Raw genomic sequence first — 287,708 nt, 5'->3', positions numbered from 1 at the left:
AGGTGGGGCACACAGGCCTGGAGACACACCTGCTGTGAAATGTACAAGGTCAAGCCGACAAAAGTGACTCAAGGAGGTAGGAGTTGAAGGGCTCCAAGAGAAGCAAGAGTTACAGAAACGTGGGGGTACACTTGACTTCCCAGGTGAAACATGGTGGCTCATAGCCTGCCCCGAACCAGGATGCCTCCAACATCTGGAGAGGGTGTCTGTGCTAAGAATCTTGCAGGATGCAAGGCCAAGGTAACAAATGTTTCATCCACATCGCTTTTGTTTTTTTTTAATGGGAGTCGGTTTTCACCAGGTGTGAGACACAGAACCGTTGACCCCAAGCCCCACATGTAGGCAGAAGCCTTCCTCAACCCCAGATGCTTGTCATTTTGGATTTAACTTTGACCCTGCCTGGCCCTGCTGCACGTGGGATAAAGATCAGGAAGCCGAGCAGCCCAGTATGCCATCAACATCTCCATGATTAATCACTTCCCACCCAATGTGACAGTACAGATATTTTTCCCTCTCGTCTTCAGGCATTATCTCAACACAGGATAAACTTGAAACTGCCCTTAGAGGCGCACATGTAAGACTGACACGTGAGGAGCCTGCAGGCACTCGAGAGACCCAGCTCGCACATGCACTGTGAGGGCTGGGGTCTGCTTTCCTTGGGACGAGGACAAAGCAGACCTTTGTACGGAGCCGCGGGGTTCACAGCAAGGGTCGCCTTACCCACAGACATGCTATCATCGTTTGCCTAAAGGTCAAGGAACTTGATTGCATGTGGGACCCAACACACTCTCCCTAAGACAAGACACAAATGGATAGCCATGGGTTTCAGCAAGGCCAGTGTCTTGGATCGAAAGCACTCATTTTTGGTTTTGTTTTTTTAACCCAAAAATGGCACTGCTACCTTGGACAAGAGTCTTGGGGAACCGTATAAAGTTTAAACATTCCTCCACCCTGGGAACCTGCAAAGCCACTCCTAGATATTTACACACAAGAAACGACAATGGAAGTCTACACAGAGACCTGCATGTGAAAGTGTACGCCATGGCCGGCGCCGTGGCTTAAAGGCTAATCCTCCACCTAGTGGCGCCGGCACACCGGGTTCTAGTCCCAGTTGGGGCACCGGATTCTATCCCGGTTGCCCCTCTTCCAGGCCAGCTCTCTGCTATGGCCCGGGAAGGCAGTGGAGGATGGCCCAGGTCCTTGGGCCCTGCACCCGCATGGGAGACCAGGAGAAGCACCTGGCTCCTGGCTTCGGATCAGCGAGATGCACTGGCCGCAGCGGCCATTGGAAGGTGAACCAATGGCAAAAAGGAAGACCTTTCTCTCTCTCTCTCTCTCTCACTGTCCACTCTGCCTGTCAAAATAAAATAAAATAAAAATAAAAATAAAGAATAGAAAGTGTACGGCAGCCATGTCCATCATCACCAAAATCAGGAAATGACTCAGTGTCTTCCTACAGGTGAATGCAGAGCCAAACTGCTCCATCCATCTGATGCAGCGCCACCCAGCAACAGAAAGGGACCCACTGGAGACACACACGGTGACACAAACACGCCTCAAAATGACCACTCTCGGTGAAGAAGCCAGACGCCAAAGCATATATACCTTGGGTTCTGTTTCTATGAAATTCCAGAAAAGGAAATCTACAGTGATGGAAAGCAGGTCACTGGTTTCTGGGGCTCAGCGGGAGGAGAGTGGCCTCAAAGAAAAGACTCAAGAGAGCTTTCTGGTGGGTGATGGCGTGTTCAGTGTCTCGGTTATCTCGGTGGTTACACAGCTACACATGATCGCAGACGTTCATTAAGCAAGCACTTTCAATAAGTAGATTTTAAATCTTGCAAGTTGTATCTCAACACTTGCAAAGGCTCCACCTCCTTATTCAATAGTCTTGCTGCAGACCCTGACCTTCCTCACCGTGCTTGCACAACGCATCTCTGTTCCGGAAGGTCATGGTTGTGTGAACAGGAGGCTGGGAGGGCATGCCCGGTGTCCCATCCCTTCCAGGACAGGGGGCTCTACGAGTGGACAATGGTATGCCTATAGAAAGACAGCTTGGGCCTGGCCTGGCCACTCACGGACCCCAAGGGAAGCAAACAGACCTCCAGCCTCCCACTCCAAAGAGGATGCCCTCTATTACCCACACAAGAGAAGTCCCAAGGACAATGGGGTGAGCATCTGCCTCTGGGAGTGAGTCAAGGGAGGAAGGCAGCTCCACGAAGGCCAGAGAGACAGGGATGCAGTCGGCCCTCCGTGGCTGCAGGTTCCACATTTGCAGATTCAGACGGAAAAAAAAAATTCTAAATGCCGATCCAATAATTAAAATAATGCAAATCTTAAAAACACAATATAATCACCATTTGCGTAACATTTGCATGGTGTATGCACTAGCGCTAACCTAGAGATGAGGTGAAGTGCACAGGAGGACAGGGTAGGTTCTATGCAAGGACTACACTATTTTATATAAGGGACTTGAGCAGTCGCAGGGTTAGGTACCTGCAGGGGTCCTGGGACCGCCGCACAGCAAATGTCAGTGCTGAGACCCAGCATCCCCCTAGCAGGGGTGGGGAACGGCCAGCCCAGAGGCTGTAGAAGGTCCTCAGAATCATTTGGTCTGGCCCTGCCAGGGCAACCATGCACCTCTGTTCCAGAAGTCGTGGGCAGACAGACCTTGACATTCAGTACATCTCCAGCAGGCTAATTTTTCCATTGATCATTTGGTATGGCCCACGGATGATGCTATAAATCTCCACGTGGCCCTTGGCAGAAAAGAGGCTCCTCACCCCCGCAGGTCTTGCCAGAGTCTACAGAACCAAAATTCTCTTGTTCTTCCTCGCTAGACAACACACCACAAAACTTCTTCCTCTTTAGGGGACAGACGCTGAAGGTCAACTTGGTTGTTTTTGCAAATTTACACATGCACAGAGCCTGGGAAAATGCTTAAGCAAGAGCGAGAGATGCCAACGGCTGGCGCCTGCAGCTTTGCAAGCTGACCACACTCCCTTCCCGCCACCTCGCCCGCCCGGGAAGGTGTTGGGCAGACCCGGGAGGGCCAGCGCCGCCACATTCCATGCCGACCCACGGTACCCGCTTCTGCAGAATAACAAAGTAATCATCACAGCGACTCTGATGGCCAAACCCTGGATGACACCAACAATACCACAGCGGCCCCCAAATGAAAGGTTGCCTCTGCCAGGCATGGAGGGGCCGCAGGGGCACCTCCAGCCACCGCCCTCAGCCTCTGCTCAGTGCTGCCCACGTGCACCATCTTAAAAGTCACAGGAAAGTACCAGGCTTTGCCACCAAGCACCCGTGAACTCGTGAGGAAACACAGAGGGTGGCTGACGCCCTGACTCAGCAAAGAAAACACAACTTTTGCATTTCCCAGGCATTACCGAATACCCCGCCCCCTCTCTCCTCCCCTCCCCCCCATCTGTCTCCTTCACCTTCTCCACATCCCTCAGCCCCTCCGTGAGGCTCAGTGGACAGTCCCGTCCTGCTCCGTGTGCATTTGCACAGAGCTGTGATCCAGGGAAAGCTTCAAACCATGCAGTAAAGCCTTGCACGGCTCCTGAGCAGCAGAGCCCCGTCTGCCTTCACCTTGCCCTCTCTGCTGTAGCCCCTAGGGGGCGGCTTACATCTCCCCTGCATCCCACACCCAGAGAGACGCAGGGGGCGTCCTCTCCCCTCTGCCCTAAAGATACTCAGCATCCAGCTCGCCAGGATCAGGGACAGGCAGCCTGGGCGGCCATGATTACGGCGCAATCCCTCTGCTCCCCTCCAGCGTCCCCCCTCCCCAGCCTTCCTGGGCCGTTGGCCTCAGTCTCCACGTCCCCAGCCGGAAAGGGGGAGGGCGCTGCTCCCACACGGGCACGTTGTAAAGAATGAATGTTGTGAAAGCCACGCTACAAACCGTGGACTGAGATCACTACCAGACAATCTTGCCAAAGTTTGAAAAAGCCGTGGCCTACAAATAACCCAGTTTTCCATTATCAACCCACAAATATCTCAAAGCTTACTGTACTCAATGAGTTATGTGATTTTTTGAAAAAAAAATAATAAAACTGGAATTCGCCCGCACTTGAAGCCCTGCGCCTGCTTCAGAGGTCCCACAGAGCCTTCCTTCGCAAAGCTGTCTTCCAAGGTCTGACCCCCCAGGTTTTAAAAACCTTGTTAGTTTTTTGAAAGGCAGAGAGGAAGAGACAGGCAGAGATCTTCTAACCACCGACTTACTACCAAAATGCTTGCAACAGCTGGGGCCAGGGCAGGCTAAAGCCAGGAGCCAGAACTCAACTGGGGTCTCCCGTGTGGGTGCCAGAGACCCAACTATTTGAGCCGCCCCTGCTGCCTCCCAGTGATAGCAGGAAGCTGGAATCAGAAGCAGAGCGGGGACTCAAGCCCAGGTGCTCCAATACAGGGTGTGGGCATCGTAAGGGGCATCTTAACTATGACACCAAACGCCTGCTGCTGAACCCCCATTTTAACCAGGAAGTAGAGCGCCTGTGTGAGAACTTATATCCAGCCATAGCGGGCAAGGGGTCCCAAAGCCGGGAGCTGACAGCTGGGCCCCTCCGTCTAGCCATGGCAGGGAACACGTCCACCTGCCGCTGTGGGCTGTTGGCTGGACGCAGCTGCTCCCTCTCCCTGCCGCTCTCCACTGTGCCGACACTCAGGCTCAGAGCAGAGAGCACCTGTGCTGTCCCAGATGCATCCCCAGGCACCATGAGCTCATTGCAACCTCCTGACAACCCTGGCGCAGCTGTCATTACTCCCATTTAGCAGGCGAAGAAGCTGCAATCCAGAAAGGGGAGGAACCTGTGCGCATCCAATGTGGGACTCAGATGCGGGTGAGCCTGGGCTCAGCACCGCAGCCGTCTCCCCAGAGACGCCAGCACGTAACTGCCCTCCCCCCGCGCCCCCCCCCCGAGACGTCTCTGATTCTCAGCTCTCTGCGGGCAGACGGCCTCGTGCCTGACTCGCTGTGGCTGCAGACCAGCTCTGTCCAGAGATGCTTAAGGGGGATTTGTGCAATGAACAGAGCTGGGGAGGACAGGTCCGCACGCAACCGTGTATGGCAGTTGGCCCAGCCCCAGAGAGTGATGGGAGGAAAGGCGGGGCCCACACCTCTGCAGACCACTGAACTGTTGGATCTGCAAGAAAGCGCCATGTCTCTGGTGATGTAAGACGGTAGTCAAAGGCCTCAGAGCCCAGTAGCCCCCACTCCAGGGGAGTGGAGCCCCCTGGCAAGGCCCACATGACTCAGCCTTGCTCCTCCAGGCTATCTGGGAATTCTACTTCCAGCTATCTGCCCACAAAAACTGAAAACAGGGGTTCGCACCGGGAGTGCAGTGGGTAAAACTGTCTTGTTTGACACTAGCATCTCATATCGGAGAGCTGGTTCCTGGCTGCTCCACTTCCCATCCAATTCCCTGTTAGTGAGCTGGGAAGGCAGTGGAAGATGGCCCAAGGACTGGGTCTCTCCCCATAACGTGGGAGACCCGGAGGGAGTTCTGAGCTCCTGACTTTGGGCCTGGCCCAGTTCCAGCCATTGTGGCCATTTGGTGGGGCAAAGTGAACCAACAGGTTGAAGATATATCTCTCTCTCCACTCCCTCTCTCCTCTCTAGCCATCACGCTGCCCTTCAAATAAATAAACATTTTTTAAAAGAAAAAAACTGAAAGCACTGTGTTGAAGCAATACCTTACACTCATGTTCATAGCAGCACTGTTCTTGACAGCCAAAAGGCAGAGAGTCAAGTGTGCACCGAGAAGCAAATGGAGAAATACAATGAGGTGTGCACCTGCTGTGCACAGGAGCAGCACCAGTAGGAATGGGCTCCTCCTGTTACGGAGGCCAAAAAGTCCCACCACAGGTCTCAGAGAGAAAGTTGGGTCTGAGCCCAAAGGCCTGGGAATCAGAGGGGACAGGGGTGTCATCACCAACTCAGCTGAAATCCTCAGAACCTGGGGGAGGGGGTCCTGGCGTCTGAAGGCCCAAAAACCCGGAGCTCCAAGAACAGGAGCAGATTGTTGCCCTCACTCAACGAGAGAGAGAGAGGAGAGAGAGAGGAGAGAGAGTTTGCCTCCCTCTACCTGTGTTCTATCCCAGCAAGTAGGATGATGCTCACCCAATCTGGTGCGTGTGAGTGGATCCACTCCACTCAGCCTCCTGAGGCAAGTGCTGGTCTCTTCTAGAAACACCCAGAAATACCAGGGTACCAGCTGTCTGGGCACCCCTAGCCCAGTGAGGTTGACACATAGAATGAACCATCGCATACGTAATGCAATATGATTCAGCTCGAAGAACAAAGAAATCCTGGCGCACACTGCAGCGTGGATAAACCTTGCGAACATTGTGCTCAGGGAAACATTCCAGGCACAAAAAGACAAGCGCTGCTGGATTCCATGTATATAGGGTAGGAGTGCAGTGGAGGATGGCCCAAGTGCTTGGGCCCTGCACCCCATGGGAGACCAGGAGAAGCACCTGGCTCCTGGCTTCAGATCAGCGCGGTGCGCAGGTCGCAGCGTGCCGGCCGCGGCAGCCATTGGAGGGTGAACCAACGGCAAAGGAAGACCTTTCTCTCTGTCTGTCTCTCTCTCACTGTCCACTCTGCCTGTCAAAAAAAAAAAAAAAGAACACGGCCACTCGTATTAAAACCTCACTGCCCCGCCGTTGGGAAGCTTCCACCCTCTGTTTTGCTGTGATGCCTCGCCTCTGCCTTCACACTCAGCTGTTGCCAACTTTATTAATGGTAGAACGAGGCTCAAATAAACTCCCCTCCGGGGAACGGGTAAACCCGAGAAGCAGGCAGCTTTCCAGGAGGAAGGAATAAGAAAATAAGCAAACGCCACTGCAGAAGGTGCTCCTTCAAGCAGCAAGGGTGGGAGAGGGCGTGGGAGGGAACAATCACCGTATTCCTAGAGTTGTACTTATGAGATGCATGAAGTTTGTATTCCTTAAATAAAAGGTTTCTTTGAAAAAAAATTAAAAATAAAAAATAAAAAGAAAGCAGAGACTCTGGACATCCTGAGAGTCACCTTCCAGAGATGTGACTTGGGGCAAGTTGACCAGCCTCTCGGTGCGTCAGTGTCCCTTGGAGGGCAAATGGGTGGCTGAACTACACAAATCCTGGGGCCGGCACCGTGGCTCACTTGGTTAATCCTCCACCTGCGGTGCCCGCATCCCATATGAGCGCCAGGTTCTATCCCGGTTGCCCCTCTTCCAGGCCAGCTCTCTGCTATGGCCCGGGAGTGCAGTGGAGGATGGCCCGAGTGCTTGGGCCCTGCACCCGCATGGGAGACCAGGAAGAAGCACCTGGCTTCTGGCTTCGGATCGGTGCAGCGCACCAGCCATAGCGGCCATTTGGGGGGTGAACCAACGGACGGAAGACCTTTCTCTGTCTCTCCCTCTCACTGTCTATAACTCTACCTGTCAAATAAATTTTTTAAAAAAAGAAAAAAAAATACACAAATCCTTCAGAAACGTTACTGATACCTGGTCTGTTAAATAAAACAAATCTTATAATAATAATTTTTTTAAAAAGAAGGTGCTCTTTGGGTGAGCAGCCTGACCCTGCAGGGGGCTGGGGAGGTGGGCGAGCTTGCCCTGCGCAAGGTGACCTTGTCTCTCCTGAAATGGACATTTGGGGGCAGGGGTGGGGACAGGGTGGGCCTTGGACCTGCTCCAAGCCACAAACTGCATTATCATTGTCCTTCCGGGTTCTAAATGTTTCTGAGTCACAAAGGTTAGCCGGCTCTTCTATTTACAAACCCGCAGGGATTTCCTTATATAGCATGTCCTCAGGAGACCTCTCGGAGTGCTCCCTCCAACCTCAACCCCTCACTGGCAGCTGCTTCTTAGCATGCGTGTTTACAGAAACACCAGTAGTTAGCGCATGCTCCTGGCCATGTGATCAAGCTCTGGCTGGATTAGAAATACATCTTTCCCTTCTGAGAAGGCTGGGGGGGAAACAAAGCCATCAGTGGTGTGCAACTTGTGCCACCTACTGGTCACTTACGGGATCGCATGTCCAAGACCAAAGACAGGCAAGGGCTCCAATCACCCGAGTTGTCATTTGAGCAAACAGCCCCCTGAATCTTCTGATTCATAAAGAGCCCAGAAGAAGGGCCATTCAGGAGATGGGATCGTAGTTATATTGTTTGCATGGTTTTCAGAACTGGGGACAGGTGGAGCCCACCTCACTGGGATTTGCAAGTCTGGTACAATAGAAGTACCTGTAACTGTAAATGCCATGTATATTCCCTCCTTTGCTGCTCACCGATGGTTGAATGGCGTGGGTTCTCTTATTCTCATTTTAGAGGCAAGGAAATCCAGGCACAGAAAGGCCCATTGCTGGGTAAGCGTCCTTCTCACGCACAATGGGAAATGAAGTGTCGTTGAGGCCCTTGGTGGCAAGTGGCTCTCTAACATACTGGTCACCTATTATCTACTTCTCAAAGCCAGCATGCTCTCACAGAGATATGCAAGTGTTCTCTTAACAGCCCGGACGATCCTGTTTGAAAATTCCACAAGGAAGGGAGCGTCCCCAGCGTCATAACTCGCGCTTCACTTCCTGGTTCATTTAACAAATATGGACTGACTGTCTTCCGGGTGCCAGGCAGAAGAGCGGGTGGGGATGTCACCACTTTATGGGGCACTTGTGACAACAGCAAACATTTGGCAATTTCTCAGATACAAACTAATCTTAAGCAGCTGGTGGTGGCTCAAGTGATCCGTCCCTGCCATGCCCAGGAGAGACCTGAGTGGAATTCTTGGCTCCTGGCTCCATCCAGGCTCCTCAGATGACTACAAACAATGGCCAGTGCTGGGCCAGGCTGAGGCCAGGGGCCAGGAGTCGGTTCACGTCCCGGCTGCTCCACTTCTGATCCAGCTCCCTGCTAATGGCCTGGGAAAAGCAGCAGAGGATGGCTGGAGTGTTTGGGCTCCTGCCACCCACCTGGGAGACCAAAGAAGCTCCTGGCTCCTGGCTTCAGTCTGGCCCAGCTCTTGCCATTGCAGGCATTTGGGGGAGTGAACCAATGAACTGGGTGCTCTGCCTCTCATCTATCTGTCTTCTATCTCTCATCTATTTTCTCTTTCTCTATCTTTCAACATTTTTTTTTTTTTTGCAAATAACCTTAAATTATGACAATCACCCCGAGGACATTTCTGTTCCAAAGCCCACTCACCATTCACAGAACATTGGGCATCAAGGGAGCGAGCGTGATCAATGTGCAAAGGTGACCACCACCACCCCCCCACACACACACACACGCACACACACGCACACAAGATCACCACACCCAGGGTCACACCCCTGAGAGACCGATTCTAAAAACTCAGTTGGGAGCCACATTTGAAGTTCAGGAGAAGAACTGGTCGGCATGACAACCTCGGCAGCGACACGCCCACTTCCTTGCCCCAAAGAAGGCAGCAGCTGGTACAGTGTGAGTGACAGCGGCCCTGACCGCTGCTCCCTTCATCTGCGCCCCTGAGGCCAGGATGGCAGCAGAGGGAGGCCCAGAGGCGCACTGCCCGCTTCTGGGCTTGTTGGACCTCTCAGTTGTAGAGATGCCCACTTGCTCGAGAGGACGCCCAAAAATCCAGACTCCAGACCAGTTGATGCAAAAGGCATGAGGTATTTATTGTACGTTTGTGCAAACGGGCCCCCACCTAAGGCGGTGAGGAGCCTTGAGTGGCAGTTTCACACAGGTTATATAGTCAACAAATTAGCATATGGGATTGGCTGGTTCGGAGGGGCAATTAGCATACCGGAGAGTACTGAGGAGAGTGCTCAGGGAACCAGCTGAAGAGAATGCTGAGGAGAGTGCTGAGGGAACCAGGTGAAGAGAATGCTGAGGAGAATGCTGAGGGAACCAGCTGAGGAGAATGCTGAGGAGAGTACTGAGACTCTCCGAAGGGGAGTGGCAGCTCTGCTCTGGGCACGCCCAGAGGCTCTCCAAAGGGGATAGACTTTTCCTTCCCAGAGAACGTGCCCGCTGGACCCTGGGGAACATCCAACCCCCCAAGAAGCCCCTGGTATCTGCCCAGGTCTAGCCTCCTGTCCCTCTCCCCCACAAGGGTCCTTCAGGCTCCTTATACCCAGACCGTGCCTAGAGACCACTCCTGTCTATGGCGTAGACTCACAGGTAACACCCGCACTTGGGATCCATCTGAGCTCCCTGGGGGCCCCATTCTCCTTCTGGGTCTCCAGGGCCAACCCCCGAAGGCTGTGGGGCAGGTATTGCTCCTCTCCTCACCCCTCCAGCACTCAAGGGAGCAAGGCCCAGGTTCCAGGCAGAATCAGGATGGAAACTCCAGCTCCAAGCTCCATGCTCAAAAGAGAGACAGAAACTCAAGCCCACAGGAAACTGGAAGATGGGACTAAGGAGAAAATTCTCATACATCATCTGCCTCCAGACACATTGCATTTCTGCCTCTCTCTTTGACTTTTAAAAAATCTGGAACAAGGTGGGGGAGTGTCTCCCGGGGGAGCGGAGCATGGCTGTGTGCTGGGGGGAGCGACAAGAGCCGAGAGCCAAGCCTGCATCATCAGCACCCCCAGCTGGAGGGGCCAGGCTGCAGGTGATGCTCCTGGTCCTGGGACAGGTCTGGAAAGGTACGGTTGGACATGGTTGTCAGTGGACTCCACGCCAGTCCCCCCTCCTGTTCTCATAAAGAGACAAAGCCCAGAGAGGTTCAGGTGTTTTCCCAAAGGCACCCCAGCTTTGTAAAGCCTGGGACAGCCCCTAGCCCTGAGAACCATGGGAAATCTGCAGGCACCACGCGGTAGGGACAGGATGAGAACTTCTACCTCCTCGGTGCCTTTCCCCTCCTGTGCTTCTGCCAACACGGACGGATGACTTCTTTCTGACACCCAGGGAAAAATCAGCCACTTATTGGTGCCATGGAGACAAAGGGAAGAGGAGGACCAGCGATCAATTCCCATGAGAGAAAAACATTACCAGCAGGAGAGGGTAAGTGGCAGGTGTCCCTGGTCCCCATTGCCGGCTGCCCCTCCAGCCTTGCATGGAGAACGGTTTGCAGTGAGTCTGAGGGAATGAGGGCAGAGCAGTGCACACTGTCCTCCAGGTACCCAGTGAAAGGTGGGCGGGGGGCTTGGGCCGGTGGGGCCCGGGGCAGCTAGAAGTGTTCAGGTGCCAGGGAATTTTAGGAGTTAGGATGGATCACCTGTGAAGGGACATGACGGGGAACTGTCAGGACACCCCCCAGGAAGGTGGGGGAGCTCCGTCCTGAGACAGGGCACGCACCAGAAAGAGCAGGTGTGAGTGCAGCCCAGGACGCACGGGGGCTGGAAGGTGTGGGCCCCTGAGGAGCCAGCCAGAGGCAGAACCGGGCATTCTCAGCGTGTGGATGAGCACGGTGAAGAGAGGCTGCGGAGGAAGGCGATGGCAGAAAGAGAACACAGCTGGGCAAGCAAGCAGAGCCTCCCACGGTGTTCAGGGTCTGGGTCGGGGGTGGGGAGGCACCAGGAAGGGGCGGCGACTTAGCCTGTTTTCTGTAACAAATCAACACATCGCTTGAGGCTGGCACTTCCTGAAGAAGGCGTCCGTTCAGCTCCCAGCGGGTTTGGGAAGCCGAAAGGCCCCATCTGATCGTCCAGTGAGGGCATCGCAGTGGTGGGAACGCGTGCACAAGTGATCTACTGGTGAGACAGGAGGCCAGGGGGACTCTGGCGCCAGGCATGCTGTTGAGTAATAATTTGGTCTCATCCAGTGTCCACTAATAATAATTGATAGAATTAAAAAGGAGAGAACGACCCAACATGGGAAGTGGGGTACACAGCAGACTCATAGAATGGCAAATGCCCTAAACAGCACTCCGGCCTCAGAATCAGCCCTTAAGGCATTCGGATCTGGCTAAACAGCCCATGAGAGTTTCTCAGGCATGGAAAGCTAAAACACTGTGGCAAAAATGACCTGCATGAAAGATCTCTGTGAGTGAGATCTCGGTGGAAAGAAGGGGCCATCAAAGAAGGAGGTACCTTTCTCTGAAGGGAGGAAGGAACCCCCACTATGATATGGCCTTGACTAAATAAGTTCAGAGTTGGTGAACTCAAGAGGCTTCCATAGCCTTGGCAGCTCATGACAAGAGCCTCGGGTGATTACTGACGTCATAAATAAGAGTGTCAGTTGTTAAATCAACAACAGGAGTCACTGTGCACTTGCTCCCCACGTAGGATCTCTGTCCTTAATGGGTTGTACTATATAAATTAATGGTAAAACTAGTACTCAAACAGTACTTTATACTTTGTGTGTCTGTGTGGGTGCAAACTGTTGAAATCTTTACTTAGTATAGAGTTGATCTTCTGTATATAAAGATAATTAAAAATGAATCTTAATGAAGAATGGGGTGGGAGAGGGAGTAGGAGATGGGATGGTTTGCAGGTGGGAGGGTGGTTATGGGGGGAAAATCACTATAATCCAAAAGTTGTACTTTAGAAATTTGTATTTATTAAATAAAAGTTTTCTTAAAAATAATAATTCAGTCTCCTGGGAAGCACACTGATGCCTTCTGGGGGCAGCGCCCTCGTGACCTAACCAGCTTCTAGTGGCCGCCACCTAGAGGACCAAGCTTCCAACCCAAGAAGCTTTGAGGGCACACTCAACCAAAGCCGAAGCATGGCAGGCGGCCAGGGAGGCGGAAGGGCCATCACAGCCTGGGCTGCCCCACGTCGAGGGCACCAGCCCCGGGGTGGGGGCAGGAACAACAAAGACTGAGAAGCATCCAGGGAGATCTCACAGGTGGCTTCCGAGGCCCCTCCCCCACCATTCCACTTCCGTCCGCAAGGGCTGTCAACACTGGAGACTCAAAGCAGTGACCTGCACCTGTGACTCGTGCAGCTCCCAGTGTGCAGGTGTTATGTCAGTGAACACACACACTCACACTCATGCTGGCTCCCCACCCCAGGCCTTGCGGTGTGGGGTGGCTTGGCGTGCGTGCATAGCTGGTTTTGCTTCCTGACAACCCAAAGCCAATGCGTCGGTCAGGGTTTCCAGTTGTGAATGCTACAAGCCTCCTCGTGCTAGTTCTAGGAGTAAACCGAGTATTATAGGAGAAAGACACACTGGTCACAGAGTATGCGAAAGAGTTGGTCGTGCCACACCACAGCCCTGACCCACAAGGAGCCACTGCTCCCAGCACCCCCTGAAGCTGCCGAATCCAGAAACCACTATCAGATCCATGTGCCCTTGCCCGGCCCTCTGCACCTCAACCCACACCAGCAGGGCGTACAACCTCGGCTGGGTGCTGGGATTACCGGGCCTGAACACACGCCGGCACTCTTCAAGGCAAGAGGAGCTGTGACGTCACCTTGTGAGATTCCGCTTGGGAGGGCGGGATTTACGCTGGGGGGAGGGATCCAACAGCGAAGTGGGCAGAGGAAGCTGCAGGGGACCAGGGGCACACACACGGCAGGTGCACGGACCCCTCCAGCACACTGAGAGCCCAGAGGGGCGGGGCGGGTCTGCAACCCGAGCTGAGCCACAGGAGGAAGGCGGCACTTCCATTGGAACCATGGCAGAAGCAATGATGGAGACTGGAAAACCAAAACGAATGGTCCACCACAGCCGCGGGCCACGGCCTGGAAAACCCGGGCGGCACCGCTGGGAGGGTGGCACGGCCATCTCATTGGCTGCCCATCTCAGGAGCCACTGTTGGCCCCCTGATGTCCACCACCTTGAAAAGTGTGTGGCTTGGTATTTTTTCCATCTCCAAAAAAGAAAAGACAACAGAAACCCCTGGGTAGCTTTTTCATAATAACACATCATCCATGGACTCTGTGAAGACTCCTCATAGCCACAGATTGCACCAAAACAAACTGAGCTTTTTATCCCATTTTTCATTAGCTTTTAAAATTGTGTGAACTTACTTTGTGTATCTGAGAGGCAGGGAGACAGACAGAGAGCCCTGAAGCTGGCAGTACGGAATGTAATGAAATCTGCCGCGTAGGCGGCGCGGACCCACCTGCCGCCTCCCAGGGCGGACATTCGCAGGAGGCTGGAATCTGAAGTGAAGCTGGGACTGGAACCCCCGCACCCACAGGATTCAGGTGTGCCAGTCTGCACCTGCACCTCTACCCCAGAGCCCACCCGGCCCCGAGTTCTTTGAGGCACCCGTTGTCCTGAGTTAAGGATTTCAGGAAGGAGAATAAACCCCGTCCGTGTTGCCTCGTGTCCTCTGGAAGCAAACGCGGTGCAATGACAGAGTCTGAGAATGGGGCGGGAGCGGCAGACCCTCTCCCTGTGCACCCCAGCAGAGTGCTCCGCCCTCACACCTGTGTTTATTATGTGCAGCAGAGTGCCCCAGGCCTCGGTCCTTCAAGCCCCTGCCTCGTCCCTCACCCATCCATGTCCTGTCCCGGCCTCATGGTGGGAGGGGTGTCAGACGTGACCATAGGACTTGCCAACTGAACAAAGCCCTTCCTAGCTGGCACTACACTGCACAGGCCCTGGGAGCAGCTCTCGGGCCTCTGTAGAAAGCTTCCCCTCCTCTGGCTGGTGCTGTGGTATGGAGGGTAAAGCCACCGCCCGCAGTGCTAGCATTCCATAGGGGCACCAGTTTATATCCTGGCTGCTCCACTTCCGATCCAGCTCTCTGCTGTGGCCTGGGAAAGCAGTGGAAGATGGTCCAAGTCCTTGGGCCCCTGTACCTGCATGGGAGACCAGGAGGAAGCTCCTGGCTCCTGGCTTCGGATCGGTGCAGCTCTGGCCATTGTGGCCAGTTGGGAGTGAACCAGCAGATGGAAGACCTCTCTCTCTTTCTCTCTCTGTATAACTCTGACTTTCAAATAAATAAATAAATCTCTTTTTTTTTTTTTTTTTGACAGGCAGAGTGGACAGTGAGAGAGACAGAGAGAGAGAAAGAGAGAAAGAGAGAGAGAGGTCTTCCTTTTCCGTTGGTTCACCCCCACAATGGCCACTGCAGCCGGCGCACCATGCTGATCCGAAGGCAGGAGCCAGGTGCTTCTCCTGGTCTCCCATGTGGGTGCAGGGTCCAAGCACTTGGGCCATCCTCCACTGCCCTCCCGGGCCACAGCAGAGAGCTGGACTGGAAGAGGGGCAACCGGGACAGAATCCGGCGCCCCGACCGGGACTAGAACCTGGGGTGCCAGCGCCGCAGGTGGAGGATTAGCCTATTGAGCTGTGGCGCCAGCCATAAATAAATCTTAAAAAAAATAAAATAAAATAAAGAAAAGAAAGAAAGCAAGTTTCCCCTCCCACCCTGAGAGCTGACTCCTGCAAAAAGCAGAAAGTATTTTTGGGCAGGAGTCTGAGCTGGGAGCCCAGGCCAGCGCCAGTCGGCACTTGCTGGAGTCCAGATCCTGAGTGTGTTCTCCCAGGACACATAAAACCATTCACCGTAATGACGTACTGGCCTGAGAGCTGTGACCAGAGACGCACTGCAGCTCCTAGTGTGATGCAACTCCTCTCCCCACACAAAGGGAGCAGGTGAGGCAAAATAACAAGCCCCACCCCCAGCCCCCCAAGATGAACCAACAGCCTTAGGAGAAGAGACCTCAGAAGGAGCAGGTGACCACTGGGAGGTGGTAAGGGGCCAGGAGCCCGGGGCAGAAGGGGCCTCGTGGCGGGGCTGGAGGTGGGAAGCACAGGGAGATGGAGCCAAGATCATGGGCGGGGAGTGGCACCTTCTCCCTGTCCGGCTAATGGCATGAAATCCAACAGCACCCTCAGGACTCCTCGCCTCCCAGTGCAGGGCCCAGCTTCTGCCCACCCAGCCACCAGTCCTCATGGAGGCTGCACAGACCCTGCCTGGGTTCTCACACCCACGGAGGGGAGGGGAGCATGAAGGGCGGATGGGGGCACTAGCACGTCCCCCTCCCCCTCTGCACCCACTTTCCCACCTTCTCGGGGGGCTGTGTGTGAGGGCTCTCGTGTTGCTGGTTGGCCCTGAGGTCAGGTGCGGAAAGATGAGCCCAACCCGGCCTCCCCTCACTCTGCATGGAGCCCCCCAGCTCCTGGCCCTGCTGCTCCCAAGGAGAAGGGTCTCCCTCCTCTGCTCCTCTTGGGGCCTCCCCCACCCAGCCCTCCCACCCACCTCCCACATCCCCTCCACTCCTGCTGCCCACTGAACTCCACTGCCCTTTCAAATAAATACTTTAAAATCAAATAATTCAGCATGTAGGAACCGAAATATTTGGGGCACATAAACCCAAAAGCTCACCTAAATTATTGTGATGAATAACAGAACAAAAAAAAAAATACAAAGGTAGAAACTGGTGTCAACTCCTTGCCCAAGTGGCTTTTTTATTTAAATAAACCGAGGAGATTCAAGTCTTCCTGCCACGTCACCGACCCGTGGCAGCCAAGAAGACGACTCCATGGCCACTGAGCCCTGCCTGTGTTTGGCCATGGCCCTCCCAGCCCCCGCCAGCGCTTCCAGCAGCACCTGTCTCTGGCCCCACCCACGGGCCTGTAACCTGCAGGTGCACCTGGGCACGGCTTCACCCTTGGAGAACACCCGGCTGTTGGTCCAGTAAATGGGATCCAGCACTGGCAGCCTCATGGACACAGCCCTCCCTCCCCGCGACCACCACCTCTGGGGGAACCTCACCACAGACCTGGTCTCTGCTGCCAGGAACGGCAAGCACTTGCCAAACACCCCCAGACTACACAAATCCCAGCCTGCCCTGAGCCACCTAAGGAAGTGTCCTTATTAGAGCAGCAAGAATTCCTCACACTCGGGAACCGTCTACACTTTCAAAACACTTGCCTGCATCTTCTGGCGAGAGTCCCTCCACAACCACACAGAGGGGTGGGCGCTGTGGCACGGTGGGTTAAGCCACCACCTGCAGTTGCCAGCATCCTGGATGAGCACCGGTTCGAGTCCCAGCTGCTCCACTTCTGATTCAGTTCCCCACTAATGCTCCTGGGGAGACAGTGGAAGATGGCCCAGGTGCGTGGATCCCTGTGACCGACGTGGGAGACCCGGATGGAATTCCTGGCTCCTGGCTTCTGTCTGGCCCAGACCCATCCTTTGCAGCTGTTTGTGGGGTGAACCAGCAAAGGAAAAAGCACTTCCTCTGTCACTCTGCCTTTCAAATAAATAAATAAATCTTTAAAAACCACGGGAAATAGCTCAGCATCTGGCTTATTTTACTATAGATTTCTGCATCCTAACAACTTAAGATGGTGGCATTTTCACAATGATCCGAAACTACAAATCCTCTATGCATGCATAGTTGCCCCTCGGTCCCTGGACCCCGTGGACACTGAAGTCCCAAATGCGCAAGTCCTTTATGCAAAACGTGTAGTGTCTATGGGACCTACACACAGCCTCCTGTATGCTTTAAATAACCTCTAGATGACCTACAAAGCCGAATACAATGCCAAACCGATTGTTGTATCGCCTAGAGAATCATGACAAGGAAAACTCTGTACATGTTCACTGCTCAGGCAAGCATCGTGAGCCCAACTACCTTTTGTGCCCACGGCTCCAGAAGCCGGCCTTCGCTGGTGGGCTGTAGTCTACGCGGCCCCGGGTTCTGCCCTCGCAGCTGCTCTTTGGGCCTTTGCTGCAAAGGAGGCGCTCCGGGCCAACAGGAGCCCACACCCCGTGCCCCCAGCGGCCTGACGGACCTCACAGCCAGCCTTGCCCAGGGCCACTCAATGGGACCCAGGGGCAGGGCCGGCTTCTCCCTCATTATGGAGAAGGGCCTGGCCCTCAGCTGTGTTGGCGCAGGAGCCAGGCATACGTGAAGTCGTGAGCAGCACAGCCCAGGACTGCCCGGGTCAGGCACCACGTTCTCCCCGGGTGCTGTCTGGGATACCTCAAATGCCACGTGACCCCCAATGAGCCCCGCCTCCTATGCCAATAAGCCACGCCCCCAATGCCAGTGGACCCCACCTCCTGTGCCAATGAACCAGGCCTTTCATCCTGACTCCCGAATAGGGCTAAACTATACCTTACTCTGTTGAAATCCAAACAATAGCTCACTGAGGAAAAAACCAGCTAGCCTTTATACAACCAAGAAAAAATGGGGAGGGTGGGGAGGCGGCGCTGTGGTGCAGGTTAATCCTCCACCTGCAGTGCCAGCATCTCATTTGGGCGCCAGTTCCAGTCCCAGCTGCTCCACTTCTGATCCAGCTCTCTGCTGTGGCCTGGGAAAGCAGTAGAAGATGGCCCAAGTCCTTGGGCCCCTGCACCCGCATGGGAGACCCTGAAGAAGCTCCTGGCTCCTGACTTTGGATCTGCCCAGCTCGGGCTGTTGCAGCCATTTGGGGAGTGAACCAGAGGATGGAAGACCTCTCTCTCTCTCTCTCTCTCTCTCTCTCCCTCTCCCTCTCCCTCTCCCTCTCCCTCTACCTCTCAAATAAATTTAAAAACAAAAAGAAGTTGAAATGGATTCTGTGTGCACACAAGAGACAGTGCAGCAGAAACCAAAGCGGCTGAGCATTTCATCTTTGTTGGCATCAGGGGAGGGGTAGGGAGTCTTTCCTCCTTAAAAAGCACAGACTGGCACACAGTGATAAGAAATGACACAGAGACCCCTTCCTGTCCTTCACCCGGCTGTAGAGTAATCCCATCATCCGGACAGGGTAACAGATGGAAGTCTCTGGGTGGTGTCTGCCTCAGCTATTCAGTAATCCACCCAGCTTCATGTGCGCTGTGTGTGCGCACGTGTGTGTAGTGCCGTGAGGTTTTAGTGTGTGTAGGTTTCACGTGCACTTGGCTGTGTGTGTGCGCACGTGTGTGTAGTGCCGTGAGGTTTTAGTGTGTGTAGGTTTCACGTGCACTTGGCTGTGTGTGCGCACGTGGGTGTAGTGCCGTGCGGTTTTAGTGTGTGTAGGTTTCACGTGCACTTGGCTGTGTGTGCGCACGTGTGTGTAGTGCCGTGAGGTTTTAGTGTGTGTAGGTTTCACGTGCACTTGGCTGTGTGTGTGCGCACGTGGGTGTAGTGCCGTGAGGTTTTAGTGTGTGTAGGTTTCACGTGCACTTGGCTGTGTGTGCGCACGTGTGTGTAGTGCTGTGAGGTTTTAGTGAGTGTGGTTTGTGTGGCCACCACACACGGCTGTTCCCCGACAAGCAGTCCTCACACCGTCCACAGCTACCTCCCGCCCTCCTGCGCCCCCACATCGGAACCACTAGTCTGTTCCCTATCTCCATATCACTGCAGTGGCTCTATAGATGAGAGTGGGCGCTTCCTACACGGAATAAAAAGACAGGTTTATTTCGGTATAAAAATGCTTGAAATTCGTGCATGGTATTTTTCTGAACTTTCTGAAGACTGTCATAAACAGAATCCTACAGATTCTACGGGAGATCAACTCGTCTGCTCAGCACAATTTGCTTGAGATGCACCCAAGCTGCTGCTTTTCAATGGCGATCAGAATTCCACACTTTCTGAAAACACAACAATACAAGAAAATCCAGAGGCCTCACGTGCTCCAGCTGCAGGGGTGCACAGGGTGCCCCTGAGGTCTGTCTCCGTCGAAGCTGTCAGGTGGAACAGCGAGCCAAGGACAGGGAAGAGGGGTGCGCGAAGTCATCACACACGCCCGGCTCTCATTTCTTCCCGCTGGGCAGGCACTTTGCTTGTCTCGCTTTTTTATTTTTCATGAATGCCGCCTTCTTCATAGCAACCACGTCCTCTGTTGGATGAATCTCGTAAAACAATGGCTTTACGGAAAAAACTCAAATTTTGACAACAAAAGAGCTTCTCTCCTGGACTTCTGGTTATGGGCAAGAGAGAGCAGACAAGCCTCTGTCCTCCACCTTCTGAGAACCACGGAAACACTGGTATAAATCATGGAAGACTCGCAATGTGCAGAGACTGATCTAGAACGACCCCAGGACGTGCGGGATGACAGGCAGGTTCTGCGAGTTTTCTTTTTGGCGTCTTAAGTCTCAGACTGAGTGCTGGGGAGGTCACACACCCAGAAACACCAACAAGCACAAAGCTCCAAGAAAAGCCCTGTCTGACCAGCCAAAGGATCAGGAAAAGGCCACTCTAACTTTTTTTCTAATGATCCACCCGTTCCAGCTAAACATGATAGGGGAAAAACGTGACCCCAGCCTCACACTCATCAGCCAAGACTGAGTAGAAAATCCAGACTTCCACCTTCTTCTGGTTGTAAGAGGCACCCTGCCACTGCCCCTCCCCAGCCCCCGCCAAACCGTCACCACCAGGGTGACATCAGACAAGGCCAAGTGAGAACCAGGATTCCATCCGCGCCTGACAGGAAGGAAACCTGTCCCTTCCCCGCTGCGGGGGTCAGCGCAAGGCACGTGGAGATCCTGGGCGCTCAGCCCCACACAGCAGTAGCTAGGCCTTCCGAGCCAGCTCAAGGGTCAACAGGGTAGAGTGGTGGCACCTGCACTTCCCTCTCAGCTGTCACTGGCAACACAACACTCTGCCACCCCTGCCAGCCTTCCTAAACAGAGCACCTTCAGTGAGCAATTGTGGACATGCTTGAAATAATGAAAGAGTAAAAAGCATCCTCTAGAACCAGAAGAAATTAGTATCAGACATAGAGACAAGAATAAAAGAGTTAATGAGAGATATTCATAGCGTGGCTTCTCGTAATAGAGAAATCTCCGAATATCCGCTTCTGAAGGATGGATAAAGGAACTGTAACACGGTCACACAATGGAATACTTCGCAGCAGTAAAGATGAATGACTGTAGTAAACTGCAACCGCGGGGTTGGACCTGCAGAACAAAATAACTGGGGAAAGACAGCAGCTCCCAGAAGATTCTATATTCACACTCTACAAAAGAGCTCCAGTTCAAAAATCTATGCCCAAGATACTGTAGAACCATGCACAGGAATGCGAAACATAAAATACAAGACACGGCTGAACACCAGGTGCGGGGGTGCAATGGGCAGGCTAGGGGAGAGGGACACAGGTGCGTGTGAGTGATTCTAACAGCTCAGTTCTTGTATTAATCAGTAAGTTCACAGACATTTTAAGAATATGTTCATGTGTTTTTAGAGATATATGAATGCATACAGATAATGTTCAAAAGAGAAGACCTTATTTATATAGAGATGCATGCTCACAGAAAAGATTAAGATTTGTAAAGATTGGGGCCGGTGCTGTGGCACAGTGGTTTAAAGCCCTGGCCTGAAGCGCCGGCATCCCCATATGGGCGCCAGTTCTAGTCCCAGCTGCTCCTCTTCCCATCCAGCTCTCTGCTATGGCCTGGGGAAACAGTAGAAGATGGCCCAAGTGCTTGGGCCCTGCACCCGCATGGGAGACCAGGAAGAAGCTCCTGGCTCCTGGCTTCGGATTGGTGCAGCTCCGACCATTGCGGCCATCTGGGGAGTGAACCAGCGGATGGAAGACCTCTCTCTGTCTCTACCTCTCTCTGTAACTCTTTCAAATAAATAAAATAAATCTTTTTAAAAATATTTGTAAAGATTAATATTTTTGTGCTAAAATTAAAATTATGTTTCCATGGATACTATTTTTTAAACTCAACACGCCCATATGGGATGCTGGCACCTCAGGCGGTAGCTTTACCTGCTATGCCACAGCGCTTATAAGAAGTAAAAATGTTTGATTGTAATATGATGGTAGCTGGACACAAATGAGAAAAAAAGGAAAAAATAAGCTATATTCATTTTTATTTACAGATGTGTCATTTCATTTAGGATCATGAAGTGGATTTGATTAAACACAAGGCTCAAGGCGGGAGGTCTCGGGGGCAGGCGTTGTGGTGCCGTGGGATAAGCTGCCACTTGGGACGTCCACCTCCCATATCCGAGTGCCTGGACCGGGTCCTGCTGATGTGCACTCTGGAGGCAGCAGATCATGGCTCAAGTACTTGAGTCCCTGCCATCCACAAGGGACACACAAATGGAGTTCAGTTCCTGGCTCCTGGATTGAACCTGGCCCAGCCCTGGCTGTTGTGGCCATCTGGGGAGTGAACCAGTAGATGAAAACTCTCTCTCTCCCCCTCTCTCCCTTCCTCCCTTTGAAATAACTTAAAAATGAATAAACTGCTTTTAAAAGTGGAGGTCACGGCCAGCGCCGCAGCTCAATAGGCTAAATCCTCCGCCTGTAGCGCCGGCACCCCGGGTTCTAGTCCCGGTTGCTCCTCTTCCAGGCCAGCTCTCTGCTATGGCCCGGGAAGGCAGTGGAGGATGGCCCAAGTGCTTGGGCCCTGCACCCGCATGGGAGACCAGGAGAAGCACCTGGCTCTTGGCTTCAGATCAGCATAGCACACCGGCTGTAGCAGCCACTTGGGGGGTGAACCAACGCAAACAGGAAGACCTTTCTGTCTCTCTCTCTCTCTCTCACTATCTAACTCTGCCTGTCCCCAAAAAAAAAAAAAAAAAAAAGTGGAGGTCACACTGGGGTAAGAAAGGTGACTTGGTGCTGAAGCCTCTTCCCCTTGGGCTCACGGCCTTTCCCTTGAGTGCCTGGTGGAATGGGGTGACGTCATCAGTGAATCACGGCAGAGGCTCCGGAATCCTGGGAGCCATTTGACCCGACACTTGGATACGGTCAGCGCTGTTCTCACTCGGCCGCAGGGCTGTGCTCTGGGTAAGTATGAACCCAGCCTTGAGGGCCTGCATCTCGAGAGAGCCCTCTGGGTACTCACTCGGACTGGACGTGACTCGGCTCTGCAGTGGGCTCTCTTGGATCTGACCAAGGTGTCTGGGGTTGTGGGAGGGTTCACGTGGGCGTGCCCTCTTGAACTTGTAGGGGAGACAGAACAGGAGAGACGCAGGTAAAGGGCAGAATGACATACAAATGCGAACGTGGACCAGACAGCAGCCTCGAGAACTCGGGAGCCCTGGGGAGAGTGGGAAGCAGAGAGAACCGAGCTCTGCCAGTCACGAGGGAGACATCATGGGGGGATAAAGTGGCTCTGCCTTCCTGTGGGGGGACCAGCACTGCCTCAGCCAGCTTCCTGGGCCATTTCAGACAAGAATGGGCCACTCAGGGTGTATTTTGGAGCCAGGCTTGATTGCCCATGAACTTAACAGTGGTTCCTAAGGATATTTAGGTGGAGCTGATGAAAAAATAATAATAATAAAGTATGTGAGGCCAGCCAGTTGACCCTACTGGAAACATGACTGAGGCCCAATATCACTGCCACCAGCCACTCTTCCCTTGAGCACTTGTCACACACGGATACTAATCCCGCATCCAAAGTGCAGCAGCCATGGTCAAGGGACACACTCTTCTCACCTTTAAGTCGGGGGTGTTATAAACCTTACCTCTCAGATGATAAGGATGAAATGTGGTAAGTCTCAGTGCACAGGCCAACAAAGTTTAATAAGCAATCAGTCACTCTTAGCCGCCATTATTGCAATTCTCATAATTAATATTTTTCGTAAGCAGCAGGTAATTTAAGGTCTTCATCTTTATATATATATATATTCAGAGAAGACGGGATCTCTGTGAGATCCATATCAGCTGCCTTGGAGATTGCTCAAAGCCAGCAGAGCCCAGCAAAGAAGGGTCAGGTAAAAGGGTGTGCCTGGGCGGGAGGGCAGGTGCGTGGCGGCGGCGGGCCCCTTGCTTGCTGCATGAGTGAAGATGAAGGCACGTCACAGCCCAGCACCGTCTCACCTTCTTGCCTCTGCTCTCCTGAGTTGAGTTCTGCGGGGGAGCACAAAGGCGTGGCCGGTGAGTCAGGAGGTCCCTCTCTCTCGTTCACTTGTGTAGCCATGGAAGACACCAGACCTGTGTCCACAGGAGTGTCCTCCAGGGAACATGATGCACTACGAGAGGCACCGGAGGGCAGCCTTTGCCCAGGGAGCAGAGGTAAATCCTGGGCCCTGTAGACAGGTGCACAGGGAATGTGGTCACCTCCCTCGAAGACGTGGCCCCAGATGGCAAGGGCCGCCCTCAGGGCGAGGGAGAGGCGAGGAGTCCAGCACAGCCCGGCCGAGGCCCTGCTGTGTCGGGCGGGGTCCTCTCTCCCTGCAGATCCACAGGACAGCAGCCCGCTGGCCTCCAGTTCTGCCTCTTCGGTCGCTGAGCCTGAGCAAGAATCCAGGGAGAAGAGGGACCGGAAGACGAGGAAATCGGCGGGTGCCCAGCCAGGTGCATGTCCTCGGTCATACCCAGGCTTCCTTGTCCGCACACGAAGGGGCGGCGATGGCCCAGTGACCACACTTCACCATCACAAAGCAAGGCCTGGTCTCAGCACGAGTTGTCAGAGAAAGGCCCGGGACCTCCCGGCTGGGTCTGCTTCGTACTCACGGGGGCCCTGTGTTCCCTCTGACTCAGCCGCCTTAGACGCTGTCTCGGAGCTGAAGTCGTGGAGGAAGAGGGGGCAGAGGAAGAACATCTGGACTGTCAATCATGTCGAAGGCACAAAACTCAGAATGAACAAGAGGAGAAGACCCAGTTACCGCCCGGAGGACCAAGAGGCCTTCTACCGGCTTCTAGGTGTGCCCTGTGAGCGGGCAGCGTGCCCGGGGGCCCTTCTGAACTGAGAACTGTGTGGGTGGAGGGCAGTGGCTCAGCCCACTCTCCGACTACCAGGAAGTTTCAGAGCGACCCCTGGTTCTGTTGTGGCATGGTGGCTGCTTCCCGGCTGAGCCACCCAGACCCACTCCTGGATTCCCACCGCTCAGCATCCTAGAGAGCAGAGTTGTCCCAGTCCATTTGCTGTCGCTGGAACTGGGTCATTTACCAAGAACAAATGCTCCTTTAGTTCAAGTTTGGGAGGCTGGGAAACCCAAGAGCATGGTGATGGCACCTGGTGGGGCCTCCACAACCCCAGGGGGCAGCACACAGAGGAGCAGGCATGCTGGCTGGGGTCCTTCTTCCTATAAAGCCACCCAAACCGTGGGGAGGGCCTCACCCCATTAACTCCCCCAGTCCTAACGGCCTCCCAAAGATGGCCACCTCCAAACACCATTGACAATGAATCTGGGGAGGAAGCTCCCCACACCTGAACTTGGTGGGGGAGGGACACGTTCAGATCTCTGCAGTGCTGGAAGGACAAGTGAGATCTTGCCCTCAAAGAGGGAGGAGGCAGAAACCAAACAGTAGGTGCAGAAGTAGGCTGCCAGCCAGCGATGAGGGCCCCGAAAGAGCTTCTTTAAGAGGTCCTGACAGCCAGAGGTAGCTGTGGGTGACATCGGGAGACTTCATGAAGCAGGAGGTACAGCAGAGGTACAGCAGGCCCAGAGGAGGCGGGACTGAGAGCGGCAGGTTTGGGGACAACACTGAGGTCATGCTTGTCCCTCGCAACATCCACTAGCCACATGTAGCTTTTTAAGTTAAATTGAGTGAACTAAATGTCTAAAACTCAGTGTCGCTGGCCACACTGCAAGCGTTCAGGAGGCACATGTGGCTGGTGGCCACCGTACTGGACAGGGCCAGGACAGAACATTTTCATCACCACGGAAAGTTCTGCTTCTGAGCTCTTCTGAGGCCAAGGCTGAGTGGAGACGAGTCAGGGAAAGGAGCCACGACCCTTCCATCCTGCCTGCTGGACAAATGCCCTTGTCCCAGGTCAGAGGAGAGGGACCCCCGGGAGCTGGCACTCTCAGGGCATCACTGGAAAATGGCCCCTCTGGGGACAACTGGAACCACAGAGACACCTGCTGGGGGGAGGGGAGAGAGGAGACCCAGGAAAGGGAGCGCTGATGCCCCATAGCTCTGCCCAGGTGCTCACTACCCACACTCGCAGGGAAGCTTCCCACAGCTACAGCACGATGGTGACGTCACCACGAGGCCAGAGTCCCATCTAAGCTCCTGAGTGGAGGCAGACTGGTGAACTCTGGAGAACGGGGTCGCGTTGTGCAGTGAACAAATGTATCACATCCCAAGGTGACCAAGTGTGAGATTCAGGAACAAAATTCACGTCCCACCATGGAAACTCGAGGTGCACAAGGATGTGGCCCAGGAAGGAGCAGTGGCTGTGGGTGGGGTTCAGGCTCATCTCTGTCCTGGAGGGAAGGAAACTGCTTCTCTCCCAGGGCACAGAGGAACTTGAGGTGGTCCAGGTCGCCTCCTGCCCCCAGCACCTCCCGCAGTGCCAGGCTCAGCCCCCCCCCCCCCCACCCAGGGCTGCTCCACGGCGTCCACGGTCCCTCCTTCCCTTGCAGAGGATCCCGTCATCCAGAGCTTCCTGGAAGCTGACATTTTCCTCAAAGTGTCTGACAAGGTACCTGCTGCCCGGAAGTGAGGAGGCTCCGCCCCCTGCCCTGGGCTGGGGGAGGTCAGGCCGAGCCTGAGAGGCCCTGCGGAGGGCTGCGGCGGGTGCCCCCTGCCCCTCTGCCCAGCCCAGCCCCTCACCGCCCTGTCTCCGCAGTACCTGCTGGCCATGGTGGTGGAGTACTTCGGCCGCGTGGGGCTGCCCGGGCACCTCTACAACAGAATCCACTTCTTCCTGGCTCTGTGAGCGCCCCCTTGGGGACCAGCTCTCAGATCTGCCACAAATCCCCACATCCCCACGCTTCCATCACCCCACCAGGGGGCCTCAGCTGAGGCCCATGTGCCCAAAGCCCCAGACCATCATCCCAGGCATCACGTGGCCGTTTGGGGAAGGAAACGGTCCTGAGATAATGAACGAGGTGGGAAACACCCTTTCTGCCCAGGGGACTGAGCTCCCCGAGAGATGACAGCCCTGGGGACCGATGGGCCCCACAGGCTCAGCGTCAAGGCCCCCTTCTAAGGGGGTCCCCGGCAGAGAAGCCGTCCCCAGACTGTCCTCCTGGACACACTCCCCCCGGGCGCGGGATCCCTCCGGCGGGGCCTCTTTCTCCTGCACCGCCCGAGGCTGCCTCTCCTCGTCTCCTGTGGCAGCTACATAGCCTCCGACATGGAGGAGGACAACCCCACATCCAAGCGGAGCATCTTCCAGTTCCTGCTGGGCAAGGAGCACTGGCCAGACCTCTACAAGGAGTTCCTGAAGCTGAAGGTGGAGTTCTTCCACGCCATGGACCACCGCGCCTGGGTCACCCCAGAGCTGTGCGAGGAGGTCTGTGGGGGCACCCGGGGAAGATGAGGGGGACTGGACTGGGCCCCTCCCTCCAGGGCTCACCCACTCTGTGTTTTGTTTTCAGATCCAGGCCCAGAATCCACATCACTGGGTCTGGAGCCGGGAGCGCCAGTGCGCCCCCTAGGTTCCCAGGCCTGGGAACGCCGCCGTGGGTGGTGCCGTGGGGGCTGCTGATGTCCAGGTGAGTGTGGGGCCAGCCAGCCCCCTCCCTTGTGTCCCTCAAGTGAGTGGGCATGAGGAGGTGGGTCTGCGGTGTCCCGGTCACAGTGTCTTCATGTCTGCCAGAGAGGGCGCTGAGCATTCCTGAGATAAAGTGTGGTTTTTTGGGGTTTTTTTTTTTTTTGGTTTTTTTTTTTTTTTTTGACAGGCAGAGTGGATAGTGAGAGAGAGAGACAGAGAGAAAGGTCTTCCTTTTCTGTTGGTTCACCCTCCAATGGCTGCCGCAGCCGGCGCATCTCGCTGATCCGAAGGCAGGAGCCAGGTGCTTCTCCTGGTCTCCCATGCGGGTGCAGGGCCCAAGCACTTGGGCCATCCTCCACTGCCTTCCTGGGCCATAGCAGAGAGCTGGCCTGGAAGAGGGGCAACCAGGATAGAATCCGGTGCCCCAACCGGGACTAGAACCCGGTGTGCCGGTGCCGCAAGGCGGAGGATTAGCCTGTTAAGCCACGGCGCTGGCCTAGATAAAGTGTTTTATATCCAAGTTCTCCCAATGAACTTGATGACAGAATCACGTACCCCTACATGGTCTCCACTTGCACATCCAACTTTCTGGGAAACCCTCTTGGAAACGCTACTCTAGATAACAACTTCTATAGAGTTCTGGTCTGAGTTGAAAATTGTAAACATAAATCCATGAAAAACACTGAGGTCTTCCCTCCCAGACTCGGGGCCGCTGCCACCGTGGCTCTTGGGAGGAAAGAGGCAGATAAATTCCAACACGCCCTCCCATGTCTCGTGCTGTGCAAAGCTGTGCCGGCTGGGCCCTCGGGGGACATGCTCAGGGTCTCGTCTCGTCAGGGGTAGAAGCAGCTCCCAGGGCCCTCTGGCCTCTGGAGAAGTAAGATTGCTGGAAGCCAAAGGAAAGACATTGACAGAACTGTGCGGAAGGAAATAATAAGCGACACATTCATAGAAAACACTCACCTGTCTAGCGTCACACTCTTCAGAATGCACTTTCTCGGGTTCAGATTTCATTTTGTATTTGGATGTCCCGAAGTGCGGGGAGGCCTTTACCTGGACAGACAGTTGTATGAGAATAATCCCGTGAGCATCCTGGCCACGCTGCAGGTGTGACCGAGCCTATTCCGATCCTAGCGAGGAAAGGAAACGGGAGAGAGCAAAGCAGCTCACGTGTGCCCTGGATAAACCTAGTTTGGTGTAAACTTTAATTCATCTGCAGGCTCTGTATGTGAGAACCACCACGTATGTCAGGAATCTCAAAATTCCAAAGACAAAGAGCAGTCCGTGAGGTCCCTCTTGGGCCTTGTTATCACGAGCAGTGAGGGGTGACAGCTGCTCTTCTAGCTCCTTCGCAATACACGGGGTGATCTGATGCTCAGGGGTTGCCTGCCTTCCACTCTGCCCTGATCTCACTCCTCTTTTTTTGTAGCTCCTGCCCACCCTGCCATCCCCTCCCCCCACGAAGAAGTGACTGCCTTTTCCCCAGCTCCAGGCACTGGCAGAGGGGCAGCACCTGGCCCCCAGCTTTCCTCTAGCCCTGCCAGACAGAGTCCAGGGAGAGCCTGGGCCACAGCAGCCTGTCCCTGGGGTGTCAGACCAGCTGAACGTACGCTGCCCACCCCCAGGCCTCACATGGATGTCGGCCAGCAAAGACCCCTGGCTCCTGGCTGTCCTGGGAGGGGTCCAGCAGTAACTTGGAGGGGTATGAGGGGAAACCAAGACTTCCAGAAACCACAAGAGACAGGAAGACGGAGAAGGGATTCGAAGTCCAGCAAGAAGCCGGGGCCCCACAGCGGAAGAGGAACTTGGGGGAAGAAACTAAAGCAACAACAGGAAGAGGCAAGGAGAGGAGAGGAAACAGGAAGGGGAGAGACAAACAGCGAGCAGGGAGAAGAGCCCCTTCCAGACCCAGGGCCTCAGGGGAAGCTGTGCTCAGAGCTCGTCCTAAGCCAAGGGCTGGACTGTCCAGGGAGGCCTTGTCTGGTGGAGATGGCTGGGCAACTTCAGCCACAGCACTGATGGGGGCAGGAGGGAGACTGTTGGCGTGCAGACCTGAGGCTGAAACGCAAGTGGGAGTGAGAGGGGCGAGACCGTATGCTATCATACACTCTGACAATACGGACACAACCAGCTTCTGTAGTGAGAAGAGGAAAGGAGGAGAAGAGACGAGAAGCGGTCAGGGCCCAGGGCGTGAGCAAAGCTGGCAACAAGCAGAAGCCGAGGTAGGAAAAGAGAGCTCAAGGTGTCCTGTGAAGATTGGCTCAAAGCAAACGGGAGCTGTCCTAAATGCTGAAAGCCATGAGCCGACGCAGTTCACAAGAGCAAAGAAAACAGACCAAGACGCACACACACATTTAATAAATATTAAAAATGGGACATGACTGGGTTCTGTCACACGACTTGTATTAATAAATTTGAACTCTACTAAACAAAAAAGAGCTTCAGACTGACTCCGAAAGCGACACCTGGCTCTACACTGTAAGTGATGAGACTCAAATGCCAGTGAGGTGCCCAGAATAAGTCGGGGGGAAGGAGAGGGTGGGGAAGGCAGGTGTTCCAAGGGAACTGTCAGAAGGAGAGTGGGAATTGTGAGCCTGACACTAAGAGAAGGGAGGTGCAAGCTCAAAACCCTCCTAAGAGCCCAGGAAACACATGTTGGAGGGGAGGTGCTGGGAGGGTCTGTGCAGCCAAGCCCAGGGAAGGCTATTCACCGTGACTCAGGGGCCCGGGCAGGTCTCTGAAGCTTGATTTACCCTGCTCAGGTTTTCAGCTCTCTATGTACATCACTTTTAGGTAGGAAATTGTAGTAACTGAGCTTCCTACAGGAAAAATAACTGTAGTGGTCAGACAGAAACTTCTTCCTTCCCATGGGTAGAATTGATTTTGCCACATCTCCTAATAGCTGCAAGATTCCCAGGGACGTCACAGTCAACAACACAGCTGCCGTGCCACCCTCTGTATCCCACCAGCATCTGGCATTTTCTTTCTGAATCATCTGGAACCTTCTAGCAGCAAACAATGACAGTTTCATGATCTGTGAGGTCCACGCGAGGTTGCCCTCGGAAGTTGGGGCTGGGAACAGTCTGGTCCGGGGTGGTTTGTCCTCAGGTGGTGAATCCAGAACCAACGAGACAGAGCACACAGGCTCTCATTCCCACACCAAGGACTCAGGCCCTGGGAGGTTTGACACCAGTCATGCCTCGGCTAACAGAGCCCCCCGGTCTGAACAGGAGCACATGCATCTTATAGTCAGTTCTCCCTTGGATCCATGTGAGGGAGAAGCCCCAGGCAGCTCGGAGTTTACCCTCCTTCCCGGTCTGCCACAACCCAAAGCCAGGACTCCAGGAAGCCCCAGGTGGCTCCTTCTGAGCAGCCCTGCTCAGAAGTCAGCCCTGGTCCGGCTCTCCTTTCTTGGACTCCACAGTCAGCGGGATGGAAGAGCCACACACACACACATCCATGCTCTCACTTCCAGGGCCAGAATGCAGAAGAAGCCAAGAAAGCTAAGCCTCCAGTGTCACGGCAGTCAGCGGCAGCACTGGGCCCATCGGCGAGGACATGGGTGTTAGGGTCAATGGGAGCATTGCTTACAAAGCGACGTTAGGGGTCTAAGTTTTCCTTGTTTGGGACCTGGTCTCAGGACAGCAGAGCCTGCGCAGAGGTGTGGAAGGCAGCTCTGTTGGCTGCCGTGTCTCTCTCCCTGCTCCCATTCTCCCTCCCTCCTGCTCCCTAGTACCTCCTCCACCTGTGCCTCCCCCTTCAGTCACTTACAGACCACAGCCCTGCCCTGAGCAAGGTTTGACAGACACTCTTCTGGTTTGTTCCCGCCGCATCTCAGCATCTCCTGTATTAGAAACGCAGCCTTGCTTTACGGAGAGTTCGGCTTTGCTTTCATAGACGCCTTGGCCCTAGTCCAAGCTAGGTGTGGTTTTCTGCCCTTGCACTTCCCCAAGTCTGAGTCTGGTCTAAGGGTCTGTGGACTCCCTGCGTCCCAGGCTAGACTGGGGGAGCCTGGGACAAGGACAGCGCTGTCCCCAGGTGCTGTCTGCTCTTCATCCACTCTCCCTAGCCCCAGGACTGCCCCTCAGGGAACCTCTCTTCCCCCACTGGTGGTCAACGTGGCTCAGATGGGTTGATTCCACTCATCTATTTACTCATTCACGTGAGCAGCTGATCAGACCTAGTTCCAGGCATGGAGGATAAAGCAGGGAACGACGCCAGTCAATTTCCGGCTCCTGTGTAGCTGACATCGCAGTAGTAGAAGTAATGAACCAAACACCCTAAGTGCTGAGTGTTGCAGAAAAGAATAAAAGGAGACCCTCTGGCTACTGCACTCCTTGAACTGACCCAGGGTGAACTTGGACATCACCTTGGCCTTGGGCTCCATGCTTAGACTTGGACCCTAATGCCAAGGGTTTGCCTGCACCTGAGCTACAAACAGCCATTCCCCAAGAGAACGAGCCTGAGAGTAAACCAGTCCACAGGAAAGCAGCACTGAACCACTCAGTGGAGAGTGGCCCCGTCCAGCAAACATTTAAACCCCTGGATCCAGCTGAGCCCCAGGCCCCAAGCCTTGGCCTTTTCCAGTTACCTGAGCTGATCCAAATGCCCTTTTTCTACTTGGGCTTTTAAAGCTGAGTTACCGCCATTTATAAGCCAAGATCCCTGATGGAGACCGAAGCAGATGTCTATCAGCCCCCCTTAAATGTCAGGGTCTCACGAGGTTAAGACTCCACTGAGTTCTGGTTTGGAAAGATCATCCCTCCTGGGTAAGGTTTGGTGTCCAAGTCTAGCACCTGTCTTCCTAACACACTGGGCTGGATCACTTTAAGAGAAACTTTGAACTACAGCTCTGCTCCTGCTGACCACCTTCCCCATCCTCACTGCTGGCCCCAGCCACCCACCCCCATTGCTGTTCCCTCATCCAATTGGGGCTCCTTTGGCCCAAGACCCCTTCCCCCATCTCTGCGGGCCAATCCTCTCTCCCTACCCTAGTTCAGCTCATGTCCATCCGGTCCCCCAGACAAAAGTCAGGGAAGGCTCCCGCCCACCACAGACAGGCAGCAGCTGCTTCCCTCGGACCCAGAGGCCCGGTGTGCCCTTCTCCCGGCTGCTGTTAGAGGCTCCAGGTGCCCAGGAGTCTTCCAGGATCTGTTGAGTCCTTTCTGCTGTGGGACAAGCAGGAAAGGAGGGGAACGGACACATGTGAGCTCCCGGGGGCCTCTCTTGGTCCTTAGATACAGCAAAGTAAAGCAGGTGTAGAATGTCCTGCCCAGAACCCCTGACGTGCTGCACCCCGGCTGGGAATGCAGGCGGCTGCTCTCTACGGCAGCGACCTGAACTGTCCAGGCAACCACGGGCCGTTCTCTGTGTACCGATAGGAATTCAAACAGCGAGGTTTCTGACAGTCCTTCATTTTAGAAAACAAGCTCTGTAAGAAAGCCACATGAGCTGGGCCCTTTGTAGCCACACACATGGTTTCCTGTCCACGTGGCACGTGGCTTTGTCGTACCTGTTGAGGCAGCACTGAAACACAGGGAGACCAGCCCTGCGGCTGTGAGGCCACCCCGGCTGGAGGGCGCAGGGTGCTAGGACTGCGGAGATGCTGGGGTCCCAGGGGAGCAGCTGAGGGTTGGGGGTAGAAAAGGAAAGTGAGCAGCACCCCAAGTGCGGGGAGGCCAGTGGCGCGGGCGAAAGTTCTACAAGCAAAGCCTGGGTCCTGAGAAGCGGACGGTGGAGGGGGTCAGGGGGGGCAGAGTTTACATCTGGGTCACGGCATCCCACAAGGCATCCCAGGGCTGGCTCAGGAATCACGCAGAAAGCATGTTGATCCAGGAGGCAGGTGGAGCACGCAGAGGACGCAAAAGCCTCCGCAAACCCGCCAGCGGCTCAGGGGCGGGGACACGTGTTGCCACTGGTAGTACCTTCCCGCAGTCGGGAATACCATCTACCCTGTATCTGCTGGGGCCAGCACAGGAGAGCCGTAATGGTTCAGCCTCCTCCAGGTTCCAGACTCACTCAGCATCTCCCGCTAGCAGATGCTTACCTGGCTGGCACCGCAGGGGAATCGCAGTTCAAGGCCAAGGAGAAAGCTGAGGAGGCGGCAAGGATGTCCATGCACAGTGAGTAGCGAGATGATCCACAAACCAACTAGTGCAGAGGACAGGGGAGTTGGGAATGAGGCGACACTGCAGACGGCACCCTCACCTTGCCTGGGGATCTGCTACATGGACCACCCACACATATACTGGAGTAAAAGCAGGGGAGATACAGATTCGGCACCTCCTTGTAGACTTCACAAAATTTAGAATAAAGTTCTCATCTTAAAATTCTAATTTCATGTTATAATGTACCACACAAGCCAGAAGGAAGTATTTTTAGTTGAGAAAAAGAAAAAAACATTTTTTTTTATTTAGTGAATATAAATTTCCAAAGTACAGCTTATGGATTACAAAGGCTTCCCCCCCCCCACAACCCACCCCCCGCAACCCTCCCCCTTCCCACTCACTCTCCCCCTCCAGTCCCATCAAGATTCATTTTCAATTCTCTTTATATATAGAAAATCAGTTTAGTATATATATATAGATTCCAACAGTTTGCCCTCCCATAGCAACACAAAGTGAAAAAAATACTGTTGGAGTAGTAGTTATAGCATTAAATAACAGTTTACATCACATTAATGACCGAGATTCTGCAAAATAATTTAAAAAAAAAAAAGATTATTTTTCTATGTAATTTCCAATTTAAAAAACCAAGGTTTTGTTGTTTTTTTTTTCATTTTCAATTATCTTTATATACAGGAGATCGCTTCAGTATATACTAAGTAAAGATTTCATTAGTTTGCACCCACACATAACCACAAAGTGTAAGAATATTGTTTCAGTACTAGCTATATCATTACTTCACCTTGGACAACCTAATAAGGAGAGATCCCACATGGGACGTAAGTACACAGTGACTCCTGATGTTGTTTTAACAATTTAACACTCTTGTTAATGGCGTCAGTAGTAAAAGAAAATTTTAAGAGGGTTATGTGACTAAGAAAGCATCACAGGGACTAGGTCAATGATTCTAAGGCCAAGAAATTATCCAAAGGCCTTTGTTTTTCCAAAGATGCGCAGAGGAAGAAGAGTTCATTTGTCAGCTTTTCAAATGTGTTCATGAATCAACCAGGTCCCTTTCACTTGCATCCGGGCACTGCCTCCTTCTAAAAAGGCAGGCAGGAATGATGGGGCTCAGGGGTGGTGGAGGCAGTGGTTGGGAAGCCCAGCCTGGTGACGGTTGATAGGGGAGTGATGCAGCTTTGGGACAGCCACCTCCCCGAGCCTCAAGGGGTCTCCACTGTAGGATGAGGAGCAGGACCAGATGCCATCTAAGGGGTCTTCCGGGCTGACGGTTGTCGCAGGTGCCTGATCAACGGGTTCCCCTTGCCTGGGAGTCCGGCCCCTCCTCGGCAGCCTCTACTCCTCATCCTGGCCTCTTTCATCCATGCACTCAAGAGGACTGTGGCCAGGCCGGTCCACGCAAACCCCAAGGATCATTTTTGGGATTTTTCATTTGAAAGCATTTTTCTGTAGCTTGTGATCGTAATAGGGGGCTCCTGGGCGGCCCTTGTAGGCAGCAAGAGACTGAGCACGGTGCCTGTGTGTGGAGGCCTCTGGCCCAGTGTACTCATCAGGGCAGCCGCTGCTCCAGCCTCCCCTCCACTGCCTTCCACTGCTACTTACTTGAAAACAGCACGTACTAGAGACACAGACGTGATCAGATTCTGCCCCTTCCCCCAGTTTGGGGAGCTCTCCACAGTCATACAGTTCCCACAAAATTGGTATCAGAATGGGGCAACTCTGAGGGGCGGGACCGCCCCGGACTTCCCTCAGAATCAACACCCACCCACTCTTCTGCAGTTCCTGCCCCAGCTCCCATGTGCCCTGGCTTCTATTCCAAATCCTGGCTCCCACGCTCACCTGTGCACTCAGCCCAAATGCTGGCCTCCCACCGAGCGGTCTGCGTTGTGATCTCCAGACTGAGATGAGAAACCTCCACTTCTTGCATCCTCGGGGATGTCAGGAGACCCTGTGAGCTGGGTCAGGCCTCCCACTGTAAGCCATGCAGTGCCCTGGATTCCAGACCAAGGGTGGCACGGTGGCCTAGTTTACAATCAGGCACAAAGGGCCCGTTCTGCGGGGTTTAAGCCAACAGTCTCCTGCTAAGGCCTGGTGTGTATGCCTTGGCGTGGCTACTGAGCTCCCAACTCCACCTCTGTGTGAGAGCTTCAAAGGGCAGGCACAGATGCCAGTGACCACCGGAGAAGAAAGGGTGATCTCTGAGGGTATGTGTGCTTGTATTGCAGAGGTCATTTCATTCTGGCTATGGAAGCAATGACACGTATTTCTGTCTTTGCAACAGAAAAGACAAGACAGGGGACTGCTAGTAACATAGCAGAGGTTACTGACCTCTCCAGCATCAGCCTTCCCTCCCCACGGTGGACAGGAGGCGGAGCAGTGTGATGACTTCTGGCCTGCGGACTGTAACTGGAAGTGACCGGCGCCGCTTCTGGGCTAGCACCTCCCAGCCTGCGCGGTTCTCCAGCTCTTCGTGCCTGAGGCTCTGAGGAGGCTGGCAAGAGTACACGCTCGTGATCTGAGGGCCTGTGCCTGGACTTGGTTTCTCCGATGATCCTAGCATGCCTGCCCCAGGGCAGACTGCCCAGAAAGTGCTCTTTGCAACCTGCCGGCTAATCCCGACACCAACAAATGCGATTTCCAGATGTCCGCAGTCTTTCTGTATGCCCCTTTTTATTTTTTATTTTATTTTTTTGACAGGCAGAGTGGATAGTGAAAGAGAGAGACAGAGAGAAAGGTGTTCCTTTGCCGTTGGTTCACCCTCCAATGGCCGCCGCGGCCAGCACGCTGCGGCCGGCGCACCGTGCTGATCCGAAGCCAGGAGCCAGGTGCTTCTCCAGGTCTCCCATGGGCCATCCTCCACTGCACTCCCTGGCCACAGCAGAGAGCTGGACTGGAAGAGGGGCAACCGGGACAGGATCGGTGCCCCGACTGGGACTAGAACCCGGTGTGCCGGCGCCGCAAGGCGGAGGATCAGCCTAGTGAGCCGCGGCGCCGGCCTGTATGCCCCTTTTTAAAGCCTGGCCTGCTTTTGTTGACAGTGTGCTACTGACAGTTCTCCCCAGCGTGTGAGTTAGTATATGTGTAAATATCTGTCCCTCGAGTCGTCGCTTATTCAGGGGACAGCACACAACCGACCATAAATAACTGAGACTGGCACAGCAGCAGCTGTCCGGACACTGAGTTCTTTAAGTCTTGATTCAAAGGCATTTTCAGAATCTATCAGTTAATTTTTCTCTTTTATTTTTGGTTAGAAGAAAACCTATGTAAGTGTGAAAGCAAGCACCTCTGTTGGCCTCTCAGTCAGCCACAGTGGGAGCAAGCCTGGGGGCAGGCACGACAGTGAAACACCGAGCGTCTGGAAGGAGCGACTCTGCCCAAGGTGCACGCCTCCTGAGCGAAGGCTCTCCTGCAGAGGCCGCCCCGCGTGGGCCACTGCCAGAGCTGCGAGGGAAACACTTTTCCGCTTCAGCTTGTACGCAAAGACTCAAACAGCACAATTGCAGATGTGGAGAAAATAGGAAGTCGATGGATGAAGCTCGTGCAGCTTCTGGTCCCGCTGCGATCAGAAGCCCAGGGCGCCAGTCAGAATCTGGACAGCCGGGAGCCGCCTTCCTCCTGCACTAGGGACTTGAGCTGGAGACGCCCTTCTGTGAGTGTCTTTCATCAACATCTCATCTGGAAACTGATGGACGTTCTCTAAATCCTGGCTAGAAACGGGCTATCCTTTGTTTTAAACCACAATCTCTGAAGACCCTCCAGTGAGAACTTCACATTTTATCTATTCACAACAGACTTCACATATGAGTTTGCTTGGGCTACCATAACAAAACACTACCTGCTGGGGAGGCCTTAAAGAACACAAATGTGCTTCTCACAGTGGGGGCTGCAGGTCAGGGCGGAGGAGGTGCCGGCTGACAGGGTTCCTGGAGAGGCACTCCTGGCTTCTCGTGGTGCCCTCCCATGGCACAGACCCACAGAGACAAGAATCCGGCTCTCTCCTCTTCTTATAAAGCCACCAATTCTCCTGCATTAGGGCTCCATCCTTAGGGCTTCATTTAACCTTAGTTTCTCCTGCAAGCCTGTCTCCAAACAGTTGTGCTGGAGTTTGGGACTTCAACATACAATTCTGGTGGGACACAATTCAGTCCATACAACTTCATGCTGGACAATTTTGCACTGGGGTGTCACTCTCCTTTCTCCTGTTTGAGGTTCTCACACCTCAGAATGCCTGGCACTGTCACAGGAGGGACAAACGATCTGACAGGACAATTGTGACATGTTAGGAAACATGCAAGTTCTGCAGCTCCTGCTGCCACAAGTGAGACGTCATGGCGCAGCTTCCTTCAAAACTCTGCCCTGTGTGGCGGCCACCTCGCCAACACCACCGCCCGTCAGGGGCTCTACACACCCACACCCGCCCCAGCACGCACCGTCTGTTCCCTCAAGTCCAAAACTAAAGCAACCATCCAGAGTTCTGAAAACAAACCCAAAAAATTTATTTACAAAAAGTAATTTTAACTCAATTTTATATGCCATACAATGTTAAATGACAGCGACAGAGTCTCTGGAATATTTAAAACACATAGATTTTAAAATACACTGAGGCTTGTGCAGCTCATCTCCCTCTAGTTATATTATACAACTTATAAATGCTTCATCAGCTGTGATGTTTGGTCATATTTCTGTGCTGAAGCCTCATTTAAAGGTGAGTTGCCCACCAGAAATGTCACATCACCATCGGCTGTGGATTTCCAAGCAGCAAAGGAGCCAGTCGTAGCAAAGCTCGCACAGGCATTTTCAGCTGCTTAAATTTGAAGAGCAGCTCAGCAAAGCTTGTGCTTCCTAAAGAAACAGAAATGAAGGAAAAGGTCACATCACTGAATAAATTATACAACCCCTCTCAAGGAAACGGCAGAAACACAGTTTTAAAGCAGACATTCTTCCCTTTGAGAACAATCAGCCAAAGACAATATTTAAATGATGAAATTTTCCTCATGCAATGATAAGAATCTAAACATATCGGGGCAGGCACTGTGGCACACTAGGTTAATCCTCTGCCTGCGGCACCGGCATCCCATATGGGTGCTGGGTTCTAGTTCTGGTGGCTCCTCTTCCAGTCCAGCTCTCTGCTGTGGCCTGGGAGTGCAGTGGAGGATGGCCCAAGTGCTTGGGCCCTGCACCCGCATGGGAGACCAGGAAGAAGATCAGCGCGGTGCTGGCTGTGGTGGCCTTTTGGGGGGTGAACCAGTGGAAGGAAGACTTTTCTCTCTCACTGTCTAGAACTCTACCTGTCAAATAAATAAAAAGTTTAAAAAAAAATCTAAACATATCTATCCTGTTACTTCAGAAAGTAAGACAGTTATATGTGAAATCTTTATAATACTGTTTAATTATAGAAGGTAAAACTAGTACCTTCTATTACTACTTAAGTGACTTCTGATTGGTTCTTATATTTTAATTCCTAATTCATGCACTCAATTTTTTTACCTAAAACAAAGAATACGGGCTGCAGATGAGCAACAGAGAAGTTGCTCCAGCTTCTCACTCCAGGAAGCACTGATTCTCAGCCCTAGAACTGATGACGAGTGCAGCCTGGGCAACCTGGAGTTTGAAAGCTGCCCAAGGAGAGGGCACTGTGCCTCAGTGCATCAGGCTGTCCCTTGTGATGCCGGGACCCCACAGCCAGAGTGCTGGTGTGAGTCCCAGGTGCTCCACTTCCGATCCAGCTCCCTGCTGGCAGGCCTGGGAAAGCAGCAGGTAAAGGCCCAAGTCCTTGGGTCCCTGCCATCCATGCTGGAGACACAGAGGGAGTTCCTGGCTTCTGGCTTTGGACTGGCCCAGCCCTGACTGTTGCAGCCATTTGGGGAGTAAACCAATGGATGTAAGATATCTTACTCTCTCTCTGCCTTTCAAATAAATAAAATATTTAAAAGAGAAAGATAGTGAAAGAGATACAAATAAAGATGCTCATAACTCATCATTTTATTATTCAGTTTACTGGACAAACTGTTGCTGTATTCTAAAGAACAGGTAAGTGCTAACATTATTATTTTTTTTTTGACAGGCAGAGTTAAACAGTGAAAGAGACAGAAAAGTCTTCCTTTTCCGTTGGTTCACCCCCCAAATGGCCGCTATGGCCGGCACGCTGCACCAATCCAAAGCCAGGAGCCAGGTGCTTCCTCCTGGTCTCCCATGCGGGTACAGGGCCCAAGCACTTGGGCCATCCTCCACTGCCTTCCTGGGCCACAGCAGAGAGCTGGCCTGGAAGAGGGGCAACCGGGATAGAACCCGGTGCCCCAACTGGGAATAGAACCTGGGGTGCCAGCGCCACAGGCGGAGGATTAGCCAAGTGAGCTGCGGCACCGGCCAACATTATTTTTAAATCCTCTTATGAAAAAAGTCAAACACATACAAAATTAAGCACTTGTTCATTTAAAGCTTTACAATTTTAGGATTTAAGATTTTACACACACATACACACAAATAGATGTATATGGTAAAACCAGGATGGGCTTTGGCTAGCAGCTAAGATGCCACTTGTGACATTCACATCCCAGATCAGAGTGACTGGATTCAATTCCTGGCTCTGATTCCTGACTTCCGCTTCCCACGAATGCAGACCTGGGATACAGCAGTAATGGCTCAAGTTGATTGGGTTCCTGCCACCCACATGGGGGACCTGGATTGAGTTCTAGGCTCCTGGCTTTACTGAGGGCATTTGAGGAGTAAACCAGCACATAGGAGTGCTTTCTGTCTGTCTCTATCTTGCAAATAAAATAAAGACAGGATCTTACAAGAAAAAAAAATTGAAAACTGTAGTTTAAAAACGAATAGGTGCCAGCCCTGTGGCACAGTGGTTACACCGCTCCTGTGAGGTGATGCTGGTACCCCATATGAGCATGGGCTTGAGTCCTGTTATTCTACTCCCGATCCAGCTCCATGCTCATGTGCCTAGGATACACGAACGGAGTTCCAGGCTCCTGGGTACTGCAGCTATCTGAGGGAGTGAGTCACCAGATGGAAGATCTCTCTCTCTCCCCATCCCTCTGTAACTCTGCCTTTCAAATAAATCCATAAATCTTTTAAAAAATGGATTGACAGAGAAGAATAATATGAACATCTAGTCTAATGGCGCAGACCAGTGTTTGGGGTTCTATGAAGAATCCATCCTTGGGTGACTATAAATGAAAGTTTACACATGTGTAAAGTTGACAGGTTCTTTTTTTTTTTTTTTTTTTTTTTTTTTTTCAGAAAAAACTCTCAGCAATGCCAATGAATCATTAATGAAGAACCAGAGAACATAACTCAATAGAAATTTTTCCTACCAAGAAAGTAAAAACCTAAGGCTATTGGTAATGGAGGTCCTGAAAAGAAGCTTTCATTATGCAAGTACCTTCTAGTGCCACAGACGGCAGGTGGCGTGGAGCAGGCACCGAGTGGTAGACGAGGAAGCAGGCCAGCATGCTCAGCTGAGATTCCTCGAAGGGCTGCCCACTGAGGTAGGCGTGCACACACATGTCACCCCCGGCTGTGGAAGAAAAACAAATGCAATGGAAGCAACTGACAGCGGAACAAGAGGCCCAGGGATACCTGAATGTAATTACTCTGCCATCAAGAGTTTCTGCGCACTTGTCATTTATCAACCAGGTACTATGCTGTGCACTGAGGCTACTGCAGCAAACTAGACTAAGCACCTGTTACTGCAGAGTTTGGCCTGTTCTGGAGTGAGAAAGATGACATAAATAAGGACACAAACAAATGTGTAACTACAAGTGCTAAGTGTCATAAAGGCGTAGCAGTCACTGTGGTGATCTCCCAGACAACTTGTTACCACCCTTCCCTCCACTGTGTGACATTTGAGGGGCTGACCTCAGCTCCAAGACTAGATCTCAAACTTCACTGTCCATCAGAGTCACTGAGAGGACTTAGTAACACACAGGCAGGCCCCAACCCCAGAATTTCTGACTCACTAGCTCTGGGGTGGGACTAGAAACACTGCATTTCTAAAGTAAGTCCCCCTGTGATGTTGCTGCCGAACCAGGAACCACTGAGAACCACTGCCATAGGTAATCAAGGCAATCTCATTTCCCTGACACAGTGATTAGCTGAGGGAAACCTCAACACGGTAGATGGAGTGAGCTGTAAAGTCCGCTGAACACAACAGTTAGGAAGTTAGTCTCCTGGGAGGTGAAAACACTTGGTGGGCGGGCACTGTGGGGATAGCAGGTAAAGCCACCACCTGTAGTGCTGGTATCCCATATGGCCATGGTTTGAGCCCTGGCTGCTCCACTTCCAATCCAGTTCTCTGCTATGGCCTGAGAAAGCAGCAGAGGATGGTTCAAGTCCATGAGCCCCTCCCTGCACTCATGTGGGAGACCTGGAAGAAGCTCCTGGCTCCTGGCTTTGGATCAGCCCAGCCCTGGCTGTTGCAGTCATTTGGGGAGTGAACTAGCAGATGAAAGATCTCTCTGTGTGTAGCTGATTTTCAAATAAGTAAATCTTAAAAAAAAAAAAGGGGGGGGGGGGGAGAAAAAGAAGAAAGAAAAAAAAGAAAAAGAAACACTTGGGATTTGGGGAGCAGTAGAGAAAGAGAAATTAAAGGAGACGAGAAGAGATCCTTCAACAGCCTATTAAGAAGGGAAGCAAGGCCGGCGCCGCGGCTCAATAGGCTAATCCTCTGCCTTGCGGCGCAGGCACACCGGGTTCTAGTCCTGGTCGGGGCGCTGGATTCTGTCCCGGTTGCCCCTCTTCCAGTCCAGCTCTCTGCTGTGGCCCAGGAGTGCAGTGGAGGATGGCCCAAGTGCTTGGGCCCTGCACCCCATGGGAGACCAGGAGAAGCACCTGGCTCCTGCCATCGGATCAGCGTGGTGCACCGGCCGCAGCACGCCAGCCGCAGTGGCCATTGGAGGGTGAACCAACGGCAAAAGGAAGACCTTTCTCTCTGTCTCTCTCTCTCACTATCCACTCTGCCTGTCAAAAAATAAAATAAAATAGGCCGGCGCCGTGGCTCAACAGGCTAATCCTCCGCCTTGCGGCGCCAGCACACTGGGTTCTAGTCCCGGTCGGGGCACCGATCCTGTCCTGGTTGCCCCTCTTCCAGGCCAGCTCTCTGCTGTGGCCAGGGAGTGCAGTGGAGGATGGCCCAAGTGTTTGGGCTCTGCACCCCATGGGAGACCAGGATAAGCACCTGGCTCCTGCCATCGGAACAGCGCGGTGCGCCGGCCGCAGCGCGCTACCGCGGCGGCCATTGGAGGGTGAACCAACGGCAAAAGGAAGACCTTTCTCTCTGTCTCTCTCTCACTGTCCACTCTGCCTGTCAAAATAAATAAATAAATAAATAAATAAAAAAAGAAGGACAAGCACAGTGGTTCCCAGCTCCCCTCTAATGGCTTTCCCTCGCCTGCCAGGTTTTCGTTTCACTGACTTGGCCCTAGTGTTTTTCAGTTTCACTAACTCTGCTCCTACTTGCTTACTTTGGGTTTACTTTCCTTTTCTTTTTCTAGCTTCTTGAAGTAAAAACTTAAGATTATTGATTTGAGACCTCTCTTCTTTTATATTTTAAACATTTAACACTATAAATTTGGCTTTAGCCAGGAAGACACTACACTAGTTTCAAAGCTGATTATAAACCTACAGCAATGGAGGTGGGCACCCAGCACAGCGGCGGAGACATGACTTGGGAAGCATCCTGTGTTAGAGGGCCTGGCTTCGAGTCCCAGCTCCACTGGCAACTGCAGCTTCCTGCTAACGTGCACCCTGGGAGGCACAGGTGACGACTCAAGTACTTGGTCCCTGCCACGCATGTGGGAGCCCCAGACAGCTCAGCCCCTGGCTTCAGCCTGGCTGTTTCAGACATTTAGGGAGTGTACCAGTGGATGGAAGATCTCTGTGTTTCTCTCTCTTTCTCTTCCCCCACCTTCCCCCATTCCCGCCTTTAAAATAAAAAATAAAAATTAAATAATAATAAAAACAAAACCACCACAAACCTACAGTAATGAAGACAATGTGGCACTGGCACAAGGAGAGACAGATCAACAGTACAGACTGACTCCAGACACAAACTCACACTTTGTAGTCGACCAATTTTCAGCAAAGGCACTACAGCAATTCAATGAGAAAGAAATGCCTTTTCCACAAATGGTCCTAAAAATAACTGTGTATCTATTTTTTTTAAAAAATGACCCTCAACTGCTACCTCACACCACATAAAAAGTTCATTTGAGATGAATCATATACATAATTATAAAAGCTGAAATTGTAAAGCTTTTAATAGAAAATATAACAAAAAGTTGTCATTAGCTGGAGTGGGAAAGACTTCTTTGAACTCAGAAAAAATAACCATAAAACAAACTGAGAAACTAGGTTTCATCATCAGGAATGCCAGTTCATCAGAAAATGTTTTCAAGAAAATGAACAGACAAGAAGAAAACATTTATGTTTAAGAAAAAACTTGTAGGGACCGGCGCTGTGGCATAGCAGATAAAGCCGCTGACTGCAGTGCCGTCATCCCATATGGGTGACTGCCAAGAGTTGGATCACTGGAAATGGACCTGCCCTGGAGTCGAAGGATGCCCAGGTCAGAGCCACAGATCTTATTGGCTCTAAGCTGAAAAGCCCTTCACTCAGCCCAACTTCCAAAGTGACCACTGCAGCTGAGGGGATGGTCAAGTAGGGTCAGCAACATTGCAGGCAGAACTGTAAATTTCTTGTTAGAGATGCCACCTGCCTTTACCTGGCCAGCTCTCCTCCCAGGCCAGCCAAGTAATGAAAGTCAACAGAGTGCCTTCCCCTAGGAGGTTCACACCTCCCTTAGGATGTACCCCATGTGAAGAGATAGATAGGTCTGGGCCTCTTAACTTACAAGGCCTAAAGCCCACCAGATTATTATCAAGCCCCTTCTATCAGGTTCTATTTGCCTCTCAATCAGAAAAATTACTTGTAGCTTAGACAGCACCTTTCTTAGCTCCTCTAATAATGACTCTGTCCTTTGTTCTAGACCCTGTCTAGTGCACTTGGGCCTCATTCCTTTGTAATCATAACCTCTACTCTACCACCAATGGCTCTACTCCCAACCTGTGTGTACTGATGGCCCACTTCCCCACTTAATGCTGTATAATTGTTCAAACCTGGTAAATGCCACTCTTAGGATCATTGGTTACTATCCTCACTCTGTCTTTTATGACCTTGTCTAAATATGAGCAGAGTCGGCAAACTTGGAAGGCTTCCATAGCCTTGGCAACTCATGACGAGAGCCTAGGGTGGTTACTGGCACCATAAACTAGAGTGTCAATTTGTTGGGTCAACAACAGGAGCCACTGTGCACTTGCTCCTCATGTGGGATCTCTGTCCTTAATGTACTGTACATTTTGATTTAATGCTATAATTAGTACACAAACAGTATGTTTCACTTTGTGTTTCTATATGGGTGAAAACTGTTGAAATCTTTATACTAAATTGATCTTCTGTATATAAAGAGAATTGAAAATGAATCTTGATGTGAATGGAAGGGGAGTGGGAGCGGGAGAGGGGAGGGTTGCGGGTGGGAGGGAAGTTATGGGAGGGGGAAGCCATTGTAATCCATAAGCTGTACACTGGAAATTTATATTCATTAAATAAAAGTTTAAAAAAAAAAAAAAAGAAAAAACTTGTAGGGACTGGCGCTGTGGCATAGCAGATAAAGCCGCTGACTGCAGTGCCGTCATCCCATATGGGTGCTGGTTCGTATCCTGGCTGCTACACTTCAGATCTAGCTCTCTGCTATAGCCTGGGAAAGCAGTAGAAGATGGCTCAAGACCGTGAACCCCTGCACCTGCGTGGGAAGACCCAGAAGAAGCTCCTGGCTCCGGATCGGTGCAGCTCCGGCCACTGTGGCAAATTGGGGAGTGAACCAGGGGATGGAAGACCTCTCCCTCTATCTCTTCCTCTCCTCTCTCTAACTCTGACTTTCAAATAAATAAGTAAATCTTTAAAGAAGAAAAAAAGAAAGAACTTGTAACTAGAATATTAAAAAGTCCTACAACTCAATAATCAAGACAACCAATTTTAAAAATGTATAAAAAGTTGAAAGACACCTTACAAAGTATATTAATAGCCAGTAAGCACAATAAATGTGCATTGGTTATTAAGGAAATGTACCTTACAATGATAATGAGATATGCATAATCATTATAATTAAAACCAATGATAGTGTCAAAAACTGCATGGCATTCCACTGCCAATGGGAAAGTAAAATGGCACAATTTGGAAAAAAAAATTAGGGTCATAATGGGTGAAGGTACAGCTGATACAAGAATGGCAGAATGTTCATTCGTTCTGAAACTCATGATAGGATTGATTACACCACTCTTTAATTTGCTTATATTTTACATTTTCTACAATAAAATATTAGATAGTTAACAAAACTTTAAGTTATGAAACCCAAAACTCATTTTCCCAAAGATTACAATTAAAGTAGCAATACACACAAAACAAAGAACATAGTAAGTATACTGAATTTTCAGATTCAGTGAATGTAGTTTGGGTTATGAATGACTGATCCTAGAAGTCCACAAATGCATCTGTGTTTTCTACTGAGACACAATTATGAATGACATTCCCCAATGCAGATACACGGGCTCTATAACTTCAATTAATTTGTTTCCCCCAAACCAACTGCTAGCACCTGTGAGATAGGACACCAACTATTTAACAGTCTTTACAAAGTCATAGTTCTTCACTGAAAAAAGTCAGTCAGAATGGAAGTAAAATCTGATGGAGGCCCAAGCACTGCTGAAAATCACCCCGTGCACCCGGGAAGAAGACGACTGGAACACTGAGAGAACGCCCAGTCACTACCAAAGTTTCATTTCACTGCATGAAATGGGCAGGTCAGAGAAGCTGCCAACATTTAAGGACAAATTTCTTATCTATAACAAAGATCTTATAGCAGAGGATCTATTTCTAATCTATAGTAAAGGGGGTCAAACGCTAAAATGAATTAAAATAATAAAATCTACTAATAACATATTTTTCCCAAAAAATGAGAATAAATATGACTGTTTTTAAGAGTTTTGACATTATACCATCTTTTGAATCCCAAGAGGAAAAGACAGATAGTAGGCAGCTATTGAATACAGACAATTCAAAACTGCTACTTTCTATGTGTATCCCTCACCATCTGGTTTATAATTTTCTCCAAAAACTAATTTTCTAGAATCACAGGTGGATAGTTTTGATCTAACTGAACTACATTCAAACTCTTTGGTTCTTCTGACTACTAATATCTTTAAAGAATCAAGCAAGAAGTGCTATTACTGATATTACTAGGTTAGCAGTTACCCAAACCAGGTTGACAACAGGTATGTATTGGAAACATCTAAACGATCTGAAAAGATCCTAGAGTTGACTACTGAAAATCAATTTCAAGCACATACAACACTTAAGATAGCTTTCTATAAATCAAAAGGCCCCACCTTTTGCTTCCTATGAGTGAAAATCACTTTTACACTATTACAAATAAATTTGCCATTTCTCAAAATTGTAAACCAGTGCGTCTGCTGGCAAAAAGTCACTGTTCCATGCTGCCCCAGGGCTCACTGAGCTGAGAGAACAATACACACACATCAAGTCCTGAGTGTACAGAGGGTAGAGGGACAAAAAGAGGAAGAAAACGACTCAGGCCTCAGGTAGGTGACAGGCCACACCCCTAAGAAACAGACAACAAGAGGTTCTAGAAAGAAAACCTGAACAGACACTAGGGAAAAAAAACAAGGTCCCAAGAGTGAAGCGATATTTAAAAAGCTATTACACATTCTCTGCACATGGTTTAAAAAGTGGAGTAAAATGTTATTTTTTAAAGAAGTAGAAGTAGATAATCAGAGTCCAATTCATCTAGCTAGAAACCATTGTGGTTTATAATGGGACGTATCTTGCCAACCAATGAAACAATATGAGTCCAGCATATGTTAAAAGCACAAGGGCCCAATGCTCTCATTACCTTGGAGCCACTGGTCCAGGGTGTTATCAATAGTGCACTTCACAACAGGCAGGAACTCAGAGTTCATAAAGAGCCCGCGCTTAGGGTGGTTTTGCAGCCGTTCCTGATGGCTTCGTGAGCTGAAAAACTCTAACACTAACTTGATCTGCCAAAGTTCAGATGTCTCAGACATTTCTCTTCTTCCAAGTCGTCTGATAGCCTTGAGGAAGAAAGAACAGTAATCCACTTAATGAGCGCAGCGCTCTAATCTTCTCTTTCTCAGAGCTGGATTCTGTAAATGTAGCCCTAAGAGAAATAAATGGCAGTGGGAGGATGCATTCTGTGTCTGGTCAGTCTGCCCCCACAGGGCCCTTCTCTGGGAGCAGGGACAAGGCTCCCCTTCTTCAACTGGAGCCCACCTAAGCAGCTCTCAGGTAGCAGCAGCAACAGCAAACAAGCTCGTTCTTGGCTCAAGCCTCTGAATAATTAAGACACCAAAGGCCTTCAGCCAGTCACCTGTGAGTAAGTCCTGCCCTGAGCCCTGCCACGCCACTGCACCCTCCTGAACTCCTCACAGGTGACTTACTCACCTGCTGCTCATTCAGTCCTTCAGGAAGTGGCTTCACCAACAGGGAGGCAAGAGACCACCTAAGGACACTAAAGAAAGGAGGCAGGAAATGTTCGCCTCCTCTCCTAGTGTGGGGGAAAGACAGAAGGGGAAAAGATGACTCCCTCCCCAACCAAGGGTACTTCTGTCTTCTAAACTCTAAACTTTTGGAAGAGATACAGAGCTTTCAACTTTGATAGGGCTTCATTTCTAAAATTGCTAAAAGCAAACAAGAACGTGAAAGGAAGACACACAGGGAACCTTGCCATACTGTTTGGCAGGATCCTGGGAACACGGGTTCTTGAGATCATACCTGGTCCATTGCTATGTAGGCAGGGAGCATCTCTGGAGTCTCCTGAGTCACACACTCATAGAGTACTGAAGAAAAGAGATCCAGAATTTCCTGTTTCTGTGGAAAATCAGAAGCTTTTTGTAGCACATGAAAGTATAGTCCAAAATCAATTCAAGAAACAACTGTACCACAGTTGTTAAAAATCTTTTTAAAGATTTTTATTTATAAGAAAAAAACAAAGAATAAAAAAATGGAAAAAAAAAAAGATTTTTATTTATTTAAAAGTCAGAGTTACAGAAAGAAAGGGAGAGTCAGAGAGAGGTCTTCCATCTACTGGTTCATTCCCCAGATGGTCTCAGTGGCCAGGGTGGGATCATGCCAAAGGCAGGAGCCAAGAGCATCTTCTGGGTCTCCCACATGGGTGGCAGGTGCCCAGGTACTTAGGTCGTCTTCCACTGCTTATCACAGGCCATTAGCTGGGAGTTGGATCAAAAGTGGAGCAGCAGACATGAACTGGCACCCATATGAGATGCCAGCATCCCAGGTAGCAATTTCACCGGCTAAGCTACTATGCCAGAAAAATGTGAGGAAATTTAAGTTATTTCTTCTATCAAGGTAGGGAGTTACTACAGAAAAATCTACACTCATCAAGCAAAAAGTAACCAGTGTGCCTGAGCCTGTCATCAACCTCAATATAAATACAGATAGTGCAGAGGTTTTCAGTGGTTAACAGGCAGGATAACAAATTGTAGTGCTAGAGCTCAGAAACCATAGAGAATGCATACCTGACCCATATTCACAGTTGGCTTGCAGAAGTATTCAGCAAATGACAGAAGAGCTGGATCAGAAGTGAATGCTGAAATTGTTTCTGGCTAAAAAAAAAACAAAGAATAATATACGTGAGACAATAAAGGATTATTTTCCTTACTTCTCACACTGTAATGCACATAGCTGTAAGCCGCTGCCTCCTCCTCCTCACACAATGCTCCCACCCAGTTAAGATGATGCAAACTCACTGAGTTCCATCACTCTGCTAAGAAGTTAGAATTTATCAAAGTCCATTAATACATTCATTCTCACAAAACTCAACCCCAAAACACTTTCCCTCCTTCACTAACTAAAAGCCTACTAGGAAGCGTAACTGCTACCAAGGAGGTAATGAAGAAGGAGCATCACTCAAATCAGTCAGTCACAGACAACAAATACTGTATCCTACACAGATGAGGAACTTCGTGTAATGAGTCACAGAGACAGAAAGTAGAGTGGGGGTTGCAGGGGCAGGAGGGCGAATGAGGAGTGTGTGTTTAATGGGTCCAGTTTCAGGTCCTCAAGAGTCCTAGAGCTGGACGGTGGTGATGGCTGTACAACAATGTGAACGTGCTTTACATCACTGAACTTCTGTACTTAACAACTGTTATGAGAGGAAATTTTGTTACACATATTTTACCACCACAACAAAAACTGGTAAAACAAAGAAACAGAATATCACACTAAGTTGAAGGCTGAAAACGGAATATGAAAATATTACTATTTTCCACTGAGACCCATAATTTATTTCTGGACTAACAGGCAGGAAATTGAGATGTCCTGAATTGTATATACTTTCCCTATTCAAACTCAAGTCTGAACTTACCTGTTTTCTCTACAAATTGGATTTGGGTCTTTGACATAGGCTCTAGTTTTTAGAAGAAACAATTGTACTAATTTAATTTCGTCCAAAAATCCTCTACAGTAGTTGATAGACAACCTACTGAATACTGCTAAGCAAAATTCACTAATACTAACCCTGGGAATTCTAACAAAGGCTCAGTCATAAGCAGCTACCCTAAAATGAAATCTAACAATAAGTAATAAAATGCAAGTTGAATTAAAATCAGCTGCTGTCTCCTTCCCTGGGAAATGCTAACTCAGCTGTCTGGCTGCCCCTGGGCTAGCTCAGCTGTCTGCTTCAGGCTCCTAATGACTTCGGAGAATATATTTTCAGCAGGAAGATACTCACTCATGGAATTCCTAAAAATGGGTTAAACTCAAAAATTTTAATGCTAGATTATGGAATATATTTCTGGTGTTGAAAACCTATTTGAGTTCTAGAATGTAGATCAAAATAGGTACTGACTCTGCCCCAATAGGTATGAAATTCTTCACACTCTCTTTTAACTGTTTCCTTATTTCAAACACCATTGCATTGGCAGTCAAGTACCGTGCAAATAATAAAGCAAATTGATAAAAGAAGACTAAATCTGTTATTTTATCCTCTCCAAGATTTAAAAAACAAATGGTAGTTCAGAAAATTCGAATGTTAGCTTGCAAAAGTCTTCTTCAACTTTTTTCTATTAAGTAAATTTTAATTATTGGAATATTAATAATAATTACATTTTTACAGTGTTAAGATATACTCAGATGCTCCTAGCCACTCAATGTAAATCTTACAGTATTTTAAACCTAGGACAGCAAACAGTCTGACCCAATCAGCCTTTTCAATCAACAGCGACAAGAGAGGAAGCCAGTGGGATCTGGGGGTATTTCCTCTCATCTTCCAGATTTTACCAACGTATCCTACCTTGAAAGCCCGAGCTTCAGAGTTCCTATTGGCAACAGTCTGGGCCAACAAACTTTGCCACCCCATTGGATCTTCTTTGTAGGAGAGCTGACCCGCCCTGAGCTTAACATATAAAACCCCATCCTTGGAAAGGATGGACCTGAAATAAAAAAAGATTGAATTTAATATGAGGTATTATTGATAGTTCCTAACTGGAAAGGTGCTTCCAACACCAAGTTCACAAGATGTAAAGTCTTTACCATTTCCCACTAAAGAATATGACTACAGGTTGGCATCATGGCACAGCAGGCTAAGATGCCACTTGCGACATCAGCATCCCATATAGGTACCGGTTCAAGTCCTGGCTGCACTATTTCTCATCCAGCTCCCTGCTAATCCATGAAAAAGCAGAAGACGGCCCATGTATTTGGCTCCCTGCCATCCACATAGGAGACCTGGAAGAAACTCCTGGCTCCCAACTTAAGCTCTGGCCAGCCCTAGCCTTTTCAGCCATTTGGGGAGTGAACCAGCAGAGGGAAGATCTCTGTCTCTCCCTCTCTCTCTAAACCTACCTTGCAATTAAATAAATAAATCCTTAAAATATTATTTATATACATGTGTATATTTTGCCTAAATCAATCCACTACGAGAGAATCTAAAATAAAGTTTTGCCTGTCTGTGGCATCTAGAATCATGGCACTTATTAAAAGGGAAGGCATTCTGACTCTACTCAAAAATGAGCTTCTATGATAGTATTGTACCTTACACAATTTGGTATTCTTTAACGCCCTCTTTGCACTATGCATGGGATACTAGAGTTACTAAGTATCTATTTACTGGTTTACAGCAGAAATATAAAGTAATGCCTCAAATCTAAAGATAAGACAATATAAAAAAACAGCTATTCTATGAACCATTTGGGAAAATATATTTTGAGAGCAAACCATAAAAACTTACATTCTTGTTAAACTTTCTGGAAACTTATAAAGACTTAATTTGCAATTACCTAAGGTATAAAATTATTAACATCCAAAGTAATTACTCAAATATGGCTATTTCCACCCCAAGTAATCTATTACAATCTTAAATGTAAGAGAACCTTCTAACAAGGGCATGATAAAGAGATACAAAAGAAGATGCGTGTGACAAATGTCAGTTATTACAATAGAATCCTCTTTCCTTAAACCAAATCTTATATTCTTTATCAAGAGATAATTCAATGACTGCTCCAAATTAAGTCAGTTCAAATTTCTTAAGAAATAAAAATATTTAGGTTTGATTTCTAACTTCAAACTTTCATTTTCTAATGCAAACCCTTTTTCAAGGATACAGACCACTTTAACACAATATATACCATCTTATATGAGATGAAAGAGTGCCAAGTAACATGCTAGATAATAAGCTATACCCTCCCATATACTTCTATACACTTCCTATACTCTTCCTAAAAGGTATAATATAAAGAAATCCAATATACTTACTTCAAGTGTTGTGTTCCCTTGCTCAAATCTATAAGCAGTTCCCAGTATCTTGGGCCTTTAACTTTAATCTGTGGAGATGAACATGAACATAGTCAGCCCCAACCTGAAAAGTGCTAGTTTGACAAACTGAAGCTCATGCTTCTCAGGGGAAATAGCAACTTAGCTGGAAAGACACATCTGGAGGTTAACAAGCTCCATTTCCTGACAAAAAGTATGCAAGCCTCAGCGCTTTGAGCCCATCTAATCTATTAGTAAAGCTCGCCAAGACCTCTTCTGTTCTCCAGGATTAGTCCTCCTACTGTTGTTTTCTACAAAACATGGTGAAAGCAGGATTTAATTTAGCTATCTTTAAGGCTATGCTGTTCAGTTGTAATTTATCCCTTGGACAAGCATCCTTAAGTCATGCCCAACTTACCTGTTTTAAAAGGTGGAGTTCTGGAAGAAGGGTAGGAGCCATCAATTCTTCTTTGGTTTGTTCATACCACTGAGTGCCCTTTACAAATGTAAAAGTATAGTCACAGTTCACAAGGTAGTCAGCAGAAACTACAAAAAGAAACAAGCACTACTCTACACCTAACCCTTGCCCAGTTTGTCCAGAAACTAACAGGCATGAGATACTCTCCGATACTCAAGTCTTAAGGGACCACAGCCTAAATTCCTTGAGGGCACTCATCAGCTCTCATCACTTCAAGCCTGCCCATCACAGGCCAGCAATACTGAAGGGTTGCACTTCAAGGCCTCTGGGTTTTTGCACATGTCTTCTCAGCTAGAAACAAGCCCCTCTGAGCTGGTCACTGTCCACCTGACAGCCACCCTAACCACCATAGCTGGCCAAAGGCACTTCTCTCCATTCCACCCATATCCTCAATTACCATTACAACCATGCTCAATGAAGTGAAATATGACAATATCATCTCGTGTTTTCACTCCTATACCTACCACAGTTTTGAAACATAAAATACAATTAATAATTTGTGAAATGAAAGAAAGATACTGGACTTGTAATCTATGTCTGAATTTAAATGAAAGGTCTCTTTCCAAATATACAATTTTGGACCTTCTAGTATTTAGCTACAAATCTAAAAATAGCTAAACTCAATTAGTGCTTTTACAACTTACTACTATCAGCCATGTAAAATTAATGGGGATGTTTTCAAATTATAAGCTCTAAGGACAAAAGAGCAACTGATAACCCCTAAAAAAAAAATCACAGCCATAGACTCTAAATGAGCCTGACTTGATAAGATGTACAAGAACCTTGGAAGTTTCCATTTTAATGAGAAGCCAACTCATTACTGCCACCTTTTACTGAACAACACTTCTGAAAGATTTTGACCTGCCAAGACAGAAGACTGGTTATAGGATTACAAAAAGTAACAGGGAAAAAGAGTTACCTTGTAGGTAACCTCCAAGAGGGCATAGCAGGGAGTGTTGGTATCCACATCCACTGGCACCAGAAGCCTCGGTTCTGCAGCCAGCACATAGAGATGCCGGAGAGCCTGGAGATGATACCTGTTCAGACGATACAGAGAGCAGGCAATAAACAAGTGATGACAGAATGAGCTCCACAGGTTGCTGTTGCCATGATCAAAGACAGCCAGAGTAGGAGAAACAGTTTCAAATCAGTTAACACTCTTAAACGAAGATGACAAAATTCAAGGACAATGCAATGCAGGGGTGGGTGTAGGTCTAGCAGTTAGTCCGACAGCTGGGACACCTGCAACTCACATCGTAGTGCCTGGATTTAGGTCTTGACTCTGCTCCCAATTCCAGCTTCCTGCTCATGTACTCCCTGGGAGGCAGCAGCTCATGGCTCAAGCTTGGTTCTTTTTTTTTTTTTTTTTTTTAAGATTTATTTATTTATTTCAAAGTCAGAGTTACACAGAGAGGGAGAGGCTGAGAGAGAGAGAGAGGTCTTCCATCCACTGGTTCACTCCCCAGTTGGCCCCAACAGCCAGAGCTGTGCTGATCCGAAGGCAGGAGCCAGGAGCTTCTTCCAGGTCTCCCACGCGGGTGCAGGGGCCCAAGCACAAGCTTGGGCCATCTTCCACTCCATTCCCAGGCCATAGCAGAAAGCTGGATTGGAAATGGAGCAGCTGAACTTGAACCAACGCCCATATGGGATGCCAGCATTGCAGGCAGCAGGCTTTACTTCTATGCCACAGGGCCAGCCCCTCAAGCTTGGTTCTTGCCAACCAGGTGGGACACCTGGATTGAGTTCCCAGCTCCCAGCTTTGGCCTGGCCAAGTCCCAGCTGCTGTGGGCATTTGAGGAGTGAACAGTGAACAGAACTCCATCTCTTTCTATGTTTCTCAAATAAATAAATTTTTTAATTAGGAAGAAAAGTAATGAAAAAGTTCTCTTTTAAAAAAATATATAAATGATCCTTGATTCAAGAGTTCCTTACCTGAGTTTTCACAGTTAAGAGTTTTTATAGGGAAGTAAAAATTGTCTTAGTAAGAAAACATGTACTAATGAAATGACCACTCAGTCCACAGGAAAGGGTCTCTTAGTATAGGCACCTCCACTACCTCAGGGACTCCCTCTAGTTCTCCCACTGCATCCCACCACGAAGGGCTGATTGTGAAGCAGAAGAAAGGATGCCAGTTTTCTACTTACAAATAAACCACATCTCCTTGAAATATAGTACATCAAAAATGTATGGCTGAGATCACAATAATATTTTTCTTCGTGTGTATGTATGTGCTTTTTATTTTCCAAAAAAATTTTTTTTTACCTTTGAAATTTGTATTTTAGACTGTAAACACTCAAAGTGTTTATCGTTTAATATCCCATAAGGACAAAATTTCAATTTTCAAAAAAACTATGGATAAAAGCCTCCTTCAGCCAGCCCCATGGCTCACTAGGCTAATCCTCTGCCTGCGGCATCGGCACCCCAGATTCTAGTCCCAGTCGGGGCACCGGATTCTGTCCCAGTTGCTCCTCTTCCAGGCCAGCTCTCTGCTGTGGCCCAGGAGGGCAGTGGAGGATGGCCCAGGTGCTTGGGCCCTGCACCCGCATGGGAGACCAGGAGGAAGCGCCTGGCTCCTGGCTTCAGATCGGCGCACCACCGGCCGTAGTGGCCATTTGGGAGGTGAACCAACGGAAGGAAGACCTTTCTCTCTAATTCTGCCTGTCAAAAAAAAAAAAAAAAAAAAGCCTCCTTCTTCCCACTGAAATCTACCATTCCCACAAATCTATTAAAAGTAAAAGATATAAAGGTCAGAGAAAAGCTGATTATTTATCTTCTACATAAAGATTCTTGATGCTTATCACCAAATTGCTTTGTTTAAATAGCTAAGTCAACTAACACTACAATCAGGAATATATGAATGTGGCTCATTATTGTCCATGAACCAACAACTCACTCTAACAACTCCAAAAGCTTTCCTAAGTGAGAAGTGTGAGACCACACGTCAGAGATGTGCTAATTTAACAAAGATTCTTAACCCCACCACGCCATCATGAGAGTTTGGATTCCAGATCAAGGTCACTTTTGTACAACAGCTTTCTTTCTTCTGCCACTGGTTATACATTATTACACTGTGCTTTAAAACGATGGCTTCAGTTACTAGAGAGAGTGCTTGTGACCCTCCTCTGAACAGACAACAGGAGGTGCCATCAGCTGAGCACAGTGGTCACCTCAGCTGTCACTGGGATACAGGGAGCTATTTTCTTCTCTTTTCTCATAAGCAAGAGAGATCTGCTGTATCAGAAACTTCTACAGAAACTGAAGTGTGGTGGTTCTTTCGTGCTAAAAACACACAGCTTTTGGGCTGATTACTTATACATGGCTTGGGGTTCCACTCCTATCACTTCTAAATTGTGATTTTATGTTGCATTTTGCTTTTTTTGGCCCTTGAGTGTCATTTGTACAAAACACTTCTGCATTTATGTAAAAGAGAGAAATAAGGAAGAACTCATAAACACTGGCACTAAATCAGAGGAATTTTTCTCCTGGAATTAGACAATTACAATACAAAAGGTATTATCTTGAACTTCCCTTGGCTACTATCCTTTGCTTGGTGAGTTTTCCCCTGACGGTAACTTGGTTTGGGCCACTTCTGAGTTTAGAGCAATTCTATAGATTTGAGAAGAGTAGAACACTAGTCAGTCTTCAGATGTCCAAAGTTCCCTTCTGCTCTACTATTTTGTAAAAGACACTTCTTAAGAGATTGAGCCAGGAACACAACTAAGTTCAAGAATATAACAATGTTAATTTGGAAATAAGTCCATGAGACCAAAATACAACCAAATTATACTCTTGGAGAACTTAAGAATAGCAGCACACTGAAGACAGAATCATTAGACTCACCGGTTGTCAGTGCTGTGGGCTGGGAAGTGCGGGTAAAGGGCACAGAGGAGAGCAGCAATGGAAGAGTTCGATGTGCTCAAGGAGTACCTGCAGGGCAAATTTGGAAGATGTTATTAATTACAATGCACACACTTCCAGGCATGCTTGAGAATAAGGAAATCAGGGTACTGACTCCAGATAAAGTGAAGAGATGCCTTCATTTAAACAAGTCTGTCAGTGGTGTGAATATTTTACTTTTCAGTTAGTATTCAAACCATTTCAAGATTATCCACCCTGTACTGAAAGAAGTAACACCCCACAATTGGTAAATTGCAATCCTTGAATTAAATAAGCAAAGTTTTAACCTAATAAAATAGGATAGTAGTAAGGACCATGAATTCAATCCTAAATATTAAGAGAGTCATGCAGGGCCAGTGTTGCGAGCCAGCATCTCATACAGGTGCTGGTTTGTGAACCAGCTGCTCCATTTCCAATCCAGCTCCCTTCCAATGGCCTGGGAAAAGCAACAGAAGATGGCCCAAGTGCTTGGGCCATGATAAACACATGGGAGACCCAGATGAAGCTGCTAGCTCCTAGCTGAAGCCTGGCCCAGTCCCTGATGTTGTAGCCATTAAGGGAGTGAACCAATACACGGAAGAACTTTCTGTCTCTCCTTCTCTCTAACTTTGACTTTCAAATAAATGAATAAATATTTTTTTTAAAAAGAGTCATGAATAAAGTTTATGATCTCCTTCTCCAGTTTCATACTGCCTATTTATAGAATTATGAACCTGACCTTTAAAATATGGATTTATTAAACATTTTTCCTACTTCTGTAAAATATGAGTATTGTTTTGTAATGATGGACTAAATGAAAAGGGCAAAAGTTAACTTTAATTAAAAAGTACATGAATATAAAAGCAATTCACCTAAATTGCTTTTTCTTATTAATACAATAATTTTTTAAAAAAATAAGGGCACATTTTCTCAGCAAAGGACCTCATAAAGTTTTCCTTATTTTATCATTGCTCCAATTTAGTATAGCAGGCAGGCAAATCAGATTAAAATTCTCGAGTTTTCCTTACAAACATTTTGAAACATAGTACAGGGCATCACATAAAATGACTTTTTAGAAGATTATTTATGTGAAAGGCAGAGCAACAGAGAGACACAGACTTCCATCTGCTGGTTCACTCCCCAAATGTACACAAAAGCCAAGGCTGGACCAGGAGCTCCATTCTGGTCTCTCATGTGGGCAGCAGGAACCCTAGTACTTGAGCATCATTTGCTGCCTCCCTGGGTACACATCAGCAAGAAGTTGGACAGGAAGCTGAGGTGGGACTTAATTCCAGGAACTCCAATATGATATGTGAGTATTCAAGCAGCAACTTAATCCACTGTACCACAATACTCATTTCTAAAACCACTTTTATAGCTTTCCAATGTAAATACGTATTATAACTATACACACAACACACACACAAAAACCAAATCTCCATGTATCTGTTTTCATAATTATAGTATCAAATAAGAACTTGGCATTCATCATATATACTCCCAAATTTAAGGAATTAGGAAGAAGAGATACCAAAATTTAAACAAGGGAAGACATCTATTTTGGCATGTGCATAAAATAGGCCATTTTCTCCAAACCATTTTGGTAAAAGAAAATTCAAAAATAAATATTAAGTGTTATAAATTTGGGAATTCAATGTGTTGATATAACTATGCTATGTTTAAATGCTGATACAAAGGACACATAACCATTTACAAGACAAAAGCCCCTTGACAAGCAGAGAAAGAAAACATCTGTTCATCTTGAAAGAGTAAGTGGGGTCATACAATGTGGACTGATGAAAGATAGAAGAACATACCATAAATGCAGGGCTTATTTTTGGAAAAAGTCTTTTCAAAAATCATAGAGAATTAAGAATATTCATATTGGGGCCGGCAGAGTGGCATAACACGTAAAGCCACTGCCTGCTGTGCCAGCATCCCATGTGGTGCCAGTCTGAATCCCAGTTGCTCCAACCCCACTGCAGCTCTCTGCTAAGGTGCCTGGGAAAGCAGCGGAAGATGGCTCAAATAAATTTTTTTTAAAAGAATATTGATAGTGATACTTCTTCAACCATTCTTAATTCTAAATAATTGGCCGGCACCGCAGCTCACTTGGCTAATCCTCTGCCTGTGGCGTCGGTACCCCAGATTCTAGTCCCAGTCGGGGCACCGGATTCTGTCCCGGTCACTCCTCTTCCAGTCCAGCTCTCTGCTGTGGCCCGGGAGGGCAGTGGAGGATGGCCCAAGTGCTTGGGCCCTGCACCCGCATGGGAGACCAGGAGGAAGCACCTGGCTCCTGGCTTAGGATCGGCACAGCGCACTGGCCATAGCGGCCATTTCGGGGGTGAACCACCAGAGGGAAGACCTTTCTCTCAGTCTCTCTCTCTCACTGTCTAACTCTGCCTGTAAAAAAAAATTCCAAATAATTAAAGAAAGACAATTCCATAAGGCACATTAACACATTTATCTTCTCTGATGATGTTTACTTTCCATATTTCTGGAGAGTTCCAATAATTAGCTCAATCTTAAAGATGGGGAGGAAGAATGCCCAGAAATTTTAGCAGTGGGCCAAGATAAGATACACTAGAGCTAAATAAATGAAGAGATATACCATATTTACAGACTGGAAAACAACACTGCTAAGAGATTCAATTCCTCTATAACAAATATATAGAATCTATGCAATTCTGACCAATATTTTATCAGTTTATTTAATGCAGAAAATGACAAATAGCAGTATTTAAAGGAAAATATAAGGAAGCAAGAACAGAAAAACACATATTTGAAGGAAAAAAACCCAGGATGAAGAATTTACTTTCCTGGATATCAAGACTTTAAAAACCACAATTAGGGGGCCAGTGTCATGATGCAGGGGTCAAGCTGCCACCTGCGACACCAACATCACATACTGAAGCACTGGTGTGAACCCCAGCAGCTTCAGTTCCAATCCAGCTCCCTGCGAATGAACTGGGAAGGTAGCAAAAGATGGTCAAATGCTTGGACCCCTGCCACCCAGGTGGGAGACCTGGATGGAGTTCTGGAATTCCTTGCTTCTGCCTGGCACAGCTTCAGCCATTGCAGTCATTTGGGAAGTGAGCCAATGGATGGAAGATCTATTTCTCTCTCTCTCCCTCTTTCTCCATCACTCTGGCTTTCAATTAAATGAAATAAATTTTTTAAAAAAATAAACAAAAAAACCCTACAACAATTACAGGGTGGTACTAGTTCAAGTACAGAAAAGCATACTATGAAAGCATAACCACCCAGAAATAAACACATATGGACACTTCATATAACAAAGGTGGTACTGCAGAAAAGTGGAGAAAGTATACATTTTTCAATAGTTAGAAAAAACGATATAGAAAAGTAAAAAGAAAACATAGAAAAACCAGTTCCAGGTACATTTTAGTCCAAATGTAAACACAGGAAGCTAAAAATTCCTAGAAGATAAAGTAAGGGTGAAGTAATATCCTTAGGGGGCCGGCGCTGTTGCATAGCAGGTAAAGCCAACGCCTGCAGTGCCGGCATCCCATATGGGTGCTGGTTCGAGTCCCAGCTGCTCCACATCCATCCAGCTCTCTGCTATGGCAGTAGAGGCTGGCCCAAGTCCTTGGGTCCCTGCACGGTGTAGTGAACCCAGAGGAAGATCCTGGCTCGTGGCTTCAGATCAGTGCAGATCCAGCCATTGCAGCCAATTGAGGAATGAACCAGGGGATGGAAGACCTTTCTCTCTCGGCCTCTCCTTCTCTGTATAAAAGACTTTCAAATAAAAAATCTTATAAAAAAAAAATATTCTTAAAGGCAAAGAAATTATCTCGTGGGCAACTCATTAAGGAAAACTATCAATAATTCTATCATCAGGGAGCTGTTGTGGTATAGCAGGGTAAGCTGCTGCTTGTGATGCTGGCATCTCATATCAGAGCATCAATTCAAGTCCTGGCTATTCTGTATCTGATCCAGCTCCCTGCTAATGTACATGGGAAGGCAGTGGGACATAGCCTAAGGACCTGGGCCCCTGCCACCCATAGGGTAGACCAGGATTGAGTTTTAGGTTCCCAGCTTTAGCCTGGCCCAGCCCCCAACTGCCATGGTCACTTGGGGGTGAACCAGGGAATAGAAGATCTTTTTCCCTCTGTCTCCCCCTCTCTCTGTCATTCTGTCTTTCAAATAAATAAATCTTAAAAAAGAAAATCAAAAGACTTCCTCAAGAGGGAAAAAGTAAAGCAGAGAGAAGGAGATAGCTGCAATGTACAAATCTGATCACAGGCTAAGGATACAATTTTTTTTTTTTTTTTTTTTTTTTTTGACAGGCAGAGTTAGAGAGAGAGAGAGAGAGAGAAAGGTCTTCCTTCCATTGGTTCAATCCCCAAAATGGCTGTTATGGTCGGCACGCTGCGCCAATCCGAAGCCAGGAGCCAGGCACTTCTCTTGGTCTCCCATGCGGGTGCAGGGCCCAAACACTTGGACCATCCTCCACTGCACTCCCGGGCGATAGCAGAGAGTTGGCCTGGAAGAGGGGCAACCGGGACAGAATCCAGCGCCCCAACCAGGACTAGAACCCGGGGTGTGGACGCCACAGGCAGAGGATTAGCCAAGTGAGCCACAGTGCCGGCCATCAGGATACAATTTAAAGAATTCCTACAAATCACCTTAGGATTAAACCAATGTCAACCGGTGGGCCATGGTAGCACAGCAGGTCAAGCCATCACTTGGGATGCCCACATCCCATAAGAGTGCTGATTCAAGTCCCAGCTACTCTTCTTCCCATCCAGCTTCCTGCTCATGCACCTTAAGAAGCAGCAGGCGATGGCCTACGTGCTTTGGTTCCTATCATCCACATGGGAATACCAGATGGAGTTCTGCGCTTCTGGCTGGGACCTGGCTGTTATGGGGCATTTGAGGAGTGAAACAGCAAATGGAATATCTGTTGATCTCACTCTCTTTGTCTCTCTCGCTTGGCCTTTCAAGTGGATGAAAATAAGCATTTTATGGTGGCTGGCATTGTGGCATAGAGGCTAAAGCTGCTGCCTACAATGGCAGTATCCCATATGGATGCCAGTTCCTGTCCCAGCTGCTCCACTTCTGATCCAGCTCTCTGCTAATGGCCCACCCCAGGTATCTGAAACCCTGCCACCCACATGGAAGACCCAGAAGAAGCTCCTGGCTCCTGGCTTTTGGCCTGCCTGGCACTGGCCACTGAGGCCATCTGGGGAATGAGCAAGCAGATGGAAAATCTTTCACTCTCTTGTTTCTCCCTTTCTCTGCAACTCTCTCCAAATAAATAAATAAATCTTAAAAAACAAAAACACACACACAAAAATGTGGGGTAGTCAAATTCACAGAAACACATTGTAGATAATGAATGCCAGGGTGAAGGGACAGTGAAACAGGGAGTTGTTTAATTGGTACAGAATGTAAGTTTCCAAAAGAAAAAATTCTGGAGACTGGTTATACAACACTGAAAAAACTGAACACTACTGAGCTGTTCAACTAGAGAAAGATGATAAATTTTATGCTGTGTATTTGTCCACACATTTTAAAAGTATGAAAAATGGACAGCAAAAGACCTGCACATCACAAAAGGAGATGTGCAGTTGGTTACTAAAAATATAAAATGGTGTCCAATATAATCTAGAGAAGTGGAAATTAAAACCACAATGAGACTCTGCCACATACTCACCAGATGGTTAAAATTAAAAAGACTATAAGAATTAACAAGAGGTAATGAGGAAATGGGACAACTGGAATATCACACATTGCTGATGGTTGTGTACAATGGTACAACTATTTTGGAGCAATGATGGTAGCTATTATCTGGTGATGTTGAGCATTATATCTATATATATCATAATAGCCCCAAATTAGAAGCCACAAATATATCCATCAATAGCAGAGGAAATCAATATTCTACAGTATAGCCATACAACAGAGTACAACACTGAGACTTAAATAAACTCTTGCTATATGCGACACAAATGAATCTCACAAACATGATATCGAGCAAAAGAGTAGGTGTAAAAGAATATGACATATATGATTTCACATCAAGACCAGGGTGGGGCAGGCTTGTGGCAGAGCAGGACACCCACATCCCATACAGGAGCACAGGTCTGAGCCCTGGCTGCTCTGTTTCCAATCCAGTTTCCTACTAATGCACTGGGGAACCCCAGTACTTGGGGCCCTGCTGTTTCCATGGGAGATCTAGATAGACTTCCTGGCTTCTGGCTTAAGCCTGGCCTAGCCTAAGCTTTTCTGAGAATTTAAGAAATGAACTAGCAGACAGAAGATCTCTCTGTCTCTCCCTCTCTGTTACTCTTTCAAATGAATAAATAAACGACTCTTAAAAAAAAAAAAAAACACGCAGGCCAATGCCGCGGCTCAGTAGGCTAATCCTCCGCCTTGCGGCGCCGGCACACCGGGTTCTAGTCCCAGTCGGGGCACCGATCCTGTCCCAGTTGCCCCTCTTCCAGGCCAGCTCTCTGCTGTGGCCAGGGAGTGCAGTGGAGGATGGCCCAAGTTCTTGGGCCCTGCACTCCATGGGAGACCAGGATAAGCACCTGACTCCTGCCATCGGAATAGCGCGGTGCGCCTGGCCGAAGCGCACCTACCGCGGCGGCCATTGGAGGGTGGCCTACCGCGGCGGCCATTGGAGGGTGAACCAACAGCAAAAAGGAAGACCTTTCTCTCTGTCTCCCTCTACTGTCCACTCTGCCTGTCAAAAAAAACAAACAAACAAAAAAAACAGGCAACATCAATCCAAGGTGGATTCTCTCTGGGGAGAAGTAATGGAATGGTGATTGGCATGAGCATAGCAGAAGTAGAGACAGGTGTTCTGAACTGCAAGTACTGTTCTGCATCCTGATCTACGTGGTAACGGATTTTTATACAGTAGATAGTTCACAGCCCTGTGCTCCTATGACTTGTGTATTTTTATTCAACATAGATAATTAAAAACGAGGGTAGTCTTACAAAGCATAAGCATGTCAAGAATGAGAGATGCTGGAAAGAAAGCAAGAAGGTTGACAACTAAGAACATTTCATGTCATTGTGGTGACCAATGCTGTTAATGATCTTTATGAGAAAGCAGTTTCACAGAAGGATGAAATCTTTAAATAGCTATGAACAACAGGGGATGCCTGGAAGTACAAATGTCATCTGCACAGCTCTCACTCATGAAATTTTTGCATTGAGAAAAAAAAAAAAAACATACTCATTTACCTTCCTCCTCCCAAAAACAGAAGCCCCAGGGCCATGTGGTGGGCTAGGTGAAAGCCATAGTTCATTTCACCACCTGTTTTCATGTGCAAGTAGCGGCAAAGCTGCAACACCTTCAGGTTCCCCGAGCCAGCCATTACCATGGCAAGAGACAGCAGTACCACACTCAGGCAAGTTTCCAAGTTGTAAGGGCCTGTCTGAAACGTGAAAAGGTGATATCACTGTAATTGTTGTCTTATATATCTTTATTACCAGAACTGAATTAGCCACCACCGGAAGATTACAAATGTTTGTAACTTAAAGAAAAAGAAATCCGTAAATGAGTATCTTCTCTGATTATGAAATATAAGTACAATGCAGAAAAATTTTTTTAAAAAGTATCAAGAAGGAAATAACAACTACTTGGAATCCTCCCTCCAAGTAAGAAACAGTGTTCATATCTTGGCTTTCTTTTTCTTTGAATCTTTTCCTGTCACTGTATATTTTTTTTCAAGTGAAATTGAGACATCACTATATCCATATTTTTAACCTTTCTAATAACCATTATAAGCAATGTTTGCTCAAAAAAAATTCTTGTAAAACATGATTTTTGATAGCTCCACTGTATACTAATGGATATGCAATAAGCAAAGTACTAATTGTTTTTAAAAGGAAATTTCCCATATTTGGTACTGAGACAGAACTACTGCTATGTAAGACAATGTACAGATATATAGCCTTTCTTATTTATTCTGTTGTCACAAGAACTAAACATCTGAGCATACTGCTTTACCTAACCTATACAAGAGACAAACAAGGACTAACGTTCCAAATCCTCCGTTCTAAAGGTAAACAGTAGACATCTGACAATACACAAGGAGCTGGATCACAGTGAGCTTTCTGCTCATTTAAATTTATCCCCCGTGAGAACTGTGGAAAGACTTACTACAGAAGCGTTAGGTGCAGACAGATAGGTCATGAAATCTTTTGCGAATTTATGCTGGAAAAAGAAAATAGAAATTAAAAGTTAAAAGAAGCATCGCAAGGCTTTGTTAAAAAAGAAAACAGAATGGAATAAACTGTTCTTACCAGGCAGTTAAACGCTGATAAATTTTCTGAGCCGGCAAACCGAAAACCCAGAGACAAGCAGGCTCCTGCAATTATGTAGACATGTGCTTGCCTGGAGACAGACACAAGAAATTTCACACCTGCATTATTTTCCTTTAAAATTCCTTATTATCTATTACCATGGAATAAAAATAATCAACGTCCCTGTTCTCTACACTAGTCTGTATCCTCCTGGGAATGCTCAGGTTTGCCTCTCCCCAGCAGCTTCTGTCGGGTGCTTGGTTTCAGCAGAAGCACCATGTGATCTTCCTGGTGAGTCTGCCTCTCCCGTACACTGTCACAAGCACTGCTGTAAGCATCACTTAAATGCTGCGACATTTTCCATGGAAGACAGAGGCAAGCATGCACAAGCCACAGCTCTACCACTGCTTCCCGAGGGAAACAGTTACGTTTCAAAAAGCCTGAAAGAGGGGGGGAAGGTGGGGATGACGGGAAGAATCACTATAATCCTAAAGCTGTACTTATGAAATTTGTACTCATTAAATAAACAGTTTCTTTGTGGGGGGAAAAAAGCTTTAAAGAAAAAGATAACCTTGTGAAGAACTGGCAATGGTGAGAAACACAGAGGATTCAGAATTATTCAAATAAATGACAGTGTGAGTCCCACATTGTATGTATCAATTTACTTATCTGATAGATACTAATACAGCTAATTTGTATTAAATGTTACATTACTTACGATAAAGTTTCTAAATTCAAGTCCTCTGAGCAAGGCAATTCAATTTCACTGAGAGAGATACTATTTTCTCTTATAATCTGTCAAGACAGAAAGCAAGAATACCTGGACATCAACGTTTGCTACAAACATTTAGTAACTTAAAGAGTAACTTATTGCTTATAACGGGCACATTTATATAAAATGAGCTTTACCAAATCATTTCTGTTAAAGGCCTATCCACATTTTACTCACACTGAATGCAATTTCTTCTTTTTAAGATTTATTTGTTTGAAAGGCAGGGTTAGAGACAGACAGACAGCGACAGGGACAAAGGGAGGGCGAGAGAGGGCTTCCATCCACTGGTTCACACCCCATATGACAGAACTGGCTGAGGTGGGGCCAGGCTGAAGCCAGGAGCCTCATCCAGGTCTCCCACAAGAGTGCAGGGGCCCAAGGACTTGGACCATCTTCTACTGATGGCCCAGGTGCATTAGCAGGGAGCTTGTTGGAAGTGGAACAGCCGGGACTCAAATCAGCACCCATATAGGATGCCAGCACTGCAGGCAGTGGTTTAACCTGCTGTACCGTAGCGCTGGCCCCCTTGAAATTACATTTTTTTAAAAGATTTTATTTATTTTATTTGAGAGGTAGAGTTAACAGACAGTGAGAGGGAGAGACAGAGAGAAAGGTTTTCCTTCCATTGGTTCACTCTCCAAATGGCCAGAACTGCACCGATCTGAAGCCAGGAGCCAGGTACTTCTTCCCAGTCTCCCACACAGGTGCAGGGGTCCAAGGACTTGGTCCATCTTCTACTACTCTCCCAGGCAATAGCAGAGAACTGGATTGGAAGTGAAGCAGCCAGGACTAGAACCGGCACCCATATGGGATGCCGGTGCCACAGGCGGAGGATTAACCTACTGCACCACAGCACCGGCCCCACAATTACATTTTAAATCTAAGAACTGAACTGGACTGAGTGAATATAAAATAGAAGACTTAAGTATATTCTTTTTTTAAAAGATCTATTTATTTCAAAGGCAGAGTTATACAGAGGGAGACACAGAAATCTTCCATCTACTGGTTCACTCCTTAGAAGGCTGCAATGGCCAGGGCTGGCAGCAGCTGGGACTCAAACCAGTGCTCATATGGGATGCTAATTTCACAGGATGTGACTCAACTCGATACACCACACCACCAGCTTTTTTAAGTGACTCTGAATAAGTAACATATTAATATTGCACACCAAATGAAATGCAAAGCTGATGAACTGGACAAGGGGCAGGGGAAAAGGAAAAAAGAACTGGAGAAAACTAATCAGAGTCATCTGCTTCTTCAGAGATGTTTGTGCCTTAAGCCTACCAGAGGTGAAGTTACTTGCTGGGCTAATAACCTACAAACCTGCTAAGCTAATAATATGCTTATCTATAACTACTATTTAGAAAGATATTCCTTTCATTTTAAAATAGGTAGTGAACAACAATTTATCAAAAACAAAACTAAAACCAGATTTGATATTTTTATTATAAAAAGCACAAATAAAAATAAACTATGTATTTTCTAAACATGCGAATGCAAATATATAGCACAGAAGTGAAACACTAAAGATTCATTTTTTAAATCCTTTCTGGAAGACTCGAAGAACACTTCAGGATGTTTTAAAAAGGCTCACTTACGATAGTCTTATGTACTAAACGTAATAAAATCAAAAACTTTAAATACCTTTTTTAACAATCTCAATGAAGCAAGCTGTTATACTGGCTGATTAATTTAGGCAGATAACAACTCCCATCTTTCTTCCTTCTTTTCCAGAATACTCTTATTTTAAAATATACTTAAAAATTGAGATTTATTTATTTCTTTGAAAGGCAGAGTTACAGAGAGGCAGAGGTAGAGGCAGAGAGAGAGAATTCTTCCATTCGCTATTTCACTCCCCAAACGGTCGCAATGGCCAGAGCTGCACCAATCTGAAGTCAGGAGCCAGGAGCTTCTTCTGAGTCTCCCAGGTGGGTGCAGGGCCCCAAGCACTTGGGCCATCTTCTACTGCTTTCCCAGGCCATCGCAGAGAGCTGGATGGGAAGTGGAGCAGCTGAATCTCGAACCGGCACCCATATGGTTTGCCAGCACTGCAGGTGGCGGCTTTACCCACTCTGCCACAGCGCCCCCAGAATACTCTTAATATTGAATGTGACCACAGCCAGATTTCTTGACTGCTCTGTGCCTTACCTGTAAATTGAGCAGTTCTCACCTTCTAGGTTTCTATGAGAATAAGATGACAATCTACTGCAAGCTCTAATTAATGCCTGTCACACAATAAGTCCTCTGTGTCTAAGTGGGAGTTATTGTTACCAATTTGTACCATCCTTACTCACAATTATCACTCGTGAACATAACCTAAAAAGCTCATCAAAAACTTGGGTTAACTGTGGCAGGGAAATAAATCCTCTTGCATCTGATCTTTGCTATCTTTCTATGGTCTCCTAAACTTAAAAAAAAAAAAAAAAGAAAAAATCCAACTATAAGGAGTAATCAAAGAGAGAAATGTAATCACTTAAGAGCAGGCTGAGGCACACAGGAAACAAACAAGAAAAGACCACAAATCTGCTCTGTCTTGTCCAACATATAAATCTCAAGAGCTGATGGTCCCAAGGGCTGGGCTTGTTATTAGCTGGGTGACTTTGGACAAGTCCATTCTCCTTCCACGCAACAGTGATGTACTGGGCTCCAGCCATTGTGTACTAAGTGTTGAAAGTTTTCAGTTTGATTCATAATTACCAAAACCGGGAAGCTACCCAGGTGTCCAACAAAAGAAAATAGAAAAAGAAATTGTGGTACATTCATACAATGAAATATTACCTGAAAATAACAAGGATGACCTATTAATATACACAATATTGCAAAATCATGCCAAAAGAAGTCCTACACAAAAGGGTACACATACTGTACATGATGCCATTAATGTAAATACAAAATAAATATATTTTGGGGGAAAAAACAATATTGGCTGTAGTAGGGGTGGGGGTGCACAGACTGTGAGAAGGGTCATGGAGGATAGAGGACTATTTCTACAGGGGCATGCATTAGTTAAGTCTCAAATAGAATACTTAAGATTTGTGCATTTCATGAAATACAAATTTTATCTTAAAAGGAAAAAATGTAAATAAATAATAAATTCTAATTAATTATACACATGCTTAAGTATTAAGGAGTATATAACTATTAGCAACCTTGAAACTCACCAAAAATGATAGATTAGCTATAAGAATAGCTTAAGTAGACCATAGTCAAAGTGGAAGTTCTTTCCTCCCTTCAGAGGAAGGTACCTCCTTCTTTGATGACCTGTTCTTTCTACTGGGATCTCACTCACAGAGATCTTCCATTTAGGTCCTCTTTTTTTTGCCAGAGTGTCTTGGCTTTCCATGCCTAAAACACTCTCATGGGCTATGGGCTCTTCAGCCAGATCCAAATGCCTTAAGGGCTGATTCTGAGGCCAGAGTGCTGTTTAGGACATCTGCCATTCTATGAGTCTGCTGTGTATCCTGCCTCCCATGTTGGATCGTTCTCTCCCTTTTTTATTCTATCAGTTAGTATTAGCAGACACTAGTCTTGTTTGTGTGATCCCCTTAACTCTTAGACCTATCAGTATGATCAATTGTGAACTGAAATTGATCACTTGGACTAGTGAGATGGCATTGGTACATGCAACCTTGATGGGATTGTATTGGAATCCCCTGGCACATTTCTAACTCCACCATTTGGGGCAAGTTCAATTGAGCATGTCCCAAATTGTACATCTCCTCCTTCTCTTATTCCTACTCTTATATTTAACAGGGATCACTTTTCAGTTAAATTTAAACACCTAAGAATAATTGTGTATTAATTACAGAGTAATTAAGTAGATACATAATTAAGCAAGTTCATACAACAAAATATTAATTGTATAATCTGTTGGCCATACAGGTGTTCATATAAAGTTTCTGGACCTCTCTTTGAGATTTTTCCTATGAAAATATTGCAAGAAACAAAGTATCCAATATTCTCAAGAGTAAATAGATTTTACAAATAAAAAGGAACCAAGAGCACTAGACAAACAGGTGAATAAGGAGCTAATGCTGTGGCACAGTGGGTTAAAGCCCCAGCCTGCACCGGTCACCTGCCTGGTCACCCGTTCAAGTCCCAGCTGCTCCAGCTCTCTGCTAATCTGATCCAGGTCCTTGCTAATGCAATTCAGAAAGCAGCAAAGAATGGCCCAAGTGCCTGGGCTCCTGTACCCATGTGGGAGACCCAGAAGAAGCTCCTGGATCCTGGCTTTGGCCTGGCCTAGCCCCGGTCACTCTGGCCATTTGGGAAGTGAACCAGCAGATGAAGACCTCTCTCTGTGTGTCTCTATCTCTAACTCTGCCTTTCAAATAAATTAAAATAAATCTTTAAAAAAAGACAGGTGAATAAAGGCAAGGGTTACTTACATACCTGATTTTTATTTTTTACAAAACTGCCTATTTAGTTTTAACTATTTGGTTTACTGAATAAATATATTATACAATAATTAAAATATATTAATATTATATAGAAGACCTATGGGATGCCAGCGCTTCAACCTGCTGTGCCACAGTGCCAGCCCCAAAAATATAATCTTTCAGGGACTGGTGTTGGGGCACAGTGGGTTACACTGCTGCCTGAGATGCCAGCATCTGATATGAGTGCCAGTTCACGTCCCAGCTGCTCCACTTGTGATCCAGCTCCCTGCTAATGAGCCTGGGGAAGCAGCAGCAAATGGCTCAAATGCTTGGGCCCCTGCCACCCACATGGGAGACCTGGATGGAGTTCCAAGCTCCTGCCTTAGGCTCCCTGGCCAGCCCCAGCCAATGCAGCCATTTGGGGGTGGGGGGTGGGGTTGAACCAGTCAACGGAAGATCTCTCTATCTCTCCTTCTCTCCCTCTGTAATTTTGCCTTTCAAATAAATAAATCTTAAAACAAACAAAAAAGTAGGATTTCGAGAGATGAAAGAATAGACTGTGCTTGAGTATACAATCTTCAAATAAAAGTTTCTTTATCTTCAAAAGATACTTTAATAAAAAAAATCACCTTCTGAGAAAAAATATTTTATAGGACTTTGTGAAATCCTAGTAGAAATCTGAATTGTATCCTATGAAGGATATGTAACTTTTATTCTGTATTTACCTGAGGAACATTGCTGTCAACCCACTTGGAATTTGGTAAAATATCGTCCCACAAAATCAGGCATCGAGCAAGTGTCTGAAAAAAACAAAACAAACAGAAATTAATTGGAGCACAATTCAGATTCTGTAATACTGCTAATATTAATAGATCAATTTACTAATCAGTTCCTAAGGAATGACAATATTAAAAACTAAGTAAATAATATTAACCTAAACTACTCACTAAAACTGAGTTGATCATCATTTAGAGGGGTTGGGGAGACTTCTGAAAACTTGCTCTATAAAAGAAAAATCAAAAAGGAGAGAACCATAGGACTGTCTACATCATAATTTAAAGGCTCTATATGCTAAGTTTAGACATTACAAAAAGGAGGGAAAATTTTAGGCAATTAGTTCAAACTGTTATTGTCATTAAACATAATCCTACCAGTTTTATTATATACTTTGTAGTAATAAAAAATGTAAAATAAAGCAGTTAATACAGTTCTAGTCATTTGTTGCTTTTTAGCAAGGTTTAAATAACGTAAGGACAGGCCAGCTCTATGGCATAGTGGGTTAAGCCACCGCCAACAGTGCCAGCATCCCATATGCGTGCTGGTTAGAGACCCAGCTGATCCAATTCCATTCCAGCTCTCTGCTATGGACTGGGAAAGCAGTGGAAGATGGCCCAAGTCCTTGGGGCCCTGCACCCGCGCGGGAGATCTGGAGGAATCTCCTGGCCCTTGGCTTCGGATTGGCACAGCTCCAGTAGTTGAGGCCATTTGGGGAGTGAATCAACAGATGGAAGACCTCTCTCTTTCTCTCTGCCTCTCCTCTCTCTGTGTAACTCTCTCAAATAAATAAATAAATCTTAGGCCGGCACCGTGGCTTAACAGGCTAATTCTCCGCCTTGCGGTGCCGGCACACCGGGTTCTAGTCCCAGTTGGGGCGCCGGATTCTATTCCGGTTGCCCCTCTTCCAGGCCAGCTCTCTGCTATGGCCCGGGAAGGCAGTGGAGGATGGCCCAAGCCCTTGGGCCCTGCACCCGCATGGGAGACCAGGAGAAGCACCTGGCTCCTGGCTTCGGATCAGCGAGATGCGCTGGCCGCAGCGGCCATTGGAGGGTGAACCAATGGCAAAAAGGAAGACCTTTCTCTCTGTCTGTCTCTCACTATCCACTCTGCCTGTCAAAAAATAAATAAATAAATAAATAAATCTTAAAAAAAAAAAAAAGGCATCAAGTATAAGTGATTTAACTGTAAGAATATAGTTAAAAAAATAATGTAAGCACTGGAAATGTCATCCCATATATCAATGAAGTTACCTTTCCTGAGATTCCTAAAGTTATTTTCAGAAAATTTAAAAAGAACACTGTCAATCAGACATACATGAAGGATTAAAAGTAAAGGATTCTGCTACAAAGATACATATATTTCCAAGGTAAATGTCAGAAACACAGGCAAACTTCTCTTGTTAACAGAAATGAAAATGTCAAAACACCATACCCTAAGCAACAGAAACTCTGGTTTCACAAAGTCCAGCAAATACATGGTATCAGGAGCCCGAAGCCAATCTGCAATGGATCTGTGGGTGGAAGATGTCATTGAGGGTCAGTGCCACACAGGGGGCAAGACAAATCAAGAATCTCAAGACACATTTCAAAAAAATTTTCCCCACCCCAATCCACATTTCCAAGCCAATCCACTGATCCACATTTTTAGGGGGATATTTCACACCCTCTAACATGATATTTATTATGAATGTATTATGTCTTATAACATGAAATCCACGAAGACAGATATTTTGAGTTTTGTTTACAGAAATATCACCAGGCCAAGAAAGCAATGACATATACATTCATTTAAATAACAGTTGAAAAACATCTATTTTAACTAAGGGAAGAATTTAGAACACAGAAGTTTCTTGATTCTTAAAATATTTCTTAAATTAAAAGACTCAAAATATGGTATAATCTCTCCAACCCAACTCAATCTTCTATGCAAAGTACAAAATAAATGCCAAAGATCTATCTTCTAGTGACAGCACAACTAGAAAGGGTCAGGAAGGTAAAAGAATGTTTTTAGGTTTTAAAATGAAGCAGAAACAACTTTTTTAATGGTAAACAATAGAACAACATTAAGCATTTCTGGTTTAACCAGTCTTTACAAGGATATGCAAAATTAATGAAAAGAAATGTGGGCTGTTGGGAAGTCAGTGCCAACAATTACTAAACAGGAAAGAACAGATACCAGCAAGCATAGTCAGTGCTTCACATCTGAGTGTTCTAGATCCAACTGAAAATATTCAGAAAGAAAACTTGCATGTGTACGAAACACGTACAGACCTCTCCCTCCGGCATTATTCACTAGGCAGCACAGCATAATAACTTTACACAGCACCCACATTGTACTGGGTACTGGAAGTCATCTGGGGGTGATTAAAGTGTTCAGGGAGATGCAGTTTCTATGCAAACAATGCACCATTTTATCTAAGAGACTTGTGCATCTGCAGATTTTTGTATCCTGGAGGGTCCTGGAACCAATCCCCCACAGATACTGAGGAATGGCTACATACTGCCAAACAGCTTTTAGAAAAAAATCTGTAAAACTTACAATATTTGAGAGAAGGAAAATCAGGTTGGTCTAGCACAGGAAGAATTAACACATAATATAATTTCATTATTGAGGTCAGAAATGATGTCACGCTATCATGGTGAGAAACAGAGAAGAAGGTATAAATAAATACCTGTTATTAGTTTTTAAATAGATCATAGCCAAAGCTAGAGTGGCACCTGGACAAGTCACATCCACATTTATGGTATCTCCTTCCTGTTGAAAGAGAAGATTATTCATGTGAAAGAATTCTGAACTATTACAAATTCTTCTGAATATCAGCCTAGGCTAAAACTACCATATGAAAGTACTTCATGGGGCTGGTGCTGTGGTGTAGTGGGTGAAGTTTCTGCCTGCAATGCCGGCATCTCATATGAGTGCCAGTTCAAGACCCGACTGCTTCACTTCCAATTCAGCTCTCTGCTAGGGTCTGGGAAAGTAGTGAAGGATGGTCCAAGTCCTTGGGCCCCTGCACCCACGTGGGAGACCTGGAGGAGGCTCACGGCTCCTGGCTTTGGCTCAGCCCAGCTCCGGCCACTGCGGCCATTTGGGCAGTGAACCAGCAGATGGAACACCTCTCTCTCTCTAACCCTGCCCTTCAAACAAATAAATCTTCAAAAAAATTTTTTAAAAAAAAGTACTTCAGGAAGTTCATGGAAAATGGAATTAAAAGATAAGCTTTTGTGCAAAAAAACTTTTGAAAGTCATGCACAGTTTTGTCATAATATGTATTTTCCACGAACTTTTTGAAGATCCCTTGTATTGACAATGTTGATATAATACTATTCTAACTCCCAGGATTTTCATCTGTTACATCCATTGGACTTACCTTGATTTGGTAACTTGGAGATTTATGTTTCTCCCTGTGCATCCCTGCTTGAAAGCGCCTGTGACCTCCAACCATGTACTGATAAAGCTGCTCAGGCACATTGAGGTCAGACATCCCTATCAGGTTACTGCCGTGCTGGAAAATAAATGATAGACACATGAAATAAAAAGATAGGTGACACATACTCAGGATAAACAAAGGAATGAACTAACTTCAAAGTAGGGTGTCTGGGTCTCAGGGTTTGTTATTTTCCTACCAAAATGACTCAAACTATTAATAATTCTCACAAAAATTATAATACATATATGTTCAAGTTTAAGTACTTTCATTTTATAAAATATATGAAGACTTCAAAATCGAATTAATTATACTAATAGTAAAGGAAATTTATCAGCTATGTACAAGGAACCTGAACTTTCTGGATATCTTAGTTAAAATAACAAAAAACTAGCTTACACACATACTGAACAGCTACTATTAAGAACCCCATTTTATAAATGAGGAAAGTGAGGCACAGAGGGATAAGCCCCCAGGTTACATAGCTAGTAACAATATGATATGAGATGTTCAACTAGGTAGTTTTACTCAACAGTTCATAGTACTGCTTAATCAATCATCAAGAATTAGGAAAATGGACTGGGTCACTAATCATAACCAGAATCTATATCCCATTTCCCAGCATAATAATTTCCCACGGAGCCATACAATTGCTCTTTAGCTCACGCATCAAATGCAAAGTCCAAACCCCAACATATGGGCATCCTCAGCAGAATGCATGTAAGAAAAACTCACTACACTGTAACTTTCTTTGTATCATTGAGCTTGATCACAATACTGCATTGGCGATCCTTCAGGAGAACCAGATTCCAAATGAATTTAATGAAATGTTTTGGTAATTCTGTACATATTTCTTGCAGAGAATTAAAGACTGGTTGACTTAATATTGCATTTTGTTATAAGAAAATGCTACTGAGCAACATTCTGGAGTGATTAGTAACAATAGGATGACAAAAAAGTGTTAAGGCTTATTTCTAGCAACTACCACAGACCCATACTACTTCCCATCATACACTTTTCAGTATGTTCTGATTTTTATCAAAGTGGGCTGTCACTTTCTTATCTTGAATTCTTCTCAAGAAATTTCATTCTCCTAGTTCACTCATGAACATATACCTATTCTATGGGGAAAGAAATCTTAAAACCCCAACTTTCCAGCGCTATTTCCCTATATTGGGCAAATCTGGAACTCTGGAAAATACCCATAAAGAAAGAGCTCAGAATTAGGTTACGTCAGTGTAGGCAGAATGGAATTCTGAGTTAAGTATCAAGATTATTGGTCTCAACACACTGATGTGGTAACTGCAATACAGGAAGGCACAGCCTCTCCTTACCCCCAAGCAAACCATGCCCAGGGCCAGGCCAGCAGCTAAAGAGTATGACTCTCTGTCGGTACAGTACTCCATTTCAGGGCCAGGGGGGCGTCCTAAAGAAAAGAGAGCAACACAGTTCAAGCCGGCTTCTGACAGCATTAAGCCTAAGAATGTTAACTACCTAGTAGGTTGACAAACTTTGAACAACAGTGGACCTGGCCTGGTGATCTGCTTTGGCCTGAGATCTTAGCAGACATACTGTAAGAAAAGGCCTGGAATGTACTTCCATCCTCTAGTTCTCTCTTCCACAACTGTCATTACGTAAGAGAAATTCACCTCCAGCCTAGGTCCCAGAATAAGGCAGATTTACAGGCTGAAGCAGAGCTGCCTGGGTCAGTTTTTGGTCATCTATTTCATAGCTTTACTGTGGCAAGGATCAGCAGATAAAATCATAGTAAAAAATAACATATTTTAACAATACATTCTGAAATGATGTAGCAAAGATCCTGACTAGGTCAGACCAGGATATGTTAGGTATATATCCACAAGGCTGAGCATATCAACAATACCAACAGCATTTCCATTCGTCAAAAAAACACATAACAGATTTCCAAAAAAGTTTAGTTAATGGAAACAGAGAAAATGCTAACTGAGTGTGTATGTCTTACCATTTCTAGCTTCACCACCAGTAAACCGACCAGCACATAAAGGAGGGAAGTAGAGCCAATCACTTCCATTCTGTTGGAAGTATTACTGTCTAACATAATGAACACTGTGATATTAGGGACTAAAGCAAACAATCAACTTTTCGAGTTTCAAGTGCAGGCCATTGCCAGACACTGCCAGGTAAAGACAGAGCAGAATAAACAGCATGCTTATTTGTGTATGATTCAGACCATAGGTGCTTCACTAAACATCAAGCTCAGTAATGGGTTGACCAAATAAATACCCAGACTAATAACCTGTATAGTAACCTTAGCCTGGGAAAATGTTACATGCAGCTTTTTTTATTAGTACTAAACCATTCTGTGCTCACAGAAGCTACTACTGTTTTTCAATAATTTTTATAATTTTCCTATCATTTTTACTTAGGTTCATATAGAATGAGAAATGTATGCCTATGAAAATTTAGCATTATTAATCTCATACCTATTTCAGCCAATAAGACTTCTGCTGTATGTCGATGAGCTGTCCCTTGATATACAAGGCCAATGCCAACCACTGCAGCCACTTGAACATTGTGAGGAACATCAAGTTCCGTGGACGTTGGGGGTAAGAGAGCAGGAATGTGAATGCTGAGAAGCCGAGTAATTGACATATCCATGGTGCCTAGTTTTGCAGCAGAAACACCAAGCAGAAGTCCAATGCTTGTCATTTCATGGCCCTAAGACAGAAAACAGAATGAAACTCAAGATTCCCTACCAAAACAAGTGTGTAGTTTTAAATAAAACACCATCTGCCACTTTCAATAAGTACTTTTATGCGACAGGCACAGTAACAAGTAATACAGTAGCAAACTAAACAGATATGCTCCTTGTTCTCACGGAGTTAGTGCCCTAAAGGGGAAAACATATACATATACAAATTAAGTAAATACACCATTAAAAAGTAGTATGATAAAAATTAAATCATAGCAAGTATTATGAAGGAGTATTTTTATTAATTTTTAAATATGTATCTCAAATTAAATTTGAAAAATTTGGGAGACAGAGGGGAAGACAGAAAGCTTCCATTCACTAGTTCATTCCCCAAATGCCTGAAACAGTTGGGAAGTCAAAGCCAGGAACCAGGAATTCAATTCAGGTCTTTCACACGGTGGCAGGAACCCAACTACTTGAGTCATCACCATGGTCTCCCAGGTTCTGCATCAGCAGGAACCTGGAGTCAGGAGCCAAAGCCAGCATCTAAACCCAGGAGTTCTGACATGGGATATGGGCATCCCAATTACCATTTTAACTGCTAGACCCCTGCACCCACGTGGGAGAGAGACCCAGAAGAAGGTCCTGGCTCCTGACTTCAGCCTGGCCCAGCCCCTGCCATGCGGCTATGTGGGGTGTGAACCAGCGGACAGAAGATCTCTATCTCTCTAGTTCTTCCTTTCTAATTCTGCCTTTCAAATAAATGAAGTAATTTTTTTTAAATTTATAAATGGTCCTAAAGAATGAGTACAAATCTGAGCGGACAAATGGCAGGAGGGGGCACTCAAGCTGTGAAAGAATGCTTGCAGTGGTGACAGAAAAACAAAGACATGGCCCTACAGCGATTTGAACAAAAACCCTCACAGTGACAGGCGAGGTGCCCAGAACGGTCCCAAGTAAAAGAACAATTTTCTCAAAAAATGGTGCTGAGACAGCAAGGAAGCCACATGTAAAAGAACGAAGTTGAATCCATTCCATACATCACACACAGAAATTAATTCTAAGTGGATCGTGGTCCTAAATGCAAGAGCTAGAGTTATATGAAACATGAGTGTCAACTTGGTGGGTTTGGGTTAGGAAATGACTTCTTAGAAAAAACAACAAAAGCACAGTAAGCAACCAAAGGAAAAAAACAGACTGGACTTTATCAAAATTAAAACTTCCAGGCTTCAAAGGACACTATGCAAAAGTTAAGGGACAACCAGAAAATGGGAGAAAAGCTTTGCAAATCACATATCTGTTAAAGGACTAATATCCAGTATATTTAAACAACTGTAACGACAATAAGAAGAAAAATAAACAGATTTTCAATAAACATTCCTCTAAAAAAGTTATACAAATGGCCTAACATTAAAAAAGGGGGTGAGGGAAGGGTATATCGGTGTAGCATAGTGGGTGGGGCTGCCGCCTGCAGTGCTGGCATCCATATGAGCACGGGCATCCCATATGAGCGCCGGTTTGAGTCCTGGGTGCTCCACTTCTGATCCAGCTCTCTGCTGTGGCCTGGGAAAGCAGTAGAAGAAGGCCCAAATAAATGGGTCCCTGTATCTGTGTGGGAGACCCAGAAGAAGCTCCTGGCTCCTGGCTTCAGATCAGCATAGCTCCAGCCATTGTGGCCATTTGGGGAGTGAATAAGTGGGTGGAAGACCTCTCTCTCTCTCTCTCTTTTTTTTTTTTTTTTGACAGGCAGAGTGGACAGTGAGTGAGAGAGAGAGAGAGAGAGAGAGAGAAAGGTCTTCCTTTTTGCCGTTGGTTCACCCTCCAATGGCCACCGCAGCTGATCCGAAGCCAGGAGCCAGGTGCTTCCCTTGGTCTCCCATGCGGGTGCAGGGCCCAAACACTTGGGCCATCCTCCACTGCACTCCCGGGCCACAGCAGAGAGCTGGCCTGGAAAAGGAGCAACCGGGACAGAATCCAGCGCCCCAACCGGGACTAGAATAGGCGGAGGAATTACCTATTGAGCCGCAGTGCCGGCCACCTCTCTTTCTCTCTCTGCCTCTGCCTCTCTGTAACCCTGACTTTTAAGAAAATAAATAAATCTTTTTAAAAAAAGAAAGATTCTTTACATTACCAGTCATTAGGAAAAGGTAAATCAAAACCACAATGTGATACTATTTCACACCAACCAGTAAGTACCGACAGTATAACAATTGTTAGCAAGAATTCAGAAAAATCAGAACCCTTGTGTATTGCTGATAAGAGTTAAACTGATGCCACCACTCTGGAAAACAGTTTGGTAGTTTCTCAAAAAAAATGAGACACAGGGTTCTCACATGATATAGCAATTCTATTCCTAAGTATTTACCTTCCAAAAATGAAAACCAATCACATGAAAACATATACACAAATGTTTACAGCATTGTTCATAATAGCCAAAAAGCAGAAACAACACAAATGCCCATCAATTGATATATACATAAAGTACAAGTATGATGTTATATACAGAATATTTATTCAACAATAAAAAAGAAAGAAATGCTGACACATGGTACAAACACACATGAAGCTTGAAAACAGGCTAAATGAAAGAAGCCAGTCAAGAAAGACCAATATAATCATCTACATGAAAGGTTCAGAATAAGCAAACTTATGAAGACAGAAAGTAGATGTGTGGCTGCCCAGGATGGGGTGGAAATGTGGGGAGTGACTGCTAAAAGTACAAGGTCCTTTGTAGAGCAAAGATCATGTGTTAAAATGAACAGGAGTGATGCACGCATAACTGTTAATATACCAAAATCTGAACTATACACTTTAAATAAGTGAATTATAAAAGAGTTTTACATCATACATACACACAGCTTTAAAAAAAAAAACAAGGCTCTGAAGGGTAAGAATGATGGTGAGGAAGAATGTTTGCAGAGGTGATGAACAGCATGCACTGGCCCTGAGGTGATACAGAAAAAATCTGTCAGGAAGCTAAAACAGCCAAAACAATGGTTGGTGTGTAGGAAGCAAAAGAGTGGTACAAAGTAAGGCTGCAGAAGTGAGTGGACCCCATGGGCTCCCAGAACGTACAGGAAGAGCGATGCAAGAGCCCTGCCTGTGAGCAGGGGAAGGACACACGCTGATTTACACTTAGATCGCTCAACCTGCGAGGAGAGGAACAAACTTAGGCATACAACAATAAAGGAAGAGTAAACAGAGCAATTAGGCGCTACAGCAATAGGCAGATGAGACCCCACCACGCCAGGTGCTGGGAGCCCAAGTTCTCACCTTGGTCAAGTAGTCATGGATATTCAAAGTAGCCAGCTTGGTAAGGTGCCCATTCAGACCCAGGGCCATGAGAAAGCCTGCATACTCATTGGCTAACTCTGCATGCTTGGGCTTATTGTAAACAATCCAAGCTGAGTCGATCTGGGAGGCAGGGGCTATCTTCAGGCCAGCAGCCACACCATTATGAAAGCTGGCCCAGCTTGTCATGTTGGGAGGCACATCGATGTTTCCACTATTAAGGTCCACTGTTGTATTCCGAGGAGGGGCACGCCCTATCCAGCCAAGTGAAGTTTAACATTGAGAGAAAAAAATTGACAAAACCAAAACTGTCAAATTTACATCTTTGAGAACAATAGTACCATCTATACATTCAAAACCCTTAACCCCATAATATCTGGAATGATATTAAGTTTTTGTGAGCACTTAAACTTTCATACATGTGAGTCAAACTTAATCCAAGATGGAAAAATCTTAACTGCTTAAAATATCTCACTGCTCTTTTTGCTAAAATGCAAGGGGCTGTATGATAACTGAAACAAATTTAATTTTATAAGCAGTTTTGATTAGGATACTACTTAGAAATTTTTCAAACAGCCGAAAGCTTAATTAGAAACCAACATGAAAATTACTGTTACTGTTTAACTATATAAATCTTGGATTCTAGCAAGTGATTGATGATAATGATGTTAACTTTAAATATTCTATCCCGTACTTTTCTCTGGACAGTAAGAGAAAATGGTATTTTAAAAAGAGACAAGGACCTTCATAAATCTGCTATATCTCTCATCTATACATGTCTACTTCTCCATATACTGATATTTAATTATATGTTATTGTTAAAAAGGCCAAATTGCATTTAGAGATAGCTACATAAAAAAATACCCTTTTATGGGGCCAGCGTTGTGATGCAGTGGGTTAATGCCCTGGCCTGAAGTGCCAGCATCCCATATGGGCGCTGGATAGAGACCCAGCTGCTCCACTTCTGATCCAGCTCTAGAAGATGGCCCAAGTCCTTGGGCACCTGCACCCACACAGGAGACCTGGAAGAAGCTCCTGGCTCCTGGCTTCGGACTGGCACAGCTCCAGCCACTGTGGCCAATTGGGGAGTGAACCAGTGGATGGAAGACCTCTCTCTCTCTCTCTCTCTCTGCCTCTCCTCTCTCTGTGTAACTCTGACTTTCAAATAAATAAATCTTTTTTAAAAATATCCTTTTATAGACTTGAGTTACCCAATAAAGTACAAAAGAGAATAAACTTAACTTTATAGTCAATGGATATAAGAACAATGTTAATAAAATATGATACAATGTGCTCCTTAAATTTTTTTCTTGATTCCTTTGGATTTGATCTACACTTTATGTAGGCAAATATTGAATTATTTTTAAATTGTGAATATGGTATATCAGCTCAAGTCACAGATGAATACTTAAAATATATTTTGTTACATAAAGTTATCCAGTGCACTAGAGCTTTGAAACTAGTTTTAAAAGAATTCTAGAAAGTTTTATAAAATAGATTTCAAACAGATCTATAGTGTCTTATTTGTAGTATACACATATATACACAAAGCACAAGCACAAGGCAAAACATATTTGTCTTTAGCTTTTTGTACCTAAAAGCAAACTCAACTGCTAGTATTAAATAATACCACAATGGTAACAAGTTCATGAGCTATACTTAATATTTTATCAAAAAAGGCAGAGATCAATATTGAAAAAGGAAGTAATCTTTCTGAAACATCCCCTCATCATATGCATGAGACATAACATTCACAAATAGAAGAAAATGAAAGGTAAAACAGATCTTCTTCAATAAGAGTAACAACACACAAAAATGTAACAGGTCACACCAATGTAGGTCAAGGAACTATTTTAAGGGAGTGTTTTTCCATAAATTAATGCACTATCAAGATAAGATAACCTTATTTTCCCCTTTATTGTCACACCTACTAGAATGATTAAAAGAATAAAACATTATATCACTGTAATGAAACATTTTAAGTTCCATTAAACACATGCAAATTCAATTAAACATATTCAAAAAAACACAATGATTCCTGCATTTTTTTAAATGCCAACTCATGCATCACTTGGGTATGAAGTCACATGGATTTAATATATTTTAACATTTGGCAATTGTCCATCAGATTCTATTCTTCTTAAACCCCAATTTTTTTTTTTTAACTTATTTGAAAGAAGGAGAGCATGTGATTGCTGGTTCACTCCCCAAATGCCTGCAGTGGCTAGAGTGGGTGTGCCTGAAGCTAAGAGCCAGGATTACAACCCAGGTATTCACATGGGTGGCAGGAACCCAATTACTTGGCCCATAAATGCTGCCTCTCAGGGTGTACATGATCAAGAAGCTTGAATTAGCATCCAGAGACAGGAATCAAACCCAAGTTACTCTCACATGGCAGGCAGACATCTTAACCATTAGGCTAAATGCCCATTCTCCTAACACAGCTTTCATATGAAAATGTTCACACAAACAATTAAAGACTACTAAAATGAACATCAAGACCAAATAATTGTTCAGATTCAGACACAGTTACTTTATCTCTCAGAGAACAATTTAAATATTGAAAGTATCCCCATTAGGGGCCGGCGCTGTGGCACAGTAGGTTAAACCTCCATCTGCAGTGCCAGCAACCCATATGGGCGCCAATTCAAGTCCTGGCTGCTCTACTTCCAATCCAGCTCTCTGCTATGGCCTGGGAAAGCAGTGGAAGAGGCCCAAGTGCTTTGATCCTTGCATCCAAGTGGGAGACCCAGAAGAAGCTCCTGGCTCCTGGCTTCAGATTGGCCCAGCTCTGACTGTTGCAGGCAAATGGGGAGTGAACCAGCAGATGGAAGGCCTCACTCTGCATCTGCAACTCCATCTTTCAAATAAATAAATTTTTTTTAAAAAATTGAAAATTTGTAATGGGCTATATTCTGCTTCCTTCAATGTTTAGCTTGACTTACTATTTAATGAGCTTTGATATCCACTACTGGCAACTATTCACAATATCTTAAATCACCAGGGATGGAGGGAGTATATCTTTGATGTTAAACCAAAAAATTCAAAAGCACTCCATTTATGCAGGTACTTGATCATTTTCCTTTCTCATTAAGCCCAGACCTTAACATACCGGTGAGATTCAATTTAGGAATAGGGAGGGGTTCTGTTGGAACAGGATGGTATGAAAACAAGGTAAACATTCCTCGTCCTACTGGAAGGGCCATGGTTCGCTGACACAATTGGAGCAATCTACAATTAAAATAAAAGTATGTGAAACATTAAAAGAAAGCATAACAGAATGGGATCTATAAATATTCTGAATGAAGTCACAGAAATATGAGTGAACCACCCAAACACAATTATTCTCATTTTAATATTCTTGCTCCTATAAGAAATTCCAATGGGGAGACACATTTCCTTTGTTTTCACTGAAAACCAACTGGTCTGTACAACAATATAATTCTCCCAGGGTGTTCAAGTAAAAGAGAAATGTAACACTCTACTCTGATTGGTGCTAACCTTGCCAAAGGAAAACACGGTACTTTTGACATTTCATCACTGTGTTATTTTCAGCCTGACTGCCTTCAGTACATGCGAGTCCTCCTCTCACCATTTGCCAATACAGCCTCACAAGGGCCACTTCTGTGGTCTATACACAAGGAAAGAACTGAGGTGTCTCTACTGGAGGTGAATGGATTTCATGGTGTCTCCACAGGATACTTAGAATTAGTTTCACTTACATCATGGCTAGATTTAGTTACAGGACTAAAATCATTGTATTAGTTAAGTTCAAGTTTAAAATGGCATCTATGAGCTATAATACAAAATTAATACAGCAATCCCGAACTCATTTCTATGTTAAATTACATTCTAGATAGTCCCTTAAAGCAAGACAGAAACTAACAGAAATGTTGGAATGGGGGCATTTGTAAGTAGTAAATACTTAGAAAAGTTTGATCTGAAGACAGAGAAGTATGCCTTCATAGGCTAACAGTTTCTCTGCAGACAAAGCTATCATAAGCTGGCTCTTTCCCTAACTGTAGAACGGCTTTTCTAGCTCACAGAGCAACTCTATGAAGTACAAATGCTACAATCATGCTCATTCTTATACTTGAAGCAACTGAGATGGCAGAGGTCAAGTAATTTCCACAACTCCAACACACAGTAGTAAGTAGCAAGCTCTACACACAACCTCTGTGTCACTCCATCTCCTCATTTACAAGTGACCAGTGTTGGGTACCGAGGGAGAGGAAACAGTGACAGGAAAACTAGGACTAACTCAGATTTTCATTAGCCTGTGGTTAAGTGTGAATATATCTTCCCCTTGAAGCAGTACTATAAGAAGTTAGAAGAACTAGAAAACAATAGCAGGAAGATGACAACTGGCAGAGACAAGGCAGATAAAAGGACAGGAAAGAATTTAATAATTTATATTGTAGTGTCCCAGGACAATAGCTCTAAAATGTCACAGGCATGTGATGCTGGTTCCTACTGAGACTCACAATTTATCCAGGGATGGATATATCATGTGTTAGTGGCAGGATACAACAAACAACAACAAAAAACCCCACTCTTAACAAATCTAAACTACACTAAAAACAAAACTCAAAAACTATTCCTAGTCAAGACACTGAAGAATGAGTCCAGTGTTTTCCTTTGTTTGTAAATTCTTAAGATAACTACCAACAAAATGGTTTTAGAGTTGCCTTTTCTAAACAGTACACTGTTGAATTAAACAAGATAATTATGTCCTCAAAGGCCAAATTCTGAAAATGCTTATGGTTTATTAAAGTTGTATGCAAACTTAAGACACATGGTACATTTCAACTTTAAACCATTCTAGGGTTTTAAATGCTAAAAACTCAAAGGAAAAACAAGTATCAACAGGTCCCAAATGTGATAAAAAAGAATTCAACAAGGGCTAACAAGTAGTGTTTTCTTTTACCTGTTTTCTTTTTCTTCAATGAACTCATGGTCACTGAGTTCTGGGTACTGCACTACATTGACACGAACAGGATGTGCGCTTTGAAGAAGCCTTCGTACATCCTGCACCCTTAAATCTTCACTCCAAATTAATGACATAACCTCATGATTCATGTCATTCATGCCATCATCTTCTTCCTCAGCTTCTGTTCCTGAAGGAACATCTGATGAGAGTACCTAAGTGACAGACTTTATTGTTATAATAATTTAAAAAGCAGTCAACAGTCACCTACTAAATATGAGGCTGATACACCACAACTACACCAACACAAACAAAACAAGTACTCCAAAGCAAAGCTGGGTTGGGTTCTCAACCTATACTGTATTTGTATACAATGCATACAAACTTTTCTAAAAAGTAATATGCTGCCTACTTGGAAACACTCTATTTAACTGAGAGGAAAAGGTTAAATTTGGGAGTTCAGGAGGCTAAATCACTGAGGGAAACTTCCAAGGAAATTGTAAAATATCTGCTTGTATCTTAACTGCTTTGGGGCAGGCACTGTCATGTAGCAGGTAAAGATGCTGCCTGCAGTACCAGCATCCCAGATGCGCGCCGGTTAAAGTCCTGGTTGCTCCACTTCTGATCCAGCTTCTCTGTGTGGCCTGGGAAGGCAATGGAAGATGGCCCAAGTCTTTGGGCCCCTGCACCTGCATGTGACACCCAGAGGAAGCTCCTGGCTTCAGAAAGGCCCAGCTCCATTGCAGCAATTTGGGGACTGAACCAACAGATGTAAGACCCCTCCTTCCCTCCCTTCCTCTATCTCTCTCTGCTTCTGCCTCTCTGTAACTCTTTCAAATAAATAAATCTTAAAAAATAATAATAATAATTAATGGCTTTAAAAAGGAATTGAGTGGCCAGCACTGTGGCATTGTAGGTTAAAGCCCTAGCCTGCAGCACCAGCATCCCTACGGGTGCTGGTTTGAGCCCCAGCTGTTCCACTTCCAATCCAGCTCTCTGCTATGACCTGGGAAACAGCAGAAGATGGCCCAAGTCCTTGGGCCCCTGCACCTGCATGTGACACCCAGAGGAAGCTCCTGGCTTCAGAAAGGCCCAGCTCCATTGCAGCAATTTGGGGACTGAACCAACAGATGTAAGACCCCTCCTCCCCTCCCTTCCTCCCTCTCTCTCTGCTTCTGCCTCTCTAACTCTTTCAAATAAATAAATCTTAAAAAAATAATAATAATAATTAATGGCTTTAAAAAGGAATTGAGTGGCCAGCACTGTGGCATTGTAGGTTAAAGCCCTAGCCTGCAGCGCCAGCATCCCTTATGGGTGCTGGTTTGAGCCCCAGCTATTCCACTTCCAATCCAGCTCTCTGCTATGACCTGGGAAATAGTAGAAGATGGCCCAAGTCCTTGGGCCCATGCACCCACGTGGGAGACCCAGAAGAAGCTCCTGGCTCCCGGCTTCGGACCAGCTCTGGCCGTTGCAGTCATCTGGGGAATGAACCAGCGGATGGAAGACCTCTCTCTCTGGCTCTACCTCTCTCTGTAACTGTCTTTCAAATAAATAAAATAAATCTTTAAAAATAAAAAAAGGAATTGAATTAGTCCAAGTGGAATATGAACCTCACTCTTACTAAAGAACATATACTAAGTTAAATATTGTCTATGGATTAATGAAACAAAAGGCAAGAAATCTGGAAGGATATATACCAATGACTGGCGGAACTCAGGCAATACTTTATTTTAGTACTTTCAATCACAGTTGGCTTCAATTTTTTTTTATAAATCTATTTCAAATAAAAATGTCTTAGAAGGAAAGGGACTGAACAGTAACAGAACAATTGAGAAGTTAACTCCTTTAGTGTCATCCTATTCTCTTAAATTCAACAAGTGTTTTAATATGGGGAATCTAGATTCAGATAATTCAATCTGACTCTAACACAGATGTGAATCACAAGGAATCTCTTCATTTTCTCTCAAAAATCATTTTATGCTCCTTTAACAACTGTTTTATGTTCCTTTAGCATAAGATTAATTCCCATTGAGTTTTTGCCAACACTAGGAAAAAACTGGTTTTCTGTTTAAAACAAGACAAACACCAATTCAAGTAAGATCTGCTATTTAGCTGCAAATTCAAAGAGATGTCAGGACCCTGCTGGAGAGAGGGTCCCCATGGACACTGATTCTGACACAGGTTCATGTTAGGCAACTCTGGGGTTATAAGTAAATTTTAACACAGACTCTGAAAAAGCATTAGTAACCTAAGACATATTGTGGCTTATTAATAGTTACATGTAACAAATCAAAAGCCAAATCCCACTGTTTTTTTAGGGACATGAGGTAAACAGAAGTGTCATCAAGAGTGGAATAATCACTCCATAGTCCTGCTTGATGAGGTGCTGCTATTTACTTTTAAAAGTTACCTAGGTGGCCGGCGCCGTGGCGCAAAAGGCTAATCCTCCACCTTGCAGCACCAGCACACCAGGTTCTAATCCCGGTTGGGGCACCAGATTCTGTCCCGGTTGCCCCTCTTCCAGGCCAGCTCTCTGCTATGGACCCAGGAGTGCAGTGGAGGATGGCCCAAGTCCTTGGGTCCTGCACCCGCAAGGGAGACCAGGAGAAGCACCTGGCTCCTGGCTCCTGGCTTCGGATCAGCGCTATGAGCAGGCCGCAGCGCGCCAGCCATGGCGGCCATTGGAGGGTGAACCAATGGCAAAAGGAAGACCTTTCTCTCTGTCTCTCTGACTATCCACTCTGCCTGTCAAAAAAAAAAAAAAAGTTACCTAGGGCCAGCGCCGCAGCTCACTAGGCTAATCCTCTGCCTGCGATGCCCGCATCCCGGGTTCTAGTCCTGGGTGGGGTGCAGCATTCTATCCCGGTTGCCCCTCTTCCAGGCCAGTTCTCTGCTATGGCCCAGGAAGGCAGTGGAGGATGGCCCAAGTGCTTGGGCCATGTACCCACATGGGAGACCAAGAGGAGGCACCTGGCTCCTGGCTTCGGATTGCCACAGCACGCCAGCCATAGCAGCCATTTGGGGGGTGAACCAACAGAAAAGGAAGACCTTTCTCTCTGTCTCTGTCTAACTCTGCCTGTCAAAAAAAAAAAAAAAAAAAAGTTACCTAGTCCTAGGGGCCAGTGCTGTGGTATACTAGGCTAAGCCTCCGCCTGCAGCACTACATCCCCTATGAACACTGGTTTGAGTCCAGGCTGCTCCTCTTCTGATCCAGCTCCTTGCTAACGGCCTGGGAAAGCAGTGGAAGATGGCCCAAGCGCTTGGGCTCCTGCACCTGTGTGGGAGACTGGGAAGAAGCTCCTGGCTCCCAGCTTTGGATTGGCTCAAGCTCCAGCCACTGAGGCCATTTGGGGAACGAACCAGTAGATAGAAGACCTTTCTCTGTCTCTCCCTCCGTCTGTAACTCTGCTTCTCAAATAAATATATTTTTTAAAAGATTTATTTTATTTATTTGAAAAATAGAGTTACAGAGAGAGGTAGAGACAGAGAGAGAGGTCTTCCATCTGCTGGTTCACTCCCCAGATGGCCGCAATGGTCGGAGCTGCACCAATCCGAAGCCAGGAACCTGGAGCTTCCTCCGGCTCTCTTATGTGGGTACAGGGGCCCAAGGACTTGGGCCATCTTCTACTGTTTCCCAGGCCATAGCAGAGAGCTGGATTGGAAGAGGAGCAGCCGGGACTAGAACCGGCACCCACATGGGATGCCGACGCTTCAGGCCAGGGCTTTAACTCACTGTACCACAGACCAGCCCCATAAGAAAAATTAAAAAAAGGTTGGCGCCGCAGCTCACTAGGCTAATCCTCCACATGCGGCACCAGCACCCCAGGTTCTAGTCCCAGTTGGGGCGCCAGATTCTGTCCCAGTTGCTCCTCTTCCAGTCTAGCTCTCTGCTGTGGTCTGGGAGGGCAGTGGAGGATGGCCCAAGTGCTTGGGCCCTGCACCCACATGGGAGACCAGGAGGAAGCACCTGGCTCCTGGCTTCGGATCTGCGCAGCTCGCCGGCCGTAGCGGCCATTTGGGGGGTGAACCAACAGAGGGAAGATCTTTGTCTCTCTCTCTTACTGTCTAAAACTCTCTCTCTCTGTCTAACTTTGCCTGGCAAAAAAAAAAAAAAAAAAAAGAAAAGAAAAGAAAAAAAGAAAAGGTTGCCTAGTTCTAGAAGAAGCTTTAAAAGTTTCACTTTTAAGTTTTTGTTGTTGTTAAAGATTTATGTATTAATTTGAAAGACAGAATTGAGAGAGAGAGGGAGGCAGGCAGAGAGGGAGGGAAGGTGGGAGGGAGGGGAGAGGGAGAGGAAGAGACAAGAGAGAAGGAAAGGCACACAGAGAGATCTTCCACCCACGAGTTCACTCCCCAAATGCCTATGACAGATGGGGCTGGGCCAGACTGAAGCCAGTAGCCAGGGCCCCAAGGACTTGGGTCATCTTTCTCTGCTTTCCCAGGCACATCAGCAGGGAACTGGATCAGAAGTGGAATACCTGGGACTCAAACCAGCACCCACATGGGATACTGGCACTGCACACAGCAGCTTTACACATTGCATGACAACACCAGCCCTCGTTTTTAAGTTTCAAGAGAGGTTGATTTAAAAACAGAAATAACTGGAGAATAATTAAATTCTTCACTATTTGCAAACTTTGCAGATATCATTCTTAAGACAACAGAATTAAGGACTGATAAAGACAGTATTTCAGGAGGGATAAATTGGTATCTTCCAAACTCCAGTGGGGGAAAAAAAAAAGACCTCGTTCTTGGAGCTTGTTTTATGTAATTAAACAAATATACATATTTAAAAGGTTAAATTGAAAAAATTCAACATCAAAATATATAAAAAAGAAAAGTCATACATTAGCTATCCAAATTCAGGATATACTGCTCTCCCTTTTGCTATGTAATAATTAAAAAGCAGCTAATAACTAACAAAGGTGAAATGTAGGGAGACAGTCACTGCTGTTGACTGACAGTGCCTGTCCTGACTCAGGGCAAAGAAAGCACTCACAAAATCTACCATCCTCATGTTCAATTTCAAGTTAATAAGATGTCATCAATTATAAATTCCATCTGGCACACAATATAAAAGACAAACTAATACATACACTTGCAAAAAGACTTAAATAAAGAACATTTTTACTTTAAATGACTGCGGGCTAACACTGAACTTTGAACTTTCTGTTGATACTCACAGATTTCCCTCTAGGTAAGTTTCCTTCACAAGCTTGCTTAGAAAGATCTTGACGTCCAATTAAGAGGCAGACAGGTTCTGGCCAATCTGAAGCAGGCTGCTCACGACAGTGATAAATTGCATCTCTGATAGGAAGGGCAATTCCAAAGGGAAGTGTTTCCAAATCTCTTAAAGTGAATCCTTATGGTAAAAGGAAGGGAGAAAAATTTTAATTTAGGCTTGCCACTATCCCAATTATACTCTGACTCAAGTTAGTGAACATCTATTGTGACAAATAACAAATTAATTCATTTGGTCGGTGTCATGGCATAGCAGATAAAGCCGCTGCTTGTGACAACAGCATCCCACATCGACACTAGTTCACATCCCGGCTGCTCTACTTCCCATCCAGTTCCCTGCTAATGGCCTGGGAAAAGAAACGGAAGATGGCCCAAGTACTTGGGCTCCTGTCACCCACGAAGGGGACCAAGAAACTGGCTCCTGGCTTCAGCCTAGTCCAGCCCCAGCTGTATTAGTCATGTGGAGAGTGAACTACTGGATAGAGGACTTCTCTCTCCCTCTCTCTCTAACTATGCCTTTCGAATAAATAAATAAACCTTAAAAAAGAAAAAAAGTATTACCTTTTAACATATCATTCTATATGACATCCTTTTTTATCATTCCTATCTGTAATTGTTATTGATTTTTTTAGTTCTTTATTTTTGAGAAAAAATTTACTTAGTATTTTACTTAATTTTAAACTCTGGAGCACAGGTTTGGGGAACAGCGAATATAAAAATCTTTTTTCCCTAGGGGCTGGCACGTGGCACAATAGGTTAATTCTCCGCCTTGCAGCGCTGGCATCCCATATGGGCGCCGGAGTCTAGTCCGGTTGCTCCTCTTCCAGTCCAGCTCTCTGCTGTGGCCCAGGAGGGCAGCGGAGGATGGCCCAGGTACTTGGGCCTTACACTCGCATGGGAGACCAGGAGGAAGCTCCTGGCTTCAGCTCGGTGCAGCGCACCAGCCATAGCAGCCATTTGGGGGGTGAACCAACAGAAGGAAGACCTTTTTCTCTGTCTCTCTATCTAACTCTGCCTGTCAAAATAAAAAAAAATAAAAATCTCTTTTCCCTTTCCCTCTGCCCAGCTGAATCTTCACCTTGGTACCAAAAATCCCTGACCTTTATCCTTCAAAAATGTCCCAAAATATTTATAAAATTATTTTCAGATGTTGTCAGAAATAGCATTTCTGATATCTGAGTGTTACAATGGCTTCAAGTTTGAGTGTGTAGTAGAGCTCTCCATTCTGAGACCAGTTTCCATATCCACAACCTAGACTGGTCCCATGGCAAACAAAGACCTCATGCATAAAGAGATAAAAAGCTGGTATCTCAGGAAAAGCAAAGTATGACTTAGTGAATCATACCTCGATCTTGTGAGACTTTAAAAAAAAAAAAAGAAAAGGCAGGACCCCTAGCCTCCTCATGCCTTGCAGTTCTAGCTAGCACGGAGGAAACAGGTCTAGCCACAAGCAACAGAGAAGCTCTTACCTACATTTGTCATCCAGACAACTAATTTTTCTGCTAGGCTAGAAACTGATGTAGAATGCCTGAAAGTAAACCTATGAGAGAATAAAACATAAAGTTGTTAAACAACAAAGTAAACTGTAACATTGTTTTTAATTTTTAACATGAAAAGCACAAACTGATCAGAAGTTACCTGTTTTCCTCTTGTTCTGCTTGTGGTTTCTGGGGGGCTAAAAGGTAACAAAATAAAATGTTATTTTCACAGTCATCAATACATGATATTTATAAGACATTTTGAAATGAGAATTCATGGGCCAATAACTCCGAAAAAAATTCATAAAATAAGCAATACTGTGTCAGGTTGGAAAGTATAATTTCCTTGCGGATAAAATAGTCCTTTCAACAGAAAACATATGATTTGTTAGATTTTAAATGATCCTGGTATCTGAAAAGCAGTTGTAGACTATAGATAAGAAGAGTACTACAAAAGCAATGGTCTCTAAAGCAAACACAAATATTTTAATTTTCTTACTTGAAGTCTGATACTGGCATTTATAAACATTTGCTCTGAGAGACCTAATATTATACCAACTTACCTACAGTTATTCTGGATAAATATTGTGAGGCGTCATTAGAAACCGAGCTCTCATCACCAAGTATGTAGAGTGCAATACTCTGAATATGGAAAAACATAACGTTTCTTAAATCATTGAGGTATAACTAGGAAATAATGCTGACACAGAGATTCATCCACGTTGGGCATACAACTCTATCAGTCTGACAAACTATTACACAATCACATAACTACTACCACATTCACAACACGGCACACTTTTCAAAAGTTCCCTTGTTCCCTTTGTACTCAGCCCCTAGTCCCACACCCAGCACGGGAAACAACTCATCCGTTTTGTCAGTCCTACAATGCCATGTAAAGAGAAACACACACCATGCAGTCCCTGTGTCCTACTTCTTTAACAGCATAACACCTTTGGGATTCATCCACTTTTACGCATGCATCAATAGTGTGTTCCTTTTTACTGCTGAGTAGTATTCCATCATACAGATGTACCAAGTTTCTTTCACTTTCAAGGAAACGGCCAGTTTTCCAACAAGTTATGCCATTTTTGCAGTTACATCAGCAATGTACGAGTTTTAGTTGCTCCATTTCCTCACAAAACTTTTTTTTTTTTTTTAAGATTTTATTTATTTATTTGAGAGGTAGAGTTACATTCAGAGAGAGGGAGAGACAGAGAGAAAGGTCTTCCATCCACTGGTTCACTCCCCAAATGGCAGCAAAGGCCGGAGATGAGCCAATCCAAAGCCAAGAGCCAGGAGCTTCTTCTGGGTCTCCCAAGCAGGTGTAGTGGCCCAAACACTTGGGCCATCTTCCACTGTTTCCTAGGCCAGTAGCAAAGAGCTAGATTGGAAGAGGAGCAGCCAGGACTAGAACCAGTACCCATATGGGATGCTGGCACCACAGGCAGAGACTTAGCCTACTACATCACAGCGCCCACCCCCTCAAAAACTTTTATATCATCCTAGCAATTATCAAGTGTAGTATCGTAGTATATAACAGGTATCTAGGAATATTTCATTGTGGCTTTGATTTGTTTTATAGTTCATTTTTATAGTTCATGTATATGTTCATTTACAAGTAATGCCCAAAACATCTGCAAAACATTTATATGGGTTAAGGTCATGCACTAAGGGAAGGTAATTATTTAAAACAGAAGACCCCTGCTCACCAAGAAAACTCCAAAGGCTTTTACTATAATGCCAAGACATCAGAAGACCAAACATCTATTTTTAAAATATTAATCGCCTCAAGTCCATTTTGGAAATAGATGGGATTAACTATTAGGTAGAACATTTCCCCATAAACTCCAAAGAGCTGTATTGGCCTTTGCTTTGATGAGAAGAAGAAAAACATAGCTAGAGCGCTCTTAAAAGAGTCCGAAACATTTAGTACATAATGCAAATACAAAAGTACATTTTTTAAAAAGATTCATTTATTTATTTACTTGAAAGGCAGAGTTTCAGAGGGGCAGAGGCAGACAGAGACACAATGGTCAGAGCTGCCCAACCCAAAGCCAGGAGCCAGCAGTTTCTTCCAGGTCTCCCAAGCACTTGCGCCATCTTCTACTGCTTTCCCAGGCTATAGCAGAGAGCTGGATGGGAAGTGGAGCAGCTGGGCCTTGAACCAGTACCCCTACGGGATGCCGACACTGCAGGCAGTGGCTTTACCCACAATGCACAATGCCAGCCCTCAGAAGTACATTTTTAATCTCAATTTTTTAGCTGTAAATCACATTATTCAAAGGAATAACTAGAGACAGATTAGGTCTCTCTCTCTCTCTCTCTACTAAGAAAATACACATAAAGTTTTTAGATACTAGCTGTCCAACAAATGCTACTTTCCCTTCTTTCATTTTAGCAAATGGTAAACAAATAATACAATCTCCACTTACATAAGAAACTCAACAGTAAAAAGCCACATAAGGAGGATCTGGTACAGGTTGCTGCAAATATCGCATCAGCTACATATCACATTAAAAAAATAAACCAACAGAACAGACCTTGTGGCTCAGTAGATGGGACCACCACATATCACGCTGGCATCCCATATCAGAGTCACAACTGGAGTCCTGGCTGCTCTGCTTCTGATCCAGCTCCTTGCTAATGTGCTTGGGTAAGCTATGGAAGATAGAAAGCCTGAGCCCGGACACCTACATAGGAGACCCAGATGGAGTTCTAGGCTCCTGGCTTCAGCTTGGCACAGATCCTGCTGTTGCAGACATTTGAGGAGTGAACCAGTAGATGGAAGAGATAGCTCTCTTTCAGATAATAAATAAATCCTTACAAAATCTAATAAAATACATAATGCAAAACCAAAAACCTATCAACAAAGGTAGATTGTTTAAATATTTTTATAAATTATCTGGGTGGCTGGAAAGTTATAAAGGAATACCAAAAGAATAAAAACTAAGTGAAAAGAGATGGACATTGTGGCATGGCCAGTTAAACAGCCAGTCACTCTGGATGCCCATATCCAATATCAGAGTTCAAGTCCCAGCTCCTCCAGTTTTGATCTAGCTTCTTGCTAATGTGCCTGGGAAGGCAGTGGATGATGGCTCAAGTTTGGATCCTGCAACCCACGTGGGAAACCCAGATATAAAAAATTAACTAAGTGGATAAGATCTAAATTTAATCACAATAATACAAACCATTCATAAGGAAACATGGGAGAAAACTTAATAACCTGAAGCTAAACAAAGAATTACCAGAGGCTGGTACTGTAGCATCATCCGCACCACAGCATCCCATACAAGCACCAGTTCAAGTCCTCGCCTGTTTCCAATCCAGCTTCCTGCTAATGTGCCTGGAAAGGCAACAAATGATGGCCCAAGTACTTGAGTACAGGTCACCCAAGTGGCAGACCAAGATGGAGCTCCTGGCTCCCGACTTTGGCCTGGCCAAGACTGGCCATTACAGTCATTTGGAGAGTGAACTACTGGATGTAAAATCTTAGTCTCTCCCTGTCACTCTTTTTAATTAATTAAAAAGAAAAAAGAATTCTTACAAAACACTAAAAATAATACTCATAAAAGAATAAAACTGATAAATGGGTTTCATCAAAATTAAATTCTTTTGTTCTGTGAAACATTAAAAAAAATGGTAAAACAGGACAAACTACAAACCATGAGAAAGTATCAGCAAACCATATATTTGACCAAACATCATATGTAGAATGCTCCTAACATCCAGCAAGTAGGGAAATGAAAACTAAAAGCACCAGGAGATATAACAATACAGCCATCAGAATGACAAAAATAAAAAAGTGGCAGTAGGAGCCAATGCTATGGCACAGTAGGCTAAGATTCCGTCTGTGGTACTGGCATCCCACATGGGCGCCAGTTTGTGTTCCGGCTGCTATTCCAATCCAAGTCTGTTTATGGCCTGGAAAAGCAGTGCAGATGGCCAAGTGCCCAAATGGACGATGACATTTAAGAAGCTCCTGGTTCCTGGCACTGGATCAGCTCAGCTCTGGCTGTTGCAGCCATTCAGGGAGTGAACCATCAGATGGAAGACCTCTCTCTCTCTAACTCTACCTCTCAAATAAATACATAAATCTTTAAAAATCTTTTTAAAAATCTTTAAAAACACACAGACAAGAATGCAGGGAAATATCTCTGCAATACTGCCAGTGGGAATTTAAGATGGAACAGACACTCTGGAAAATGGTTAACCCTTTAACAACTAAATATACAAATACACTGACTGCACAACACATCAATCTGACCCCTAGGTCATTTCATTCCCCTAGGGAATGAAAACGCAAGTTCACAAAAAAGCCTATACATTCTGTATGAGTACTTACAACAGCTAAAAACTAGAACCCAACTATCCTGAACCGATGAACTAACTGTGGTACATCCATCAGATGGACTACTAATCAGCAACAGAATGCAAAGAACTGTTGATACAAGCAACAACTGGAAGAATCTCAAACACATGCGGAAATTTTGGGGGAAACAATGCAAATGTATCATATCCTAATTATAATGGTGATTACATGAAGTCTATACATGTGCTGAAATTCACAGAACTGTATCAAGAATGGAAAAAGGTTAACGTTACTATATAATTTTTAAATTAAATTTTAAAAGAAAAAAATTTAAGAAGGCAACACTCAAAACACGTACCAAGACCACCAGTCTGCTTCTTTCACAGATTCCAGGGAGGTAAGGATAGGGTGGCATTCCTTCACCCTTCAGACAAGAACTCACCCACTGATAAATACTCGGTGGCTCAGATGTAAAAAATGACGGATGATGCATAAATCCTGTTTGACCTTTAAAATTAGTGTTCATAAAGATAAAAGAATACATTAAGATAACACTATTTTATTCTAAAGGGACGGTGATCAACAATACCTATAATTTTGAAACAAGAATAACATTGTTCTATATTCCCCAAAATGCTTCATGTTTTCTGCCATAGCAAATAACTGGCTATACCTACTATAATTTGTAGAATTTAAATGACTTCTGTTTTATCCCATCCTAGATAGAAATTTAGCAAATTCTTATGCCCAAGGCAAACAGAGAATCTAAGCAAAATCTCTGGCCTAATCCTAAGGTGAGAAAACAGAAGACACATTGAGTTCTAACAACTGAGCCCTGATTCTGAGCTCCTTTAGCTCAGGGTCCAGGACAGTGCAGCAGCAATGGAATTGTTTTCTATCTGCACAGCTCAATATGGCAACTACCAAATGCCGGTGCCTACTGGGCAGCTGAAAGGTGGCTAGCACACTACATTTTTAAATCTATTTGAATAAACTACATTTTTTATTTTATTTAAACCTAATAAGACATGGCTAGGGCTGCTAAATGGACAGCGAAAGTCTAGATTGAAGTCTTAACTTAGAGGCTAAGGGTAAGAAATATATCCTCTGCTATTCACTGAAAAAGACACAAATGTCACTACACTGTTCAGAAATCTCTAATGGCATGCACATTTACCTGGATCAATTTCGAACACTTGTCCAGTAGTTCTGACGAGCGTTGGATAGTCTCTATAGTAATGATCTACGTAAGGTCCCAATTTTAAGTCTCTAAAGCAATAGGAGCATAAAAAAAAAAGTTACAGTATTTATTCTCCCATCCCTCGCCAGAGTTCAAGGATTTGTCATCTGAACTTTTCTGTTCAAAAATCTTACTTATAAGAAATAAAATTACCAAATCTAGAGTCTCTTTCTTCTATTTCTGGACTATAAAGTGTCCAAGGTGACAACTGCAATCTCTTTTTGATAAATTTTGTGCAGAAAAAAACTATAGAAAATTTTGGTCTAACTCCTCCTCTGTTTTTTTACTAGATAGCTGTGCGATCCTCAGCAAGGCATCTCCCTTGAACCTCAGTATTTTTTTTTTTAAGATTTATTTACTTGAAAGACAGTGTTACAGAGAGAAGGAGAGACAAAGAGAGAGATCTCCATCTGCTGGTCCACTCCCCAAATGGCAGCATCAGCAAGGGCTGGGCCAAGCCAAAGCCAGGATCTTGCAGCTCCATCCAGGTCTCCCACATGGATGCTGGGGCCCCAACATTTGGGCCATCTTTCACTGCTTTCCCAGGTGCATCAGCAGGAGCTGATCAGAGTGGAGCAGCCCAGACTTGAACCAGGAGGACTTAAACCAGTGCCCATCCAGGATGCCAGTGCTGCAGGCACCAGATTAACCTGCTTTGCCATAGCACCAGCCCCCTTCATTATTTTCTTCTAGCTAACTCACTCTGGTCTTAAAGATCAAATAATCTATGTGAAAAAATATCTTATAAAATTGATTAGAATTTGGGAATAATTTAAGTACAATGGAATTTTCATGACAGTGATGACTTGTCATAATTGAAATGAACAATCAGTCAAATCCATCATGATTCAGTGGCTGGTGTTGTGGTACAATGGGTTAAGCCACTGCCTGTGATGCCTGAATCTATTCCAAGCGTCAGCTGGAGTCCCAGCTGCTTCATTTTCAATCCAGCTCCTTGTTCATGGACCTAAGCAAGCAGCAGAAGATGGCCCAAATGCCTGGGGTCCTGTACCCACAAGGAGAGTCTCAGATCAGGTTCCTGGCTTCAGCCTGGCCCAGCCCAGGGCCTCTGTGGCCATCTGGGAGAAAACCAACAAATGCAAGACATGTGTGTGTGTGTGTCTCCCCCCTCTCTCTAACTCTGCTTTTCAAATAAGGAAATGAATCTTTAAAAAAACCAAAAACAAATTGCCATGTTTCAGAAAAGAATTTCAGTATCTCAATGAAGATTACAGAAATTCAAACATGCTATAACCGTAACTCAGAAGTTAACATTTCAAATTCAACTTCATTATCACAAAAGGTCACAAAGACTCAAATAACATCTATGTATGACCCTTAGAATTCAGGGCCAAAGGCCAGCATTCTGGTGTGGCAGGTTAAGTGACCTCCTGCAACAATCCCGTATCACAGTGCCAGTTTGAGCCCCAGCTGCTCCACTTCTGATCCAGCTCCCTGCTAATGTGCCAGAGAAGGCAGCGAAAGATGGCCCAAGTGCTTGGAGCCCTGCCACCCATGTGTGAAACCTGGACTGACTTATTGGCTCCTGGCTTTGTCCTGGCGGTTGTAACCATTTAGAGAATGAACCAGCAGATGAAAGATCTCTATTTCTCGTTCTCTAACACTGCCTTTCAAATAAATAATTTTTTTTTAAAAGGAATTCAGGACCAAACAAAAGGTGCTAAAAAGGCTGTTGAAACATACTAGAATTATCTTACTGTGGATCTACTAGGAGTGCTTGAAAGACAGGGACAGTCACAGAATACAACAAGGAAAGCAGAATAAAAATAACCCACAACCAGCAACCAATACTCATGGTCTTCAAAGAGATTTGAACAAGTTTCTTCATTATTAAAATAGGGATAATACGTATTTTGTATATAAACTATGATTAAGGTAACTATAAAGCACTATTTGAATATAAGCATTATCATGAAATAGCAGACTGATTACAGAACTCACACTAGTCTAGCCAGTTGTCTTTGCAAAAAGCAAAGCTGAGCAGATCATCCCCATTTTTTCATGACTTTCCATTAATCTTAGGTAAAAGACTAAAAATTCCAGGATGGGAGCCGGCACTGTGGCACAGAAGGTTAAGCCTGTGCCTGCAGTGCCAGCATCCCATATGGGCACTGGTTCAAGTCCCAGCTGCTCCACTTTCAATCCAGCTAACTGCTAATGTGCCTGAGAAGGCAGCAGAAGATGGTCCAAGCCCTAAGGCCCCCACACCCAGCAGGTGGAAAAGCAATCTCTCTTCTCTCTCCCTCCCTCCCTCTTTCTCTCTATGTATCTCTAACTTTCAAATAAATAAATCTTTAAATAAGTAAACAAATAAATAAATAAAAGTTCCAGGATGGTCTGCAGGCCCTTATATAACAGTATTGTTAAATAATTCTGTGGCTGATAGAAAATGCCTTGGCTTCTTGATAAGGTAGAGTTCAGAAACTCATCAGAAAGGTTCCTAGATGAGATCATGGAAAAGACGGTTACCTATGGACCTTGTGGCAGTTACTGATCCACAGATTATATTTACCTGGCCAACTGAACAAGGAGGTCAACAAGCGAGCAAATTCCTTCTCCCATCAGAGTATTCAACTTAAGCTCCTCATAGACAAGGTGAAGAACAAAAAAAATTGCAGGTATGTGACTAAAGAGAAGTGTAGAAGAATCCAGACTGAGGTTCTGTGAAAAATCCTCATCCTTCACCTGTGAAACCTCCAAAGGACCCAAACACAGAGATCTGCTCAAAAGATGAGACTCGACATTCTGGTGGTAGTCAGAATTTAGTAAATATTCCCAGTCCTGAGAAGAGTAAAAAGGATATTAATCATTTAACCAACGCCTTCTTATGTCATCATTTAAAAAGGTAAACAAATTCACTTAAAATGATTCAAGTTCCATGTTCACATTGTCAGTCTAAGAATATGAAAAAATCCTAACAGAAAAACAACTACAAAATAACCAAGCAATCTTCAGATGCCAGCAATAAACATTAAGGCACCTTTAAAAGTCATTTGAAAAAAAAATCTAGTCATACATTTTTAAGGAAAAAACTTTAGGAGAAGAAATCCTACTAGTTAGGGAGGAACTGAGAAATAAATTTTAAGATTATCCTGAGCTATGTTTTATAAAGCCAAGAGCACAGAATGAGAGGTGGGAGTATAGGCAGGCAGGCAGGCAGTGAAGGTCTACTTGTACTCAGATGGTATATTTATCTTTCTATGTTTGCAAGATACTGGAGCTGATAACATTATAATCAACTGAATTTTATATTCAGACTGATTATAGTACATTTTCCAAGTATTTGGTCTACTTTGGTTTCTATCTGTGATTTATCACATTGTGCTCACAGAATATGGTATGCTATTTACAGATCTTGGAATTTACTGGTGTTTTTATAAGGCTTAATACAGTGTTATGATAACTTAAAAAATCTTTTGGTGCAGACACAAAAAGAACAGCAAAGAAAAAACCTGATAAACTGGACACTCAAAATTTAAAACTCTGTCCATAAAAAGACACTGTTAAGCCACATAACAAGAGAAAACATTCTCAACACAAACATACAGCAAAGAATTCACGTCAAGAATTCATAGGGTTGGTATATGACCTAGCAATTAAGACGCCAGTTTAAATGCCTGCATCCCATATCAGAGTGCCTGGGCTGGATTCCGGATACCACCTCCTAAATCCAGCTTCCTGCCAACATAGATCCTAATATAGCTGGATCCCTGCTACCCATCTGAGACCTGGACTGAGTTCCCAATTCCCAGCTTCAGTCCAGCCCCTTACTGATGATTGCAGGCATTTGGGAGTGAACCACCAAAAAGAAGCTCACTCTATCTGTCTCTATTTGTCTCACAAAAAACCTTTTAAACTAAATACATACACACACACACACACACATATATACACACATATAACACACACACACGTGGGGGGACCGTCTGTAGCATAAATGGGTAAAGCCGCCAACTGTGATGTCGGCATCCTCTATGAGCACTGGTTCGAGACCCAGCTGCTCCACTTCCAAACCAGCTCCCTGCTAATGGCCAGGCAAAAGTAGCAGAAGACGGCCCAAGTGTCTGGGCCCCTGCCACCCACATGTGAGACTCAAATGAAGCTCCAAGCTCCTGGCTCCTGACTTCAGCCCAGCTCAGTGCTAGCTGTTGCAGCCATCTGGAGTGAACCAGTGGATGGAAGATCGCTCTCTCTCTCTGACTCTCCTTCTCTCTGTAACTCTGACTTTCAAATAAAACAAATAAATCTTTGGAAAAAAAAAAAACAATGTTGGGACCACTTAAGAATATGAATTTGATAATCTGATACATCTGAAAACTTAAATTAGAAAAACACTGCATATAAAGGTAAATGCTGTCATAGTGATCATTTGGCAATAAAATGTTTATAAACCCAACTAAAATCAGGAGGAAATACATGTTTGAAGTAATTTTTAAGTGATTATTAAGGACAAAAATAATAAATGACCATAGAAAACACAACAGACCTACCCTTCAAATTAATTGCTGTTATTAAAATAAACAAAGCAACAGATGTTGGAAATACAAATTTACAGGAATACTACAGCAGTGGGAGACCAGTATAAATAACTAAAATTAATTTAGATTAACAAGATAATAATGCTTACATCATCAGATCCAGTATCCGAAGGCCTTGCTTTTTTGGGCGCAATGACTGGAGAAAGAGACCCTTCAAAATCAAACTGAAAAATAACCCCAAGAGAGAAGTCAAAATCATTAATGTATTACTGTCAACTTATCAACCGAATGAATTCAAAAGTCACCAATACTAAAGGCACAACCCTGACATTGCTGTAAATCACCCACTAGCATCTGTGAGGAAGCTTCTGGGGATGAGGCGAAGAACACAACTCCACACAATTAACAGAGAAGATACTTGGGGAAAAGCACTTTAAATCCCTGTCATATGAAGCCTTCCTCATCACACACCAAACAACAGATGTGTAAAAGGACAGTCTCGTCACCAGAAAACAAGGTTAGGGGCAAGCATTTTAAAACAGAAGGTTAAGCTGCCCCCTGCAACACTGGCATCCCACATGAGCACTGGCTCATGTTGACTGCTCCTCTTCTAAAACAGCTTCCTGCTGATGTGTCTGGGAAAGCAGTAGATGGCCCAAGTGCCATGGTCGTTGATGAGGCTCTTGCCACCCACATGGGAGACGTGGCCAGGCTCCTAGCTTCAGCCTGGCCCAGCCCTAGTGGTTGTGGCCATTTGGAGAGTGAACCAGCAGATGAAAGATCTCTCTCTCTCTCTCTCTCTGCTCTCTTTTTCTCTGTCACCCTTTCAAATAAATAAATCTTTTAAAAAAAATGGTTAAGCCATGAGTCAGAAGACACATTCTAGTCCCAATTTTGAGCAAATCAGACTGAACCTCTTTGTGATTCAACTTCTTTATAATAAAATTAAAACTATTAATAATCTTAGCAAAACTTGGAGTCATTTTGCAAAAATTAGAAGAGTCAAGTATACATTATAAAACTCAAATATAGTAACTACTAAAATATTATTAAATCTTAAGTGATAGGGGCTGGTACTGTGGTTTAGCAGGTAAAGCTGCTGCCTGCAGTGCTGGTATCCCATATGGGTGCCGGTTCAAGTCCTGGCTCCTCCACTTCTGATCCAGCTCTCTGCTATGGCTTAGGAAAACAGTAAAAGATGGCCCAAGTCCTTGGGCCCCTGCATCTGCATGGGAGAACCAGAAGAAGCTCCAGGCTCCCGGCTTCGGATTGACGCAGCTTCACTGCAGCCATTTGGGGAGTGAACCAATAGATGGAAAATTTCTCTCTCTCTCTCTCTCTCTCTCTCTCTCTGCGAAGTGAACCAGTAAATGGCAACACTCTCTTTTTTTCAGTAGATGGAAGTATGCTCTTTCTTTCTCGTTGTCTCTTCTCTGTCACTCTGCTTTCCAAATAAATAAATTTTTTTTTAAATAAGCTTGGGGTGAGTATTTGGCAAAGAAGTTAAGCTGTTGCTTGAGGGTCCAGCTCTGTGGCCCAGCAGGTTAAGCCTCCACCTGTGGCATCCATATGGGCAGGGGTTCAAGTCCTGGCTGCTCCACTTCTGATCCAGCTCCCTGCTAATGGCCTAGAAAAGCAATGGAAAATGGCCCAAGTGGTTGGGTTCTTGTACCCACATGGGAGACACAGAAGAAGCTCTTGGCTTCAGATCAGCCCAGCTACAGCTGTTGAAGCCATCTGGGAAGTGAACCAGCAGATGGAAGACACCCTCTCTTGCAGTCTCTACTTCTGCCTCTCAAGTAAGTAAATTAAATCTTTAAAAAAAAAAACAAGCAAGATGCTGCTTGGGACATCTGCACCCCATATGGGAGTGCCTCAGTTAAGTGCACCAGCTCTGCTTCCAGTTCCAGCTTTCTGCCAATGCAAGTGCTTGAATTTCTACCACCCATGTGGGAGACCCAGATTAAGATCCAGGATTCCAGCTTTAGCCTGAACCAGTCCCAGCTGATATGGGTGGGTATCTGGGGAATCAATCAGCAGACAGAAGATCTCTGTCTCTCAGCCTTTCAAATGAAATGAAAATAAATAAAAATTTCAAAAAAAATTTTTAAAAAAGCAAAAAAGCCAAGTAAGTCAATTAATGATCTTTTTAAAAAAGAAAAGATGCTTGTTTGGGTGCAAAACAATTTTGAAATCCATGTATTTTTTAAGTATACATTTTCCATGAACTTTTTAAAAGACCCCTCATCTAGGTACATTAAATCATAGTATTACTCCATTAGTTTGAATAAAGTATGCCTGTTAATACTCTGGATGTTATATCACCAATTATGCAAATATTACATTAGTAACAGAAAAACTCTTGAATAAAACAGCAGTATTTACTTACATTTCGAGTCCAAGCTAAGCGGTCTGTATTATAACCCATCAAGTTCATGAGACAAGTTACAAACAAATTCCACTCTGAGTGATAACTGGGTCCTCCTGGAGCACTGTGGACATTGTACCACTTAACGAGCATCTGAACCGCTATTTCTTTTGGCAGGATAAACTTAATTGCTTGCAGACAAGTTTGTACTATTAAAAGCAAGGATTAATTTTAGTATGCTTCCTTTGCATGCATTTCTTTTCCTATTTCAGTAAGAAAGATTTTAAACTAGCACCACGTAAAGGACAACCACTATGAAATAAAGAACTGCCATTAAAGAGCCAACGGGTGCAAATGTCACCTAATTATCTGAAACCTAAACCAACTACTGAATCCATCAGCACCTGCAAGGAGAGGTCTGAGAGCAGCTTTTAGACCATCAATTTGGTATTAGCAATCAAGTGACCAAATAACTCAGCTTATCAAAAACAGACCTGATTTACATCCTCTGCCCCAGCAATGAATAATTGCTGCCCCTTTCACTCACAAAAATGTACTCATTTGAATAATTATATAAAGGTGACTCTATAGAAAAGTTTCTACAAGAATATATTTGTATGAAATACTGCTTAATCTTTTAGTAAAAATATTTAATATATGTTACCATAAATAGTGATGAACAGCTAGCATTACAAGATGTTCTAAATGAGTGAACATTCCTATTAACCAAAGCATTACAACTTTTAATTATTTCCAACAGCACGGTTTCTAAAATGTCTTGCATGCTCTGTGTCTTAAACACATTAAATTCCACATAATTTATACCATTCTCAATGATTCGGAGGCATCAGTATGAATATCAGCAATAGCACTACACTATCATACGTGGCCCTTGCCACAAAGAGGCCTGGATCTGTTTTTTGTACTAAATGACCCCAGACGGCAATGTTTGTGCATTCTCATATCCTCTCTCCACAGGGTTCTTTTTTCCCATTCTCACTGTCACTGGGGCCATCACTGATTACTATATATACACACACAGTAAAGCTTGGAAGCAAAGGGCAATAAATGTTAGAAAACCAAATAAACAAGTATGTCACAGTGGATCCAAAATAAGTATAAACCAGATGCTGCTTGAGGTTCTGAGGAACTCTTTATAAGGGAACTACATAACTCACATGCATGAACAATGTAACTTCTATTAGGGTATGAAGGGGTAAGATTTCCTTTTGTTTTTATTTTCTTCATTATTGTTTTTATATGTTATTGAGGCTATAAAACTTCTTGGGTTCTTGGCCTTGTGATCACTGCTAAATACCTTTTAGAAAAGCAAAGAATGGGGGCTGGCACTGGGCGCAGTGGGTTAACGCCCTGGCCTGAAGTGCTGGCATCCGTATGGGTGCCGGTTCAAGATCCAGCTGCTCCACTTCTGATCCAGCTCTCTGCTATGGCCTGGGAGAGCAGTAGAAGATGGCCCAATTCCTTGGGCCCCCTGCACCCGCGTGGGAGACCCGAAGAAGCTCCTGGCTCCTGGCTTTGGATCGGCACAGCTCTGGCCATTGTGGCCAACTGGGGAGTGAGCCATCAGATGGAAGACCTCTCTCTCTGCCTCTCCTCTCTCTGTGTAACTTGTTCAAATAAATAAATCTTAAAAAAAAAAAAAAAAAGAATGTCTATACCAACATAGAATATCATTTACCACACTTATAGAAGAAAATTCCTAAAATGGAAAAGTTATTTTAGTCTATTATCTGCCAATGCCTTACTTTGACAGGTAGATTTTGAAACTAACAGATAGCATGAGCTTTTCTGGATCATACAAGCACTGGCTTCTTATATTTGTTAGGAAATTCTATTCTAACATTTTATTTACCATTTTCTGCTCAGAAATCTTCTTCCTTAGGGTCTTCCAAGTTACATTTCAGTATTAAATCAATCAGATTCTAGTATGTATTAGAATATTTCTGACTCAATTATGACCATAATACTAAGTCCTATTCAATTAAGGCAATTATGCTAATGGCACATTTTACTCAAAGTTGAGAAATTTATTTTAGGATTAAAAAAGGTCATAAAATCTGCCGAGAAAGATTTCAGTTACTTAGGCTCCCTGTTTCTCAGACCTCTTGCATGGGCATGTCTCCGCATATTTTCATCTCACTACCTGGTATTCCTCAACATCTGGTCACAGAACAACAGAACGGGCCCCTCCTTCAACTATTCTCCAGCCTTATGGCACGTGTACATGGACGTGGAAAAGAACCCTCCAGCTCATTATGACTTCTCTGCAAGGGAAAAAGTTGACCCCCTGGCTTCAAAAACAGCTAAATAAATTTAAAACTCCAATTATTAAGGTTATCAGCAATTACTCCAAATTTTATGAAACAAATCAAGAGTGCACAGAAGTGAGATCTGACTCTTAATCATACCTAATTCAGATGTGGCAATTTCAGGAATAGTGATCCTAACCATGGAGCCATTACTTAGTTCCTAGTGAAAGAGCAGAAACAAAGAGGAAGTAAGTAGAATTTGAGCATTCCAAGTCTCTGAATATCTTAATCAAAATTCTTACTTTAATAAAAAAGTCTGATTTTTATAGACATCAAGAGTTATCAGCAAAAGAAGGTGACTGCCAATGAAAGACAAAAATCATGTCAATTTAAGCTTTTGTTTTCAATAAATTTTTAAAATATAAAACTTCAGAAAATTAAAGAATTACATTATAGGAAAAATTACGAAAAAAAAGGATACATCACAGATTTTTAAATCAAGTGAAATGTTTCCTTGCATTTTTAAGACAACATTTTGCATCCTAGCAAATGTCAGTCATATTTCTTGGAAAGCTATCTCATCTTTTAAAATCATACTTACTAAAGTCACTCTGTTATGGACAGGGTCTCTGACAGAATGCACGTAAGTGCCAAGCTGCTGGAAAGTACAATCCTCGTTATAGAGAGAATCGTGGAGTTTTGAGGAATCCCTCAGTTCTGGAACCGGAGACAACAGAACCACCTGTAAAAGTCATCAACAAAACAGATGAAGTATTTGTGCATAAATGAAAGAACAGGACTATTCCACTTCAGCTACAACGCTGTACCCTGCGTGGCAGACCAGGATCCTCACAGAAAACAACTAGAAAAGGAGGACAGAACAGTGAAGCAGCCGACTGAGGGTGCTGGAAAACTGTAGAAGCAACCTCAACTATAAAACTAAGACCTACAAGGGAAGGGAACTGCAGAGTGGGGCATATTTATCCTGCTTTTCCTGCTCTGGACATAATGCAATTTTTGGTGGAAAGGAACACATGTGATGGGCTGACAATGCGCAAGGAAGGCTACAGCTAAGAGTCAGAGAAGGCAGCAGCACTCTTGGCCATCTTACAGTGTAACTGGAGGGAGCCAAGGCAGACACAAACTGAGGAAATAAGACCCCAGGGGAAAGAAAGCAAAGAAATGACACCAGTACTTAGTGGTATATCCCTTATAGGCAAATGTTTGAAAATATGAGAATGTCATTTATTTGCATAACTATAAATGTGTAAATAAAACATTTAAATGATCTTAGTTATTACCTTCAGGCATTTCCTTCCAATTTTACACCTCCCATCATGTCTACTGACTCTGAATTCCTATAATTCCACATATAGGAGATCTCCAGGCGAATATTGGTCAACACTGACAGCCAATCAAGCCTAAGATGTATCTCATATGGTCCTGCTTCTACCCCAACAGTTATCAAGAACAATTCAGCTCCAGTGGTCCTGGCCCTCTGTCTAACAATACAGTCTACCAAAGAAGCAGGAAAGCTGTCAGCCAACATAGTGGACCATGGTATCCCTATGACCTGGAAAACATTTTTCATTATAAAATCTTCCAAATCATGCTCTGATGGTTCTCAAATTCCCCTCAACATTGCATGTGTTTAAAAAATAAAATGAAGTCTAGATACTATTCAATACTTGTCAGCAATACTCCTCCCTTTGAAGTGCTCCTAAACACGTACACTCATATGTCTCTAAAATGCAGCCCACTCTCCTCTGGGCTTCCAAACCTGGGAAGCAGGGTTACCCACCCAGGGTGCTGGGGATATTCTGGGCCTTGTTCCTCAGCACCTCCCCCCAGCCCAGCAGCACAAAGCCAACTGGCTGGCAACTCTGTCGTTTCCACCTCTCCCGGCTCTCACATCACTTCCCCCCTTCCTCACATATGGCCCTAGCCCAGGCCCTCTTTACACTTCTTCCACTGATACAGTCAACCTCACTTAGAGGCTAACTGGCTTCTGATCTTTAATCCTGAGATAAAACCTGTCAAAAACAGATTCTGACACTCATAAGTCCTCCCTCAGAAACAAGTAATGCCCTGACAGTCTCATTCAGAACAAAACCATCTTTTTCACCTTACAGAGTATAAATCCCAGTTCTACCACCTAATGGCTTTATGAGCTCAGACAAGTAACTGGTATATACTTCTGTGGGCCCATTTGTAAAGCAGGATCACAGATAGCTTGATCTTCTGAATAATGCTGTTTTTAGGGATTAAACAAGTTAACACCAATATAACACTTGCAAAAGTACCTACCACACAAAATATGCTCAAAGATTATGATTATTATCATGCCCTTGGCCCTGCACACCCAAGAGACTATTTATACTTCTTTAAGTAATCAATCCACAGATTTACTGAGTAGCTGTATGTTTGCAGATGGAGACATAAACATACTTTAAAAATAAATGATCTGTACTCTCCTAACTTCATGCCCATCCTGTGTGATTTCACCCTGCCCCACAGGCCCCTTTCTACCTACAGATGCCCTTTGTATCTTCACAGTCTAAGCCTAGTTGGACATGCCTCTCAGAACTGAAGCCTCCGTGCTATCCCATCATCTCATCAGAATGTATCTGCCCAAAGAACCTACCATGGCACTTTCTGATCTCATTCGTAAGTCTTCACTTATAGAAATTTAAGAAATAAGAAATCATAATTTATTACACAAACAGTGCATCCATTTCACCCAAATAAAATGTGAGATCCCTCAGTAAAAAAGAATGCATCATTTTGATCTTGCTAGCATCTTCAAAAACTACCATACTATCACAGGAAAGGTCAATTTATATAAACTAGACCAGTGATGTCTAAAAACATTTATTCTTATAGGTATTAGCTAAAATTAAATTAACCATGGAAAGAACTAGGATTTGACAAACTTCATTAAAATAATATTGATTTCTGACAATTCCTACCACTTCTTACCTCATCCATCGATCCAAGCAGTTTACTAAGAGGTTTAGGAGTACTAACACCATCAAGAGGAGTACTGGGCCGAGGCATCGTGTTGGACATTGTCAGGGAAGGAGCTGGCAGTCCAGGAATGAAAACCTTTCCCACCTTGGAGCAATAAAAACATGTGGCAAAGATACTGGCTGTAAAGATCTTACCCTTGAATAAAATGCTAAGGCAAATAAGCACATAACTCTTTTAGTACTTCAAAGTTTATATTCACCAAACACAATTATAATAAAAACAATTAAACTTTAACCAAATGATCAAATCCAGCATTTAACTTCAAACAGCTTACTATGATTTCTCTTGGTCCAATTTGTCTTCAATACTGAGGACTTTCTTTGTAGAATGGGGAATGCTAATATAATCCACACATTGTGTAAAATTCCACATACTTATTGGTGGTAAAGACATCAGGACAGTATGCTTTCAGAGGATATATGGAGCAACCTTGTTAACTAACTCATTCTCAATGCAAAGAGAAACAATATCAATTATTCCAATGAGCTAAATAAAAAAATGAGCCTGATGGGGCCAGCACTGTGGTATAGCAGGTAAAGCTGCTTGCTGCCTGTGGTACCAGCATCCCATATGGGAGCCAGTTCAAGACCCAGATGCTCCTCTTCCAATTCAGCTCTCTGCTAATGTACCTAGGAAAGCAGTGGAAGATGGCCCAATTCCTTGGGACTCTGCACCCACACGGGAGATGTGGAAGAAGCTCCTGGCTCCTAGCTTCAGATCAGCATAGCTCAGACATTGTGACCATTTGGAAAGTGAACCAACAGATGGAAGACCTCTGTCTCTCTACCCTCCCTCTCTCTCTGTAACTCTGTGCCTTTCAAATAAATAAATAAATAAATATTTCTTTAAAAATGAGCCTGAGTGATGCTCAAGAAATTAAATCCAACCCAATTTTTAAAAAGGTTCATTTATTTATTTGAAAGGTAAGATTACAAAAAAAAGGGGGGGGGGGGGGAGAACAGATGGAGGGAGAAGAAGGGAAGCAGAGAGAGCAAGAGGGAGGTAAAGATAGATATGTTGCAAGGGCCATCCTCTGCTGCTTCCCAGGATGCATGAGCAGAAAGCTGGATCAGAAGCAGAGGAGTGGGGACTAGAACTGGCACTCTGATATGGGTTAACAACCATCCCAAGCTATGGCTTAACCTGTTGTGCCACAACACCCAGGCTTATCCTAACTTAGACTGTATTCTCCATTTCACCATATGTCTCCCACCTTGAACTCTTGAAAATATCTTCCTCAAAACACCTTTACATAAGGTGGAATAAATTCTTCACTGATCTTAAAAGAATGAGTTGAGGGGCCAATGCTGTGGCATAGCCACTACTTGCAGCACCAGCATCCAATATGGGCACAGGTTTGTGTCCCAACTACTCCACTTCCAATCCAGCTCCCTGCTAATGTGCCTGGGAAAGCAGTGGAAGATGGCCCAAGTGCTTGGATCCCTGCACCCACGTGGTAGACCTGGAAGAAGCTCCTGGTTTTGGACCAGCCCAGCTCTGGCCATTTCTGCCATTTGGGGAGTGAACCAGCAGATGGAACATCTCTCTCTCTCACTCTCTCATTTTGCCTTTCAATAAATAAATAAATAAATAAATCTTTAAAAAAATTGATTGAGTTGATAATCCAAAGGGCTGCCCTTATTTATCAGCTATCCTTAAGGTTCTTAGGAAAAACAAAACAGAAATTCACATCCAGTCTGAAAACTTGATAAGACTAAAAGATGTGCAAAACTAAAGTGAAAATTTAACAATAAGCATCTCTATTAATATATTAATCAAAAGCTAATAAAGGGACCAACGCTGTGGTCCCAGCTCCAGCCATTGCTGCCAGCAGATGGAAGACCTCTCTTTCTGTGTGTGTCTCTCTCTTTGTAACTCTTTCAAATAAATAAAAAATAAATCTTAAAAAAAAAAAAAAGCTAATAAAATAAGTTGCCCAAATAAAATCCTTATGCTTAAGAAACAAATGAAGGTTAGGCATTTGGCATAGCCATTAATATCCTACTTGGAACATGTGCATCTCACATTGGAGAGCACAGGTTCAAGTTCTAGTTCTGTGTCCAATCCAGGCTTCCTGATGATGTGCACCCTGGGAGGCAGCAGGTGATAGCTCAAGTAGTTGGGTCCCTACCACAAGTGGGAAACCCAGACTGAGTTCTGGGCTCTTGAATTCAGTCTGGGCCATCCCCAGCTGTTTCAGGCACTGGGGAAGCAAACAAGTGGATGAATGTCTCTGTGCTTTAAAAAAAAAAAAAAGATAACGAGAGCTAGCATAAAGTCTTAAAAAAGCTAACAGAAACTGCCAGTTGAGGGTCAGCACTGTGGTTCAAGTCGAAGGCTTCCAATCCAGCTTCCTGTTAATGCATCTGGGACGGCAGCGGAAGACGACACAAGTACTTGGCCTCTGCTATCTACGTGGGAGACCCAAATGGAGATCCTGGCTGTTGCAGTTATTTCAAGAGTAAACCAGCAGACAGAAGATCAATCTCTCTGTCATTCTGTCTCTCCTTCTCTCTCTCTCTGCCTTTCAACTAAAGAATAAGAAACCCCTAGTTCATAAAAAGGTGAAGTAAGCACATTCCATGCTACTCCTCCCACAAATTACCAAAGGAAAACAAAAACACTGCACAAAATTTATGATGCAAACAACAGAGAACTATGAAAGGTAAGAAATGCAGGCTGGCTAGGAACACTGATACCCAGGAGTGACCCAAAGATGAATTCTCTAGGTTTTGTTTTTTACTTTTTCATCTTCTTACAAATCTGGCCTGAGATTCTCAGGGGGCCTACAATCCAGACATGCCCACAGACAGGCAAGAGAGACCATAAGAAAACGTGCTTTTTCTAGCCGAAGTGTTGGGAAAAGAGTGACCAAGCTGGACACCATACTTGCACACTTGAAGCAAACACTGAAAAAAAGTTAAGAGCCCTCTGCTCCTCCTTCCCAGGAGCTGTGACCTGGAGATTGAGTGGCACCCTCGCCCCTCCCCAGGAGATGGGGACCAGCCAACCCACATTCCTGCCTCCTCAGCAGGCACTGCAGCTGCAGAGCTCCACGCAGGTGGAAGCCTGTCTATCACTGCAGGGGGCAGTACCGCTCCTCCTCCCACCTGAGCAGCTGCTGCGACTAGGGGAGGAGCCTCAGCTTTCATCCTCATCCTACAACAACAAGGAAGCATACAAGAAAGAACAGAGATTGACAAATACATAAACACAGCCTCAGGGACCTGTGTGTGGAACATCAGCAAAATAGCTAATATTCATTACTATTCATTAGACAACCAGAAGAGGAAAAAAAGTATGGAGTTGAAAAATATTTGTTAAAAAATGTCTAAGCATCATCCAAACTGAGTGACCTGTAGCTTCAACAAGCTGTATGATACTTAACAGGATTAAATCCAAAGATACCCACACCAGACATATCATAATAAAATTTCTGAAAACAAAGAAAAACTTATAGAAGTAGGCACAAAAAAAAGAAGACTTACTGCCAGGGACAGCAAGACCAAAAACAGTAAGTCTTGCATCAGAAACCACAGAACCAGAAAGAAATAGCAGTTTTCAAATGCCCAAAGGAAAAAACCTGTCAACCTCGAATTCTATGTCCCAGTAAAAGATCTTCAGGAAATGAAAGCAAAACAAAGACATTCTCAGATGAAAGAGAACTGTAAGAAATTAGGGCCAGCAGATCTGCAATAAAAGAATGACAAGAGAATGATTCAAAAGGAAAAGGAAATGACAGAAGGGATACCTGGAACATAAGAATAATTTTCACATATTTTTAAAAGTATTTAATATTTTATACTTGAAATGAAAAACTGTAACTTTGTCGAATGTGGTTTTCTATGTGTAGACAAGTAATAATTAAGACAGCTTAATCACAGGGTAGCAGCCAGCAATGTAGCTCACTGGGTTAAGATGGAAGCTCTACGCTGGCATTCCATATGAGCACAGGTTCAAGTTCTGGCTACTCTACTTCCAATCTAGTTTTCAGCTATTGCTCCTGGGAAAGTAGTGGAAGATGGCCTGAGTGCTTGGGGCCCTGCCACCAACATGGGAGATCCAGTTGTAGCATGGCCCAGCCCTGGCGGATGAGGCCATTTGAGGAGTGAACCAACAACGAGCAAATGGAAAAATTCTCTCTAACTCTGCCTTTCCATTACAAAATAAATAAGTAAATCATAGAGTAAAGTGATCTATAAGGGGTCATGCAAATAAGAACAGGCAGTGGTAAGTCACAGACATATACATACATATACACTGTAAACTCTGGAATAATAACAAAATGTTTAGGGAATCCACAGAAAAGGGAACCAGAGGATGAAAAGAACAGGGGCAAGAGAAAACAAGTTCTAAGTGGTAGATTTAATTTCAGCAAGACACCAACTGTATTAAATGTATATGGCTTAACACAACAATTAAATAGAGATTGGCAAAAAGGATTAAAAAAAATACAACTCAATTACATGCTGACTACAGAAATTCATATCAAATATAAAGACGCAGATAGGTTAAAAGTAAAAGTATGGGAAAAAAGATGCATCATGTGAACACTAATGAAAAGAAAGCTGGAATGGCTATTGAGTGGACTTCCAAAGACAATGACCAGGGACAGAGAGAGACTTCAGTTAAACACAAAGGGCCAAACTACCAAGAAATCATATAAATACTAAATGTGTAAAAACCAAACAACAGAATTGTAAAGTAAGCAACTGAAGGCCTCTACCAAAATGCTACTAGAATTTAAAGTTGGTTTATGAAAGTTGCAGAATAAAACTGAATACAAAAAAATCAATTATATTTCTATATATCAGCAAGAACACTTGGGGGGCCAGCACTGTAGCACAGTGGGTTAAGCCACCACCTGCAGCACTGGCATCCTATATGGGTGTCAGTTTGAGTCCAGGTTGCTCCACTTCCAATCCAGCTCCCTGCTAATGGCCTGGGAAAAGCAGCAGAAGATGGCCCCAGTTACTGGATTCCTGCCACCCACATTAGAGACCCAGAAGCAGCCCCTGGCTGAGGCTTCAGCCCGGCATAGCCCTGGCCACTGAGGCCATTTGGGGTGTGAACCAGCGGATGGAAGATCTGTTTTTCTCTCTTTCTCCTTCTCTCTCTGTAACACTTTCAAATAATTTTTTTTAAAGTGCATTTGGAAATTAAAATTTTTAAATAGCATGAAAAACTGTGAAATATTTAGGGATAAAACTGATAAAAGATATATTAGACCTAGCAGAAATATTGATGGATTTATCCTATTTATGGATCAAAAAACTAAATATTATAAAGATGACAATCATCCTCCCAATTTATCTACAGATTTAACCCAATCCCTATCAAAATCCTAACAGCCATGACAAGATGGAATAGAAAGATATCACACTTTTCCAAACCACAGCCAAAGGTCCTAGCTATTCTATATAAAATAATCATACGATTCTGCAGGACACAGAGAACACAGACCACCTATACCTCGGGATCCAAAAAGTGGCATGATAATGAATTCCCTGGGCTTTTATGACCTGGTACAAGAGAAACTGACAACCCAGAGACACCATAGCAGCAGACGAAAAGAAAACAAAGGCCCAAGAAATCCTGCTTCCTGAAAAACTAGGAAAAGAATAACCTATCAATACAAAACTTTTATACAACATCAGCTGACTCCAAACACCATGTAAAAAACTGCCCCGCAGGCCGGCGCCGCGGCTCAACAGGCTAATCCTCCGCCTTGCGGCGCCGGCACACCGGGTTCTAGTCCCGGTCGGGGCACCGATCCTGTCCCGGTTGCCCCTCTTCCAGGCCAGCTCTCTGCTGTGGCCAGGGAGTGCAGTGGAGGATGGCCCAAGTGTTTGGGCTCTGCACCCCATGGGAGACCAGGATAAGCACCTGGCTCCTGCCATCGGAACAGCGCGGTGCGCCGGCCGCAGCGCGCTACCGCGGCGGCCATTGGAGGGTGAACCAACGGCAAAGGAAGTCCTTTCTCTCTGTCTCTCTCTCTCTCTCACTGTCCACTCTGCCTGTCAAAAATAAAAAAAAAAAAAAAAAAAAAAAAAAAAAACTGCCCCGCATTTCCTAGCCCCTTAGTAGAGGCCAAGGGGGGAGCCCAGGTGTTCACCCTCAGCAAGGCATCAATTTGAGGGTGTGGAAGACAAACAGTACTACAGATCTGCAAGAATGTAAAGAATTCAGAACTCTCACACACTGCTGGAGGCAAACAGTAGGGGGAGAAGCTGTAAATTAATACAACTTACCCTCTGAAAAACAACCTGGTGCTGCAGGCCAACTTAAATATGCATATTCTCTGGCCGGGCTGTGGCTCACTTGGCTAATCCTCAACCTGCAGTGCAGCACCCCAGGGTTCTAGTCCCCGTTGGGGTGCCAGGTACTAGTCCCGGTTGCTCCTCTTCCAGTCCAGCTCTCTGCTGTGGCTTGGGAGGGCAGTGGAGGATGGCCCAAGTGCTTGGTTCCCTGCACCCGCATAGGAGACCAGGAGGAAGTACCTGGCTACTGGCTTCGGATCAGCACAGCGCCGGCCATAGCAGCCATTAGGGGAGTGAACCAATGGAAGGAAGACCTTTCTCTCTGTCTCTCTCTCACGGTCTATAACTTTCTCTCTCTGTCTCTCTCTCTCTCTCACTGTCTAACTCTGGCAAAAAAATTTAAAAATATGCATATTCTCTAAAACCAGGAGACATATATAAAGATTTGTTTAAGGGAGTATTTAACAGAGGAATCAAACAACACAAACAATCCTAGTGATTATAAAATAAAAATTTTGGTGTAACAAAACAATACTGCATACCAGTGAGTAAACAGCAGCTATACATCAACAGGCAAATCTAAAGAAATTTATGCAAGTATAATATTAAAAAAATAAGAAGTTGGGAAAGAGCACGTGGTATGATTTCCTTTATATAAAGATTCATGAGCAAGAAAAATAAAACAACTCATTCTTCAGTGACATGTATTTGCAAAAACTAATAATGAAAATAAGTTAGTGATTTATTGCAAAAGTCAGGATGAGGGGTGCAGCAGGAATAGGGATGCAGCCAGCCAAAGACACTACTAACATTTTACTTCTTTTATTTATTTACTTACTTACTTACTTACTTATTTTTAAGGTTTATTTTGAAAGAGTTAGAAAGAGGGAGAGACAGCCAGCGCTGGCTAGGCTGAGGCCAGGAGCTACATCTGGGTCTCCCACGTGGGTAGCAGGGACCCAAACACTTGGGCCGACTTCTGCTGCTTTTCCCAGGCCATTAGCAGGGAGCTGATAGGACATGAAGCAGCCAGGACACAATCCTATAGGGGATGTCAACACCATAGACACTGGCTTTACTCTCAAGGCTACAATGCTGGCTCTAACATTCTACCTTTTTTTTTTTTTTTTTTTCCAAAGATTTATTTATTCAGTTAGTTGAGAGGTAGAGTTACAGACAGAGAGGGAGAGACAGAGAGAAAGGTCCTCCATCTGCTGGTTCACTCCCCAAATGGCCGCAATGGCCAGAGATGTGCTGATCGGAAGCCAGGAGGCAGGAGCTTCTTCCAGGTCTCCCATGCGGGTGTAGGGGCCCAAGGAGTTGGGCCATCTTCCACTGCTTTCCCAGGCCATAGCAGAGAGCTGGATCAGAAGACTCAATTGCATAAAAACAGTCTACTTTTACTCATTAATGGATTCTCATCTGTGCAAGCTAGTGCCAAGGCATTTAACGGCAATGAGTGCTAACACTCCAAATTAGGACCAGTCTAAACTGAGAACTTCATCTCCAACTCTTAACAAAACTCTTCTGGCAAACTGTATAGACAGGAGGTAACAAATTTTAACATCACATTAAAGTAACATTAAAAAATCATAACGGGGGCAGTGCTACTAAAGGCATAACTACTTATTCCTTACCCGAACCACTCCTGTATACAGCACCAAGTTTCCACTGCCTTCCAAGACCAGCATGGTGTCTATCTTCTAAAAAAAGAAATAACTTTTATCTTTTAATCTGAAAAAATTAACAGACTTTTCAGCAGAAAAATCTGCTGATGAACAATTTTCTAGTTTTCAGACATGTGCCTGTATTTACCTCCACTGGTGCTGCATCTTTTGCATGTATATTGGTGACAGAGCCAAAGATGAGCTGGGTTTTATCATTACTCTCTTGGAACTTCACACAGCTAAATAATAAAATAAAAATAAATAAACTACTGATATATGCAACAATCTGTATGGTCCTAGGAGTATTATGCTTAATGGAGAAAGATAATCTCAAAAGGCTAAGTACTTTTTTATTACATTTACATACATTCTCAAATGGAAAACTCAGAATAGATTAGTGCTGTTAGGGTGAGAGATGCAGGGGGCTATGGTGTGTGTGACTATAAAGGGGCAGAATAAAGGATATCTTTAAGGAGTTATTTTGGATCTTGTGGTGTTTACACAAATCTACACATGAAAAAAAGTCACATAAAACCATATACACAAGTGGGTACATGTAAAATGGATGGAAACTGACAAAAGGTACAGGGGTCACAGTGATGTCAATTTTCTGGTTTTAATAATGTATTGTAGTTACATAAGATGGTACCTCTTGGTGAAAAAGGTCCAGGATACACAGGACATCTCTATTATTTTGAAATTTCCTGTTATCTACATAATTATTTCAAGTAAAAAAGGTACATATAGGGACAAAATATCTAAAGACATTTCACCTGAGAAGACAAATGAATCATTACAAGGGAAGACAGCCAATATCAGAAGGTATTATGGATATGCAAATCAAACCCACAAGAATGACAATACCTAGTATTCTAGGATAAAGAGCAATGAACATATGCTATTTGTGGGAACCTAAAATGGCGCAGCTTATTAAAGAAGTATTATTTTAAAAAAAAAAGTTTAACAGATGTATTCATACATGTTACAGCATGGGGGATCCTAACAAACATCAGGCTAAAAGAAAAGAGCTGAACACACAAAAAACTATATAATGTCAGTTGATAGGTACTCAGTGTCCAGAAAATATTTATGTATAAAGGCAGAAAGTCTACAGAATGGTTGCTTGAGGCTGGAAATCGCAAATGGGCACAAGAGAATCTTTTTATGAAGACAGAAATGGTTTAAAACTGGATTGCAGGGATGGCTGAATAACTATAAATTTACTAAAGATTATTTGGCTGTACACTTATAACATGTCAACTTGATGAAATGTACACTACTACTCAATAAAGCTCTTAATCAAAGAAAAAAAGAAAAAAAGAGAAAGAGAAAAACAACCTAAATTATTTACAACAGAAATAATGGGAAATATATGTACTTACCGTAACTGGAGCTGAGACTCTACTAAAAAGCACAAGAACTTTTGTCCACACAGATCAGTTGTAATAAACACTTTTGAGGCTTGTGAACTTTTCTCCCTGTGCAAGACATATTAATAAAGTAATTGTCAGTATTGGTCCAAAACTACCATGATCGTTAAGTCTGACATCTTCTGCAAGAAATCTAAAAACTACTTGGATCAAACAATGGCTTTGAAGACACAAAAACACAAGACTTAAACTTCATGATCTCTAAGATATCTTTTAGTTTGATTCTGAGCCCATTACACACAGTTTTTGGGAAAACTCACAATAAATGTAATCATCACTAGTGGACTTTTTAATTCCATACTATGCAAGTCACCTACCTACAAAGTAACACAGACTTGAAATTCAGGGTCAGATTTTTTTATAGCATGCCCTATCCTTTCTGCCCTCTCTCCTGCTCAGGATCAGTCCCCACTTCACATCTCTTTCCTAGCCAGATCTCTAATTCCCATACCTTTCTTTCTTTAAAGTAGTACGGAAGATTACAATCCTTTGAGATACAGATCCGTAATACATTCAACCTACTAATGAGGCATTCAAAGAAGGATGATTATTAAATGGAGGAAATTTGGGGTCAGTGTTGTGGCAAAGCAGATAAAAGTCACCACCTGCGATGCCCAGCACCCTGGAAGGGTGCCAGTTCACATCCCTTTTCTACTTCCGATCCAGCTGCCTGCTAGTGGCCTGGAAAAGCAGTGAAAGATGGTCCAAGTGTTTAGGTCCCCACCACCCACAGATGAAACTCCTGGCTCCTGGCTTTGGCCTGGTCTAGCCTAGGCCATTGTAGCCATTTAGGGAATGAAACTGTGGATGGAAGATCTCTCTCACTCTGTCTCTCCCTCTCTGTAACTCTGACTTTCAAATAAATAAATCTTTAAAACAAAAAAAAAAGGTGGGAAAATTCTATTTTATATATGAGGAGGAAAAAAACAGAGAACTTACTCAACACTATTCACATATTTACTTCCCTGAGCCTTCCTAAGCCCCTCCAGCACCTGCTAAGATGATGCATTTGCCTTTTATTGCACGGAGAAAACAAGGCTGCAAGGTATGAATGCAAACTCCTACCCTATGTATTTGATCAACCATCACTTCTCTCTCCCCAAGGCTAATCTCTCCCCTCGGGCTCCTTTCTGGTTCCTTGTTCCACCAATCATTTCCTCTTCCCTGTAATTTAAATGCTTTCCCTGCTAAGTCCCTGTTACCTACTCTCTCATTAATGAAGGTACTGACATATGAAGTTGGACTAAGGTGATATAAAGTACTCACTAATGTGGCTGGATATAAAAAAATGATACTGTTGTTAGATAAGTAAATATTCTTTTTATTTATTTATTGACAGGCAGAGTGGACAGTGAGAGACAGAGACAGAGAGAGAAAGGTCTTCCTTTTGCTGTTGGTTCACCCTCCAATGGTCGCCATGGCTAGCACGCTGCGGCCGGCGCACCACACTGATCTGAAGCCAGGAGCCAGGTGCTTCTCCTGGTCTCCCCTGCAGGTGCAGGGCCCAAGTACTTGGGCCATCCTCCACTGCCTTCCCGGGTCACAGCAGAGAGCTGGCCTGGAAGAGGGGCAACCTGGACAGAATCTGGCGCCCTGACCGGGACTAGAACCCAGGGTGCCGGTGCCGCAGGCAGAGGATTAGCCTATTGAGCCACGGCGCTGGCCTATTTATTTATTTTTATCTATTTGAGACACAGAAAGAGATAAAGACAGGCAAGGAGCTCTCATCCACTGGTTCACTCCTCAAATGACTGCAGTGACCCAGGCCAGGCCAGGCCAGACAAAAGCTGGGAGCTGAGAACTCAACCCAGGCCTCCCACCTGGGAGACAGGAATACCTGAACTACTTGAACCAAGTGTGCGCTAGCAGAAAGCTGGACTACGGGGCAGACAGGACTCAAATCAGACACTCCAATATGGAATGCAGGGGTCCCAGACAGCACCTTTATCACTTATGCCAAATGCCTGTGCCTGTTCTTACTTTTTAGATACACATACAAGGTACTTAGGGGTAAAATATCATAAAGATTAATTATTAGTGATATATTACAGCAAAAACAAACTCTTTTTGACCCAGAGACGCCCTCTCAGCTGGTTTTATATCCTCATCCCCATTTAAAGGCAGACTCCTTTCAACAGTCCATGCGAGAGGGGGTCCCAAGATGGCGGTACATCACCAGGACAATCCAGGTCACATGAGGCAAAACAGATAGTTAAAAAGGAGAAAAGATACACACAGGAGATAGAGCTGTAGGAAATTCACGACGGGAAGCCCAGAAAATCAACAGAGATTGAGCAGGTCGATGCTGAAAGATCAAATAAGAAAGGGAAGTGGCAGAGGCATGGACTGGGAAGGCCAGCACCAGGCGCCAGTCCCCAGTAGACCAGATAAGATGGGAAATTGCGGGGCCACAGAACAGCAGTGGAAGGGAGAGCTCAGCGAATTGCTTTTGAAGTTCCACACGGGAAAAAGAGAAGGTTTAGAGGAACAGAGAGCTCAGGCACCCCCCTTCTCATCTCCCTCCCCCACCTCTCCCCACCTGGACCTGCAGCCAACTGGGAGAAGCTATCTTGTTTGTTTACATTTTCTAACGTAAGCAGGGGACTGCTGCCTGTGCTTCCCATGCACATGTCCATCAATTTCGGGGGCCACGTCACCACACCCCCCACTCAGGAACAAGGACAACATTATTTCAGAAAAATTTCTTCCCCACCACATAAGCCATACAACAAGGAGAAGTCCTGAATATCCACCACTGAGTAGGAAGTCAGGCCCCAGTAGGTGGGGCTCCACAATGTACCAGAGCTCATACCTGCCTCCACCATGACTGAGAAGTGAGCTGGGCTCCAGCAGGGCGGGCTCTGTGCTTCTACTTGCAATGCACAGACACACAGCAGCTCATAACAGAGGACACCTCACAAGAAAATCTCTACAGATTAGGGATGCAGTTTGTTAAGCAAGGCGATGTAATCCTAACACACCACAGACTAACACCGGGGGTGTCCCACAACTGTGAGGACATGGGCAGGTTACATAACAGAAGTGAACAACCTCCTCTAACCGAAGAACCAGAGGAAAGATACAAAGCCCTGTGGGGGCCTTACATTGGCTACCTCCTCCACTCTGGAATACTGAACAGAGCACCCAGGCCACATTCAGCACACACCTCTTGGAACTCACTAAAAGTACAGACATTCCACTAAATCACAAGGACACAAAGAGAAAAGCAACCAGACCAAAAAAAAAAAAAAAACACAAATGCTGAAAAACAAAGGAAACACAAAGACTGAAATTGAAAGGATGAAAAAGATAATCCATGCTAACAGAAACCAAAAAAGAGCTGGTGTAGCCATCCTAATAACAGACAAAATAGAATTTAACACAAAAACTACTAAAATAGACAAAGAAGGACAATATATAATGATTAAGGATCAATTCAACACGAAGATGTGACTATCAAGCCGGCACCGCGGCTCAATAGGCTAATCCTCCGCCTGTGGCACCGGCACCCTGGGTTCTAGTCCCAGTCGGGGCGCCAGATTCTATCCCGGTTGCCCCTCTTCCAGTCCAGCTCTCTGCTCTGGTCCGGGAGTGCAGTGAAGGATGGCCCAAGTGCTTGGGCCCTGCACCCCATGGGAGACCAGGAGAAGCACCTGGTTCCTGCCTTCGGATCAGCGCGGTGCACCGGCCGCAGCGTGCCAGCCACGGCGGCCATTGGAGGGTGAACCAACGGCAAAAGGAAGACCTTTCTCCCTGTCTCTCTCTCACTGTCCACTCTGCCTGACCAAAAAAAAAAAAAAAAAATGTGACTATCATAAATGTATAGGCATCTAATTACAGGGCATCTGGCTATCTAAAAGAAATGTCAATGGATTTAAAGGGAGATATAGACTCAAATACAATAGTAATGGAGGACTTCAATACCCCACTTTCAGCAATGGAAAGATCAACCATACAGAAAATCAACAAGGAAGCAACAGAGTTAATCGACACTACAGACCTAGCAGATATCTACAGAGCCTTCTACCCTACAGGCACAAAGTACACATTTTTCTCACCAGTGCATGGAACTTTCTCTAGGATTGGTCACATGCTAGCCCATAAAGCAAATCTCACCAAATTCAAAAAAACAGAAATCATACCATGCATCTTTTCATGTCCTACATGAAGGATCTCTGTGAGACCCCAGTGGAAAGAAGGGGCCATCAAAGAAGGATGTACTTTTCTCTGAAGGAAGGAGAGAACTTCCAATTTGCTTAAGGTCTTATCTAAATATGGACAGAGTTTGTGGACTCAAAAGGCTTCCCATAGCCTTAGCAGCTCAAGTCAAGAGCCTCAGGTGATCACTGATGTCATACATAAGAGTGTTAATTGTTAAATTAACAACAGCAGTCACTGCGCACTTATTCCCCACACAGGACCTCTGTCCTCAATGAGTTGTACTATGAGAATTAACTGTAAAACTTGTCCTCAAACAGTTTTTTATAGTTTATGTGTGTATGTGTGTGTGTTGAAATCATTGAAATCTTTACTTAGTATAGGGTTGGTCTTCTGTGTATAAAGTTAATTGAAAACAAATCTTAATGGAGAACGGGATTGGGGATGGGAGAGGGAAGAGGAGGTGGAGTGGGAGTGGGGGTGGGGGTGGGAGGGTGGGTATAGTAGGAAGAATCACTATTTTCCTAAAGTTGTACTTACAATATTTGTGCTCACTAAATAAAAGGGGTTTTTTTGGGGGGAGGGGGAGTGGTAAACAGTCCATTTGCCTCCTATACTCACTTCTTAATCTTTATCTCCTTGTTCTAGCCTGCTTCACCACCACCACCAAGAAGTAACTAACAAAGAGACCCAAAGTCACCAGCCCACCCCTATCACCACACCTCCTCCACACAAACCTCCCACTCTCCAACCTCCACCTTACACTGCAAAACCAAGGCCCAGAACCAGCACAGGCTGAAAATATCCAACATGGCTGCTGACTATGTCCCCATATCAACCCACAGCTAATTATAACAACATTATAATAAAATTACCATTGCTGACATTCCTACTCCCAAGAAATATTATGATACTTCTGGGACTTTGTTAAAAAGGGGAAAAAATGGAAGGTGTTGGAGTTGGCATTGTGGCATAGCAAGGTAAGCTGTCACCTACAATGCCAGAATCCCTTATCAGAGCTTGGAACTTCTGGCTTTGGCCTGGACCAGCTCCAGCCCCAGCCCCAGCCCCAGCCCCAGCCAGTGAGGCCAGTGAACCAGCAGTTGGAAGATCTCTCTTTCTCTACCCCCTCTTCAAATAAATGAGAGAGAAAAAAATAAATAAATAAAAGGTGGTACTCAAACCCCACTCCAAACATCATCTTCTATAAATTTTCAATTCTTTTGCCCTCTCAAGATCACAGAAAAGGGGTAATCCCAACACCTGCTGGGTTCCCTCTTGATTGTGTATTCTCACTTTGCAAATATATCCTATACTTTCACTGTATTGTATTCTGCTGCACCTTGCCTGTGCCTTGTCCTTAAATTTCTTCCTGCACTGGAGACATGGACTCAGCCATCCTACAGCAAATTCACTGCACCACGGTACCTCTTCTCTGAGATAAACTCTGTTTAAACTCCTCTCTGAACACTTGACCAGCACCAGGCAATCCTGGCACCTCCTTCTTCTTGGAATGCTCTCTCTTGTTTGCTCTACAATTATCTGACCTCTCTTGCTTTGCCTCACTGCAGAAACTCTGACTCTTTTTACCTCCAAAATTTTAAAAATGCTATAAAACCCTAAATTTCCTAATCTTCCAAAAATTAGTTGTTTATCCTCTAAACATCAAACACCTCAAATCTGATAGCTTATTATTACTAAATAAGGAAGAAACATCAAGTGGCAAAACAGTATTTCTATGATCACTTTAATATCATTAACATCCTTACTGAAACTGAGGTGGCCTTAATACATATCTCTATATATTCTGAGGGGTATTAACACATATTATATTATAATAAAGCTTTCAGCAAAACACCAAATATTTCCTCCTAGCACATTTTTCTTTGAATATAAAAATATGTACTCCAAACCTTATATTAGTGATCGTTTCTGTCCACAAATGGTCAATGCACAGCTCAGGAACAATTGGCTCTGTTTCTGGTGCAAGAAAGGAGCCATTGGAATTACTGGTTGGAGAATGAGAAATACTGTGTCTCTTTGGAGACTGATTATGGCTTGAAACATTGAACCTTTGCACTCCTGAAAAAGAATGCACTCCTAAGGCAGGAGAATGGGCACGACTGCAAAACAAACAGAGGAGAACAGAGTGTGTGACACTCAGCAATGCCGCCGTAGGTCACATACCTTCCGAAAATTCTACACACAGAACATTCATGGCACAATCCCAGTCAGAAAATCCCAAAACGTTTTTAAAGGAAGAACTATTTAAACGGTTCATATTGGCATACTTTACAGTATTCTATACATTTAGAATGCTTCTTAAAAGAAGAATTAAATTAAAACTGAGAATTAGTTCACTTTCTTCCTCAAAAAATTACTTTTATTGCTTAAAAAGGTTTAATCTGTGTTCCTGTATAATGATATACCCACCAAAAAATTATGTCCCTGTCACAATTACCACTCGATATATATACAAATATATTACCAGAGATACATAGATACAGTTAACAAAAACAAAAGAAAAACTAATATAAATTAAGAAAAGAATATCTAAATATTTTTAGAATTAATATTCATCAATAGGAATGAAGCAACCCATCTTAGCACAAGCATAAGCAACTTCTAAATAGGACTCAGCAAAGAAAAGTGACACAGCCAATTTGGAAGCCTTCGCAAAAGTAACACAAATAGGATAATGGCTGTGTTCCCTAAAAAACCACCCAGGAGCAGTCTAACTTCTAAATTCTAAATCCTTCAAGACATAAGACAAAGCTTGCAAAGGTTATCTTTTCCTTGGGCTGTCTTATTTAAAACAAGGAAACACTTCCACCTGAGAGCTGCCATGTTGGAAATCGAAGGTGAGCGGGAGTGCAGGCTGGGTGATGAGGTTGAACGGCTCTGGCTGTGAATGGAGGAGTAATTCTGGAAAGGGGAACCCACGGGAGAATCTCCTTTGGAGAGGCTTCTGAGGTGTGCCGTGAGGGAGCTGCTGGTGGCCGCGTTCTGTGGGGTTCCCCCCTGTTCAGAGAACTTTAAAACAGCATTCTCTTCCTTAAGTCAAATGAAGAGAAGAAAACACAAAGATAATCATTAGAACAAAAGGGCAATTTCCTTGTGAGAATGCAAGGTAGATGCGATATCTCTTTTTCCTAAAAAGGTCAATCTATTTCACAAATGATTCTTCCAAAAACACGGGAAGGTGTTCAGGATTCACTGCCCGTTGTGTGCCTTTGTCCTTACCTCTGGCTTGACTCTCCGGAGAGTCCACACAGAATGCACATTCTGAACAGAGTCATAGGTCATTACGATGGAGGGGTCAATGTTAAGGAAAACAATTTTCACTGCTGGATCTACAACATAATGCACCCGTGTCGAACCAAAAAGACCTTAAAAATAAAACAGAAACAATCAGATACACAACAATGAGCTTCACAAGACCCATCTTTATGAACCAAGTTCTTAAAATTCCACAAGATAAAAAGAAACCAAGCCAAACAAAGCACAAAGGACATCATTATCTCACGTAATTAACTGATTTTTTAAAAATTTACTTTGTATATCTTCCTTAAAATATATTAAAGATGAGAGCATTACAAGCTTCGTTTTCAAATACATGCAAGTACACTTTAAAGATTTCCTCTGACGCCTCATCAAATTCAGCAGCCACAGGTAAGCGGTCCACGACTCTTTCAACAACCAACCTATTTATAAATTGTACCCAACTATCTGCCAAGTTTAACTTCCTTACTGGTCCTTTTCTTCTGTATGAAATCTGTCCTCTATAACAACTATTCAAACAGTAATGAACAGTACACTACTGTTTCTGCTTTACCATCAACATGTGCAAAGTGTTTTCATACTGAGTTCAGCTTTTACTTCTACTGTTTGATGGATTAGTTTCCATTGCCTTACTTGACAGTTTCCTAAATGTTCCCCTCCCTGTTAAAATATTGAAAACTCGTTTCAAGTGGTCACTTTATAAAAAATTGCTTTATTACTTTACAAAGAAATAAATTAAAATCACTCATAATGCCACCATCTTAAAATACCTACTATTAATGTTTTTCTTTCTGCTTTTATCATTTTGTTTTTGTATACACATATACATATTCTGTAACCTTTTACAAAGTCAGAATCGTACCATGTTTCAGTTTTGGGCCTTATCTGACATTATGAAAGAGGAATTCCTGGGGTCACTAAGCACTTTCAGAAACATGACCAGTGTTGGTTGTATGCCATTTAATCACAGGCTCTAACATGTTTACTTAGATTGTTTGCAAACATTAGCAGTATAATATAAAATTGTCAACAAGCTTTTTCATAAAAGGCCAAACAGTAAATAGTTTAGGCTTTATGTCCAATAAAGTCCCAGTACATTATGTTATTACAAGCAAGGATAGTAAAACATTAAAATTTACACAGTATAAATGGTTCCTACTTTTCATTAAAAACAAACAACAAAAAAAATTCTTCAGTTCATCAAGTATTACTTGTTTACTTAATAATTATTAAGAAACAGAATCATCTAGAGATTGGGAATTCTGCCATTTATTAACCTATTTATTTGCATGCCTTATTTTTACTAAAGTAACTGTTGGTTAATACCATGGTATACAGAATGTCTTGCTTTAATATGAATTACTTTCATAATAAAAGTTATAAAATATTTAAATTACATTATTTTTCTAAGACAAGTCAGTTTTCATAAAAGCTTTTTCAGTTCCCCTCCCGCCTCCCAAGTCAAAAAAGTTTATGTAAAAGAAAATAAAAATGTACTTACCTCCAGATTTACAAACAAGTGGGGTTATTTCATCTAGTGGGTGCAGCATGCTGAACATGGTGGGTAAAGGTTCTCTAGAACAAACAAACAATCACCAACACAAGACTATGGGTTTGCATGAATTTTGCACCTTCCTTGCAAAGGAGTATCTTCTCCAGATTACACAACCAACTAAAAGCCTACCATTCCAAAAAGCAACTGTCTAAACTTTATACATACTGTTTTGAGTATTTCATTCCTAGAAATCTCTCCTCTCGTTTAAATAATCCCATACCCACTCAGGGGGGAACCAATATAGCCCCGAGAACATCTGAAAACAGCTGTCATCACAGTATAGAACCACCAGAGCAACAGTCTTCACTTCTGGACCTCAGTATCTATGCCAGCTAAGAAATTTAGCTTCTTACACACATTCATAAAAAGTGCACTTAACCAAAAAAAGGAAAAACTTCAAACAAAAGCCTGCATTTTTAAGTGATTTTTTAAAAAGAAAAAAAGCTTTCTTTTAAAACAGAAAGATTAAAAACCTATGTCATTTTTAAAAAATTTAGCAAGTATGTACCTCCTGTACCACACTATAACAGGAACTACATGTTTCTGCCTTTCAATGAGATCACAATCTATAGGCAGATAAGGTAAGCATATTATCAATAAGCATCTACCATTTACTGTGAACCTAGTATGTACCAGGCCGCATGTCAAAGCTTATATACACTTAACTTGTTTAATTTCTGCATAAATCTTACCAGGTAACAGATCAATGACAGTATGTATCTTTTAACAGAGGAGCTAAAGCTAAGAAAGCTCTAATGAGGGGCGGGCATTGTGGCGCAGCGGGTTAACGCCCTGGCCTGTAGCACCAGCATCCCATATGGGCGCTGGTTCTAGTCCCAACTGCTCCTCTTCCAATCCAGCTCTCTGCTGTGGCCCGGGAGGGCAGTCGAGGATGGCCCAAGTCCTTGGGCCCCTGCACCCAAGTGGGAGACCTGGAAGAAGCTCCTGGCTCCTGGCTTCGGATCAGCGCAGCTCCGGCCGGTGCGGCCATCTGGGGAGTGAACCATCGGATGGAAGGTCTCTCTCTCTCTCTCTCTCTCTCTCTCTCTCTCCTCTCTCCCCCTCTCTCCTCTCTCCCTCCCTCCCTCTCCTCTTTCTGTGTAACTCTTTCAAATAAATAAATAAATCTTTAAAAAAAAGTTCTAATGAGCCCAAAGTAATACAACGAAACGGCAGAGTTAAGAAATGAATCTTATCATTAATCTATCTGCCTGTTCAATTTTTTTTTTATTTGACAGGTAGAGTTATAGACAGTGAGAGAAAGAGACAGAGAGAAAGGTCTTCATTCTGTTGGTTCACTTCCCAAATGGCCACAACGGCCAAAGCTGTGCCAATCCGAAGCCAGGAGCCAGATGCTTCTTCCCAGTCTCCCATGTGGGTGCAGGGTCCCAAGGACTTGGGCCATCTTCTACTGCTTTCCCAGGCCATAGCAGAGAGCTGGACTGGAAGAGGAGCAGCCGAGACTAGAACCGGTGTCCCTGTGGGATGCCAGCGCTGCATGCAGAGGATTAACCTACTACACCACGGCGCTGGCCCCCTGCCTGTTCAATTTTAATCCTGGTGGACAGGGAGCTGTGGATAATTAAGTGGCACGTGGGTAGAGTTCACAATGTACAATGAGGAAAAAAAAAAATTAGCACAGATCTCTGCTGTTAGCATGAGAATTAAGAGTAAATAATTTATCTCAGAACCAACACACAAAAGCTCAATTAATACTCTTAACTGGGTCAGCATTGTAGTACAGTGGGTTAAGCCACTGCCTGTGACACTGGCATCCCATATGTGGACAAGTGTGAGTCTCAGCTGCTTGGCTTCCAATCCAGCTCCCTGCTAATACACCTGGGAAAACAGCGGAAGATGCTTGGGCCCCTGCCACTCGTGAGGGAGACCCAGATGAAGCTCCTGGCTTTGGCCTGGCCCAGCCCTGGATGCTGCAACCATTTAATAGGTAAACCAGCAGATGGAAGAGATTCTCTCTCTCTGTCTCTCTCTCTCCACTCCCCGCCCCCAACTATATTTAAAATAAATAAAACTTAAAAAAAAAACTGCTAACAGAATAAGGCCAATACCTGGGTGGACCTGGAGGCACCTCATGTGAAGAACTGCTTCGTTCAAACAACAATCCATATTTAGTGGGCCAAACATTTGCAACCTATCATGTAAAGAGGAAAAGATAGAGAACCTATCCACTATAAAATGCTTTTAGGCAACATTACAAAACATTACATTTTCCCCCAATTTACTAAGAGTTTATAAAATAGCAAGATTACTATTTTTTTTAAATAATTTTAACAAGGAATTCTAAAAGAAAACCAAATCTAAGAAAGAGGAGTCCAATGTGAAATCCCTGTCAGTAGCCAGTATCAGTACCAAAATGACAACATGATAAAATTTAAACATTAGTACTAGGTTTAAGTGATAATGAGCAACAGGAAAATCACTATTATTCATATGCCTTATTTATAATATCAACAAAATTATTTCTTATATAAACTGACCAAAACCTCTCAGAAAACTTCCTTAAATAACTGAAGTTTTTAATGCAAAGGACAGAAAAATGCCAGTTACTAAAGCAGCCAAAATTCAGTTGTCATATTTGAGTAAAAAGTCTTGATTTCTGTAAAACATGAGACATAAGGCCTACCTCTAAAACCAGTTAATTAAAAATGTTCCCCAACAAAACACACAAAACAATCTGAAACACTCAAGTTTACCTGAAATGGTAAGGAAGCTATGTAATCCTTTCCTTCTATGCTGTGCATGTTAATACATGAGCTTTGCAATATACATATGCATTTTTCTACTTCGTAGCTACCTGAAAAGAAAAAGTATAACATTTATGGATTTTTCTTCCTAAAGAGTTCAATCCTAACAGAAGTTCTTTAATACACAATATAAAAATGCTTAGGCTTAACTAACCACTGTTTTGAGTGGCTACTTATTTTGAATTAAAAAAAAAAAAAAATCAAGAATCACCATTACCAGAAGTAAAAATTTCGAAAAGAAACTTACTGTAGGTCTTTTCAGACTTATCCTGTGATATAATGAAGTCACACCACAATGCCTAAAATCAAAACAAAATTGATCTAAATAATAATCTATTAATAGCATCTACATAATAACTTTGTTTCCTCCTCAGCGCAATATGTATACCATGGGAACAAAAAAAAAAAATTAGACTAATTAATGATAAATACTGTAAGGAAGGCTAAACCATGTACGTAATTGAGCTTTAGAAGAAAAGACAATCAAAAAACCTACCAGAAAGAAGCCTGTGGCACCACCTGTCTTAAACCCTGCATCCCTCACAAAGCTAAAGATTATCTGAAGAGTCCAAGTTGGCATTTATTGGCTCCAGGCTTACCAGTTGGTGTTACTCTTGACAGTCCCTAGACTCATTTTAGAAAAATATCTCCAAAGCCAGGAGCTTCTCCTGGTCTCCCATGCGGGTACAGGACCCAAGCACTTGGGCCATCCTCCACTGCCTTCCTGGGCCACAGCAGAGAGCTGGACTGGAAGAGGAGCAACCGGGACAGAATCCAGCACCCCAACAGGGACTAGAACCCGGGGTGCTGGCGCCGCAGGCGGAGGATTAGCCTATTGAGCCATGGCACCGGCCTAGTTCAATATTTTTTAATTGTACTGATGGTATGAAATACATTCACAATATTGTACAACCTTGCCACTATTCATTTCCAAAACTTTTTCTTCATCCAAAACAAAAACCGCACCTCTTACACAGTAACTACCATTTCATCCTCACCCCAGCCCTGGTTGACCTGTATTCTACTTTCCCTACGAATGTGCCTATGCCAGATACCTCATATAAGTGAATTACACATTAGTTGTCCCTTTGGGTCTTGCTTGTTTCCCTTAATATAATGTCTTCAAGGTTCATCCATGCTGTAGCACACATCAAGAATTCCATTCCTTTTTCTACAGTTGAATTTTTCCAGTTTGCATATATATGTTTTGCTTATCAGCTCTTGATGAATGTGTAGTCTGTTTCTACCTTTTATCATGAATAATACTGCTACAAACATTAGTGCCCAAATAACCTGTATGAGTGCCTGCTTCCACTTCTTCACCATATATCCTTAGAAACGCAATGGCTGGATCATGAGGTAATCCTAACGGAACATTCCACAGCAGTTAACATTCTCACCATCAATGCACAGGGTTCCAATTTCTGAACATTCTCATGAACACTTGATATTTTTCTGGTTTTTGGAAAATAGCCAACCTACAGTGATATTTCATTGTGGCTTTAATTTGTATTTGCCTAGTAATTAGCAATGCTGAGCACCTTTCCATGTGCTTATTCCATCTGAATATCTTCTTTAGAAAATGTTTGTCTTTTTGCTCATTTTTTAATTGGATTTTCTTTTTGCTGAGTTGTAGTTTTAATGGCACATTAACAGATGAAAATTCAGGAAGAGAAATATCCATGAGAAATGTGCTTCAATCTGAAGTATCTAAAACCTATACTGCACCTATTACATCTCAACTCCTTTTATGAAATCCCATCCTCAGGGGCTGGCATGGTGGTGCAGCAGGTTAAAGCCCCAGCCTGAACCGCCAGCATTCCATATGGGTGCAGGTCCGAGTCCCGGCTGCTACACTTCTGATCTAGCTCCCTGCTAACGTGCCCGGGAAAGCAGCAGAGAAAAGCCCAAGTCCTTGGGCCCCTACACCCACGAGGAGACCTGGAAGCAGCTCCTGGCTCCTGACTTCAGATCAGCTCAGCTCCAGCCGTTGAAGCCATTTGAGGAGTGAACCAGTGGATGGAAGACCTCCCTCTCCCTCTCTCTGTCTCTATCTCTCCCTCCCTCCCTCCCTATCTGTCTTTACTTCTCTATATAACTGTCTTTAAATAAATAAATTCTTTAAAAAAAATCCCTTTCTCTTGGTCCCTGAAATAAATATGCTAAGATCTCTTTTATCCCTGATATCTAAGAAATCACTAGCCCCCTTCACTTCTCCCTCAGTTTTGATTCACACTTGTGTCAACACTTTCTCCAAGACACCCATCTCTGATCTGAACTACCACAAACGAGTGTCCCTGACAAGTCTCCCTACGCTCCAGTCAACCCTACATGTTCTTTCATGTTTAGCAAGTAATCCACAGGGTGATAGCTTAGTGCCATGGTAACATTCTTTCACCCTACTGTATTAGTATTCATTTACAATTCTGGCCTGAATCAATTACACTGGAGTTTATAAAATGGTGTTCTTCTAATTCCATTGTTCCTTCTGTATGCATTAGCTGGCTTTCCTGTATAAGTGTTCCTCCGACTAATAAAGATGGATCACACATCTTCCTGAGAAGACACAGCAGATGCTTATTTCTTCCCTTTAATTACCAATTTTCAGAACACAGGTGTGACAGCCAACTACACTGGTTACAAGCCAGATTTCTTTTTTCTTTCTATCATTATGAGCTCAATTTTTATTTATCCAACATTTTTCAGTAAATTATAATAATCACATGTTAAAAATATTTTATAGCTTTGGTGTCTTATAAACTTTGGTTGATAACAACAAATAGAATACCCAAGAGCAAAGTGTTTAGAGTTTCATCGACAAAAGGTGTAAAAAAGTATAAAGAAGTTCTCTCTGTCTCTCTCTCTCTCACTATCCACTCTGCCTGTCAAAAAAAAAAAAAAAAAAAAAGAAGTGATGATATAGAAAATAAAATGAAATTATCAAATTTCCTGCCATTGTCTTCACTGTATGTTAGAATGCGCTATACCAACTGCTGGGATCATGATACTATTTTTATCATTTCTGCTCAATTTCATAACAAAAATTTATTTTTAAAAGAGTAACTCGTGAATCACACACTAAAATTCCAGTCAACTCACCTGCTGCACAGGACTGTCAACTGTGAACGCTTTATAAACTGCCAGAGCCTGGCTCTTACTTCCTTTGCTCCAGATCACCATATTTCCAGCCACATAGAGCTCCTCATCATAGTCCGCTTCTTCTCCAATTTCACTGACACCTTTCCTTAGCTGCCAGCTTTCCTTTAAAACCAACACACGAAGACATGTTCATGCACTCGTTTTTCCTTTTTCAGTGGTCTGCAGCAAGATTCATTTGCCTGTGGGGTAAAACTCAGTGCAACCCCAACTCTTAGAAGGTTTAATGCACTGACTAACAGCATATGTAGCTATGTATACTGTATATACACATACATACATACACACACACACAGGATTTCATGAACAAGAATTTACTCAAGCATTACCTATATTAAATGCTTCATGATTCTGTTACTATGCCAAAAATATAAACTAATGAAAATTACACTTTATCTACAGATCAACATGTGAAACCACACACTGAAAAGACTGTACAGGTTAGAGAGGGGACCATGAGGTGTACCAGGAATCCCTGAGGGAGTTTACATACAATGCAGACTTCCCTGCTTCACAGCTGCATATATACATTCACTTTCTTTCCTGGGTTCACCCATAAAATGAATGGAAAAGAAAGAGGTTTCAATTTCTAAGCACACAGACTTTCCATCCCTGAGATATTTTATCTCATAGGGAAATGAAAATTGAATGAAGCAGGAAGGACTGATCTCCCAACACACATGATCTCGTTCTCCTATTTTAAGAACTATTATGCTACCTTCTTCTGTGGCATTTCTTCTCTTCTCTTGAAACATCTAAGTTTCCTGCAGCAGGGACCACTTCTAATCTCTACCATTTAATCATCAAACAGCACAAAATCTGGTCCCCACATATGTAATGAAACAGATTTAAAATGAATCGTAATGATCGTATTAACCCTGACTCTATAAAATCACATGTCACACAGCATGTGTAAATAAGGTTATGATACCATAATACAAGAGTCTATTTTAGCACTGACTAAAACTGCCAAATCTTAACCTCTACCCTCTAGAAGTAGTGTCCTATTCTGTTCTCAGCTGCATCTTGATAACCTTAAATTACAAGTTGATTATATCACTCTCAATTTCAAAACTATGCTGGGGAACTTCATAGAACCTTTTGTTTCTCGTGGATTGTAACCTCCTGAAGGGATCCCACCAAGCCAGCGGCACCATCAGACGACCATAATTCAGAGGCTGGCTGCAGCTGGCGAAGCTGAAGGTTCAAAGCATTAGGGTGGTGCTTGCAGTGGTCTCGACCGAAAGGAACAAATTCCTGCAAATCCCCGGCTGCAATCATTGTTGCCTTTTCTTCATAGAAGTTCGACATGGGTTCCCAATATCAACATTATTTCTGTATGAATTCAAACACATTCTAATCAGTTTCTAGAGTTTATAATCAGTTTATTGCTACAAAGATGTCGATTCAACTGTGGTGGATACACAGAACTCCACTTGCTATAAACATCTCTACATTCAGTGAGTGACAGCTGGTAAAACTGACACTGTACAGTGCCTGTTCCGTCTGACACACACCTACAGAGCAGCATCGCAGCATCCCATTTAAAGCGGCAATCCTCCCAGACAGAAATTAAAACAAATATTTAACATCAGCACTATACACAGGTTGTAAAGTGTTTGAAACAAGACTCAAGATTAAAGCGGTTTAATTACATTTGACCTTGATTTCTCACCTCTTTCTGGCTACACAAACACCTCAAGGCCTCTGCAGTTCTATGCAGCTCCTGAGGAGCCCAAAAGTTATTTTACTATTTTATTAAGTGTTACCCCGGAGAAAATACATCACAAAATAGGATACACTTTTTTTTTTCTTCTTGCTAGAAATTAATCAGTGCTGAGAACACCTGGAACTAACAACATGCCTTCTAACTTACAACAAGACTTAAAAACAGATTCGGCCAACCTTCCCACGTTCTAACCGACAGCATAACCGACATAAAAAAATTTGTAACTTTATGCGACTTTAACTGTGCGATGCTGTGACATTATAACTTCGAGAGGACACCACAGAGTTACTAATTATCGAACGACTTCCCCAGCACACTATCTTTCTGTGTGGATTAAGGCAACGTATTTTATACTTCCTAAACTTCTATAAAGGTGGGGTTCGTGGCAGGGGCAACATACAGCGCTACACACGAAAAGTGCCATATTAAAACGAGAGGCTATAAATCAAAATATCGGCATTGCTTACCGGGTACAAAAGCTACCCTGTCAAAAGGAAGAGATCCAAATGCATACGAATGGGATTTTGAGTTGACACTCCACAAAAGGTCCCCAGCATCTCTGCGGGGCGGGGAAATTAACAGGCTAAGAATCTGAGTCTCAGAAAACCTGCCAGATTGGGGCAAGGGACCAGACTAGAGGCGGAGACCGCTCCGGGGACGCCGGCTTCAGCCCCACGAACCGCCAAGTGCACCCCGGAAATCCCAGCCCCTAGGCCGGGCGCCCCCTCAGGGACCTCCCCAGGCCCTCGGCCTCCTGCGTCACCGAGCGGGTGGGCCTCGGGGCGCGTGCCAGGGTCACGGCGCACGCGGCAGACTCCCCGGCGCTGCGTGCTGCGGGCCGCACCTGTGTTAACTCCGGACGCGTCAGGCGCGGCGAGCCCCGGCTGCTCCCGGGAGGCACGGGGGCCAGGGAGGCCCGAGGGCAGCGGCGGGGTCCGGCACGGTGACTCCTCGGCTGCCACAGCTTCGCACTCCGTGTCGCCTCCGTTGTCCGGAGGAAGGGGCAGCAGCAGCGGACACGACTGCCAACCGCAGACAGGCGTGCGGGGCGTTCAAACGGACGCGTCCATCTTGCTTTCCCGCCCTGCCTCGCGCCGGGGCGGGGCCGCGCGGAGCCGGCGCGTGCGCAGTGGCGGACAGACGGAACGGGGCGTGCGTTCGCTCTCCAGGCTGTGCCCCGAGGAGCCTGAACTCTTCCTGACTCTTTGAGTTTGGAGGTTTCGGGCTTGCGTGGCTTCCGCCTCGGGATCCCCGGTGGAGCTGCGCTCCTCCACGCCGGCGGGTAGAGGGCGAACGAAGTTGCTGCTTTTCTCGGTGTGCCCGCTTGCTGCCACCCCTCCGGAGTCCGGGCCCTTTGCAAAGTGGACGAAAGGTGCGAAGGCCCTGGCTGCGGAGGCGTGCGGTTTCCGAGGTTCGCAGACGCTTGAGTCCTCCAATCTGTGGACGCGGACTGAGAACCCCAGCTGGGCCCTTCCCTGCCTGTGGGTTCAGCTGTGCAAACTCGAGCTTGCGGGCGCCAGAACGCTTCCCTGCACCCTGAAACGCCACGGCGTGCGTGTGAATGCTGCAGCAGCTGACAGGTCGCCAGTTGCCGGAGGAGTAGAGCCCCAGTTCTCCACCCAGGGGTATGCAGTCGGCTGAAATGTTGGTCTGCAATGACATTGCCTACTGGGGTTCCCCAAGCACACCTTGCCCCTGGTGACCCCGAGGTCTTGGTGGGTGCACATCCCTTTATGCGGAACGTCATCCTTCAGGGTCTGTCCTAGAGCCACTTCTCAGGAAGGTTCGCCCCCAACAGGAAGGAGACTCTCAGATCTCCGGAAGACCTGCATTTCGCTAGAGGCATTGACCCGGAGTAGGTCAAACTGCCAGTCATACCCCACAGGCTTTGCTCTTTTCCTGCCTCTCTTTTTAAAATTTATTTGACACACAGAGAGAGAGGGAGATTCCACCCTCTGGGTTCCTCCCCAGGTGGCGGCCAGGGCCGGGGCTGGGCCAGGATGGGGCTCCCATAGGGGATATCTGCTTTGCAGCAGTTGATGAGCTTGCTGGGACACAGCGCCAGCCCCTAGCCTTCCTCTGTTCCTTCCCCCAGGGTCCCAGCATCCTACATAACTCTCTTCTGACCTCACCAAGGACATTCTGGGGAGACTTCAGCACTAAACACCTCGTTTGCCTCTCCATCGCTGAGAGGCGCCATTCTGCACGGCCCCTCAGCTCTCCTTGTGGCCTGCCCACTGCGGGGGGGCCTGTGTTCCCGCGACCCTGTCAGCCCCTCCACCAGAAGGCTATCCTCTCTTCCAGCTTTTCTGTGCAGCCAGGCCATTGTCCCACTCCTGGGACTGGGACCCTCTTGCCATTGCAAAACATGGATGGCATGGGAGCTGACTTCTGACGGGGCCACAAACATCAAGTGTAGGGAGCAAACATTGATTGGTAGGAACAAGGATGGGAAGGAGGCAGACTTATTATATTATACGATTATGCTTCTTATACCATTATACTAAGAGCTGCAGGATTCTACTGACAGCCCATTGCCTACCATAGGAGCCTCTCCAACATTATCAAAGCGTGCAAACCAAAAAGGCAGCACAGTCCACTAACAAGACATGCCACAACCTTACATCATCTAATCCCAAATCCTGTCACCTTTGAGAGAAGCAGTTCACACTCAAGCAGTGGGGTTAACACTGGAAGCAGGGGTCATCGGGGGCCAGATCAGAAGCAGCCTACTACAGTCTCTGGTATCTCTCTTTAAAAAAAAAAAATATATATATATATATATGTGTGTGTGTGTGTGTGTGTATGTATGTATTTGAAAGGCAGAACTATACAGAGATCTATCCGCTAGTCCTCTCCGCAGATGGCTGCAACTACCAGAGCTGGGCAGGTGGAAGCCAGGAGCTGGGAACTCCATCATGGTCTCCCACGTGGGTGGCAGGGGCCTTAGAACTTGAGCCATCATCTGCTGCTTTCCCAGACTCGTTAGCAGTGAGCTGGATTGGAAATGGAGAACCAGCTCTCATGTGGCATGCTGGCGTCGCTCCCTGCCACAACATCGGCCCCTCTGAATATTTCTGATAAGTAACGTTAAGGCCTTAAGTAACCCATTCTGGTCGAGAGTCCCATGTATACGAGACCCTTCCTCCCTCCTGCACCTTCGCACCAACCTCCCTTCCGTCCTTCCTCACCAGCCCGCACAGCGCCCTAGAGCGACCCCATCTCGCCCTGTAATCAGAAGTCACCCCTAAGGACTTTTGGTAAAGCAGTCTTTGGGTTTGTTTAGATACTGCAGAGGAGAAACAGGCAAAACAGGCTTCTTGAAACCATACTTCCCGGGTTCTAGTCCCGGTCGGGGCGCCGGATTCTGTCCCGGTTGCCCCTCTTCCAGGCTAGCTCTCTGCTGTGGCCCGGGAGTGCAGTGGAGGATGGCCCAAGTGCTTGGGCCCTGCACCCGCATGGGAGACCAGGAGAAGCACCTGGCTCCTGGCTTCGGATCAGCGCGGTGCGCTGGCAGCAGCGCGCCAGCCACAGCGGCCATTGGAGGGTGAACCAACGGCAAAGGAAGACCTTTCTCTCTGTCTCTCTCTCTCACTGTCCACTCTGCCTGTCAAAAATTAAAAAAGAAAAAAGAAACCATACTTGGTCATTATAGAATCATAGAAAAACGACCAAAATTTCAGCAGGCAAAGGAAACTGAAAAAATAAATAAATAAGGAGTTCATGACCAGTTCATTTACACATAAGTGGTTAGCAAGAGTACAGTGCATGAACTCTAACATAATCATGCTTTATACATGTATTCAACTTTCCAATACATGATTCACACATGTGAAATCCACTCATACATGGGAATTAGGGTTTGTATTGAGTGACCATCCCACTGTTCCTCAGAATTGAGTTTTCCAGGACACAGGACTTTCAGGTTTAACAAGAGAGAGCCCAGGAAACTGGGGCCATTGGTCACTCTACACTGAGTTCAAAGGTTTGGGGTGGGCATTTGGTGCGGTGATTAAGATGCCACTGAGGACTTCCACATCCCATATCAGCATGCTCGAGTTCCAGGCCCAGCTTCCTGTTAATGCACCCTGGGAGGCAGCAGGTGACTGCTACAGTGCCTGGGTCCCTGCCACCCACGTGGGAGACTCGGATGGAGTTCTGGGCTCCAAGCTTTGGCCTGGCCCAGCCCTTGTTGTGGGTGTTTGGGGAGTGAATCAGCAGTTGGAAGATCTCTCTTTATCCTGCCTTTCAAATAGAATAAAAATTTTATAAAAAGTTTTATATACGTCTGAGCAAACCCTTACTGCTGGGTTACTGGGAATTAGGAAAACTAAGGGAAATAAACAGTCTGTTTAAGGGAAAACAATCCAAACACCAGTGTATAAAAAATTAGGAATGTATTCTTTGGGAAGATGAAATTGACAATATTCTTGAAAGATGTTTTTTTCTTGAATGATTTAATATAATGAAGAGTTGAGGATGGAATTTAAAAAGTCTGAGTGAACACACAAATCCTAACAGTTACTCCAAAAACAGAAAAGAATGCAGGAAAAATATAGTAACAAACTTAAGGGCCTCATACCAAGGATTCCAAGAGGTACTATTAAGCTCCAGTAATCAGGATTGTGGGTTATAAGAGAAAGAATTAAACCCAAGCCGGCGCCGTGGCTCAACAGGCTAATCCTCCGCCTTGCGGCGCCGGCACACCAGGTTCTAGTCCCAGTCAGGGCGCCAGATTCTGTCCCGGCTACCCCTCTTCCAGGCCAGCTCTCTGCTGTGGCCTGGGAGTGCAGTGGAGGATGGCCCAAAGCAGTGGAGGATGGCCCAAGTGCTTGGGCCCTGCACCCCGTGGGAGACCAGGAGAAGCACCTGGCTCCTGCCTTCGGATTAGCGCGGTGCATCGGCCGCAGCGCACCAGCTGCAGCGGCCATTGGAGGGTGAACCAACGGCAAAGGAAGACCTTTCTCTCTGTCTCTCTCTCTCACTGTCCACTCTGCCTGTCAAAAAAAAAAAAAAATTTAAAAAAAGAATAAACCCACAGATTCATGAAAAGGTTGGGTTTGAAAAGATACACATATAGCGAATTAAAATTCTAAAGATAAACTTTATTTTAAAAGATTGCTCTAAATTTACAGAAAAATTGCAAAGAGAGTTGAATTAGTTCCTATGTACCACACATCCAGTTTCCTTATTATTAACATTTTATTTTTTTTTAAGTTTACTTTTTTTAAGATTTATTTATTTGAAAGATTTACAGAGAGAGAGGGAGAAGCAGAGAGAGAGGTCTTCCATCTTCTAGTTCACTCCTCAATTGGCCACAGTGGTCGGAGCTGTGTCGATCCAAAGGCAGGAGCCAGGAGCTTCTTCCAGGTCTCACATGTGGGTGCAGGGGCCCAAGAAGTTAGGCCATCTTCTACTGCTTTGCCAGGCTGTAGCAGAGAGCTGGATCAGAAGTGGAGCAGCCGGGTCTTGAACCGGCACCCAAATGGGATGCCGACATTATTGGCGGCGGCTTTACCCGCTATATCATAGCGCAGGCCCCAATTATCATTAACATTTTAAATTTGTGTGGGACAGTTGTTAAAATTAGTAAACCATTATCATCAATACATTATTATTAAAATCTATATTCCGTTTTCATTAGCTTTTTTTAAAAAGATTTATTTATTTGAAAGGCAGAACTACAGAGAGGCAGAGGCAGAGAGAGAGAGAGAGAGAGAGAGAGAGAGAGAGGTCTTCCTCCACTGGTTCATTCCCCAGATGGCCACAATGGCCGGAGCTGGGTCAATCCAAAGCCAGGAGCCAGGAGCTTCTTCTGGGTCTCCCAAACACGTGCAGAAGCCCAAGAACATAAGCCATCTTCCACTGCTTTCCCAGGCCATCGCAGAGAGCTAGATTGGAAGTAGAGCAGCCGGGACTCACACTGGCCCCCCTGTGGGATTGCTGGCACTGCAGGCAGCAGCTTTACCTGCTACCCCACAGCACAGGCCCCTGAAAACATACTTTCACACAATCTCTTTTGCAGGAGTGTTCATAGCAGCATTACTCAAAATAGCCAAGGAATAAAAACAACTGAAGGCCTACAATGGATGAATGGATAAAAATAATGTGATATATGCATATAACAAGATATTATTCAGTTATAAAAGGGAATGAAGAGAAGACTGACAGCGTTGTGGCATATCGGGTAACACCTCTGCCTGTGATGCCAGCATCCCATGTGTGCACCAGTTCAAGTCCTGGCTACTCCACTTCCAACCCAGCTCCCTGCTAATGCACCTGGGAAATCAGTAGAAGATGGCCCAAGTGCTTGGGCCCCTGTACCCACATGGGAGGCCTGGAAGAAGCTCCTTGCTCCTAGCTTAGTCCTGGCCCAGCCCAAACCATTGTGGCCATTTGGAGAGTGAACCAAGAGATGAAAAATCTCTCTCTGTCTCTGCCTCTTCTCTTCTCTCTGTAACTCTGAATTTTAATAAACAAATCTTTTTTTTTTTATTTGACAGAGTTAGAGAGACAGAGAGAAAGGTCTTCCTTCCATTGGTTCACCCCCTAAATGGCCGCCACGGCCGGCACTACGCCGATCTGAAGCCAGGAGCCAGGTGCTTCCTCCTGGTCTCCCATGCAGGTGCAGGGGCCCAAGCACCTGGGCCATCCTCCACTGCCTTCCTGGGCCACAGCAGAGAGCTGGACTGGAAGAGGATCAACCAAGACTAGAACCTGGCGCCCATATGGGATGCCGTTGCTGCAAGCGGAGGATTAACCAAGTGAGCCACGGCACCGGCCCCAAAATAAACAAATCTTTAAAAAGAAGAGAGGGGGATGAAGAGTCCATTTCCAGATGTGGGGAGCATAGGTGAACCTCTTGGTCGCTTTTCTGTGCAGGGAACGTGGAAGTGTGGGAACTGAGATTTTGCAGGACCAAGATGGACATGTGCCCAGGCAGGGTCGGTTGGCACATGATACTGTTTAAACGGTGTTTCATTCAAGTTTGAACTAGTGAAACAGCTAAGTTGATGAGTAGAGATACAGAGGGGAAAAGCTTTTTAATGTCCTCATTAAAATGGAATATTATCCATAATTAAATTACAGGCAAGTCGCTGTGGCTCCTGGGTTACACAGTGTGCTGTCATAAATTCGTCCACTTCTGAACTAAACAGTCTGATGTCCTGCTCAGCCCTTGGGTGCAGCCTGGAGGGCAACTCTTCAGATGTTTCTCCCAGAAGACTGATGACGCCTGGGTGAGCTAGGCCCCTGATGAGGAGTCCACAGCCGGCATCTCCCTATTCAGTCATGTCTGCTGTGGTATTTGTCCAGGGAGAGCACGGCTCCAGTTAGGGGCACAGCTTTAAAGATGACTTGGGTTTCTTTCTTTTCTTTATGTTTTATTTTATTTGAAAGGCAGAGAGCACACTGCCATCCACTCGCCCCGCCCAGATGCCTACAACAAGGCAGGTGGAAGCCAGGACATGGGAGAGCAGTGCCGGTCTCCCCGGAGGTGGCAGCACCCCAGTGCCTTGAGCCATCACTGCTGTCTCCAGGGTGCGCCCTGGCAGGAAGCTGGCGTCAGGAAGGGAGCCCAGCACCCTGATGTGGAACGTGGTGTCTTCCCTGCTGGGCAGGACGGCTGCTCCGGGCTCTAAGGCTTAGTAACATTTTTCTGTTGCCACATTGAGCTCTCCCCACACACGGAGAGTGTGAACGTCTTTGGCCACTCCATTGTTTCTTTCAGGAGAAAATCAATCTAAAGAAATGGTCTCTGAAGAGGCCTAAAAGCTGAATTTAGCAGACAATTATTACAATATAAAGAGGTCCTACTGGGACTGGGACTGTGGCACAGCAGGTTAAGCTGCTGCCTGTCACTCAGGCATTTCATATGGAGGCTGGTTTGAGTCCTTGCTGTTCCACTTCTGACCCAGCTCCCAGGTAATATGCCTGGGAAAGCAGCAGAAAGTGGCCCAAGATAATTTTTTTAAAGATTTATTTATTTATCAGAAAGGCAGGGTTCGAGAGAGAATCTTCTATCCTCTGGTTCACTCCCCAAATGGCCAAAACAGCCAGAATGCTTCCTCCAGGTCTCCCAGGGGCCTGAGCACTTGGGCCATCCTCCACTGCTTTCCCAGGTGCATTAGCAGGGAGCTGGATCAGAAGTGGAGCTGCCAGGACTTGAACTGGTGCCCATATGGGATGCTGGCATCACAAGTGGCAATTTTTACCCACTTCACCACAAAGCCAGTCCTTCTTGGGTTCATGTTTTAAAACTTTTCCAACATCTGATGGCTTTACAAGGACTGAAGATAAAAGTATTCATATCTTAAAAAAGGGGAATGAGGTACTGATATATGCTACAACATGGATGAACGTCACAAACGTGCTACATGACAAAATGAGGTCACAAAAAACACATTTTATGATGCCTGTTGTATGAATAATGCAGAATGGGCGAGTCCTTGGAGTCAGAGCGGATACGAGTGGCTGGCAGGGGTGGAGGAACTGGGAATGATTGCTCACACTTCAGGATTTCTCTGGGAAAGGATGAAAATCTCCAAAAGACACTGACAGTGGCCTGCACAGATCTGTGAATGTACTGAAAATACTTCACTTGTACACTTAAGTTAAAAGGGAGAATTTTATGGTATGGGATGATGTCCAAATGAAGCTTTTTTTTTTTTTAAGTTCTTAGATAAGACTAAAATCACAATCCATAGCACAGTAAAATGAATGATGACTTGGGGACCGATGTTGTGGTACAGCAGTTTAAACTGCAGCTTTCAACACCAATGTCCCAGATCAAAGCGCGGTTGAGTCCTGGCTACTTCACTTCCTATCCAGTTTCTTGCTAACGTGCCTGGGAAGGTATCGAAAGATGGCCCAAGTACTTGAGTCCCTGACACTCATGTGGGAGACTAGGATAGGGTCTCTGGCTCCTGGCTTTGGCCTCGTCCAGACCTGGCTGCTTCTACTTCTCGTTTTGATGCTCTGCCCTTCAAATAAGTAAATACGTCTTTAAAAAATAAAAAAGAAGACAAGAAGGAGGCTACAAACTGGCAGAAAATATTTGCAAACAAAACTGACAAACGACTTTTATACAGAATATATAAAGAATTATTAAAACTTGAGAAAAGAAAACAAACAGCCTGTTCCTTAATAAAGCTCTCATCGTATTTCAGTGATTTGTCATGGTCATGGTCTACTCAGTTGTAATCTGGTAGAAGGAAGGAGAGATTCTTACTGAAGTTATGCAAAAAAACAACCTTTATGGTTATGAAAAATGAATAGAACTGGGTAAAGACATTCTGTTAGCCAATTTTACCATTATTCTGAATGGTTTTGCAGACAAGGCTAATCACTGTATGTCATTAATTGTGTCATAATCATAAGATGTTTTTCTTTATTAGCTTGCGAGCTACAGTACATTCTCTCAGGATTTTATTTTTCTGAATTCCAAGGGGTCGGTTGGCACATGATGCTATTTAAATGATGTTTCATTCAAGTTTGAACTAGTGGAACAGCTAAGTTGATGAGTAGAGATACAGAGGGGAAAAGCTTTTTAATGTCCTCATTAAAATGGAATATTATCCATAATTAAATTACAGGCAAGTCGCTGTGGCTCCTGGGTTACACAGTGTGCTGTTATAAATTCGTCCGCTTCTGGCCTAAACAGTCTGATGTCCTTCTCAGCCCTTTGGTGCAGCCTGGAGGGCAACTCTTCAGATATTTCTCCCAGAAGACTGATGACTCCTGGGTGAGCCAGGCCCCTAATGAGGAGTCCACAGCCAGCATCTCCCTATTCAGTCATGTCTGCTGTGGTATTTGTCCAGGGAGAGCACGGCTCCAGTTAGGGGCACAGCTTTAAAGATGACTTGGGTTTCTTTCTTTCTTTCTTTCTTTTCTTTATGTTTTATTTTATTTGAAAGGTAGAGAGCAGGGTCGGCACTGTGGCATAGCAAGTAAAGCTGCCGCCTGCAGTGCTGGCATCCCATATGGGTGCCAGTTCCAGTCCCAGCTGCTCCACTTCCTATCCAGCTCTCTGCTATGGCCTGGGAAAGCAGTAGAAGATGGCCCAAGTCCTTGGACCCCTGCACCCACGTGGGAGACCCGGAAGAAACTCCTGGCTCCTGGCTTCAGAACGGCGCAGCTCCGGCCGTTGCAGCTAATTGGGGAGTGAACCAGCGGATGTAAGACACTTCTCTCTCTCTCTCTCTCTCTGTCTCTCTGCCTCTCCCCTCTCTCTGTGCAACTCTGACTTTCAAGTAAAATAAATAAATCTTAAAAAAGAAAGAAAGAAAGAAAGAAAGAAAGAAAGAAAGAAAGAAAGAAAGAAAGAAAGAAAGAAAGAAAGAAAGGCAGAGAGCACACTGCCATCCACTCGCCCCGCCCAGATGCCTACAACAAGGCAGGTGGAAGCCAGGACATGGGAGAGCAGTGCCGGTCTCCCCGGAGGTGGCAGCACCCCAGTGCCTTGAGCCATCACTGCTGTCTCCAGGGTGCACCCTGGCAGGAAGCTGGAGTCAGGAAGGGAGCCCAGCACCCTGATGTGGACCGTGGTGTCTTCCCTGCTGGGCAGAACAGCTGCTCCCGGCTCTAGGGTTTAGTCACATTTTTCTGTTGCCACATTGAGCTCTCCCCACACCTGGAGCAGACACCTGTGAATGTCTTGGGATACTCCATCATTTCTTTTAGGTGAAAGGAGAGAGAAATCCGTGTTCTTAGAACTCTTTAGATTTCTCAGAAGGACCTGAGACTTGGAAGAAGCCCAGAAACCATCATTCCTTACTTCTTCATCTGGTTGTTACCCGATCCAAGCAAAACTCTCCTCAAAGTGTCTCCTATTTTCTCTCCACCAAACAGAAAACTGGCAAAAAATAATCCCTTTGATCTTTGTGCACATTTGTCCCCCCCATCAAAAAGATCTGTGTGTCTACGCTGGAAGCCCTTAGACAGCCCCTGTGATGATACCGCTCCGCCCTGTCTGCCCTCCCACAGACACGTGAGGGTCACAGAGGGATGCAGAAAGAGCTTTAGACAAACCAGCCACTGGGAAAGATCAGCACACCTTATTTTTCTGAAGACAGGAAATGGCTTTTTTTTTTTTACAGGCAGAGTTAGACAGTGAGAGAGAGAGAGAGAGAGAGAGAGAGAGAGAGAGAGAGAGAGAGAGAGAGAAAGGTCTTCCTTCTGTTGGTTCACCCCCAAAATGGCCGCTGTGGCCGGCACTGCGCCGATCCGAAGCCAGGAGCCAGGTGCTTATCCTGGTCTCCCATGCGGGTGCAGGGCCCAAGCACTTGGGCCATCCTCCACTGCCTTCCTGGGCCACAGAAGAGAGCTGGCCTGGAAGAGGAGCAACCGGGACAGAATCCAGCGCCCCAACCGGGACTAGAACCCGGGGTGCCAGCGCTGCAGGCAGAGGATTAGCCTGTTGAGCCACGGCACCGGCCAGGAAATGGCTCATTTTTTCCCTCTCAGAATGTTCACACATAGAGAAAGGACTGCCAGCTTCGGGCTTACGACTTCAACCAGAAGTCAAGGGGGAATACAGAACTGAAAACCTCACCTGTCCAACCAGAGCTCCAGCGCACTTTTTTCTTCATGACCTAATTGGGCTCCTAGTAGCAAACAAACAAGACAAATAGAGAATTCCCGGAGATAATAGAGTGCCCAGGACATGATATGGCTTATCCCCAAAGATTCACCTGCTGGAGGCTTGACCCCTCATTGAGAAGTTGAGTGCTAAAATTGGGCCAGCATTGTGGAATGGTGGGTTAAGCCACCAACTGCAATGCCAGCATCTCATACAGGTGCTAGTTCAAGTCTTGGATGTTCCACTTCTGATCCAGCTCCCTGCTAATGGCCTGTGAAAGCAGTAGAGAATGGGGGCCCCTGCACCCACATGGGAGACCCAGAGGAAGTTCCTAGTTCCTGGCTTCAGCCTGGTCCAACCCTGGCCATTGCAGACATTTAGGGAGTGAATCAGCAGATGAAATCTCTCTCTCTCTCTCTCTCTCTCTCTCTCTTTCTCTTTCTCTCTTTCTCCCTCTGTCTCTCTCTCTCTGTAACTGTGATTTTCAAATAAATAAATCTTAAAAGCAGGGTGGAGGGAGAGCAGTGAGCCATATGTCCTGTGTGCTTAGCTTCTTAAAAAAAAAGTGCTGATCCAGCTCTCTGCTGTGGCCTGGGAGGGCAGTGAAGGATGGCCCCAAGTCCTTGGGCCCTGCAGCCGCATGGGAGACCAGGAAGAAGCACCTGGCTCCTGGCTTTGGATCGGTGCAGCACCGGTCGTGGTGGCCATTTGGGGGGTGAACCAACGGGAGGAAGACCTTTCTGTCTGTCTCTCTTTCTCACTAACTCTGCCTGTCAAAAAAAAAATTTAAAAAGTACTGAAATCTTTAATTAATTAATTAAATTTCATGTGAAAGAGAGGCAGAGATATTTCAACCACTGATTCACTCCCCAAATGCCTCAACAGCTAGGGTTGGGAGCCAGGAAGCCAGAATGCAATCCAGCTCTTCCATGATGGGGGGACAGGGACCCAAATATTTGAGCCGTCACCCGCTGCTTCCTGGAGTGTGCATCAGCAGGAAGCTGGGTTGGAAGCAGAGTAGCCAGGAATTGAAACAGGCACTCTGGTATGAGATGTGGGTATCCCAGGCAGCATCTTACCCGCTAAGCCGAATCCTCACCTTGAAGAGGTGCAGCCTAGTGAGAAGCAGTTAGGTCACTGGGGCACTGCCCTCAGTGGGGTTAATGCCGACTTAACAAAGTGAATTGGTTCTCAGAGAGCAGTGTGTTATAAATCAAGGCCACCCCAGACTCTTACCCTCTTCTGCATGCGGGTGTTCTCTTTTCTCATTCTCCACCATGTACACCACGTTGTGACCAGGGCTGCCTGATCCTGAACTCTCAGCCCCCAAGACTGTGAGCTAAATAAACCCCCTTTCCTTATAAAGTACTCAGTCTCGGGTGTTTTGTTATAGCAACAGGAAGTGGACTAATACAACAATCAGAAATTATCATCAATTTGCTGTTTCCTGCTCCCTGGCAGACCACCAGATGGCCACCCATTCCTGACAAATAGCAAGAGCCAGCCCTCTACGTTCAGTATGTTCTGTAACTGGAATCTCTTATTTGAGCCATAGCCAGTCCCCCCAACCCAAACCGTAACAATAAGAGTTATTTCCAAGATGATTTTGGCAAGTAGAATGCACTGTCTCAAAGACCCTAGAACCACACAGGCAAAATACTTAGACTGTCAATACAAGGGTGTCATCCAGGAAGTAAATGGAGTTGCTAACAAGCATCAAGCAGTTTCCCAATAACTTAGAAGTTCAATTTCCTAATAAGCTGTAAAACATGCTACTCTGTACTTCTGGTGTTAGTAAAATGGTGCGATCTTATCTGTGGTGCCATCTAAGCCCCAGATGCCATCTTGGGCTCTGGCCTCCATTGCCATCCTGGACAGTAAGCTTCGGTCCTCGGCCCAGTCTGGCTCACTACATGTCAGGTGACCAAACAGCCCAACCACAGGCGTCAGCTCCACCGCCACGCTAATGGGATTCATTGCTCCCACTTGCCTACCCCATGCAAGGGTGTAACAAGACCTGCTTCCCACACATATTCATCCTTTCTCTCTCTCTCTCTCTCTCTCTCTCTCTCTCGACCCCTCTCCCCCCTTTTGCCGTCTTCTTCGCCCTCTCCCTCTGCTCTGTTGGATTCCCCTGTCAGTAAACCCTTTCCTCTAACTCTGGCGTTTGGTGTGTTTTGTGGTGGCCTTACATCTGGTATACTTTTCTAAAAAGATTTATTTACTTAAAAGGCAGAGTTACAGAGAGACAGATTGGGAACGACAGAGAATCTTCCATCTGCTGGTTTACTTCCCAAAGGACTGCAATGGTGGGGGCTGGGTCAGGCTGAAACCAAGAACCAGGCACTTCCTCCAGGTCTCCCACATGGGTGGCAGGGACCCAAGCACTTGGGCCATCCTCTGCTGCTTTCCCAGACACATTAGCAGGGAGCTGGATTGGAAGTGGAGTAGCTGAGACTTGAACCGATGCCCATATGGGATGCCACAGCGCTGGCCCCTCTGGTACACTTTTTAGCACACAGATTGTGTGCTATCTACCATCTCTCTTTTTTTTAAAGATTTATTTTATTTTTTTGAAAGACGAAGTTACAGAGAGAGGTAGAGGCAGAGAGAGAGAGATCTTCTATCCACTGGTTCACTCCCCAGATGGCCGAAACAGCCAGAGCTGTGCCGATCTGAAGACAGGAGCCAGGAGCTTTCTCCAAGTCTCCCACACGGGTGCAGGGGCCCAAGAACTTGGGCCATCTTCCACTGCTCTCCCAGGCCATAGCAGGGAGCTGGAATGGAAGTGGAGCAGCTGGGTCTCGAACCAGCACCCATATGGGTTGCCGGTGCACCAGGCCAGGGTGCTAACCCACTGTGCCACAGTGCCGGCCCCCCCATCCATCATCTCAATTTCCCCTACCCTTCAAGTGCTGGACTTGCAGTTCCAGGACAATTTTATGCTGGCTCAAGACTCTTCTAACCACCATCACATTGTCCCAGTGAAGACTGGTGTCCAGATATTTGCACATTCCAGATGTTGTTCAGGTGAAAAAAAAATCTTACATGCACTCTCCCAAGTGCCCAAAGGCTGCAAAAGCTAGACACTGGTTCTCCCAGCTTGTCATTCAACCCCTCAAATGCAGTCTCTTGCATGTTCCCACATAAATATTAATGCTTCCCATATGTGATTGATGGTGATGAGCTGAGTCTCTTGTCTCTTAGATACACAACTGATTTTGCCTTCCCTCCCCCCACCACACACACATAAATTACATGAGTGAGATACTAGGGCTTCCATTCTGTTTTTCAGTATGGAACGAGGTATCTTACCTGCTCCTTCATCATACACCAACAAGAACTGGGTACATGGCCTTCTAGTATGTGGCCTGCTGACCCACGTATCATACCAAAACTCTTCTTCAGCTCCATAACTGATAATAAGCACCGGACAAAGAGCTTCCTTTGTGTTTTTCAACATGGTAAAAACATTGGCTGTCTCATTTTCCTAACAAACTAATACTTAGATACTTGCATTTATCATATTTTTTTCCAGCGTACTGAATGGATTTTCTTATAAGCACAGTATCACTTCACCAAATAAAAAAACCAAAGGTCAACAATTGTCTTCCATATATTGTTCAGGACACTGAGGGGACTGTGGCTGTAATGAAACACCTGAGGTGGAACACTTTATTTATTTATTTATTGACAGGCAGAGTTAGACAGTGAGAGAGAGAGAGAGACAGAAAGAAAGGTCTATCCTTTTCCATTGGTTCACCCTCCAATGGCCGCTGTGGCCAGCAGACTGCACTGATTCGAAGCCAGGAACCAGGTGCTTCTCCTGGTCTCCCATGTGGGTGCAGGGCCCAAGGACTTGGCCATCCTCCACTGCCTTCCCAGGCCACAGCAGAGAGCTGGACTGGAAGAAGAGCAACCGGGACAGAATCCAGCACCCCGACCAGGACTAGAACCTGGAGTGCCGGCGCCGCAGGCAGAGGATTAGCATAGTGAGCCACAGTGCCGGCTGCGGCACATTTTAAGAAAAGAGGCTTGTTTGCCCCACAGTTTGGGAGGCTGAGACTTCAGCTCAGCTGGCCCTGTGGATTCAGTCTCTGGTGGGTGAGAGCCCTCTTGGCTCCGTCACAACATAGCAGATGATGTCAGGGCAGGAATGAGGGATCACGTGGAGAGACAGGCTGCAAGAGAGAAACTCACGGTGTAGGCTTCCATTTTTTTTTTTTGGTAGCAACTTGCTCTTGGGGGAACTAACCAGGGTCCCATGTGAACGACTGAATTTCTTGTGGAAGTAGCGCCTCTGAGAACTCATTACCTTCCATAAAGGCCCCGTCTCGCAAAGATCCAAGATCTGTAGTTTCATCCACATCGCAAGACCTCACAACGTCACCAGTCTGGGGACCACGCTTCGAGCACATGAAATTGTGCATGATAAACCCTATCGAAACCCTAGCACCCTTGTATTTCCAATGGGTTACGAACTAGATCATTTTCCTCTCATTACTGTTTTCAACTTATTGGGTGGATTATCTTGAAAGAGAGTCCAAAAGGAAAAGTAATTTGCAAGAGGAAGGACACTATCATGTTTATGAGTGCTGAATGGAGTCTTTTACTTTTACCATTTCATTTTGCAACAACTACAAAAGCTATTGTGCTATGGGAGATAATTCTAACCAGCCTGGAATTAGGCTGAGCTGTTTTGCTAAAGTTCCTCCTGCCTAGCACTGACCTTGGACCAAGGGCATGAGGCATACTGATTAAAAATGTTGCATTTTAATTGAGGGCCCAAGGGGGTTCAGGGAGAATTTTCCCAGCTTGTCGTCATTTACTGAACATAGTGAGATGGATGATTTGCACCTGGTCCCTGTGAGACCACCCCCCCCACCCCCAAGAAGATTACTGCTGGGGCTGGTTATGCCTGAGGAGTATGCCTAGGTGAGCAGCAAAACATAAAAATCCTCCATTTTGAGCTCCCTGGTCCTGAGGTGTTCTGTGAACACAATGATCATTCCTGATCCACGAAAGAAAGTACATCTGGTGACATTTTTTATATTTACTTTATTTACTTAAAAGACAGAGTGAGATCGGAGAGAAAGAGATTTTTCATCTGTCAATTTACTCCTGAAATGACTGTTATGGTCAGGGCTGTGCCAGATCAAAGCCAGAAGCCAGGAACTCCATCTGGGTCTCCGATGCAGGTAGCAGGGGACCAAGCACTTGGGCCATCTTCTATTGCTTTCCCAGGCGCATTAACAGGGAGCTGGACCAGAAGCAGAACAGCTGAGACTCCAACCTGCACTCAAATGGCATGCTGGTAACAACCGTCACAGGTGAGGGCTTAACCCACTGCACCACAACGCTGGCCCTGTGGTTGCGTTCTATATGGAAAGGAGGAAAAAGGACTCTTTTGGTTGTAATGTACATTCTTTTAAAAATTAGTTTATTTCTTTGAAAGGCAGAGAGACAAGGGAAAGAGAGAGATTGATTTCCTACCTAATGGTTCTCTCCCCAAATATTTAGAGCAGGCTGGTACCGCAGCTCATTAGGCTAATCCTCCGCCTGCAGCGCTGGCACACTGGGTTCTAGTCCCGGTTGGGGGGCCGGATTCTGTACCGGTTGCTCCTTTTCCAGTCCAGCTCTCTGCTGTGGCCCGGGAAGGCAGTGGAGGATGGCCCAAGTGTTTGGGCCCTGCACCCGCATGGGAGACCAGGAGGAAGCACCTGGCTCCTGGCTTCGGGTCAGTACAGCGCACCGGCTGTGGCGGCCATTTGGGGGGTGAACCAACAGAAGTAAGACTTTTCTCTCTCTCTCTCTCTCTCTCTCTCTCTCTCTCTCACTGTCTAACTCTGCCTGTCAAAAAAAAATTTTTTTTCAGCAGCCGAAGCTGGGCCAGACTGAAGCCAGGAGCAGGGAGCCCAACCCATGTCCCCCATGAGGGTAGCAGGGCTCCACCACCTGCTGCCTTCCATGTCTGTATAAGCTGGAGTCTGGAGCAGAACCAAGACTTGAACCCAGGCACTCTGGTATGGGATGCTGGTGTCCTGGGTGGCACCTTAGCTGCTATTGCAAACCCCTACCCCATGATGCACCTTCCTATTTTGCTGCTACTTGCTATGTTGTATCCTTTTCTGTAACAAACTATAAATTTTAGTAAATTTAGTCTCTTTTAGTAATGCAGCCCTGTTTAGCAGCCTGATAACAGTTATACAACCACAGATGTACACTTGTGTTCAACTCAGTATTCCAAATGGATTATAGAACCCACAACATGGTCTACCGAGAGCTATCCACTTATACTCCTGATATGTTCTGTGCATTGGATGGAGTGTCTTCCATGAACCGTTGACATTATCCAAAAACCTGTAAGATGCTTCTAATTCTCTTAGGACTTTCAGCATTCTGAGATGTCTGTCTTATTGGTATCATCCCAGTTCTTCAGCAAACTTCAAGAACCTGGCACTTAGATTCCCAACATGTTGCTCGGCACACTGACTGGAGGACAAGAAGTCAAAGGCATAGAATCTGTGGTGGTGGCACATCATCTGTATGTATGGAAACCACCACGAACCATAGCTTGGATGGTACAAAGGCAGTGTCATGGTTCAGTGAATAAGCCGCTGCCTGAGATGCCAGCATCCCGTATCAGTACCAGTTTGAGTCCCAGCTGCTCCACTTCCAATCCTGCTCCCTACTAATGTGCTTGGGAAAGCAATAGAGAATTGCCCAAGTGCTTGGGCCCCTGTCACCCACCTGGGAGACCTGGATGGAGTTCCAGGCTCTTGGCTTTGACATGGCCCCGCACTGGCTGTTGCCCTCATTCAGGAAGTAAGCTAGCTGATAGGTGATCTCTCTTTCTTCCTCCCTCTCTCTCTCTCTCTCTGCCTGCCTTTCACATAAATAATAAATCTTTTTTATTTACTTATCTTTAATTTTTTTAATTATTTATTTGAGAGGTGGAGTTACAGAAAGTGAGAGGGAGAGACAGAAAGAAAGGTCTTCCATCCATTGGTTCAATCCCCAAATGGCCACAACAGCCAGAGCTAGGCCAATCCTAAGCCAGGAGCCAGGGGTTTCTTCTGGGTCTCCCATGCAAGTGCAGGGGCTTGAGCCATTTTCCACTGCTCTCCTAGGCCACAGCAGAGAGCTGGATCAGAAGAGGAGGAGCAGCTGGGATGCAAACCGGCGCCCATATGGGATGCCGGCGCTGCAGACAGAGGATTGACCTGCTGTGCCGAAGTGCTGGCCCCAGCAAATCTTTTCTTAAATGAAGGGAATGACCATGATGCAGTTTGTGGAATCTTCGGGGAATAAGAGCAGTGGACCCATCTGGCTGCCACACGCAAGGCTGACACAGTCTGATGACCTAAGATTCAAAGCCAGAGACCTTAGAGAAGAGAAACACACTGTCCCCTCCAGGCACAGGGACAGGCAGGAATTGTGTGTGGGAGGCATGGTGCACCAAAGGAAAACCAGGCTCATGAGGACTGTGAGGAGGATGGCTGGAGGTGACAGCCAGAGTGGCCCAGACCTTGACTGGCGCTAGGGTCTGTGAGATAGAGGCTCCCTCAGTATTGCTCTATACCTGGAGTGGAGCAGGTGCTTTAGTCCATCTCTGCACAACGGTAAATGAACGAATGGCTCTCTGGCACTGGAACTAGGATGAGGACATTTCTTATCACACAGTCACTCACAGAGTGTCGTAGGCCAACCCCATGTCTGAATGTAGAGGTTCTGCAATGAGTCAAATGTCCTCACCAAAACTTGTGTTGGGATTTCAGCCCCATTGTGAGGTATGAAGAGGGAGGAAAGCTAACCAGACGATGGGATTTGAAGCTGGGAACACTGGGAGGTAACTGAGGTCAAATGAGGCCATACAGGTGGTGCCCAGATGCAACGGGACTGTGGCTTTGTACAAAAAAGCAAGAGAGATGGTGCCCTGCGCTGCTTTGGTTCTATGCAGAATCCCCACCAGCAAGGACTTTCCTCATTGGAGCTGCCTGACCTTGACCTCCAGGCCTTTAGACCCATGAGCTGCACACTTCTTTTATTCCTTATAAATTAATCTGTGGTATTCAGTGAAAGCAACAGGAAACAGACTGAGACAGGCTTTAACTTGTAGCACACAAAGTCTAAGCTGATCCAGGAAGCAGGGAGGGCCCTACAATGTGGGTTCCAGGTGAGTGTTGTCCTGGTGAAGTTGCACAAACGTCGTCTTTGGGCAGAGGTCCTCGAGGCACAGGAATCATAGTGTAATATAGGGTCTGGTGTTTTTAGCCTCGCGTTTCCCATCACATGTTTTGATCATCTGAATAATTAGAACAATTGCAATGTCCTCTGGGTACAGGGCTTGCACAAAATGCATAGTATAGCTGGCGCCGTGGCTCAACAGGCTAATCCTCCGCCTTGCGGCGCTGGCACACCGGGTTCTAGTCCCGGTCGGGGCACCGATCCTGTCCCGGTTGCCCCTCTTCCAGGCCAGCTCTCTGCTGTGGCCAGGGAGTGCAGTGGAGGATGGCCCAAGTGCTTGGGCCCTGCACCCCATGGGAGACCAGGATAAGCACCTGGCTCCTGCCATCGGATCAGCGCGGTGCGCCGGCCGCAGCGCGCTACCGCGGCGGCCATTGGAGGGTGAACCAACGGCAAAAGGAAGACCTTTCTCTCTGTCTCTCTCTCACTGTCCACTCTGCCTGTCAAAAAAAAAAAAATGCATAGTATAGACCCACATTATAGCTAGGTTTTGGCACTAGTAGACGTTTTAAAACATGGCTACAAATTCTTTACACTTCTATCATCAAAAGATTGGGGTATAGGGTTCTCCTTCCTGAGGGTAGGGTCGTGATGGCTTCCATCAAGAGAGTAGGGTTAGGGGCTGGCATTGTGACACATCTGGTGAAGCCACTGCCTTCAACCCTGGCATCCCATATCAGTGCAGCCATTTGGGGAGTGAACCGGTGGCTTCCTCTGTCTCTCTCTCCTCTGTCATTCAGCCTTTCAAATAAAGGAAATCTTTAAGAGAGGGAGACAGGGAGAAGGGTGAGGTGGATCTACGCAACCTATGGGCCATGTCATCTTGCTCACTGGAATGCTAACTCCTGGAGCCCTGAGCTGCCACGCGTGACTTCCATGAAGCCGAGGCTGCCATGGAGAAGTCTTGTTTAGACGTTCTGGTCTGCAGCCCCAGTCCCCAAGTCCCCTCCTTGTGGGCGGCACCCATGTGAGTGCTTGAGCCTTTAGATCAGAAGTTGGCCAAGGTGTCTGTGTCACAACTTCTCAGTGCTACTGTTACAGCACAAAGTAGTCATAGACAATGCAAACCTGAACAGCTGTGTTCCGCTAATATTTCCATGCAAAGCCAGGCAGTAGGCTCATAGCTTGTAGTTTGTTGGCCCTTGCTTTCAAGAATTCTAGGCCACAGCTACTTGAGCCTAAAAACACAGAGAGACAACTGATCTACCCTGTGCTCCACCCAAATCTCTGATCACAGCATCCGGGAATCTAACAGAATGGCTGGTGTTTTGCTCCCACACAGCAACAGGTAACTAAAAGCGTATTGCATAAGGCAGGCCTTTGAGCCAGCACGATTTGAGCAGAGACTTGAAGAAGGAAAACTAACCAGGAAGGTGTATGTCTGGGGAAAGAGCATTCATGCAGAAGGAGCAGTCAATGTAAGGCCCAGTGTGAAAGGGTGCTGGAGGTGTGTGTGCACAAAGCAAGGGAAGCATTGAACGGCTCTGCTGAAAAGCCCCAGCAGGCTTCCTCATCTGTACACAGGCTGTGCAGGCAAGGCCTGACCATCGTCTGACCCAAATCTTAGCTGTTGCCTTGTGATTCCTCCTGGAGCAGCGGTATGGGAACCTGGTGAGGAGCCACTGGGAGGCAGTCCCATACTCCTGCTGTAGGGTAGACTGCCACAGCCCCTCCCTCCCCTATCACGAAGCACGGCACTTTTTATTTTTGATATTTTTTATTTGAAAGAGTTATACAGAGAGAGATTCACACACACACACACAGAGAGAGAGAGAGAGAGAGAGAGAGAGAGAGATCTTCCATCCACTGGTTCACGCCCCAGATGGCCACAACAGCTGGGGCTAGGCCAGGCCAAAGTCAAGAGCCAGGAGCTGCATCCAGGTCTCCCACGTGGATGGCAGGGACCCAAGCACTTGGGCCATCTTCTCTGGTTTCCCAGGTGCATTGGCAGGGAGCTGGATCCGAAGTGGAGCAGCGGAACTGGAACTGGTGCTCCTATGGTATGCCGGGCAGATACCTAACCTGCTTGCTGCCCCTAAACACAGGACTGCCCCCTCCTTTCCTCCATCTCGCCCTGCACTCCCTCCCCTTCCTCCTCCTAAGGACACAGCTTCAGGCTCCGGAGAAGTCTCTCAAACTGGCTGGCTGTAGTTTCAAGTGCGCTGCTGGGCAGCAGAGGGCCTCGCTGCTCCTGGAATCTGTGCATCTGGCCCCTGTGGGCTGGTGCCATCCTGTGGGACTAGGGAGGCAAGGCGCTGACACCACGCTGACTTTGCTTCTGCTCTCGGTGTAATGTATAACCCTAGTCCATCCCGACCCACCTGGAGGTCAGGGGACTGCCTGACAAGGGAGCAGGGCAGATGGAGACCAGGTCACGTGGGACCCTGGAGGCCACCGGCAGGGCTCTGGCCCTTGGCAGAGAAAGCCGGAGCCCCACGCGTCTGGAGAGTCTACAGCAGAGGAGTGACAGGAGCTGGCTCATGTGGTCCAAGGAACGAAGTCAAACGCATCCGTTCTAACAAGAGTTCCATTAAGAAAGCAGGAGTGGAAGTTGTCCCATTGGTAAACGTGGCTCACATTTCCCTTGGGATTCGCTGTCTCTGCCGCTGCTCCCTGCGCCCCTCCACCCTCTGGCGGGCCCCCAGCAGAGCCTGCTCCGCATCTGCTCCTTGCGTGAGGTCCCCTCGCTACCTCTCACCCTTCCCCAGGAGACCCTCGACGCCAGGGCCGGCGCACCCTCTGCCGCTCCCGGGAGGCGCTCCGCGGGAGAGCAGTGCAACCGGTACGCAGCCCGCAGCGTTGCTGCCTGGGTTTTGCGCGCCCTCACAGCAGGGATTGCGGGGGTGCCGCGGCCCCTAAATCGCCGGACAGTCAAGGGATTCTGGGGGCCGCCTCCAGTCCCGTCCACTGTCTCTGCTCCCCTCACTCCACCACAAGCCTCCCTCCCCTTTACCTCTCTCCCGCTCCCTCTCCTCTCGACTCTCTCTCCCCTCCCCTGCTCCCTGCACCGCCCCCCACCCCCGGTAGGACCGTCAGGCAGTCGGCCCCTCCCCTGCTCTCCAGCGCCCCCCACTACCGCCTTCCCCGCGGCGCCCGCACTCCCAGCGCGCAACCTCCAGTAACCTTCGCTTAACCCGGGCTCGGCCCCCGGCCCGCCCCGGCCCGCCCCACTCCAGCTCCAGCCGTTTCCTTCCCCTCCCTCCGTGTCCGCCTCCCCGCCCCCTCCCCGCCCCAACCTGCTCGGGTCCGCCCGGCCCCTGCCCCTGGCCCGCCCCTTCCAGCCCCCCCCCCCGGCGCCTCCAGCCGGCGGCTTGGCGCGGCCACTCCGGCGCCTGCTTACCCGGGCCGTTGGGCTGGCGCGTTGGGCCGGCTACCGGGCAGGTTCGGGACGTCAGTCTGTCCGTCGATCTGGACGGAGTTTCCAGATCGCGGCGCCAGGATGGGGCTGGCGCCGCTGCCGCTATTCCTGGGGCTCTTTCTCCGCGCGCTCTGGAGAGAAGGTGAGCTCGCAGACCCGGGGCCGGGGGCCGGGGGCTCGCGGCTGGGAGCTCGTGGAGCGCACCGAGCTGCTGGGCGACTTTGCAAACATCCCCGCCCCGCAACGGTGCGAGGGAGTGAGGCGCTGGGGAGCCCACGCCATCGCTGCCCGCGGCCCCTCCGGCGAGTGTCGCGAGGGCACCCAGGCTGGATCTTGGGCGCGCGTTCCGGCGGGCGCCGTAGGGCTCCCCTTCTCCTCGGTGGAGAAATCGAGCTCGGCCTGGCGCGCCCACGTCCAGCACTTTTCGGCTGTGGAGAGCCGAGGAGGTGGCGGGGTCTGGTCCGCAATCAGAACTTTGCCCGAGACCGCGCAGTGCAGTTGCGCCTGGAGTTTGGGGCGCTCTACGCGGGTCTCCGGTGTGTGTGTGTTGGGGGCGGGGGGCTGGAGCTGCGGGTCCGCCAGGGCTGGCCGCGCAGGACAGCGGTGGCCCCCTCTGCAGAGGCACGCTGGGAGTGTGGGGGCCCGGAAAAGGGGCGCATTCTTCTCGCCCCTGTCGCGGCGGAGCAGAACCTAATGTGCTTGGGCAGCGTCTAGGTGCACCGCGAGCCGCCGCGGGTCGTCACAGGCGCTTCAGTCTGAGATCCGGACTGACCAGCGGCGGCGGCGAAGGCGGGGACCTTTCGCACCCACAGCTTGTTGGCAGCGTGGGTGATCCGCAGAGTTCAAGTCGGAGCGCTTCTTGGGGAAGCTGGGGGGAACTTGCTGGAAACTTTCCCCCACAGGAAAAGCAATGGGAAGAAGGAATGGTAAAGAAACACATCCCAAGTGCTCCTGACAGGTTTCTGTTGGCACCCAGAATGGGGCTTTTGTCTCTTTTGCCCACGAATGTGGTTAAGTAGCTTCCACCTATTGCATTCATAGATGTTTTGTAAGAATACCTGGAAAATTCAGTTGGTACTAATGCAATTTAGATTTTTTTTACCCTTTGAATTTTTTTTCCTTTGTAAACTCATTTGTTCAAATGAAAAAGTTCTAAACAATACAAGGTCTTTTGCACATTAAATTACATAATAAGTCACGTAAATTACATAAACAGTTTGTAATTGGGGGCAACATAACAATTTGCAACAAGCATCAGGAGCCAAAACCAAGCAAAGAACTAAAGCGGCTCTGTTCTCCCCCTCCCTCCCTCCCTCCCTCCCTCCCTCCAAACCCTCAGAAATTCCTCAGCATTCCTGCCAGGTCCATTTTTTATAAATCTGCTGCAAAGCTGTTAGTTTTCGCTGCCACTCATGTGCTGAAAAATTAGCGGACAAGGAATGAGAACAATCGTGTCGGTGAAGGATGTTTAAAAATTGCACGTCTTCATTCTCTAGTTTGTTTTTTTTTTTTTAAAGCTGCAGTAAAGAACTTTTGTAGATGACAACCAGCCGTAGTCCTGTGATCATGAAAAACCTTATGAGGTCCACTCAGCAGGAAGAAGGAAAAGTTTCCCCAATTTTCCTTCTTCCTTTCGCTTTTTTATCATGAAGTTTACCTGTGAGCTGTCCGCCAGTGAGTGTTCCCTCTTGCCTTGTAAAAAGCTGAAAGAATGGCATTCTCATTGGCAGCATTAGAAGTGAGAGTCCTGGAGGAAGTGGCTAAAAATGACCCTAAGTAGTTAGAGTCTAAAATAACTCTAAAAAGTTAGAGTCTTCATTGAGTTGTAAGGTTTTCATCATGTATGTCGTGGGTCTAAGTGCAGGGCTGGCCAGAGAGGGGGCACAGACAGCGTGTGACTGTGTGTAGAGCCTAGGCTGTAGAGGAATGGTTAAATAACAACAGTGCTGGCATTGCTGTAACCGGGGAACACGCCCCTAACCCCTGCACACTGGCACTAAGCTGGGAGGCAGTGAACTGCCGCGGCTGGAATTTCAAGGCTTTCTGCTCTGTCTCTGATGGGGGCGCCATTGAGCAGCAAAAAGGAGGTGGAGGAGGGACATCTGGATGTTAAGTGAAGGCCTTAAGAGTGAGTAGCTCATGACCAACCCGTGTGTGCAGCTAAACTCAACCCACTGAGCCAACCAGACCCGGCTTTTAAAATGTTTTAATGTTAACATTTCTCTCCCAAACCGATACAGTTAATGTGTGTTCCAACATAGTGTAAGCATTTCCCCAGGGAGAACTTTTAGGTTGTCCTTTTTCTTGTGGACTTTATAACAATGGCCTCAAATGATTTTTGGAAGTCAGTAGGGCATATTTTAGCAAATAATGAAGTTGTTTTAAAATATTTATTTATTTATTTGAAAGTCAGAGTTACAGAGAGGAGAGGCAAAGAGAGAGACAGAGAGAGGTATTCCATCCACTGGTTCACTCCCCAGTTGGTTGCAACGGCTGGAGCTGCATTGTTCCAAAGCCAGGAGCCAGGAACTTCTTCCGGGTCTCCCATGTGGGTGCAGCAGCCGAAGAACTTGGGCCCTCTTCTACTGCTTTCCCAGGCCATAGCAGAGAGCTGGATCGGAAGTGGAGCAGCCAGGACTCAAACCCGTGCCCATATGGGATGCCAGCACTGCAGACGGTGGCTTTACCCGCTACGCCACAGTGCTGGCCCCATAACGAAGTTTTAGAGTTATTTTAAGGAGTTATTTTAAAGAGTTAAGCTGAGGGGAACACTTTTTTTTTTTTTTTTTTTTTTTTTTAGCAAACTGAAGCAGTTTGTAGCTGACCCTGGACAAAGGGCCTCTGAGTGACCAGTCAGTGCTGGCAATAAAGCTGTTGACTCTTTCGATACCCATGAATTGGGTCCATTCTGCCAGGTGGACGGGCTGAGTGGGGACCTTCAGCACACGGGTGCCCCAGGCCACTTCCCACACAGCAGCCCAAAGCAGATTGTGACGGGTCTGATTGCGTTGTCCTCTGAAAACCCTCCCAAGGCTTCCCACTCCTTACCAGAGTTTTCCAAGACTCCCAGGCCCCTCCCCTCCCTCTTTGACTCATTTCCAGTCCATCCCACTTGTTCTCTGTGCTCAGTCACCTGCGCCTTCTTCCTAGCAGTCGAATGGCCTGTGCAATCACTGTTTCCTGGCCGGCTCCTTCTCATCCTTGAGTTTCAGCTCAGATGTTTCCTTTGAGGGGCTTTTACCCATGGCACCCCTAACCAGAGTTCCACATCCTTCCTCCAGGGGCCTGGTCTTGTTCTTGGCTAGCAAGGTGCACAGCCCACGGAGGCACTCCGTGGATACCCGTGTTTGATCTGGTGCTTCTCCCCCTTCTTTCTTCCTCCTGGCTTTTCCAGAAACAGCAGTGTGGGACTTAGCTGATAGAAAACAATCTTTACCTTCTCAGTGGTCCCAAAGTGATCTCATTTATGGAGAAGTTAGGAAATTAAAAGAAAGAAGATTAAGTTTTCAGACTGTCTGAACCCCAAACATATTTTATACTCTAACTACTTCAGCTTGGGAAAAAAAAATATCCAAAGCCAGTTTTCATGTCAGAAACACAGTTTTCACAGCTCCTGTCTGGAAGCAGGTTGCCTTGAATGCCTTGACTTTGGTGCATGGTCACTTTCATCTTAACTCAGAACCCATGCCTCTGGGTTGGTATGCAGCTCAGCAGAGGGTTAATCATGGTGAAAACTGAAGAAGAAGGTTCACCCGGTGAGCCTCTTGGGATAGTTAGCAGTGTCTGGGGCCTGCAAGAGGCTGGACTAACTCTCAGGATCTCTCGCCTCTTTGGGTGCAGTGGGATTCCACGATATTAGTCACATTTCGAGGTCATTGTGGTAATTGTTTCTCCTGGACAAAAGGTGCTGGGGGAAGGGCCCTTGTCTCACTGAAGTGTGTCCTGAATTACTCCCTGAAATAAGAGGACAGAACTGTGGTCCACCCTCCATTGTTCATTGTGCTTTGGGGAAGGGGAGGCAGGGTACCCCTCCCACCCCCCCTTCCAGTGCTAAAGTCCTTGCTGCAATTCTTTGAGATTTTATTTTCTAGAAATTATGTACCAAAACCTACCATGGGGCAAGCCACTGCCGGGGGGAGGGGGGGGCGTCTCTCCCCTCCTACCTCGCACCCCCAACCGTGCACGTTGAGTTCAGGCTTGACACAGCTCAGGAATAACTTCCTGTCCTGTTCCCCTCAGGAAGGCATAAAAACGAAGGCCAGTTCCTGCCCGGCTCTCCCACAAAACTCCACTCCAAAGTGGGTGTGGTGTTTGTTTTGCTCTGTTTTTTTTTTTTTTTTTTTTTTTTGGTGTTGGTTTTTTAGGTCCATTTGCCTCTTGACCACCTCAAACCGAGTTTTCCAGCAGTGGGCTTTTCGGAGACCGCATGAAGCCAGGATTCTTAGAGCAAAGTGCAGGTGTGAATGTGTGTGTTGTGCACGTGTGTGTGTGCAGGATGGTTCTGTAGGAAGTGGAACCGGCAAGGAGTCCGAGGGCACTTCTGGCATCCAGGCTTTTAGCTGGTGCAGGCCATGCCCTCAGGTGCCCCAGGGGCACTGCTGACCCTCTCTCTCTCTCTCTCTCTCTCTGGGTATTTGTTAATCCCTGACCAGAGGCAAACCTGTTCTTTCTCTTCCTCCTTCCTTGTTCCTATCCTGCTGCCTCCAGCTAACAAACTGAAAGCTCTCATAGGAGGATTCCAATAGGCTCAGCCCCCATCCCCACTTCAGGAGTAAGAACACTGAGCATTTGTGGACTCAAGCACTTTTTCCTCCCTGTTTTAGTTTTCTCTGTGTGAGCCGGGTCTGCTTAATGGGGAGGAGTGGGGGTTCTCAGCCACGGCAAGGGCCCGGGGCTTCCCAAATTTTGTGACACCCCGACAGCACCTTCTCTCCTGAAGCAGCATTATTGCAACCTTGGGCCTCTGTAGGCAGCAGGGTCCCGGGACCAGGGCTCAGGAGAAGCCCTGAGCTGTTGTATCCGTGTCCCTGTTATGCCCAGTTCAGTCGTCCCCGAAGACCACCAAGGAGCCGATACCGCTGTAAAGCACATGGGAGTTTTATTACAGGTCCGGCCTGGTCTCTCAATCAACACCGACACAGTGGGTCTGAATTGAGAGCCCCAACCCTTCAGTTAACAGGGTTTTTATAGGGTTTTCAGAGACATTCTATACATCATGGTACCATTTAGCAAATTATCTCATCCCGCGGGAAATTCAAAGGACATCTCCTAGAATTGATTAGTGCATCCAGTGGCGGGAACGGACCTACTAAAGGTGGTGGGATGGCTTTGGGGTTGATGCCTTTTGAATTGATTGGCCGAAGCATAGGGTCCGAGCTGCTGGGGTGTACGTGCCGAACTGCAGGGTCTCGGGTAGCTATCAATCACCTTATCTGCCTTGAGAAGACACCAGGGACTCTAGATATTTCTCTGTTATCTGCTAATCGGCTGTTGCTAGGAGAGTTTATTGCAAGGGGAGTTTATTTATTTACTTTTTAGGAACTTTTGGCTTAGGGTTCAGGGCCTGGTCAGGCCCAAGTTACAAGATGGAGGCCTAATTAAAAATAGTTATACCTCGGCCGGCGCCGCGGCTCACTAGGCTAATCCTCCGCCTTGCGGCGCCGGCACACCGGGTTCTAGTCCCGGTCGGGGCACCGATCCTGTCCCGGTTGCCCCTCTTCCAGGCCAGCTCTCTGCTGTGGCCAGGGAGTGCAGTGGAGGATGGCCCAAGTGCTTGGGCCCTGCACCCCATGGGAGACCAGGATACGCAACTGGCTCCTGCCATCGGATCAGCGCGGTGCGCCGGCCGCAGCGCACTACTACAGCGGCCATTGGAGGGTGAACCAACGGCAAAAGGAAGACCTTTCTCTCTGTCTCTCTCTTACTGTCCACTCTGCCTGTCAAAAAAAAAAAAAAATAGTTACACCTTGATCCAGGCTCAGGTCTCACATCCCATGTCACGTGTTCGGGTCCCAGTGTTTGAAAGCTTACACTAGGAAAGGGTGATGATGTCGGAACACTCGCAAAGGATTTTATTTTACCCTTCTCGCTCATTGCATCTACAGCCTTGCTTCTTGCTCTTCGTGATAAAATAGATTTCATCTGAATCTTGGGAATAGTAGGGTGGGAAACGGGGGCAGAGGGAGAGAAAAGGAGCGAGCGGACAGATCCTGGCTTTGTTTGCACCAAGATCATCCATGAGCAGTTGTACACTGAAAGCTAATTGTAGTTGACAGACTTGTGCTTGGAGAGAGCCCATTTCATATCGTGCGGCAGTGCCTTGTATGCGTGTAGGTGCCCTTCCTTGTACACAGTCAGTGTCTTCTAGATATTGCCCAGTTGGTCTCCGAGGTGCTGGCGTAGCAGCTGCAGAGTCAGCCATGGCTCCAGCAAGAGCTGATCAACCAGCGTTATTGCTCTGCCTAGCCCACTAGGGCAGGGGGTTCCCCCCTCAGAATTTAGATCTCAGGTTGCTCTCTGCCGGATCTCTTTTGGTGTAGCCTGCCTCTCCTTGGGGACTGCAGTTCCTCAGCGATCAGGAACACTAGACTTCTTGGGCTTGCCTTCGCTGCAGCCTTGCCTCTCATTAAATACACAAAGGAAAGCCTTGTTTGTTTTGGAAAAGGGATTGTTTTGCTATTTTAAGCCTTAGGGGCTTCTTGCGGGAGCTACCGATAGGAGACAAGCTTCGTTATGGTTTTGAAAATGATCATTTTCACAAGTAAGGACAGGCCGTGTTAGTAGAGAATCTGAGCACGGAGATGCAGGCTTGCTGGAAGTGTTTTCTCTGACTGTGGGCCTTGCTGAATTGGCAGCGTGGTGATAAATATTCATGGACTTGGTGTGCTGCCTGGGTCTGGAGGCAGATTTTCCACTGCTACAGTGAATGGCATGCTGCCTCCTCCCCACGGGAAGTGAAACCGCCTCTCAGCCTTTTTACAACTGGGGCCTGTGATTGGAAGATTTGTTGATGGAAACAATGTTCTTTGAAAGTTTTGGAGCAAAGAGAAAAAAGGAGCTGGTTAAAGTTAGTGTTTCTTAACAAAACAGCCATGTTGAGAGTCCAAAAATGTTAAGTTCTCATCCCAGTTTTGATGTGAACTTGCGGGGACTCTTGGGGAGTTGTGCCTTCTCTTCCCAGAACTTCCCATCCCCGTGTGTCAAGTAGGAGAGAAATAGATGATGCTGGGGCCCCCTCTGGGCAGAGAATGGATTGCACCTGCAGGGGAGAGGTGAGGTGGGAAACTTTCGCTTGAGGAGACTCTGGACACAGCCCCAGCCCTTTTGCCTGACAGTGGTAGGTCTAGAGGACCCTGGGATCAGCCCAGAAATGGAGTGCAGGTTTCTTTATTTTTACTCTAATTTTTTTTTTTTTTTTTGCTTTATTTGAAAGGCGGACACACACACACACACAGAGAAAGAGAGAGAGAGAGAGAGAGAGAGAGAGAGAGAGAGAGAGATGTATCTTTTATCCATTGGTTCACTCTCCAAATGCCTATAATATATATTCAGGGCTGGGCTAGGCTGAAGCCAAGAGGCAGGAACTCAATCTGGTTCTCCAGTGTGACTGGCAGAGACCCAAGTACTTAGGTCATCACCTGCTGCCTCCCAGCAGGTGCATTAGCAGGAAGCTGAGATTGGAAGCAAAACCAGGGCTTGAACCAAAGCTCTCCGATATGGGAGGCAGGTGTCCCAGACAGCATCTTAACTGTTGTCCAAACGCCTGCTCTGCAGAGTGTATCTTAAAAAACGTGTCTTCGTTGCTGGCACCTGCCTCCTGGACTGTCTAGGCTCCTGTCAGCACCCTCTTCAGCTCTACCTGCAGCAGTAGAATGGTCTGGAAATGCAGAGACGTGTTTCTGAGAATACTGGATCTCCCCAGATACAGCCTGACCTCTCCCTATGAAGTCTGCTGGGAGCAGGGACTGTTGGGTTCTGGGAGGTAGGAGGATGGACTAAATCTTTTTGGAGCAGATGGAGCAGGGCTTGTCTCCCTAGGAAGAATGGCAGAGTCTTCAGGGTCCGGAGGGGCAGATAATGGCATTTTTAGGTTTATTCACTCGGTATTCTGAAGCGATTTTGTATTTGGAAATTTAGGAGAGATTTTGTAATGTAAATCGCAGCGTGTAAAGCAGATAACTGGAAGGATAGTGAGTGACTCATGGTGTTTTAGTGCCATACAGGAAGCGTGTTTGAAATCCAGAAGCCCAGGCCCCACACAGGAGCTACAGACTGAATTTTTAAGGGTGCAGCTCCTCCCTATGTGCATCTCTGGGCCCTTCTGTGCCACATCTCTCATCAGGAACGGTGCAGAGCCCTTCCTCACACCCTCCAGGAGGGCGTGTACTTGAACCTGACATTGAGGGTAGGAGTAAGGAATGTTTATCCCAGGCGGATGGCAAGTCTTGGATTCAGGTGAGAACTCTCAGGGCCAAATGGACGTGCAGGTGAAGGAGGGTGCAACTTCTGATCTGAGCACTTCAGAGAGAGAGAGAGAGAGAGATCTTTCATCTGTTGGTTCATTCCCCAAATGGTCACAACAGCCAAGGGCTGATAAGGCGAATCCAAGGAGCTTGGAACTCCATCTGAGTCTTCCACGTGGGTGGACCGTCCACTGCTGCTTTCTCAGGTGCATTAACAGGGACCTGGATGGGAAGGGAAGCCCCTAGGACTCAGGTGTTCTGATATTGGATGCCAGCACTGCAGGCAGCAGCTTAGCTCCGTGCACCGTAACGCTGGCCCTACCTTTCTTTTTGAACATTACATTTTTTCCTTCTTACCTGCTCTTTATGTCTTATACTCAACTCTTGTTACAAAATGTTAGGATAGACAAAAGAATATAACAGATAATAAAATAAACCCATGTGTACTCACAGAGGGAGAGAAAGAGAGATCTTCCATTCATTGGTTCACTCCCCAAATGCCCACAACAGCCAGTGCTGGGCCAGGCTGAAGCCAGGAACCAGGAACTCCACATGGGTTTCCTATGTGGGTGACAGGAACCCAGTTGGACCCATAATCCGCTGCTTGCTAGGCATGTTAGCAGGAAACTGGATTGGCAGTGGAGGCAGGACTCAATCCCAGGTACTTCCATATGTAATATGAGCTTCCTACGTGGTGGCTTAACCCACTGCACCACACGGCCTTCTCCAGGGGATGGGTATTGAGCAAGACTACCAGCACTTTGTCCTGTGTATGTTATCAATGCTGTATACATAGTATGCTCTCTTCTTCAGTTTGCCTCTTCCCTCTAGGTTTAAGTTTGCTAGATCCATCTGGATTGAATCTTCATAGGCAAATAGATGAAAATATTATAGTTTTATTCATCCATTCTCCTCTTAATGGCATTTAGGTTTTTCAAAGATTTTCTTTTATGAGCAAAATTATGAAAACTCTTCTGCTTCTTCTTTATAAGATGTATTTATTTTATTTGAAAGGCAGAGCTGGGGGGGGGGGGTCTTCCACCCACTGGTTCACTCCCCAGATGGCCACAGTGGCCAGAGCTGGGTCAGACCGAAGCACCCAGCTTCCCATCCTGCTCTTGGCACTTTTCTCCTGATTAGCCTCAGAATGAACTGCAGTCAACAGCTCAGTAGCTCAGGCCTGAGTGTAGCCTGGAAGGTGAGGGTGGATGCGGATGTGAGAAGCTCTTTCATCCCGTCTTAGCCATGCAGACCTAGGCCTGTTGCGTTTCATGAGTGCTGGCTTCTTCAGCTCCAAGTATGGGACATATAAGGCAAAAAGAAAACCCCACTGTTCTTGGCTCCTGAGGTCCTAGCCAGTCTGCCTTCTTTCCACCCTTCAGAGTTGTTTGCTTTTTTAACTGTAGTAACATGCTATGTGTAATTTGTCTTCCTAGCCATTTTTAAGTGTTAATTCAGTGGTGGCAGCAACATTCATCACATTGTGCAACCATCAATCTTCAGAACTCTTTTCGACTGAAACCCTACACCCATTAAACAGTGACTTCCGGTCCCTGCACACCACTTTCCTCTCTGGTCTCTAAGAATTTTTTAAAAATTTTTTTTCTTTTTTCTGTTTGAAAAGCAGAGAGACAGGGAAAGAAAGGGAGAGAGACAGGGAGAGAAGAGAGAGATCTTCTATCTGCTGATTCACTTCCCAAGTGGCCGCAACAGCCAAGGGCTGTCGACGTGGGTGGCAGGGACCAATACTTGAACAGTCATCTGCTATCTTCTAGGATGCATTAGCGGGGAGCTGGTTTGGAAGTGCAGGAGCCAGGATTCAAGCCAGCACTCAGATGAGCCCACATCCCCAGCAGAGGCTCAACCCTCTGCACCCCAATGCTTGCCGTGGTCTTTATGATTTTTGCTACACTAACTCTTTTAGGGTTTTTAAAGCTTTGTATAATATCCAGGATTTTTAGACCTGCTTCATGGGAAGAATAGGGAAAGATATACCTATTTTGTTTAGGAGGGAATTCTCTGCTCTTTGTCTCTTAGAAAAGATTCTTGCTAAGGGCTTTGGTCCTCCAGAGATAGTCACATTTTAAAAGGAAATCCTTTTTTTCCTTAAAAAAAAAAAACACATTTTTTTTCGTGAAAGGCATTGAGGTGTTGGTAGGCAAGAGAATGTGTTCTGGGGGCAACATGATGAGGGAGTTAAACCTGGGGACCCTGCAGGACTTGAAAAAGCCCCACTGGGCCTTGGAGAGAATCAACCCAGGCCTAGGGGGATGGGGAGAGAGCTGCTTCACAACCCTAGGCAGAGCCTTTGTGTGACACTTGGTGAGCTGTGGAGGGGGTGAGAGAAGAAAGCCCTTGGTTAAGTCAACATCTATGCATATTTCACTGCAAGGGGCTGAATGGTCTAAGTCAGCATAATTGGTTCCATATGTTTGGCACTGATTTTCCAGGCATGACTAGTTGCACCTTTGAAACAAGACAGTCCAGACGTTTCATGTTATGGAAATAAGAATTGTCATTTATTGCATGTCTATGCATGCCAGGTACTGGGCACAGTAGTTATTTAAAATTGTTTTTTTTATTGACTTGAGAGGCAGAGAGAAAGTCAGAAAGCTCCTATCTACTGGTTCACTCCTCAGATACCTGTAACAGCTGGGGCTGAGCCAGGCCAAAGCCAGGAGCTGGGAACTCAGTCCAGTGAGTTCCCATGTGAGGCAGAGACCCAACCACTTGAGCCATCACCACTGCCTCCCAGGATGTGCGTTAGCAGGAAGCTGGAACCTGAACCCAGGCACTCTGATATGGGGTGTGGTTGTCCCAAGCAGCATCCTTTTTTTTTTTTTTTTAGCATTTATTTTATTTATTTGAAAGAGTTACAGAGAGGGGGTAGACACACACACACACACACACAAGGAGAGAGGGAGAGAGAGAGAGAGAGAGAGAGAGAGAGAGAGAGAGATCTTCCATCCATTGGTTTACTTTCCAAATGGCCATAACAGCCAGAGATGTGCTGATCCAAAGCTAGGAGCCAGGAGCTTCTTCAAGGTCTCCTACGTGGGTGTAGGGCCCCAAGCACTTGGGCCATCCTCCACTGCTTTCCCAGGCCATAGCAGAGAGCTGGATCAGAAGTGGAGCAGCTGGGACACAAATCAATGCCCATATGGAATGCCGGTACTGCAGACCAGGGTTTTAACTCATTGCACCACAGCGCTGGGTCCCCCCCTCCCCAAGCAGCATCTTAGCCACAAGGCCAAGCACCTGCCCCTGTGCATGGTGTTTCATGTGCAGTATCCTGCTATTACTTCGGAGAAGTAGGGGTTCTCTGTCTCACTTTATAGATGAGGAGACTGAGTCTTGGATAGACCAGTGGCTTGTCCAAGGTCATCTGGTCTCTGGCTTTGCTGGAGTTAAACCTGTCTCCTGGAATTCCTGAATTCCTCCTGCACCTCCCCATCTCCTGGGTCATCTGTATACAAACCTGGGACATCTGTATACAAACCTGGAACATCCACACGTGGATGCTCAAGCTCTAGCCAGGATGCTCAGGATCTGCTCCCGCCTCGGGGTGACTTGTGCACCAGATCCGTTCCCTAGAGCAAGGGTCTGACCATGGCTGCCCATGAGAATCACCAGAGGAGATTTTTTTTTTTTTTGACAGGCAGAGTGGACAGTGAGAGAGAGAGAGACAGAGAGAAAGGTCTTCCTTTTACCATTGGTTCACCCCCCAATGGCACTGCGGCCGGCGCATCTCGCTGATCTGAAGCCAGGAGCCAGGTGCTTCTCCTGGTCTCCCATGCGGGTGCAGGGTCCAACGACCTAGGCCATCCTCCACTGCACTCCCAGGCCACAGCAGAGAGCTGGACTAGAAGAGGAGCAACTGGGACAGTATCCGGCGCCCCGACCGGGACTAGAAGCCAGGGTGCCGGTGCCGCAGGCAGAGGATTAGCCTATTGAGCCGTGGCGCTGGCCAGATTTTTTTTTTTAAGATTTATTTATTTATTTAAAAGGCAGAGTTACATAGGCAAGGTAAGAGAAAGAAAGTCTTCCATTCGCTGGTTAACTCCCTAAATGGCCAAAACAGCCAGAGCTGAGCCAGGAACCTGGAGCTTCCTCCAGGTCTCCCAGTGGGTGCAGGGGCCCAAGGACTTGGGCCATCCTCCACTGCTTTTCCAGGCCACAGCAGAGAGCTGGATCAGAAGAGGAGCAACCAGGACCCGAACCAGCATCCACATGGGAAGCCGGCACTGCAGGTGGCAGTTTTACCCGCTACACCACAGCGCCAGCCCCCAGAGGAGATTTTTAAAAATCCTGATATCTAACCTGAACCCCAGGCTGACACATTCAAACTCTGGGTGGCAGCTGAGCATCAAAAGCTTAAAAACCATTCCTGGGAGATTCTGGTGTTCTGCTGGGGTTGACAGCATGGCGGGAGAGCTGGAAGGGGCTGGTGAAGAGTCACAGTCAGCTTCAGGAATGCTCTTCTCTAGATGCCTCCCGTCCCCTTGCAAAGCACACATGTTGCTTGGGAAGCCTCTTTACAAATGAAAGAAGGCAAATGCCCATGTCACAAAGTAAGGGACAAACTGCAGGGGATCTTGAGGGGCTGTCTAAAACCCTTGGGGTCTTTGGGGATTCCACTGCTGAAGTTGCTGCGGAAGGCTAAGGGAGAAGCACATTTGCTCTTTTTTGGGGGGTCACCTTGATCAGCTCCTTGTGTTTTAGCTCGGAGGTCTGAGCCCCTTCGCTCCCTGTGAGCCCGGGCTCCCTGGGTTGGACAGCTGGCCTGGTGCGCCGGCGTCTGTGTTTGCCTGTCCATCTCAGATCCATTCTTCATCCTGCTGTAAGGGAGCAGAGCCGTAGCGGGGGCAACAGTGAAGCCCAGGGGGAGCTCTGGCTCCAGCTGGTTTTCCGTCTTGCCTAGTTGTAGTTTGTTTGAAATTCAGGTGCAAAAGGGTGTCCCCCACTTTTTTGTTGTTTGATTGGTGACTGTATGGTGCTATGGCCCATGTACACAGTCTGATGCAGCCAGCGCAGTGATACGTGTTCCACTATACGGCCTTGGACTGTGCAGCACCTCCCTTTGCTCCTCCTGTTGCATGCAGCTGTGACCTCCAGGGGCATTTGGGGCCTCACCTCCCCTTCCCTTCCCTCGGGCCCCAGGCCTCTTCTCCCTGAGGGCTGACTCAAGGGCAGTAGGTTCTGCTCTTTTTTTCCTCTACTTTTCTCCAAGAGGTCCAAAGGCATTTCCCCCAAGCAGAGTTAATGATTACCATGTACAGTTTGGGAGCCATCAATCAGGCTGAGTGACTTCTGGTTAAAGGTTATATTTTTCCACTCATTGAGTGTTGCTATCATTCCATCAGTCAGGACTCTTTTGTGTTTGCCTCAAAGCATAAGGGTCGGAAATTTCTGTTTGTTTGGGGTTTGGCCTAGTTGTGGGGGCTGGGGTGAAGTGACCCAGGACACAGTTCAAATATCGACCTGGGCGGGGGTGAGGGGTGCACAAGGAATGCGGCTGGCACCATCTGGACCTTTCTGCTGGGCAGGGTGAGGGGGATGGGGTTCAGGCAACAACTGGATTCCAGATGCGAAAGCCTTTCTTTTCCTTTTTTTAAGATTTATTTATTTATTTGAAAGTCGGAGTTATACAGAGAAAAGGAGAGGCGCACACACACACACACACAGAGAGAGAGGTCTTCCATCTGCTGGTTCACTCCGCAATTGGCCCCAACGACCAGAGCTGCGCCGATCCGAAGCCAGGAGCCAGGAGCTTCCTCCAGGTCTCCCATGTGGGAGCAGGGGCCCAAGCACTTGGGCCATCTTCTACTGCTTTCCTAGGCTACAGCAGAGAGCTGGATTGGAACTGGAGCAGCCAGGACTCAAACCGGTGCCCATATGGGATGCCGGTGCTGCAGGCGGCGGCTTTACCCGGTACGTCACAGAGCCGGCCCCGCAAAAAGCCTTTCTGTTAAGAGCACATTCACCCCCAGAAGAAGGCTTTCTCCTCCATGTCTGAAGGGGGTTGCTGGACAGCAAATCTGCCCATAGGCAGAGAGGCCAGAGAGGAAACCTCAGCACGTGGCGTGGAGGTAAAGTACACGGAGGTAAAGTCAGGTTGCCCACGTATACCCCGAAGCACTCCATACAATGGGAAGCAAAGAACTCCAAGGAGTCCAGGATAAATTTGCACTCTCGCAGCCTCCTCTGGGCCTCCTGATTTTTGAGGCTGAACTTAGAGAACTCTCCCGAGAACACTGGAAAGAGCAGAACAGGGATGGAGGAGCTCCAGGCTGGTGATTCAGGCCTGCTGGACTCCACCACCCCGGCCAGGGGCTGTCCCTCACTTCCTGGGTAGCTGGGGTGGAGAGCAGGCAGACAGTGCATAACCCCAAGGGTACCGTCTACTGAGCAGTGTTCACCTACCAGCTCCCACCACTCTGCAGAGCTTGGAGGGACTCTAGGGCTGCCCGCTGCCACCCACCAGCCTGGAACCTGCAGTTGTCATCATTGCTGCTTCCTTCTACCTTGGACTGTGGTCACCAGGCTTCAAGGAAATCAGAAGGTGCTTAGGCTAGTTGGGAAAGGCTGGGAGGCCAGCCCTAGATTCCTTCGGGCAGAGTGTCCTTTCTCATCACAAGCCAGAAGTCTGTTTTCCCTCCTCACACATGGCTGGCGAGACATTGCACTAGTATGCCGTCCTCAGGCATTGCCCCAGTAGACGTTACTAATTAGCCTCACCCTCATTCCCCCCAGGCCCAAACCTGGCCTCAGAAAGTCCAGCTCCAGGTGGCCAGCAGGCCAAAGTTCAAACGCCGGCTGATAGCCATGGCACCAGTCAGCCAGGGGCCCAGTGGACTCATTCCCATCACCTGCTACCACCAAGCTCCTGCTATCTTCGCTAGGGTTCAGAGAGCATAAAGAGCTTTGCTGAGGCCGGCGCCGTGGCTTAACAGGCTAATCCTCCGCCTGCAGCGCCGGCACACCGAGTTCTAGTCCCAGTTGGGGAGCCGGATTCTATCCTGGTTGCCCCTCTTCCAGGCCAGCTCTCTGCTGTGGCCCGGGAAGGCAGTGGAGGATGGCTCAAGTGCTTGGGCCCTGCACCCACATGGGAGACCAGGAGAAGCACCTGGCTCCTGGCTTCGGATCAGCGAGATGCGCTAGCCGCGGCGGCCATTGGAGGGTGAACCAACGGCAAAAAGGAAGACCTTTCTCTCTGTCTCTCTCTCTCACTGTCTACTCTGCCTGTCAAAAAAAAAAAAAAAAAGAGCTTTGCTGAAGTCATGCCTTAGGCAGTGGGGGACTGGGTGCACATTGCTGGCTAACCACTGGGCAGCACTACCCGCCAAGCCCCTGCCGTCACATCCGGTGTCCGGAAACACTCAACAATCGTTCATGGATTTAAGGGTCTGATGTACTAGTCGGTTACACAGAAAATAGGTTCTTCACTAGCATTCCCTAGTTGACCAGTCCTCAGTTTAGGAGACTGTTTACAGAGTTCCTAAATGTCTGAGCCACGACAGCTATGCGTGGTCCGGGAGGTGTCCTGGCCTGGACCAGCTCTCTGCCCTGCTCAACCTCAGAGGCCTGAGAGCGTCACACCCAAGTATTCTGTAGACGGCCACTACAGGTCACCTCCATGCTGTGGGTCAGGCAGGGTTCAGAGGATGCCACCTCCAGCCTTCCAGGAAGCTACAGATTCGTCCCCCAAAAAGGCAGGGGTGGGTATTTGGCGTAGAGATTAACCCCAGGTTTGCACACCTGCATCCATACCGGATTGCCTGGGTTCAGGTTCTGGCTTTGTCCCAATTGCAGCTTCCTGCTAATGTGTACCCTGGCAGGCAACAGGGGTGACTCAAGCAGGGAGACCTGGATGGAGTTCCTGTCTCCGGGTTTGTCCTGGGCCAGGCCCAGACATTTGGAAAATGAACCAGCCAATGGGATATTCTCTCTCTCTCTCTCTCTCTCTCTCTCTCTCTCTCTCTCCGTCTCCTCCGTCCTTCCTTGTCTCTTACTCTCAAATAGATGAAATAAAATTTTTTTAAAAAGAAAAAATATTTGGCCAACGCTGTGGCTCACTAGGCTAATCCTCTGCCTGTGGCGCTGGCACCCTGGGTTCTGGTCCCAGTTGGAGCACCGGTTCTGTCCCGGTTGCTCCTCTTCCAGCCCAGCTCTCTGCTGTAGCCCAGGAAGGCAGTGGAGGATGGCCCAAGTGCTTGGGCCCTGCACCCACATGGGAGATCAGGAGGAAGCAGCTGGCTCCTGGCTTTGGATCAGCGCAGCTTGCCGGCCACAGCGCGCCGCCACTTGGGGGGGTGAACCAACAGAGGGAAGACCTTTCTCTCTCTCTCTCTCTCTCTCTCTCTCACTGTCTAACTCTGCCTGTCAAAAAAAAAAAAAAAAAAAAAAAACAACGCAAGCCTACATGGAACAATGCCAGTAAACCCAACCAACTTACTGATCAGATGAATAAGCTGTTCCTGTCCCATGAGCCTGTCCCTGGCAGGAGATGATGGAGACAAAATCCCGCTGACTTTAAGAAACTGAATTTGGGGCCAGCATTCTGGCATAGCAGGTTAAGCTTCTGCCTTTGACACTGGCATCCCAGATGGGCTGCTCCACTTCCAGTCCAGGTCCCTGCTAATGTGCCTGGGAAAGCAGAGGAACATGGCCCAAATGCTTGGGCCCCTGCACCCGTGTAGGAGACCTGGATGGAGCTTCTGACTCCTGGCTTCAGACTGGCCCCAGCCCTTGCCTTTTCGGCCATTTGGTTAGTGAACCAGTAGATAGAAGACTCTCTCTCTCTCTCTCTCTCTCTCTCTCTCTAGCTCTGCCTCTGCCTCTCTGTAGCTCTGCCTTTCAAATAAATAAATAAATCTTTTTTTAAAAAGTTATTGGGACAAAACCCCTGGCTTCTCAGTCCTCGGAGCTCTGTGTATGTAGAACGACAGGTGAGTTTGCCCATGTAAGAGGCAAAGGTAGATGTGAAGGCTTCAAAGGCGATGAGAGGAAGTCGAGCCCCTTGAGGGAGTTCTGAGGCGTGAGAAGAACAGCCAGAGAATCATTGTTGCAGAGAACCCCTCAATTGTTGCACCTACCCCCAAACCAGAGGAAGGGGATAGCTGAGTGGGACCCAGAGTCCCCTCTACCCCTCCAAAGAGTAGAGGACCACACTTGGGAATGAGGCTGGCCTGACATGCCTGGGGTGACAGGTGAGGAAGGGACCCCTCTGGGGAGACCCGTGACCTCCACTCGCTGGAATAAGTGAGTGCTCCCATCACAGCACACTCATCTCCCCAGAGGATGGGGCTCAAGGCCAGCCCACACCATGGCTGACTCAGATAGCCATCTCCAAAACACACAGAGGACCCTGCTCGCCCACGCCCATGGAGAACTCAGGCTAAGGAAGAGCAAGGAGCCCGTCTTGGATTCTTACAGTGAAATCTCTTGTCCTCCACCTGGTGTTCATCCTGTTCCCCAGGGAGGCACAACCTAAACACAACAAGTGCCAGGGCAGCCGCCCGCAGAGTTAGACTTCCAGCACTCCCAACAGAAAGAGGGCTTGGACAGAGCAGCTCTGGAAAGGGGAGAGCACTGTGTGGGGAGGGCTCCCCCTGAGCCAGGCCTCGGTGGAGAGATAGGTACAGTCCAGGGTCACTTATCAGGGAAGACACCAGAGGAAAAAGTCCCAGGTTCCCACCTTCCGTCCTCAAACCTCGTTGTACCTCTGATTTGCCAATTAAGGACGTGGCTGAATGCTCTTACTAAAAATGGTTGGTTGTCTGAAATTCAAGTTTAACTTGGCATCCTGGGTTATTTGCTAAATTTAGCACAGTCCTACACAGAGACCCTGCTGCTGCCTGCACACACACACACACAAACACACGAGTCCAGGAAGGTGTGCCATCCTGAGCAGGGATAGGGCTCCTCTGTATACCCCAAGTTACTATCCCACAATGTAAAATGTGGGGCCTACGTCTCTCTTACCCGCCTGCCTTCTCCATTGAAGCCAATTTGCTTGACTTGATAACTAGCCAAGCATGCATGCTCCCGAATGCCATCAGACATGTTGGAAGTACCACTATCGTGAGCCAATAGGTTTAGAAAGGCTTGTACGCCCGATGAACAAAAACACGTCCCGGGTCATTCCTGCAGGCAGACATTGGCTGGAAGCTCTGAGTCACTCTGTCACATGCTTTGGTTGTTGGACAAAAAAATGGGAAAGTGGTCTCTTGGGACCAGTAGCAGCCTTTTCAAGATCATTGACCAAATTGGCAGCACAGTGTGTGACTTAGCACTGTGGGAAAATGATTGAACCCTACTGTTAGAGTTGGGTATAAAGATCTTGGAATGAGTCATCTTTGGGGAAAAATTATTTTTGATGAAGGAGATTTCTATTTTTTTTTAAAAAGGTTTATTTATTTATTTATTTAAGAGGCAGACTTGAATTTGGGATGCCGGTGCCACAGGCGGAGGTTTAACCTACTATACCACAGCACCAGCCCCTAGATTTAGGCACTTTTTATAAAGACACAGGTGAGGAGCTGACACAGTGTAGTGGGTTAAGCTGCCGCCTGCAGCGCTGACATCCCATATGTGTGCTGACTAAATAAACTAAAATAAAAAAAAATCTTAAAAAAAAAAGAGACAAGTAAACAAGTGACTGAACTTGGAATTGAGACTGGTGCCTGAAGTCTGTGTCAGCTCCTCTTTTTTTTTTTTTTTTTTTTTTTTTTAAGATTTATTTATTTATTTATTTATGTGAAAATCAGAGTTACAGCGAGAGGGGGAGGAGAGAGGTCTTCCATCTGCTGGTTCACTCCCCAGATGGCTACTACAATGATCAGGGCTGGGCCAGGCTGAAGCTAGGAGCCAAGAACTCCCTCTGGGTCTTCCACATGGGTGCAGGGGCCCAAGCAATCGGGCCATCCTTGGCTGCTTTCCCAGGTGCATTATCAGCGAGCTGGATCGGAAGTGGAACAGCTGGGACTTGAACTGGTGCCCACGTGGGATGCCAGCACAGCAGACAGTGGCTTAACCTGCTGTGCCACAGCGTTGGCCCTTCTGCTCCTCTTCTCTGAGGACACTGAGGGTCATCGGTTCTCACTCATTGTGCGGCCAAGGAAGTCGAGAACCTACTGGGAAAACTCTTCTCCCTTATCCAAGTAGCTAAACATCGGCTGTTCTGTCCCGCAGCTGTTGCCGAGGCAAGAGAAGAAGCCGACCCCTACCTGCAGCTGTCAGGAGCCGCTCCGGGAGGCCAGCAAGCTGACCACGCCCCACCGTCTTTCGCTCACACCAGTGGCTACCAGCCTGTGTTGATGTTTTCACCTGCCCAGCCTGGACGACCCCACCCAGGAGACACAGCCCTTCCCCAGGTGACCCCTGCCGGGTCCAAGCTACCACCTCTTGCTTTCAATCACACGATCGGACACATAATACTTTCCGAACATAAAGACGTGAAATTTAATTGCTCGATCAGTATACCTAACGTCTACCAAGACGTCGCCGTTATTTCTTGGTGGAAAGATGGGAAGGAACTGCTTGGGGCACATCACGCGATTACACAGTTTTACCCAGATGATGAAGTCACGGCGGTGATCGCTTCCTTCAGGTATGTGTGTGCTTCCTGCTTTTCTTTTTAATGTCGCTGTGCCGATGCTGCCTCAGAAGCCTCCAAAAAATAAATAAATAAAACAGCCTTTACTTTTCTTTTTAAGCAACCTGCCGGTCCCTTTTGAGCCGGAGTAGGGGATCGTTTTTCTACCAAGGATCATGTGCATATTTATTATTATTATTTTTTAAAGATGTATTTATTTATTTGAGAGGCAGAGTTGCAGACAGAGGGAGAGACAGAGAGAAAGGTCTTCCATCTGCTGGTGCACTCCCCAGATGGCCACAATAGCCGGATCTGGGCCAATCTAAAGCCAGGAGCCAGGAGCTTCTTCTGGGTCTCCCACACGGGTGCAGGGGCCCAAACACTTGGACCATCGTCTGCTTCCCCAGGCCATTAGCAGGGAGCTGGATCAGAAGAGGAGCAGCTGGGATGCGAGCTGGCGCCCATGTGGAATGCTGGCGGCTCAGTTGGAGGCTTCACCTACTATGCCACAGTGCCGGTCCCCATGTGCATATTTATAATACCATTTGTGGGCCACACAAAATTATCAACTTAGAACTTAGCCTGCTTTGGATGCATTACATTTCGAATCCTGCCTGTGGATGCCGTGGGAGGGCCAGACCTGATGATACTGCAGGTCTTACATGGCCCGGGAGCCAGGCGCTCCTCATCTCTGCTTTAGAGGGTAGATGAATAGCTGACAGTCTGAATTGTTGAACTCTTTTTTTTTTTTCCTTTAATTTTATTATTTATTTATTTATTTGGAAAGACGGAGACAGACAGTGAGATCTGCCATCCTCTCTGGTTCACTCCCCAAATGCGCAGAACAGCCGGTGCTAGGCCAGGCCAAAGCCATGAACTGCGAACTCCATCTCTGGGTCTCCCACTTGAGTGGCACTGCTTGGGCCATCACCTGCTGCCTCCCAGAGTGCACAGCAGCAGGAAGCTGGGATCAGAAGCGGAGCCGGACTGGAATCCAGGCACTCCACTTTGGTGTGCTAATGGTGTCTTAACTTGCACCAAATGCCCACCCCAAGACAGTGAATTCTAAAACCATACACTAAACGTGGCAGGCATTTGGCCTTCAGACTAAGATACTTGTATCCTATATTGAAGTGTCTGGGTTCAAGTTCTGACTCCACTCCCAATTCTAGCTTCCTTCTCATGCACCTGGGAGGCAGCAGATGATCCATTTCTCAAGTACTTGGGTCCCCATACCCATAAGGGAGACCCATTTGGAATCCCTGGCTCCTGGCTTTGGCCTGACCCATCCCTAGTTGTTGCTGGCATATGAGAAGTGAACCAGCAGATGTGAGATCTGTCTGTCTTTCTGCCTGCCTTTCAAGTAAATAAAATAAAATAAGTAAATAAATTAAAAAACTAAGTTGAGGTTGGCTCCACTGGAACTGTTGGCTAACAGATATCTGGGGCTGGGAGCTATACCCTACATGAGCCATTTGTCACATCAAGTACAGCTGGACCCAGAATTTCTACCAGTGAGTAGCAGCAGTGTCTCTGAAGGGTTGTGAGGAGACATCAAAGCCACTTGGTGGGTGTGTGGCTTTTAAAACAGTGCAGCCCCTATGGAGTGGATCAAAATTATGTTTTTGCAAAAATTAAAATAAAAAAAAAGAAAGAAGGAAAGAGGGGGGTTGAGGGAAGAAGAGAGGGAGGGAGAGAAGCATGGTTATCTTTTTAGACTTGTACCTGTGAGATATATGGAATCTGTTCTCTTTATGTTAATAATAATTTTTAAACATTTGCATCAAGGTTGGAAAAAAAAAAAAGCAGTGCAACCCCCATCCCTCTCATTTGCTTCACTGGCCTGCACTCGATGCATCCTGACATAGGCCTCATGCATGTTGGGGTGGGGACAGGTGGGAAATTGCAAGAGCAAACTGTATGAGTTAGGGAGTGACAGGGACCAGCCAAGCCGGGACCTGTGTCTGGGGTACTCTGAGCTCCCAGGGCGAAGCCCTCCTGTCTCTGGTGCTGCTTCTCCCCTTATAGCCCTCTGTATTCTCTACTCTATCCTCTGAGCTAGGACAGTTGCTGTGTTGTTTCTGGTGTCAAGACTTGTTTGCCTGCACAGTTTGAGGACTGGGTTAGCCTGTGGTCATTCGAAGCTCAAAATGAGGTCAGAGCCTTGAGAGTCGAAGCGAGAACCTTTCTCTCTCTGGTTCCTCTGCTCCGGAGGGAGTCCTCTTTGATCTGTCCTGTTTTCACTTTCTCTGACCTGACACTTGGCATAGTCCCATACTGGGTCATGTCCTTTGGTGAATCATTTTATGTTTCCTTTTCAAAAACCACCGTGCAGTGAGCACCTGCCTAACAACTCTGGGCAAAGTTTAGCATGTCCACATTTCCACAAGATGGACTGTTTTGCATTTTTTTCCCCCAAGTTGTGGGCTTGATCAGTGGATAACCATCTTAGTTTATTTTTTTTAACTAAATGTAATGATATATCAAAGGCAAGCTAAATTATATAAAGAGAAGTGGCATATTTCGCTCAGAGTTTTGGAGGTTCAAAACTTGGCACTGACATGGGCTCAGCTCTGGCGATGCATTATCTCATGCTGGGAAGAGATCATGCTCCAAACAGGAAGCCAGAGAGAGGCTGGGGCCCAGCTGTCCCTTCCAAGGGCACAGCACCAGGGAGGCCCCTAAGGACGTCCCACCAGGCCCCATTTGCTAGAGGTTCCACAACCCAACATGGCAAATTGGACTGCTGGTTTGAGTCCTGGCTGCTCCACTTATCATCCAGCTCCCGGCTAATGCGCTTGGAAGGCAGCAGATGATGGCCCAAGTACTTGGGTCCCTGCCACCCATGTGGAAGACCCAGAAAGAGTTCTTGGTTTCTGGCTTTGGCCTGGCCCAGCCCCAACTGTTGCAGGTATTTGAGGAGCGAACCACTGTATGGAAGATTCTCTCTCTCTCTGTCATTCTGCCTTTCAAATAAATAAATGTGAAGAACTAAAATATGTTTATAAAATATGTAAATAAAATACAATAAAACAAGAGCTGGTCATGCATCTGTTCTGTGGGCCCAGTTGCAGGCGTGGTTGAGGACATGTGCATGTTTCGTGCACCAGAGTCCTTCCATTGCCTCTAACGACCTCTTTCTCTGTGGCCCTGTGCAGTCCTGTTGCTCTATCCCTTTCAAAGGAAGAAAGGAATTGTAAAGTAATTTACAGTAAGGAGAGCTTTAACGTTCATGGGTGACATCATTCTATACAGGAACAGGGATTGTTTTTTAAATCACAGCACGTAGACACTTATATACTGGTGAAGAAAACGGCGAGCCTTGCTCAGGAAAGTTGCTGGATGCCCAGGTGGAATGACTGGGTGCTGCCCCTGACCTGGTCCCTGTGCTCGTGCCTGTGGTTGTGGACAGAATGCAGGGGAAGGGCAGAATCCAAGGTCAAGTGCAGAAGTGATAAGGTGGTGTCAGTGTGTTGAGGCGGCATGTCCTTCAGCTTTGAGATTTGGCCATGAAGTGTCAATTTAGGGGAGGAGTTCCTGGCACCAGGACTAGGGGAAGTACATTGCTGCCACTCTGGAATGACTGCATTTTGCAGCCAAACAGTTAATTGGCCCTGGAGGTGAGAGGAGGGGATAAGAAAATGGAAATGATAGGAGCTCCCAGGCGCTTCCCACTGAGAAGATTAACGATTTGGTTTCATGCATGAGGATGTTTCTGAAAGATTTTTTTTTTAAAGATAATCAGTTTATTTATTTGAAAGAGTGGCAGAGAAAGAAGGAGAGACAGACAGAGATCTTCATCCACTGGTTCACTCCCCAAATGGCCACAACAACCAGGGCTGGGCTGAAGCCAGGAGGCAGGAGCTTCATCTAGGTCTTCCACATGGGTAGCAGAGGCCCAAGCACTTGGGTCATCCCCCACTACTTTCCCAGGTGCATTAACAGGGAACTGGATCAGAAGTGGAGCAGCCAGGACTTGAACCAGGGCCCATGTGGGATGCCTGCCTCGCAGGCAGCAGCCTAACTTTTTGTGCCACAACTCTGCCCCTGCTGAAAGATTTTAGAAACTACTTTGTCTTAACTCCTGTGTGCACTTAAAATTTTTATTAGTCAAATATATATATATATATTTTTTCAAAGCTTGGAAAATACCAAACAAGTACAAAGAAGAAAACAATGGACTTGGGCCCGGCACTGTGGCCTAGTGGGCTAAGTCTCCACCTGCAGTGCTAGCATCCCATATAGGCGCCGGTTCAAGTCCTGGCCTAGGAAAGCAGTGGAGGATGGCCCAAGTGCCCAGGCCCCTGCACCTGCATGGGAGACCCAGAAGAAGCCCCTGGCTCCTGACTTCTGATTGACCAAGCTCTGGCCTTTGCGGCCATTTGGGGAGTGAACCAGAGGATGGAAGACCTTTCTCTCTGTCTGTAACTCTGTCTCTCAAATAGATAAATAAAATTTGTTTAAAAAAAAAAAGACTATAATCCCATAACCCCAAGTAAACTTTTCTAAGCATATATAAATTTACTATTCTTGGAATAAAATTGATCTTATTTTATTAATTTATTTATTTTTAATTTGAGAAGCAGAGAGAGACAAATAGAAAGAGAGAGCTCCCATCTACTGGTTCACTCCCCAGTGCCTGCAGGAGTCTTGGGTGGGCCCAGCTAAAGTCAGGGACCAGGAACACAAGCCAGATCTCTCACATGGGTGACAGGGACCCAAGTATTTGACGCATCCCCAGGTGCTTCCCAGGGAGTGCATTAGCAGGAAACTAGAATTAGGAGTGGAGCTGGGCCTCAAACCTAGGCACTTCGACATGGGACACAAGTGTTCCAAGCAGTACCTTAACCACGGCACCAAATACCTGCCGTGTGGCTTGATGATTTATGCAGAAAGTTTGCACCACTCTCTGCCCTTCTGGCCTAGTTCTGGTTGGTGAGGACTCAGCCCGCACCCCTCAAGAGCATTTACCGACCTCGGTGAGACTTGAGTCACTGCGCTGAGCCTCCGCTGGTGCTCCGACTACATCCAGTGTCCGGCTGTGCCTCCGGTACGTCCGTTTGTCCAGGCCCTAGGACACTGCTTGGCCAAGACCTTTCCCTTGCGTCTCTAGAGGAGGCTGTAACTGGAATAGAATTAAAGCTCAAGTGTCTGGGATAGCATGTAGAAAGCCTTCCCGCTTAGGGGGAAATGCTTGCTGCTCAGGTAGAGCATTCCAGAAAGAAGGTAGCCATGGACTAGGAGGCCAGGGAGGCCGACTCAAGCGAGAACAAAGCTGGGTGCCCCTGTGAGCTGGCGCATTTCCTTACTGGGAGGGTTGTGGTAAAGGAAAGGAGTTGTTGTGTGTTTTCTGTTTAGCCTCAGGACTCCCAGTGCTCCTAAGCTTCTGGCGTCACTCCCAGTGGAGAACACTGGAAGGATTTGACCTCTTCAGCACTTTTCCTTGGTGAAGCTGTTCAGTGGGCAGTTTGGGCCCCCTAAAATCCTGCACCCATCAGGGCCCCCTGTCTCCACGCACCATGAATTTTTGAGGCTGCTGCTGGTTCTCCGTGCTGAACTCCTTACCCACACTCTGCCTCCCGTGGGTCTGACCAAGGCCTGCGGGCGGTTCCTTATCCTGCTGGAAAAGTAGAATCCTCCGTGAGCCATCCGCAGAACACCCAGGAAATAAGAACTTCATTTCTTTAGCTAACCCATCAACTGGAAAACTTATTATTAACCACAGATGCCCGACGTTCACAGAGCTGCTTTGTCTTTGCGAGATTTCCTCTCGCCTCCGACTGCCTCGCGCTGAGTTATCCATTACGTCCTCTCAACACCATTTAATCTGTGGTTGGTGAGACAGGAAACCATCCATGGGTCTTTGAATTTCTTTTAAATTCTTTAAAAAAAATTTTTTTTATTGTAAAAGGTGCAAGACATAAAATTCACCGTTTTAACCCTTTTTGCTCGTCTGGTTCAGTGGCTTTAAGCACATTCATCCCTGCTGTCCACACTTCTCCATCTTCTCGCTTTGGAGCTTTGTGCTCCCAAACACTAACTCCCCTTTCCTCCCTCTCCCAGCGCCCTGCAATTTACCGCTTTGTTGCATTTCTTTTTGGGAAGACACTAGGGTGAGACTGCAGGCCAGCCCTGTTGTGGCAGGGTGGAGGGGCAGAGAGTCGCTGAGTCTTTGTGGAAGGAGCGTTCTTAGGCCAGCACAGCCCAGGCTGCCCTGGTGTGATGGGCTCTTGCAGCTGCCGGCCGCCCTGCCGCCGTGGCCAGGTGGTTCCTGTCTAGACACCGTGTCTGAGTCTCTCGTTTCTTTCATTCTCCCTGCTTCAGATGTTTGTGTCTGACCAAAGTCTGATGAGTTTTAGACCGTTTTTCAAAAAAAAAAAGGTAGTGCATACACGTGGTCAATATTTCAGCTGTTTAAAGATTTCTCTCCTCCACTCCAGCTCTAGCCCTCTCCCTTCCGGGGAACTGAGGTTGCCCCTCTCTTCTGTATTGTTCTGTCCACGTACAGCCCTATGAATGTCGGTGCGTGTGTGCCAGTCCCCGGCATGTGTGTCAATGCAGCAGGGCGTGTGTTACTCACTGCTGCGGTCACTTCAGTACCCCGGGTTCGCATTTTTTGTGGCAGTAGAAATTCTGTTTTCAGCTGAATCATGTACCATACTGTAATTATATTTTACTTTTTGAGGCCCCTGAATGTAATACTTTCCTTGGTTGTTAGTTTGCAGAGTTTTCCTATATATATATATATATATATATATATATATATAACTCTGCCTGTCCAAAAAAATATTAACATTTTTTTTTTGACAGGCAGAGTTACACAATGAGAGAGAGAGACAGAGAGAAAGGTCTTCCTTCCGTTGGTTCACCCCCCAAATGGCCGCTATGGCTGGCGCTGCGCCGATCCGAAGCCAGGAGCCAGGTGCTTCCTCCTGGTCTCCCATGCAGGTGCAGGGGCCCAAGCACCTGGGCCATCCTCCACTGCCTTCCCGGGCCACAACAGAGAGCTGGACTGGAAGAGGAGCAACCGGGACTAGAACCAGCACCCAGGCGGAGGATTAACCTAGTGCGCCATGACGCCGGCCCCAAAATCATCACATTTTTTTCCCTCTGAGACATGCCTGTCCCAAATCCCTCTCTTCTGGGGCTTCCGGTCTGGAGCCTGGCTAAGTCTTGGCTTCTGTTTCCCAGAGCCCAGGCCTCCCTTATACTGGCATGAAGCTGATTCTCCACCAACCTCCCGGGCTGTGAATGTCTGAAAATGCACCCCCTGGCCGGAGGTAGTTTGGCTGGATGGAGAATTCGGAGAGGAGGAGTTTCTTGGAGTGAGTGAAGCCACTGACAGTTCTCTCTGAGCTCCTGGGGAGGGTGATGCTGACCTGATTCCCGGTAAAGGGTCTGCTTTTTTGCTCACCAGAAGCCATTGGAATCCCCGCCTTACCTCAAAGTCTAAACATTTTCAGGGAAGCCCCAGATTCTCCCCCTCTGCTCCCCACCGGGCATCTGGCTCAGTTTGGGACGTCTTCTTGAATTATCCCACAGCTCCCTTCCATGTTCTTTCTGGATCTCTTCTTAATCAGTGGGTGGGATGCTGGATGGCTATTTGGGGCTCGTGGCCTTTCCCGCTGAGCTTCCCAGGGGACTGAGCCTTCTGTATCTCCTGGGACAACCACTCCTCCTGTCTCCAGCCAGGCCCTAAAGAAAATATTCATGGAAAATCTTTATGGAAACACAGGAGAAATGGGGCTGGGAGTTATTCTATCACAGGCAGTAAGAGCTGCAAAATGGTATTGCATAAGTGGTATTAGATAGATCTTCTTTAAAAAAAAAAAAATGGTTCTCGGGCCCCTGCACCTGTGTAGACCTGGAGGAAACTCCTGGCTCCTGGCTTTGGATCAGCTCAGCTCCAGCCATTGTGGCCATTTGGGCAGTGAACCAGCAGATGGAAGGCCTCTCTCTCTGTTTCTCCCTCTCTCCGTAACTCTGCCTCTCAAATAATAAACATTTTTTTAAAAGATGGTTTGTAATAGAATCATGTGGGTTTCATCATGTAAATGCCAGGCATGATCACGTGAAGTGGGGCACTGTGGTGTTGTCCCAAGCACATGGCCGACCCAGGCAGCTGCAAGTGCGGCGGTGCTGCCAGTGGCCAGCTTTCAGAAATGGTGACTGGAACCCAGGCAAAGGGATACCAGCCCTCCCCTTCCCAGTCCTGGGAAATTGGGTTCACATTATAAACCATGCAAAATTTTCCAATGTGTATGGGAAGTGAATTAGGTTCTGGTCTCAGAAGACCATTTGGGATATGCAGCAGTTGCCCCTCACCCCTAAAACCATAGTAATTCCTAATCATTGTGACCCCCAAAACAGCACTGCACATTTCCCAGATACCCTGAGGGCTCAGTCCCCTGGTAGCCACTGGTGCAGAGTCTGCCATAGAAAACAAGACCACGGGCAGGCGTTGTGGTGTCGCGGGTTAAGCTGCTGCTGCAGGCGCCACTTCCTGTGTCAGAGCGCCTGGCTTGAGTTCCAGTTCCTCCACTCCCAGTCCAGCTTTCTGTTGATGCATCCTGGGAAGCAGCACACAATGGCTCAAGCACTTGGACCCATGCTACCCACATGGGAGACCCAGATCGAGTTCTGGTCTGTGTATGTGTGTGTGTGTGTGAGTACATTGTAAGGAAGTGACACACACTACAGTGGGGACCGGAGACTCGGGGAGAGTGGCCCTTGCGCTCTGAAGTCCTCAGGCTTTCGGGAGTCAGAATCCCATTTGTTCAGGAGCCCCCATCCTTTCTGATACAGCCTCCACCTGACTGGGTGCAGGCCAGGTGCACACTGTGAAGGGTGATCTTTACCCACAGCTGCTGACTTACATGTTAATGACATCTTGGTGGCCTTTGGTGCTGTGGCTAAGATGCTGCTTGGGCGCCTGCATCCCATCTCATTTTGCCTGGTTTGAATCCTGGAGTCCTGGCATCCTGGGAGTCAGCAGATGATGGCTCAGGTACCCTGTCACCCATGTGAAGAACAGGATGGAGTTCTGGGCTCCTGGCTTCCACCTGGCCCAGCCCTGGCTCTTGCAGGCGTTTGGGGAGCAAACCAATGAGAGGAAGATCTGTGTGTGTGTGTGTGTGTTTCTGTCTCTCTACATTTCAAATAAATGAAAGTAAATACGTTTTTTAAAAAGTTAGTAACATCTGGGGCCGGTGCTGTGGCATAGTGAGCTAAGCCTCCACCTGCAGCGCCAGCATCCATAAGGGTGCCGGCTTGTGTCTTGGCTGTACTTCTTCTGATCCAGCTCTCTGATTATGGCCTGGGAAAGCAGTGGAAGATGACCCAAGCACTTGGGGCTCTGCACCCACATGAGACACCTGGAAGAAGCCCCTGGCTCCTGGCTTCAGATGGGCCCAGCTGCTTCCACTGCAGCCATTTGGGGAGTGAACCAGTGGATGGAAGACCTTTCTCTCTGTCTCCCCCTCTCTCTGTAACTCTACCTCTTAAATAAATAAATAAAAAATATCTTTAAAAAGAAGAAGTTAATGACATCTGCAAAATACCCTTCACAGTGTTGGGGAGGCCGAGGGTTCCAGGTTCTTGTCTCCAATGCATGAAAGAATTGAAGACAAGATGTAAATAGATAAAGATGAGCAAACGAACAAGACTTTCGGGTAAAGCAAAAGCACACACTCAGGAGGGGTTCAGGGCGTCCATCTGGAGGCCCAGAGGGTGCTGCTTTGCATGGAGTTGTCCAGGAAAGGGTGGAGATTCCCAAGAATTGGTGATTGCCTGTTTTATGGCCTTTTGGGAAGTTTCAGAAGTATCATGGAATCGGTGCATGATGGGAATAGGAGTGTCAGCCATGGTAGTTTTATGGGAAAGGTATTATAATCGGCTGTAGGTGAGCTCAGGGACCTTGTCGGCAGCCATGTTTGGCGGGTTCAGGTCCTGAGCCCCAGCTTTGCTGTAATAGTGATTTCAGGTTTAGAGAGCCTGGGGTGGGAGGGGGCAGGGTGACATAGTGCCTCGGGCTGTTTCCCTGATCCCTGACTGTCTTCTTACCTCTAACAACAGCAGCTTCTAGACTGGCATTTGACTGACCTGCTGTGTATCAAGGCCTCACCACATGGACACAGAGAATTAACCATCACAGCATACGGCAAAGAAGTTGAAACGTTTGCTATTCCTGTGGTAGGGGCTCAAATGACAGTCACTATCAATACCTCTGTGTGTTTTTCTTTGAAGCATAACCGGTGTGCAGCGTTCAGACAATGGATCCTACGTCTGTAAGATGAAAATAAACGATGACGAGATTGTGTCCGACCCCATCGACATCGAGGTACAAGGTAAGGCCATGAGAGCTGCTTGTTCCCAAGCCTGTATTGCATGCTGTTGTATACTCCAGAGTTAGGCCTGCCTGTTTGTAGCTGTGTGCACAAACCTCGAAACTGTTAGCTCTGAGATTTTGCAAGACAATTCTCTGTTTAGACTTTGGGTAATGATGAAACGAACTCAATTCTTTTGTGTGTGTGTTAAAAAGGAAGTCTTTTCATCCCATCAAATTACATTTATCAAATATATTTATTTATTTTTTAAAGATTGATTTGTTTATTTGAAAGGCAGAGTTACAGAGAGACAGACAGAGACAGAGAGAGAGGTCTTCCATCTGCTGGTTCACTCCCCAAATAGCTACAATGGCCTGAGCTGCGCCAATCCGAAGTCAGGAACCAGGAGCTTCTTTTGGGTCTCCCACGAGGGTGCAGGGGCCCAAGGACCTGGGCCATCTTCCACTGCTTTTCCAGGTCATCAGCAGGGAGAGCTGGATCAGAAGTGGAGCAGCCAGGACTTGAAGTGGCACCCATGTGGGATGCCAGCGCTGCAGGCAGCAGCATTACCCACTAGTCACAGGGCCAGCCCCATGAACTCAGTTCTTGAAGTTTAAGCTCTATTCTAGTCAGTAAAAGGTGGGATACAAAAGGATTATGAGTTTCTTTGTCTGCATGTTATTCACAGTTTTAAAAAAATGAAGACTTCTTTATAGGAAGCAACATTTTGCATTTTATTGCCTCGTTCTCAGTGCCGGCAGCAGAGGCACTCAGTCACGTGGCTGCCTGCTTGTTATTCGGCATCCTTTTCTGTCTTGCACATGTGGATGGTGGAACAGGGGAGGGAGGGTGATTTTCCTGGCCGGGGTCAACAACCCACCCTGGGACTCCTTGTGGGTCATACGATCTGTCAGGTGCACGGTTCAGAGAAACTCCGTGACATCACATGGAGGTCAGTGTGGGAGACATCAGGGTGACATGTCAGGTAAGGGACAAAGGTGGTCTCTGCCCCCTAGGAACATGAACTGCAGGGGGCGTGTCGGCTGCTGCACAGGTGATCCATGGTCTGGGGGTTTGCATGCCTGGTTCTGCAGTGGCAGGGCCCATCAAGAAAGCCTGCAGTGGGATGCACCTTTGTCTTCACCCCAGTGGCTGCTCCTCACTTCCCCCAGGGCTGCCCTCCAGGGCCCTGCCCCCCTGTCCTCTGGCGCCCTGGGAGCAGAGCCTCCCCATCACTCTTTTTTCTACTTTCTTTTGACTTTGCTCCTTCCAGACTTTCAAGCAGGTGATTAGCTTTTCACCCAGAAGCCTCTCCCGCTGAAAGGCCCATCTGCCGCCCGTTTATTCGTGAACCTGCTCTTAGGACCCATGGAATAGGCGGCAGGCCTGAGGGATGAGGAGGGGAGGGCGAGGGGGCAGTGAGTGCAGGAGTCAGAGAAGGGGAGCGACAGGGAGGGTGCCCTTGCCAAGAAGTCTCTTCCAGACTCTTGCTCTAAGCCCATCCCAGGCAGGACCGTTGGTGCCCCAGGATCCGCTAGGGGTGGGCTTCCTGCATTTGCTGCTCATCTGGGGAAAATGTCCAGAGGACATTTTATTTGTGAAATTGAAGGGTAAACAATGCCCAGGGCAAGAACACATGAAATCCGAGCAGAGTTTTGAAAAACCTTGAAACAAAAAAAGAATTTCATTTGACAACCCCCCTCCCAGCCCTCTTCCCCCTCCCCCCCTCCCACCCCGCCGTGCCTGCTGGAACCAGATCTGTGAGCCCCCAGAGCACAGTGGAGATGCCTGGAGACACTTAACTTGACCCATTCAACACCTGGCACATGCCCAGATTGCTCTGAGAGAACCCTACGCTTCCTTGTGGACCTGATTCTGGATGGCGTAGAGGATCTTGGGATTGTACGTGTGGCACGGTGCCTGCACTGTTTGCATAAGAACACGCTTTGACAAGTGTGCAGCCCCCTACACACGGGATTATCACTCATGTGAAAATCACACACCACAGGTTCTTCTCAAAGCGTGTGCAGTCCTACTGCATAGCTTTGTCTTTACTCTGTTTATTTTGGGAAGAAATACTGAAAACCTGCCAGCCAGGCCCAGGAGTTGGAGCAGGACTGGGTTTCAGAGCTGTCTGTGGCCTGCGTCCTGGTAAAACCAGTTCTGAATCATCGTTTACAGCTCCTCTGGGAAAGTGTCCTAGAAAGCCAGCTGGAGGCCGAGTTAACCACTGTACTCTTTCTTACTCAACCTTTGGTATTTTTTCAGTTTTATTTATTTACTTGAGAGCCAGAGAGAGCTTTCCCCTCCACTGACTCATTCCCCAAATGCCCACAACAACTAGTACGGGGCCAGGCCCAAGCTGAGAGCTGGGAGCTCAGTCCAGGTCTCCCATTTGGTTGGAAGGGACCCAACTACTTGAGCCATCACCTGCTGCCTCCCAGGGTGTGCATTAGCAGGAAGCTGGAACTGGGAGTGGAGCTGGGACTTGAACCCAGGTACTCTGATTTGGGATAAGGGCATCTTAACCAGCATCCTGACTGCTAGATCAGCCGCTCACCCATCTGGCCCAGCTACAAGGAGGTGAGAACTGGCCATTTCTAAAGTGCTGGATGGGGAAATCTGCTGCCCAGTGCCAGCCCAGTTTCCATTCCCCTGTGAGCTCCACGTCTTCTATGGGATGTGAAGCATGCTTTCACGTCACTCTTTCTCTGCAGGGCTTCCTCACTTCACGAAGCAGCCCGAGGACATGAACGTCACCCGAAACACTGCTTTCAACCTCACTTGTCAGGCCGTGGGCCCGCCTGAGCCGGTCAGCATCTTCTGGGTTCAGAACAGCAGCCGCGTTAATGAGCAGCCTGTAAAGTCCCCCTCCGTTCTGACTGTTCCTGGTAAGCCCAAGCATCGTGCTCCCGCAGGAAGTCCCTTGCCTAACAGCAGAAGGAGTCAGAAGTTCGGTGGCCACTGCTGTGTCATCTTCAGTAGGGCAGAGAAGAAGGCAAAAAGGCAGGGTGGCATTTGAGGATAGGAAACTGGGCAGGTGGAGAAGGCAGCTAGGAATGGCAGGTGTGAGCATTCATAAGCCAGAGTTTGAAGGTGGGGGCAGTGGCCTCCCTGGTTAAGCTGGTGATGTAACTGGAATCCCTGAGCCCAGGCAGCAGAACCTTGGCTCACCTGTCCGTGGCAGCTTGCCAGCCTGGCGGGTCTTGCTCTTTACTGGGTTAAAGGCTTCTGTGGTCGGAGAGCGGGAAAGTGGCGTGGTCACGGTGAGCTGTCGCAGGGAGCTTGCGAGTCACTGTGGGATTGTGGCTGAGCTGACATTCCAGGATCATCTTGATTTCTCTCCAAATGAGAGGTCCCTAGCCTCATCCTTGTACCGCCCCCCCTCCAAGAAGCTGCTAGCTGGTGCACATGGTGTCTGTGTGCTGCAGTAGCCAGTGGGATCCTCTGTGGCTCCTCTTCCAGTAAAATCTGCAAGGCCACCTCCCGTCTTCCTTTCTTCACTCACAGCAAATTCTTTCGGAAAAACCGCTGTATTCCTGCAGCTGTCCTACGCCCTGATAACAAGTGGTGACCTTTGGGAAGCACTGTCCTGGCTTTCTCCCCACTTCACTGCTTCTCCTGTGTCTTTAGAGGAGACCTGAATGTCGGGGTGCCCCAGCTCATTCCTGCACCTGCAGCTTTTCGCTCTGAGACTCTCGCTCGTGGACACGATGTGGTAATGACCTCACTTTACATCCCCAGCTCAGACTCTCTTGAACTTCAGGCTCATGTACCCAGCCACTTCCTTAGCTCCTGTGCTGCTGAATTCATAGACATCATAAAATGAAACTTTTTTTTTTAAGATTTCTTTATTTATTTGAAAGTCAGAGTTACAAAGAGAGAGGAGAGGCAGAGAGAGCGAGAGAGAGAGAGAGACAGAGGCCTTTCATCCGCTCTGGTTCACTCCCCAATTGGCCGCAATGGACAGAGCTGCACTGATCCAAAGCCAGGAGCCAGGAGCTTCTTCTAGGTCTCCCACGTGGGTGCAGGGCCCAAGCACTTGGGCCATCTTCTACTGCTTTCCCAGGCCACAGCAGAGAGCTGAATCAGAAGAGGAGCAGCCGGGTCTCTAACCAGCACCCATATGGGATGCTGGCACTTCGGGCCAGGGCGTTAACCCACTGCGCCACAGCGCCAGTCCCAGAATGAAACTCTTGACTCCCTCCCCAGACTTGTCCCACCTCAGATTCCCCATCTTGGTCAATAACATCACCATAGTCCACCCTGCCTTTCCTTAGCAATGTCGTCGGTTCCACTTCTGCTGTCTTTTGCCAGCTCTGTTGCTGGCACGCTGGTTCCCGTCACCACCATCTGTCACCCGTGTGCCACCGCAGTAGCTTCCTCGCTGATCTCCCAGCCTTGTCCCCACTGCGTCCCCACTGCCTGTCTCCCATCTGCTGAAAACCCCTCCGAAGCTTCCTGTTTGCTTAGACTCTCAGCCAGGCTCTGTCCTGCCCTGGCCTTTGACCCCGCCCAGCTGTCCAGTGCAGCCGCACCCCGCCGTCTCCCGTCTGCCCATTAGGCTGCAGTCACGCTCATGGTCTGATACCTTCAGACACATCGCGTTGCTTCCTGCTTCTGGACCTTTCGCCCTGTCTCTGCCGTCTGCCTGCAATGCTCTTCCCTCTGCCCTTTGTCCCGGGACACGACCCAGAGACGATGTCTTCAGACTATTTTAGGTCCTCCCCACCCCTTTATTGCTGCTTGGGTAACTCGTTCACTGCACTTGTCCTAGTCTGTAATCACCCTTACAGGATGTATACTCAGTGGGTCCAAGGACTTTGTCACTCCCGCTCACCACTGCACTCCGGTACCAAAAGCTGACTCACAGTAATATTCAGTAAACACCCGTGGCAACAATGGGTCCGCGAGTGCCAGCCCCTAGGTACTGTCTCTGAGTCACTCTTCTTACAAAGAAAAGATTTATTTATTTTCTTTTTTTTTTTAATTTTAAAGGCAGAGACATAAAAGGGAGAGATCTTCCATCTGCTGGTTTATTCCCCAAATGACTACAACAGCTGGGGCTGGCCTAGGCTGAAGCCAGGAGCCCAGAACTTCTCCCTGGGCAGCGTGGACCTATGTTACTTGTGCCGTCATCTGCCGCCTCCCAGGGTGGGTGCACATTAGAAGGAAGCCGGATTGGAAGCAGAGTAGTCAGGACTGGAACCAGGCCCTCTCGTAATGGGTGTGGACGCCCCACACCGTGTCCTAGTAGATACACCGGTTGCCCACCCTCTGAGTCACATTTCCAATCTTTGATTTCAGGAGGAATGTTATGGTTTTCTCTGCCTTCATCCGGATTTTGTGTTTTTTCAAGGAATTCATAATTACGTAATTTCTTTTTTGAAAATCAATGAAGATAAATACAGTTCAGCTTCTCTAGGATGATAAATTGCTCTAGGGTCCCATCAAGACTTTTTTTCATTGAGAACATATTGACCCACAATTAAATGAATGGAACTTAATCTACACAATGCAGTAAGTTCTCCCGTGTAACCCCCATGTCCATCCATGTACAGAACATTGCCATCAGTTCAGTTCAGATAGTTCCTTCATGGGGGCCGGCACTGTGGTGTGATACACTAAGCCACCGCCTGCAGTGCCGGCATCCCATATGGGCACCAGTTCATGTCCCAGCTGCTGCACTTCCAATCCATCTCCTTGCTTATGGCCTGGGAAGGCAGTGGAAGATGGCCAAGTGCTTGGGCCCCCACTCCCATGTGGGAGACCCAGAAGAAGCCACTGGCTCCTGGCTTCAGATCGGCCCAGCTCGAGCTGTCGCAGCCATTTGGGGAATGAAACAATGAGTGGAAAATCTCTGTCTCTCTCTCTGTATGTAACATTGCTTGTCAAATAAATAAATAAATCTTTAAAAAAAAAAAAAAAGAAAGAATTTCCGTCATGATCCTGTCCAGTTGGTCACTACCTCCCTTGGGCAGCACTGTTTTTGATGTCTATCATCATAGGTTAGTTTTACCTCTTCTTGAATTTCAAATAAATAGAATATAAAGTATGTACTGTTTTGGCATTGAGCTTCCTTTTGCTCAGTATGATGTTTTTGAGATTCACATATCAGTAGTGCATTATTTTCCATTGCTGAAATGCTCTGGCTTATGAAGGTCTAATGTTTGTTTAGCCATTTGTTTAGTGAACATTTGGGATGCTTATGGCTGTTGGCTGTTACAACTAAAGCAGCTATGAATATTTATATGCCAATATTTTGGAGGGGAAGGTATTTTTATTTTGGCTTGAGCAAATAGGTAGAGAGGAATTGCTGTGTCATATGGTGTATATAGGTTTAATTTTTTTTTTAAGATTTATTTATTTAAAGGCAGTTAAAGAGAGATTTTACATCCGCTGGTTCACTCCCCAAATGGCCACAATGGAGGGGACTGGGCCGATCCAAAGCCAGGAGCTTCTTCCAGGTCTCTCATGTGGGTGCAGGGACCCAAGCACTTGGCCCATCTTCTGCTGCTTTCCCAGGCTCATTAGCAGGGAGCTGGATGGGAAGTGGAGTATCCGGGAATTGAACTGGCGTCCATGTGGGATGCTGGTGCTGCAGATGGTGGCTTTACCAGCTACGTCACAGCTACAGCCCCTCGGTTTAACTTCTTAAAGAAACCACCACACTGCTTGCCAAAGTGGTTATACTAGGTTACAGTCCCAGCAACAGTGGATAAGAGTCCCAGTTCCTTTATCCACATCCTTGTCAACATTTGATATGATCAGAACTTTCTAAATTTGATATTCTAATTCATGTCAAATGCAGGTCATTGTGGTTTTAATTTGTGTTTCATTTCCCTGAAGTCTACTTTTAGATTAGATTTTGGCATCTTTTCATGTGCGTGTTAACCTATCATATATCTTTCTTTGGTAAAGGCTCACTTCACATCCTTTGCCCATTTCCATGTAAATCTTAGAATGAACTTGACAGTTTTAACAGGAAGTCTGCTGTGATTTTGTTTGCTACTGTACTGAATTTGTAAGATGAGTTTTAGGGGGAAATAACCTCTTGATATTGAGACTTCTGATCTATAAGTATATTACACCTTTTTGTTTAAGTCTTTAATTTCTTAGCAATTTTTGTAGTTTTGATATAGAACTCTTATGTCATTTATTAAATTTAAATTTTTTAACTTAAATTTTATATATTTAGGGCATACATTGTGATATTCTGATATACATAGACATATTATATTTTACTTATTTTTTTTTAATTTGTTTATTTGAAAGAGTTACAGAAAGAGAGAGAGAGATTTCCATCTACTGATTCACTCCCCTCAAATGCCTTCAGCAGCCAAGGTTAGGCCAGGCTGAAGACAGGAGTGCATATCCAATCCAGGTCTGCCATGTGGGTGGCAGGGGCCCAAGCACTGAGGCCATGATCTGCTTCCTCTTAGGCACATTAGCAGGAAGTTGGATTGGAAGTGGCAGCGGGACTCAATCCCAGGCACTGTGTTATGGGTTATGGGTATCTCAAGCATCGGCTTAACCTGCTGTGCCACAGCACCTGCCCCCACTTTTATCAATTTAAAGGTTTTTTTTTTCCTTTATAAGTAAAATAGTAATTGAGCAATTTATAGCCTAATAGCATCCTTTTAAAATAACCTTTATTGTAGTAGTGGTTATAAAAGCTGCACGTGTCCAACTTACGTGCAGCTGCACACACATAAGTGAGTAGGTGCACAGCTGGTGGAATCTGAGTAAGCTCTGGCTGGCACCATGCTGATTTCCTGGTTTTGATAGCGTACTATTGTATGTAAGATGTTAACACTGGGGGAGGTGGAGGGAAGGATGCTGGGGCTCTCCCTGTGTATTTCTTTGTGACTTTCTGTGCATCTATAATTATTTAAAAAAAAAAAACTTTAAAATTCATGATTTTACCTAATTATTAGATGATTTGATTTTTTTTTTTTTTTGACAGGCAGAGTGGACAGTGAGAGAGAGAGACAGAGAGAAAGGTCTTCCTTTTTGCCGTTGGTTCACCCTCCAATGGCTGCCACGGTTGGTGCGCTGTGGCCGGCGCACCGCGCTGATCCGATGGCAGGAGCCAGGTGCTTCTCCTGGTCTCCCATGCTGGTGCAGGGCCCAAGGACTTGGGCCATCCCACTGCACTCCCTGGCCACAGCAGAGAGCTGGCCTGGAAGAGGAGCAACCGGGACAGAATCCGGCGCCCCGACCGGGACTAGAACCCGGTGTGCCGGCGCCGCAAGGTGGAGGATTAGCCTAGTAAGCCGCGGCGCCGGCCGAATTATTAGATGATTTGATTTTTAAAATGTGGAAAATGCAAAAGACATTTTTACCTGTAATGACAATGACAACACTGATGGATTTCCTCCCAAACTTTCCTATTTTCCTCCCAAGTAGAATATATGTGCAGACTTTTTATCATGCAATATGTTGGTGCATATCCATTCTAGAACATTCAGACCACAGTGACACGCCAGAGCAAAACGTGGCTGAGCCTTTGTTCTTCACACTTGCACTTCCCTGTACAGAGGAAGCCAGTGTCGGCCACCGATTCATTCCCTTCCGGGCCCTCTGTGGTCCTGTGAGTACACATGTGCACACGTATGCAGGTCACCAGGACATGTGGGTCTTCTCGTGTGGGTGGCTGTGGGTTTGCCTCACTGTTATCATGCTTTACTGGGTGGACAGCCCATAATCTCTCCAATCACACCCCTGTTGATGGACATTTAGTTTTACTTTTCTTTCCTGTGATAAATAATGTTTATACACAATCTTGGTACCCATTTGTGTTTATTTTATTCTCCTTGTTCAAAACTTCTTTTTAAGCTGACAAAAATCATGTATGTTTATCAGATACAGCATAATGTTTTGAAATGTGTATACATCATGGAATGGCTCAATCAAGCTCAATCAAGCTAATTCACATGCATTGCTTCATAGAGTTATCATTTTTTGTGGTCAGCCATCTGTATTTCTTTAGGAGAGATTTCTAAACAGGGAGTCCATGGGAAAAGTGGGCGTATTTTAAATTTTGCTGCATTCTAATCTTCCAAAAAGACCTTGCCAATGTGCAATCTCCGTAGTGGAATCAGACAATCTGGCCCGCATGCAGCAGTAACAATCTTTGCTCTTTGCCACTGACAGCAAATCCTCTCAAGTGTCAGAATATCTGGTTTAGGCTGCAGGTGCTTCCATGAGAACAGGAAGCGTCACGAGGGCAAGCTGCCCCTCTTTAGCGTCTGGTTCGTGGCAGGTGTAGGAAGCCCGCACTGTCACCTTTACAGAAGGTGCTTCTGGATGTGGGTGCACCTGATGAGTTCCCTTCCCGTCAGGAGCCGCCGGGGTGTCTCCTTGGAGTCACCAACTTCTCCGGAATTTTCGGAGTGACAACACATGTCTCTGTAAATGAGGAACTATTCTTTAAACTGCTGAGTTAACATGCTGTACCTAGTTTCTAAATGAGTGTACAGTATGCTGCATTGCTCAATTAACTTTCTTGTTTGTGAAATGTTTGAGAGGCAGGGCTGCTGACTTTCTTATTAACGTATGTATTCCATGCCTTTTTGGTGGCAGAGATGGTATAGCTGGTGCTGTGCAGAGATGTGAGGCCTGGAGATGTAGTCATAAATTCATGCCAGAACCTGAAACTTATCCCGACTCTTCTCTCTTCCCCTTCCAACAATCTGTCACCAAGATCCATATGTTGCTTGCGAATGTCAGTTTTGCTCATTTCTTCCTCTGCATTGCCACAGCCTTAATTCGGGCTTTCTTGGTTCATTCCCAGGACTGTTGCTGTCAACTTCCAATCTTGGTCCTGGAGCTATTGTCCTCTCACTCCCCGCCGCGCCCCCGGCCAGCACACACACAGACACCTGCACAGTCAGCCCTGCTCCAGTGTGTTCGTGAAGAGGTTCTGCTGCACTGTCACTGTCACTCCCAGTGTGACTTGTCAGTACAGGCAGGTTGAAATCTGCCATTTGACCCTGATATCCAGGGCCCACCGGGGCTCCGGCTGACCTTTCCAGGGTCTCCTCCTGCCCTCCCTGCAAAGGCACCTGCTGTGAGCTCTAATGAATGCACTGCTTCCTTGTCCTTTTTTGTTGTTGTTGTTATATTTAGATTTATTGTTTATTTGAAAGACAGAGTCACAAACACACACATACAGGTCTTCTATCCTCCGAGTCACTCCCCAAATGGCAGCAGAGCCAGGACTGGGCCAAGCCAAAGCCAGGAGCCTGGAACTCCATCTGGGTCATCCACATGGATGACAGGGCCCAAGTACTTGGGCCATCTTCCACTTCTTTCCCAGGCGCATTGGCAGGGAACTGAATGGGAAGTGGAGCAACCGGGACTTGAACTGACGCCGTAGTACGGGGTGTGGCCTTGAAAGCAGCACCTTAACCCCCTGTGCCACAACACCAGCCCCTGCAGCGTGTGTTGTTGCCAGGCCTTTGCACATGCCGCCCTTCCTGTCCAGGCCACCTTCCTGTCCATCTGGTAACCCCCTGGTCACCTCCAGCCACTCAGCTCACGGCTCTTCTCTGAAAAACTTCTGGTCACCCCTCCTTGTCTGTGTCCTCACATCACCTCCTCCCTAACTCCTGTGCCTTCCCGTCACATGGAAGCCTACAGGGTTTTCAATCAATGCTATTACTCTGTGAGTTATGGATTAGTTCAGCCCCATCACCCAGCACAGTGCCTGGCACACAGAACTGTGCGAGTGCGTGAACGAGCTAACAAAGAGATGAATGAATTAGGTCCTTTCCCGAGGACAGAGGGGCACGGAGAGAAGTAAGGAACTTGTATTTGTAAGGTTGTTTTTGCATTTAAACTCTTTCTCATCTCTTTTATAACTCTAGCCGGTCCTGTGATATTAAAGAGCAAGAGTTGGCCGGTGCCACGGCGGCTCACTAGGCTAATCCTCCGCCTGCGGCGCCGGCACACCGGGTTCTAGTCCCGGTTGGGGCGCTGGATTCTATCCCGGTTGCTCCTCTTCCAGTCCAGCTCTCTGCTGTGGCCTGGGAGGGCAGTGGAGGATGGCCCAGGTGCTTGGGCTCTGTACCCGCATGGGAGACAAGGAGGAAAACACGTAGCTCCTGGCTTCGGATCTGTGCGGTGCGCCGGCTGTTGCGGCCATTTGGGAGGTGAACCAATGGAAGGAAGACCTTTCTCTGTCTCTCTCTCACTGTCTAACTCTACCTGTCCAAAAAAAAAAAAAAAAAAAAAAAAAAAAAAAAAGCAAGATTTTTGCCCATCTGTGTTAGACCACAGACCCAAATGGCTTAAACAAGCCCAGGGAGAAGGGTGTAGAGCCCAGGATGCTGACTGGAGGGCTCGTGTGGGCACTGCTCTCAAGTCAGTGCTTGCTGACTGTTCTCAAGTATCTGAATTTTGTTCTGCAAAAGAGCCACATAAAAACGCATTTAAATCTGTCCTTTAAAAGATTCTTTTTATTTGGAAAGCAGGGAGATAAAGAGAGAGACAGACAGATAGAGTTGTTCTCTCCCCAAATGTCTGCAATAGCTGGGGCCGGGCCAACCGGGAGCCACCCACGTGAATGGCAGACACCCAGCTGCTTGAGCCATCGCAGCAAGCTGGAATCAGGAGGCGGAGCCAGGAATCGAACTCAGATGTGGGATGGGCTTCATCACTAGCCCAACCCCCCACCCTGAAATCTATTTTGATCTTGGGTTTTTGAAACGTCGGCCTGAGCCAGGAGCCACTCCTAGTCGTTCACACTGGGCAACGAGGTGCCGAGGCCACTCCATCCTGAGCCACCTCTGGGGGCGGGGTGGGGGGTCTTTGCGCCTGCAGCAGCCCCTCCCCTGCTGACTTAAAGTGGTAGATTTTCTCGAGGGGCCGGGTAGGGGAGTTTTCCATCCTATCCTGAAATTAACCTTGAAGGAAACTGTTCTGATTCCTTGTACTGAGGGAATGCCAAGAAGGGAAGTAGTTTAAATAGCCCTGATGTTTGGATGGTGTTGAGCAACTGAAAGGTCATGTGTATTTCCCCTTTGATGGAAGTTTGGTTTTTCTCTGTGATGTGAGCTATTTTGAAGGGGCAGGAGCAAAGAAGTACTTTTTCTGAAAGACATCATTCTGGGAGAACCAAGGCAGCCTCAAAGGGTACACAGCTTATGGTTCTGTTTCAATGCCATTCTCAAAATGACAAAATTGTAGCCATCGTGGAGGGATCAGTTCTTCCCAGAGGTTAGGTTCAGGGATAGGATGATGTTCCTAGAAGCAAGGTGGAGAACACTTTTTTTCTGCCAAGGGCTATCTGGAGAATTATAACACCATTTTTAGGCCAAACAAAATGATCAGCTTAAAAGTGAGCTTCCTGGGGCAGGCACTGTGGTGCAGTGGGTTAAGCCACAGCCTGCAGCATCAGCATCCCATATGGGTGCTGGTTCAAGTCCTGGCTGCTCCACTTCTGATCCAGCTCCCTGCTAATGCACCTGGGAAAGCAGCAGAGGATGGCCCAAGTAACTGGGTCCCTGCACCCACATGGGGAACCTGGAAGAAGCTCCTGGCTCCTGGTTTTGAATCGGCCCAGCTCCTGCTGTTGTGGCAATTTGGGGAGTGAACCAGCAGATGGAAGATTCTCTCTCTGTCTCTTCTCTAACTTTGTCTTTCAAATAAATAAATCTTTTTTTTTTAAGTGAGTCTGTTTTAGATTTATTAAATTTGAAGTTCTGCCCGCGGTTGCCTTGGCAAGGCCAGACCAAATTATTTTGTGGTCTTTGTACCACCTGTGAGCCAAACCTGTCCCCCACCCCCACACCCACTGTAAGGTGTAGCAGTGAGAGAGCTCCTTTGTCACGATGGAACAGCCACAAATTTGTACCTGCAGAAACATTTCACAGAGCCATACACTCCTCCCCCTTCCTCAGAACACACTGATGACAGCTGAACAATATCTGTTTGACTGAGCAGTACTGTACTGAAGTCACTCGCCTGGTTTCCATCGTGAGGCTGTGACTATGTAAGGTCTGTGCCCGGGGAAAGCTGGGGGAAGGGTACACAGCAGCTCCAAGCTATTTTTGCAGCTTCTTGGGAATCTCAAACTGTTGATGACTGCCAAAACAATTTTTTTTTTTTTAAAAAGAAGTACTTTGTCACCGGCAAAACCCAGTCCCCCAAAATAAAGAGCAGAACTGCAGTGGGTTCTCGCTGCCTAGTGTGCGTGGGGGAATGCGGTATAGACTGGTGGCTCACATCTGTAGCTGTGGCATGAAGAGCGATGCCACTTAGCTCTGCCATGTCCCTGGGCAGGTGCGTGCCCCACAACACACATGGAAGAGCCAGTGGAACAATGAGGGAAAGCCCTTCGCGCGTTAGCAGCCTCCGGCGATGGTTGCAGTGCTAACTGTTGTGAATTCTGTTATTTTGACAAGCAGTAGTTGCTATCTCATTGTCAATTTCAAGCTGCCCTTCCATTCTTGGCAGTGGATTTAGGCTCATCTTTTTTTTTTTTTTTTTATACTTAAATATATACAATCTTTATTATCTTCCAATAAAGCTGAAAAGAATTGGAAAAAATATATATGGGACTTCTATATACAAATTAACAATATGTAGGTTGATCAGTAAAAAACTAGATTACTTTCATAAAAATCTTGCAGAGAATTCAATTGTTTACCAATAACTTCACTAAGGACCATGATGCAAAAGCAACCAGAAAGTAAACTATCTGAAAATGCTTTAATAAATAAACATATAATCTCCTTTATATTACTCTCCTTACAACAATTTCTGGAAGTCAAATTTTAGACATCAACTAATATTTTAACATAAAACACGTTGATGGTAGTTTTACAACAATTTCATGCTGATATGTACGCTGATACAATATTAGTAACCATAAAATGCAACAAGTATTATGGTCAAGATTAAAGATTCTAAATTACTAGAAATCTCTAGAATATGAAATAGTTTAGGTATTATCACTGAATTTTTAAAAATGGGAAAATTTGTAAACTTTTAAAATTATCGGCTTATTTTAAAAAATATATTAAGTTCTAAAAATACGTATCAGGATGGGAGGCTGAAGGGGAGGCCGTGTCTGAGACGAGGTCGATGAGCAGCTGCCAGACCCCAGTGTAAGCAGGGTCACAACTAGGCTTAGTCATGGAAAGACGTCCTCCACGGACGCTTTCCCTCTCATTTATACTGCTGCTTGTCTTCCCTAAAGCCCTTGCTTTGGCTCTAGCTCCCAGGAACCCTTCATCCTAAATACACACTTTTTTAGCTTTTTCTCTCTTTTTTTGCCCCACACTTATAAAACACTGAGCTTTGGTGAGCTATCAATCTGTGGAGGAGAAAAATCACAGAGAAATCAATGGTGAAACTTTACCCAAGTATGAGAGCGCTAAAAAAATGTAACTGATTAATCATTGTTTGCCCAAAAGCATTCTTTGTTTCTCTTCCAAGTTGAAGATGACTCTTCATACATTTCCTTTTTCCATATGGGCACCTTGGCCTTTAAATTATCAACGGCATAGCTCACAGCTTCAAGGGATGCAGCCCTGTGTGCTGAGGACACAGCAATGATTATGCTTGCTTCTGACACCGGAACTAAGCCAAGTCGATGGAACACTGCTATGTGTGTGACTGGCCACTTCTGCCTGATGTCACTACAGATTTTCCTGACCTCGTTTTCTGCCATTGGTAGATAAGCTTCATATTCTAAGCTAATGACTTTCTTCCCTTCAAAGTTATTTCTCGTAGTCCCTACAAACAGGGACACTGCACCACAGGGTGGAGAAATCACCAACTGCGAGACCTCATCCACGGAAAGTTTCTCAGCAGTGAATTTTATTATATCCTTAGGTTTCTCTTCAACATCATCCATATCTTTCCTACATGGCTTAAATGCACTAGCCTCCACTAATGGGGAGGATAACAGCAATTTCGTCTCCGGGCTGAAGCCGGAGGAGCTGATCTCCAAGCTCGACATATTCTTGACGAACAGCAAATATCACCTGATTTCTAACATCAGCCAACCCAGGATGTCGAGCTTCTATCTCTTTCCACAGCTGCGATGCTTTTATTTCTTGGGGCACAGAAATGGTCTCGGAACGAACTCCTGCTATTTCAGCACTCTTTGCAAAATACAATACTTCAACCTGGCACCGCTGCACCATCGCTCCGAGGACCCCGGGACTGACTGACAGGCGCAGAGGCCGATGGGCAGGCCCCGCGCCGGCGCAGAGCGCAGGCGCAGCACTTTTTTTTTTTTTTTTTTTTAATACTCATATTGAAATTCACTTCTAGGAAACAACTAAGCTGGTGTAAGTTTTAATTAATTAGGTATAGTTATTTTGATTTTAGTTATTGGCACATTTATTTACTCCTATTCTTATAATACCAGTAATAATAACTAGGATTTATCTTTTTAAATAATCAGTTTCTAATTCTCCAAGTGCTCCCTCTACAGATTAGCCTTGAACCTCACAGCAAGGTGTGATACAGGTAGACATTTTTAACACCCATGTTACACATCAGGAAAGAAATCAGAGCTGTGAAGAGACCTGCTTGTTCTCCACTTGGTGGCCGGAACCAGCCTGATAAAACACAAGTCAGATGGTGTCATTCCCCAGCTGAAATCTCTGGGTTCCCACTGCACTCAGCGCAAAGGCATAGGCCCTCAGCACCTGTTCCCTCTGCCTGGAACTTCCCCAGGGCACCCACATCAGCTTGGCCCATTCCCTCATTCCAAGTCTGTCCTCAGAGGCCGTTTCTCTCTGGAGCTCTCTTCTCTGCCCATGAAAAACTATAGCCTATTTCCCACCCCCCCTGACCCTCTGGTCCTGCCTGTTTGTCCATGGTCTTTATCATCTTCTATAATACTATTTATCGTAGATTCCTCTCTGTGAAGATGTGAGTTCTATAGGGACAAGGGTCTTTGTTTTATTCATGGACATATCCATGTCTACCACATAGTAAGTGCTCAGTCCATATTTGCTGTGTGAGTGAATGAGAGCAGATATAGAGTTCCAGGTTAACAAGCTACTTAATGTATGCAGTGTGTTCTCTTTGTTGTCTGTAGCAAGATGGACAGGAGGGGAAAAAAAATGAGGGGCAAAGGTTTAGCACAGCAGAGCAGTTAAGCAGCGTTGGATGCCATCATCCCCTGTCAGAGTGCCAGGCTCCACTCCCTGTTCCAGCTTCCTGCTAACGCCCACCCCAGGAGCCGGCAGGTGGCGGCTCAAGTGGCTGGGTCTGTGCCACCCACAGGGGAGACCTGGATGGAGTTCTTGGCTCTCAGGAATTTGGGGAGTGCATCAGTAGATGAGAGCTTGCTCTCTTTCTCTCTCTCCCCCTGCTCCTCAAATTACCAACAAAAAATCACAAAGATATTTTAAAATATCCTTTTTATAAAATAAAAGGAAAGGGTTGTTTAGTTAATCTGCAAGATTGCTTAATCTAGAACTCAAAGAATTGGCCTAACTGTGCTCTCAGAAGTTGCTTTCTCAGCGCTTCCAATTGTGCTTTCCCCAAGGGAACATCCTGTTTCTTAAAAACATCTTTTGGACCTAAGTCACAGGTTGTCTTTTTTCCAAACCAGTAGAGGACCCAGCAAGAGGGGCGTGAACCTTCATAACGGAGTCAGATAAAAAGGGGAACAACTCGCTGTCAGAGGTGCCACCCACCACCCACAAGCAGACGACTCACTCAGCTTGGGACCAAGTGGGTGGGGGGCGGGGACAGGGTTTGGGCTATAAAGCGCTTGGGTCTATTCCAGTCTGGTGGTTGTCCTTCATCTCAGGGGGAAGGGAGAGGGAGCTGGGTTTGCCTGGTGTCCATCCCAGCTTGCCAGTGAGTCTCTCAGTGGGAAGCCAGTGCCAACCAGGCAGAAAAAAATTCAACTGCAAAAATGAAGCAAAGAACAGTGGCCTCGAATGCCCAGCCAGTTTTGGGGAAAGTTTTCCAGCATGGCTTTCTCCTCCCCCTCCCTCAAGAATGTCTCCCTTATGGCATACACGTGAGCTTGAAAGTCTTTGATTAATCACCCTGCGATACTTCTTGGCAAGAAAACCACACGCGTACATTGAAATTGGGGGAAATTTTTCTTTTGGACTGCTTATGCCTGTGAGCAGTTGGAGCCTGTTCTGGCCTTGGTGGAGGCCCCGGGGGCTTTACCACCTGCCTGTGCGGAGACATACTGTGATAGGTTTGTCGCCGGCAGGTGACTCTGAGTTGGTGTGGGTGCCTCGTGCCAGGATATTTGCTGCAGATCGTTTTCCTGACCTTGTGTGCACTTTGAAAAGAAACACAGAGAGGAAGAGTAACTTCCTGCCTGATCTAAAACCAGGCCCCACCATGGCCAGTTTCACTTTCAGCACTAATACCTCTGACACTGACGGCCTCCTGTTGGATTTTTTACGTATGTTTATTTGTTTATTTTTCATTGGAAAGCCAGAGACAGAGAGAGACATCTTTCATCCCCTGCTCCACTCCCAAAGTGTCCGTTACAGCTGCGTTTAGGCCAGGCTGAAGCCAGGAGCCAGCAACTCTATCCTTGTTCTCCCTATGGGTGGTGGAGACCCAAATACTAGAGCCATCACCTGCTGCCTCCCAAAGTCCACATCAGCAGGAAGCTGGAGTCAGGACTCGAACCCAAGCACTCGGACATGGGATGTAGATGTAACTGGTGACTCAGCCACTAGGCCAGGAGTGGGGAACATCCAGCCCACAGCCATTTAATAAGGCCGACGAAGTCATTTGATCTGACCCTGCCAAGGCACCTGCAGGCGGGACTCAAAATTCAATACATCCATGGCAGGCTAATTTTCGAGTTGATAATTTCGTATGGCATATGAATGATGTCATAAATCTCCAAATAGCCCTTGGCAGAAAAAAGGTTCCCCATTCCTGTAAAATGCCTGCCTTCCTCTTTTAGGATTTTTTTAGGGGATCATGGGTCTTAATGAAATAAGCCTTCTGTTTTGCTGTGTGCCTGCTCTGCCCTCATGACCGGTTTAGAATATTGTTTTGTAACTGTACTCACGTGTTTCCCAAGTTTTGATAAGAGTGACTGATCAAATGACAGATGATAAGCTGTAAATGTCTTCCCCAGTATATAAAAGATTCTACTGTAATAAGTAACTCCCCATGTCTTCTGATTGAGCCAAAGCCAATTTTTCGACAGAAAAGCCAGATTTTGCAGGTGCATGGAGCCTGCTGAAGTGTGCATGCCCTTTGGGAGCTGAGGACTGGGAAGGGTGAGAACCCAGGTGCCCAGAGCCTGACCGAGACCCAGTGCTCCGCAGGGCGGAGGCTGGCGGGGCTCGGTTCTTTTTTCCTAAAACCAATACCTGACAAGTGCCAAAGGCCAGTTCTTGTTCCATCTGCTGTCACCCCCTCTTTACAGAAGAAGAAAGGCTCCTTTCCCCTGTCTGGAATCACTCCAGGGCAGCAGCTCGCAGAGGTTTGGGGCTCAGGGTCCCTGTAAGTCTTCAGAATTGCTGAGTCCCAGAGAACTTTTGCTAATGTGGGTTACAGCTCTCCATTGTTTCTGAATGAAATGCTAGCAGTTGTGCATTGGGCGGACTGTAATGTTCACGTATGGTACATTTCTCTATTTAAAAACCAAGAAGATTGGATTTGGGCTGTTTCCACTATAAAAAAATGCTTGAAGAGATAAATATATTTTCCCTGCTTGGACAGTGCACAATGTGTACATGTAACAGCATAACATAGCAACCTATAACTATGTACAATTTTTCTATTTTAAAATTAACTAAAAACAAGAAAGAAATTAAAACAGGCAACCCTTTTTTTTTTTTTTTTTGACAGGCAGAGTGGACAGTGAGAGAGAGACAGAGAGAAAGGTCTTCCTTTACCATTGGTTTGCCCTCCAATGGCCGCCACAGCCAGTGCGCTGCGGCCAGCGCACCGCACTGATGCGAAGGCAGAAGCCAGGTGCTTCTCCTGGTCTCCCATGCGGGTGCAGGGCCCAAGCACTTGGGCCATCCTCCACTGCCCTCCCGGGCCATAGCAGAGAGCTGGCCTGGAAGAGGGGCAACCGGGACAGAATCCGGCGCCCCGACCAGGACTAGAACCCGGTGTGCCGGTGCCGCTAGGCGGAGGATTAGCCTGTTGAGCCACGGCGCCGGCCAACAGGCAACTTTTAAAACATGAGAGTGCCAAAGCACATGCTCTATTGATTAATAAAGCCATCATCACATGACATAGAGCCTCTGGAAAATTCTTCTGGAAGACTCCATCATATTTCATGTGACAATGCAATGAAAAAGATAAATAATAATTTTTAAGAAAACCCTCTTCACTCTGAAGACCCCTAACAGGGTTTCTGAGATCCCAGGTGCCTCTGGACCACACTTTGACAAAGGTTGCTGTGATGCATTTTCTTGGGGTTCAGAAATTTCATAGAAGATTACAGATTTGTTCCCAGCAAAAAGAGTGAAACTACGGTTTATGTTTAGGAATTGCTTAAATGGAGCTGGGCATTGTGGTTCACTGAGTCCAGCCACTGCTGGGGACACCCACATCCTGTACGGAAGTGCCTGGGACCAAGCCCGGCTACTCCGCTTCCAGTGCAGCTTCCTGCTGGTGCAGCCTGGAAGGCTTGGGCCCATGCCACCCACACGGCAGACCTGGATGGAGTTCTGGGCTCCTGGCTTCGGCCTGATCTAGTCCTGGCTCTTGTGGGCATTTAGGGGGTGAACCAGCAGATGGAAGATCTCTCTCTCTCTCTCTCTCTCTCTCTCTCTCTCATTCTGCCTCTCAAGTGTATGAAAATAAACAAACGTTTTAGAAAAAGAACTACTTAAATGTTTTCAGTTGCATCCTAACAATAAGTATAATCAATCCAGAGGAAGTATTTTTCCAGTCTCGATGTGTCTATGTGTTTTTGTGGCCAAGAAGCGTCATAAGGCGAATAATCACAGACTTTGAGACCCATGCATGCATGCGTGATGGAAAACGGGCTGCTGGGAAGGGCTTGCTTCAGTGGGCGATGTCCCTAACAGGATATTCACAGACCATCAAATTACACCCTCTGCAGCTGTTTAAGTTACAAAAACGTTGAGAATGCAAACCTCAAAATCTCTGAGAGGCTACACATATTTTTAAAAATTATTTACTTATGAGACAGAGAGAAAGAGAGCTCCCTCATTGATTCACTACTCCAAATGCCTGCAATAGCCAGGGCTGGGCTGAAGCCCTTGGAGCTTGGAATTCAATCCAGTCTTCCACGTGGGTGGCAAGGACTGACCCTCTTGAGCCATCAGCTGCTGCCTCCCAGGGTGCGCACTAGCAGGAAGCTGGAGTCCGGAGCAGAGCCGGACTAGAACCCAGTCACTGTGATACGTGTGGAATGCAGACATCCCAGTCTGCATCTCAGCCGCTGCACTAAACGCCTGTCCCCACATATATTTTTGAAACTTCATTAGAAGACATAAAGTCCCTGGAGGCCGAATTTTCAAAGAAGTTATTTTTTAGATGTGTATAATGATTTTGAAATAAATATTCTTCTTTATAAGTATTTTCTATATTTTAATTTTATTTATTTATTTTTAAAGTTTTTTTTTTTTAATTTGAGATGCAGAGTCACAAAGAGAGAGAGAGAAAGACAGAGAGAGGTCTTCCATCCGCTGGTTCACTCCCTGAGTAGCCACAAACAGCCAGAGCTGGGCCAGGCCAAAGCGGGGAGCCAGGAGCTTCTTCTGGGTCTCCCATATGGGTGCAGGGGCCCAAGCTCTTGTGCCATCTTCCACTGCTTTTCCCAGGCCATTAGCAGGGAGCTGGTTAGAAGTGGAACAGTCGGGACTCGAACTGGTGCCCATATGGGACGCTGGCACCAGAGGCACAGCGCCAGCCCCCATTAATAAGTGTTTTCTAAACCACCACACAAATAAGTAGGGAGCTCTCTTTCTCTCTGTCTCATAAATAAATAATTTTTAAAAATATGTGTAGCCTCTCAGAGATTTTGAGGTTTGCATTCTCAACGTTTTTGTGATTTAAACAGCTGCAGAGGATGTAATTTGATGGTCTGTGAATATCCTGTTAGGGACATCGCCCACACAGAGGTCAACAAACTACAAAAAGAGATGGCTCCCGTCTGGGATTTCAGGTTCTTGAGCCCTTTAAATTGTCGACAGTTTAATTAAGCAATCCAGTGAATTTAGGGTTTCCCTCCAGCCTAAGGGAAGCACTCCTCATCTTGGGAAAGTAAGATCCTGTGAGGTGCCCATCACCTTCTCAGTGAGACATCTGAAAGCTAAAAGGTCACCGCCAATTCGCAGAACAGAACAAACTTTGTTTTTCCCAATCAGGAGATCACAGACACCTGGGGCAACCTGGGTTTAAATAAATAAATAAATAAATAAATAAATAACAAAAATCCACCCATGCTGAATTTTCTATGTACATTCAACCACTCAGCAGAAGTACTGGTGTCAAAGAGATCCAGCTTTAATAGGGGTAACTTTCTCTTTTTTGTAAATATGTTTTTTTAAAGATTTGTTTATTTATTTGAAAGGGAGAATGACAGAGAGAGGAAGAGAAAGAGAGAGAAAGATCTTCCCTCCACTGGTTCACTCACAACTGGCTAAATCCAAGAGATGGAACTCTATTCTGGATCTCCCACGTGGGTGCAGGGACCCAAGCACTTAGGCCACCTTCTGCTGCTTTCCTAGGCACATTAGCAGGGGACTGGGGTAGAAGCAGAGCAGCCGGGACTTGAACCCGCACCCACATGGGATGCTGGCATCACAGGTCGGTAATTCACCCAGCGAGCCACAGCCCAGGCCTGGGGATGATTCTCTTAGGACACAGCCCTCCCCGCTGCAGCCGCCGCTTGGCCCCAGCCCCACACAGCCTGGGTCATGCAAGCATCGGACGTGGCACAGCCTTTCAGGGCTGCTGCCTGCAGAGCTTCCCTCAACACCTTCGTTGCCTTCTGAGTTTCAGTTATGTGAACCCTCCGTTAGTGACAGGTTTGAATTTTAAATTGTCAGATGGAAAAGTTCCCACCCACATAGATGGGTAGAAGGAAACATAGCAAGTTTTTCAGGTAAGAAGCGAATACTGGTGGATTTTCTAGAATTTTGCCTTTTTCCAGTTCTTGAAAGTCATGTGCCACATGATGCTTTTGCATGCCAGAGAAAAAAAAGTTTCCAGTCTCCACGAAGTAGTACTCGCATTGCCTCTTACGGGCTGGTGTTGTGGCACAGTGGGTTAAGCCACCACTTTTGATGCCAGCATCCCATATCAGCGTTAAATTAGTTCAAGTCCCGATTGCTCCATTTCTGACCCAGCTCCTTGCTAATGCACCAGGGAAGGCAGTGGAAGGTGGTCTGAGGGCTTAGGTCCCTGCCACCCACTTGGGGAACCCAGATAGAATAACAGACTCCTGGCTTCAACCTGGCCCAGCCTCTGACATTGTGGCCATTGAGGGGAGTGAACCAGTGGATTGAAGATGTAATTCTGCCTTTCACATAAATAAATAAATAAATCTTTCTTAAAATAACCTTTAAGGAGTCATGGCATTGTGGTGCAACAGATTAAGCCACCACCTGCAATGCTGGCATCCCATATAGGCACCAGTTTGAGACTCTGCTACTCTGCTTCCAATCCAGCTCCCTGCTATTGCACCTGGAAAAGCAGTGGAAGGTGATCCAAGTGTTTGGGCCCCTGCCCCCAACATGGGAGACCAGGATGGAGTTCCAGGTTCCCAGCTTCAGCCTGGTCCAGCCCTGGCCATTGTGGCCCTTAGGGGAGTGAACCAGTGGATGCAAGATTCTGTCTGTCTGTCTCTCCCCCACCCCCATAACTCTGCTTTTCCAGAGTTTTTTTAAGATTTATTTATTTATTTGAAAGGCAGAGTTACAGAGAGGCAGAGGCAGAGGCAGAGAGAGAGAGAGAGAAAGAGAGAGGGAGAGAGAGAAAGAGAGGTCTTCCATCTGCTGGTTCACTCCCCAAATGGCCGCAATGGCTGGAGCTGCGCCAATCTGAAGCCAGGAGTCAGGAGCTTCCTCCTGGTCTCCCACGTGGGTGCAGGGGCCCAAGGACTTAGGCCAGCCTCTTCTGCCTTCCCAGGTCATCAGCAGGGAGCTGGATCAGAAGTGGAGCAGCTGGGACGTGAACCGGCACCCATATGGGATGCCAGCATTGTAGACGGCAGCTTTACCCGCTACACCACAGCACCGGCTCCGTAACTTTCATCCTATCATCTTAAGGGTCCAGCCCGTCAACAAGATGCAATCTTGTTGGCATGAACCTTGATCATCCAGTTCAATTCATCATTATTAGTTTCTCCATTCTGGAGTGTTTCCTCCCCTCAATCCACTCTCCAAAATATCGCCTTTGGAAGAAGTTGCCATGCACAGCCACACAGAATGAGTGGAGATTTGTGCTCCATTTCTTTGAGCATCCACATAAAGTCTTTGCAGTTCTTCTGCACAAGAAATATATATATATTCACCCCTATTTATTTATCACTTCTTTATGTCAATATAGACTCAAGGATATTTATTTTGTACTTTGGGTTATGATCCAATGCTACTTTATTGATTTTTCTTGCTCCATTTTGTTCTAGCTTTGGCCACTGAGACCTCTTTGCATTGGAATCTTGTCTCTCTGACATACCCCATCCTTGTTTGTATGCGTGTGTGCATGCATGTGTTCAGGTAAGCATGTGTAGGCGTGTGTGTGTGTGTTATAGTTCACCACAGACTTCTAATCAGCCATTTCTCTGAGGAAGCCTGATTCCACGTCTTGGAGAATGGTGTTAGAAGCCAAGATATAGGGGTCAGCCCTGTGGTGTAGTGGGTTAAAGCCCTGGCCTGCAGTGCTGGCATCTCATATGGGCACTAGTTCGAGTCCTGGCTGCTCCACTTCCAGTCCAGCTCCCTACTAATGTACCTGGGAAAGCAGTGGAGGATGGCCCAAGTGCTTGGGCTCCTGTATTCACATGGGAGACCCAGAAGGAGCTCCTGGGCTACTGGCTTTGGATCGACTCAGCTCCGGCCATTGGGGCCATTTGGGGAGTGAATTAGCATATGGAAGATCTCTCCGTAACTTTCAAATAAATAAAATAAATCTTAAAAAAAAAGAAACCAAGATCTGGGTAACCTTCCTTTCTATTTAAAGTGAGCGAATCAGTCATTATTATTTTTATTTCAAGGATGTCTTGAAACCTCTGAAATGATAGACTTTTCTTCATTTAACATGAGTGTCTTCTCTTCAAGTAGTCTTAATGCCTTGCATTTGTATAATCATTCCTTGGGAACTTATCAGCTTTTACTCAGTGCAGCAAATCATTGGACATTTTTTAAATTGTGGGTTTCGTTATTGGTTCTGGTATTCTGAAGTGTACATGGCATAGTGACATAGTAGTATGACCTGGGGTATGTATACCCCATAGTAGTATGACCTGGGGTATGTATGCCCCATAGTAGTATGACCTGGGGTATGTATACCCCGTAGTAGTATGACCTGGGGTATGTATACCCCATAGTTGTATGAACTCGGAGTCCACTTTTTAAAAAAGATTTATTTATTTATTTAAAAGCTGGAGCAATGGAGAGAGAGAGAGGGGGAAACACACACACACACACACACACAGGTCTTCTATCCACTGGTTCAATCCCCAAATGGCCACACAATAGCCAGGGCTGGCCCCAACCAAAGCCAGGAGCCTGGGACTCTATCCAGGTCTCCCACATGAGTGCAAGGGGCCCAAGCACTGGCACCATTTTCTGCTGCTTTCCCAGGTGTATTATCGGGGAGCTGGATCAGAAGGGGAGCAGCCAGGACTCAAACCAGGCCTCTGCTGTAGAATGCCGGTGTTGCAAAGCAGCTGCTAACCCTGCTTCACCACGACGCTGGCTCCAGAATCCATATTTTTTTCTCATGTTGTGTCCTGTGATTCTCGTATCCTCTTACAGTCATGGAGAAGTTTCACTGATAGTGCTTCATTACATAATGTCTCACCATTAAGGATCGGGGTGCATGAGAACAGCTGTGTTGGGGACCTGCACTGCCTTGGTCTTGCCAGGGTTTAGCCCCAGGATTGTTTCTCTACGGCCAGCACATTTATGACTGGACGCAGTGGACCAAGAAGTGAAAGCGCCCCTCACCACAGGATTCTGACGGGCAGGAGGCTGTTTCTCTGCACCTGCTCTCACGGGTCTGCTTCCACTCCAGGTCTGACCGAGGCGGCCATCTTCAGCTGCGAGGCCCACAACGACAAAGGGCTGACTGTGTCCAGGGGTGTGCAGATCAACATCAAAGGTGAGTAGCAAGGCCAGATGGGAGGTGGCGGGGGGCCCCAGTGGGAGCACCGCAGCCAGCTCCCTGGGTTTGGGTCCCAGCTTTCCCTCTGACGGTGCTTGTGACCTTGTCAGACAAGTCACCTCGGCTATTTGGTTTCAGAGTTCCCTTCTGAAAGGTGGAGCCTACCTGTTGCTCAGACTTAAAAATTGAATGCAAGGAAAAGCACTTGCAGCAGTGTCTGGCCTGTTCAGTCTTAGGGTTAGCTCTGCTTAGAGAAGAATACAAGATACAATGTTTACCCTTTTCACTCCTGAACTTGTCATTATTAACCCTTAAAGAGCCCTAGCCAGGGCAACCTGGGGACATTATCCAGGGGATGCCCTGACACAAGCCTCTGTCAGCTGCTAACTTGGGGTGGGGGAGAGAGGAGAAGGGAGCAGAGAGCAGTCAGCCTCCTCTGCAGGCACCTGCTGCTTCCACCCCCCTCTCTCCTAATCCCCCTCTCCCTCGAGCTTCCTCTGACCTGGGATTTTCTACCCTTAAAGGCACAGGTTTGAAAGGCCCTCAGGCTGAGGTGATCCGGTCCATCTACCTTGTTCTCCCTCCTGTGTGATCTAAAATGTTTAAATCTGAAACTTGAAAGAAATATTGTGTTTTTTTTTTTTTCTGTTTTCAAATCATCCTGCTTACTGTCATAGAAATTCACGCCAATGTGATGGCGTACTGATTCGTCTGAACTTGATCTTGAACGGTCCTTGTTGGGTTGTGGGCCTTTCACCTTCTCCTCAGGGAAGCAGTGCGAGAAACAGCAGAAGGAGTTTCACTAGGAGTTAAAGGTTGGGTGCCTACGCAGGGGCCTCGGAGTTACACAGGAAATACTCAAAATAAAATCTAACAGATGAACACTATGAAGGGCGTTTTCCAAAAGTCCATTGGAATAAAAAAACGCACAAGGAGGAAGTGTATAACTTCCTTCCTTCATTACAAATCCCATCATTACAGTTTTCAAAGATATGTTGGGAATTTCAGAAATGCACAAGTGGGTGTAAATTTGTAATGATGTTCTCAGAAAGTATCGACGTTTTAACATTTAAAATGCATGAAATGAACAGCACTTCTTTAACTTCATGCTTTACACAGGATCTCTACTGAGACTTTTTTTTAAAAAAAATATTAAATCCTGTTTCTGAAACTTCTATTTTTGGCTTTCATTTATTTTAAAATTTATGTCAAAGCAACCAAGACTCCCTTCTTGGACTCTGTAATTATTTCAGTGTTTGTGGTCCAATTCTGATGTGGAAATGTGGATACTTGAGGGCAGGTCTACAAATAATCTGTGTAGGGACGTGAGTCCTGCAGTAGGCTGACTGCTCTCCCTTGCCAAGCTGCGTGTCTTTTAGTAAAACTGAAGTTCCTGAGCAGGGGGCCCGGCGCACACTTACATGGTCCCAGATCGCCTTCCACTCACCTCCTGTCTACGCCATCGTCCCGTCCGTCCACCACCGCCCCTGCCCGGGCCTCATCTGCGTGTGGCCTCATTCACTGCCCCTGCCGCCCCAGGCGCAGTACTAGTCCCATCGCCACCTGGAAAAGAGCAGGAAAGAGCAGGGATGTAACCAACCCCAGGGCCATGTGGCTGGGTAAGTGGTAGACCAGCCTCCCCAGTCCCCGCTGGTGCTCACGCCAGGGTGCTGGCTGCCCCCTCATGGGACACAGCCTCTGGTGTCCTGTCGGGTAGCGGGACAGACCTCAGTTCTGGTCCTGTTCTGCTAATGACCTCCCAGGGACCTTTGCCAAGTTGTCATTTCTCCGGTCCTCATTTTGCTCATCCGTGCATGGAATTGGAAGATTCTAGCGATGACTGAGGGACGAGAAGCTCAGACAGTGTCTTAGTTAAGCACCCAAGGATGATAGCTGTCGTTTTTACTGGAAGTGTCATTATGATTAAGAATTAAATTTAGGTCGGTGCCGCAGCTCAATAGGCTAATCCTCCGCCTGTGGCGCCGGCACACCGGGTTCTAGTCCCGGTCGGGGTGCTGGATTCTGTCCCAGTTGCCCCTCTTCCAGGCCAGCTCTCTGCTATGGCCCGGGAGTGCAGTGGAGGATGGCCCAAGTGCTTGGGCCCTGCACCCCATGGGAGACCAGGAGAAGCACCTGGCTCCTGGCTTCGGATCAGCGCAGCGTGCTGGCTGCAACGGCCATTGGGGGTGAACCAACAGAAAAGGAAGACCTTTCTCTCTGTCTCTCTCTCTCACTGTACACTCTGCCTGTCAAAAAAAAAAAAAAGAATTAAATTAGTAAAAGGAATTAAGAGTCCTCAAACCGCAGATCCTTCTTAGCTCCTAACTGCAAAAGCTGCTCTTGACCCCAGTCATCTGATGTCACTACACACATGATGTGCACACAACCTCGCCAGCAAATGCAGTTGGCTACACACACACACACAGACATGGTACCTCCCTCCTCTGTGGACGGCATGCTCTGATCCTTGGTTGACATGGGTCTCCCCATCTGGGCAGTGCACTCCACGTTCCACGTGACAGGGCTCTGACCACTTGCCCCCTACCTAGCATACTGGAGCCCAGCCAAGTGGCAACCCGGAGTAAGGCTGAGAACACATGCTTGGTGAAGGAGCCGAACGTCTCCTCACTTCACCAGTGAGCAGGAGAGTGGGCCAGTGGACTGCTTCTCAGGCCCAGGCAGAGCTGTCTTTTCCCTGAAAGGTTTATCTGCAGGTGCATGGGATAACTTCATTCCCCTGCTCACTGAAAGCTGGTTCCCTTTTGCTCATCTCATGCAAACAAGGTTGGTGGGTATGCACCTGCCTGGCTGTGTAGCCTCCTGTGTTTTGCAAGTGTGTCTGCATGTGTGTCTCTGTTTTTACCTAGCAATTCCCTCCCCGCCTACCGAAGTCAGCGTCCACAACAGGACTGCGCACAGCATTCTGGTCTCCTGGGTCCCGGGTTTTGATGGCTACTCCCCGTTCCGGAACTGCAGTGTTCAGGTAACTCTCCGGAAGAAGAGGGAAGTTGTTGTCTGCTGTTCTGGGGGGCCACCTCATTTTCCTGCTTCCTGAAGATGGCACTGAGGGCGTTTCCGCAGCTGTGCTGAGCCCTGTGACCTGCCCCCTGCACCGTGTGCGCCGTGCACACCAGATGTCATGGTGCTCTGTGTGAAGTCATTTCCTTCCCCTGCACGGTCCATGACCCAACCAGGAGAGCAACCTGTGTCCGAGGGAGAATGAGCCCCAGGAGGATCTTAAAGGTACAGAAGCGCATCCGTAGATGAGGGCTGTCTTGTGACCAGGCGTGCAGGCTGCCGGGTGCTCCTCACGTGACTCCCCCAGCGCTAGTGCCATGAGGGACAGATGGGCCAGCACGTGAGGGGCCATCTGCACTATTGAATGTATGGGGAGCACCCTAGTCAGCGTCTCCTGGGGAAAGCTGGGGATTACGGGCCTCGCAGAGTCTTCAGCCACTTGTAACCACTACGTGATATTGGTATGAAACTGTGCTGTAAGAAGTCTAGGTCAGCCATCCCAAAAAATACCTTGCCATGATGGAAGCTCTGCTCCTGAGTGTTCACTTCCTAAAAATGGAAACAGTGGTGATAACCCTGTTGCTTACCAAGTGCCCACAGTGGCCCAGGAGCTTTTGTAGAAATCGTCTTGCTTAGAGCACACCCCCACTGCGGGCTCAGAGCACTCACACCGGCTATGAGTGGCAGACCTGGAGTTCAAGGCCAGGAAGCTCTGGATCCACAAGCAGAGCTCAGAACCACCTGCCACCCTGTGCGGGACACTGTGCGTGGGAACAGGTCCTCAAACACCTCAAGACCTGCTGAAATATATGAATTCGTTCTGCTTTGTACTTCATCACACAGCACAGTCAGGAGTGGTTCTTAGGTTCCTAAATGTCTGATCTTATCCATTAAAAACGTGTTAGCCTGAGAAGGCAGTCATGCCAACCCAACTTAGAGAGAGTGACTTCCAAAGAATTTTGTGTTGACAACCAGATGTTTTTAATGCCAAATGGAATTAATTTCTCTGTTATTAATGCCTCCCACTCTTATCTAACAGCTGCTCCTTCTCTGAAGAATAAAAAGCATATTATCCTCAAAATAGCCTCCTCCCTCATCCCAAACTTACTTAATTCTTACCCAAAGTTATTTGTAAGCCTCCCAGATCCTGGTAAGTGGTAAACATTCTTACTGTGTCCACAATTCCCCACCAAAGAGATCTCTTTTTAAGAAATATTTCGTTTGGAGGTCTAATTCACATACCATAATTGTCACCAATTTAAACTACACAAGCCAATGACTTTCAGTATGTTCATATGTGCATCGTCTGTATTCAGAAGAGATAGTGGCCTGTTGTCTGTTTATGATAGCTTTTTCTGGTTTGGATATCAATGTAGTAATGGCTTCATAGAATGAGTTGAGAAATATTCCCTTATTTTCTATTTCTTGGAAGAGTTTGTAGAAGATTGGTTAATTCTTAAATATTTTGTAGAATTCACCAACAGAGCCCTCTGGTCCTGGGATTTTTCTTGGTGAGAAGTCTTTTGAATGTTAGCTCAATCTTCCTTGGAATGGGTCTATTCAGATTTTCTATTTCTTCATGAGTCAATTTTGGTAATTTGTGTGTTTCTAGGAAGTTGACCATTTCAACTAAGTTATTTAATTTCTTGTTATGCAATTGTTCATAGTAGCCCACTGTAATCCTTTTTATTTCTTTAAAAAAAAAGATTTATTTATTTATTTGAAAAGTAGTTACAGAGAGGCAGAGGCAGGAGCCAGGAGCTTCTTCCAGGTCTCCCACGTGGGTGTAGGGACCCAAGCACATGGTTCATCTTCTTCTTTTAATATTCTTTTAAATATTTAAATATTTCTAAAGATTTACTTATTTGTTTGAAAGAATTACACAGAAAGAAGAGAGGCAGAGAGAGAGAGAGAGGTCTTCCATCTGCTGGTTCACTCCCCAACCAGCCGCAACAGTCGGAGCTGTGCCGATCCGAAGGCAGGAGCCAGGAGCTTCTTCCAGGTCTCCCACCTGGGTGCAGGGGCCCAAGGACTTGGGCCATCTTCCACTGCTTTCCCAGGCCATAACAGAGAGCTGGATCAGAAGTGGAGCAGCTGGGACTCAAACCGGCACCCATATGGGATGCCGGCACTGCAGGCGGCGGCTTTACCCACTATGCCACAGCGCCAGCCCAAGCCATCTTCTACTGCTATCTCAAGCCACATTAGAGTGCTGGATTGAAAGTGGAGCAGCCAAGACTTGAACTGGCACCTATAAGGGATGCCCACACTGCAGGTGGCAGCTTTACCTGCTATACCACAGTGCCAGCAGCTCCAATCCTTTTTATTTCTTTGAGTTAAGTAATAGTGTTCTTTCTTTCATTCTTGATTTTAATCATTTGTCTTCTTATTATTACTATTTGGTATAGTTAAAGGCTTATTTCCTTTCATGATTTTTAAAAATTCATCCGTTACCGGTGTCAGACCCGTGTACTCTGATATGGAGCTCAGGTGCCTGAACCAAAGGCCACCCCAGTGATCTTTTTGAACAACTACTTTTTTGCTTTGTGAATTTTTGTTATTGTTTCCTTTTCTCTATTTTCTTTATTTATGCTTTAGTCTTAATTTCCTTTTGTCTGTTAGCTTTGGCTTAATTTGCTCTTTCTGTAGTTTCTTAAGGTAAAAGGTTTGGCTTTGATTTGAGATCTCTTTTTAAATATAGGCATTTACACTGTACATTTCCCTCTATGTACTACTGCTTTAGCTGCATCTCATAAGATTTCGTTTTTTTGTTATTTTTTCTTGTACTTTTGTTTTTTTGTCATTTTTTTTCTAGTAATTTCTTCTTCTTGGTTATTTAAGAGTGTGCTATTTAATTTCCACATGTTGTAAATTTCTCGAATTTTCTTTCTTTGTTGTTCCTAATGTTAGTCCTTTATGTTTGGATAATATACTTATTATTATCTCAATCCTTTTAAATTTATTGAGCTTCTTTTTATGGCCTAGCATATGTTCTGTCCTGGCGAATGTTTCACGTATACTTGAGAAGAATGTGTATCAGGCTGTTGCTGGGAAGAATGTCTCCTATATCTATGAGTCACACGTAGTTGGTTTTATTTTCATTTAATAGAAAATGAAAGTAAGAGATAAGTTTATTTTGGTGTAAAAAAAATACTTACACTTTCCATAAGCTCCCTGAAATAGCTTCGTCACCTACTTGGACTTCTGTTCCCTTGCTGATCTTTGCCCACTGGTTCTATTATTTTAAGTTGAGAATTGAGTTCTTGATTTTTGTTTTTGAATCGTTTATTTCTCCCTTCACGCCTCAGTTTTCGCTTCACGTATGTTGGGGCCCTGTTGTTAGGAACAACCAGAGCCCTGTTCCCTGGAAGTGGACGTCCACAGGTGTGGACGTAACCGAAGCACACGCCAGCCCTTGCTGAAGCTGCTCCCAAGCTGCTAAGCTTTCAGGAGAGCCCGAGAATGCATGGGAACTGTTAGTGTCAGGCAGGCTCTGAGCAAGCGTGGCCCCCCACCTTGGGAGAGTGCGTCTCCGTAGACCTGAAGGGGGCGCTCGGATGCCTGAGAGGTCAGCCCTGGAGGTGTAGAGGGGCCACACCCATCTCCAGCTGCTCTGTCTCTTTGACCCGATGTTGGGTTGTCATGGCATGCTTGAAAGGTCATCCTGGAGCAGCCAGATTACAGACCTTCTTGCCCACCCTGGCTGCTGCGGTGCAGACTTGGGTGTTCTGCCCATGCCTTGCCAGCTGGCTGCGCCTCCCGTCCTCCATTCTGCTTCCCACCTCAGGTAGGGCTGCCAGATCTAGCAAACTGGAATACAGGTCGCCAGGGCAGGCGTTGGGTGCAGCAGGTGAGGCACCACTTGAGACACCCAAATCCCATGTCAGGGGCCTGGGTTCAAGTCCTGACTCCAGCTTCCTGCTAATGCAGACCCTGGGAGGCAGCAGGTGATGGTTCAAGTAGGTGGGTCCCTGCCACCCAGGTGCAAGACCCAGGTGGAGTTTCTGGCCCTTGACTTGAGCCTGGCACAGACACAGCTATTATGGGCATTTGGAGAAAAGAGTGCTGTGTGTGTGTGTCTGTCTGTCTGCCTGTCTTTTCTGTCTCTCTGCCTTTCAAATAAATAAAATGAGAAAGCATGATACATAGTTATATTACAGGTGTAAGCTTGTAATATGCATATACTAAGAAACTACTTGTAGGGCAGGCGTTATGATGCAGTGGGCTGAACCTCCACTCGGGATGCCCGTATCACCTATCAGAGTGCCTGGTTCGAGACCCGGATACTTTGTGCTTCCAGTCCACCTAATGCACCTGGGAGGCCGTGGATGACGACCCAGAGTACTTGGGTTCCTGCCACCTGCGTGGGAAACCCAGGGGGAGTTCCTGCACCTGGCTTCAGTGTGGTCCAGCCCTAGTTGTTGTGAGCATCTGGGGTGTGACCGAGCAAATGGAAGGTCTCTCCCCGCCCCCACCTCTTCCCCTCTCCTTCTCTCCCTCCCTCTTTCTGTCGTTCTGGCTTTCAAATAAATAAACTCTTGGCTAATGATCTGAAACACAGATGTCCCTCAGTATGCTGAAGTTTTCCCTGGCAGTGCACGTGGGGACGGCCAGCACGAGCTCTCCCAGTTCTTTCAGTCTGCTGATCAACAGTGCGTTCCCGTTCCTGAGGGCACCCAGTCCAGGGTCACCGTTCACGCCTAGTTTAAACTCTGACCCGGTAACAAATGCAAGTTCTGGACGAAATTCAATTCCATGCACTGGCAGGACACACCCTCTCACTTCCTTCAGTCGTGACGTGGGTTCCTTTCTTCACCCGTTTTTGGGTCCCAGGCTCCGTTTCTATTTTTAGCTCTCCCACGTTGTCCTCTGTTCCCCCAGGCCCACTGAGATGGACTTTTCCAGAAAGCCTGTCTTCCTGGAGGAGTGGGCTCTCCCAGCCGGTCCCGGTGCCTGGGAACTTCCCCTGTGGCTCTGCAAATGGGGCGGGGGGGGGGGGGGGGGCGGGGAGCTAAAGGCTTTCCTCCTCCTCGGGAGGGGGCTGCTCACCAGGAAGCCGCTCTATACGCTGAAATGAAAACACAGACCGTCGTGTCGGCCAACAGCCACCACAAGGCCAGCACGCGGCTCTGTGTCTCCTCTGCGGGCTCCTGGGGCCAACCTGCACCTTCCTGCCCCGCTGGGGTCTGAGTCAGGGGCGGACCGGCCCCCGCACCACCCTCCTGGTGTCTACCGGGGGAGTTGAATTCTGAAATGTTTACTTCCTGTCCCTTGGCTTACATTTCAGACGCATGCACTCTGAAATCACAGCGTTGCGTGTCCACACCCATAACTGCCCACCCGTGAGGAAGCAGAATATATTCTGTGGATTGAAGATTTTCTTCCGCCCGTTGCTTCTGGTTGCTTCTGTCTGATCCAATACTATTTTTTCTCTTTGCTGACTTCACAAGTTGTTGGGGGAGGGGGCAACTGACCCTAATTCCTATTCCCGGGCAGGGAGGCGCTTATGGAAAGGAGTGGAAGTGTGGGCTAGGACTAGCCTTCCACTGGAATCCGCCTCTCTTGCCTGTACATCCAGAGATTTGGAGAGGGATGTGGAGAGTCTGCTGGAGTTCATGGAGGGAAAGAAGAGGAAATATGTTCCCAGGAAATTTGGAGAAAGTGCCTGGTTGAGATGCGATCGACCTTTTCCTATGTCGTCTTCCCCCCACCAAAAAAAAAAACAAAAAACAGCCATCGTAAAATCTCTACCTGTGTGTGCTTTGGGAGTTGAATTTCTTTTGGGGTGGAGCAGGGTAAGAATCAGGCACACACTAAGTAGCCTCAAAGCAAAGCAGGCATGGTGGTAGCACCATGAGGCGAACACAATCCATCTTTTCTTTTTAATTTTTATTAGTTTATTTGAGAGGCAGAAAGAGATCTCCCACCCACTGGTGTACCCCTGAACGCCTTCAGCAGTCAGAACTGGGCAGGATCCCAAGCTAGTAGCCGGGAACTCAGTCCAGATCTCCTACATGGGTGGCCCGGACCCAACTACCTGAGCCAGCTGCTGCCGTCCAGGGTCTGTGTTGGCAGGAAGCTGGGGTCAGGAGCCAGAGCTGGGAATCGAACGTAGGTACTGTAACGTGGCACATGGACATGTAATGTGCTGGCCCCAATCCCATCGTTAACTATGTTTTGTTTTGTTTTGTTTTTTAAGATTTATTTTGTTTATTTGAAAGAGTTACAGAGAGAGGTAGAGACAGAGAGAAAGGTCTTCCTTCCACTGGTTCACTCCCCAGATGCCTGCAACTGGCTGATCCCAAGCCAGAAGCCAGGAGCTTCTCTGGGTCTCCCAAGGACTTGTGCCATCTTCTACTGCTTTCCCAGGCCACCGCAGAGAGCTGGATCAGAAGAGGAACAGCCAGGACTAGAACCGGTGCCCATATGGGACGCCGGCACTTTAGGCCAGAGTGTTAACCCGCTGTGCCACAGCGCCAGCGCCTGTAACTATGTTTTTAATGTTATTTGAGAGGGAGCCCTTGCTGCAGCCAGGAGCCAGGAACTCAGTCCAAAAATCTCTCTTTCAAAGCAGGATCTGGGAAGCTTCGTCTTCAGAGGACCAGAGGCTTTTGGGCTGTGCCAGTCGCATGCAGCGCCTGTTGCCTCTGGTGCCTATTTTGTGAAAGAAACCATGAACTTGGACGGTCACGAGAGAGGAAGGGCTGCTGTATGTTATTTTATGGAGTAAATGAGTTACAGTCCTTCCAATACAAGCATTTGCTCTGTTCGCTGCCACAGTGAGAATCCTTATTTTCGGCATTTCCCCCAGGTCCTCAATTTGGGTCACGGAGCGTGAGTAACCGTGTTGCGGGTGGAAACACTTGCGTGTGCCCAGACAGGAAGCAGGCCCTTCCCCTGGTGCAGAGGAAAGGCCACGTGTACCGACTGCGTCCGTGCCCAGGATCGGACATTCCCGCCACCTTACTAACGCCAGTCCACGTCTTCACCCCTCATGCAGGTCAGGGACGTCGATCCGCTGAGTAATGGCTCAGTCATGATCTTTAACACCTCTGCTTCGCCACATCTGTACCAAATCAAGCAGCTGCAAGCCCTGGCTAATTATAGCATCGGCGTGTCCTGCATGAATGAAATTGGCTGGTCCGCCGTGAGCTCCTGGATTCTGGCCAGCACGACGGAAGGAGGTAATTCTGGGGATTCACAATGAGTCTTCCCCCTGGTGGTGTGTGATTAAACAAAGCCTTCCCAGTGGTCTCTGGAAAGTAGCTCCTGAAAACGGGCAACAAGGTCATTCCTTCTCTACTTTAAAAGCACTTGGTGTGCCGGCGCTGTGGCTCAATAGACTAATCCTCCACCTTGCGGCGCCGGCACACCGGGTTCTAGTCCCGGTCGGGGTGCTGGATTCTGTCCCGGTTGCCCCTCTTCCAGGCCAGCTCTCTGCTGTGTCCCGGGAGTGCAGTGGAGGATGGCCCAAGTCCTTGGGCCCTGCACCCGCATGGGAGACCAGGAGAAGCACCTGGCTCCTGGCTTCGGATCAGCACGGTGTGCCGGCCGCAGCGGCCATTGGAGGGTGAACCAACGGCAAAGGAAGACCTTTCTCTCTGTCTCTGTCTCTCTCTCTCTCACTGTCCACTCTGCCTGTCAAAAAAAAAAAAAAAAAAAAGGCACTTGGTGGCAGAACAGGCTGAGCATCCCTAAGCCAAAAATCCAAAATATGAAAAGCCCTGAAATCCAACAGGAGGCTCAAAAAATGTGAGATTTGGTGGCATTTCTGATTTCAGATGAGGGATGTTCATTTGAAAATACACTAAATGTGCAAATTTCCCAAAACCTGAAAAGTCCCAAAATCTGAAATACTACTGAAATACTACTGGTTCCAAGCATTTCAGATAAGGGATACTCAACCTGTCCTTACTATGTATAGATAATATTTTCTTTTAAATAGGAAAATAGCAGCAGCATAGTTAAAAATGTATTATTTTTATTTAAAGTCTAATGCACAAAAGCCTTTTACTCATAGTAATAAACTCAGGAAAACTAATGATGTGAAGGTGGCTGAGATTCACCAGCACCTACTAACACACCACACACTACAGGTGCTTTATTTGCATTATTTAGTTGGATATGGTAACCATGTAATAAGTACTACTATCTTTATATTATCTTGTTCAAAGTGACTTTTGTTTATGTCTTTGCATTTTCTTTTTTTTTTTTTAAGATTTATTTATTTATTTGAAAGTCTGAGTTACACAGAGAGAGGAGAGGCAGAGAGAGATAGAAAGGTCTTCCTTCTGTTTGTTCAGCCCCCAAATGGCCGCTACAGTCGGAGGTACGCCGATCCGAAGCCAGGAGCCAGGTGCTTCCTCCTGGTCTCCCATGCAAGTGCAGGCGCCCAAGGACTTGGGCCATTCTCCACTGCCCTCCCGGGCCATAGCAGAGAGCTGGACTGAAAGAGAGCAACCGGGACTAGAACCCGGCACCCATATGGGATGCCGGCGCCGAAGGTGGAGGATTAGCCAAGTGAGCCACAGTGCCGGCTCCCAAGAAGTGACTCTTTAATGAAGCCTTCAGTCACTCTGCTCAGTGCCAGTCTCCCTTTCAGTAGCTGGGCCCATGGGTTCTGAGCTTTTGGTTGTGGTTTGGGGAGAATCCCCTTGCAGAGCTAATTACGCTTCTTTCATCTCTTCTTCAGCTTTCAAATATGTGTCGAAATTCCTCTTCTGCTGTTGAATTCTTTTGCCTTGTGAGTTCATATGTTTTAAAATTCCTTACTGTTGAGGCCAGCGTTGTGGTGTAGCGGGTTAAGCTGCTGCCTGGGATGCCTGCATCCAACCATGGATCAAAACTTCAAAAGCATAATTACACCTGTACTAAACATGTTCGGACTTTTTTCCTGTTTTTAATTAAAAAAAATTTTTTTTTTTCATTTTATTTGAAAGGCAGAGAAAACCTACAATAGACAGGGCTGGGTCAAGCCAAAGCCAGGAGCCCTGAACTCCATCCAAGTCTTCCATGTGGGTGGCAGGAACCCAAGTACTTGGGCCAGCATCTGCTGCCTGTCACGCACATTAGTAGGAAACTGGATCAGAAGCAGAGCATGCCGGGACTCTAACTGGCGCTCAGATAGGGGTACAGGACTCCAAGCGGCAGCCTAACTCGCTGTGCCACAGCTCCTGCCCTCCATGTTTTAATTTGCTGACCGATCCTCCCTTTGCAGACCCCAAGCCAGCTGCCACTGGACTTTACCATGGCAGTTTCATTCTTGGCTCGGCCACATTCCCCACCTGTGCCTGTGTGCCCACAGAGGCAACCTGCACTCAGCCCTGCTGACCGCGCCCTGGGGTTCTCTTGCCAGCCCTGTTCCAGCTGTGTCTGCTGTGCTTCCTTGGGCTCCACGAGCACCCTGGCTTCCCCCGTCCTCCTCCCTCCTCTTCCTATTTAACCTTGGGTGCTCAAGGGAACTCTTCAACTTCCGAAATGAGTCTTGAGGCTTCGGTAACCTAAAACGCCTTGTTTGCCAATGCTTGTGCTATTTCTGCCGGTCTTGGTCTCCTTGGAGAGCTTTTTGTGGACACTGGAACACCAGCACGCGGTGGAAGCCGGGAAGGGAACGAATCCACACACGGGCCTTGTTTTGTGCTCCTCACCCTCCTCTCCTTTCTCTTTCTAGCCCCGTCTGTGGCACCGTCAAACGTCACTGCGTTTCTCAACGAATCTACTAATAACGTGGACGTGAGATGGACGAAGCCTCCGATTAAGCGGCGGGATGGGGAACTGGTGGGCTACCGGATCTCTCACATGTGGCAGAGCGCAGGAACTTCTGTAAGTCGGCCCCTAAACATATGCTCATTATCTCCTTTGGGCTTGCTGCCTTAATTGCTTTAGAAGCTCTCATTTTGTCGCGGAAGGATCTGGTGCAATTGAATTCAGCAAGACAGTTTTCAGCGTGACATAAACACTGTCATCCAAATCAGAGGTGCCTGAATAATTGGTTCTTTTTTTTTTTTTTAAAGATTTATTTGTTTGTTTGAAAGGCAGAGTGACAGAGAGAGAGAGAGAGAGAAAGCCATCCTCTGGTTCACTCTTCAAATGGCCACAACAGTCAGGATTCAACCAGGTCAAAGTCAAGACCTGGGGACTCCATCCAGGTCTCCCTTGTTGGTGGCAGGGGCCCAAGTACTTGGGCCATCTTCTTTTGCTTTCCCAGGCGCATTAGCAGGGACTGGGTTGGAAGTGGAGCAGCCAGGACTTGAACTTGAAATGGTGCTTATATGGGATGCCGGCATTGCAGGCTGTGGCCTAACCCACTGCACCGCAATGCCGGCCCCCAGTTACACAATTCTCAGGAGTCTGTTGGGGCTCTGCTCACTCACCATCCATCCGCTCATTTATCAATTCCATCAATAGGAATAGAGCTCATCACCTGTTTTCACCCAGTTCTTGCCCTCAGAGAGTTTCGGCTTTGATGGAAAGACAGCGTGGTGACCCAGATAACCATAGCTGGAGGTCAGGGAGCTGCAGTGCCTGGCATGGCAGCACTCACACCTTTCCTTCTGGAAGTCTCAGAGGATGCCTTCCTGAAGCTGGCGGGGGACGGAGGACGATGAGGAGTAAGCAGACTCCCACAGGAGAGAAGCAGACGTGCAGGCGTTTATCAAAACTGCTGTTTCCCAAAAGCGCAATTGGGATTTATCCTTTTCTGGCCGTGGTTTACCTCTGAGGAAGCAGGCTGATGGAAGCAGAGGTGAAAGAAGAGGGCTTAGCAGTCAGTCCCTGCTGTTCTGTGTCCATAAATGTTCCCTGTACAGCAGTAACCCTGTTGTAAGTCACAGCTGGGCTGTGTTCTGATGCAGCGGGTGAAGCTGAGCACCAGTTCAAGTCCCACTTCCAATCCAGCTCCCTGCTAGTGTGCCTGGGAAAGCAGCAAAGGATGCCCCAAGTACTTGGACCCCTGCATCCACCTGGGGGACCAGATGGGCTCCTGGCTTCAGCCTGGCCCAAGTCTGACCATCACAGCCATGTGGGGACTGAGGCAACGGATGGAAGATCTCTCTCTCTCTCTGTCCCTCTGTCACTCTGCCTTTCACATAAGTAAAGTCAATCTTTAAATAAATAAGTAAATAAATAAATAAAAGGTCGCAGCTAAGACAGAGGCTGTGACTCCTTTCCCAGGCTCCTGCCCCAAGGCATTTCATTCCAGGGGCCTCTGGAGTCACTGTGTGTCCCCGTTGGCTGAGCTGGGTGAACCAGATGTCTGTCTGAGAAAAAGGCTGCTCTGCCTGCAATCCTGAATACTGAGTGTAGATACGTAAAGATTTGGTAATCATGTTCAGATCAGTTGGAATTTTTCTGGTTGGCACAAAGTAGGGACTGCCAGCAGACATTGGAACAGTCTGAAAACAAACCATTGTGTTGAAAGAGCTACCGGCCGTTCTTCCAGCTTCTTCTGGTGTGGGGGAAGCTACTTTTCTGGAAGGCTCTCTGGAGCTGAGGCCGGCCGGAGGCAGCAGTGACGAAAACTGTATGAGTGACCCGGAGCTGGAGCGCCCCGTGCACTCCACGCCCTGAGCGCTGAGTTGCGCTGTGCTTGTGCGCTGTCCCTTGTTCCCAGCAGCCCCCTCGGTAACTGGGCACAGCATGGCCCCAGCGAGGGCTCTGACCTTTCCAGCCAGCTCATCCCAGGCAAAGGTCGTCTGCATTGTACTCCGGCTGCATTTTGTGCATCATGATGGTCTTGTGACAACAAAAGTGGCACACATGATTCTGAATGACATTTTCTGATGCTGCTAAGCCTTTCTGGAGACAAATGACAGCAAGGAGCGGCCAGCCCTCCCCGGGGGAGGGGGGCGGGTGCCTGAGCCTCAGGCCCAGGGTGCAGTTTGAGATGATGCTGGCATCCTTCCCTACGGTTTCCTGAGCGTCTTTCGTCTCTGAAGGGCAACACGAAGACACAGCTTCATCTCACAGTTCTTTCCAGCTTCCAAAACCTGTTACTAAAGCAACTTCTTCCTTATGCCAGACAAGGAAGACAGATGTTTTTGACACTTCTCACTTTCGATCGTATTAAGGGTGGGGATTTGTGGGTGTGTGTAATTTCTGAACCTTGGTGGAAGTGCTCAGAGGGTGGAGTGTTGCAGGCCCACTGAAGACAGTACCTCTGTTATCCCACGGCTGGCAGGTCACCTGCAGACTAAGCCTTGCGATCTTGACTGTATGGTGTTTTTATAGCTCAGTGAAGATGTCTAGTTTTATTGGTCCTATTTCTTGTATTTTTATTTTCATTTACTTGAAAGAAAGGAAGAGGCGGCCAGCACCATGGCTCACTAGGCTAATCCTCCGCCTGTGGCGCCGGTACTCCAGGTTCTAGTCCTGGTTGGGGCACCAGGTCTGTCCCAGTTGCTCCTCTTCCAGTCCAGCTCTCTGCTTGGCCCGGGGAGGGCAGTGGAGAATGGCCCAAGTGCTTGGGCCCTGCACCCGCATGGGAGACCAGGAGGAAGCATCTGGCTCCTGGTTTCAGATCTGTGCAGCGCGCCGGCTGTTGCGGCCATTTGGGGAGTGAACCAACGGAGGGAAGACCTTTCTCTCTGTCTCTCTTTCTCACTGTCTAACGCTGCCTGTCAAAAATAAATAAATAAATAAATAAATAGAAAGAGAGGAAGAGGCAAGAGACAAGAGAAAGAGACCTTCCCTCCACTGGTTCACTCCCCAACTGCCTGCAACATTTGTGGTTGGACTAGGCCGAACTCAGGATCCAGAAACCCAATCCAGGTCTCCCACTGGGTTGGCAGGGGCCAAGCACTTGAGCCGTCTTCTGCTGCCAGGGTGCAGTAGCAGGAAGCTGGATCAGAAGCAGAGTAGCGAGGATTCCAGCCAGCACTCAAATATGGGATGTAGGTGCCACTAGTGGAGGCTTAACTCACTGTTCCATGACACCCATCCCATGTCCTGTTTTTCTTCTCTCCAAATCAGAGCTCCAAATCCAATGGGAAGGAGCAAGTCCAAATCTGTTCAGCTTGAAGTTGGAACCATGTCTTGCTCATCTTTGTAAAGGATCACAGGGCCTTGAATTTGCTCTGTAGGCATGTGCTAGTATGGCACTGTGGGTTAGATGTGAACCTGGCTATATCATCCAAACCAGCTGGGGACTCTCTCTCTGTCAATGGGACAGCCTTGATAAGTTGGACTAGTGTTCCTCACTCCATCCCCATTCCCATAAAGTGTTAGTGGATTCTTCGTGCAAAAAAAGAGTTTGGTGAACAAATAAAGTTGTAAAATACTGCATATTTATACCCCCTTCTTGATGACCCATAGTGTATCCTGCCCGGAAAATTCGAGGCTCTTTGATGTCCTACAGTAAATAAATCTGTTCAACTTTCATCCCAACTTTTCATCACAAGCGCCCAGTCATTAGACAGAGATCCGTTTTGATGTGTGTGGTTTTTATGCAGCCCATTGTTTGGGAATTATGCTGCTAGCACTGGTTTAATCTGTGTTCCGAAAGTGTAGAGAGATTACAGGGAAGTCTCATAGCAGAGATTCTTGTGGCCCTAGACAATCTGACGTGTAGAACCAGCCTCCTCAAAGACCCAGGGGGGCTGCAATTCACTGAAGCAGTCCTTGGATCCAGACTTCTCCCTTCCCATGAGCTTGCCAGTGGCTGCCAAGGCGGTAGAGATGCACCTGCGTGCTGGCCTAGCTCTCTCTCTCTCTCTCTCTCTCTTGCTCGCTCGCTCGCTCGCTCGCTGTCAGAGGAGGGTAGGGCGGTTGAGCTGGTGCTAGGGTATGAAGAATAGGCAAGGTTCTCATGAGACAGGCCAGCCAGGGTCGGAACCACTTCTGAAACTCAGGATGAAGGATGAACACTTGCCCTGCAGGAGAAACCCCCAGTGGGGGTAATCTCCATGAATGGGTCGTCAGCATCTTTAAAAAAAAAAAAAAAGATTGATTTATTTATTTGAAAATCAGAGTTACACAGAGAGAGGAGAGGCAGAAGGAGAGAGGTCTTCCATCCGATGGTTCACTCCCGAATTGGCTGCAACGGCCGGAACCACGCTGGTCCGAAGCCAGGATCCAGGATCTTTCTCCAGGCACAGTGGCAGGGAGCTGGATCAGAAGTGAAGCAGCTGGGACTGGAACAAGCACTCTAGGTTGGGATGCAGGCATCACAGATGGCGGCTGGACACCGGCCCCCAGTACCTGTGGATTTGAAGCCCTTTTGAACAAGTCAGCTTGGACCTAGCCCTCTGCCTTCTCACAAGCTTTGTTGTCACCGGACAGAAGCTCTCATTGACAGTTCTTTCCTCATCTAGTGTTGCACTCTTTGAGAATTAAAGGAGCCATATCCTTAAATATAGTTGTAAGTTAGAAGGCTGTTAATTCAGGGCCGGTGCTGTGGCATAAGCCCTGCCTGTGGTTCCGGCATCCCATATGGGTGCCAGTTTGAGTCCCGACTGTTCTGCTTCCGATCCATTCTGCTAATGGCCTGGGAAAGCAGTAGAAGATGACCCAAGTGCTTGGGCCCCTGCACACATGTGGGAGACCCGAAAGAAACTCCTAGCTCCTGGCTTCAGATTGACCCAGCTCTAGCCATTGTGGCCATTTGGGGAGTGAATCAGCGGATGGAAGACCTCTCTCTCTGTAATTTTGCCTCTCAGATAAATAAATAAATCTTTTTTAAAAAAAGGAAACTGTTAATTCTTACAGAGTAATTGGGGATATTACAGTCTTGGTAGCTGGAAACAAATAGCACTGCAGGTCCCCCAGCTAACCCCAATGCCCCACATCCAAGAAGAAAGAAATGAGCTCTCCAAAAATGTGCTATTAGTTTCTGAGCTGCAGTGCCCAGTATGTCTTGTTTGCTATATAAATGAAGCCACAATCAAAAGCCGTGTTATAAATCTGATTTCATTACCTGGAAATGTTCTTACATTTTTAAGCCCTTGAGAATATGGACCTCGTATTGGTGAAAAATACAAGCTCCAGAAATGAAAAAATAAACAGTTGGCCCATAACACGCATCATCTGGCCAGACCACCCTATTGTCAGGGAAGTGGTCCCACCTGTGCAAGCTGCACTGTCACTACCAGAGATCAAATGCAGGGGGTGGGGTAGCTTCCTCGTGCATGTGAGTTTAAATGGATTTATCTGACGGCTTTCAAATACAGATTAAGTATTTGGGGGTGTAAATATGAACACACGGTATAAATCTGGAATCAAAACACTATGCACAATTTATATCCATTTTTAAACTATATTACCATTTAAAGATATTCTTAGAGAAAATTGTTAAACCTCCACTCAAATATGTATCATGTACCTTTCTAATTACTACATCGACATGTTTTATAATCCCACTCCTAAAGTGAGATAATCCTTGACATATTTCCACAGTGTGTCACCAGGAAGTAAGCACAGGCCAGCCCAGAGTGATGACAACCTTGACAATGGCCGTTACAGCACTTGGGTGGCGTTTTCCTAGGCCAGGCACTGGACCACGTGCTTTTCACAGGGTTAACTCCCTACATTTGTGAGGTCACGTAAGGACTACAAGGTGGAAATGAAAAGGAACTTCTCTATATATATGCTATAAACTCCTTTAATTTTTATTTCCAAAGGAATAGTTTTGGTTTTGTTAGGATTTCTGTTATTCCAGGCATTCCATTTCTGCCCAGTTATGCATTTTTCTCTTGTTCTGAGACAGCCTGGAGGCCTGAGGTCCAGTGTCAGACGTGATGTGCTGTTCTTTGGGAAGCTCTCGGGCTCTTGGTTGTGAAATACACGTGTGGTTTGTCTCAGCTGCAGGACTCCATGGTTCCTCTACCTGCTGACTGTCTGCTAAATGCCAACTAACGTGTTACCAAAACTGGGCTTGGTAAATGAAATGCTCTGTTTCTAGAGATACCGCCAATACCCCCAAAATTGTTCATTGTCGTTTACTTACCAAAAAAAAAAATCTGTGGCAAATCTCACAGATTCAGGATCTGGTGGGGCAGAAGCCCATCATTTTGCAGGTCTTACTTTTCCATCTCACCCCTCATCTGGGGGCATTTTGGGGTCCTGATGGTCACTGCTTGTTTAGATCTAGAAAGAATCTCTGGGTTATCAACCCAGGTGCCCCCCTTAGTCACAAGTGACAGGACTGCCTTCTCCTTAAGTGCCGTGCCGGTTCCCCCTGCACTAACACAAGAGACTGCCTTGAGACCAGGGTCTGCAGTTACCATTGCAAAACACACGAGACTTAGAAATCTGTTGAGAAAAGCAGCTTACATGGGTCACGGTTCTGGGCCATCCTGAGGAGGGGCCTCCGGCTGCATCACAGCATGGCAGAGAGCATCATGGGGGCAATGCGGGGGAGAGGGAGAGGGCACGTGGCAGGACAGGAGGCGGGAGCCGGCGTGGTGGTGCAGCAGGTTAAGCTGCCACTTGCAGCCTCAGCATGCCATATCGGAGTGCCAGTTTGAGTCCTGGCTGCTCCGCTTCCAATCCAGTATCCTGCTAATGCACCCGGGAGAGCAGCAGATGAAGATTGTAGTATTGTAGTGTTTGGGTCCCTGCCACCTATGTGAGAGACCCAGATGGAGTTTCCTGGCTCCTGGCTTTGGCCTGAACCAGCCCAGGCCATTGCAGCCATTAGGGGAGTGAACTAGCGTATGAGATAGATTCTCTGTTTCTCTCTCTCTTTCTCTCTCTCTCTCTGTGTGTGTGTGTGTGTGTCTCCCTCTCTGTAACTTTGCCTTTCAAATAGATAAAAGGGATTCAGGAAGCCAGGCTGCTTTCTTTATAACAATACACCATCTTGGGAACCAACCAGAGTCCCATGGGGACTACATTAGTTCCTTCCAAGGATGGCACCCCCAGTGACTCAACTACTTTGCACCGCCTCCCAGCATCACCCCGCTGAGGACCACCCTTCTAATACACGACCCTTTGGGGGACACAGTCAAAGCATGTTCAGACCACAACACCAGGGAACAGTTGTGCCTTTGCTGTTAAACCTGTGCCTCACATGACCTGGTAGCTGTCTCTTCCTCTCTCTGAAATCTGATTTTCAAAATTCCTAGGGATTTCACAGTTCTTACAATTTCCATTTGAGAAACCAGCCCCAAACCCCAGACACCATTATAATTATGGAGGCTTGGAAGCAAAGGGGAAAGGGTTTTTGTTTTTTTTTGTCAAGCAGAGTTAGACAGTGAGGAGAGAGACAGAGAGAGTTATAGACAGTGAGAGAGAGACAGAGAGAAAGATCTTCCTTCCATTGGTTCACTCCCCTAATGGCTGCTATGGCCGGTGCTGCGCCAATCCGAAGCCAGGAGCCAGGTAGTTCCTCCCGGTTTCCCATGGGGGTGCCGGGCCCAAGCACTTGGGCCATCCTCCACTGCACTCCCAGGTCACAGCAGAGAGCTGGACTGGAAGGGGAGCAGCCGGGACAGAATCCGGCACCCCAACCGGGACTAGAACCCGGGGTGCCGGCGCCGCAGGCAGAGGATTAGCCAAGTGAGCCGTGGCGCCGGCCAGCAAAGGGGAAAGTTTTGGTTATTTTTTTCCCTATATTTTAATGGCTCACTTTTTCATGGCAGTGGCTTTAAAATAACATGAATAAAAGTCAAACTAGAGTTTTGAAAACAGGAAGCTGTGTATCTGTCATACTGCAAAAAAAAAAAAAAACAAAAAACAAACAAACAAACAAAAAAAAAGTGTCAGTGCCCTCCTCCCTGTAGATTTTAAAATTCCTGTGATTCTTATAATTTCAAAAACAGGAGCCCACGTGTGCTAGGCCAAGGGCAGCCCGCAGGTGGGCAGCGTCAAGGGGTCAAGGGCCAGTGTGACTCTGGGACTTTGGCTGTGAGCCAGGAGTTGGACTTGATCTTGCCATCTCGGTACATCTGGTGCACACTCCCGCCCTTCCAGAAGCTTCTTTACTGATCACTCTGAGGGCCAGGCCCTCATGGCCCTGGCTTCCCAGGGCTGCCAGCCCTTCCTGCCTACCCTTTGGTTCCATTGACCTTGATCTCTGTGGGAGCACCATGGACGCACAGGCACTGCGCCCCAGAGGGAACTGTAGATGTGTGTTCAGACCTTAGTAACGCCTGTCCCTGTTTCCTCTGTGTTCCAGAAAGAGCTCTCTGAAGAAGTCAGCCAGAACAGCAGCCGGGCCCAGCTCTCTGTTCACCTCCACAATGCCACGTGCACAGTGAGAATTGCAGCTGTCACAAAAGGGGGAGTTGGACCCTTCAGTGACCCAGTGAAAATATTTATCCCAGCGCACGGTGAGAGCGGGGCCCTTACCAGATGATGGATGTGGCAGTCCAGGCGGTGCCCATGTCACCAAATAGTCACCTGTGGGAGGGACAACTGATAGAAGAATGAAAAATTAGGGTAAAAAAGAATTTTTGCAGTGATTGTTGATAAGATAACAAGCTTCCCTGAACTGCGGGCACCCATGGGTCCTCCTACTACCAGAGCTCCAAATGGTCTTACCTTACTAGGAAGATCCTTCCTAGCACCAAAGTTGACTCCACTAATTGAGTTTAGTTTCAATGATGTGTGTGGCCCCAGTATGCATGGCTGGTCCTGAGCTCTCTGTTTGCTTATTTGCTGGTGTTTGTTTTGCTGTGTTGTTTGCCATGATTTCACCCATTCAAGCCATGGGGAACGTGCTTTGTGATCTGGCCCGCACAGAATGCCTACGACGGCCCTGAGCTGATTGAGCTAAATGCCCAGCCATGTGTGCTGGCTTTTATGTGCTGCTGGAATGCTCTTTGGCACAGTGCCACTGTGCTGCCCCAGTGGTCCCAAGTGCTGTGCTTGCTTCCATAGGCCAGTGGAGCCACCTTTGTTCTAACCCGGACCTGCCCAGGGTTGTTTGTTGTTAGACCACTGTGGTAAAGTTCACACACCGGCCCTGTATCTGTGTGACGTGTACATTTACAAGACCTTGCTGAGCGTGGCCTTTGGACTCAGTAGGAGATGAGACTTGTAAGGAATGATTAAGGTCCTCTCTCTGTTCCCGGCATCCCTCAAACATACTGTGCCTTTGAGTGCTGAATGAGAGCCATATTATGCACCTACAGGCCACAGGCGCGGTGCCTGAAACATTAGTGACTGGTGAGGAGGGGATAAAGTGTGTCTACCTGGTAGAAATTCTGTATCAGAGTGCCTGGGTTTGAGTCGCAGCTCTGTTCCCAACTCCAGCTTCCTGTTAACATGCGCCTCACCAGGCGGAAGGTCAGGGCTCAAGTAGCTGAGTCCCTGCCACCTATGTGGGAGACCCCAGAGCAAGTTCTTGTCTCCAGGCTTCTGCCTGGCCTGGCCCAGCCCAGGCTGTTACAGGCATTTGGGGAGTGAACCAGTGAATGGAAGATCTCTCTCTCTCTCTCTCCCTTTCAAACAAACAAAAGACAATGAGACTCTAATTCTAAAGTCTCAAAAAAGTCAGAATTTAAGACAATAGAGCTTTCATCTTCATGCATAATAAGCTCCCTAAAATTCTAAAAGCTTTGTCGTACAGGAAGTCTTGGTTTTGCACAGCTCCAGTGTGCGTGTCTATTACCATGGTTAAATACCACCAGCTCCCCAACAAAGAGTTCAGATATTCATGACCACTGCATATTAACTGACTGCATAAAGCAAACTTGGCCATGAATCACCGTATACATAGCAGATGCATGTCATGACCATGACCAATGATATTACTTCTTTCAAAGTCGGCCTGGGATTGGCCACTGTGCTTCTGTCATTTTAGTTTGTGCACATCTGGGAGAGGCACGTGGCTGTGTTGCTTTCTTTTCTCCCAGGGACAATCTCATGTGACATTTTACCAAAAAAAAATGAATAATTCAAAGAGGGAACTGGTAAACAAAAATGACAGCACAGCAAAGAAGCAGCAGGCGATCGCATTGGAAGTAAAATCTGGATTGAACTGAAGTGCTCCGTGGAAGGCTGGGCCTGCTGCCATCTGAGAGACGCCTAGCTGTGCCACTAAGGAGTTCAGTGGAGGTGAACTTGTGGACATAAGTGAAGTGGTTGTGACAAACCGAATGAGAGTGTTGCGGAGAAAGTGACACCAGCACAAAACTTCACGTTAAAGGAATCCTCAGGAAGTTTTTACAGCATTGAAAGCATAAAAGATAAAATGCTGGAAGTTGATCCAATCTTACAAAAAAAGTTTGACAATTCTCTAAGACACACAAAACATTTTCTCCATACGATAAGTCTAGAAAAAGCAAACGCTATCCATACTATTCTTGATGTGTTTTTTATAAGTAACATGTTAATTCTTAATATTTGTTTCTGAATTTATTTTATTTACTTGAAAGGCCAAGTAACACAGAGAGAGGGAGAGACAGAGAGAGAGAGAGAGAGAGAAGTCTTTCATCTGCTGTTTCACTCCGCAAATGGCCACAACCGCCAGAGCTGGGCCAAACGGAAGCCAGGAGCCAGGAGCTTCTTCCTGGTCTCCCATGTGGGTTTAGGGGCCCAAGGAGTTGGGCCATCCTCTACTGCTTTCCTAGTCACATGAGCAGGGAAGCTGGATTGGAAGTGGAGCAGCCAGAACTCGAACTGGAGCCCATAGGAGATGCCAGTGCCACAGGCAGTGGCTTTACCCGCTATGCCACAACACGGACCCCAATTCTTAATATTTCTAACGTTTTAAGGTACATTGCACTAAGTCAATATTAGGTTTTTTTTTTTTTTTCATTTTCCTGTTTCCATTGATTATATTTGTTACTGTTTTCTAATTGGCAACTGAAAAGCCACATTTACAGAGAACAATGTGAAGTGTCGATAGAAGTGGAATGATTAAATCAAGTTAGTTTCCCATTGAGTTGATGTTCGGCGTTGATTGGTATTGGTATTTTACCAGGTGGGATTGGTTATGCCCCCTCATCGACCCCTGCACCTGGCAGCACAGAGCCTGTGGTCATCATCCTTGGCTGCTTTTGCGGATTCATTTTCATTGGGCTGGTTTTCTATATCTCTCTGGCCATCAGAAAAAGACTCCAGGAGACGAAGTTTGGGTAAGTTTCCCAGTTAAGACACGTTCGACCAGTAGTACCAGGAAGACAGATGAGGCAGTCATGCCAAGTGATGCTGCCTCTCCTGCCGGCTCCACCCCCACTCTGCACTCAGATGGGTGCCCTGCCTCATGCATGCCCCGGAGCCGGCCAACGTCTCACTTAATCCACTGCCTACCAAGGCAGCCGGTAGCCAGAGCCCACCCTGCAAAGGGTCTTTTCCAGTAGGCCCTTGCCACTCAGCCTGGGTTGCTGATGTGTGAGGACTTCTATCAGAAGCCATAGAAATGATCCCAATTATTATTAACGTATATGCAGACAAAAATACAGACAAGAACATGAGCTACCTTGGCCTGGTCTCCTTGTCGGTAAAATCTGTTTTCTCTTTTTGCTGGGTTCTGCGCATTTTCTATCATGGTCAGTTATTTTTCTAATAGAGAAAACCACTGTTTAACATTCCAACTAGAAAGGCAAAAGCTCCTTTTCTTCTTTTCTATTCATCTTTTTGAACAAAACTAGTCCGATAACAGATGAGAAGGTATGTCAGAGCAGCCTATGGAGAGAAGGCGGGGTGTCAGTGTTCTTTGTGGAACCCCGTTTTCCACCATGGAGCTCTGAAGCACAACATGCAGTGTGTCAGTCGCATCCCAGGAGGAAGCATTCTGTCAGAGGCAGCTTGGAATGGGGTGGAGCTGGGGGGAGGTGGGTGGCCGTGTTTTCTCTCCTTGCTCCAGCTCCAGCATGCTCTCAGAACATTCTACTCCCTCTGAGACGGCCATGGGCCTGGGAAGGGACTTAGGAGGGGAGGCCAGACTGGCTGTTATTTATGTCCATCTATCCTTTTTTTTTAGATTTTTATTTACTTATTTGACAGGTAGAGTTACAGACAGTGAGAGAGAGAGACAGAGAGAAAGGTCTTCCTTTTGCCATTGGTTCACTCCCCAAATGGCTGCATGGCTGGAGCTATGCTGATCCGAAGCCAGGACCAGGTGCTTCCTCCTGGTCTCCCATGCGGGTGCAGGGCCCAAGCACTTGGGCCATCCTCCACTGCCTTCCCAGGCCACAGCAGAGAGCTGGACTGGAAGAGGAGCAACCAGGACTAGAACCTGGTGCCCATATGGGATGCCGGCGCCGCAGGTGGAGGATTAACCAAGTGAGCCATGGTGCCGGGCCCCCCATTCTACCCTTTTAATTCTTCCATCTTAGTAAGTGAATTCTAAGAAGGACTATTTTAGAGAAGCAGACAAAAGTTGGCCCCAACCTTGAGTGTAGAGTTGACCACAGAGGGAGAGCATGGGGCTGGAAACAGAGCCTGGGACCCCTGGGCTCAGCGTGAATTCTGTCTCTCATTTTCCTGGCTTCCTCAGTGTGACCTGTTCCTGAACCATCTCCAAGGTCACTACAAGTCCTGATGGCCTTGATGCTGAATTGACTCCTCTAGACCTAGTAATTCAGAGAGTCTTTTGGGAAGCTGATGGCTTTAAAAATTAGTGGCAGAAAGCAGTCTGTGTCAAGTGGGGATTCAGCTGGTGTTGAAATAGTAATTGGTATAGGATTTTTCATAGATACCATCTAGACTGTAGGTGCCGTAAGGACAGAGTTCCTGAGGAGGTCCTGAACTTCCAGGGGACCTGGTGAGAACTTCTAGAATGCACAGCTAAGGCAACCCTGGAGGGGCAGGGTGCAATAGTGAAGGGACCCTCTGTTGCCTTTGGGGACTTTTGCTAAGATAAGACCTTTTACAGTAAGGGGGTGGGAAGTTATTTATTTATTTATGTGAAAGGCAGAGTGACAGAGAGGGAGAGACAGAGATCATCCATCCATCTGTTCATTCTCCAAATGGCCACAACAGTCAGGATTGGGCCGAGCCAAAACAAGGAGCCAGGAACCAGGAGCTCCATCCAGGTCTCCCACATGGGTGACAGCGGCCCGAATACTTGGGCCATGATCTGCTGCCTCCCCAGGAGCACTAGCAGAGAGCTACATGGGAAGAGGAGCAGCTGGGATGCTGGCCTCACAAGCAACAGCTGCACCTGCTGCCACACAGCACTGGCCGCTCCTGAAAGGTTAAGACCTTGAACAACATGCAGCAATGGCGTTCTTTCGGGACTCCAGAAGTTTAGTCACTTTCCGCTGTTTCTTTTGCAGTCTCCCCTTGGCTCACTCCTTTTTTATTTCCTTTAGAAAGAAATGGGATTTTTTTGTTGTTGTTGGAGACATGTCATGAAAATATTCTGATTCTGGTTTTAAAATACATGGAAGACAAAGTGCTGGAGGGCCATCCACCCACAATAGTGTGGAAACTATAGTGACCCTAACATGAACCCAATAGATGTGCAAGAGCTTTCTGGAAACAGTGACTATACTTAATTGACAGTGCTGCAGGAGATGTAAATGGATGGAGAAACGTGTGTTCTGCTCACAGATGAGAAGGCTCAATATTGTCAAGGGTCAGCTTTCCCTAACAAAGCCATAAAGTCAGCGTGACCACTCTCAGAATTGCTGCAGATTTAGTGATCAAACTTGGCTAGCCAATTTGGGAATTCACCAATGTGCAAGACGAGAGTTTGGGTGGAGGGGGCTGCTCCCACGAGACATAAAACTAGGAGTAGTGATTAAAACAGAGTTTCTGTGCAAGCAGAGAATATTCAGTTTGTGAGCTACACAGGTGCCCATGTAATAGGTGAGAATTGAATGTAAGGTGAGGATTGCATTCATATCTGAAGAAAGGAAGGAATGTTCGAGAAACAGACTATGGGGCCAGTGTTGCAGCACAGCAAACTAAGCTGCTGCTCACGATGCCAGCTCTGTTCGGAGTCCCAGCTGTTCCGTTTCTGATCCAACTCCCTGCTAATGTGCCTGGGAAAGCAGTGGAAGATGGCCCAGGTGCTTGGGCCCCTACTCCCACGTGGGAGACCTGGAAGAAGCTCCTGGCTCCTGGCTTCCACCTGGACTAGAGCTGCAATTGTTGCAATTTGGGGAGTGCACTAGCTATTTGGAGATGGAAGATCTGTGTGTGTGGTATGTCACTCTCCCCTTAAAATAAATAAGTAATCTTTTTTTTTTTTTTTTTTTTTTTGACAGGCAGGGTGGATAGTGAGAGAGAGACAGAGAGGAAGGTCTTCCTTTTTGCCGTTGGTTCACCCTCCAATGGCCGCTGCGGCCGGCGCATCTCACTGATCCGAAGCCAGGAGCCAGGTACTTCTGGTCTCCAATGCGGGTGCAGGGCCCAAGGACTTGGGCCATCCTCCACTGCCTTCCCAGGCCACAGCAGAGAGCTGGCCTGGAAGAGGGGCAACCAGGATAGAATCCGGCGCCCCGACCGGGACTAGAACCCGGTGTGCCGGCGCCGCAAGGTGGAGGATTAGCCTATTAAGCCACGGCGCCGGCCTAAATAAGTAATCTTTAAGGAACAGACGATGTTTAAGGCATTGGACAGAGAGAGATGGGCACGACACAACTGGGGCTGTCCACGTGGAACTTACAGTCCAGCAGTTAAGAATTGCAGGAGGCCTGTGCTGCGGCTCACTAGTCTAATCCTCCGCCTGTAGCGCCGGCACACCGGGTTCTAGTCCCGGTCAGGGCGCCGGATTATGTCCCGCTTGCCCCTCTTCCAGGCCAGCTCTCTGCTGTAGCACAGGAAGGCAGTGGAGGATGGCCCAAGTGCTTGGACCCTGCACCCGCATGGGAGACCAGGAGGAAGCAGCTGGCTCCTGGCTTCGGATCAGCACAGCGCGCCAGCCGTAGTGGCCATTTAGGGGGTGAACCAACGGAGGGAAGACCTTTCTCTCTCTCTCTCTCTCACTGTCTAACTGCCTGTCAAAAAAAAAAAAAAAAGAAAGAAAGAAAGAATTGCAAGAGAAAATGCCCCATGTGGAGACGTGTCTAGATGTGGGACTCCACTCTCATGGGCATTTAGCACTGGAACATCGTGGTATCATTTGTTCGAACCCCAGTTGTAGTGATCCGGGGAAGGCTGGAAGTGAAAGGTAGAGAGTTCCCCAAAGGGTGGTGCTGATAAAGCAAGTATGGTCAGAAGACGACAGCACGACTTCAGATGTTTAGGAATAAACCGATTCCAGAGAGCCAGTAAGTCCAGCAGAAGCTCAGAACAAGCGAAGGGGTAGCGGTAGCACGGATGTCACTTCCCATGTCCTGGGTCCCGTCTCCCAGACCCTCTCATAGGTTCCTTTTCTACAGGCACCTCACTGTTCCCCAGTGTCCCTTTTCAGTCGGGGACCCTGTCCAGGATCTCACGTGGCATTTAGTCATTGTGTCTCCTTGGGCTCCTCCAGACGTTTTGTATCTTTAATGACCATGGCAGTTTGGGGAGTGCAAATCAGGGTCAGGTGTTTTATAGGGTGCCTGTCTATTAGAATTTGTCTGATGGGTTACTGTTCACTTTTAAGTGAAAATGCTTTTATTTTCTATTTATAAACTTAAACTTTTTATTGTCTTTAAAAATAAGGTTATATAGAAACATTGAGAGCAGAACATGAAGCCCACCTGTAACCCTGGGACTCATACATGGTGCTATTTGCTAGTTCAGAATGCATGGTTCCGAAGGCTCTGCTTTGCATGCAAATATGTTATTTCCTAGGTTGTTTTCCGATTTAAAAATATTCTGTATCTAAAGGTAAAGTGAGATAAAGTTGGTAATTTAGACTCACCAGCTCGTAACACTTTCCCACTCTTAGACTAAGGTGGTAATAAATGGATTTTTTTATTTTTTCGAGATTCATTTATTCATTTGAAAGGCTTATCATTCAGTCTCTGCTCTTAGTGGAACCTGGACAGAGTTGTTTTGATATCGCCAGTTAAGCCTAAAACAGATTTGGGGGGGAACCATATTTCCCCCAGTGAGAAACATTTTCACAGTGGATGAACCCTTTTAAAAGGTGATGCCTCGGGCCAGTGCCGCGGCTCAATAGGCTAATCCTCTGCCTTGCGGCGCCAGCACACCGGGTTCTAGTCCCGATCGGGGCGCTGGATTTTGTCCCGATTGCCCCTCTTCCAGGCCAGCTCTCTGCTGTGGCCCGGGAGTGCAGTGGAGGATGGCCCAAGTGCTTGGGCCCTGCACCTGCATGAGAAACCAGGAGAAGCACCTGGCTCCTGCCTTCGGATCAGCGCCATGAGCTGGCCGCAGAGCGCCGGCTGTGGCGGCCATTGGAGGGTGAACCAACGGCAAAGGAAGACCTTTCTCTCTGTCTCTCTCTCTCTCTCACTGTCCACTCTGCCTAAGGTGACGGCCTCAGGGCTGGCATTGTGGCAGCTGCTCCTGTGATGCCAGCATCCCATATGGACACCAGTTAGAGTCCCAGCTGCTCCACTTCCAATCACACTCCCTGCTAATGTGCCTGGGAGGACAGTGAAAGATGGCTCAAGTACCTGGACCCCTGCCACCCAGGTAGGAGACCTGGATGGAATTCCAGGCTCCTGGCTTTGGCGTGGCCCGGCCCTGACCATTATAACCATTTGAGGAGTGATCCAGCAGATGGAAGCACCCTCTCTCTCTCTCTTCCCGCCCCCCACCCCATCACTCTGCCTTTCAAATAAATAAGATAAATAAAAATGATGAGAAGTGATGACTTTGTAGCCTTGTAAAAGCAGCACCTGCCTTAGCCCTACTGTTACAGTGAGATGTCTGTGTTTTGATGTACCCAGGAACGCGTTCGCCGAGGAGGATTCTGAATTAGTGGTAAACTACATAGCAAAGAAGTCCTTCTGTCGGCGAGCCATCGAGCTTACCTGTAAGTTGACTTTTGTTTTGCCTCTTGACCAATGTTAATGTAGTTGAGAGGAAAGAAAAAACAGCCCACAGATAGATTTCTACCAAAAGCCACAGGAGTCCGAGAGTGGATGTTTTTAATATACGCGACATTTTCAGAAACCGGTGAGGAGATAGACCCTGCCATGGCACTGCTGCAGACTGGCCCTAGGGCCCAGTGACCAGGGCAAGGGGAACCTGAGGGGTAAGTCAGGGATGTAAGGGAAAGGGCAGAGCGATGGACATAATCTCAAGTCTCACTTCCTGTTTTCCTGGCAACCACCTCGGGGGACAGTTTGCCAACATGCTTTTGTAGCAATTATGGTTTGAACATCGCTGACTCAGAGTGGGGCCTTCTGCTTTGTCAAGAGTGGAGCCAAACAGATAACAGTGTTCTTGAATAATTTCAGAAACAATGTAGGAAGTATGCACAAATATTATCAAACTCATGTGTCTGGATGCTTGCCCCAAAAAGAGTTCGTAAGACTGATGGAATACAGGCCGCTACGAAATAAAACCTCACTTGAGTATAAGGGGTCTTCTAAAAGTTCATGGAAAGTGCATAGTATGAGAAAACTGTATGGATGTGAACATTTTTTTGCACCAAAGTAAATTTATCTTTTAATTCTGTTTTCCACAAACTTTGTCAAGTACCTTTAAATATTTTTTTTTATTTTTCCAACCTATATGTGTTTTGACTTTTCAATGTCTCTGTTATTGCATTTAAAATTTTTTATTGGATAGTTTCTTCCTTTATTGGAAGACCAGTATTAAAATTTTTCTCTAGGAGCTAATGTGTTGTTTCTGATTATTCATATTTTTTTCTTCTTTCAAAGGTTGGCCCATCCTTTAACTGTGGCCCATACTGAATCTCCCTCTCTTGTTAATTCCTCTTGTTGCCAACTTACTGTCAGTGTGTTACGTACTATGTTACAGGGCCCACTTCCCAGTTCTAAGGGACTCAGTTGAGCACTTTCCACATCATCATAGTGAGGTTCCGTGTGGCCAGCAGCTGGGTGTGCAGACGTTTCCTGTGGTGTGTGTGCCTCTCTTTCCCGCAGTAGGGATATGCTGGGAAATGCTCACTAACAAGAGCCCATTGACTTGTCTCCCTCCTCCTCCAGGTCGAGGGCCAGTCTCCCCTCCATGAATCTGATTCCTGGCTGCTGGCACTGCACAGTGGGCAGAGGAACACTCTTCTCATTTTTATCAATTTTAGGAATTCATTCCTGCCCAGAGCATTTATTGTACTCACTGTAATAGTTCTAGCCTTCATTGCGATGTATTTTGTGTTTTTTTTTTTTAATTTGTTGTTTGAAAGACAGAGTTACTGAGAGAGGTAGAGACAGAGAGAGAGGTCTTCCATCCACTGGTTCACTCCCCAGATGGCCACAATGGCTGGAGCTGCGCCAATCCGAAGCCAGGAGCCAGGAGCTTCTTCCGGGTCTCCCACGCAGTGCAGGGGCCCAAGGACTTGGGCCATCTTCCACTGCTTTCCCAGGCCACAGCAGAGAGCTGGATTGGAAGAGGAGCAGCTGGGACTAAAACCAGCACCCATATGGAATGCTGGTGCTTCAGGCCAGAGCGTTAACCTGCTGCACCACAGCACCTGCCCCCATTGCAATGTTTTACCGCTGGCATTTGGGGGGAAGGAAGAATGAGTACAAAATTTTCATATGCTTAACTATCATGTAAGACTTTAAATATTATTTTAATTATATTTAAATGAAAGAAAGCCCCTCCGACAGCTTTTGTACTTTCTCTGTTACTCCTTTTGTAGTGCACAGCTTGGGAGTCAGCGAGGAGCTGCAAAATAAACTAGAAGATGTCGTGATTGACAGGAATCTTCTCGTTCTTGGGAAAATTCTGGGTGAAGGTAAGCAGTCTAAAGTAACCCTTTTAAAATGCACAGGAACCTCCGATGTTGTGGCTCAGTGGGTTAAGCTGCCACTTGTGACGCCAGCATCCCATATCAGAGCGCTGGTTCAAGTTCTGGCTGCCCCACTTCCAACCCAGCTCCCTGCTAATGTGCCTGGGAGAGCAGAGCAAGATGGCAGGAGTACTTAGGTCCCTGCCACCCATGTGGGAGATCTGGACGGAGTTCTGGCTCCTGGCTTCAGCCTGGCTTAGCCCTAGCTGTTGAAGGCATCTGAGGAGTGAACCAGCAGATGAAAAATGTGTGTGTCTATTTCCCTCTTTCTGTGTCACTCTGACTTTCAAATAAATCTTTAAAATGTGTGATAAGAAGGTAAGGAGTTGAAGGGAATTTTTAAAGTGTGTATGTATTAAATAAAATATTTTTATCACTTTGGGTTATAATACAAATTGCTCTATGTTATAATTCAATGTGATAAATGGTAATTTTCTTTTTTTAGATTTTATTTATTCATTTAGGAGGTAAAGTTACAGATAGAGAGAGGGAGAGACAAGACAGAAAGGTCTTCCATCCACTAGTTCACTCCCCAAATGTCCGCAAGAGCCGAAGTTGGGCTGATCTGAAGCCAGGAGCCAGGAGCTTCTTCTGGGTCTCCCACGCAGGTGCAGGGGCCGAAGCACTTGGGCCATCTTCTACTGCTTTCCCAGGCCCTAGCAGAGCGCTGAATCAGAAGTGGAGCAGCCTAGACATGAACAGGCACCCACAGGCAGAGACTTAACCTGCTATGCCACAAGCACTGGCCCCCAGTGGTGATTTTTGGAACTAGATTTGGCAGATTGCAAAGACTTCCACAGTGCTTAGGACACATGGTAGTCCATGAAAATTATGAATTCCCCTTCTTTATTGAAAAGTCTGCAATTCATGGGTTAGTTTGCTTTGTATACATCTAGTTCTTAAGTTTATTATGTTCTTGGAACCTCCCTAAGTAGTTACATAGGAACAAAGGTGAAAACGTGTACTTAATTTGTTAGGTTGTTCTTAGGATGCATGATAATGGGGTTGAGAGTTTGTGCTTCATGGGCTCCGATATTATTTGCCATGTTCTCCTGCACGTGTCTCGGGTCAGTTATAATGTTGAAGAAAGTGATGAGCCAGGCTGCTCCTCTGAGCCAGCCAAACTTGTGATAAACAGGAGGCCAGTGCATGGTGCGTGCCTCTGATCTGTGAGCATGCGCAGCCTGGGCAAGCTCCACCTGCCTGCCTGCCTGTGGATGGGTCGCTCACGGACCACAGAGGAAGGACCACTGAAGTATTGCTATGGTCAAAGGAGAGATTCCAGAGCATCCACGTGCGTAGCTGTTTGTTTTTTTGTTTTGTTTTGTTTTTTGTTTTTTTGTCCCCAGGAGAGTTCGGGTCTGTGATGGAAGGAAACCTTAAGCAGCAAGATGGAAGCTCTCAGAAAGTGGCAGTGAAGACCATGAAGCGTGAGTTGTCTGTAACGAAATCCATTTCCACCGGGGGGCGCATTGCAGTACTGGGGGCTCCCCAAGACCATGGTGGCAGTCATAGGTCATAATCTCAGTCACCAATGACTCAGAAGACACTGGTCACCAAGGAGAAGTTAGGACAGTGAGCTCTTCATTCATGCATTGCAGTTTCCTTACACGCAAGACAAAAGCATCTGTTACTTTTACATTACATTACATTAGAGAGAGCATCCTCTCTCTGTCGTCATTGTCGTCATCATCGTCGTCATCATCCTCATCGTCATCTAGCGGAGATGGTGACGTCAGGTACTTCTGAGAGAGGGTGGTCTGGCGGCAGCCTCTGATCCTAGAGGTTGGTCCTGGCTGCTCTCTCTAGCTTGGTGGGGCCACTTCCTCATTTGAGGATGTTTGCATCGCCCTCAGGAAGCTGTGGGCTGTCTGGAGAGTAAGTTTCCCAGAGAAGGGAGCGTAGTCTTTGATCAGTGGCGTATGAAGAATTGCTATCATAAGCTAGGAGCTCCAAGCAAGCTGGGAAGAGGGCCAGCAGCCTGATGAGGAGAGGCCTCGTAAGTCATACCAAAGACTCTTTCATCCTGCAAAGAGCAGATTACTATTAAGAGTCATAAACAAGTGAGGAACAGAGCAAATCACATTCTAGAAAGTTCACTTTGGTGGCAGTGGGGAGGAGAAGGAATTACAGTGTTGACCAAAATAGTAGTAGATGCCAGTTAGAGCACTCTAGAATCTATGCAGATATCCGTGTAGATAAGGGAAGTGTCTGTCTAATCAAAATCTAGAAGGGGAACAGATTGTGCTGGACTTCTTCAATACCATGAGATGTCCAGGCTTGATGATAGCACAAGAGCGCATTTCTTCCACTTCCTTCTACAAATTGCATTTCTGGGGCTGGGGACACAAAACTACACTTGATTTCTCCGTGTCTGGCTGGCCATGGCCCGAGCGGTGGCATCTGGAAAGTAGACCACGGTCATGTGGCATTTCACCTGCAGGCTTCCTCATGATTTGTATGGATAGAATTAGTCATTGCTTGGTTTTTTCTTTCTAATCTTGATCCTGCTTCTTTCTTACCCCCACATAGATGTTCGATATCATTTGACCAAGGAGTAAAGTAAAAGGGGTATCTGCCTAAAATGCAAATCCACTGTGTGCTGGACAGTCAAGTTCAATCGTAAGCCTGTGTTGAAACTTTAGAATGAAAATCAGAGGTTGAAGTTTTCATTCTGTTGTAAAATGTAACCATGACCGTGGCGTCACCTTGGCTGACGCCGTCCACTTTCTGGCGTATAATCGTGGCTCGCATTTACGTAGCATTACCGTGAGCCGAGGACGTCACAGTCGTCTCTGCATCAGTACGGCAGGAGCAGCACCAGCCGCCAGAAACTCAGACGCCTCAGCCAGAACACTCAGCAGAGCTGAGCCCATGCTCTGCGCCAGTCCTGCCTCCTGTGTTACTGTATAGGAGCCTCATCACGTATCCAGGGGAAGTCGTCCCCTTCTCCCGTTGAGGGATTATAAGGCAGGAAGGTTGAGGGCGCCTGATGGAAGGAGCTGAGCCTAGAACTTGAGTCTTCTCTGGCTTTGGCTCTGCTGTTCTTTAACTTAATTGGAATTATTTGGTTAATTATACGAATTGTATCCATGGAAATTATAAAAAAATTTTAAAAATAGTCTCTGGTCTCAAAATTCCAGGTTTATCTCCATTTGCCTTGGAGCTGGTCTCTGGGGGAAGGATTTGCAGGTGGACCCCTACCTCTTCTGTTCTGCCCACTTGGTCTGCAGCAAAGGGAATAAATGAGGACAAAGCTGGCAAGCGTTTTATGGACACACATACACACACACACACACACGTATATATATATACTTTAAAACTTTTCCAGAATTTTCTCTAATAGGAAGATTAATATATACTAACCCTATAGGATGATACAGACACTATGGGCCTGAGGCTCTCATATGTGATTTCAATCATTAGTTGCACCCTGTTAAAGATAACTCTGAGGCAAGCCTGGCTTTATGTTTTGCTTTTACATTTGGTAAAGTACGAGGCAACGTTATGGCATGACGGGTGAAGCCACTGCCTACTATGCCTGCATCCCACGTGGGTGCCAGTTTGTGTCCTGGCTGCTCCACTTCTTTTTTTTTAATATTTTATTTATTTATTTATTTGAGACAGTGAGAAGGAGAGACAGAGAAAGATCTCCCATCCGTTGGTTCACCAGCAGATGGAAAATTGCTCTTGCTCTCGCTCGCTCTCTCTTTCCATATAAATAAATCCTTCTTTAAATTAAGGTAAAAGACACGCAACATAAAATTGACCATCTTAGCCCATGTTAAGTGAGCAGTTCAGTGGCACTGAGCACATTCACATTGTGCAACCCTCAGCACCAGCCGTCTCCAGAACTCTTGGGTCTTGCGGAACTGAAGCTGTCGGCAGTAAACACGAACTCCCCAGTCTCCCTTCCCCCAGCCCTGGGCAACCACTGTTCTACTTTCTGTCCACCCATTGTAAACGGAATCTTCCAGTATTTATCCTCTTGTGACTGACTGACTTTACTCAGCATAATACAGAATTTTATATGTCTTTCTCTTTTTTTAAGATTTATTTATTTATTTGAAAGTCAGAGTTACACACAGAGAGAAGGGGAGACGGAAGCAGAGAGGGGTCTTCCATCCGCTAGTTTGCTCCCGAGTTGGCCGCAATGGCCGGAGCTGAGCTGATCCAAAGCCAGGAACCATGGGGCCGGCGCTGTTGCTCACTTGGTTAATCCTCCACCTGTGGCACTGGCATCCCAAATGGGTGCCGGGTTCTGGTCCCGCTTGCTCCTCTTCCAGTCCAGCTCTCTGCTATGGCCTGGGAAGGCAGTGGAGGGTGGCCCAAGTTCTTGGGCCCTGCACCCACATAGGAGACCAGGAGGAAGCACCTGGCTCCTAGCTTCGGATCGGCGCAGCACTAGCTGTAGTGGCCATTTAGGGGGTGAACCAGTGGAAGGAAGACCTTTCTCTCTCTCTCTTTCTCTCTCTCTCTCTCTCTGTCTCTCTCTGTCTATAACTACCTGTCAAATAATACTAAAAATAAATAAATAAATAATAATAGAAATAAAAATAACAAAGCCAGGAACCAGGAGCTTCTTCTGGGTCTCCCACGTGGATGCAAAGGCCCAAGGACTTGGGCCGTCTTCTACTGCTTTTCCAAGCCATAGCAGAGAGCTGGATGGGAAGTGAAGCAGCTGGGACTTGAACCACTGCCCATATGGGATACTGGCACTGCAGGCAGCAGCTTTATCTGCTACATCACAGCACCGGCCCCTAGATGTTTTTCTTAAATTGGTTTACTTCCAAGAACCTAAGAGTGAAAGTGCATTCTGAGGGGTCAGTGCTGTGGTGTAGAGGATAAAGCCACCGCCTGCAGTGCCGCCATCCCGTATGGGCACCGGTTTGAGTCCCGGCTGCTCCACTTCAGATCCAGCTTTCTGCTGTAGCCTGGGAAGGCAATGGACGATGACCCAAGTCCTTGGGTCCCAGCACCCACATAAGAGACCCAGAGGAAGTTCCTGGTTCCTGGCTTTGGATCGGCACAGCTCTGGCCATTGCAGCCAACTGGGGAGTGAACCAGCGGATGAAAGACCTCTCTCTCTCTCTCTCTCTCTCTCTCTCTCTCTGCCTCTGCCTCTCTGTAACTCTGCCTTTGGAATAAATTAATAAACCTTTAAAAAAAAAGAAAGAAAGTGCATTCTGGTCACAGGCAGGATGCAGCCTACAGACTCAGAGGACAGGCGCAGAGAGGGACCAGCGCCACCTCCTTTCTCTCTTTCAGGCAAAGGTAATTACAACAGATTAGGTGGAACTGATTTGAGTTGGTTTTGGTTTGTGGGCGCTCGTTCTGTTACTAATAGACGTTCATTTAGGAACATATCGGTTTACAAAAAACTTGGGCAGGAAGTGCAGGTTCCCAAATGCCTTTTCTTACGTACACTTCTCCATCAACACCTTTCGTTAGTGTGCTGTCGTGTTTTTTTTTTAACAACTGATGAACTCACACTGACACACTCTTATTAACTCAAGCCTATAGTTTGTGTTAGGGTTCACTCTCGGTGTTGGACAATTCTGGAGGTTTTGGCTAATAAAATCATGTGTCCACCGTTGTAGCGTCTTGCAGAACAATTTCACAGCCCTAAAAATCCCCTGTGGTTCACTTCTTTGTTCCTCTCTTGTCTCCCTGAACCCAACAACGGCTTTCCTGTCTCCCTTTATGCTGTAGTTTTGCATTTTCCTGGTTTATAGTTTTAGAGAACAAACTTGCCCTTGCCCCTAACCCCCCTTAGCTGAGTTGATTATCTGTGCCTAACGGTGCCCATCTGTTTGTTTAGTGGACAACTTTTCGCAGCGGGAGATCGAGGAGTTTCTCAGTGAGGCAGCGTGCATGAAGGACTTCAGCCACCCGAACGTCATCCGACTTCTAGGTACTCCAGAGGAAAGCAGGAGTGGGTGGCCAACGGGGCCGGCTAACCCACTCAGTGCCAAGCGTCTCCTTTGTATGACCCAAAAGAAAGTCACTTATTCCCCCCCCCCCAAAGAAACCTTTTATTTAATGAATACAAATTTCATAAGTACAACTTTAGGAGCATAGTGATTCTTCCCACCATACCTGCCCTCCCACCCTACCTTCTCCTCCTTCTCCCATTCCCAGTCCCATTCTCCATTAAGATTCATTTTCAATTAACTTTGTGTACATAAGACCAACTCTATACTAAGTAAAGATTTCAACAATTTGCACACACACACACAAAACTGTTTGAGAACAAGTTTTACAGTTAACTCTCACAATACGACTCATTAAGAATAGAAGTCCTGCATGGGAAGTAAGTGCACAGTGACCCCTGTTGTTGATTTAACAATTAACACTATTATGTATGACATCATGTATGACATGAGCTGCCAAGGCTATAGAAGCTTTTTGAGTCCAAGACTCCATCAGTATTAAAACAAGCAAAGTGGAAGTCCTCTCCTCCCTTCAGAGAAAAGTACCTCCTTCTTTGATGGCCCCTTCCTTCCACTGGGGTCTCACTCACAGAGATCCTTCATAGAGAACATTTTTTGCCACAGTGATTTGGCTTTCCATGCCTGAAATGCTCTCATGGACTTTCCAGCTAGACCAGGATGCCTTAAGGGCCGATTCAAAACTCACTTATTTTTAAAACTTACTTAATTTAAAAAGTTTTTTTGTTAACATGAACATTTTTGTGGGGTATAGTGCAATATTTCAACATCGATATGCAGTGGAAACCAAAAGTAATTTAGGACATTGAGAGTTTCACCCAGAAGACTTCTCCTTAGGGCTGCCTTTTCTGATTCTGATGATTAAAAAAAAGGGGGGGGGGGTTGCATTTCCTGGACACTGATGAGCTCAGAAATGGTTCAAGTATCCCCAGAGTTCTGGAAGCCTGTGAGTTAAAATACCCCCAGTTACTCAAAGGCAAGACACAATATTGGTCATGTTATAATTTTTATTGATTTAATCCATCAGATACCAGTGAAGGTAAAATCATAAGAGCAGACAAATTCCCTAAATCATTTCTGAGAAATAATTTATGAATCTATTTGAAAGCACTGACTTTTTAAAATAATCTATTGCAGAGAGAAAGAGAGGTAGCTTCATCCCCAGGTTTACTCCTCAAATGCCCACAATAGCCAATAAGACAGAAAGCAAGAACTCAATCCAGATCTTCCATATGGGTGACAGGAATCCAACTACTTGAGCCATTAACATTGCCTACCAGGGTCCAAATTAATGGGAAGCTGGAATCAGGAGCAGAAGCTGGGAGTCAAACCCTGGCACCCCAGTGTGGGACACAAGCATCCCAACCAGTTTCTGAACCATAAGCCAAACACCCACCCCTGAAAGTACTGATTTCACCTAATCCATGGCCCATTGACAATCTCATGGAATGGGATTTAGTAATAGTCAGAATTTGGCTCCAGAGGTTAACTACAAAATACAAGTGAAGAGAACAGGTATGGAGTTTAAACCATATACGTGACTCTATTCCAAGAAAAAGGAGCACCCTGGACATACAAGAATTTGCTGCTGACCTTTTTGTCTGTTTGCTATCCTGTGACTTGCTAAGTTCTGTTGAGATCTTTCAACGTGGACACCACAGAGAGACGTGAAAACTAACGTTTGTCAGAGAAACTACTGTTACCCACTTGCAGCTACTGGCGTTCACGGCTGCCACTGAATGTGCCACAAAGTGCAGGAGTTTGCAAGTCCAGCATCACCTGGCCGGCTCTCCTTCTAGAATTCCACGGTCAACACTGTCAGAGTTTCTCTTGTGTATAACTGGGAGGACTTAGGATGTGGCTTTTACCAATGGCCCTCGAGATTGTTTTCTGAGTTTGAGCACTTGGTTGCAGTGGACGCCTTCATAGGATAAGGCGTGTGACGGTCAGGTGACATTCATTTGCTCCCCAACTTCTCAGGAGGTCACTACCCCTCAGGTAAACGTAGTCCCTAGGTTCCTGGGTGCCTGTCCTCATTATAGGCTGACAGACAGGCCCCTCACACAAAGACTGGCCCTGATCTGAAATGTAGATACAGCAAGTAGTGTTCCACACTGTACAACACAGAGTTTTTGTAAACCGCTCACTTGGTCACGCAGGGCTTCCCCTTGGCCAGGGGTGCTGCAGTGTTTTTCTGGTGAACCCCAACGAGGGCTGTTTGTAACTGGCTGTGCTTCCGCTTTCAGGTGTGTGTATAGAAATGAGCTCTCAAGGCATCCCCAAACCCATGGTGGTCTTACCGTTCATGAAGTACGGGGATCTGCATACCTACCTCCTTTATTCCCGACTGGATACAGGATCGAAGGTAACAGTCCTCGCATTGCTTCCCCCAGTTGTCAGAGCTTACGTGACAGAGCAGGACATCCCCCCACCCCGAGTGTAACCCCGAGAGTGAGGGCGGGAAGGAGAGGACACAGACCTCTGCTCAGGGCTCCCTGTGCACCAGCGGCTGCGGCGTGCTCTCCGACCTCACGGCAGGCCTGCTTGCAGGTGTGGCACTCCCTCTCTATGGTGGCAGGAGGCTGGACTGGCCGCTCGGTCTCATGACCATGGCTTCACCAACTCTAGAGAGGCTGCGTCTGGCTCCTAGTCCTGCCCCGTGTGCCTGTCTTGTCCCCAAAGCTTCAGACGCTGGGAAGGCCATTGACGATGGCCCTCCTCAAAGAATGCTGCAGGGGCTCCTGGAGGGTTTCATGGAGTTCAGCCTTTGAAGATTTGTGCCTGTTTTTCTGAGAATAAATACTTTTATGATAGTCCTACTCTAAGAAGATGAATTACAGCCAAATACGTTGAGTCAAGAGGCCTGCACAGCTGAAGTTCTTACACATTTGTGGTGCTGCAGCCGTGAGGACCGTGACACCCTGGGGACTTCAGATGTAGCTGTAGAGGCAGCTGCGGGTCACCGAGGACATTAGGACCCCAGAACTAGAGCCTTGCTCTCCTCAGGGTCAGTTCGCAGCATTGACTTTAAGAATTGTTGAGCTTGGAAATCATAGTCAGTGAGGACATTGCCTGCTTGTTTGCTTTGAAGATGTATTCATTTATTTATTTGAAAGGCAGAGTGACAGAGAGAGAGATCTTCCATATATTGGTTCCCTCCTTCAATGGCCACAATAGCTGGGGCTGGGCCAGCCTGAAGCCTGCAGCCAGGAATTCCATCTGGGTCTCCCACATGGCTGGCAGGGTCCCAGGTACTTCAGGCATCATCAACTGCCTTCCTGGGGAGCTTTCGCAGGGTTTGCATGGGTAGCAGAGGAGCCAGGACTTGAGCCAGCACTCTGACATGCAATACGGACGTCCCCAGCATTGGTTTAACCCATTGCACCACAATGCCCACCCCTCCTTCTTATCTGAAATAAAAATGCTGAGCTCCCATCTTGTTTCCTGAGGACAGACCCACGGACTAGGAGCAGGAGGTGTGAGTTGTGTCCTGACTCTGTGCCTGGCTGAGCTGCACCCTCTCTGCCCCTCACTCACCTTCTCTGTCTGTCTCTGTGGGGCTCTGGTGGGGCACACGTGTGGGCACAGGGCGGTGCTGGCCTCGGTCAGCAGTCGTCTAGTGTTAGAACAGAAGTTGTTCTAGGCCCACACTGCCATGAAGCAACACAGGTCCTGGAAGGGAATCTTGGTTTTGCTCTAAATAGATTCGCATGTTGAGAACCTATTGAGACTGGCTTCCTCCACTCAGCACTGTGCCTTTGAGACCCAGTCCAGTGGTCATATCAGTCGCCATTCCGTGTTCATTGCTGTGTAATGTTCCATTGAATGGACATACCATGGTTTATCTGTTCACCTGTTTCCAAGTCTGGGGCATCATGAATGAAGTTGCTGTAAACATTCAGGTACGGGGTGGGCATTTGGCACAGAGGTTAAGAAGCCACTGGAGATGTTTGCATTCCATACTGGGGGCCTGGGTCTGAGTCTCAGCCCCATTCCCTGTCCCAGGTTTGGTTTTGGTTTTGATTTGCTTTTGTTTGGTTTTAAGGATTTATTGATTTGTTTATTTAAAAGGCAGAGTTACGGAGGGAGAGGGAGAGACAGAGAGAGCTGTTCCATCTGCTGGTTCACTTCCCAGAAGGCCTCAACAGCCGGGCTGGGCCACACTGAACCCAGGAGCGCCATCCAGGCCTCCTACTTGGGTAGCAGAAGCCCATGTACTTGAGCCATCCACCCCTGGCTTCCCAGGTGGAGCAGCCAGGACTCGAACCAACACCCACATGAGATGCCTACGTTGTAGGTGGTGGCTTTACCCACTGCGCCACAATGCTAGCTCCCTGTTTCTGAGTTTTGAGAGTTATATGTTCTACTTCCAGTTCCTTCATTGGGACATGTGATCTGCAGAGATTGCTCTACTAGTTTAGAGTTTATCTAGGCATCTTCTTAACATGAGCAAAAAAAAAAAAAATTAGAAATTTTGATCAAATCCAGTTTATTTGTATATTTTTTTTCTTTCATGAATCATGCTTTGGCTTTCTTATCAGAGACTTCTTTGCCAATCCGTGAGAAAGGAAGTTTTCCCCTAGGTTTCCTTCTAAACGTTGTGTGGCTTTACACATTACATTTAAGTAGATGGCCTATTGTGAGTTAATTTCATATAAAGTGTGAGATTCAGCTCAAGGTCCCTTTTCAGCATATGATGGCCACCATCATTTGTGTAAAGTTCGTCCTTAATCCTTTGCATTGCTTTGACACCTGTCAGGTATCAGTTGGCCACATATTTGTGCATCTGAGTTCTGTTCTGTTCCATTAAACCACGCTGTCCTCATTGTAGTGGCTTCTAATTCAGGATTATGGGATGCGATTCCCCCTGCTTCATTGAGCTTTTCCAGAATTGTCCTAGCTCGGCTGCTTCCGTCGCTCTCCGGGATGAGTTTTGGAAGCAGCCTGTCTGTGCCTGCCACAGGTTCTGCTGTGCTTTTAGATTCTTTTGAAGAAAATAACAAGGGAGGGAGACAAGCACCCAGCGTTTTACCGATGGATGAATGGTTTCTTATTTGCAAAAATGCAAGTCTGTCTGTAGTGATGGAAAGCGATTCCCGAGAGTTAGAATTAGGAAAAGGGGGTGCATGTTCATAGTTGGACTAAGCGGCCACAGATGAAGACGGAAGGCAGCGAAGTGCATGGGCAAACTGAAGACCAAGCTGTTATTCAGATCTTTTCTCTGCCCCTGCTCAGTCAATCCCCCGGGAATAAAGACCTTTTGTCCCCTGTAGAGTGGCCCAAGACTAGGTCTCAGCCTATGTTCACGTGCTTCTCTGTCAGGGCCTGGGTGCCACTGTGTCCTTCCTGTGAACAGCGCCCCCGCAGGTGTGCAGGGCACATAGGCAGGTGGCAGGACACAGCCGCGGTCCCACGGAGCTGACACCAGAAAGGGCAGCAGGCTGTCGTGACACAGGCATCAGGCACAGACGTGAGCAACCTGCTCTGGAGCATCCAGAGACACTGAATTTTCGGCTGGAGAAACTCTTAAAATATTCCTGTGCTTCCACTGTGACTGTCCTCCAAGGAGTGGTAGGAACAAAATGGGAAGTTCAGAGATGCACACAGCCTAGAACAAGTGAGCGATCCAAGACCACACGTGTTCTAGGGAAAGCAGGTTGTCTCCTGTGGCAGAAACAAGGCAGGGGAGCATTAGAGGAAGGGCGGCAGAGCGGGGAAGGTAAGTGGGGGTGTGTCTGCAGCAGGTAGGACGACCTCACAGCAAGTAGTACAAAACTCAACTCCTCTAAGCGATGCCTGCGTCACAAGCAGTGGCTTAACCTGCTGTGCCACAAGGCCGGCGCCCACAATGCTTTTTAATTTTGATGAAATCCAAGTGCTGTTTTGTGGTGGTGGTGGTAGTGGTGTTGCTTGTGCTTTTTTTTTTTTTTTCAGGGATTTATTTATTTGAAAGGCAGAGTAAGAGAGAGAGAGAGAGAGAGGTCTTTCATACATTGCTTCAGTCCTCAAATGGCCACAACAGCCAGGGCTGGACCAGGCCAAATCCAGGAGCCAGGAGCTTCTTCCAGGCACTTGGACCATCCTCTGATGCTTTCCCAGGTGCATTAGCAGGGAGGTGGATCAGAAGTGGAGCAGCCGGGACTCAAACCAGCACCCATATAGCATGCTAGTGCTGCAGATAGAGGCTACACCCACTTTGCCTCTGAGCTGGCCCCCTGTGCTTTTGGTGTTATATATAAGACACCATTGCCTAAGTCCAAAAGTCACAAAGATTTACCAGGCCTTATGTTATCTTCCCTAAGAATTTTATAGTTTGGGCTCTTACATCTAAGTTTTGATCCATCTTCTGGTCATCTGAGTTAATTTTTGTGGATACTTTGAAGTAGAGGTCCGGTTTCATCTTTTACTTATGAGAGTTCATCCATCCCAGTATCATTTGTTGAAAAAGAGTATTTTTCCCCATTAACAATGGTCTTGACTTCCTTGGTAGAAAAGTATAGGGGTTCCTCAAAAAACTAGAAATAGAACTACCATATGTATAATCCAACAATTCCACTGCTGGGCATATATCCAAGGGAAATGAAACCCATCTTCAAACAGCTGCACTCCCATGTTTATGCAGCGCTATTCACCGTAGCCAGGAAATGGGAACAGTGTCCATCCATGATGAATGTATTCAAAAAAGCGCTGTATGCACACAGTGGAACATTACTCAGCCCTGAAAAGGATGAAATCTTTGCAATCACATGGCTGGACCTGCAGGTCATTATGTTAAATTATGAAATAAGCCAAGCATGGAAAGACACATGTCCCCTGATCTCAATCATATGTGTAGTCTAAAATCAAAAGTGATCTCCAGGGGTTAGAAATACAGTGGTGGTGACCAGAGGCTGGGGAGAGGAGTGGGAGGCAACAATGTTGAATGGTTGAGTGATGGGGACTAGGTTACAGCTAGATGGGAGTAAGAAGTTTGGGGTTCTAGTGCACAGTAGGGTGACGACGGACAATGTTATTTTATTGTATATTTCTCTGTAAAAAACCTACCACATGGGATTTTTGGATGTTTTTACTCTAAAGAAATGTGAAATGCATGAGAGGATAAATATATTTACCCTGAATGGAGATTACACAGTGTATACATCAAACAAAATTTCACTCCATAAATATTTGAAATTTTTATGTCAGTTACATGTTGTAAATTTTAAAAATGTAACATGGCAGTTAATTGACCACATACGGATTTATTCCTGCACTCTCCGTAGTCCATTGATCTGAATATCTCTCCTTTTCCCAGTACCACATTATCTTAATTATAGTTGCGTTATAGCAAGTTTTGAAATCAGTAAGTATGACCCCTCCATCCTTGTTTGTGTGCAAGCTGATTTTGGCATATTCTGGGTTCCTTGAGTTTCTCCATGAATTTTAAGGTCAACGTGTCCGTTTCCACTGAGAAGCGAGCTGATGGGGTTTATGTTCAGTCTCCTCCATGGCCTCTCAGAGGGCGCAGTCTCATTTGGCCTCATAACATGGAAAGAAACAGAATGTTACTCATTGTACTTTTAAAGCTGGGGAGAAGAAAATTTGACATATGCCAAGAATTTTTACTGTTTTTTTTTGTAGTTGTTGTTTTTGTTGTTCTTTTTTAAAATTTTATTTGTGGGGCTGGCGCTGTGGCACAGTAGGTTAATCCTCTGCCTGCAGCACTGGCACCCCATATGGGCGCCGGTTCTGGTCCCAGCTGCTCCACTTCTGATCCAGCTCTCTGCTGTGGCCTGGGAAAGCAGTAGGAGATGGCCCAAGGCCTTGGGCCCCTGCAACCATATATATGGGAGACCAGGAAGAAGCTCCTGGCTCCTGGCTTCGGATCAGCACAGCTCCAGCCATTATAGCCATTTGGGGAGTGAACCAACGGAAGGAAGACCTCTCTCTCTGTCTCTTGCTCTCACTGTCTATAACTCTACCACTCAAATGAAAATCTTTAAAAAAATTTATTTGTGATACTAATGATATGAAAACACAAAATTTGTTTCCTTGTTTCACGACCACAGCTTAGCAAATAAGAATACCATTTCTCCTTCAGTTGGAAGTAACTTGCCAAGCTTTCCTTTTTCAAAAGTTTGTATTTATTTATTTATTTATTTAAGAGACAGAAACAGCAGCTGCCATCCACTGGTTCGCTCCCCAAATGCCCACAACAGCTGGAGCCTGGTCAATCTAAAGCCAGGAGCTGGGGATTCAGCCTGGCACGGTGGGTGGCAGAGACCCAAGTAGTTGAGCCATCAGCGGCTACCTCCCCAGGTGTGCATTAGCAGGAAGCTGGAATACGGACTCAAACCCAGGCACTCCAGAATGTGTTGTGGGCACCCTAACCTGAGCCTGAACCTCTGTGCCACGCGTCTGCCCCTCCAAGTCTTCCCTGCACAGTGATCGTTCTTCTTGTTCCTCTACTCCCTAGCACATCCCTCTGCAGACGTTGTTGAAGTTCATGGTGGACATTGCCCTGGGAATGGAGTATCTGAGCAACAGGAACTTTCTCCATAGAGATTTAGCTGCTCGGAACTGCATGTAAGCATCCTGGGACATCCTGGAAGCTGTTGGGCCTCGTGGTGTTTAACCTGTGCTGGGGGCTGGGGACGGGGCTGGCCTGTGGCTGGCAATACACGGAGGGAAGCAAGGCTTGGGGTTATCGGTCTGGCTTGCTCTCAAGATGGGATGTCTATGGCTGTGATTATGATTGGGGTTTTGCTTGGAGCTTTTCACCCTCTGCCTGGTGGGCCTTCAGCGTTTCCTCCTGCGATCACTTTTTTCACTCTTGCTGTGCCAGGAGGGCAGGTGCAATCTTCCCCCACCGCCATCAGCTGTCTGGAGCCAGAGTTACAGCGGGGCAGCTCATCAGGAAGACAGTAATGAGCACCGTGTAGGTTTTCTCCCCGAGTGTCCACGCTGCTTGCTTGTGAAGAAGCTTTTTTTTTTTTTTAATTTATTTATTTATTTAGACAGGCAGAGTGGATAGTGAGAGAGAGACAGAGAGAAAGGTCTTCCTTTTTGCCGTTGGTTCACCCTCCAATGGCCGCTGCGGCCCGCGCATCGCGCTGATCCGAAGCCAGGAGCCAGGTGCTTCTCCTGGTCTCCCATGCGGGTGCAGGGCCCAAGCACTTGGGCCATCCTCCACTGCCTTCCCGGGCCATAGCAGAGAGCTGGCCTGGAAGAGGGGCAACGGGGATAGAATCCGGCGCCCCGACCGGGACTAGAACCCGGTGTGCCGGCGCCGCAAGGCGGAGGATTAGCCTGTTAAGCCACGGCGCCGGCCAAGAAGCTTTGAGTGTTGAATTCACAGCCCCCTTCCTTTCACAGCAGACAAGAGCTCCTTATACCAGAACGGTGGACTGAAGTTCCCCCATTTCTTCAACCTGTTTCAGTAAAGCCATTTTCTGTTGTAAATCTTCAAAAAACCGATAACTGTTCCTTGAGTGGGAGAAGAGAGAGTGCTTCTTCATGTGTTGTTGTCGTTGTTGGTTTTTCATGGTCAGAGATGTGGCAGTGGCACCTGCTCCCTGTTCCTCATTCTTCCCAGCCAGCCCTGCCCTGGGCCCTAGGCTCTCGCCTCATTTTTTAAATTCCCAGAGAAGTTAACATTGTAGGGCTGTTTTTCATTTAAATGCATTTTCTACCATAGAAGGAAAACCATGAAAACTTTTTTTTTTGTCTTAATATTTCTTTTTATGTTTTTCCTACAAGGTGGGGTAGCTGGGTCTGTGGTTTGTCTTGGACTGGAGGGTTTCCTAGGACGTGGGACTTTCAATTTTAAAAGTCTGTGATGTGGGGCTAGCATGGTCACAGCAGGTTAAATGCTGCCATCTCACATCGGAGTGCTAGTTCGAGTCCTGGCTGCTCCACTTCCAATCCAGCTGTCTGTTCATATGCTTGGGAAAGCAGTGGAAGATGGCCTGGGTACTTGGGTTCCTGCCACCCATGTGGGACACCCAGATGGAGTTCCAGGTTCCTGGCATCAGCCCGGTCCAGCCCCAGACATTATGGCCATTTGGAGAGTTAACCAATGGATAGATCTCTCTCTCTCCTCACTCGCTTGCTCTGCCTTTCAAACAAATTTTTTTTAAAGATTTATTTATTTATTTGAAAGAGTTACACAGAGAGAGGAGACGCAGAGAGAGAGAGAGATCTTCCATCTGATGGTTTACTCCCCAATTGGCCACAATGGCCGTAGCTGCACCAATCCGAAACCAGGACCCAGGAGCCTCTTCTGGGTCTCCCATGAAGGTGCAGGGGTCCAAGACCTTGGGCCATCTTCTACTGCTTTCCCAGGCCATAGCAGAGAGCTGGATGGGAAATGGAGCAGCCAGGTCTCGAACTGGCGCCCATATGGGATGCTGGCGCTCAGGCCAGGGCGTTAACCAGCTGCGCCACAGCACCAGCACCTCAAATAAATTTTAAAAATCTTTAAAAAAGTCTTTATTAAGCAAACAAGATCGATTTGGTCACCTACCTCCAGATCTGCCCTCCTGTTCTTTCACGTACTCTTCCGCACCTCCTTCTTTTCCTCCTTCTTTGTCTCTGTGATCTGTTTTAATAACTCGGGCTGTAACTCTCACTGCACCCCTTCACTTTGGAAGCACCCGCTTGGCCATCTTTGGCGAGAAGCCCAGTGTCTCCTTTACAGCTTGTACTTCCCCACCTTCCCAGACTACAGGGGGACTGACCTAGTCCACAGAGCCAGTGCTGCCGCCAGACACCAAGCAGGAAGGCTTCTGGCTGCACGCTGTCCTTCCACCAGAGGCCAGGGCTTTGAGCTGCCGCTCGTCCTGCTCCTGCCGTGCCCGGGCCGACTGTCTCTGACCCTGCGCAAGGCGCCCCTGCTGGTCCTGACCCCCACACCGACCAGAGCCACGCAGGACTCTGTCTTTCCAGGCTCCCGGTTCCTTGCCCAGCCACTGACCCCAAAGCTGGCCCCTCACAGGCTGCTGGGGCCCACGTCCTCCTTTGTCACTCGTCACGAGTGCTTTCAGCTGCGTCCGACGCAGTCCTGGGATTGAAGGCTTTGCCTCTGAGGCTGCTCAGGAAGTGACTCTGCTCTCGGCAGGTTGCGAGACGACATGACTGTCTGTGTGGCGGACTTCGGCCTCTCCAAGAAGATCTACAGCGGGGATTACTACCGCCAGGGCCGCATCGCGAAGATGCCTGTGAAGTGGATCGCCATAGAGAGCCTTGCCGACCGAGTCTACACCAGTAAAAGTGACGTGGTGCGTACCCAGCTTGGACCCGGGGCCCCTCATGGCCAAGACAGGGGTGCAGTGGGAGAAATAACTCAGGCTGGTGTTGCAAGACACTTTACTGTTGGGTAAACTGAGGACTGCGGGCATCCCGGGACTTCCCTTTTGTTTTTGCCAGATACTTAGCTCAAGAGTAACAACAGAGTCTGGTTAAGCATCTGTGCTTTGCCCACACCCATCATGTATTTGCAGTTTTCTTTGCTTCAAAAGGGTGACTTAATTGCCCCCAGCTAACATACTTCCTATTCACATTGCATTGAGTGGCTTTTTGGAACCAAGATGCTGTACAAAAGGTGTTCTGTGATTACCCTGGGCCTGAGCTGGGGAAAATGCCCCACAAATCTGAGGCAGAGCATGAAAGCGGGGGGTTTGATGTGACATGCAGCCGTCTCTGCCTTTGCTGAACTGCCCAGAACAGCTTTCGTAAAAATGGGGAACTGTGACAACCCAGCCCCCCGGTGCTGCGGCTTTGGGAGAGCAGTGCGTCCCAGACATAATTGCCAGCTTTGTGCACAGTCATCAGCTTTAAGAAAATGACCTTTCCGAGTGAAAAAGGCCATTCAGCCTCTGTGGAAAGATCCGCATCCTTACTTGTTGTCCTTCTGTTCTCAGTGGGCATTTGGCGTGACCATGTGGGAAATAGCAACGCGGGGAATGACGCCCTACCCCGGGGTGCAGAACCATGAGATGTACGAGTACCTTCTCCACGGCCACAGGCTGACACAGCCCGAGGGCTGCCTGGACCAACTGTGAGTGAGCGTCTCTCCGTGTTGCTGGGCACTTGGCTCTGTAAAGACCTGGGGAAACACGACTCGGGGATGGGGTGGGGGATGGCTGTTGCCAGGTGGACATGTGCACAGGGTGCCACCTGCTGCCATCCAGGCTGGGAGCCACTCCTGGGATGGGAGACAGAGTGTGCCATAGCTGACACAGCCAAAAATGCCTGTCTCCACTGGCGGGCATTGTCAAGAGCAGCCACAGCCCATGTCCTCTGGCTGCTCAAACACCTCCAGGAAATGCAGCCTGCATGTAAATAGGCTCCTTTGTAGTGCGTGAGCTCCTGAATGATTCTCTGCCTTCTTTGGGCCCACCCAGCCTTGCCTTTCTAGATAGCATTTCAAATGCACAGTAATGCCATCAGTCTTACCCTGAAGGCATCGGGAAGCTTGGAAATCGGTGCCAGTGACCTTGAGACCAGGTTGGTCGTCAGAATTGCCTGGGGAGGGGCCCTGTTGTGACACAGTGGGTTAAGCTGCCACCTGCAACACCGCCATCCCATAATGGAGCGCAGGTTCAAGTCCCGGCTGCTATGCTTCAGATCCAGCTCCCTGCTGATGCGCCTAGGGAAGCAAATGATGGCTCTCTCTCTCTTTCTTTCTCTGCCTTTCAGTAAACTAAATCTTTAAAAGGCAAGATAGAGTACCTTGGGGCTATTCTAACAGTGTGACTGATCCATATCTGAGTGCTGATTCCAGTCCAGTTTGAATCCTGGCTGCTCCACTTCCAATCCAACGTCCCTACTCATGCCATCTTGGGAGGAGGCAGATGATGGCTCACGTGCTTGGCCCCCTGCCACCCACAGGGAGACTCAGGTGGAGTTCCTGGTTCCTGCCTTTGGCCTGGCCCAGCCTTAACTCTAGGGGGCATTGGGAGAGTAAACCAGCAGATAGAAGATCTCTTGGCCGGTGCCGTGGCTTAACATGCTAATCCTCCGCCTTGCGGCGCCGGCACACCAGGTTCTAGTCCCAGTCGGGGCACCGGATCCTGTCCCAGTTGCCCCTCTTCCAGGCCAGCTCTCTGCTATGGCCCGGGAAGGCAGTGGAGGATGGCCCAAGTGCTTGGGCTCTGCACCCGCATGGGAGACCAGGAGAAGCACCTGGCTCCTGGCTTCAGATCAGCGCGATGCACCGGCCACAGCGGCCATTGGAGGGTGAACCAACGGCAAAAAGGAAGACCTTTCTCTCTGTCTCTCTCTCTCTCTCACTATCCACTCTGCCTGTCAAAAAAAAAAAAAAAAAAAAAACCTCTTACTGTCTATTCTGCCTTTGAAGTAAATTAAAAAAAAAAAAAATGCACCATTTAAAACACGTGCATCCTTCACGGGGAGTGCCTGGGTTCAAGTCCCAGCTCCTCTTGCCAGCTTCCTGCTAATGCACACCCCAGAGGCAGCAGGTGATGGCTCCAGTAGTTGGGTCCCCCCTGCATTTTGGGGGTGTCTTGACAGTCACACAGCAAGGTGAAGAGGCCCTGGCCTTGGGTCAAACAGGCCAGACTCTGCCTCCTAACTAGCCTTGTGTGCGGACATGACAGCTGACTTAAGCCCTCTGTACCTCCAATCGTCAGCGACAAAATAACCTAGCTTATGCTCTTGAGGGAGGTGCTGTCCAGGTTACATAAGAAAGTGTCTGGGACATTCAGCCTGTGGGAGGCTTGCGGGGGAAATGCTCACCTGAGGATGCCAGGTATCAACAGCATCTTCACAAACTGATCTCCCCCAGGCACCGTGCTGACCTTTTAAAAAGAATGTCCACGGGGCTGGTTCTGTGGTGCAGTAGGTTAATCCTGTGCCTGTGGCGCCAGCATCCCATATGGGCACCGGTTCTAGTCCCGGCTGCCCCTCATCCAATCCAGCTCTCTGCTACAGCCTGGGAAAGCAGTGGAAGGTGACCCAAGTCCTTGAGCCCCTGCACCCACATGGGAGACCAGGAAGAAGCACCCTGGCTTTGGATCAGCACAGCTCTGGCCGTTGCAGCCATCTTGGGGGTGACCCAATAGAAGGAAGACCTTTCTCTTTGTCTTTCCAAACCCTCACTGTCTGTAACTCTACTTCTCAAATAAATAAATAAAATCTTAAAAAAAAAAAAAAGTTCCCAGTAAGCACTACCTGTGGCTTAGGATTTAGCCCCTTCCTAAGAGCGGCTCTGCTCCCTGTGTAATAAGGGCCATGGGCTTGCAGAGGGGCGTTCCCACCACATGCAGCAGGAGCATGTCAGAGCTGTGGGCCTGTGCCAACTGTTGTGGAATATGCTGGGTGCTGGCACAGGTGAGCATGTGTAGGACCATTCCCCTATCCCCTATCCCACGCTCTGACCCTACTGCCTCAGCTGGGGGAGAAGACCCAGGTCAGTTTGCATACAGGCCTCCCAAGTCCTTTCTAAACAAACAGAAGGAAGACGAGAGACAGACAGAGTTCTCCCATCTTCTGGTTCACTCCCCAAATGCCCGCAACAGCCAAGACTGGACCAGGCCAAAGCCAGGAGCCAGGAACTAAATGTGGATCTCCCATGTGGGTGGCAGAGACCCAAGTACTTGAGCTATCCCCTGCTGCCACCCAGGGTGTGTGTTAGCCGGAAGGTAGGATCAGGAGGGGAGCCAGGATTCGAACCCAGGTGCTCCAATAGGGGGTGCAGGCATCACAAGCAGCGTGTCCACTGCTGCACCAGATGCCACCCCGGCAGGAGACTGCTTTGATCAGGGGCTCTCCTGGCTTGGTGGTGCAGTAGCAATGTTTATTGCGGTTGTAGATGTCTAACATTGAGGACAGAAGGAAACCCTGTAAGCCCTTTAAAAACATCATGCAACCCTAATTAAATTAGCTCCAGGGTTTCATGGTAGTTCTGAAAAGGACCATGTTAATGAAATGTTTGCTTCTGAACATGAGGACGTAGTTCAGCCAAACAATAAGGCCTAGGAAGAGTTTCCTTGCAGTTTCTCTCTTAGCTTGCCTGTGCACCCTTTGCGGTGGAGATCTTGGGTCTTAGCTAGGTGCATGCTGCATCCCAGTGTGGTTTTACATGTTTCACATACAGTCAACGGAGGGAACCCCGAGCCAGCACTTTTGGAGATCGTTTGGGTGAGTGACAGAGTCAGAGTAGCAAAGTCAGCAGGTGCGTGTAGCTGGGCAGCCAGGGGGAAGCAGACAAGTCGCAGGCCCTGTGTTCCATTGGCTCCATGCCTTAGCTCGCAGAGGCCGCTGTGGCCTGTGTGGCCGAACCAGGCCTTTTCCCGGGTCTCCTCTGGCATCTGATTGCTGGGGAACAGCAGTGGCCCCCAACGCAGCCTCTGTGTTTCCATTTCTGGGATGAAAATTCGCTTTGAAAAAGAAACACGTCTCAGGCTCATTCTCATCCAGGTTGTTCGTCATCAATAGCGAGAGGGGCTCAGGGCTCAGCTGCTCCTCAGTGTTCTGAAAGTCGACTGTGACATGGAACCAGGTCCATCACAGGGCTCCCTTTGCACCCTGCTCGCCGATCCTGCCCGCATGGGGCCACCTCTCCTCACGGCGTCCCCGCCACTGCTGTGGGACCCGGCTGCAGGCCCCTGCTCCTCCCTACATCCTGCTGCGATGGCCCCTCCATTTCTCAGGGACATTCCCCCAGCTGAGCCCTGGGACCCCTACCCACCAGCTGGCCACCATGGCTCAGGGCCTGGCGCTCACTCCCCTCACCCTCTAGCGGGACACCTGGGTGCCGCCTCATTCTGTTTGTCCCAGAACTGATGTCTGGTTGGTCCCCACAGCCAGACGTCCTACAGAAGCACCTGCCCCTCGCACTCCCACCACTAATACTGTCAGCTGGTAGGACCCCAGGGGCCAGCCCCTGCCACCTTCTCCTCCTGATAACCTGCCAGCAGAAACCGGTGAATGGGCAGGTCAGAGCCAGCATCACTTCCTGCCGAGCGCTGCAACCCCCGCAGCTCTTCCGACTCCCGTCTCATTCCACTCCTCCCCACCAGGCTCCCATTACATCCCAGAGCGACCTTTCTACACTTAGAACCTCATCATGCGGTGCTTCCAAGCACATCATCTGTCTCTGGCTTCCCACTGCCCGGGTCAGACCTAAAGCCCGTCCAGATCTGAGCCCTAGGGGCCAGGCAGGGTGGCTGAGTGGTTAGGAAACTGGGCTCTGGCGCCACAGCACCCGCCCTCTTTTTTAAATATTTAATTTATTTTTTTGAGAGACAGAGAGGTCTTCCATCCGCTGGTTCACTCCCCAAATGACCACAGTGGCCAGAGCTGGGCCAATCTGAAACCAAGAGCTTCCTCTGGGTCTCCCACGTGGGTGCAGGGGCCCAAGCACTTGGGCCATCCTCCACTGCTTTCCCAGGCCACAGCAGAGAGCTGGAATGGAAGGGGAGCAGCCGAGACTCGAACCACTGCCCCTATGAGATGCTGGCACTGCAGGCAGAGGCTTAGCCTACTGTGCCAAGCGCCGGCCCAGCCACAGCCCCCTTGAGTGGAGCCACAGCTTCACTGTCCCATTCCGGCAAGGCGTCAAGCTTAGGGCTGCTCATTGTCAAATGGGCGTAACTGTGCCCGTGTGGCGTGGGGGTGGCGCTGCCTGAACAAGCAGCCAGCCATAGAGTAGTTCCTGTGTTGCCTCATTTCGTAACCATGAAGGAAAGGCCAGTGATGACTGGAGCAGGGCCCTGGGGATCAGATGGGCCGGGCACTGCCACTGCCCATTCGCTGGACAAACCTGCACTCTGCAAGCCTCACTGCCCTGCCGTGAGAAGGCCTGCATTTCTCCCCCAGGGAGCTGCAGGCACAGCTGCCTCGCCGAGGGCCTGCAGCCGCTTGACGTCCTGTCTGTATCAGCTGCTGACCCTCGTGGGCTCCCCTGCCACCACCGACCCTGCCCTCATTCTTCACACACCTGCCCATGCCGGGCCCCGCCCTCATGCCTTCCTGCATGGTGCCTGACTGGCGCCTGCTGGCCGACTGCCCAGGACCCCAGCTCACACCCCACTCCCCACCTCCGGTTTCCATTGATTGCTCCACCCCTACCCCTCCACCGTAGGCCATGCAGGCCAGGGAAGGAAGCGGGTGGGAGCCTCGGAGGGCTGAGGGGCACAGTGAGGGAAGGCTGGCCTTGCTCCCCGGTGCACACCTGCAGCACTGCCCTCCACGCTCCTCAGAGCCAGAGCAAAGCACGTGCTTGGAAAGTATACAGGGAATAAATTCACCAATGTATACATTTTATAAATGGATATGATTGCATTTTTCAAACCGTAGCAAAATAAATATACCTTAAAGTTTACCATCTTAGGCCACCACCTGTGATGCTAGCTAGCATCCCATATGGGCGCCAGGTTTTGTGTCCTGGCTGCTCCACCTCCATCTAACTCCCTGTTAATGGCCTGGGAGAAGCAGCAGAAGATGGCCCAAATGCTTGGGCCCTGCCACCCACACAGGAGACTTAGATGAAGCTGCTGGGTCCTGGCTTCAGCCTGGCCCGGCCCTGGTTATTACAGCCATTTGGGGAGTGAACCAGCAGATGGAAGATCTTCCTCTCTGTCTCTCCCTCTCTCTATCTGTAACTCTGCTTTTCAAATAAATAAATCTTTGAAACTTTCTATCTTACCTACTTTGTATATAGTTCATTAGAGTTAGGTACATAATTTCTTAAAGATTTATTTTTATTTATTTATTTATTTTGACAGGCAGAGTTAGACAGTGAGAGAGAGAGAGACAGAGAGAAAGGTCTTCCTTCTGTTGGTTCACCGCCCCCAAATGGCCACCACGGCTGGCGCTGCGCTGATCTGAAGCCAAGATCAAGGTGCTTCCTCCTGGTCTCCCATGCGGGTACAGGGCCCAAGCACTTGGGCCATCCTCCACTGCCCTCCCGGGCCACAGAAGAGAGCTGGACTGGAAGAGGAGCAACCGGGACTAGAACCAGTGCCCCAACCGGGACTAGAACCTGGGGTACGGGCGCCACAGGCAGAGGATTAGCCAAGTGAGCCACAGCGCCGGCCTATTTTTATTTATTTGAAAGGCAGAGTAACAGAGAGAGGCAGGGAGAGACACAGAAAGAGACTTTCCATCTGCTGGTTTACTCCCAAAATGGCCACAGCAGCCAGGGCTGGGCTAGGCCAATGCTAGGAACCAGGAACTCCATCCAGGACTCCCACAGGGGTGGTCGGGGCCCAAGCCCTCAGGCCATCCTCTGCTGCTTTCCCAGGCTCCTGAGCGGGGAGCTGGATCATAAGCAGAGCAGCCAGGACTTGAACTGGTGCTTTGGTATGGGATGCTGGCGTTGCAGATGGTGGTTTAACCCCCTCTGTGCCACAACGCCAGCCCTTAAGTATATCCATTATTGTGTGGTATAACCATTGCCACCGTCGGCCCAACTCCAAAAGGCCTTCCCTACAAAACTAAAACTCTGTGCTCAGTAAACAAAAGATAACCTGTGTGGTGAGATCTTTCATAGAACTCAAAAACAGAAGGACTGTTTACAAAGTTACCAAGCTCATTTTTTCCCCACCTGTAAAATTTCAATCACAAAACAGCACACCCTCCTCATACCAGGGGTGGGATTTCTTGTTAGTGTCCTTGGTCCACTCCTATAAAGTTGTCCTTCCAGGGGAGTTGGTTAGACGGTGTACGTGCTGTGTCTTCAAAAACCCCAGCTGTATTTTTTTAATATTTTGTAAATTATTGAACATAAAAAAGTCAGTTTCAAAGTGATTTTGCTACTGTTCTGCCTCTCAAAGGGCTGATTATGGAAACATTTCCTCTTAAGACATGGAACCAATGAACAAAAATTAAGTAACACAGCCCCTTGGTGAAATAATAAAAAGGAGATTATATCCCCGGGGCCAGAGGCTCTGAAAGCTCATCTTGGGCTGCAGACAAGCATGGCTCTGTGCAAACAGGGAGGCATGCAAATCGCCTCACACCACGGAGACTCCGACACAGGCACAGAAATTGTTCGCCCCGTCTCAGTGGCCGCCCAGCGCAGGCACAACAGGGAAACCGAAAGGAGCTCCCAAGCATTAGAAGAGAATCAGGATGGTGAGACAGGGAATGCGCCCTCCCCACGCCATCGCCTTGGTGTCCCGTGTCCAGGGTCAGCCTCTACCTGGGCACTGCGCTCTGGGCCTCTCCGCCTGCTGGAAGCCTGCCAAGTGCTGGCCAAGGCCGCGAGAGCAGACACATGAAAAGATATTATTGTGCGCTCGCTCACATGAGATCTGTGTGTTGTATGTGAAACACCACATGTCAGTAGAATTCGCCAAAGGAGCCATAGGAGAGAATTCAGTGTAAACGTAGGGATTGCAGGTTTCTGTTCCCAAGAGACCAGTAACGCCCTGCAGGTGCCAGATGATTTAAATGGGAGTTGTCGGGGCCGGAGTCACAGCAGCAGGTTTGGCCACTGCGCGTGACACTGGCAGCCTCAGCTGCTCCACTTCTGATCCAGCTTCCTGCTAATGGCCTGGGAAGACAGTGGAAGGTGACCCAGGTGTTCGGGCCCCTGCCACCCACATGGGAGACCCAGATAGAGTTCCAGGCTCCTGGCTCAGCCCCTGCTGTGGCGGCCATGTGGAGAGTAAACCAGGGGAAGGAAATTCTTTCTCCCTGTCTCTCCCTCTCTCTATATAACTGCCTTTCAAATAAATCAGTTAATAAATAAATAAATAAACTTTAAATAATAATGATAATAGTGATAATCAATGTGGATTGTTTTCTTATCCAATGACATGAACATCCATTTCTCAAAACAGGAAAAGGATCCAAAGGAAACTATAATGCAACTCATTCTTATCTCAGCCTTGTGATTCTTACGTGTTGTTTCTGTTTCTTTGTGCTCCTTATTTAAAAAAAAAAAATTATCAATTTATTGAAAGGCTGTTACACAGAGAGAGAAGGTAGCAGGGGCCCAAGCACTTGGGCCATCTTCTGCATCTGTTCAGGCTCATTAGCAGGGAGCTGGATTGAAAGTGGAGCAGCTGGGACTCGAACCAGCACATTCTGCTCCCTTAAGTGTCCCTTCATTTCATTCTGCTGTTGTTGTTGTTGTTGCTAATTTGAGAGACTGAGACAGACAGACAGCTCCCATCAGCTATTCCACTCTCCAGATGACCACAATGGCTGGGGCTGGACCAGGCGGAAGCCATGAATCCAGAACTCAGTCTTGATCTCCACCCAAGTACTGGAGCCATCACCTGCTGCCTTTACGGGTACACATTAGCAGGAGGCTGGAGGCAGGAGCCCAGACACTCCTGTGTGGGACGCAGGCATCTTGCCTGGTGTGTTAACTGGCAGGCCAAACACCCACCCCCAGCGGTCATTCTTAATTGTGATTGGATACGGAATGAAGAAGCAGTGCAGAAAAACACAGCAGTGGGGTCAGGAGGAGCAGTGGGGCACCGGAGTTGCCCATGCTGAACATGATTGTCCTGCTCCCATGCTACCCAGGTGGCCATGGCATATTCTGTACCACTTCGAGTCCACTCGCATTGTTATTACAAAGTGACAATGACAGGTGCCATCCCAGCTCTTGGCATTCTTAGCTCCGGCCCTGGTTCTGTGTAACCAAGCCCCTCTAAGAACAACGCAAGTCGACGGTTTAGAGCAGAGGTCAGCAAACTCTCTGTGAAGTGCCAAGTAGTGAATCGTTCTGGCTGGGAAGCCCCTTTATAGCACCTGCTCAACTCTGCCACTGCAGCAAAAACGTCTCAACAACCAATAGGGGCCCGTGCTGTGGCGTAGCGGGTAAAGCCCCAGCCTGCAGCACCGGCATCCCACATGGGCGCTGGTTCAAGTCCCGGCTGCTCCACTTCCGATCCAGCTCTCTGCTATGGCCTGGGAAATCAGTAGAAGATAGCCCAAGTCCTTGGGCCCTGCACCTGCGTGGGAGACCCAGAAGAATCTCCTGGCTCCTGGCTTCAGAATGGTGCAGCTCCAGCCTTTGTGGCCAATTTGGGAGTGAACCAGCGGATGGAAGACCTCTCTCTCTCTCTCTCTCGCTCTCGCTCTCACTCTCTCTCTGCCTCTCCTTCTCTCTGTGTGTAACTGACTTTCAAATAAATAAATAAATCTTAAAAAAAAACAGGCCGGCGCGGTGGCTCAATAGGCTAATCCTCCACCTACGGCGCCGGCACCCCGGGTTCCAGTCCCGGTTGGGGCGCCGGATTCTGTCCTGGTTGCTCCTCTTCCAGTCCAGCTCTCTGCTGTGGCCCGGGAGTGCAGTGGAGGATGGCCCAAGTGCTTGGGCCCTGTACCCCATGGGAGACCAGGAGAAGCACCTGGCTCCTGGCTTCGGATCAGCGTGGTGCACCAGCTGCAGCGCGCCAGCCGTGGCGACCATTAGGGGGTGAACCAACAGAAAAGGAAGACCTTTCTCTCTGTCTCTCTCTCGCACTGTCCACTCTGCCTGTCCACAAAAAAATTAAAAACAAAACAAAAAACAGCCAGTAGGTAAGTGGGTGGACTTGTGTTCCAATAAAACTTTATTTACAAAGCAGATGGCAAGCTGGATTTGACTCATGGGTTACAGTTTGCAGCCCCTGAATAAAGAAGTTGACCTTGAATAAACCTGATTTCCAGAGGTAGATGTATTTGCCATACACCTCCTCTGTTCCTGGCAACAGAGCCGTTTTCTTGTCCAGTATCCATAGAACATATACAGCACTTCAGTGACTATTAGGCCATCACGTGAGACCTCCCCAATTTCCATAAAAGCAACATGGATGCTGGTTGGGCTGGGATAAGAGGAAAGATTAGGGGAGGATGGCACAGGGGGACCCGGTGCAGTGCTAGGAGGTAACTTTTTCTTTTTCTTTTAGGTACGAAATAATGTACTCCTGCTGGGCCGCCGACCCCTTGGACCGGCCCTCGTTTTCCATGCTGAGGCTGCAGCTGGAGAAGCTCCTGGAGAGCCTGCCCGAGGTTCAGGACAAGGCAGACGTCTTTTACATCAACACCCCGCTGCTGGAGAGCTGCGAGGGCCTGGCTGAGGGGCCTGCCCTCGACTCGCTGGACCTGAACCTCGACCCGGACTCCATCATTGCTGCCTGCAGCCCCAGCGCCGCCGTCAGCGTGGTCACCGCCCAAGTCCACGAGCACAGGGCTCCGGAGGGCCGCTACGTCCTGGACGGGGGCGGCGAGGACTGGGAGGCCCCGGGCGCTTCGCGGGAGGACCGACCCGCCCGGAACGGGGCCTCCTGGTCACTGTGCAGCACGCTGCCCGCGGGGAGCCCACCGCCCGAGGACCTTGCGTTTGCCGATGACTCCTCCGGAGACTCGGACATCCCGATGTGAGCGGCGGCGGCGTGGTTCCAGCCAGGTTCACTGCCCCGCCCGGTGTCTTCATTCCAAGTAAAACGCCACGGCCCCCGGAGCACCAGCCGAGTGTCCGTCTTCGCGTCCGTCTTCGTCAGAAATGCATAATATATATTTATTTAAGGAGAAGTGTATATGTCTGTATATGGTGGAAAGAGATCAGGATATTTTAATAAAAGATGACAACTCTCGCGGATCTTACCATTTAAGCTTCAGCTGGTCCCTGATACTCAACGTTTGTGCAAAGTTCTTTTTTTTTTTTTTTTGCAGAGTTGTTTATTTTTTAAAGTTCATCTCTCTTTTTTTAATTTTTTTTTCAGCTATTGTATGTAAAAATATATGTATATACTGGTAAAATGAAATGCCATCTCTGATATCACTTCTGGTTTTTTTGAGAAATGTAATTTGACATGAATCATGTATGGATAAGAATGATGCATTTAATATTTGAAATTTTCTGATTAGTTTTTTTTGAGATGATGGAAGGGGGGGAGGATGTGCTGAAATTACTGCACACGGCATGCACAGTTGTCACCGGTGGCCCCAGGGCCTTTGCAAAGGACTCCTTTCAGTGTGTGGGTCCCAGTGCCACTCCTGGCTTTGCTGTTGGGAGACAGAGGAAACCCGTTCTGGGAGTCCATGGACTGGCACACAGGGATCCTTAATGCCATCCGAGCTGAAAGCTACAGAGTAGAAGGGTCTGACAGGTGGCAGTGAGGCAGGGCACCAAGCTCACATCCCACTGCTGCCCGGGGACTAGTTGGGTCTCGGGAACTCTCCGTGCACTGTCTGGTTTGTTCTGGACCCCGTTCTGCTAGGGGTACCAGTGCTGCTGTGACGTGTGGGCTCGTGGAGCCGCAGTAACCTGCCCGTGGTCCACAGCCAGAGAGAGGTGGCGCTGGAATGCAGAGTGCCGGATCTCGGCCACAGCGTCTTCAGGCCTGTTTGCTTCCCACTCTGAAAGCCTTCAAGGATCGATGTCTTCACAGGCTCCAAGGGTGCGGCCCGCACAGCCCCAGTCCTGGCCCTGGCTGCCAGCCCAGGCACCCCAATCTCCAGGGTAAACCAGCTGGCCCTGGCTGCCAGCCCAGGCACCCCGATCTCCAGGGTGAACCAGCTGGCCCTGGCTGCCAGCCCAGGCACCCCGATCTCCAGGGTAAACCAGCTACTCTTACTGTGAATGTTCCCATGAAAAAGTTCTGAGGGTTTGAAAAGAGCCTGTATTGTTACAAGAAATGCAAGCATTACATTTATTGGTGAAAGGGAAAAAAAATGTTACTTCTGATAAAGATAATTTATGCTGTTAAAAACTTTTGAGTGGTCATTTAAAAAAAAAATCAATAAAAAGTTTTTATTACCTACCTGTGCAAACCAAGTGTCTTGTTGACGGTGACTATCAAGAATTTGAAGGACTCATTAGTATTTTTTTAAACTTTTTGTTTATTTATGTTCATTTATTTGAAAGACAGAGAGACAGAGATCTTCCATCTGTGGGTTCACAGCAGCCAGAGCTGGGTCAGACTGAAACCCGGGGTCTGCAATTCAATCCAGGTCTCCCTTGTGGGTGGCAGGGACCCAAATACTTGAGCCATCACCTGCCACCTCCCAGGCTATGCATTAGCAGCGAGCTGGGTCCCAGGTGGAGCTGGGACTGGAATCCAGGCACTCTGATAGGGGACACATCTGTCTTAACTGAGAAGTGAACTGCTCAGCTAAATGCCTACCCCCTAAACTTACCTTTAATTCCACTTTCCATAAGCTTTTTTTTTTTTTTTTTTTTTGACAGGCAGAGTTAGACAGTGAGAGAGAGAGACAGAGAGAAAGGTCTTCCTTCTGTTGGTTCACCCCCCCGATGGCCACCACAGTCGGCGCGCTGCACCGATCCAAAGCCAGGAGCCAGGTGCTTCCTCCTGGTCTCCCATGCGGGTGCAGGGGCCCAAGCACTTGGGCCATCCTCCACTGCCCTCCCGGGCCACAGCAGAGAGCTGGACTGGAAGAGGAGCAACCGGGACAGAATCTGGCGCCCCAACCGGGACTAGAACCCGGAATGCCAGTGCCCCAGGTGGAGGATTAGCCTAGTGAGCCGCGGCGCCGGCTTCCATAAGCTTTTTGTAATATCCATGTATTTCTCATTTTAATTACCTAAGAAATATGTCTAACAAATAGCTCGCTAAATGCCTCACTGCCCCCAGATCCTCAAAAGTGAACGTGTCACTTAGCAGTGCTGTACACAGTTGGGGAACTCAGAATGAAGCTGCGTCAGGCTGAAGCCAGGCGTCTGGAACTGAATCTAGGTCTCCCACACGGGTAGCAGCGACCCAAGCACTTGTGCATTAACAAGATCAGAAGCACTGGGATCGGAAGCAGTGGAACTGGAACCCAGATATCTCAAGCAGCTGCTGCGTGCAGGAGTGGGCAGCTTCCCTCCTCTCCCTTCCGTCTCGTCCCGGGGTGATGTGAGCCTTGCACCCCTTTCCCCCATATGCGGGACTGGGAAGTCCGGTTTGCTCACTATCTTCTAGGCAACCTGAGAAGGGCTGAGAGCCTGGGCCTGCTGTGCCACAGCGGGTGTAAGAGCTGAGACATAACAAACCCAGCAGAACGCGTCCCTTCATCTGGCACACGGCCACATGCCAGGCGTTGGTTACAACAAGTGCAGCTGGAGGCGGTACAGCTGACGACCTTGCTCAGCACCTGCAAATCTCGCTGAGGACTTTGGAACTCCAGCATTCTTCTCGGCCACATCTGAGTGTTTGACAGCTTGGAAAGAGCTAGCACAGATGATCCAGCCATTGGCTGACTCTGGTACTGACTTCTGAGCCGTCGACTGAAAATAGCTTTTCAGATTCTGTTTCCTGTAAACTCGAGTTGCTTTTGTAAGTGGTTCTAAGGAGCAAAAAGTGGAGGAGGAGAGAAAACAGGAAGAAACAAGTCGAGTCATTGTCTTAAGCCAGGCTGGGACTGGTGCTGGGAGGTCAGGAGGACAAGGAAATAAACAAGTAGCAGGAGTACTCGTGACCCACAGGATGAGAGAGACTGGCTCTGCCTGGCTTGCTCACTCTCTCTCTCTCTCTCTCTTTTTCTTCCCTCCCTCTCCTCTCCTTCTGTCTCCTACTATTTCTTTCTGAACAGAAGGAAGAAGCAAGGAGCAGGGTTTGGAAACCCCGGAGAGCTCTGCCACCTGTGCTGGCCGCAGGGCCCGGGGCAGGGACCAGGCTGGAGCCAGTCCTGCCCTATCTCCTTGGGCAATCTCGGCAGGTCAATTGACTTTCCTTGAGCACCCCCCCCCCTCCCCGTTTCCTCCTGCAACAAACAAGCACCCTGGGTAAAGAACAGGACCAGGGGCCAGCGTTGTGGAGCAGCGGGTTAAGCCACCACCGGTGACACCAGCGTCCCGGCTGTTCCAGCTCCCTGCTCATGCACCTGGGAAGGCAGTGGAAGCTGGCCCGAGTGTTTGTGGCCCCTGCCACCCGTGTTGCAGATCCGGATGGAGTCCTGGGCTTCTGGCCTCAACCTGGCCCCGGCCCCGGCCCCAGCTGTTGTACTGGGAGTAAACCAGCGGATGGAAGACCTCTCGTGCAGTGCAAACCTGCCCACGTTTGTCATACTAGAAATACTTTCGGGTCAGGCCTTCAGCTCATAGTTGAGATTCCCACGATCCACACTGAAGGGCCTTCGAAGCTCCAGTGCTGATTGTGTAATCAACTCCCTCCAAAAACAACACAAATTAACTCAACCATAAAATCTAAAAAGACAGGGGGAGTTCTGCTTCAGCCGGTGCTGTGCACAGTGGGGGAGTTCAGTGTGAAGGAGGGCGGTCCTCATCCGTCACCATAGGCAGCTCCTGGCCGTCATCCTGGGCTTGAATTCCTGATGCCGGCCCCAGTGCCCCCCTCCCCTCTAATTGGGCTTTGCCAACAGGATATGGGGACATGAGGAGGGTCTCCGAGCCATCCCAGGACAAGGAGATTCTCTCTCTCCCTGTCTGGCCTCCAAGTCCCCCAGACCGAGCAGAGGTCCCCACTCGGGAAACGGGCCAAACCACAGTCTGGTATCTCCCAGGTCAGGCCAGTCCTGATTCATAAAAGTCAAGTCCTTTGTAACTTCTGGTCAATGACAACAGCAAGTTGGAACTTCTGCTGAGTCCATGGGAAAATGACTGAACCCCCAAACAAACCAGCTACAGCAGCAACTTAACTTCTCTAAAGACACCTAGTTGCTTCGCTTGATGAGTGGGGAAACGGGAAGCTCTGTTTTCTTTAGGGACATTTCAGTAACGGGAAGCTCTGTTTTCTTTAGGGACATTTCAGTAAGGCACCGTGTTCCTATGTTGAGATTTCATTTTCTCTCTTTTAAAGCTCCAGATAAGAACAACAGCAAAACAACCATCCTACTGAACTTGGAAGACCATGTTTAATTACTTAACTCATTGGTAGCTGAATGCGATGATTATTTCTAGAAACTGTAACCACAGGCTGCTACATTAGAATATTTTCATGACAGTATCTTTTATTACAATGGGATTCAGTATATAGATATTTTAAAGCAAAACTTGAGAATTCTCTGTAGTTATTCTTTCTCCTCCTAAAGAGCATGGTGACACACAATCTTAGTAGCAACATATTCCAATCCTTTGCCCACTTTTAAATTGGGTTATTCTTTTATTGTTGAATTGTAAGAGTTCTTTATATATTCGGGATCTATATCCCTTTTTATAGAGCCTGACACTCTCTGTATTTTGATGAAATGATTAACCCATTCAGATTCAGTAACCTACTCACCCTTAGCTCCACAGCAAGCTTCATGAATAAAAGACCAACTTGTAAGCTCTCTGAACTTAGAATATATTCTATAAGTTGCTGATAGACCCTTCAGCAATACGTGGAAGTCTTCCTGGCTAAAGAGGCTTAAACACAACGTTTGACCAGCCACTGGCTGAGTAAAATGCTGTGTTGACCTAGGGGTGCCAAGTATAATTCTGAAAAAACAACCGTACAGGGACACCAGTGGTCAAACACTACACCAGAAACACAAGCTTCAGAATTCATTAAAGCAAGGCACTAAACAAAAACAAGCGTACCCACTCGCTCCGGGAAAGGGGCACATCGGAGTAGGTAAGATATGATCTCAGTTTTGACAAAAATACTTGAGGAACAGGCATTTGGCTTAGTGGTTCAGAGCTCATGTTCCATCTCCGGGTGGCTGGGTGTGATACCCAGCTCTAGCTCCTGAATCCAACTTAATGCAGATCCTGGGAGGGCTCAAGCGACTGGATTCCTGCTACCCACAGGGGAGACCTAGGTTCTTGGCTCCTGGCTCTGGAACTACTGTTGCAGACATCTAGGGAGTGAACCAGTGGATGGGAGATCTGTCTCTGTATTTCTGCTCTCAAATAAACTAACTGAAAATATATGAGGGGCCGGCGCTGTGGAGCAGCGGGTTAAAGCCATGATCTGCAGCGCCAGCATCCCATATAGGTGCCAGTTTTAGTTCTGGTTGTTCCACTTCCCATCCAGCTCTCTGCTATGGCCTGGGAAAGCAGTAGAAGATGGCCCAAGGTCTTGGACCCCTGCACCCACATGGGAGACCCAGGAGCAGCTCCTGGCTCCTGGCTTCGGATTGGCGCAATTCCAGCCATTGTAGCTATCTAGGGAGTGACCCAGCGGATGGAAGACCTCTCTGTCTCTCTGTCTCTGTCTCTGTCTCTGTCTCTCTCTCTCTCTCTCTCTGCCTCTCTGTAACTCTGCCCTTCAAATAAATAAATAAATCTTTTTTTAAAAAAAGAAAATATATGAGACATGCAGGAAAATATTAGTCAATAGAAAGTATCTCTGAAGAGGCCTAAAAGCTGAATTTAGCAATTATTACATTATAAAGAGGTCTCTACTGGGACCATCACTGTGGCACAGCAGGTTAAGCTGCCGCCTGTAGCTCAGGCATCTCCTATGGGTGTTAGTTCGAGTCCTGGCTGCTCCACGTCTGATCCAGCTCCCTGCTAATGTGCCTGAGAAAGTAGCCAGAAAATGGCCCAAGTCCTTTCTTTTTTTTTAATATTTATTTATTAATTTAAAAGGCAGAGTTACAGAGAGAGAGAGAGATCTTCTATCCTCTGGTTCACTTTCCAAATGGCCATAATGACTGGAACGGGGCCAGGCCACAGCCAGAAGCCAGGAGCCAGGAGCTCCTGGATCTCCCGTGTCTGTGGCAGGGACCCAAACACTTGGGCCATCTTCCGCTGGTTTCCCAGGCATATTAGCAAGGAGCTGGATTGGAAGAGGAGCAGCCAGGACTCAAATCAGAGCCCATATGGGAAACCTCTATGAAACAAGCATCAGCCCCAAGATGGCCTAAATTATTGTATTTTATTTATTTATTTATTTATTTTTGACAGGCAGATTGGACAGTGAGAGAGAGACAGAGAGAAAGGTCTTCCTTTGCTGTTGGTTCACCCTCCAATGGTCGCCGCGGCCAGTGCGCTGCAGCCGGCGCACCGCACTGATCTGATGGCAGGAGCCAGGTGCTTCTCCTGATCTCCCATGCAGGTGCAGGGCCCAAGCAACTGGGCTACAGCAGAGAGCTGGCCTGGAAGAGGGGCAACCGGGACAGAGTCTGGCACCCCGACGGGACTAGAACCCGGTGTGCCGGCACCGCAGGCGGAGGATTAGCCTAGTGAGCCGCGGTGCCGCCCCAAATTATTGTATTTTTAAACTGAAGTAAAAACTTACTGGAGGGACACAACGGGTATGAGCTGGCAAAAATTGACAAAAATTGACAAACTTGATAGATCACTGGAGGTAATCTAAGCTGATCTAATCTACAGTACAGCAGGAGAAAGAATAGACAGCAGCCACATTGTATGCAGCACCGAGAAATTATGTTAAAATAAGCCACTGGTGCTCACAGAGTTAAAGCAGCAACCTGCATTCCCTGGAGCTGCTCAGGCTGTGGGGTAATGCAATTTTGGTTTTTCAAACCCCAAATTATGGCCCTTTAATTGTAAGTCCTGTGGGCCAGAGCCCTCGAGCTCGGAGTCCAGGGAAGGCATTGATCACTAGCTCTGAGGCTGCTCAGAGCCCCGGCAGCTCTGCGCGCTCAGCTGATGGATGGGCTTCACCATGGTATTAACCGGCGTCAGCAAAACGTGCGAGTCGGAGCATTCTGCCGCGTGTTCGCCAAGAGAAAAGGCTTCGTCTGGAGCCATCTGTCCCCTCCTCTGACTCGTGTGGGACAGCAAGTCCTACACTGTCATTCTTTGCAAGATCCAGATGCCCAGATCACAGCCTGCCTCTCCATATCACTGAACGGATCAGCTGGTTGTATTTCACCTCATGTGACCCTTGCCCCAAAACAGGGTTTTTTGGAGGTTAGAATTTATATTTGTTCAGTCTCCATAAATCCATTAATTAAAAATCATCATGGGACTGGCGCTGTGGCACTGTGGTGTAGCGGGTTAAACTGCATCCCATATGGGCACCGGTTCGAGTCCCAGCTGCTCCACTTCCTATCAGCTCTCTGCTATGGCCTGAGAAAGCAGAAGATGGCCCAAGGCCTTGGGCCCCTGCACCTGTGTGGGAGACTCAGAAGAAGCTCCTGGCTTCAGATCAGCCCAGCTCTGGCCATTGCGGCCATTTTGGAAGTGAATCAGTGGATGAAAGACCTCTCTCTCTCTCTCTCTCTCTTTCTCTCTCTCTGTCTCTACCTCTCTCCATAACTCTTTCAAATAAAAAAAAAATTTTTTAAATCATCATGAAATGACCTATGGCACACTGAGATACTCAGTATCATTAGCCACTAGAGAAATTCAAATGAAAACCCCAATGAGAAACCACTTCACACCCCTAAGATGAATACCATCTAAAAGAGACAAGGGCCAGCGTGGGGGTACAAGGTTAAGTCACTGCCTGAATCCCGGCTTCTCCGCTTCCCAGCCAGCTTCCTGCTGAAGCACTTGGAAAGGTAGCAAAAGATGCCTCAGTACTTGGGCCCCTGCCACCCAGGGGACACACCTGGGTGCAGCTCCAGATTCCTGGCTCCAGCCTGGCCCAGCCTGGACTGCTGTGCCCACTTGGACCGCTGTGGCCACTTGGACCGCTGTGGCCATTTGGGGAGTGAACCAGTGGATGGATGATCTCTCTCTCGCTCCCTATGTCTCTCTCCCCACCCCCATCTCTCTGCCTTTCAAATAATCTTTTTCCCCCAAAAGGGTGAATTTAAGGGTATGCAATTCTATCTCTATTAAGCTATTATAAAGAATAAATTCATGAATATACCGTACTAAGAACACAAAGAGAAGAAAACATGACTACTACAGCTGACACAGGGAGAAAAAGACGCATGTAAAAATCAACACTCACTCATGTTAAAAATTCAGAAACACAGAGGCCGACCCCCTCTGCCAGTGTTTTCACGCTGGAGCAGCCTTGAACACTGAGCAAGGCTCGCTCTGAGCCCGCGCTCAGCCTGGGGTGAAGGCTTGCCATCTCCTGAGCGCCCTTCTGCTGATGCCTTCTGCCCAGGCACGCACCTGCCTTCCTAAAGCCCCGCTGAGCACCGCCGGTTTTTATTCAGCGTTTTGCCCACCTTGTAATAATCTCTGATTGGAGGTCAGACATTTTGATTCTCCCTTTTCTGAGTGTTAGGGATGTTTGCGTTCCTAGAAAAGTTCCTGAAATTTTTGTTGTAGGACGTAGTTAAGTTACTTGGAAACACATTCTCTTGTGTTTCGCTTTAAAGTTTCGCTAGTTGAGACCTTGAGCCCTACTTACTCTAAAGCTAACTGTTCCCTGCTACAGACGTAGGACCCTTGTTGAGTCTTCTACCCAAGGATTCTCTGGGTTCGCTGGTGAGAACGGGCACTTGCCCCAGCGCTTTGTGGAACCGCTCCTTCTTGCTCTTTTTGCGGACTCTCTCCGCGGCCTCGCGTGGTTGCTTCCCAGGCAGTGGCAAGCCGTCTGCCGCAGACACGGGGGCCGCCTTCCTTCTGCAGCCCCCAGGACCTCTGTGCCGCTCTCTCCTCGCCACATTCCGCGCTGCAGAGTCCACAGCCCAGCCACCCTGCTGACACAGAACTCCCAGCTGTCTCCTCCACCCCGCAAATCTGCCAGGCTCTGTCTGGGTTCCTCCTGCGCCGTGGCCTGAGAATTCCCTCCAGCCGGGGGTCTCGGGCAGTCACGGGGCTCAGGGTTCTCCCTGCTCCCCTCAGGGGAACAGTCTTTCACAACCTCCCGCCCGCTGTCTTGAGAACCATTGTTTCATACACATTGGTCGTTCTGTTGTTCCGGCTTTAGGCAGGAGGTAAGTCTGGTCCCCATGACCCCAAATGCAGAAATCTCTCATGTACTCATTACAAATGTTTTTATTACGGAAAGTTTAAAAAACTCATCCATAGCAGAAATAGTTGTATGACTGCCCATGTATCTGTCTCCAGGCTTTAAAAAAATCATCAACTCAGGACCAATCTTATTTTACCTGTGCCTTGACTCACTTCTGTCCCGTTTGTATTATTTCGAAGCAAATCTCAGCCAGCCCACAAGCTCACCTGCAAATGGTTCAGGGTGAGCACGCAGGTGCGCCTGCCACGCCCACCCTGCCAGTTCACAGCCACGTGTCTGAGCTGACTGCCAGCAGTCGCTGTCGGTATCTCTTGGCTTGAAGGCTTCTGAAGGCTTCCCTCAGAGCTCGGGAAAGCTGCTCTGCCCTGCTGTGGCAGTCGAGGCCCGCCAGTGCACGCGGCGCCCTCCCAGGGCCAGCCTCCCCTGCACACGCGTAGGCATCCGTGCTCTCCTGCCTTGCCCTCAGCTTCCCTGTCGGATTATATTCCACTCAGTCACAGAATGGCTGACTTGATGATGCCCCCTTTATTGTCCTCAGTTCCTGGATTAATCTGCTAGGGCAGCCAAGACAAAGGACCAGAGCGGGAGTGCGGACCCACAGACATCTGTGCCTCACGCTGTGGGAAGCCAGAGGGCCAACGTCAAGTTGTTCACAAGGTTGGCTGCTGTGGGCGGTCTCTCTCCCCACCCAGCTTAATCTTTTCTTCTATTGGTGATGACACTTTTCATTTACATTATACTCAAAGGCTTATTTTAATGCTCCACTAAATAAAGAGTTCAACACGTAAGACCATAGTTCAGCAGAAAAGTAGGCAAGGCCTATAAACAATAATCAAATGAAAAAATGTAGGGGCTGGCACTGTGGCATAGCAGGTAAAGCTGCCACCTGCAGTGCTGGCATTCTGTATGGGCACCGGTTCGAGACCTGGCAGCTCCACTTCCGATCCAGCTCTCTGCTATGGCCTGGGAAAGCAGTAGAAGATGGCCCAAGGCCTTGGGCCTCTGCACCCGCATGGGAGACCTGGAAGAAGCTCCTGGCTCCTGGCTTTGCTTTGGATCGGCCCAGCTGCAGTCACTGCAGCCACTGGGGAATGAACCAGCAGATGGAAGACCTTTCTCTCTGTCTCTGTCTCTCTCTCTCTCTCCCTCTCTCTGTAACTCTGCCTCTCAAGTAAATAAAATATATTTTTAAAACAAGTTTATGGGAAATGGAATGAAAAGTTTACTTTTGTGCAAAAATATACATTTCCATGAACTTCTCATATGTCTGTGTCCTAATCTCTTCTATATATATATATAGTCTAGAGGTCTTTTGTTTTGTTTTTTCACACTTACCATGCCGCAAATTCCCAGGGAGTGGGTCCCAGGAGCTCAGGCTCCTTGCTGTTGGTTCTGACCAAGTGGGCCTCTCGGGGGCAGCAGGCTGCGCTTTGGCTGCGCCCAGGGCCCTTTCTCTCTGGCTCCCTCCTTTTTCTGATCCTTTTCCTTCACGTATTGCACAATACTCTCTCTGTCCTTTAGCCTGCTCACGAGGCACAGTCATCCTCTTGGCAAGAATCCTGCCCTAACTTGTGTGTTTGCATGATGCCAACAGCACGCTGGGTAGTACTGTGGACCCCTGCGGTCTTGCCCTTTGTCCTGGCGACATTTACGGGACACTCCTCTTTGAGCAGCAGCCACTCCTGATGTCTGCAGTATCACCTTTCCTGTACACGAGAATGCATGTGGGCGAAAGAACAGCTCCGTGTTTTCTTTTTTAAAGAGTTATTTACTCCTTTGAAAGGCACAGTTACAGAGGGAGAAAGACAGACACAGAGAGGTCTTCTGTCTGCTGGTTCCCTCCCCCAAATGGTTGCAAGGGCCAGGATTGGGCCAGGCTGAAGCCAGGAGCCAGGAGCTTCTTCCAGGTGCAGGGGTCCAAGCACTTGGGCCATCTTTCACTGCTTTCCCAGGCTATCAGCAGGGAGCTGGCTTGGAAGTGGAGCAAGCGAGACTCAAAATGGTGCCCATATGGGATCCTGGACCGCAGGTGGAGTCTTAGCCTACTCCGCCACAGCACTGCCCCAGTAATTTCCTTTGTAAAACCTAGTAATTGCCTAATGTAAAACCTCTGTTGAGCCTACCCCTAGTAATCTATGCAATTGTGCAACGCCTAGCACTCAGGAGGCACAAAGACTTCCCAAATAAATTCCTGTTTAATGGCTTAATTAGAGGTACTGGTGTGGAATGTTAATATGGTGGGGGGGTTGCATTTACATGGAGGGAGAAACTGGAAATATACAGGAACCCTGTATTTTCTGCTCAATTTTGCTGACAACCTAAAACTACTTGAAAATCAGTTTGTTCATTTAAATTTTCACTTGTTGAGAGGCAGAGAAAGACACACATACACACGCAAAGAGAGAGACAGATATCCAGAGGGAAAGAGCTCCTATCTGCTACAGATAGAGAAACAGGTATACAGAGGGAGATAGCTTCCCAAATGTCCACCACAGCCAGGGCTGGGCTGGGCCCAGAGCCAGGAGCTGGAAACTCAATTTAGGTCTCCGAGTTGGGTGGCAGGACTCCAATTACCTGAGCCATCAGCACTGCCTCCCAGGATCTGCACTGGCTAAAGTCAAGAGCTGGAACTGGGATTCAAATCCAGGTACTTGATGTGGGAGGTGGGCATCTTAACCAGTGTCTTTAATTGCTAGACTAAATGCCTGCCTGAGCTTGCTAATTTAAAAATCAATAAATATATCAGAGATACATGTAACATCACTACGTGAAACCAGAAGCTGAAAAGTATATTTAAAAGACCTTTAGGGCAGACAAACGTTTGTGAAAATATTGTCAATCTTCTAGCGCCACCTACTGGTATTAAGTGGCTATAGTTCTCGAAACAATTTCTTAGTGCTCATCAATTTGGGGGTTATATGATGAACTTCTGAATGACACATTAGTAAATGATAAAAATATTACTAGAAACCATTGTCATATAATAAAAAAGTATATGATAGCATAATTACAGTTGGATCTAAGAAGTGTCAGAAATACAACCCTCAGGCTTACAAACACATACTCATAAGACTCACTCAGAACTAAAATCAGAACCTCTAAGGAGGCCTGGTTTTCTTGGGTAGCGAACGGTATTCACTCGTGTAACCAAGAGCTGCCAGCTCATTTCTATCGGATGTCACTGCTTCCAGGTCCTGTGATGGCCAGGGGAAGGAAATACAAGTGACTGAAGCCACAGACACCCCCACATCCATCTACAATTAAAAACACGAGGCTGCTCTGATACTTCCAGTTGCGAGCCAGTGTGACAGGCCTCCCTCTCGCTTTCCAGTTCCCCATGTGTAATTCCTTTCTCTGACAGTAAGAAACCTGCTTCCTATTATCCCTGCTATGTTTACTTCCAAACTGCACAGAAATCAGTGCCAGGACTGTTACCTCGGGCTTGGTGTTGTGGCACAGTGGATTGGGCCGCTGTATGCTATGCCGGCATCCCGTATCGTTGGCTGGTTCAAGCCCTGGCTGCTCCACTTCTGTGGAGTGCTATGCTGCTATCACAGGACTGAAAGAGATTTCTGTGAACGGGTTTGGAGTGCTTTTCAAGATATGTTGTTTAAAAAAATGCAGGTGTGGGGCCGGCGCCGTGGCGCAGTAGGTTAATCCTCTGCCTGCAGCGCTGACATCCCATATGGGCACTGGGTTCTAGTCCCGGTTGCTCCTCTTCCAGTCCAGCTCTCTGCTATGGCCTGGGAAAGCAGTGGGAGATGGCTCAAGTCCTTGGGCCCCTGCATCCATGTGGGAGATTCGGAGGAGGCTCCTGGCCCCTGGCTTCGGATCAGCACAGCTCCAGCCATTGTGGTCAATTGAGGAGTGAACCAGCAGATGGAAGACCTCTCTCTCTCTCTCTCTCTCTCTCTCTCTCTCTCTCTGTCCTTCTCTCTGTGTGTAACTCTTTTAAATAAATAAAACTTTTTTTAAAACAAGAAAGGAAGGAAGGAAGGAAAGAGAGGAAGGAAGAAAATGGGGCCTTGATCTCAGAGTCCAGAATTGCCAGCAC

The 287,708-nt window shown here is 47.2% G+C and overlaps 4 protein-coding genes across 4 annotated transcripts; 2 read left to right on the top strand and 2 right to left on the bottom strand.

Moving 5' to 3' along the window:
• The first annotated feature begins 23,662 nt into the window (after positions 1–23,662).
• On the top strand, positions 23,663–27,079 carry LOC133772416 (putative speedy protein E7). The gene is made up of 6 exons (XM_062208876.1): positions 23,663–23,759; positions 23,925–24,389; positions 26,060–26,118; positions 26,266–26,351; positions 26,760–26,934; positions 27,020–27,079. Exons 1-6 carry the CDS (start codon positions 23,663–23,665, stop codon positions 27,077–27,079), a joined length of 942 nt encoding a protein of 313 aa, XP_062064860.1.
• A 10,678-nt stretch (positions 27,080–37,757) lies between these two features.
• ANAPC1 (anaphase promoting complex subunit 1) lies at positions 37,758–136,529 on the bottom strand. The gene is made up of 48 exons (XM_062209850.1): positions 136,293–136,529; positions 134,818–135,054; positions 133,663–133,824; positions 130,811–130,862; positions 130,513–130,613; positions 129,868–129,950; positions 127,745–127,818; positions 126,205–126,350; positions 125,795–126,015; positions 124,875–125,084; positions 118,756–118,851; positions 117,522–117,612; positions 117,344–117,409; positions 109,396–109,530; positions 107,018–107,158; positions 106,576–106,636; positions 104,168–104,355; positions 101,928–102,002; positions 99,813–100,081; positions 97,217–97,308; positions 96,398–96,546; positions 92,291–92,369; positions 91,888–91,924; positions 91,719–91,789; positions 90,192–90,370; positions 85,009–85,223; positions 83,194–83,312; positions 80,064–80,335; positions 76,582–76,816; positions 75,454–75,545; positions 74,063–74,197; positions 73,367–73,449; positions 72,127–72,205; positions 70,644–70,718; positions 65,486–65,562; positions 64,768–64,858; positions 64,625–64,678; positions 63,703–63,896; positions 56,449–56,535; positions 53,528–53,645; positions 52,549–52,626; positions 52,134–52,201; positions 50,674–50,812; positions 48,899–48,985; positions 48,135–48,230; positions 47,236–47,434; positions 40,654–40,788; positions 37,758–38,102 (listed from the first exon to the last, which is right to left on the bottom strand). The coding sequence occupies exons 2-48, from the start codon at positions 135,028–135,030 to the stop codon at positions 37,987–37,989; spliced, it is 5,835 nt and encodes a 1,944-aa protein (XP_062065834.1). The 5' UTR covers positions 135,031–135,054; positions 136,293–136,529; the 3' UTR covers positions 37,758–37,986.
• A 22,075-nt stretch (positions 136,530–158,604) lies between these two features.
• On the top strand, positions 158,605–275,683 carry MERTK (MER proto-oncogene, tyrosine kinase). The gene is made up of 19 exons (XM_062209848.1): positions 158,605–158,773; positions 178,287–178,704; positions 188,935–189,035; positions 191,732–191,905; positions 214,203–214,289; positions 217,160–217,275; positions 224,311–224,494; positions 226,981–227,132; positions 235,423–235,576; positions 238,174–238,327; positions 243,989–244,074; positions 245,872–245,967; positions 247,371–247,451; positions 251,843–251,935; positions 254,219–254,337; positions 260,428–260,537; positions 263,071–263,230; positions 263,873–264,009; positions 273,827–275,683. Exons 1-19 carry the CDS (start codon positions 158,713–158,715, stop codon positions 274,299–274,301), a joined length of 2,958 nt encoding a protein of 985 aa, XP_062065832.1. The 5' UTR covers positions 158,605–158,712; the 3' UTR covers positions 274,302–275,683.
• LOC133772854 (molybdopterin synthase catalytic subunit-like) lies at positions 202,668–204,083 on the bottom strand. Its single transcript, XM_062209849.1, has one exon. It carries the CDS (start codon positions 203,983–203,985, stop codon positions 203,416–203,418), a length of 570 nt encoding a protein of 189 aa, XP_062065833.1. The 5' UTR covers positions 203,986–204,083; the 3' UTR covers positions 202,668–203,415.
• Positions 275,684–287,708: the final 12,025 nt, after the last annotated feature.

Source organism: Lepus europaeus, chromosome 13 (assembly GCF_033115175.1).
Source record: "Lepus europaeus isolate LE1 chromosome 13, mLepTim1.pri, whole genome shotgun sequence".
Taxonomy (NCBI): domain Eukaryota; kingdom Metazoa; phylum Chordata; class Mammalia; order Lagomorpha; family Leporidae; genus Lepus; species Lepus europaeus.
Note: the sequence above shows the minus strand (reverse complement) of the source record. Positions and strands in the feature narration are given on the sequence as shown.

Excerpts from the sequence above, each read along its gene's own strand:
- ANAPC1 (XM_062209850.1), bottom strand. The coding sequence starts at position 135,030 with ATGTCGAACTTCTATGAAGAAAAGGCAACAATGATTGCAGCCGGGGAT. Across the intron at positions 104,356-106,575 it reads AATTGCCACATCTGAATTAG|TACAAACTTGTCTGCAAGCA; the intron begins GTATGATTAAGA and ends TGCTTTTAATAG. Across the intron at positions 52,627-53,527 it reads TCTTGGAGGTTACCTACAAG|GGCACTCAGTGGTATGAACA; the intron begins GTAACTCTTTTT and ends ACATTTGTAAAG.
- LOC133772416 (XM_062208876.1), top strand. The coding sequence starts at position 23,663 with ATGGAAGACACCAGACCTGTGTCCACAGGAGTGTCCTCCAGGGAACAT. Across the intron at positions 23,760-23,924 it reads CCTTTGCCCAGGGAGCAGAG|ATCCACAGGACAGCAGCCCG; the intron begins GTAAATCCTGGG and ends CTCTCCCTGCAG. Across the intron at positions 26,935-27,019 it reads CCCCAGAGCTGTGCGAGGAG|ATCCAGGCCCAGAATCCACA; the intron begins GTCTGTGGGGGC and ends TTTTGTTTTCAG.
- MERTK (XM_062209848.1), top strand. The coding sequence starts at position 158,713 with ATGGGGCTGGCGCCGCTGCCGCTATTCCTGGGGCTCTTTCTCCGCGCG. Across the intron at positions 227,133-235,422 it reads GGCAGAGCGCAGGAACTTCT|AAAGAGCTCTCTGAAGAAGT; the intron begins GTAAGTCGGCCC and ends TCTGTGTTCCAG. Across the intron at positions 251,936-254,218 it reads GAACGTCATCCGACTTCTAG|GTGTGTGTATAGAAATGAGC; the intron begins GTACTCCAGAGG and ends TTCCGCTTTCAG.
- LOC133772854 (XM_062209849.1), bottom strand. The coding sequence starts at position 203,985 with ATGTCGAGCTTGGAGATCAGCTCCTCCGGCTTCAGCCCGGAGACGAAA.